This window comes from Garra rufa, chromosome 19 (genome assembly GCF_049309525.1).
Source record: "Garra rufa chromosome 19, GarRuf1.0, whole genome shotgun sequence".
In the NCBI taxonomy this organism is placed as follows: domain Eukaryota; kingdom Metazoa; phylum Chordata; class Actinopteri; order Cypriniformes; family Cyprinidae; genus Garra; species Garra rufa.
The window spans coordinates 23,836,453-24,117,116 of record NC_133379.1 but is presented as its reverse complement, the minus strand read 5'-3'; the positions used below and the strand labels follow the sequence as shown (position 1 = coordinate 24,117,116).

General features: G+C 35.9%; 14 protein-coding genes and 1 non-coding gene across 20 annotated transcripts in view; 6 read left to right on the top strand and 9 right to left on the bottom strand.

The window, feature by feature from the left end:
• The window catches only part of elmod1 (ELMO/CED-12 domain containing 1), an 18,024-nt gene extending 14,644 nt beyond the window's left edge, over positions 1 to 3,380 (bottom strand). The window contains exons 1-4 of the mRNA XM_073824940.1: positions 3,246 to 3,380; positions 2,746 to 2,819; positions 1,304 to 1,449; positions 1,160 to 1,188 (exon numbers count right to left, since the gene is read on the bottom strand). Of these exons, the coding sequence (XP_073681041.1) occupies positions 1,160 to 1,188; positions 1,304 to 1,449; positions 2,746 to 2,762 (192 nt within the window). The 5' untranslated portion in view covers positions 2,763 to 2,819; positions 3,246 to 3,380. The remainder of the gene's footprint in view (positions 1 to 1,159; positions 1,189 to 1,303; positions 1,450 to 2,745; positions 2,820 to 3,245) is intronic.
• Positions 3,381 to 6,358: 2,978 nt separating this feature from the next.
• Positions 6,359 to 19,407, bottom strand: slc35f2 (solute carrier family 35 member F2). Its single transcript, XM_073825053.1, has 9 exons — positions 19,295 to 19,407; positions 17,147 to 17,279; positions 16,885 to 17,057; positions 16,565 to 16,692; positions 16,304 to 16,463; positions 15,873 to 16,029; positions 14,112 to 14,164; positions 7,218 to 7,372; positions 6,359 to 6,949 (listed from the first exon to the last, which is right to left on the bottom strand). Exons 2-9 carry the CDS (start codon positions 17,260 to 17,262, stop codon positions 6,698 to 6,700), a joined length of 1,194 nt encoding a protein of 397 aa, XP_073681154.1. The 5' UTR covers positions 17,263 to 17,279; positions 19,295 to 19,407; the 3' UTR covers positions 6,359 to 6,697.
• Positions 19,408 to 20,079: 672 nt separating this feature from the next.
• cul5b (cullin 5b) lies at positions 20,080 to 36,830 on the top strand. 2 transcript variants are annotated; one of them, XM_073824526.1, is made up of 19 exons: positions 20,080 to 20,162; positions 20,736 to 20,845; positions 21,063 to 21,162; positions 24,442 to 24,618; positions 25,708 to 25,849; positions 25,938 to 26,083; positions 27,766 to 27,846; positions 27,979 to 28,072; positions 28,437 to 28,567; positions 28,738 to 28,845; positions 30,245 to 30,309; positions 30,395 to 30,527; positions 30,664 to 30,795; positions 30,878 to 31,001; positions 31,084 to 31,259; positions 31,529 to 31,690; positions 31,803 to 31,921; positions 34,879 to 35,002; positions 36,427 to 36,830. In XM_073824526.1, exons 1-19 carry the CDS (start codon positions 20,139 to 20,141, stop codon positions 36,619 to 36,621), a joined length of 2,343 nt encoding a protein of 780 aa, XP_073680627.1. In that variant the 5' UTR covers positions 20,080 to 20,138; the 3' UTR covers positions 36,622 to 36,830. The 2 variants fall into 2 exon arrangements, with proteins under 2 accessions (XP_073680627.1, XP_073680626.1); XM_073824525.1 differs by having other exon boundaries at positions 27,979 to 28,117.
• A 16,165-nt stretch (positions 36,831 to 52,995) lies between these two features.
• On the top strand, positions 52,996 to 91,360 carry capn5b (calpain 5b). 2 transcript variants are annotated; one of them, XM_073824870.1, is made up of 12 exons: positions 52,996 to 53,160; positions 68,405 to 68,536; positions 73,895 to 74,103; positions 74,203 to 74,395; positions 75,803 to 75,996; positions 81,081 to 81,158; positions 84,565 to 84,760; positions 84,871 to 84,993; positions 85,148 to 85,344; positions 87,418 to 87,539; positions 90,880 to 91,016; positions 91,178 to 91,360. In XM_073824870.1, the coding sequence occupies exons 1-12, from the start codon at positions 52,996 to 52,998 to the stop codon at positions 91,358 to 91,360; spliced, it is 1,929 nt and encodes a 642-aa protein (XP_073680971.1). The 2 variants fall into 2 exon arrangements, with proteins under 2 accessions (XP_073680971.1, XP_073680972.1); XM_073824871.1 differs by lacking the exon at positions 68,405 to 68,536.
• On the bottom strand, positions 72,431 to 72,892 carry ompb (olfactory marker protein b). Its single transcript, XM_073824872.1, has one exon. It carries the CDS (start codon positions 72,890 to 72,892, stop codon positions 72,431 to 72,433), a length of 462 nt encoding a protein of 153 aa, XP_073680973.1.
• A 25,583-nt stretch (positions 91,361 to 116,943) lies between the features above and the next one.
• Positions 116,944 to 164,766, top strand: myo7ab (myosin VIIAb). 2 transcript variants are annotated; one of them, XM_073825247.1, is made up of 47 exons: positions 116,944 to 116,961; positions 117,293 to 117,406; positions 117,569 to 117,721; positions 119,758 to 119,942; positions 120,044 to 120,165; positions 121,676 to 121,818; positions 121,909 to 122,022; positions 122,533 to 122,686; positions 122,787 to 122,863; positions 126,017 to 126,136; positions 126,236 to 126,378; positions 126,465 to 126,675; positions 126,870 to 127,005; positions 129,994 to 130,100; positions 131,296 to 131,433; positions 132,908 to 133,070; positions 133,250 to 133,338; positions 133,425 to 133,519; positions 133,599 to 133,683; positions 133,770 to 133,988; positions 136,045 to 136,362; positions 136,450 to 136,650; positions 136,776 to 136,952; positions 139,051 to 139,140; positions 139,596 to 139,723; positions 139,822 to 139,948; positions 140,093 to 140,212; positions 140,312 to 140,485; positions 140,700 to 140,927; positions 150,325 to 150,495; positions 152,188 to 152,305; positions 152,502 to 152,628; positions 152,726 to 152,895; positions 153,054 to 153,244; positions 154,611 to 154,735; positions 156,233 to 156,390; positions 156,495 to 156,648; positions 156,863 to 157,018; positions 157,098 to 157,203; positions 159,714 to 159,827; positions 160,023 to 160,110; positions 160,190 to 160,296; positions 160,816 to 161,001; positions 161,080 to 161,190; positions 161,339 to 161,422; positions 163,184 to 163,303; positions 163,930 to 164,766. In XM_073825247.1, exons 1-47 carry the CDS (start codon positions 116,944 to 116,946, stop codon positions 164,020 to 164,022), a joined length of 6,528 nt encoding a protein of 2,175 aa, XP_073681348.1. In that variant the 3' UTR covers positions 164,023 to 164,766. The 2 variants fall into 2 exon arrangements, with proteins under 2 accessions (XP_073681348.1, XP_073681347.1); XM_073825246.1 differs by having other exon boundaries at positions 161,080 to 161,196.
• Positions 164,767 to 165,259: 493 nt separating this feature from the next.
• gdpd4b (glycerophosphodiester phosphodiesterase domain containing 4b) lies at positions 165,260 to 177,370 on the bottom strand. Its single transcript, XM_073824709.1, has 16 exons — positions 177,180 to 177,370; positions 176,282 to 176,484; positions 173,563 to 173,666; positions 172,744 to 172,837; positions 172,127 to 172,186; positions 171,956 to 172,054; positions 171,772 to 171,865; positions 171,516 to 171,661; positions 170,039 to 170,121; positions 169,799 to 169,949; positions 169,487 to 169,711; positions 169,254 to 169,411; positions 166,613 to 166,760; positions 166,445 to 166,527; positions 166,251 to 166,330; positions 165,260 to 166,135 (listed from the first exon to the last, which is right to left on the bottom strand). Exons 2-16 carry the CDS (start codon positions 176,462 to 176,464, stop codon positions 166,071 to 166,073), a joined length of 1,773 nt encoding a protein of 590 aa, XP_073680810.1. The 5' UTR covers positions 176,465 to 176,484; positions 177,180 to 177,370; the 3' UTR covers positions 165,260 to 166,070.
• A 3,412-nt stretch (positions 177,371 to 180,782) lies between these two features.
• Positions 180,783 to 191,949, top strand: nadk2 (NAD kinase 2, mitochondrial). 2 transcript variants are annotated; one of them, XM_073824620.1, is made up of 12 exons: positions 180,783 to 181,685; positions 183,318 to 183,406; positions 183,493 to 183,581; positions 184,867 to 184,948; positions 185,032 to 185,115; positions 185,698 to 185,834; positions 187,310 to 187,397; positions 187,583 to 187,678; positions 187,783 to 187,838; positions 188,007 to 188,060; positions 191,158 to 191,281; positions 191,546 to 191,949. In XM_073824620.1, exons 1-12 carry the CDS (start codon positions 181,446 to 181,448, stop codon positions 191,679 to 191,681), a joined length of 1,275 nt encoding a protein of 424 aa, XP_073680721.1. In that variant the 5' UTR covers positions 180,783 to 181,445; the 3' UTR covers positions 191,682 to 191,949. The 2 variants fall into 2 exon arrangements, with proteins under 2 accessions (XP_073680721.1, XP_073680720.1); XM_073824619.1 differs by having other exon boundaries at positions 187,535 to 187,678.
• Positions 191,950 to 192,910: 961 nt separating this feature from the next.
• Positions 192,911 to 202,228, bottom strand: skp2 (S-phase kinase-associated protein 2, E3 ubiquitin protein ligase). Its single transcript, XM_073824621.1, has 10 exons — positions 202,116 to 202,228; positions 201,136 to 201,371; positions 199,708 to 199,822; positions 199,471 to 199,614; positions 199,233 to 199,367; positions 198,060 to 198,158; positions 196,482 to 196,609; positions 196,346 to 196,397; positions 196,148 to 196,255; positions 192,911 to 193,802 (listed from the first exon to the last, which is right to left on the bottom strand). Exons 1-10 carry the CDS (start codon positions 202,127 to 202,129, stop codon positions 193,601 to 193,603), a joined length of 1,233 nt encoding a protein of 410 aa, XP_073680722.1. The 5' UTR covers positions 202,130 to 202,228; the 3' UTR covers positions 192,911 to 193,600.
• Positions 202,229 to 207,328: 5,100 nt separating this feature from the next.
• Positions 207,329 to 207,435, bottom strand: LOC141293191 (U6 spliceosomal RNA). The gene has a single exon (XR_012340662.1). It is a non-coding gene; the product is annotated as a U6 spliceosomal RNA (small nuclear RNA).
• Positions 207,436 to 213,912: 6,477 nt separating this feature from the next.
• LOC141292890 (uncharacterized) lies at positions 213,913 to 226,984 on the bottom strand. Its single transcript, XM_073824942.1, has 10 exons — positions 226,818 to 226,984; positions 224,431 to 224,528; positions 223,884 to 224,344; positions 223,500 to 223,815; positions 220,995 to 221,736; positions 220,724 to 220,906; positions 216,378 to 216,721; positions 215,490 to 215,707; positions 214,617 to 214,817; positions 213,913 to 214,535 (listed from the first exon to the last, which is right to left on the bottom strand). Exons 2-10 carry the CDS (start codon positions 224,482 to 224,484, stop codon positions 214,094 to 214,096), a joined length of 2,961 nt encoding a protein of 986 aa, XP_073681043.1. The 5' UTR covers positions 224,485 to 224,528; positions 226,818 to 226,984; the 3' UTR covers positions 213,913 to 214,093.
• A 3,255-nt stretch (positions 226,985 to 230,239) lies between these two features.
• Positions 230,240 to 247,891, top strand: lmbrd2b (LMBR1 domain containing 2b). Of its 2 annotated transcripts, none has more exons than XM_073824711.1 (18): positions 230,240 to 230,288; positions 232,339 to 232,556; positions 232,640 to 232,752; positions 232,836 to 232,934; positions 235,099 to 235,266; positions 235,353 to 235,563; positions 235,680 to 235,754; positions 235,836 to 235,949; positions 236,020 to 236,203; positions 236,287 to 236,468; positions 240,217 to 240,350; positions 240,459 to 240,564; positions 240,685 to 240,782; positions 240,893 to 240,996; positions 242,388 to 242,434; positions 242,566 to 242,680; positions 243,367 to 243,493; positions 246,178 to 247,891. In XM_073824711.1, exons 2-18 carry the CDS (start codon positions 232,383 to 232,385, stop codon positions 246,239 to 246,241), a joined length of 2,115 nt encoding a protein of 704 aa, XP_073680812.1. In that variant the 5' UTR covers positions 230,240 to 230,288; positions 232,339 to 232,382; the 3' UTR covers positions 246,242 to 247,891. The 2 variants fall into 2 exon arrangements, with proteins under 2 accessions (XP_073680812.1, XP_073680813.1); XM_073824712.1 differs by having other exon boundaries at positions 230,252 to 230,390.
• Positions 247,892 to 250,304: 2,413 nt separating this feature from the next.
• Positions 250,305 to 251,275, top strand: capslb (calcyphosine-like b). Its single transcript, XM_073825253.1, has 4 exons — positions 250,305 to 250,446; positions 250,519 to 250,696; positions 250,774 to 250,983; positions 251,171 to 251,275. The coding sequence occupies exons 1-4, from the start codon at positions 250,310 to 250,312 to the stop codon at positions 251,273 to 251,275; spliced, it is 630 nt and encodes a 209-aa protein (XP_073681354.1). The 5' UTR covers positions 250,305 to 250,309.
• A 1,879-nt stretch (positions 251,276 to 253,154) lies between these two features.
• On the bottom strand, positions 253,155 to 256,688 carry il7r (interleukin 7 receptor). The gene is made up of 8 exons (XM_073825093.1): positions 256,451 to 256,688; positions 255,752 to 255,863; positions 255,488 to 255,633; positions 255,267 to 255,409; positions 255,007 to 255,163; positions 254,763 to 254,880; positions 254,631 to 254,694; positions 253,155 to 254,533 (listed from the first exon to the last, which is right to left on the bottom strand). Exons 1-8 carry the CDS (start codon positions 256,518 to 256,520, stop codon positions 254,195 to 254,197), a joined length of 1,149 nt encoding a protein of 382 aa, XP_073681194.1. The 5' UTR covers positions 256,521 to 256,688; the 3' UTR covers positions 253,155 to 254,194.
• A 13,207-nt stretch (positions 256,689 to 269,895) lies between these two features.
• The window catches only part of myo5b (myosin VB), a 72,622-nt gene continuing 61,853 nt past the window's right edge, over positions 269,896 to 280,664 (bottom strand). Inside the window, exons 28-39 of the mRNA XM_073823991.1 lie at positions 280,341 to 280,423; positions 277,923 to 278,000; positions 277,579 to 277,777; positions 276,755 to 276,848; positions 276,539 to 276,670; positions 276,303 to 276,454; positions 275,191 to 275,280; positions 274,367 to 274,517; positions 273,975 to 274,269; positions 273,705 to 273,879; positions 273,536 to 273,616; positions 269,896 to 271,426 (exon numbers count right to left, since the gene is read on the bottom strand). Coding sequence (XP_073680092.1) covers positions 271,274 to 271,426; positions 273,536 to 273,616; positions 273,705 to 273,879; positions 273,975 to 274,269; positions 274,367 to 274,517; positions 275,191 to 275,280; positions 276,303 to 276,454; positions 276,539 to 276,670; positions 276,755 to 276,848; positions 277,579 to 277,777; positions 277,923 to 278,000; positions 280,341 to 280,423 — 1,683 coding nt within the window. The 3' untranslated portion in view covers positions 269,896 to 271,273. The remainder of the gene's footprint in view (positions 271,427 to 273,535; positions 273,617 to 273,704; positions 273,880 to 273,974; positions 274,270 to 274,366; positions 274,518 to 275,190; positions 275,281 to 276,302; positions 276,455 to 276,538; positions 276,671 to 276,754; positions 276,849 to 277,578; positions 277,778 to 277,922; positions 278,001 to 280,340; positions 280,424 to 280,664) is intronic.

Sequence of the window (280,664 nt, the reverse complement as noted above, 5' to 3'; positions counted from 1 at the left end):
CGTTCAAAAGAATCGGTTCGTTCGCGAACGTCACAACTCTAGTGGAAAGGTTGGTAGCGCCGATTGTTTTTTTGGCATATCTCGGACCCTAGGCTGACCAGAGAGACGCGGTTTTTTCACAGACAATTTATGGGGCAGGCAGCGAGCGGATCGTGAAGAAAGCTCAGCTGAATTTGACACTTTATGTTTTAGGCTAGAAATCGCTGATACAACCTTTAATATAACTCCAACTGTATTCGTCTGAAAGAAGAAAGTCATATACACCTAGGATGGCTTGAGGGTGAGTAAATCATGGAGTAATTTTTTAATTTTTGGGTGAACTATCCCTTTAATTCCACTTATAATCAGTGTTGCTATTGTTAAAACCGAAACTATCAAATAATTATTTATTTATTTGGTCACACTTTATATTAGGTGGCCTTAATTATTATGTACTTAAAGTACAATGTACTTAATGTGGTCATATTGCATTGCAAAACACTTTTGCTTCTATTAAGGTGGGATATGGGTAAGGTTAGGGGCAGGTTTGGTGGTATGAGTAGGTTTCAGGGTGGGTTAGGGTGTAAGGGTTGGTTCAACAGTGGTAATTACAGAAATTAATTACAAATGTAATTACATATAGGTTTTAAAAAATATATAAATACAATGTAAAAACATGTATGTACACAATAAGTACACTGTACCAAATTATTAATTTAAATGTAAGTACATAGTTGTTAAGGCCACCTAATGTAAAGTGGGACCATTTATTTTTTTAATATTAGATGAAAAGCTAAAAAAGCATAAATTTAAATTAAATTTTAATTTAGCTTTGGCAATTATTTGAAATAAGTGTAAGTACTAAAATGATTAAAACGGAAATAAATTAAATAAAGCTAAAGCTAAGCTAAATAAAATATTTAAAAATTAAAGTGTTGGCTACAAAAATGACAAAGGCGCATAACAAAATGACTAAAACTTAATTTTAAATGAAAACTGAAAATATTATAAAAATAAAACCTATTACAAGCTAAATTTCAATAAATAATATAATAGTATTAAAATAATACTACTTAAAATTACAAAATACATATTTTATAATATTATTAAAATATATAAATAAAAATACAATAATACAATAAATGTGTGAATAAAATACTTCATAAACCTCATGACTCACCTCATGTTTAGAGCATTTGAGTGAGGATTCTGGGAAATTAAAAGAAACATAAAATAATATCAAGCTGTTCTTAGGTACAAACCAGGTTACAGACATAGTATTTTTTGCTGTAGATGTACTTCTAAATTCACTGCTAGTATTTACCGATCTTGAGCGTCCTGCGAGCACCAGGTTTGTTATTGTAACAGATGCGTTGAAGCTCACATCGTCCAGTCAACTTCCTGATGACGAACTTCAGGCCCCGCCACAAACACTTACAGTAAAGGAACACCAGAAACTGGGTCAGTACCCTAGAAGATTCGGAGAAACAGAGAGAGACCTGAATAAAACGACACAAGTTCAATACTGATAGGCCTAATACACCTGTGTATTCTGTCCCAGAATAAAGCGTACTACTCACTGAGGTATTTTGAAAGCCCATTATATTTGAATACTCTAAACCTGAAATGAATAACCATCAGATATTTCCCATGAACACTTTTCAATGCTCAAGCTGTTCAAAGAGAAATGCACATTATTTTTCTCTTGTAATGGTCTGATGTCTACAAAAGCTAGGCCTAATCCCAATTGTAAAAGCATGTCTGTGATTCGAGACAGAGATAAGTGGGCCATGATGATGAAATGGGTCACAGTTCTACAAAGATCTGCGTGATGAAAATATAATTTTAAAAGTATTATTCTGTAAACAGGTTTCATGTCCTGCATGTATCCAGCATGTATTCACCAAAGGACTTCTTCTGACGTATGTGCATCTGTTTTGAACCAATGCATGGATCTAATTGCAGTCTAATTTACTACAGGAAATGCACTGGACTAGGAATAAACCTGTTTGAATCCGGTTGCTGATTATGTTGAGAGTTACTGCTCACAGGATAGACTCTCCTCCCCATCGGCATGAAATGAATTTGCGATCAAACCTGTTTTTTGTAAAAAAAGGTGTTATTGTCTTTTAAAGCTGTTGAACAGAAGTGACGTGTCACCGAAGATAATATTATTTTCCAGGACGTTAATAATAACCAGCATTAGGGAGGTGAAATACAAATCTATACTGGTATGTTTGGAGCTTCCTCCTATTAGGTTTAGTACCTTTCAACATCATTTATTGTAAACAATATAATTAAGAGGAGTGGCTAATAGAAAAGCACCTAAAACTGTAAGGCAGGGGGCCACTCACCAAGGAATTGTTAATTAAAAGGTATTAATCAGTTATGTACATTTTCATTTCAATAATCAATATTTTTAATATATAATAAAAACTAATAATAAAAATGAGTCTATATATAGAAGTAGGCTATGTTTCATAATAGCTATCATATTTGATGGTATTTTATAATATAATCTTTTGTTTCCACATCTATGATGATAATCTGGTAAGAATATGAATAATTATTTCGTTTCTGTTTTTGTTTTCCACATCCATGACATAATTGGGCCATACCACAAAGCATGCAAAAAGAAAAAAACATTATAACGGTGAATTTTATGTTCATTTTTTAAAAATGGAAAATGAAAACAATGACATTTCAGCTACTAAGCAATAAAAAGCGATATGTCACTATTAAGCTGCACAGACGTAGCCTACTTACCTCAGAAAATGCTTCATCGCGATTGTCTGCTTTGCTACAACAGTATAACTCACATTCGCGGATGGTCTGACCACCTGCACAAAACATAATTCAACAAAAACCACAGGGTATCTTTATTTATTCGTTGTATTGCATTTAACTGTCGTGGATACAAATAGCGATAATGTGTTTTGAGGTCGTCAGTGTGCCGTTAGGCGGATTAAGACGTTGCCGTGGGCAACTGCTTCAACAACCAGCATAAGGTCTACACATCCACATTCACATATTTAATGTCTGACGCGTTATTTCATGACAGATGAGCCGTTTTTAATACCTTTAAACATCACTGGTTATATAATATTTACAATCGGAGTCATTTACCGTCGAGACTATGTAATTTTGCAATAGGTGTTCTTGCGTGCGATGTTCTCTATTCTACCCACACATATTCGTGTGAAAACAGCGTATCAAATAATACATGAGTGTATCTGATAAAAGATAAATAAATGACAAGAACATACGTTTCAAGATGTCGCTGGGAATGGGAATAAGCCTGTCCTCCTCTCTCTGTAAAGCAGGTACCTGTTATTCCTCCATGATGAGCATGTGAATTAGGGAGGGCGGGCGCTTCAGAGCATCGCAATGCAGCGCTGCTGTGCCGCACGGCGGCGGAAAGACCCCAGAAGACCTCTCACTCCTTTACATAAACACAAAAGTCATGTATAGAGTTTTTTAAAATTGTTTTCCCATAATAATTTAATAGCATGCTTTTGCTCTTTTAGAACCAGGGTTTGTGACTCCTATTTATTCACCCGCGTCATGTCGTTCCAAACCCTTCGGAACACAAATTAGGATATTTTTTTGATGAAATCCGAGAGTTTTCTGACCAGCAATGCTGTTCTATACGGCCCAGAAAGCTAGTAAGGACATTGTTAAAATAGTCCATGTGACATTCAACTATATTTTTATAAAGCTACAAGAATATTTTTTGTGTGCAAACAAAAAAAAAATATTACTTAGGCCTAGTTTCACAGACAGGGTTTAGATTAAACCAGGATTGGGCCATAGTTCAATTAGGACATTTAAAGGGATAGTTCACCCAAAAATGAAAATTTGATGTTTATCTGCTTACCCCCAGGGCATCCAAGATGTAGGTGACTTTGTTTCTTCAGCAGAACACAAAGAAAGAATTTTAACGAAAACCGGTGCAGTCTGCCAGCCAAATAATGGCAGTGGATGGGCACCAGACCTTTAAAAGTAAAATTACACCCTTCGGCTCATGACGATACATTGATGTCCTAAGACACAAAACGATTGTTTTTTGTCAGAAACTGAAAAGTATTTATATCATTTTTTACCTTTGATACACAGCCACATCCAACTGTCATGAGCACGAGCTTTTCATCAGGCACGTTACACGTGTACGCGCTCTGGCGTAGTGTACGCAAACACCGTAAAGGGAAATCGGTGAAAAGTCCCGGATGAGTTTGCGCCAGCAAATGTAATCTCTTAGCTTTAAATCGGTTTGAACAATCAGGATAAGCGCAAGTAATTACCATTTTGAATAGCCTCTATACCCACAATCTCTGTCTGTGCACTGTGTAAACAATGAGTGTTGTATACATGCGACAGATCGCTTCCAGTGTTTGCGTATACTACGCCAGAGCGCGTACACATGTAACGCTAAACTCGTGCTCATGACAGTTGGACGTGGCTGTGTATCCAAGGTAAAAAAATATATTTATATAAATACTGTTAAGTTTTTTGCAAAAAAATGATCGTTTCGTGTCTTAGGACATCAATGTGTCGTCACGAGCCGAAGGGTGTAATTTGGATTTGTCTGTGCATGTTCTTTTTTTTTTTTTTTTTTTTTTTTACTTTTAAAGACCTGGTGCCCATCCCTGCCATTATTTGGCTGGCAGACTGCACCGTTTTTCGTTAAAATCTTCGTTTGTGTTCTGCTAAGGAAACAAAGTCACCTACATCTTGGATGCCCTGGGGGTAAGCAAATAAACATCAAATTTTCATTTTTGGGTGAACTATACCTTTAAGTAATTTTTATAAACGTGCCTTAGAAAAAACATTACTGGTGTGCATCTTAAGACAAAATAAAGGCACTGCCATTTTTAAGTTCAATCAGTGCAAGTTTCTTTCATCTGAAACAGCTCAGATTTACATTGTAGTCTGGGACAAGGTTTAAGACTTGTCTGTGAAACTGGGGGTTAATTTAACAATTTCTTCTCTTCTCTCCTAAAAAAAAAACAGCTAAACCAGCTGGTTGGCTGGATTTAGCTGGACATCCAGCCTGGTCTTAGCTGGTCAGCAGGCTGGTTTTAAAGGGGTTTTAGCTGGTCAGGCTGGGAGACCAGCCTGGAACCAAATTGACCAGCCTAGCCAGACTGGGAGACCAGCTTAAACCAGCTAAGACCAGCCAACCAGTTTAGGCTGGTTTTAGCAGTTTTTTTTTTTTATCAGGGTTCTGTGTCAGTCTTCAAAGGTGTGTTCACAAAAGTACCAAGACGCATGTGTGTGGAGCGGCTGACGCAGGAGCTAACGTTCTGACGTAGAATGTCTATGTCTTTTAGTTCATTGTCTGAATATTCTGGTCCAAAGTAAGGCTGGACAAAAAAAAATTGCTGGTCATCCCTCTGCACAGTGTGCGTCTTCCTCTACATGTAAACAAGACGCAGCACTTCCAGGTTCTATGTCAGAATGACCATTCCTATGTCAGCAGCACCACAAGTATGCATCATGGTACTCTTGTGAATATGTATCAAAGACTGAAACGAGAATAAATTGTTAAATAAAGTCAATATTTTGGTTTTCTTTGCACACAAAAAGTATTCTTGTAGCTTCATAATATAACCATTGAACCACTGATGTTACATGGACTATTTTAATGATGTCCTTACTACCTTTCTGGGCCTTGAACGTGTCAGTTGCGTTGCTGTCTATGCAGGGTCAGAAAGCTCTCGGAGTTCATCATTTGTATTACGAAGATAAAGGTCTTACGGGTTTGGAACGTCATGAAAGTGAGTAATTAATGACAGAATTTTCATTTTTGGGTAAACTGTATTTTAAAATAATGGCAAGTCCATTAATAAATTATTATATCGAAAGAAATCAAACTCCAAATTAAAATTCTAAACACTAAATGAGAACCACTGCTCCAGTGGGACCAGAGCTAAAATCTTTATATGTAATTATTTAACTTATTTCTATGGAATTTTATAACTATTAGATAGATTACCAATTATTTCTAATAATTTTTTAAAAACACTTCTGATGGCAGTCCCTGGGTTGGCTGAGAGTCTAGGTGAAGCATACATGAGCCTTTAATGGTTGAAACATCTGTTCTAGAAGCCAAAATGTTCAAATGTAAAACCAACTTAGCATATTTGACAAACACCACTATTAAACATTAACTATGAATGATAAAACCACTTTAATGGTCAAAAATACTCATTTTCAAATGTTAATACATAAAACAAAATAAACATAAAAACATTCAATACTAATAATAAATGTAACAAGTTAAATGAAAAGCTGAAAACATCCATTTCATCTAAAGTTAGTTTTGATCTACAGTTTTGTAGTCATTTCGTAACTTAAAAAAAATAACAAGTGTTAGATAAAGAATGTAACAAAGATAAAAAAAAAATGTTAATAGTAGTAATCATACTGGAAGCAGCATCTCATATGGAAGTGAGATGTTAAGACATTAGCATCTCTTAAGGTAGTACTGTACGGATTATTATACGTGTCTGACCTTTAGTCTCAGCAGATTTAAACAACATTTATATGCAAATTGGTGTAAATTTTACAAAACAAACAGACTCAAGGCACACTGAAGTGGATTTAAAATCCATAAATAACAGATAAAACACTGCCTTTGGCAAAAAAAAAAAAAATATATATATATACCCAAAAGCAAATCTGTAAAATTCAATACCATACTCTACATTGTAGAGCTTTATATCTGCGAACAGAATCCGTTGCAATGTGCTCTGTGACTAGATCCTATCCTGTCCTGATTCTCTTGTCCTTCCTTTTGCAGCCAGTCTACTACAATGTCTCCATCTTGTTGGGCATCCGTAGATGAAGCAAGATGATACGCTCTGTCATTAGTGGAATACGACTGATCTGATGTGTAGGTGGGTACTATGTTGAACATGATGAAACCAAGCGTTATCACCACAAAAGACACGATGTACAGCCCTGAGAACTGTGAAGAAAGAAGGAGCGTTTCAAACACTTGTAAGAAACTGAAAAATCAATGTGACTAACAGTCTTCAAAGGTAAAAGTGTTTCATTAAAACATTTATTGTATAAAGCAACAGTCCACATATCAAGAATCAGTGCATCCACTCATAATGTCAACACACCTGGCCAATTATCATTTAGCAAGAGGACTGTGGCGAAGAAATCTTTTCATCTTTTCTTTTGTCCTGGCATTTTTATTGATTTGCTGAAAATGTAATCTTTCTACTCACATTGTAGCGAAATAGGAAAATGCCACAGAAGAGACTGAAGAGGTCGGCAGTCAGCAGTGAGAGGTTCACAGCAGTGGCGCTGGTCATCTTTACCACTACAGGCATGAAACTGTACAGTCCATACATGCACACAGTATATGCAACAAAGAGCAGGCCTAGAGAATAAACATTAAGGTATTTAGAGTATTTGTAACCCTGTACCACAAAACTAGGGGTATATTTGTTGCTATAGCCAACAATACATTGTATGGGTCAAAATTATCAATTTTCTTTTATGCCAAAAATCATCAGGATATTAAGTAAAGATCATGTTTCATGTAGATATTTTGTATTTCCTACCTTAAACATAAAAACTCAATTTTTGATTAGTAATAAGCATTGATAAAAACATTGTAACGGAAAAAAAAAACGTTACGGGTTGTTTTGTTGTATTTTGCACTGTTATTTTTGTTCATCTTTTATGGGTTTGTCTAAGGGTTGCCTGTAATGCCTCTAGGAGCAGCTTGAGGGCGCTATGGCCTTGAGGTAATCAAAGATATAAGCTCAGCTACCATAGAGTAAGTAGTTTGTTTGGTAGAGGGAAACCATTGCCATTGTGGTGAACTCGTGCTACCTGTTGGCTCTTTCAAGTCCGTTGTTGAGAACTCTTGAGTTTACGCTCAACTGTGAGTAAGGAATGTCTTGTAATTTTGATATCGTATTTGTATAAAAGTGTATTGATGTCAGTCATTTTGCTTTCTTTGTAGAAAGGACTTTTTAGTGTCGTACCATCTGTGTGTTCTTTATACGAACGAGATTTGGATACGAAGGGAATAGGAAATCATGTGTGGTTCACGCAGGTTACAAAGTTATGGCACTTTTAACCAACGCAGCGCTGAAGATGACTCGCCGAACTCTGTTGATCATGGTCTTGTCTCGTATTGTGGATAATTGCATTGCGTCGCTCTCAAATTTCTTTTGGAAGTGAATCTCTCAATACTTCATCTTTGGCATTTCATCTCAAAGACTGGACATCAAAGCGATAAGTTCTCATCCTTTCATTGACTCATTTAAGAGACAAAGACTGTTGAAATTGCTAAGAGTTTATTCATGAACTTGTTTTTTGTGGTATGTTATGAGCACTTGTGAGGAAATTAAATTGGGTTTAAAGAGCATTTGTTTTGTGAGGTGTGATTTATATCAGTACAAGTCAAAAATCTGTTGAACCCCTCAGAGTAACATCCTAAAAAGAGAGCGGTGTTACAGATTGGCGCCCGAACAGGGACTTATTTGAACTTGACGGAGAACTATAGATTTATTTCTCTGTGTCCCTTAATTATAAATTTTGACTGTACTGATTAATCTTCACAAACAAATATTTAAAAAAGAACAAAAAAAGAAACCATCTGCAATGGAAGAGTGTGCACCTGATTTCTCAGTTGAAGCCTTTATTCAACGGAGAGACCCAGTAACTAACCTCATTGATACCTTTAGTGAGTTATATTTAGACTCGGAAGAAGAGAGAGAAGGCAGAGATATTTCCACTGGTCAGATACCTGATCATGGTTTTAGACCAGATGACTTGCCATTGCCCCCTCCACCACTTGAGTTTCATGAAGATAGACTGCAGCCTGGAAATGAAGAAGCTGGCCAGCGTATGTGTAGCATTGAGGAGCATCTTGCTGATCTCGAGCATCGTGTCAGTGAGCTAGTTACCACAGATGTAATGACTGCAAGGTTGAAAGCATGTGAAGACAAAATCAACTATTGTTTGCAAAGAGAGGTGGACCGTGTTAAACAGCTGTTTCATTCTAAAATTGACGACTTAAGCCAAAGTATTGTGGATTGTTTAAAGCGACGGGACAAACAGCTAGAGCAAAAATTTAAAACTTTCAAACCTCTCATGTCTACCCCTGTGCACTCCAGTACTTCTACTACTCATAGGATGTCCCAAACTTCATCCAAGATCGACCCAGTTACTCAGAATAGCACAAAGCAAGTAACGTATCTATCTTCATCTTCTAACCCTTCAGTTAAACTTGAACTGCCTACTTTCAGTAACCTTGATTCAGAAGACCCAATTGATTTTATTGATCGATTTGAAGAATATAATGAGCTGAGACCTCTGTATCCTGAAGAGTTGTTGGCATCATTATCTGTGAGTCTAAAAGGTACTGCTAAGAGTTGGTGGAGAGCGGAGAAGCAGAACATTAGAGATTGGTGTTCTTTCAAAGAAAAGTTTCTCTTTTCATTCTTAAATGAAGATCACAAAGAAGTTGCTGCTCAGAAATTAGCAAGTTATCGTCAAGGTGTTCAGGAGAGCATTAGAGACTTTGCTTTTAATTACAGAGCGTTGTGCTTGAAGAATAATCCTGAGATGGCTGAAATTGAGATTGTTCAAGCGACTTTAAGAAATTGCAACCCTCGCCTGGCCTCGCTGTTAAGGGGAACAGTGAAGACTGTCGATGATCTGGTCCGTCTTGGCACTCAAATAGAAAAGGATTGGGTTGAAAATAAAAGGAGATGGAATCAAGGGAAAGATGAGGAACAGAAGAAGAAATCTTCTGGTGGAAGAGGCCAGCAAAACCAACTTCTGCTCATTGATCCAGCGACTGACTCTCAATGTAACAATGTACTGCAAGCTCCAATAATTTTAAATCACACTTATTTTAATGCTGTAATTGACACAGGAAGCACCTTATCCTTATTGCAAGAAAAGGTTTGGCAGAGGTTGAGAAGGGACAGTGAGCATCTGATCAAAAGTTCCCAAACTTTTATGCTTGCTAATGGTCAGAGCCAGCGAACACAGGGAAAAGTGCTCTGGGAGTGTGAGATATATGGAGTGAAGCTTGTTGTCACATTTTATGTGATGAGTGATGAAGACTTGGCTGTTCCTGTAATCTTAGGGCTGGATTTTCTAAAGGAAGCCAAAGTAACTATTGATTTTAATTCTTCACGTGTTCACTTACCTGATACCAACACCAGTCACCCTATTCGGTATAATGAACTTCACAAGAATGCTGCCGTCCAGTTTTATGCTGCACAAGGTGGTGTGGAGTTAATCTTCAATGAGGAAGACTTGAAGCTCATCGATCAAGCGGTTGAAAATTCTCATGCCTCATGCAAGGTAAAGAATCAGTTAAAATCTTTCATGTATGATTGGCCATCAGTTTGCACTCACAAGCTAGGACGTACAAACTGCATCAAACATGAAATTAAAACAATTGATGAACTTCCCTTAAGGAAGAGACCTTACCGGGTTTCAAGAGTCAAGAATGATTTTATTGAAGAACAGATCAAGGAACTACTTCAACAAAAAATCATTAGACCTTCCACATCTCCATGGGCCTCACCTGTTGTGGTAGTGGATAAAAAGGATGGAGGATCTCGGTTGTGCATTGATTACCGTGGTCTCAATTCTAAAACTCACCTTGATGCTTATCCAATGCCCCAGATTACTGATATACTGGATTCGTTGCAAGGAGCCAAAGTGTTTAGCACTTTGGATTTGAAGAGCGGCTACTGGCAGGTAGAGATGGATTCTGCAAGTGTGGAGAAGACCGCGTTCATCACCGCGTCAGGGTTGTATGAATTTTTGTGTCTTCCCTTTGGTCTCAAAAACGCAGCTGCTTCTTTTCAGCGTTTGATGGAACAAGTTCTTAGAGACTACAAAAACAAGTGTTGTATGGTGTACATAGATGACATCATTGTGTATTCACCAGACATCCAAACACACCTGCAACATCTTAACCAAGTATTCACCAGTCTGCACACCGCCGGTCTCACGCTTAATCTCAAGAAATGCAAATTCATCTGTTCATCATTGGACTACTTAGGCCACACAATTACTGCTGAAGGAGTCAAAGTGGATTCTGACAAGGTAGATGCGATCAAGTCATTTCCAACCCCAACTTCCCTAAAAGAATTACAACGGTTCCTAGGCCTTGCAGCTTGGTATCACCGTTTCATTTCAGATTTTTCCACTAAAGCAGCACCCTTACATGCACTAAAGAAAAAAGGAGCTAAATGGATGTGGATAGACGAGTGTCAGAGATCATTTGAAGTCATTAAAGATGATCTGACCAAAGCCCCTGTTTTAATTACACCCAATTTTGAATTGCCTTTTAAAGTGCAAACCGACGCTAGCGATGTTGGTTTAGGAGCTGTGCTGACACAGGAGAGAGATGGACAAGAGAAAGTGATTGCTTACGCATCCAGATTGTTGAGAGGTGCTGAAAAATCATATTCTGCATCAGAGAAGGAATGCCTCGCTGTAGTCTGGGCTGTGGAAAAATGGCACCACTATCTTGAAGGTCGAGCATTTGAGGTAGTTACTGATCATGCTTCTTTAGTTTGGCTTTTCCAACACCCAAAGCCTTCATCAAGACTAGAAAGATGGACTATCAGACTTCAAGGCTACCACTTTACAGTTCGCTACAGAAAAGGCCAGTGCAATGTGGTACCTGATGTTCTGTCACGGAGATATTCTGCTGAACCCACTGCAATTCTGATGCACACTCCAGCAAAACCTATTTCTGCTCCAATCACTTGTGAGTTACCAATGGACTTATCTCAGATTGCTGTTGAGCAGAAGAAAGACACAGAGTGTCAGGAACTTATAGTAAAAGCCAAAGGTCAAAATACCACTGATCGTATGAGAACTCACTATGTACTCAAAAATGATATTTTGTTCAGGAGTGTTCCTGTCCCCAAAGGAGGTCAAAGATGTCAGATTGTGGTACCTGCTAGTTTAAAGGAAGTTTTCTTAATTTATGCCCATGACAACCCTCTCAGTGGACATTTAGGCAGATTTAAAACTCTAATGAGACTTCTAGAATTTGCTTATTGGCCATCCATGCGTACCGATATATGGCAACATTGTAAACAGTGTGAAAAATGCCAGCAACATAAGCCCACAAATTTGAAACCAGCAGGAGGTCTTCAAAACGTGCCCGTTCTTGAGCCCGGACACATGCTTGGTATGGATATTATGGGACCATTTCCACGTAGTACCCGACAAAATGAATATCTTCTTGTGGTTGTAGACTATTTTTCCAAATGGGTAGAGGTCTTCCCCATGAGGGCTGCCAAGGCTACTACTATCGTTCGAATTCTCATCGAAGAGATATTTACAAGATGGGGAACCCCTGCATTCATTGTTTCAGATAGAGGCACTCAGTTCACCTCAAACATCTTGGATCAAGTCTGCAAACAGTGGCAAGTAATCCAAAAGCTCACCACTGCTTATCATCCACAATCAAACTTGACTGAACGCATAAATCGTAACCTAAAAACCATGATTGCATCATATGTTGGCAATAATCATCGTACTTGGGATCAATGGATCCATGAGTTCAGATTTGCTTTGAATACAGCATGGCATGAAAGCACAGGATTCTCACCAGCTGAAGTAGCCCTTGGACGTCAATTGAAAGGACCACTACAAAGAGCTCTACAGAATCCACCAGAGCCAGATGAACCAAGCTACAGTATCATCGATCGCCAGAAACTGCTATACGAGTCTGTCAGAGAAAATGTTGAGAAGGCACAAACTAAACAGAAAAAGTATTACGACCTCAAGAGAAGAACTCAAGACTTCCAGGAAGGTGATATAGTTTGGGTGCGCACTCATCCTTTATCTCGTGCAGATGATGGTTTCATGGCAAAAATTTCTCCAAAATGGCGAGGGCCAGCTAAAGTGGTCAAAAAGCTTGGTCCAGTTAATTACAAGGTGTCAATGTTGTCTGATCCTACTCAGATTGACAGTTACCATACACAAAACTTAAAAATTTGCCATGTGTCAAATTTTGATGTCGAAGGGAGGGGTATGTAACGGAAAAAAAAAACGTTACGGGTTGTTTTGTTGTATTTTGCACTGTTATTTTTGTTCATCTTTTATGGGTTTGTCTAAGGGTTGCCTGTAATGCCTCTAGGAGCAGCTTGAGGGCGCTATGGCCTTGAGGTAATCAAAGATATAAGCTCAGCTACCATAGAGTAAGTAGTTTGTTTGGTAGAGGGAAACCATTGCCATTGTGGTGAACTCGTGCTACCTGTTGGCTCTTTCAAGTCCGTTGTTGAGAACTCTTGAGTTTACGCTCAACTGTGAGTAAGGAATGTCTTGTAATTTTGATATCGTATTTGTATAAAAGTGTATTGATGTCAGTCATTTTGCTTTCTTTGTAGAAAGGACTTTTTAGTGTCGTACCATCTGTGTGTTCTTTATACGAACGAGATTTGGATACGAAGGGAATAGGAAATCATGTGTGGTTCACGCAGGTTACAAAGTTATGGCACTTTTAACCAACGCAGCGCTGAAGATGACTCGCCGAACTCTGTTGATCATGGTCTTGTCTCGTATTGTGGATAATTGCATTGCGTCGCTCTCAAATTTCTTTTGGAAGTGAATCTCTCAATACTTCATCTTTGGCATTTCATCTCAAAGACTGGACATCAAAGCGATAAGTTCTCATCCTTTCATTGACTCATTTAAGAGACAAAGACTGTTGAAATTGCTAAGAGTTTATTCATGAACTTGTTTTTTGTGGTATGTTATGAGCACTTGTGAGGAAATTAAATTGGGTTTAAAGAGCATTTGTTTTGTGAGGTGTGATTTATATCAGTACAAGTCAAAAATCTGTTGAACCCCTCAGAGTAACATCCTAAAAAGAGAGCGGTGTTACAACATCATTTGGACAACTTTAAGATTCCAGATTTTCAAATAGTTTCAAAGAAATTTACTTTTATGACTGGTTTTGTAGTCCAGTGTCACACTTTATTATATAAAGAGGAAAACTGGAATTACTCACATTTCTGTAAAACTTACTACATACATTTATTGGAATTCTGTGTAAATGATGACTAGATAACAGAAATGAATCAATGAAAAAGAAACTATTTAAACTTAGAGTTACTCACAAATTGTCCAGTTCCAGCTGATGGCAGGTATAGCTTTGGATTCAAGTACAGCCCTTTAAAATAAAAAGATGGCTTACCCAAAAATCAACTAGGGCTAATTACTTACGTATGCACTATGGTTTAAAAGTTTGTTGTTGGTAAGATTTGTAGTTTTTAAGAACATGCCATTTATTCCTGTGTATTCCTGCAATGGCAAAGCTGAATTTTCAGCAGCTATTTCTCCAGTCTTTAATGTCACATGATCCTTCAGAAATCATTCTAATATGCTGATTTGATGCTCAAGAAACACTTCTTATTATCAGTTGTGCTGCTAAACATTTTTGTAGATACCATGATGGTTTTGTTTTTAGTTCAGTTAAAGGGATAGGGGAAGTTCTGTCATTAATTACATACCCTCATGTCGTTCCAACCCCTTAAAGGAACACTCTACTTTTTTTGGAAAAGGCTCATTCTCCAACTCCCCCCGAGTTAATAAGTTGGGTTTTACCGTTTTGAAATCCATTCAGCCGTTCTCTTGTTCTGGCGATATCACTTTTGGCATAGCTTAGCATAGATCATTGAATCCTATTAGACCAATAGCAACGCGTTCAAAAATGACCAACGAGTTTCAATATTTGTCCTATTTAAAACTTGACTCTTCTGTAGTTATATGGTGTACTAAGACCGGTGGAAATGCAAAGCTGCGAGTTTCAAAGAACTCATTTCTGATAATACTCCGCCTGCTTCAGCCATATTACGGCAGCAAACTTCCTTGACTATTACGCCGGAATGGGAGTGTAGTTCCTAATCTTATCAGCCTAGAAAATTGAAGCTTTGCATTTCCACTGGTCTTAGTACACGATATAACTACAGAAGAGTCAAGTTTTAAAATAGGACAAATATCGAAACTCGTTGGTCATTTTTTGAACATAATGCTATTGGTCTAATAGGATTCAATGATCTATGCTAAGCTATGCTAAAAGTGATATCGCCAGAACAGGAGAACGGCTGAATGGATTTCAAAACGGTAAAACTCAACTTATTAACTCGGGGGGAGATGGAGAATGAGCCTATTTCCAAAAAAAGTGGAGTGTTCCTTTAAGACCTTTGTTCATCTTCGGAACAATGACTTTATAATAACACGTTCAGGAGAGCATTACAACGCATGCATGTGGTACTGCTGATGCAAGAGCAGCTTTTTGACAAAACTCAGATGCGTCTTGTTTACAAGCAGAAGATGATGCACACTGTACCTAAAACAGCCTTCGTAAACATGTCTGCAGATTTCGACCAAGACTTTCGACTTATTTTAACCAGAATATACAGACAATGAACTTAGAGTATTCTCGTAGCTTCATAACATTACAGTTGAACCACTGATGTCACACGGACTATTTTAACAATGTCCTTACTACTTTTCTGGGCCTTGAATGTGATAGTTGTGTTGCTGTCTATGCAGACAAAAAGCTTTTGGATTTCATCAATAATTTCTTAATTTTAATTTTAAAGATCAAGGGTCTTAAGGGTTTGGAACAACATGGGGGTGAGTAATTGATGTCAGAGTTTACATTTTTGGGTGAACTATTCCTTTTATAATATATATTTAAATAGAAATGCATAACTGAATAAAAGTATTCAAATCTTGTGCAAAAAAAAAAAAGAAGAAAACCTTACAGACCACAAATTTTTGAAAGATTCTGTACATAGCCTCTCAAAAACTTGGCTTTATTTCATGGTGGGTGCATTACACTTAGAAAATGTGATGGTGGACATAAAACTTACATCTGCACACCACTGATGAATGTCCCAAAGAGCCCCATCATGCCCAAGAACTCCACTCTGCTTAGGTTTTTCACTGTGTATTCCTGACAGACATTAGACACTGCGTAAAGAGCAGCACTGACCAGCACCAGTCCATCCCCAAACAACACATGACTACCTGCAGTGACAGAGGCACACAAAAAGACCAAGAAACAGATCCACAGAGATTTATTTTTGTGCAAGATGACATTTTAAGCAACAACAACAAAAGAAAAAAAAGTCTACGATAAATTCTTCATCACTTGTCCTCGTTTTATATAATCTTATATTTCGTAACTGAACTAAAATACCCTCAGGTTTTGGCAAATGATTCATGAGAAGCAAAACAAAGGAATATATAGAAGAATATATTAAAGCACAATCAAATGATTAAAAATAAATAAAGTTCTTACTTGAGCCTTGGTCTCTCCCTGCTAGCAGATCTGCTCCCACCATCGCACCGACTCCAAGCAAGCACACAGCCACAGCTATAAAATGCAACGGCCGATAGCGAGTTTTCAAGAAAATCCATGAGAGCACCATCAGAACTGGGATCACAAAGCAGTCCAGCAGCTACAACACATAATGGTTATTACTCAACTCAAAATTATTATATTAAAATGTGTATGTTGGCTGAAAAGCAACTAAAAAGTAAATTAATTATGTATTTTTACCTGTATACTGGTGAGGGTAGTGAACTGGTATGCCTTTACAACTGCGTAGTTGGCTTCTACATCCGTAAGAGCCATCAGAAAATACTTCCACCACTTTGTTTTTAGAATTTGAACAATATTATTTTCACCTGAATTATAAAAAAGGACACTCAATAAACAATTCAAAGACTTTAACCCATATTAGCCATGCAGGAATGAATCTTCAAATAAGTTTATTACAAATCTGGAGCAATGATAAACATGCTAATGAAAATGATATTCTGCCCTTCTAATCATTTGATAAAAGCATTTTTATTCAGAAAAGGTGTGCTGCAGTGTACCTCTCCTGAAGGCTAAGACTAAAGTATATGTGAGCAGCAGCAAGGTGTAATTGAGGAAGCTTTGCAGCATTGGCGTCTCCACCCCAGCATCTGCCAAATACTGACACGTAACCGCCGTTCCACATATCAGCATCGAAAGGGCTTGACCCATTGCAATGGTTTTGCAGAGCTGCCTGTAAGAACAATTCTTAAGTTACCATCAATTTGAAAATTGCAACTTAAAAGCACTGAAGATTTCAAAACAGAGAGATCTTTAACATACCATGTAAACACATCTTTAAATGTGAGGTTCCGCGGACCGCAAAGAAAACTCCCCCAGCGGCTGAGAGTTCCCAATCTTCCATGTTCAAAGGAGTTCTCTCCCGCTTCACGATCCATATTTTACACATAGAGACCTAGAAAATCCAGAGAAAATGAGAAGAACTTCAGTGAAAGTCACAGACTTTGATGTTGGGTAACATCTAATGACTAATAGTGGAAATAATCTTAATCTCTTTAGGAATTCATGCACTATAATGCTGACCTCAGGTGGGCCTCTTTAATTAAAAAATACCATTCCTTGTTTAATATTAATAGGAAAATAGGCTGTTTTAATATCCACCTATGAAAAATACTTAAAGGGAACCCCGGGTATTAAGACTTGTATGGCTTAATATAACATAAATGATGTCTCTTACTGAAATGTGACCCTGGACTACAAAACTAGTTATAAGCATTTTTTTTTTTTTATTGAGATTTATACATCATCTGAAAGATGATACATACATTTCTATTGATGTATGGTTTGTTAGGATATGACAGTATTTGGCTGAGATACTATTGGATTCCAGATTTTCAAAGGGCACAAAAACAAAATCTAAATACTGAGAAAATCTACTTTAAAGTTGTCCAAATGAAGTCCTTAGCAATACATATTCTAATTAAAAATTAAGTTTTATATATTAATAGTAGGGAATTTGCAAAATATCTTAAAGGAACATGATCTCTTTTTTAAATCTTAATGATTTTTGACATTTAAAAAAAAGATATAATTTTGACCCATACAATGTATTTTTGGCTATTGCTACAAATATACCCATGCTACTTATAACTGGTTTTGTAGTCACAAAATGTAGTAAAAAACCTATTAAAGATTTACATTATTTAAAAAAATCCATGTTTCATACATATTTTGAACTATGGGGGGGTGCCATTATGACGTGAAATGGTTGCACTCAGTGAGCTACCAGCGATACCTGTTGCTATTACCTTACCATCTTGGAAAATACTGAATACAGCTATACTAAAAGGGTTTACAGGTGATTTTCCCCACAAGAGATCTAAACACCCCTGGATATTGAATAAAACCCTCTCTAAGAAACTCCTTCAGTGACACACGGCGTCATGACAAGCGTCGCATGTTTACACCTATCAGGATGGCATCTAGCGTTTCTTGTCTCTGTCATTTGTAATCTCTTTCAATAGCTGTGTGGTCTACTAAAAACCCCAAAGGTATCAGGTCTAAAGTGGAGAGAACAAAGATGTGAGTCTTCAGGAAGTTTTATTCTTTCACAGGCATCTTTCCATTCTTTTCTCCTCCACTTATCTCTAGAAAAGCAGTGAAGACTTACATCACTTCTCTTGTTGCCCTTTGACTAAAAAAATTACAACCAAAACCACAATGTGCCATTGTATCAGTATTATTTTTCAAGTTGCGGTAAAAATAGCAACAGGTAGTGGCAGGAACTAACTGAGTGCAACCATTTGACGTAATCAACAATAATTGTTCAAAATATATGAAAATTATATTTTATGGGTTTTCTGCTACATATTTCAGTATGAGACATTAAAAAAATATTAAGCCATAGAAGTCTTAACACCCATGGTTCCCTTTCTTAAAAGTGTATAATATTCTATATTGGAAACTGACTTGATCAAGACATATAAAAGCTTCTACACTAAATATATCTGACTTAAAATACTAAAGATCACTATGTAGCATTTATAAAAATCAACATAAGCCTGTTAAAAAATGCTGAAGGCGTTTAAAATAAAAAAATAGGCTCAAGTTTGAGTGTTGTTTACATATGCAAACTACTGCTTCGGCCACAAATGCGGAACATCTGAGATTGAAGCTGTGATGGTTGTAGTGCTGCAGTTAGAGCACGTGGTGACCTGTCAGGCACTTTAGACAATGTAGAACAGAGCAAACAGTTTCTTGATCACAGAGATCAAAATAGGATGAACTTATCAATAAAAAAAATAGTTAATTATTTCGCGTTTCAAGCTTAAAGTGTAACTTGATAGCAAAAAGCAAATCTCATTACCTTCTTAAGAGTTAGCCAGGCAGTTAGCTAGGCTATAAAAAAAAGCAAAACACAACGTCACGTGTCCACAAGTTAAAGTATAAAACCACGCGTCTAATAAATACCTGAATATAATAGATCCGTCATGTCCGTAGTAATCAGTTCAAGTACAAACACAGTATCATCTTTCAATGAACGCGAGGAATCATAAATGCACTCGTGTGGTTAAAGCCTCGCCCATTTTCCCAACCAGCCAATTGGAGCTTAAATATACTTCCTCTTTTTAAAAATGTGACCAATGGCAAAGACGCATGCTGTTTACGACAACACGGAAGTTGTGTGCTTGTGATTTAGTTCATTTGTTATAAAGGTTAATAGTTTTGAATTTCCCATATTTAACAGGTGTTAAATGCATTTCTACTTCTAGCGATGATTAATGAGAACTGAGATAAGATTTTGAGACGAGTCTGTATCTGCAGCTACGCTTGCAGCTGGTGGCCTTCGGATTGTTGTGGGAAAAATCCATCGTGTCCTTGGACTAGGAACTGTCTGCAGATTATCACGTTTTATACAGTAGATATGTTACTTCTTTTAATCTGGGTGAGAACTAAACCCTCAAGGAAAGAGCATTTCATATGACCCTGCTAGATTAAAAGTGAATGTGTCTATTTATTAAATATTTATCACACTGACAGTACCTAACGTTAGTGGCATGATAAAAGCAAACGTGTCATTTATACACAATAGTGTGTGTAAATTAGTAATAAAGCTGTGTAGATGCATTCAATTGCTCCTTTAATTTAAAAAAGTGTCATTTCTTTCTATTTACTGTTTCTTTCTATGAAATATCAATACATGCATGAATAAACAGCAGTATGAGTGCTGCTGATGCAGTCTGTCTCAATGCTCCCTAGCAACCAAACCTCCTTCAAACATCGCGAGACTGCACGGGGACTAAGTTGAAGAAACATGGCGACGTCTAATTTATTGAAGGTAGGAGGTCCCTGAATGTGAGGATATTTTGCATCGTTTGCGTCTCCCGTAATGTTATGACAGCGATCCCATGACCCAGTCACTGTCCGCTTCTAATTACATCGCTAAACAAGACGCGTTGACTGTAAACGACAGTGTTCGAATTGTTGATTGTAGCTAATGGGGTTTTCTGCTATTATTATAATGTTTAGCATTCAGAGCTGGAATTTAGGATGCCTTGCTATCTAACTTATCATGAGGCTCCATATGGATAATGAGGAAAATATAAATACATGCATATTTTCTCCTGGATAAAGTTGCAACATTGCTGATTATTTAAATGCTACATTATTTCTGCCTGTGCATACCTTATTTATGTCAAGCTCGATTTACCTGGTGCTCCTACTTTATAATCTAACAGCTTTAATAATCTATCCACACATATTACATTGAACTTTACCTTCTGTTAGTGTCGTGTTTGTATGCTTGACAGGAAATGAAATAATCAAAATTCTCCTTCTTTCATTTTTTTTATAAATGCATAGAGTTTATAATATTTTTTAAAGAAATGTTGTCCTCATTCTCCTTTCTCAGAATAAAGGCTCCCTGCAGTTTGAAGACAAATGGGATTTGATGCGGCCCATTGTTTTGAAGTTACTCCGTCAGGAGACAGTTACTAAGCAGCAGTGGTTCGATTTGTTCTCGTAAGTTGTCTAAATGTGAAAAAGTCTGGGCTGACAGAAATATCAAGAAGTCAGTACATCAAGACTGATGAGTTTTTGTATTGTTTATGCGCACTGACTGTGCTGTTTGTGTCTGATGGTCAATAATATTGATTAGGATTAAAAAGAAGTTGTAAACAATAGTTTACATTGCTTAAAACATTACACAATGAATATATTCATTTTGTTTGATTTGCAGAGACGTCCATGCGGTGTGTTTATGGGACGACAAAGGCCCAGCAAAGATTCACCAGGCACTGAAAGAAGACATCCTTGATTTTATCAAGCAAGCACAGGCGGTACGTACTGTATATCACTTTTGCACATATGTGACCCTGGACCACAAACAGTGTTGCCAGATCGGGTTGACGATTTCCAGCCCAAAAGCTCACCAAAACCCTCCCACTTTAACAAAAACCAGCCCAAAATTTTAACTGCCAAAATAATGTGATAGAATTGTATTGCCATGTCAAGGTTGATAAGGACCATTTTTATCTCTTTAAAAAAAGAATAATGACAAAATAAAATAAAGATAAATCAATTTCACAGGAATATGGATCAAAACAGTCTGAAAATATGCTTAAAATGTTAATTTCATAAAGTGGAAATTAACCGATGACTTTAACCCTTGGAAAAACACATGCATCATTTTCAATGTCCACCGTAAAAATATGCTAATTTCTGTGCAAAAAGTGTACAATAAAGTGATGAGAAACAAATGTAATGTAGCTGGCATTTACGTTCATGCACACACCCACGACAGCCAAAAATGCGTTATTCATTGATGTGTACTGTATGATAATCGAACAGCAAATATAAAATAATAAGAACAATTACCAGCAATAATGCGCTTACCTTTGTCTTGTGCGTTATCCTCAGACAGAGTACGTATTTCATGAAGTACACATTTCAGAACATAATGCAGAACTGTGTGCCCAAACTGTTGTTTAGTCCAGCAGCCAATGCCAAGTATAACGGTGTAAAAGATGTTCTGACTCATCATTCCCATATTCAGTTTTGTTTTTTATTAACTGTTCATTCAATTGTTTTCTTATTTAAGTTACAATTATATTTAGAAGTCTTCTATTCATCTCTCACCACGTGTAATCCACGTTGTGAGATTTGAGTCACTTAGACTTTTTATCGTGTAACTTATGTTTAGGCCACTTTGCCATCGCAATTACTTAAAATGAATAAATTAATAAGCTGCATATTCAAAATCTTGCCCGTTATAGCGCCAAAACCCTGTCACTCACAAGTCATCACATCTCACTAACGTAAAAGACGTACATTGATTGACAGGTCCCTGTTAAACTAAACCAGTAAGGGTTGCGTTAAGCAAAAATGAGTTGATGACTGCACTACACGTTATATTACTGTGATACTTTGAGCTCGAACATATTAAAATAACATGACTAATGATAAAAGCGAAGAAAAAAGCAGCTGATTGGGCGGCTTTTAATTTTTTAAAGCAGCCCAAATTTTGTCTACCCGCCCAATGCGTTATTCTCCGGTCCAAGCCGATCAAAAGAAGCCCGATCTGGCAACACTGACCACAAAACCACTCGTAAGTAGCTCGGGTATGTTTGTAGTAATAGCCAACAATACATTGTGTGGGTCAAAATTATCAATTTTTCTTTTATGCCAAAAAACATTAGGATATTAGGTAAACATCATGTTCCATGAAGATATTTTGTAAAGTTCCTAATGTATCAAAACCTAATTTTGATTAGTAATATAAATGGCTAAGAACTTAATTTGCTCAGCCTTGAAGGCAATTTTCTCAATATTTGGATTTTTTTTTTTCTCAGCCAAATATTATCCTAACAAACCATACATCAGTGGAAAGTTTAGTTATTCAGCTTTCAGATGATGTATAAATCTCAATTTCAAAAAACTGTCCCTTATGACTGGTTTTGTGGTCCAGGATCACATACTGTACACCGCGTTCCAAATTATTATGCAAATTGGATGTAAGTGTCATAAACACACAGTTTTTTGTTTTTCAATTAAACTCATGGATGGTATTGTGTCTCATGGCTCTTTGGATCACTGAAATGCATCTCAGACACCTGTGATAAATAGTTTGCCAAATGAGCCCAATTAAAGGAAAAGTACTTAAGAAGGATGTTCCACATTATTAAGCAGGCCACAGGTTTCAAGCAATATGGGAAAGAAAAAGGTCTCTCTGCTGCCGAAAAGCGTCAAATAGTGCAATGCTTTGGACAAGGTATGAAAACATTAGATATTTCACGAAAACGTAAGCGTGATCATTGTACTGTGAAGAGATTTGAGGCTGATTCAGAGCACAGACAGGTTCGTGCAGGTAAAGGCAGAATGAGGAAGGTTTCTGCCAGACAAATTCATCAGATTAAGAGAGCAGCTACTAAAATGCCATTACAAAGTAGCAAACAGGTTTTTGAAGCTGCTGGTGCCTCTGGAGTCCTGTGAACATCAAGGTGTAGGATCCTCCAGAGGCTTGCAGTTGTGCATAAACCTACTATTTGGCCACTCCTAACCAATGCTCACAAGCAGAAACGGTTGCAGTGGGCCCAGACATACATGAAGACTCATTTTCAAACAGTCTTGTTTACTGATGAGTGTTGTGCATCTTTGGATGGTCCAGATGGATGGAGTAGTGGATGGAACATGTCCCAACAAGGCTGCGACCACAACAAGGAGGTGGCGTTTTTGGCCGGAATCATAGGGAGAGAGCTGGTTGGCCCCTTTAGGGTCCCTAAAGGTATAAAAAAAGACCTCGGCAAAGTATGTAGAGTTTTTGACTGACCACTTTCTTTCATGGTACAAAAAGAAGAACTGTGCCTTCCGTAGCAAAATCATCTTCACGCATGACAACGCACCACCTCATGCTGCAAAGAATACATCTGTGTCATTGGCTGCTATCGGCATAAAAGATGAGAAACTCATGGTGTGGCCACCATCCTCCCCTGACCTTAACCAGATTGAGAACCTTTGGAGCATCCTCAAGCAAAAGATCTATGAGGGTGGGAGGCAGTTCACATCAAAACAGCAGCTCTGGGAGGCTATTCTGGCATCCTGCAAACAAATTCAATCAGAAACTCTCCAAAAACTCACAAATTCAATGGATGCAAGAATTGTGATGTGATATCAAAGAAGGGGTCCTATGGTAAGATGTAACTTGCCCAGTTAGGATGTTTTTGATTGAAATAGCTTTTGATTTCAGTAAATATGACCACCTAATGCTGCAAATTCAGCAAATGCCCATTTTCAGTTCTTTACAACCTATACAATGTTTTAACTCTGTTGTGCATAATAATGTGGAACAGTGCATTTTCAGTTTTTTATTTTTGAAATAAATACTGTCATCATTAGGAGGTTTGTTCAATAAAATTCAAATTATACCCTAATGGTTGATGACTTAAAAATTATACTGACTGTCATTTGCATTGACTAATTATGAAAACCAGAGAAAGATATCATTTGCATAATAATTTGGAACGCGGTGTATAATAAAGTGAAGAATAAATAAGCCTTATTCTTGTAATCACGAATGTTTTAATCCATATTGTTTCTATACTCTTTCTGATCTACTTCAGCGAGTACTCAGTCATCAGGATGACACAGCATTGCTTAAAGCTTACATCGTGGAGTGGAGGAAGTTCTTCACCCAGTGTGATATTCTACCTAAACCCTTCTGCAAGTTGGAAATCACCCTGCTGGGCAACCAGGGGAGCAATAAGAAGTCCAATGTTGAAGACAGTATTGTTAGAAAGGTGGATTTTGTGATTGTGCTCTTTCTCTTTTTGTATTGTAACCATATACTTAAACTGCAACATATAACAATATACTATACTGCCTTCTCATTTGAACGATTAGTTCATTCTTGAATTAAAATGTCCCAATAGTTTACTCCTATGTCATTCAAGATGTCATTGTCTTTCAGATGACTTTCTTTGTTAAGTTGAAAATAATTTAAGGTTTTTGAGTAAAACATTCCAGGATTTTTCTCCATATAGTAGACTTCAATGGGGATCAGCGGGTTGAAGGTCCAAACTGCAGTTTCAAAGGACTCTACACCAAAGGTCTCAAACTGGAGGGCCACAGCTCTGCAGAGTTTAGCTCCAACTCACACCTGCTTGGAAATTTCTAGTAATCCTGAAGACCTTGATTAGCTGGATTAGGTGAGTTTGATTAGGGTTGGAGCTAAACTGTGCAGAGCTGTGGCCCTCCAGGAATTGAGTTTGAGACAAGTGCTCTACACGGTCCCGAGGAATATATCTAGCAAAACGAAAAGGTGTATAGTTTTAACCACAAATGCTCATTTTGCACTAGCTCTGCGATACACGTCTGACCTCACCCATGATGTAATCACGCTGGAAAGGTCACGAGTTGTTAGTTCTTTGTCTGACATACTAGAACGAAAAACTTAGAGAATCATACTTTACAACTTCAAAATTGTCCAGCATTGTTGTTTGTGCACCTTTTTTGTAAAGGGTGTTTGACTTTCTTTGCATGTTTGCTTTGTAAACTGGGTCTGTACTTCCACCTACATCACAAGTGGCATTTCCCAACTTGACTACGTAATGCGTGAACTCAAGCTAGTGCAAGACGAGCATTTGTGGTTTAAAAAGTCTGTAAATATTTTTTTTTCTGGAAAATTTCACTAGATAAGACCCTTATTCTTCAGTTGGGATTGTGTAGAGCCCTTTGAAAATGCATTAAAACTGCAATTTGGACATTCAACCTGCTGATCCCTATCGAAGTCCAATCCTTTAAATCCAGTTACTGTAGAGACAAATAATGCATACAACACTAATGTAAAAATCTGTCCTAATCATTTGTTGTCTTATCTTTCACTTAAGCTTATGCTTGACACATGGAATGAGTCTATATTCTGTAATATAAAGAACCGGCTCCAGGACAGTGCCATGAAACTGGTCCATGCTGAGAGATTAGGAGAAGCGTTCGACTCGCAGCTTGTCATTGGAGTGCGGGAGTCATATGGTAAAGCGCTCATAATACTATGCCACTCGTGTTCTGTCCAGATGGACCTCTCCTGATGCACAATTCTGTCTTCTGCTTTGTCTTACAGTGAATTTGTGTTCCAACGCTGATGACAAGCTCCAGATCTATAGAGAGAATTTTGAAAAGGCGTATCTGGATTCCACCGAGAGGTTCTACAAGACACAAGCACCTTCCTATCTGCAACAGAACGGCGTTCAGAATTATATGAAATATGTGAGTGTGATTTCAAACTACTCCAGATGAAACTAGAAAAAAGTGCACTTAATGTTGTGGCAGTTTTTACCAAGGTAGAGGTCAAAAGTTTACATACACCTTGCAAAATCTGCAAAATGTTTATGATTTTTCCAAAATAAGAGGGATCATACAAAATGCATGTTATTTATTTATTATTGACCTGAATAAGATATTTCGCATGAAAGACGTTTACATATAGTCCACAAGAGGACAATAATAGTTGAATTTATAAAAATGGCCCCATTCAAAAGATTCTTAATACTGTGTTGTTACACGAATGATCCACAACAGTTTTTTTTTGTCCATTGATAGTTGTTCATGAGTCTCTTGTTTGTTGTTGTTCTTCATAAAAAACCTTCTGGTCCTACAAATTCTTTGTTTTTATAGTTTTTTTTTTTGTGTATTTGAACCCTTTCCAACAATGACTATATGATTTTGAGATTCATATTTTCACACTGAGGACAATATGCAGCTATTACAAAATGTTTAAACTCTCACTGATGCTTCAGAAGAAAAAACTACGCATTAAGAGCCAGGGGGTGAAAACTTTTGAACAGAATGAAGATGTCTTCATTTTTGTTATTTTGCCTGAACATCTAATTATTTTTCATTTAGTACTGCCCTTCAGAAGCTACAGAAGAAACTTGCATGTTTCCCAGAAGACAAGTTATATTTACCATGATCTTCAAATTCAAAAAGTTTTCATCCAAAGTTTTTTTTAAGCATTTTTGTGTGTTTGAAAGGGTTCAAACACACAAAAATGCTAAAAAAAAAAAAAAAAAAAGAATTTGTGGGACCTGACGAGCAGCGGGCAGTTCAAAACAAACAAGGGACTCATAAACAACTATCACTAAACACAAAAAAACAGCTATGGATCAAGAATCAAGTGTATGTAAACTTTTGAAAAGACTAATATTTACAAATTTAATTATTATTTTCTAATTTGGACTATATGTAAATGTCTTTTATTTTAAGTATTTTCTTCAGGTCAATACTAAATAAAAAATAACATGGATTTTGTATGATCCCTAACCTACAAATCTTGCAAGATGTATGTACACTTTTGACCTTAACTCTATATTGAAGTTAAAAATTCCAGTGTCGACTTTGGTTTGTTTAACAAGCTTTTATGTGTATAAATCACAGCACATATGTGAACCTGGACCACAAAACCAGTCTTAAGTCGCTGGGGGTATATTTGTAGCAATAGCCAAAAATACATTGTATGGGTCAAAATTATTGTTTTTTCTTTTATGCCAAAAATCATTAGGAAATTAAGTAAAGATCATGTTCCATGAAGATTTTTTTGTCAAATTCCTACTGTAAATATATCAAAATGTAATTTTTGATTAGTAATATGCATTGTTAAGAACTTAATTTGGACAACTTTAAAGGTGATTTTCTCAATATTTAGATTTTTTTGCACCCTCAGATTCCAGATTTTCAAATAGATGTATCTCTGCCAAATATTGTCCTATTCTAACAAACCATACATCAATAGAAAGCTTATCTATTGAGCTTTCATATGATGTATACATCTCAGTTTACTGTCAAATTTAACCTTATGACTGGTTTTGTGGTCCAGGGTCACATATCTGAAGTCATAATTATGTCACAATATTTGAGAGTTGTTCATCCCAGGTGGCGCTTTTGATTGACAGGCAGATGGCAAGTTACGAGAAGAGGAGAAGCGTGCACTTCGATATCTGGAAACCAGACGTGAATGTAACTCCGTCCAGGCAGTGAGTGTTCCCTGCTCCAAAACAAGACCCCGTCTTGCCACGTTATTAAATTATGCTCAGCGTGCAGAGTGCATTTGTCTTTCTTGTGTACTAACATCGGATGCTCGGTTTGTGCCTTTTGCGTTCATTCAGCTAATGGAGTGTTGTGTGAATGCGCTGGTGACATCTTTCAAAGAAACAATCCTGGCCGAGTGTCCAGGAATGATCAAGCGGAACGAGACAGAGAGTGAGTACGGCAGGAGCTCTGGCACCAAAGGCTCAGCAAGTTCAGGTTGGCAGTGGGATACGGTTCCCATCTATATCTTGCCAAAACCTCCCCACCCATCCCACCATCTGTGTGTTTGTGTGCCAATCATTGAGTCCACCAACCCATTTCAACTGTAAACAAACACAACAGCATACACCTATTGTATATAAAGGGAAGGAAATGTCAAATGTTTGCATTAGCGGTACCTGCCTTTTGGCTTTAGAGCCTTTTGTAGACTGGAATGTCAAGTTTTTAGGATCATGATACCAGCATTTTAATGTTTAATTATGTTTTAATGTTACTGAAGTGTTTCTTCTTTTGTGCTGTTGGTGTGTTTCCACAGAGCTGCACCTTATGTTCTCGCTGATGGACAAAGTGCCCAATGGGATTGAGCCTATGCTAAAGGACCTGGAGGATCATATCATGAGCGCAGGTCTGGCTGATATGGTGGCATCAGCGGAAACCATTACCACAGTGAGTACAGACAGTATCTGCTTTGCGTTATCTGAGAGATGCATCATGAATCCTGTATATGCATCCAGTTCCAGCAATCTCTGAACAACTTAGAAAGTAATTTGTTTTTATTAATCCTTGTGATCATATATAAAATGTATGACTTTTTTTTTTTTTTTTTTTTTTTGCAGGACTCTGAAAAATATGTTGAGCAGCTTCTAACATTGTTTAACCGCTTTAGTAAATTAGTTAAGGACGCATTCCAAGATGATCCACGTTTCCTAACATCCAGGGATAAAGTAAGTCAGAAGAGCATTTGTCCTTTAGTCCAAATCATTCACTGTTAAAGAAAGAAGAAATATAATTATAAATATTATTTACAATTTTTTTTTTTGTTTAACACTGTCATTCAAAAGTTTGAGATTAGTACAATTTTTAATGTTTTTTGTCTTTATTTGATCAAAAATACAGAAAAAAGTGTAATATTGTGAAATATTACGATGTAAAATAAATAAAATCTATTTTAATCTATTTTAAATTATAATTTATTTATTTTTTAAAAGCTGAATTTTTAGCATCATTACTTCAGTATTTAGTGTCACATGATCCTTCAGAAATCATTCTAATATGCTGATTTATTATCAGTGTTGGAAACAGTTCTGCTATTTAATTTTTTGTTGGAACCTGTAATACTTTTTTTCAGGATTCTTTGATGAATAAAAAGTTTAAAAGAACAGCATTTATTTAAAATAGTAATCTTTTCTAACAATATACACTACTGTTCAAAAGTTCAGTACATTTTTATTCTTTCTTTCTTGAAAGAAATTATTACTTTTATTCAGCAAGGATGTTATATAAGTTATAGACTCTTAATGTTCTATTTTATTTATCAAAGAATCCTGCAAAGTATCAAAGGTTCCAAAAAACATTTGGCTGCACAACTGTTGTCAACATAGATCATTCTAATTATAAATCAGCATATTAGAATCATTTCTGAAGGATCATGTGACTCTTAAGACTGGAATGTAATAATTAATGGCTGATGAAATGTCAGCTTTGCATCACATAAATAAATTATATTTTAAAGTATATTAAAATAGAAACCATTTTTTTTTATATTGTAATAACATACAAGCCTTACTGATCCCAGACTTTTGAACGGCAGTGTATTTATATAAACTATTCTGTTCAAAAGGTGGGAGCAGTAAGATTTAAAAAAAAAAAAAATATTCAACATGAATGCATTAAATTGATTAAAACTGGCAGTTTTAATCACAACACATTTATAATGTTACAAAGGATTTAAATTTGGGTTTTAAATAAATGCTATTCTTTTGAACGTTCTGTTAATTTGTAAAATATATTAACTGTTTTCAACACTGACAATAAGAAATGTTTTTTAAGCACAAAATCAGCATATCAGAATAATTTCAAAAATGTGACATTGAAGAATGTAGAAAATTCAGCTTTGACATCATATAAATAAATAGCATTTTAAAATATATTAAAATAGATAAATGTTGTTCATTTTAATAATATTTTCACAGTTCAAATAATTGCATCCTTGGTAAACCTATACATTTAAAAAAAAAAATCTTATTAACCTCAATCTTTATAACGGTAATGTACTGTATCTGGGTTTTTATGGATAAGTGGATAAGTGGTTTTCATTCTTATTTTATTTGTATTTTTATGCAGGCATACAAAGCAGTAGTGAATGACGCCACAATATTTAAACTAGAGCTCCCTCTAAAACAGAAAGGGTAAGACATCTTCTGAAAATTTGTTTTGCTATCTGTTGTTCTGGAGTATATTTTAAATACTGTTTGGGTTGTGCTTTGTTTGCAGTGTGGGTCTGAAAACACAACCAGAGTCCAAATGTCCAGAGCTGCTGGCCAACTACTGTGATATGCTCCTTAGAAAGACCCCACTGAGCAAGAAACTCACCTCAGAGGAGATAGAGGCCAAGCTGAAGGAAGTGGTGAGTGGGTGGAGTGACTAATAAATATTTGTATTTTATTGTGCCAGTATTATTTCAAATGACACTCACGTCTCTGTTTGCAATTGTAAAATCAGATGCAATGTGTTAATTATTTCTTTTTCTGTACCAAATACAGCTCCTGGTTCTAAAGTATGTTCAAAACAAAGATGTCTTCATGAGGTACCACAAAGCGCACTTGACCCGCAGGCTTATTCTTGACATTTCTGCAGACAGTGAGATTGAAGAAAACATGGTGGAGTGGCTCAGGGTGAGAGGGCTTGAAAGCACACTTATGATGGTGGATGAAAGACTTTTTACTGAATGACTCCAAGTTACTTTTGTGTGTACAGGAGGTTGGCATGCCAGCAGATTACGTGAACAAGCTTGCCAGAATGTTCCAAGACATCAAAGTATCAGAAGACTTAAATCAATCCTTCAAAGAAATGCACAAACACAACAAACTTGCATTGCCAGGTCAGATGTGTCACTTCTAAACTGATGCTTTTAAAGTATTCTGTTGTATGTTTGAACTAATTGTTATGTCTTGACACTACAGCTGACTCCGTCAATATAAAGATATTGAATGCAGGAGCATGGTCTCGAAGTTCAGAGAAAGTGTTTGTATCCCTGCCCACCGAACTAGAAGATCTCATTCCTGAAGTCGAGGAGTTTTACAAGAAAAATCACAGTGGCAGAAAATTACACTGGCACCATTTGATGTCCAATGGCATTGTGAGTAGCAGCTTCTCCCCTTTGTATAACAGCATGCTCTACTTCCCGGGAAAATAGGGGAGATCCAAAACCAGCCTCTTCCTCTTTTTGTACTGTCACACAGTGAAGTTTGATGCTATTGTTAAGGGTGTTGCTGTAAAGTTGTATTTAGTCTTTGAAATGTCAGTATTATTGCTACACTGGAGATTCTGCCTTGACTTTGACATTTTATTGGGGTCTGTTGTGTCAAGGGAACAGATCAAGATTGGTTTCCTCTTTTCTGTCCCTAGATCACATTTAAGAATGAAGTTGGGCAGTATGATTTAGAAGTCACGACATTCCAGTTAGCTGTGTTGTTTGCCTGGAACCAGAGGCCCAGAGAGAGGATCAGCTTTGAGAATCTGAAACTAGCCACGGAGCTTCCAGACGCTGAGCTGCGGCGGACCCTCTGGGTAACAGTGTCTTTATTTTGATGACAGTTTGGGAATGGGAAGGACATGATTATGTGGAATGTGAATAAAAGGATCTGATGTGACATTAACTCTTTGTTTTTTAAATGTGTAGTCTCTTGTAGCTTTCCCCAAACTAAAGCGTCAAGTGCTGTCGTATGAACCTGTGGTGGGCTCTCCTAAAGACTTTGCAGAAGGCACTGTGTTTTACATCAATCAGGAGTTTTCTTTAATGTAAGCACACTCATTGGCTGCATTAGATGAAGAACAATGAATAATTTAATAATACTTGTGTTAATAAATCATACCCGTATAAATCATAAATCACACACATTTTTTTCATTCCATGCAGTACCGTTCAAAAGTTTGGGGTTGGAAAGATTTTTGCAATATTTTTTTAAAAAAGGTTTGTTAAAAATATAGTCAATCTAAAATATTTTTACGATTTAACATGACTTTTTCTACTGCAGAATCTTATCAAATGTAATTTATTATGTTCTTTTCATGTGATGACAAAGCTGAATTTTCAGCAGCCATGATCATGATCAGAAATCATTCTAATATGTTGATTTGGTGTTTAAGAAGTTTTTTCTTTTTATGACATTCCCTTTTTGTGTGTGTGTATTGCTGTCACTTTGATCAATTTAAAAGATTAGTTCACTTCCAAAATGAAAATTTCCTGATAATTTATTTACCCCCATGTTCTCCTAGATGTTCATGTCTTTCTTTATCAGTTGAAAAGAAATGTTTTTGAGGAAAACATTCCAGGATTTTTCTCCATATGGTGGACTTCAGTGGAAGCCAACAGATTGAAGGTCCAAATTGCAATTTCACTGCAGCTTTCAAGGGTTCTTGTCACGATCCCAGCCGAGGAATAAGGGTCTTATCTAGTGAAACGATTGGTCATGTTCTAAAAACAAAAATAACAATTTATATACTTTTTAACCACAAATGCTCCTCTTGCAGTTGCCCGACCTCACGCATGATGTAGTCACGTTGAAAAGGTCACGTGTGATGTAGACGGAAGTACCGACCCAGTGTTTACAAAGCAAACGTGCAAAGAAAGTCAAACGATGAGCATTTGTGGTTAAAAAGTATATTAATTTTTATTTTTCTTTAGAAAATGGCTGATCGCTTTGCTAGATAATACTCTTATTCCTTGGCTGGGATCGTGTAGAGCCCTTTGAAGCTGGATTGAAACTACAATTTGGACCTTCAACCCGTTGATCTCCATTGAAGCCCACTATATGGAGAAAAATGTTTTTCTTAAAAACCTTAATTTCTTTTCGGCTGAAGAAAGAAAGATTTGAACATCTTGGCATGACATGGGGGTGAGTAAATTATCTGGAAATCTTTATTCTGAAAGTAAACTAATCCTTTATTGCATCTTTAAAAATCGTACTAAACCCAAACGTTTGAATAATCTGTACGCACATACAATTAGCTGTAAGTACATACAGTCAGGTCCATATATATTTGGACACTGACACAATTTTTATTATTTTAGCTGTTGACCAAAACATATTCAAGTTACAGTTATACAATGAATATGGGCTTAAAGTGCACACTCTGAGTTTTAATTTTTAGGGCTGTCTCATCAAATTGGTAGAAAGGTTAAGGAATTACAGCTCTTTAATATGTACCGCCCCCCTTTTTCAAGGGACCATAAATAATTGGACAGTTGACTCAAAAGCTGTTTCATGGACAGTTGTGGGCTATTCCTTCATTTTTTTCTACATCAATTAACCAGGTAAAAGGTTTGGAGCTGATTCTAAGTGTGCCATTTGCATTTGGAAGCTGTTGCTCTGAGCCCATCATGCAGTCAAAGGAGCTTGGCATGCAAGTAAAACAGACAATTGTTAGGCTTCAAAAACAAAAGAAATGCATCAGAGAGATAGCAGGAACATTAGGAGTGGCCAAATCAACAGTTTGGTGAATTCTGAGAAGAAAAAGAACACACTGGTGAGCTCAGAAACATAAAAAGGCCTGGATGTTCACAAAAGACGACAGTATGGTGGATGATTGGATGATCCTCTCCATGGTAAAAAAACATTTTACAACATCCAGCCAAGTGAAGAATACTCTCCAGGAGGTAGACGTGTCACTGTCAAAGTCTACAATCAAGAGAAGACTTCACCAGAGCAAAATAGAGAGGGTTTACCACAAGGTGCAAACAAGGCCAGATTAGACTTTGTCAAAAAACATTTAAAAAAGCCAGACCACTTCTGGAAAAGCATTTTTTTGGACTGCTGAAATCAAAACCAACGTGTACCAGAATGACGGGAAGAAAAAAGTATGGAGAAGGCTTGGAACAGCTCATGATCCAAAGCCTACAACATCATCTGGGAACATGGTGGAGCAGGGTAATGGCATGAGCATGGCTTCCAGTGGCACTGGGTTACCGGTGTTTAGTGATGATGTGACAGAAGACAGAAGCAGCCAGAAGAATTCTGAGATGTATAGGGATATACTGTCTGCCCAGATTCAGTTAAATGGAGCAAAGTTGTTTGGGCGGCTCTTCATAGTAAAAATGGACGATGACATAAAACATACAGCAAAAGCAACCAAAGGAGTTTTTAAAGGTAAAAAAGTGGAATATTCTGCAATGGCCAAGTCAATCTTCTGATTTCAAATTGATTGAGCATGCATTTCACTTGCTGAAGACAAAACGAAAGGCAGAAAGACCCACAAACCAACAACAACTGAAGTCAGCTGCAGTAAAGGCCTGGCAAAGCACCACAAAGGAGGAAACCCAGTCTATGGTGATGTCCATGAGTTCCAGACTTAAGACAGTCATTGCCTGCAAAGGATTCTCAACAAAATATTAAAAATGAACGTTTTATTTATGATTATATTTATTTGTCCAGTTACTTTTGAGCCCCTGAAAATGGGGGGTCTGTGTATAAAAATGGTTGTAATTCCTTAGCATTTTATATTTTTGTTCAACCCCTTGAATTAAAGCTTAAAGTCTGCACTTCAATTTCATCTTGATTGTATCATTTTAAAACTATTCTAGTGGCATACAGAGCCGAAATTATGAAAAGTGTGTCCAAATATATATGGACCTGACTGTATACATATACATATACATATACATATACATAAGTATATTGCTGGACTATTATGGTGTATCATTAATTAATGCATGTTTTAATAGACCTCTGTTCAATTTAATGATCTCTTCTTCACAGAAAAAACTCAAAGGTCCAAAAAAGAGGGAAGATCAATTTGATTGGTCGATTACAACTCACCACAGAGAGAATGCGTGAAGAAGAGAACGAGGGCATAGTGCAACTTAGGATATTACGCACACAGGTAATGAAGTTATTGCGCCCATCACTTGTACATGATTTTAACTATTTAGATGTGTATTTATGATGTTTGTGTGTTTATACAGTGGTGGCCAAACTGATTAGAACACTAGTATTTTCTCCAGCTGTAGTGTGTCAGTAGGAAATATCAGTTTAGGTTCAGTGCAGGTAGGTTTCATGAAGCATCTTGGAGACATTGTCACAGTTCTTCTGTATTTAGTCTGTCTCAGTTTGTTCTGCTTTCTAATGTCATTCCAGACAGACTGGATGATGATGAGATCAGATCTCTGTGTGAAGCACTGGCTGTTGTCAAGACTCCTTGTGCAAACAAAAATCTGACTGGATTATTACAATTAATGGCAAAATGAATGTTTGGAAATGTAAACTGATATTTCCTACTGACACACTACAGCAAAAGATAGAAATAACTGACTAAAAATCATTTTTTAGCTGTTGAAAATACTGCTTTTCTAATAATTTTGGCCACCACCGTAGATATGATCATATGTTTATTCACACCTCCTCATTCTTTATTGCCCACATTTCTGAATAATGGCAAAGTAATCAAACTATCAATTAATTCAAACAGAAGTTTGAATTAGTAGTGATTTCATGAGGTGCATCCTGGGATGCGTTTCAAACCGTGTTGAAGGAGTTCCCATGTAAGCTGAGCACTTGTTGGCTGCTTTTCCTTCACCATCTGGTCCAACTCATCCATTAATTTTTTTTTCCATAAAAATGTTAGTTTTGTAAAGACATTCATAAGCAGGCATTTTGAAATGCAGTCACATTTGTCTACTAAACTGAATTAACATTTAAAAATAAACCTTTATATTAAAGGGATAGTTAACCCAAAAATGAAAATACTGTCATTAATTACTTACCCTCATGTTGTTTCAAACCCATAAGATCTTTGTTCATCTTCAGTACACAAATTAAGACATTTTTGATGAAATCTGAGAGCTTTCTGGCCCTCCATAGACAGCAATGTAACTGAAATGTTCCCAGGAACTTGTTTGCATACAGGGGAAGGCACACAAATGTCATGGTACTCTCGGTTGAAGAATGGTTGAATCAAGTCATTATTTTTTTTCTTTGTGCACAAAAAGTGTTCTCATAGCTTCATAACATTACGGTTGAACCACTGATGTCACATGGACTTTTTATAACAATTTCCTTAGTACATTTCTGGGCCTGGGGACTTTTCAGTTACATTGCTGTCTGTGTAGGGTCAAAAGCTTTCGGGTTTCATCAAAAATATCCTAAGTTGTGTTCCGAAGTTGAATGAAGGTCTTACAGGTTTGTAACGACATGAGGGTTAGTAACTAATGACAGAATTTTAAGTTTTGGGTGAACTATTTCTTTTAAACTATAAGAAACATTTCAGACAGAACACTGATATTCTCTTTTTTTTCTCACTCTGTACAGGAAGCTATCATTCAGATCATGAAGATGAGGAAGAGGATCAGCAACGCACAGCTTCAGACGGAGCTTGTGGAAATCCTAAAAAACATGTTCCTGCCCCAGAAAAAGATGATCAAAGAGCAAATTGAGTGGCTGATAGAACACAAATACATCAAGCGGGACGAGACGGACATTAACACATTTATCTACATGGCGTAGCCGACCACGCCCAGTGCACTCTGGGACGTTTTTTTTAGACACTAGCTCTCCTTTGGAGGATTCCATATCTGATTTCAACTCATTGCCCAGCCTGGACTGCTGGGTGATTGACTAGATTTATCTCAAGACACATCACGCTGAGAAATTGCTGACAAATCCCTGCCTTACTTCACAAATCTATGAAATGAATAAAAACAAACTTTGGAAGACATAACAGAGTAAAGTGAACAGAATCTGTGTGGCTAATTTACATGCATCTTTTAATTATGTTCTACCTCCTTCGACGTTAACACACTAGGTGAAAATATTGCTTTAGATGCTGAAAAAGCCATCCAGCTGAGTTCACCGCTGGCTTATTAAATTAACCTAGCTTTAAACATCCAATAGTAAACAACATGCTTTTCATTGCATTAAGAAATGTAAAGTTCAGGGCAATAGTGTTAGACATCAAATTATCCTCATGATTCACAGCATTGTATGTGATTGCACAGAATTGCAGGCCTCAGGCGGTTTTTCCTCAGCTCACAGTCTCTGCTTAGTGTGTCCCTGTTTGTCTCCCTAGTGGCAAGTTAGCAATGCACACTGCCGCTGTCCATGGTGCTGATGAGATGGCCACTTGCTTCTGACTATATGGAAGAATGGTATTACGTTGAGTTACACGCTAATGCTTTGAATAGTGGCACTTAATCTGACAAAAACGACAGAATGCATTATTTAATTATTGTTGCAATCACTGTTATTGTCAGCGTGTGTGTGTGTGTGTGCGCGCGTGGGTATACATTGGTGTCTACCCCGCCGCACATGCTCAGACTAGGAGTCCCCCCTCCGCTCGTAGGCCCCTCCCAGACACGCGTGAGAGTGATCCGGAGCTCGGAGAAGAGCCTCAGTTGCACGGGACCGCAAGAACGTCGCTGGATCCCGGTAGGACCGGAGAGAGAGAGGCGCCACCGTGGGACTGGAGTTGTGCTCAGGTATTGGATTATTTCACAGGCGGCGAGGCCGTGCTGCTCTATTAAACGAGCGATGTTTGACATCCGATCGAATTTGACACGTTTTAGTATGCGAGACTGTAATTATCTGAACGAGCGCGGTGATTTATGTTGGTCGTCTTAAATCTTGCCACCTGACGGGACGCGTGCAGAGGCGCAAAAAATAACATTCCGCTTTTGTTAGATGGAGATTCGTGGTGGTTGCGGACACAAATTGTCTTGTATTCAAAGCTAGTGTGGGAACTGGAAGCCTGCTGCATCTCTTCGGTGCATTCGGGCAAAGTAGAGCCCAATTGTTCTTGAACAGGAAAGGAAATCACTTTCCGTCGAGTGTCGTTAATTAGTTGTCCCCACGCCTTGCGTTTCTTATTAAGATAAGTTTGACCACCAGGCTGACAGGAGTGGGCAGTCCCTCGGTCCTTAACGGGAACCTTACTAACGTGCTTTAACCCAGAACAGTTAATGCAACAATCATCTGATGACATGTTTGGGTTTGAACGGTGGAACCTTATGGTGTAGTGCCGTCAGTTTTGGGTATTAATGTGATCTGGTTGACCTAATCAGATCAGGCATTTGTAGGTCTGCATTATATTTTAAAATATATTTTTTATTACTAAGTTGCACACTGACAACGGTTTTGATTACTAATTTATCAGGCAACAATAAATTAGTTTGTTAAATTATTTATTAATATCTCTAAGGGAGACCCAATATATCACTGTGCAAAGCAATTTGTGTTTTCCAAGAAACATACCTCCAAGTTATACATATAGTACAATAAACTATTGGTAGTTACCTCCCCATTATTAAACCCAAATGGTAGATGTTTTAGGAAATGATACCTGTATTATATAGCTAGTCTAAGATGATTTTTAGCTGGTCATGTGGTTGACTAGATACAATATTCTAAAAACAGCATGACTACCTTAAACTGACCAATTTGTAGCTGGTTTGCTGCTTATTCAAATTGCTTTACCAGAATGTAAATCCAACTAAACTAGCTGCCATCTTAAGTTTGATTTGATTTAGTTAGAGGAGAGCTAGTAAACTTGATTTTACTAGTCTGTTGAGTTCATTAAGTTTGTTCTGGTTTGTCTAAATTGGTCCAATCTGATCATAAGCTAATGACCATCTTAGACTGGCTGAAAACTATCTACCTTCTTAAGATTAGTTTTCCATTAAATTTTAGTTTGCTACTCTGACTAGTTCACTCATTCTGTTGTAGCTGGTCTAAAATAGTCATTTGCTAATCCACTTTGGTTATTGACTTGTTGACCATTCACCATGTTTTACAAACCAGCTTGACCATCTTAAACTTGTGTGACCAGTTGGTAGCTGGTGTGTTTACCTTCTAGTAGTAGGCTAGTAGAAAATTTGACTAGTTAGTTAGTCTAACTAATTCACTAATTCACTGTTTTAGCTGGTCCAAGATGGTCAATAGCTTGTTGACCAGCATATTCTAAAAACCTTCTTGACGATCTTAAACTGGTGCGACCAGTTGGTAGTTGGTGCGTTCTTTAGCTAAAGGCTATTTTAATTCAGTAAGTTAGGTGGCTTACCAGCTAATAACCATCTTAGACTGACTAGAAAATGGCTACCTTTTTAAGATTCATTTTCCTGTAGGGCTAGTAAACTTGACTAGTTTACTACTATAAATAATTCACTAGCTCTGTTGTTGCTGGTCTAATATGGTCATTAGCTAGTACATTCTGGTCATTAGCTTGTTGACCAGTCACTGTGTTCTATAAACCAGCTTGACCATCTTAAACTTAACAGTCAGTAGCTGGTGTATTTACCAACTAATAACCATTTGAATTCAATTAGTTAGGTAACTTACTAGCTAATGACCATCTTAGACCGGGTAGAAACCTGGTAGTCTAAGCTACTAAGAATTGATTCTCCAGGGGGGCTATTGAACTTTACTTGTTTACTAATCTGAATTGTTCCATTTTTAGCTTATTTGCTGGATGACAAGCCACCATGTTGCATAAACTAGCTTGACCACCATAAATATAATGACCAACTAGTAGCTGGTTTGTTTGTTGTCCAAGTTTGTTTACCAGCTAATGACCATGTTAGACTGGCTAGAAATCAGCTGCCATCTTTAGATTGATTTTATAGTAAGGTTAGTAAACTTGACTAGTTTACTACTCTAACCCTATAATTCACTGGTTCTGTTGTAGCTGGTATAAGATGGTCATTAGCTAGTCCATTCTAGTCATTAACTTGACCATCTAAAACTAGTGTGACCAGTCGGTAGCTGGTGTGTTAAACCAACTAATGACCATTTGAATTCAATTAGTTAGATGGCTTACCAACTAATGACCATCTTAGACTGGGTAGAAACCAGCTGCCATGTTCCAAAGTAAAGCTACCATCTAAAGATTGATTTTCCATCTGAGCTAATGAACTTCACTTATTTACTAGTCGAACTAGTTCTATCACTAGCTTATTAGCTGGATGACCAGCCACCATGTTGCATAAACTAGCTTGATCACCACAAATGTGATGATTAACTAGTAGCTGGTTTGTTAGTGGTCCAAGTTTGTTCACCAACTAATGACCATCCTAGACCAGCTAGAAATCAGCTTCCATCTTAAGATTCATTTTTCTTGACTAGTTTACTACTCTAACTAGTTCCCTAGATATGTCATTAGCTAGTCCATTCTGGTCATTAGTTTGTTGACCAGTCACTATGTTCTAAAAAACAGCTTGACCATCTTAAACAGGTGTGACCAGTCAGCAGCTGATGTTTTTACCAGCTAATGACCAGTTGAATGCAATTAGTTGGAGGACCTACCAGCTAACGACCATCTTAGACCGGGTAGAAACCAGCTACCATCCAAAGATTGATTCTCCGGCGGAGTTTACTAATTTACTAGTCTAACTAGTTCTATTATTAGCTTATTAGCTGGATGACCAGCCACCGTGTTGCATAAACTAGCTTGACTACCATAAATGTGATGACCAACTAGTGGCCCAAGTTTGTTTACCAGCTAATGACCATCTTAGATTGCCATCTTATGATTGATTTTCCAGTAAGACTAGTAAACTTCACTAGTTTACTACTCTAACTAGTTCTAAGATGATCATTAGCTAGTTTATTCTGGTCATTAACTTGACCATTCAAAACTGGTATGACCAGTTGGTAGCTGGTGTGTTTACCAGCTAACAACCAGTTGAATTCAATTAGCTAATGACCATCTTAGACCGGGTAGAAACCAAGCTCTACCATGTTCCAAAATAAAGCTACCATCTAAAGATTGATTCTCCAGTGGGACCAATGGACTTTACTGATTTACTAACCTAACTAGTTCTATTTTTAGCTTATTATCTAGATGACCAGCAACCATGTTGAATAAACTAACTTGACCACCATAAATGTGATGACCAACTAGTACCTGTTTTGTTAGTGGTCCAAGTTTGTTTACCAGCTAATGAAAATCATCTTAGACTAGCAGCCCCCGTCTTAAACGGTATCTAGTAAACACTATCTGTTTTTCTAGTGAAACTAGTTGACCAATTTTTATTGAAATAATTGAGTTTTTATTAGAACTTGCAATAAGTGAGATAAGAATAGGTTGATGAAGGTATAGTTTAATGATAGATGTTGCTCCTTGCTTTCTATGTATATTTCTGTCGAAATAGTGCAAAATTATTCTTGTTTGTGACACTAAAGGAAAAAGTGTTTCGAATATATTATCTGAAGTGTAATATAAAATGTTGTTTTTGATAATGGTTTTAGTCATTGCATTTCAGAAGTAACCCATACAACACTGACTGCAGTACATTTTCAATTTCGCATATTTTGTAGCAGTGATAGATTCAGCGTTGCATGTTTTGAGTGTTCATTGAAAGTCATGGAGTGTGAGAGGTAATTCTAGGGATAGCGCATGGTTGTTGAGATGACATACTACATGTATTCATGAGGTGGCTGCAGTGACGCAGCTGGGATACCCTGAAATGGTGATTGTCAGAAAGGGGAGGGGGTTTTCATCAAGCACTTTGGTGCACTGTCTCTCTGCCAGCTATCCGGTGCTGCTTCCTCCATAGCACTCTCTCTCTTTCTCTCCATCTACTCTACCCCTCCTTCTACTAACACAGTAGGAGTTTCTGTAGGTGGTGCACCACATTGGCCCTGCCATCCCGTGGGATTCCTACAGTGCATTTTCTTCAGGAACTCAATATTCTGGGTCTCACTCTGTTTTTTCACATTAAGCGTAATGCTTAATAGAGCAGAGACCATAAACCACATTATTCCACTACTGCGCTTGTAAACTTTTATGAGCCATCGGAGCATAAGTTGGGTGTGAGAGAGTCAAAAGGCCGCTATCTGTCTGTCAACTGGCACATTGATGAAGCCTCATGAACAGATGCATATGGTAATCACATAATTTTCTTGCTGCTTTGATCCCTCAGTTCTACTCTTTGGATCCCTGAAGTGTGAATTTCACTTGCAAGCATCAGCACTTCCTACCTGCTTCCTCCCATCAGGAGGTAGAGGAGAGACCGTTTGCCTGTGTGGTGATCCCACTGATGTCACGAATCAGTCACGAGATGAGGCCAGGCACCATCTGCCGTGCTGGCTGTCCAACTGCAGTGTTTTCATTTCCCCAGGTGCTCCAGTCAAGTGTACTGTACAATCAAGTTAACCATGTTTCTAGCACCAAACCAAAATCCCTAGTCACGTACACACAAGCTCTCTGTTTAAAAAGCAAGACAGTATAAAGCATTTTAATGGAAAATTACCGTTTCAGTACAAATTAGGCTCAATCAAGTACATTTGTGGCTTAATGTTGATTACCACAAAAATTGATTTTCACTTTTCGTGGAAAAAAGCAAAGACCTTGTTTACAATGAGGCACTTACAATGAAAGTAAATGAGGCCAATTTGTGAACTTTAAAATCCTCTCTGCTTCAATAATGTAGCCACGATTTGTAAACAATGTGTTTAAGATGATTATATTGTGGAAAAAAAAAAAAAGTTTTTGTGTACAGTTATGTCTATCTTGTAGAAGTTTGTCACCATGACAACTAAAATGATTTGCCAGCTGTAGAGCTCAAATAATAAACAGGTTTTAACAGAAGTATAACATAAGTACTGTTATGTAATTAAAAATTTCACGTTTCTGCTTTCTGCTTTCACGATTCAATTTCATAAGCAAGTTAGCTTTTCTCAAACTTTGATTTCTTTGTTTTTGTGGTTATTTTAGTATTATTTACATAGTATTTATTCAAGGAAGACCATTTCCACCACTAAAAAATAAAAGCTAATTGCAGATTTATATCTAACAATTCTGACTTTTTTGTCAGAATTGCATGATACAAACTTGCAATTCTGCCTTTTTTTTAGAAATGCATTATATAAACTCAGTTGTGTATTATAAAGTCAGAATTGTGAGTTATAAACTTGCAATTGTGAGGAAAAAAGTCAGAATTGGCTGTGATAATTGGCTGTGGCTTAAGTTTATATCACAGTTCTTTTCCTCAGAATTGTGAGATATAAACTCGCAATTGCGAATAATAAAAAATAATAAAAGAATTGCGTGATATAAACAACAATTTTGACTTTTTCCTTAGAATTTCAAAAAGACTTTTTTTCAGAGTTACATAATATAAACTTGCAATTGCGAGTTGTAAAATCAGAATTGCATGATACACAATTGTGAGAAAAAAAATCTGAATTGACTGTTTAAATATCGCAATTCAGACTTTATGTCTTCAGTATTATGTATGACTTTGACTTTTTTTCTCAGAAGTGTGAAATGTAAACTCACAGTTGCGAGCAATAAAGTCAGAATTGCTAAATATGAACAGGCAATTCTGACTTTTTGTCTCAGAATTTCATTTGTATCTTGTAATTTTGACCTATTTTTTCTCAGAACTGCGTAATATAAACCCGCGATTTTGAGAAAAAAAGTCAGAATTGCCCGTTTATATCAGGCAATTCTGACTTTATAACTTGCAATTGTTCCACTTCCATTTTTCTCAACATTTCAAGTTTATATCACAATTCTGACTTTTTTAGAATGGTGAGATATAAACTTGCAATTGCGAGAAAAAAGTCAGAATTCCCTGTATATGTCATTTCTCTGAATTTTATTTATATCTTGAAATTCTAAATTTTTCTCACAATTGTGAGTTTATATCTCACAATTCTGACTTTTTTTAGAATTGTGTGATATAAACTGGCAGTTGTGTGTTCTACAGTTAGAATTGCATGATATAAACTCACAACTGCAAGAAAAAAGTCAGAATTGCCTGTTTATGTAATTTCTCAGAATTTTATTTATATCTTGAAATTCTAAATTTTTCTCACAATTGCGAGTTTATATCTCACAATCCTGACTTTTTTAGAATTGTGTGACATAAACTCGCAATTGTGTGTTCTAAAGTTAGAATTGCATGATATAAACTCGCAACTGAGAGAAAAAGTCAGAATTGCCTGTTTATGTCTCGCAATTCTGACATTATAACTTGCAATTGCAACCTTTTTTCTTAGAATTGTGAAATACAAACTTGAAATTGTTCTGAAGTCAGAATTGCCTGTTTATATCTCACAATTCTGACTTAACTTACAATTCTTACTTTATATCTCACAATTCTGAGAAAAATCACGGAATTTTGACTTTTTTCTCAGAATTGCAAGTTTATATCACTATGCTGACCTTTTTTATTAGAATTGTAAGATATAAACTCGCAATTGTGTGTTCTGAAGTCAGAATTGCAAGAAAAAAGTCAGAGTTGCCTGTTTATATCTCACAATTCTGACTTAACTTACAATTATGACGTTATATCTCACAATTCTGACAAAAAAGTGAGATATAAACATGCAATTGCGAAGAATAACGTCAGAATTGCTGCTAGAAATCAACAGGCAATTCTGATTTTTTTCTCGTAATTGCGAGTTTATATCCCACAATTCGGACTTTTTTTCTTAGAATTGTGTGATAAACTTGCAATTGTGTGTTCTAAAGTCAGAATTGCGAGATATGAACTCGCAATTGCGAGAAAAAAGAATTGGCTGTATCTCAATTCTTCGTAACTCTGTAATTACGAGTTTATATCACAGAATTATGACTTTTTTCTCAGAATTGCGAGTTTATATCACTATGCTGACCTTTTTTCTTAGAATTGTAAGATATAAACTCGCAATTGTGAGTAATAAAGTCAGAATTGGTCTATACAGGCAGTTCTGACTTTTTCTCAGAATTTTGTAATATGAATTGTGTTCTGAAATCAGAAAAAAAGTCAGAATTGTCTGTTTATACCTCACAATTCTGTCTTAACTTACAAGTCTGACTTTATATTTCACAATTCTGAGAAAAAAGTCAGAATTACTTAATACAAACTTGCAATTCTGAAATTTTCAGAATTCACTTTCACTACTTTGTCTTTTTTCATTTCTATTTTGCTTTTATTCATAATTTTAGTACTTATTTTATTTCTGTCAGTTGCCATTGCCAACGATTAATCTGATATTTATATTTTATTTTATTCAGCTTTATTTTAGTAAAGAAAACAATCTTACATAGTTTTTTGTTTTACTTAACAGTAATCAAACTGGTGGTAATCAACATTGTCACAAATGCTGTCAAGTTTACATTGCTTATATTGAATCCAGAATATTATAACATGCAAATATGATGTTATTACAGTCGCCAGTAAATGAGATAATCAAGATGTGGAGGAAGCTTCATCTCACATGCAATAACTTGATATCACTTCACCATATAATGATGAAGCTGTTATTATCTACCGCTCCGGTCTTTACATTTTCACTGCAGAGCTGGCCGTAGAATGACATAAGCTAGAGTTTTCTGTCATTAGTGTAGAGAGAATGGACAGAAAGCTGAAGACATAATTAATCTTTCTGAAGGTCTGCGAGTGGAGATGAATAATTCACCGCAGCTCAGCTCTCGAAACTAGCCTCTGAGAGAGTTGTGATTGACAGACTGCCCATGCATTTCAGACGACACATAGGAAATGTGCAGAGAAATGGACGGAAAGATCCTTTTCTGTAGATCTGGACAGATATGGCGTAAGCCGTGTCTTTGGATAAAATATTCTCAAGTTTCGCTGATGTGAACTACTTTCAAACTCTTGAATAGCTCTTATAGACTCATTCAGTCAAAAAAAGGTATTCCCCAGTCAATAGAAGAGGGGTGCTAAACCGACACACTCATCCCAGTAGGCATCACTTTTACTCTACTAGTGTTTGAGAAAAATACAACTCTGTAATGATACTTTCCAGTTCAACCTGGATTTGAAACAAAGTGTCCCAGCAGCACAGAGTCACAGTGACATGGTTGTTCAGCAGGTACAGTTCCTGCTGCGTGACTTCATCTCCTCCTGCCAGGAAGAGTAAGTGTGTGCTGTAGATTGTCAATAGAGGGACGTGTTTCTTCCAGTCTGTAAGAGAAAGCAGTTGTATTGTGATCATATTTATCTTTTGTTTATCTATTCTAAATGCGTTTTTAGTAGGGCTGTCAGTCGGTTCAAAATTGTAATCTCATTAATTACATGATGTGTCGATTAATCTAATTAATCGCAAAATAAATCTGCCTGTGAAATTACCCACAAAAGATTTAAAGCCATTATTGTGTTAAATGAGAAAGTATCAAGTAGACATTACATACAGTCAAGCCCAAAATTATTCATAACCCTGGCAAATTCTGTTAAAAGTTACTTTTATTCAACCAGCAATTTTTTTTAAATAGAAATGACACAGATGTCTCCCAGAAGATAATAAGACGATGTACAAGAGGAATCATTGTGGAAAAAAATATTACTCATCTTTTATTTACATTTGAACAAAAAGTGGCATGTCCAAAATTATTCATACCCTTCTCAATAATCAATAGAAAAGCCTTTTTTGGCTTTTACAGCAATCAAACGCTTCCTATAATTGCTGACCAGCTTTTTGCATGTCTCCACTGGTATTTTTGCCCATTCATCTTTAGTGATGAGCTCCAACTCTTTCAGGTTGGAGGGTCTCCTTGCCATCACCCTGATCTTTAGCTCCCTCCACAGATTCTCAATTGGATTTAAGTCAGAACTCTGGCTGGGCCACTGCAAAACGTTAATGTTTTTGTCTGCTAACCAATTCTTCACCACTTTTGCTGTGTGTTTTGGCTCGTTGTCGTGCTGAAATGTCCACTGGTGCCCAAGGCCAAGTTTCTCTGTAGACTGCCTGATGTTGTTGTTGAGAATTTTGCTGTATTGCTCCTTTTTCATGGTGCTGTTTACTGTGATTAGGTTCCCTGGTCCACCGGCTGAAGAACAACCCCAAAACATTGAGTTCCCACCACCATGTTTGACAGTGGGGATGGTGTTCTTAGGGTTTAAGTCGTCTCCTTTTTTACGCCAAATGAAGGCTACATCATTGTGGCCAAACAATAAAATTTTTGTTTCATCTGACCATAAAACAGAAGACCAGAAGTCTTCTTCTTTGTCCAGATGAGCATTTGCAAAGGCCAAGCGGGCTTTTGTGTGCCTTATCTGAAGAAGTGGTGTCCTCCTAGGTCTGCGTCCGTGGAACCCAGCGGTGTGCAGTGTCTGTTGGACTGTCTGCCTTGAGATGTTGCCACCAGCAGAGCCCAGATTCATCAGAATGGCCTTGGTGGTGATCCTTGGATTCTTTTTTACCTCTCACTATCCTCCTGGCTAGGACAGGTGTCACTTTTGGCTTCCGACCACGTCCTTTGAGATTGATCACAGTGCAGAACATCTTGAATTTTTTAATAATACTTTGCATTGTAGCCACTGGAACTTCAAAACATTTAGATATGGTCTTATAGACCTTTCCTGACTTGTGAGCAGCCACAATGCTTCTGTTTTTCACCTGTTGAGTCATTAAAACAGCTGTTTCCAATAAAATAGGGTAATTAGGATGCTTTAGAACAGCTTGGACTATTTGGAATGGTATAGAACTTAGGATTTTCCCATAGACTGTGACAGTTTGCAAAGGGTATGAATAATTTTGGACATGCCACTTTTTATTCAAATGTAAATAAAAGCTGAGAAATATTTTTTTCAGCAATGATGCCTCTTGTAAATTGTCTTTTTATCTTTCGGGAGAAGCCTGTGTCATTTCCGGTCAAAAAAAATTCTGGTTGAATAAAAGTAACTTTAGGTCATAATTTGCCAGGGGTATGAATAATTTCGGGCTTGACTGTGTAGTAGCTTTAGAGAGAAATATTTTATTTGATTCAACATAAATCTCAGTATTTTTTGTTCATACAATGAAAGTGTAAAACAGCTTAGTTACCAATAGTCTTCTTTTTCAGGGTTGTTTTTTTTTTATGACATGATACTCTAAATAAAAAAAAAACTGCCAGCAGGTGGCAGTAAATATCTTTATAATTCATTTGATTCGTTCAAACTGCTGATTCATTCAGGAATGTAGTAAAAGGCTCACTTAATGAATAGGCTATTAAATAATTAGATTCAGGGATTGAAATAAACTTTTTCACTCACCAGCCAATTTGGCTACAAAAGTTTTTGGTTACCAGCCATTCATAACTTATACTAGGCAAAAAAAAAAAAAAAAAAATGAAATAAACCAACAGCTTGAGCGACTTGCAAATCATTTTGTGTCAGTACTAGGGGTGTGCAATATTGATTAAAAATATCTTATTTTTGGGGATTTTATCAATAAAAATAATTAGACGATGTGTTATTGTGCTGATATCTTAAGGACTACCATGGACAGCTGACTCCTAAAGATTTTGATATTCTTTATAATCTGTGTGGTCAGTTCACAGCAGTGACAGAAATTAATCTTTCCATTAAGTTTAAATAGATGTTTAGCTATCATGGGCATTTTTACCTTTATAAAGCCTTTATTTACCTTTGTTTTTTCTAAAAGTGTGCATCATCTTACATTAATCTGTCATGTATAATAATAATAATAATACATTTAGGCTGTTACTAAACAAATGAAATCGGTATCAACAAAATTCATCTTTGAAGAAGTTACACATGAAAAATAATTTAGATGTATTTACACACTGTTTAATGCAGCTCAGAAGGACATGGAATACTTTAACCTGCAGTTACAAATGCATAAATAATGTTTTGATATTTTAAACCTGAAATGTTGAATACTGATATTTGAAATAATTTTAAAACTGAAAAGATACTTTAAATGTGAAATTAAAACCGCCAGTAGGCGGCAACCAGCGAGTCACTGTTAAGTGAGTCATTGCAACTGAACCGAATCATTTAGCGGTTGATTCATTCAGGAACGGAACACCGTCATGTTGCGAAGAGAAGCAAAGCAGTGCTGTGGCTTTGTTTGGAATGATTTTTGGTGGCGAAATAGAGCAAAAACAGCCAACTATGGTGTCTAAAACGTAAGTCTCTTGGCTAGTGATTTGACAGTGTTTTACCACAGCTGATTTTTACCTGAATGTTTGGTTCAAATTTCAAATTTTGATTTGATTCGTTCAAAAACGGGGATTCATTCAGAAACTACGCATGTCAGTTCTGTGGTGGATTTAAAGGTAATACTTTCTCTGCAAAATGAAACACTATATTGAACTGTTGTATAAAATCACATTTAAACTCGTAATATTCGTGACAAACAGCACTCGTGTGATAGGCCTTTTGCTCTCGATGCTCATGTGATATCCCGGCTTATATGATATCAATATGAGGCAAAAACTCATACAGGGACATTTTTACCCCAATATCTTGAATTTTAGGATTATCATATTTGTCATCAGTCACCTGTATGAAGTGTAAGATGATCAACAGGTCTGGGAGCGGTTCCAGTGCGTTAAAGCAGGGCTCTCAAGTTTTGGAAAAAGTTTGGAGTGAGATTTTATCTGTTTGGGGAGGAGCCACTCAAATATTTGCAGCAGCGGCCCCTCGGCCCCACGCAATTCTCTCCAGTTTTTGGTAAAAGTTCAACTATCTATTGTTCATAATGCAGCACAAAATAAAAAATATAACAACTGGTAGATCTGATAAGTCAAAAAATAAAATGGTTTAAATATTTCAAAAATGCATATGTATCAAAAGTAAAAAAAGAAATTTGGCACCCAAACGAGCAAACTATACAGCAGTGCTCAATGCACATACTGTAAACATACAGGAGGATTGCAGAACTTGCTCATAGCATGAATGTCAATCTGTGTGTGTGTTTGTGAAAGAGAGAGGGTACATATTTCAGCTTACTAATGTCATTTTGTAGTATTTCAAGTGTTTATTGCACACTTTGATGCCTTGATGACAGTGGTAGGGGCTTGAACTTAGCTAGAGTAATTAGTTACATGTAATTGAATTATGTAATTTAATTAAAAACGACATTTAACTAATCTGTTACAGTTACTGAGAAATAACAAATATAGTTAAATTACAGTTAGGCCTACTTTTAAAAATGTTTACAATTACAAAGTGGGTTACATGTAAATATTTTGATTGATTTATTTCCCAAATCGCATTGACTGCTTTAAAATAAGAGACACCAATGTTTCAGGAGTTAAACAGAGGTGCTAAAGATTTTGTGGTGGCTGTGCTTTAAAATTAAATTATTATAATCTTAATTCAAGTGATGAAGGATTTTGTAAAATTGACAGTAATTAGTGCTACTGTAAGGTAAACCTGCCTGCTTAAAAAGTTTTTAAAAGGATTAACAGTTGAAAACATTCCTTAGAAATTTAGTAATCAAATGTAATGTTACATTACCTCTAAAGCAATTGAAATAGTGACACTACTTTTAAATTACATTTTAAATAGGGAAATTTAATCTGTAGCCTATTACAGCCTATTTCCAAAATAACCTTCCCAACAATGTTGATACATTTGTGTTTTGAAATATATAAAACAATTTATTTTATTTGGATGGATTTCTCTGGCTTTTTTTTTTTTTAGCAGATTTACCAATTATCTTGTCTTTTCCTTAATTTCAGGCCCACAATTAGTTAAAGCTGTTGAACTAATAATTTTGCATAAATTTGGCTATAATCCCCAACATCAGTTCTCACTATCTTTGATCACAGGCAAGTGATTTTGTCTAGGAATCGTAAAATGAAAAAAAAAAAAAAAATAAATAAATAAAAATAAATATGAAAAACCCTGCTGCATTTATTTAGTTTCTAGTAAATACAAATGGCAACGTCCGCTCCGAGACCGCAACGCGACCACCTCCTCAACTGAACTAAACGCTTCCACTGCGAGAGAAAGCGGCAGCCCCACAACGATTCCACCGCTGGCCTTGTCCCGTGTGTGCGCGTCTACGTTGCCTAGTGACGATCGTGATTGTAGCGGGATCACGTAATATACCAGAAAACAGCAAATTCAAATTTTTTGGCTGGTAGGTGCCATTTAACTCTCAAGACAGCTATGAGCTTGGCAGAGTACTTCTCTCTGCAAAGCCTGCACCTCGTCCATTAACACCATATAGCGGGACAAGTTATCCCTTACTTTTCAGCGTGAGAAATACAAGGTGTGGCGTGAGAGCATGTGAACTGGTTGAAATGCGTGTGTCTCACGGTGAATGCGTGAGACTTGAGAGCCCTGGTTAAAGGGATAACGTTAGTTCACCCAAAAATGAAAATTTGATGTTTATCTGCTTACCCCCAGGGCATCCAAGATGTAGGTGACTTTGTTTCCTCAGCAGAACACAAACGAAGATTTTTAACGAAAACCAGTGCAGTCTGCCAGCCAAATAATAGAGGTGGATGGGCACCAAACCTTTAAAAGTAAACAAAAACATGCAGACAAATTCAAATTACACCCTGCGGCTTGTGACGATACATTGATGTCCTAAGACATGAAACGATCGGTTTTTGTGAGAAACTGAACAGTATTTATATCATGTTTTACCTTTGATACACAGCCACGTCCATCTGTCCTGAGCACGAGCTCATCATCCGGCTTGTGACATGTGTTTGCACTTTGCGCTCTGGTGTAGTATACGCAAACGCCGTAAAGGGAAATCGGTGAAAAGTCCCGGATGAGTTTGCGCAAGCAAATGTAATCTTTTAGCTTTAAATCGGTTTGAACAATCAGGTTAAGCGCAAGTAATTACCATTTTGAATAGCCGCTATACCCACAGTCTGTGTGCACTGTGTAAACAATGAGTGTCGTATACACGCAACAGATAGCTTCCGGCGTTTGCGTATACTACGTCAGAGCGCGTTCACATGTAACGAGCCGAAAGCTAAACTCGTGCTCATGACAGATGGACGTGGCTGTGTATCAAAGGTAAAAAATGATATAAATACTGTTCAGTTTCTCACAAAAACCGATCGTTTCGTGTCTTAGGACATCAGTGTATCGTCACAAGCCGCAGGGTGTAATTTGGATTTGTCTGTGTTATGTTTTTCTTTCCTCTAAAGATTTGGTAACCATTGACTGCCATTATTTGACTGACAGACTGCACCGGTTTTTGTTAAAAATCTTCGTTTGTGTTCTGCTGAGGAAACAAAGTCACCTACATCTTGGATGCCCTGGGGGTAAGCAAATAAACATCAAATTATCATTTTTGGGTGAACTATCCCTTTAACTGCGTTAAAATATTTTTTAATATTTAAAAAATAAATTCATAACTAATTTATTAAGTTAGCATTAAACTGATAGCCCTAGCCTAGTTAGATTCTCTGTCTCATGGAGTGTCCAGGTGCACACTTTTGACTTTATTTGGTCTACATTTGCTTATTCTGACAAATTTACAAAATATCTTCATGGAACATGATTTTTACTTAACATCCTAATGGTTTTTGGCATAAAAGAAAATTTTATAATTTATAATACCAGTGCTAGTTTTGTGGTCAAGGGTCACATATGGTTTATATACTGTTACTGCCTTGAATTATTATTTTGGAATAAATGTAAAATGCTTAAAAACATTAATTTGATGAGATACATATTGGCTTTAATAAATAGAATATTGATTACATTGTTGTAAAAAAATATAAAATAGATTTTGTTGTTGTTGTTTTCTTTTTCTGATAGTGTAATAAATATGACTGGGACATGAATGTAACATTTTTTTGAAAAAAATTTCTAATTGAAATATGTAGTTATACTAGCCACTAAGTACCCCGAACAAAAGCTTTAATGCTGCTAACCTGTCAAACATTTCCAACTGATAAAACTTGTGCTCCCACGCTTTCAGAAACTAAAGCCACCCAGTCATTTTAGAACTGGTGATGATTCAGTCCATTTTTATGAGCAATATGCTTGAAGCAGATAATGAACGAACACAAAGTTAAAATGTCATGCACACAAATGTTCCTGTTGAGGAAGATGATGAGATCTTCACCTGAGTAGACAGAAGCAAGAGCGTCTTGTGCTGTGTCTGCACTGCATCTGTCTCACATTGCTAAATCTCTTCTTCTCTCTCTGCTTGTGTTGTCCCTCTGTAGGCTGAAAGATGTTCTCCTCTGTGAAGGCCTTTGAGGGGCAGCATTTCTCCACCCTCAAGAGGCAGTGTCTACAGAGTGGACGTCTGTTTGAGGACCCGCTGTTCCCGGCCGTAGATGACTCCCTCTTCTACCTGGGTAACAGGATCGGCCGTGTGCACTGGAAAAGACCCGGGGTCAGTCCTCAGAACTCAAGTCTCACAGTTCTTCATTTAGCAGATTGCATAGAAAATGGGAGAGTAGACCTGCATTGCGTGTGGTTCCCTGGAGGTTCTTAAAGTAGAAGTTCACTTTCTAGAACAAAAATTTGCAGATAATGTACTCACCCCCTTCTCATCCAAGATGTTCATGTCTTTCTTTCTTTAGTCGTAAAGAAATCGTTTTTTTTGAGGAAAACATTTCAAGATTTTTCTCCATATAGTGGACTTCTATGGTGGCCCGCGTTTGAACTTTCAAAATGCAGTTTAAATGCAGCTTCAAACGATCCCAAATGTGTCTGTAAACAATCCCAGCTGAGGTAGAAGGGTCTTATCTAGCGAAACGATCGGTTATTTTTTATTTTATTTACAATTTATATATTATTTTAACCTCAAATGCTCATCTTGTCTCTCTCTGCGATGTACATAAGTAGTTTGTGCATCTCTGGTTCAAAACAGCTAGGGTAGGTCAAAAAACTCATTTTCTTCCTCAATTAAGATATTTTTGATGAAATCCAAGAACTTTCTGACCCGCAACTGACACGTTCAAGGCCCAGAAATGTAGTAAGGACATTGTTAAAATAGTCCATGTGACACAAGTGTATCAAAGACTTTATTTAACAATTTCTTTACTTCTGTGCAGTGTTCATTTTGTTGACATATTTTTCATCATAATTTTTGTCTACAACATTTTTTTCATAGAGGAAAATGAGACAATAACAAAATAAAACTAGTTTTGAATGACAAAAACTATGACGACATTTTTGTCAAGTAATAAAAACGAGACGAAAATGTTAGAGAGGGACGATTTGGGAAGAGATTTATTCAGAAAGAATCTGCTGCGTGGTTGGGAGGTTAGGGACATAAGGAAAGGAAAGGAGGTGAAGTGAGGCCAATTATGGTGACCCATACTAGGAATTTGTGCTCTGCATTTAACCCATCCAAGTGCACACACACAGTAGTGAACGCACACACACAGTGAACACACCCCCGGAGCAGTGGGCAGCCATTGCTGCGGCGCCCGGGGAGCAGTTGGGGGATCGGTGCCTTGCTCAAGGGACTCACCTCAATCGTGGTATTGAGGGTGGAGAGAGTGCTGTACATTCACTCGCCCCACCTACAATCCCTGCCGGACCTGAGACTCGAACCTGCAACCTTTGGGTTACATGTCCGACTCTCTAACCATTAGGCCACGGCTGACCCCCAGCAGCTAGCATGCACTTGGTTTTCTGAGCGCAAACACCGAAGCAGCGCCTCTCACACAGCACACAAGAACTCTTTTGCGTCGCATGAACTGAGAAAAACACAAAATGATGTCAAATTGTCCATTTTGATGAGTATTTACATAAACACACTCAGTTACTTCTCAGGTGAACGTAAACAGTTGGGAGAATATCGGACATGTATAAGTATATTGCACCCATGCATTAGGTTTTAAAGGGACAGCAGCCTAATTTATTTGCTTTTGTCTGTGGCATTGATGTAAATTAAGCAACAAAAGAAAGACAGAAAATCACTCACATCTCTGAATCAATTTAGTAGCCCTAATACAGATTAATCTAAATGTATTTATATAAATAAATATGTTTGCTTAAAAGAATGATAAAGTAGCCTAAAACCAGTGTTGGGAACGTACCTTTAAAAAAGTAATTAGTTATAGTTACTAGTTACTTCTCACAAATAGTAACTGAGTTAGTAACTGAGTTACATCATTATAAAAGTAACTAATTACCAGGCAAAGTAACTATTGCGTTACTTAAAAAAAAATCTAATATAACTATAAAATAAACATAAAACATTGTACACTAATCTACACTATTTTAATGTTGTTGCGGGACAACGTCAGAGACAACTATCAAATTCAACATATTATTATAAATATTATCATTACTATTAGTGCAGGGGTCTTCAACTAAAACGACTCGAGGTCCAGTAATGAACCCTGCTCACCAGCCGAGGTCCGGACAATTATATATAAAAAACTATTTATGGTTTTTGCGAGACCAGGGTGTCTGCAGCATATTTTATCTTAAATTCTAGACATTTAAATACATTTTTAAAGACCTGAACAAAAAAATAAATTAAGAAATATATAAATGATTAAAATGACTGTAAAAAGCATGATTTGCAATTCAGATGCAGGTTTCACAAAACAAACAAAAAAAGATTTCTTAAATTATAAACTTCACATTCCAGCCTTCAAGAATCAAATGTATCAATTCTTAGGCTATATTAATTTAAACAATTATTGTCAATCAAGTATTATATTAATTAACATATATTTACTGCCTTAATTGTTTAAATTTGTATAACACATGGATGGATCTTGTCGATCCATCAATTCACATTTACAACTCTACGTGTTTGCTGCTTAAAACCATGGATTGTTTTTTTACACTGGTCTTTTTGACAACAGCAGACTTACTACAAGCTGATTAAAAATGTCAGATCATTCTCTTCCAGCAGGAGGCGCTAACAGAATGGTACACAAAACAGCGCCGCAGCTGACTTTCAAACATGCAGCGCTCATATTTATTCAATGGATAGCCTTATAAAGTTATCGCAATTCTTGCCTTTTAGTCCCCACATTTAAGACAACCTGACATCATAATTAAGACTTTCTTAACCCCTAATAATACTGCAGTCATCAATGAAAATTAAGAGCTTTATTTTAAACACCGACTTTCAAAAACAACCCTTAAAGGTTGTATCAGCGATTCTAGGCTGAAACATAAAGTGTCAAATTCAGCTGACCTTTCTTCATGATCCGCTCACTGCCTGCCCCATAAATTGGCTGTAAAAAAAACCAATCACCGTCAGGGGTTTGGTGTTGTGGACTTTCGCTCTGCCTCCCTCACATCCCTGCACCAGTAGGAAAGTCCACAACACCAACCCCCTGACGCTGATTGGTTGGAACACTGTTTGTTTTGCTGTGGAATCGTTGGTAGCACCAATTGTTTTTTTGGCATATCTCGGAGCCTAGGCTGACCACAGAGACGCGTTTTTTTTACAGCCAATTTGTGGGGCAGGCAGCGAGCAGATCGTGAAGAAAGGTCAGCTGAATTTGACACTTTATGTTTCAGGCTTGAAATCGCTGATACAACCTTTAAGCCTACACAAAATACGTTTCTTTTTATTTTTCCCTACTATGTTCGGCGCACGAGAAATATTAGGGTAAATTAAGTAAATATTAAGTAAATTGATACCAGCATATGAAGTATATTTGTCTATCATTGTCTCTGAGAGAATGTGCATGTCAGATGCTGAAAGCGCTGTTTTTACTTTCACTTTAACATATTGCGCAGTTTTTGCTTTGCTTGTGTAATATCCATTGGCTCACCTTTATGGTTTAAAACATAAATATGTATAAAAATGCAGTATAAAAAAATATATTTACAATGTTTTGCGACGTAACCCCAACATAATGCGCTTTCCATCAACGTTTTTCACTCATTGAAAGCTACGCCTGTCTGTACGCAATGCTGGACGATCCCGGGTATAGTGGAACAATAAAGCACAATAGATGGTTTAGAACTTTAAATATTTATTGCACAGACCGATGCAGAGAGACTCTTTTTTCCTGGGCATAATTTGCACGTTACATAAACATTTTTGCCTTTCACCTCAGCGAGGGAAAAGTAGTGCTTATACTTCCAGTTTGCGAAAGCTACCTTTGAACTTGTTGGACTTGCCATCGTTGTAACTCCTGGATGTTGGTGTGTGCGACTGACCGTGCGTGTGCACCCGCACTACTCTGCCTCTGATTGGCAAACAATGGAAATGTACTCAATCTAAGCCAATCATCGCGTTCTCAGTTACACCACATTTACAGACACACCAATCATCATCACTGGTGTGTCCCGCCCCGGCCCCGAACACACAAACACACACACCCCAGAGAGAGAGAGAGGTCCTACGGCTGAGAGAGACGCTGCTCGCATGAAAACCGCTTCAGTGTTCTCAGTTATAGTAACGCGCATTTTAAAGTCAGTAACGGTAACGGGGGAAACAGTAATTTGTTTGATTACTCGTTACTGAAAAAAGTATCGGCGTTAGTAACGCCGTTTATTTATAGCGCCGTTATTCCCATCACTGCCTATAACCACTAGTATTTCAATGAAAAGAAGACCATGCATGTTCTTGTTTCTTTATGAGAAGTGGTTTAATTTAATTTTAATATAAGGGCATGTTGCATGTCACAGCAATTAAATGTATGTCTATCATGATAAAACCTTAATATCAAATCTTTATAATGACTTTGGAAATTTTAGATAATTACTTAATAAATGCATTACACTGTAACAAAACTCATTAGATTTTAGCCAACTAAATCTACTGTAGATCTAAAATCTTATGATATTTAGTTGACTAAACTAGACTAAAACTAAAACAATTCCATTTGACTAAAATATGACTAAAACTAAATGGCGTTTTAGACTATAAGTAAGACTAAATGAAAATTTGCTGTCAAAAGTAACACTGTTTCGACGGGTGTTCACAAGAGTACCACAAATGATACTGACATTGAGGAGAATAAATTGTTAAAGTTATTTTTGGTTCTTTGTGAACAAAAAGTATTCTCGTAGCTTTGTAACATTACAGTTGAACCACTGATGTCACATGGACTATTTTAACAATGTTCTTACTGCCTTTTTGGGCCTTGAACATGTCATTTGGATCAGAAAGCTCTTGGATTTTATCCAAAATATCTTAATTTGTTTTCCCAAGATGAACGGAAGTCTTTATATTTAGGTGAACTATCCTGTTAAATGACTAATAGTTCATTATAAACAGCCATGCGTCCCATTAAATATAGTTCCTTTAATCTTTGTCTTACAGTCTAGAAATATCCTGAGAAATTTTAGAACAGCACAGATGTGCTAAAAACAGGATTTGAATTGTTATCCATCAATATATATACGCTGATCAGTAGCATACTGTTGGTAATTCATCATCAGTCAAATCAATAATCGTTGTCAACTGTCAAGCCAAGGTAGAAGGAAAGGTCAGCCTGAGGCATTCATCCGTAATGGAGGTCTGTCATCCATCACCGGATGACACAGAAATTCCAAAACTAAATTATAGGTTTTGTTTTGTTTTGCTGAAAATGATTAGACAGGGTTGTCCGCATACTTTTTTGACCATAAAATGTCAATGTTAGTTCACAAGGACACATTAGATTTGTAAAACCTCATTGGCTGAGGCGAAATAGACATCAACAGGCTTCTTGAAGCATCATGATGGGTTTCCTGCGCTTTATTACTTTTTTCTAAGTTAATGATACATTGCAGCTTGCTAAAAACTGTAACAATCTGTAACAATTCGAATCCCTAGGATGCTGTGTGATACTTTCCCCCCCGTGTCCATCTCGCCCAGGGGCATACTAAGTGTCAAGCCTGTCCAAGTCAATTATCCCTTTCTCTCACTCACTCACTCACTCCTGGAACGATGCCCGACTCAGAATCTCATTCGCTCAAACACACCAGTGAAATGTTCCAGTCTGAATTGCACCCACAGCATCTCCTGTCGTCATTAATCCAGGTTATACAGTAATTGACGCGGACAGTGCGATTGGTTCTGTCCGTAGCGCAGATCAACACGGCAAAGCTCAAATCTCCACCTTGTTAATGGTCACAGGAGCAGCAGCGGAAGATCAAGTGCAGACAGTGCCAATATCATATTCATTGTGTTGTAGTGATAATTAAGATTGTGGAGATGGAATAATTATGCTCAGACTGTCTCTGCATCTGAATTCATGCTTTTTTAGATTGCTTAATGGGATTGTGAAGAATATTTTGGATTTTTAAGATTTGATGAGCTTGTTTTTGTCTGGTTGCTTTAGTTTGTTATGGTTTAGTCAAGTTTTGTTTATGTAGCTATACCTGCACTTGCTATTTATCGTTTTTATTTTCTCATTTCTGTTTCTCTGACACCTTTAATTTCATTAATATCCCATTTCTGGACTTTAACGTCAACTTGAAATACCGTTTACAGCCCATTTGCACTGCAAATAAGTATGTTCTTACTTTTTGGATTTGTTTTCTAGTACAAATATCTAAACATTTTTGAATCAGGATAAATTTTCTTGAGAAACAAAATGACTTAAAAGGGTGAGTTTACCCAAAAACGAAAATTAGCCCATAATTTACTCACCCTCCAGGCTTCCTGGGTGTGTATGACTTCCTTCTTTAAGATGAATCCAATCAGAGTTATATTAAAAATTATCCTGGCATTTCCAAGCTTGTTTCTCTTTATCAGTCCAAAACAAGTCCAATAAAGTGCATCCATCCGTAATAAAAAGTCATATTTAAAACGTAAAAATCACTTTAATCTAGCTTGCACCGGCTGGTTTTACATGGAAGCAGTTCCGGGTGGAAAACGTAAGACATCGGCTTTGCACATGCACCACTCGAAGTAGAAGTTCAAAATGAGGATTTGGAAAGAAAAATGTTGGAGGTTTTCAATTTAAACCAAGAGGGTTCCTAAATTAAGGAAACTTTGCTCCTGTAAACAAATGTTGCTTTGTGCGAGACACATTGGCACATGCGCAACGCTGACGTCCTGTGTCATCTGCCAGAAATGCCAGGATAATTTTTAATATAACTCCGATTGGATTCGTCTGAAAGAAGGAAGTCATATACACCTAGGATGCATGGAGGGTGAGTATATAATGGGCTAATTTTCATTTTTGAGTGAACTAACCCTTTAAGACCTATTATACCCCTTTTCACAATATGTAATAGGGCTGAACGATATGGACAAAATTTCATATCTCGATTTTCATGCCAGATATCTCGATATCGATACGATACGATATGACTACGGGTTCGGTGAAAACCAAGCATTTCTCAGAAAAAAAAAAAAAAATTAAAATACAAAAAAATTTTGAAAGTGTAGTTTTATTTTTAAGAACTCACTGCCAGTCATCAACATTAACATAAATTACCAAAAAAATAACCCGCATTTGGACGTCGACTCGTACGGCATAACGCTACTGAACGCGTCAGCAATCAAACTTTGCTTTGGCTTATTTTGGGATGACTGAGAAGTCCCCAGTGTTTCTCTCATTGTCGTGCACTCTTCATGCAGCACCCGATGGTGTTGTTTCAGGTGGTGAAACATGTTTGTTGTGCTACCTTGCTTACGCCTGTTTCACACATACTCCGTATACAGTGTGTATGCAGTCCGTGTGCGTTACGTATGCGGTGCAGAAGCAGCACGGACTGGTTTTGCTTTCACACAGAACGCGTTTGCAGTCCGTTCCTGATCCGCGGCTGTTTACCACAAACACACCATTTATCCGTTATTTTGATTTCAAATACAAACGTGCTTTTTCAGCATTGGGATCCTCTTTTATTGCAGTACAGTAATACAATCGTTCATAGACATATTCACGTTTAAACTCAATAAGTTAAACGTATTATTCAATGCGCTTGACTTCTAGATTCATATATTAAGTTGCTAAAGCAAGTTGCAACACATTTAGACAGCATAGGTATAGCTTCCTTTTCTTATTAAAATTGGGCTATCACAAATATTTTAAATTAAAACTTATCACAGACAGAAAGTGCAAACGCACCGCTTCTGGGACGTACTGCCGGACAGCAAACGCGTGCAGTGTGAACGCTCTAATCCGTTAACATGGGTGCGGAAAAAAATACGCAACGCATATGCACTGCAGCGTTTTCTTTCTTTTTAATTTCTCCGCTGTCTCTGTAGTGTGTGCGCGCTGTCTTTAGCGGTGCATTCAAGGGCACTCGTAAAACTGATGTTCGTTGTGTGACTGCCAGAGTTGTATGCAGGGCGGGGCGAGCGCGGAGAGGGGAAATCTATATCGTCTATATCGTTGCTTTTTTCGATAGTAATATCTTGAAAGTTCATATCTAGATATAGATACGATAACGATATATCGTTCAGCCCTAATATGTAACATAAGTCTCAGTTGTCCCCAGAATGTGTCTGTGAAGTTTCAGCTCAAAATACCCCACAAATAATTTATTACATCATAAAAATGCCCATTTTGAGTAGAACCATATTAGTTTAAACATCTGATATAGGGTTTTATGAGCACACATCCGAAGCACGTGCACAGAAAGCGGCTGTCACAAGGCATGTGAGTACTAAACTAAGTTCTCTTTCATATCTTATTGCGCTTAAACTGTCAAATACACGCAAGTTTGTGGTAAAAACACACAGGAGTTACAAAAACAGTTGGCTATGTCTGTGAAGGTAAACAGCTAGGAAATAAATTGCATGTTTACATTAGATCTGTGTGGAAACACGGGATAAAGATAATATTATAACAAAATCCCCATTCTACATCACGAGGGAGCGAAATCTGAGCAATTTACAGAAGAAGGCTTAGCAAAACTGGTTAGTCCTTTACTGGGTAGTCCTTTTTCAGGTTTTCTGGGTTGGTAAATGCAGTCAGGGACTCGATTATAGCACTTAAACACAGAAAAAGTCTGAAGATTTTTATGATTTGTCACCATGTTCGTTTAATATGACTATCTAAAAAACGGCATTGACCCAAAAACTTCTGAATGATAGAAAGACTTCATGGTTATTTGACTAAACTAATAGCCTGCCTACGTGTAATAAAGTGGTTCCACAGAGGGGTTTGTTACAATTTAATAAAGGATTACAAAAAAATACCACTATTTTTCTTTGGAATAATATGTGCTGATGAATCATGCGCTGTAAGGCAGGAACATGTATTAAGAAAGTAAATGTGGCCCATTTTGATTCTTTGTTGAGTTTCAATCACTCACCATCAAGGAGGATCCTAACGATTTGACACATTGACATGTTGTTTGTTGTCCCTGAACTGTAAAAATGAAATGCTCCTGACTTCATCCATGTTTGACGTGAATGAAGACATTGCCACAAATCACTCTGACTGAGTGAACGCCATTAGGAGCTTTAATGCAGTTCACCGCAGCTGCTTCATATTTCACTGTCTTTTCCCCCCCTTGGGTCCTTGGTCGCGCTTTTTTAACCACTTACCATCCCTCAATTCCACCCACTTCCTTCCATTTCTTGTCACCTCTGCTCTCCAAAGAGAAGAATGTTGTGTTTTATGAGTTTGAAGCCAGTGGAATGGATGATAGATGCTCATTTATCCAGACTGTGGGCTCACTGGTGTCTGGACTCAGCTGAGTTTGTGTTCAATGATTCTGTGATTGGTCTGGTGGTCTGATCTGTCTTATCTGTCAAAGCTGGCCAAGACAGACTCATATTAGTCTGTGAACCCTCAATACATGAGATAATGCGAAAGAAACGCACACACAAAAGCTTCTAGCCCCAGGAGAGGGTTGCCCCTTGGATGCCATTCTGGGCTGTGATTAAAAAGTGTGTGTGTGTGTGTTCACAGAGGTGGCTGGAGTGCTGAGCTAAAACACAATGACCTTGCACTCTAATCAGTCAGCTTGCCCATCCTCTTAACACTTACTCACACACATACAATACTCCATAATAGCCACCAACCCACAGACATAGTGCTGAAAATTCTGCTCTAAAGAGAGCATTCACACATAAACAATATCTTTTCTTTCTCTCTGTCATCGTCTTTGTCTCAGCTTCCTTTGTTTCATGAGTGAACAGGGTAGACGATGGACTTGTGAAGGATGTTAAGATATTATGTCCACTTTCAGGCTTTTTAGCTGTGGAGGTAATCGCAAAGACCTCAGAGACTAAATGCTTTTCAAATAAAGGTTGATGTATTGCACGCCAGAGACAAATGGTGTTGTTTTCTCAGCTCTTGAGACAAGAGGAGCCCATTAAGGTTCTTTATAGTATAGTCTGATTGGAAGTAGTCTATTGTGAGCTGCCTGTGTAGCAATAATTTAAAGGCATCATGCACTGTTGCACAACTGAATCTTACAAATCAGTTATTTTTAGTTCAACAGAACCACATACAGCACAACTGGTGTAGTCTGATTTATGAACTATGAACTTATGACCTAGTTCATTTTAGTGAATCAAAGCCATACAGTGCAACCTGTGTAGTGTGATTCATGGACAAATGATTCTTATTAATCGGTTCTTTTGGTTCTTTTTAGTACGTCAGAACCTCACAGTGCAATTGGTGTAGTCAGACTTACGAACAAATGATTCTGATGAACTAGTTCATTTTAGTGAATCAAAACCATACAGTGCAACCTGCGTAGTCTGATTCATGGGCAAATGATTCTTTTGAATCAGTTCTTTTTACGAAATCAGAACCATTCGGTGCAAATTGTGTAGTGATTTACAATTAAATGATTCTTATGAACTAGTTCATTTTAGTGAATCAAAGCCATAGTGTGCAACCTGTGTAGTCTGATTCATGGACGAATTATTCTTATGAATCTAATCTTCTTTTCACTAAATCAGAACCATGCAGTGCAACTGATTTACGATCAAATGAATCTTATGAACTAGTTAATTTAAGAGAATCAAAACCATACAGTGCAACCAGTGTAATCTGATTCATGAACAATTGAATCTTACGAATCAGTTATTTTTGATAAATCAGAGCCATACAGTGCTATTGGTGTAGTCTAATTTACGATCAAATTATTCTTTTGAACTACACTACCGGTCAAAAGTTTGGGGTTAGTAAGAGTTGTAATGTTTTTAAAGAAAGTCTCTTATGCTCATCAGTGCTACATTTATTTAATCAAAACTATAGAAAAAACTGTAATATTGCGAAATGTTATTACAATATAAAATAATGGTTTCTATTGTAATATACTTTAAAATTTAATTTATTCCTGTGATGCAAAGCTGAATTTTCATCAGCCGTTACTTCAGTCTTAAGTGTCACATGATCCTTCAGAAATCACTCTAATATACAGATTTATTATTAGAATGATCTATATTGGATCTATATTGGATTATATATTGCAACAGTTGCCCTGCAAAGTATTTATTTAGAAATTGTGATATTTTTTCAGGATTCTTTGATGAATAAAAAGCTCGAAAGAACAGCATTTATTCAAAATATAAATATTTTCTAACAATGTAGGTATTTGCTATCACTTTTTATCAATTTAACACACCCTTGGTGAATAAAAGTATTAATTTCTTTCAAAAAAAAAAAGAAGAAGAAAAATTTACTGACCCCAAACTTTTGACCGGTAGTGTAGTTAATTTTAATGAATCAAATCCATACAGTGCTACCAGTTAAATGAGCATTATATTAATGTATGGATGGATGAGTTTTGTGAAACATCTGTCCAATTAAAATTTATATAAACTGTAGAAAAAATGATCAAATAAATAAATACAGTAAACATGATTAATCAGTTTAACTAAAATGTGACTTTTTTTACCCACTATTTGAGTATGTCATGTATTTTTATGCTTTTTATACAGCCTATGATGGCATTAAGCAACATGCTAATGCCAGAGTGAACAGCTGTATTTGTGTTACATGTGTAAATAGACTAAATATGTCGTATCTTGTTTTATGAGGTTTATTTTAGTTTGGAAGTTGCCTTAGAAAATAGAGAGTAGAGAGCAAAGCAGCTCATTTGCCGCTGTATACATTTGCACTCTTGCTTTTTGTTTGTGTCTCTTTCTTTATGAGTTTTTTTCATTCGCTCAACTGCACACACAAACGACATCTGTTCAGACAAGTGTTTTATTGATTAATCTAAAGTCAGAGCGCTTTTGAAGGTTTTAAATAGATTTGCTTGATTCATTGCTGCTCACTTGTTAATCAAAAATCAGAATCCTACAGAACTGTCAGGAATGAGAAGGCAGCAATGAATCAAGTTACCGTGGATTGATATTTAATCTGATCAATGAAGCCCACAATGACCTGGCGTTGGATGACAGCGCCTTGAGCCAACTCACCGCACCGAACCGAATTTGTATTCCTGTCTGTTTGAGTCAAACTGGTAACTGGTGGTAATATCAAAGATTCTGATGGCAAATCAGTCATGCACTGTGATTGTATCAAGCTTATATGCAGACCACAAACAAAAACAGAGACGCATGTCGCCATCTGGGTTTCTTGGATCTGGAATAGAGAAGCGTGTCTACCGTGTGCAAGGTGTGTGTGTTTCACCTCGTGAGTTTGACATCATTGCACTCTGTTCTCACACACTATGGGGGCATGATGAAATATCTCATCTCTAGTGGTTTGTGTGAGTTGTTGAAGGGGTGAGAGAAGCTCAGTGCTGAAAAAAATGAAATGTAGCGGGTGTGAGTGCAGGGCTGGATGTGTGCCGGCTAGCGAGGAGAGTCCTCGCCTGCTGAGCTGTGGAAATGATTTCGGATAGCACAATGTGAAAGCCAAATGAGTGTTGTGAGAGCAAGTATATTTGGACTGTGTGACATTTGGACATGTATTTTATACCTCCGGAGACCAACCGAACCAGCAGGGGTGTCATGCTCATATGGTTTTCAAGGGGATCTTGGCTCAATTTGTTCCTTAGGCGAGATGAGACATGACCACTGAAGAAAAAAAAAACACTTTTTAATAACTTAGTCATTGTTGAAGTGTGAGACTTGTTAGACTAGCAGTTATATCCGGGTAAAAATGTAGATGTATTAATTCTTATGGTGCGTTCACACCGGACGCGAATGAAGTGGCAAGCGCGAGTGATTTACATGTTAAAGGTTGTATCAGCGATTTCTAGCCTAAAACATAAAGTGTCAATTTCAGCTGACCTTTCTTCACGATCCGCTCGCTGCCTGCCCCATAAATTGTCTGTGAAAAAAACGCATCTCTCTGGTCAGCCTAGGGTCCGAGATATGCCAAAAAAACAATCGGCGCTATCAACTATTGCACAGATAAACAAACAGTGTTCCAACCAATCAGTGTCAGGGGTTTGGTGTTGTGGACTTTCGTACTGGTGCAGGGATGTGAGGGAGGCGGAGCGAAAGTCCACAACACCAAACCCCTGACGCTGATTGGTTGGAACACTGTTTGTTTATCTGTGGAAAGGTTGGTAGTGCCGATTGTTTTTTTGGCATATCTCGGACCCTAGGCTGACCAGAGAGACGCGTTTTTTTCACAGACAATTTATGGGGCAGGCAGCGAGCGGATCGTGATGAAAGGTCAGCTGAATTTGACACTTTATGTTTCAGGCTAGAAATCGCTGATACAACCTTTAAGTCAATGCAAAGACGCGAATAGCCATCCTGCGGCGCGAAACGCGCGAATGAGGCGGCGCGAGTTCAAAAATCTGAACTTTGGCGAAAATCCGCGCCGCGTTAACCAATCAGGAGCTTGCTCTAGTAGTGACGGAGGCAGAAATCCGAAACAACAATGGAGGACAAAATCACCGTTGCTGTCTGTGGTTACTCGGAGCTGTACGATACATCTTTGGACTTTTGTAGAAACAGGAATAAAAAGGATCTTGGTAGGAAGAAAGTGAGTGAAGAGGTCGGACAATCTGGTAAGTTTTAAAAAACGCTCTTTACTCAATTTGACCTACATATACATACATATTGAGACTACAAGCAAGTTAAAGCTGGCAAATTGAGCTCATTCGCCTATTTTACAACTACTTTCCCGCTGACGAGTGGCAGAAGCCCCTCCCATGACGCGAATTCGCGTCTGTTGTGAAGAAAATGTCACGCGCTAACGGCGTGAGTAAACTCAAATGTTCAAGCGTTCAACTACGCGCGAATAGCGCGTTTTTTCCGTGCAAGTCGCGTCCGGTGTGAACGCACCATTAAAATCCAAGACCAAAAGAAAAGTTCAGGTGTCTGAACTGCTTGCGCAAGCAGTGTAGTCTGATTCATGAGCAACTGAATCATATGAACCAGTTATTTTTAGTAAATCAGAACCATACAGTTCAACTGGTATAGTCTGATTTACAAACAAATAATTATAATGAACTAGTTCATTTTAGTGAATCAAAACCATACAGTGCAACCAGTGTAGTCTTGATTTACGAACAAATGATTCTTATGCACTAGTTATTTTAAGGAAATCAAACCCATACAGTGTGACCAGTGTAGTCTGATTTCATGGACAAATGATTCTTATGAACCAGTTCTTTTGAGTAAATCAGAACCATACAGTGCAACCAGTGTAGTCTTGAGTTACAAACAAATGATTCTTATGAACTAGTTAATTTTAGTGAATCAAAACCATGCAGTGCAACCAGTGTAGTTTGATTCATGGATAAATGATTCTTATCAATCAGTTATTTTTAGTAAATCAGAACCATACAGTGCAACCAGTGTAGTCTTGAGTTACAAACAAATGATTCTTATGAACTAGTTAATTTTAGTGAATCAAAATCATGCAGTGCAACCAGTGTAGTCTGATTCATGAACAAATGATTTTTATAAACTAGTTCATTTTAAGTAAATCAGAATCATACAGCGCAATTGGTGTAGTCCAATTCATAAACAAATGATTCTTATGAACTGGTTATTTTTAGTAAATAAACAACATGTAGTGCAATCAATGTGTGAGTCTGTTTCCTGAACAAGAATTACTGAGCTAGTCCTTTCAATATATGAAAAAAAAATCAGGAGCTCAGATGAATCAACTTTACCCTTGTATGGGTAATTTTATGATAGGAATCCAAGTGATCTGGAATTGGAGACATATATATGCCAAAGAATTTCCTCAGGTGGATCTCACAGTTTCAGTTTTGTTATTTTATTCATTGTAAGAATCACCCTTAAGCTTTTTAAGGCATTTTGGGTTTGTCAGGTGCTTATTAAAGCATTTCGTTTTCTTCCAGGGCTCATTTGTGGTGACTCCTTTGAGAGATTGTCAACACTGAGGCAGAATGAGCTATAGCCTGAGTCGCTATATTCCCCTCAGCTTCTGTCACTTTGCCCAGTGTGTGTCAGCTGTTCAAAGAGACCTGGACCTTTACGTTCAGGTCACTTAAAATCTCTGGCTGCCCATTGTTTCTGGGCTACGTGTCCTGGTGGTTGTGACGAGGTCAGTGTAGAGGTGTGCAAGATACTGTCAGAGCAAAGGAGAGTCATTTGATTTATAACAGCTTTCAGAACTGTACTACTTCATCTAGATTCATAACGATTATTAAATGAATTAAAGCTTTTGTCTCCAACACTTTTTCATGTACTTTATTAATCAAAATAAAACAACATGTGCTATTTTTTGGAACAAAGTACTACGTTTTTAAACATTGCTGCAGTCTTTCTTAAAAGATACATTTGTTTATCCCAGGTGCATCTTTGTTATTCACTTTTTTCATCTCACCAAGTTCTCACTCTATTTCTGTCTCTGTTTCTCCATCAGGAGCTGTGCGATGATCCTCACTTGTTTGTGGATGGGATCAGTGCTCATGACCTGCACCAAGGGCAGCTGGGAAACTGCTGGTTTGTGGCGGCCTGCTCCAGCCTGGCTTCCCGAGAGTCACTGTGGCAAAAAGTAAGTTACTACAGTGTGTAAACATGCATCTATCCTGCATATAATGCTCCCTCTAAGCTACAATGTTGTTGCCACGAAGTTGGAAGACAATCAGCGCAGAAGGCATATACTAAAATATTCAGGAAAAATTCTAGAGATTTCTTAAATAGAGCAAAATGAATTAAATATGTTTCAAATGGAGTCAATTCAGTTTGAAAGTGCAGCTGTGAGAATCAATCAAAGAATTTTTTTTTTTGAGGTAATAAAAACAGACCTAAGCATTTTTTTTTTAATGACTTAAAATACATATACAATAACAATGAGCCAATAATAAATGGTTCAAATAAAGTATCAAAAGTAAGTAATCATATGGTTTTAGTTGAACAAAACTGTGAAAATACATAATGTATTATAAACTGTAGAACTAATGTACATTTCATTATAACAATTGACTGCAGAGGAAGCCAACAGCCTGACGATTGTTTTTACACTTTACTGCGCAATCTAAACCTTGTTTAATATTGACTAAACAACAGTTAAGCCAAATTTCCACCTAATCTTTAATATTTTGCCATTTGTTCATGACAGAAATGCTACAGACACTATAATTTGTTGAATAGGTGGCCATCAAAACATGTAACCTTAGAGTGAGAATAATAACGATGAACAGTAAGCATATTTAGAAAGTTATTGATGTATTCTCTTGCATAGGTTTGTAAATGATTTACCTTATAAATTTGATGAAATGGCAAATGGTGCATTCTCAGACAAACGTTATAAAGCACTATGCTTTTAAATGTTTTTAAATTGGTTTTAATATTCCGTACAGCCTAAGAAAATGGTCTAATAACACGTTTCACGTGATTCTCATCACTAGTCGAATTGAATCAAGGAATCGTGATAATTCTAGAATAATTATAGAATTCATTAAATTATATCAGATGTAATATTGCTGAATAAATTGCCCAATAGAAATAGGTTTTACCCTGCAAGCACACAAATAGTTAAGTTTTGCATATTCTTGCATATTTTGTCAGAATATCTTTTTGTTATCTTGTTATCTAAGCTGTGAGGTTAAGCAAAACAGTCTCTCTGAGCTTTATTAGCAGCTGTAAGTGGCAGCCTGATGTAGTATCTGTGTGCTCTATTAGCAACCATTACCCGATGATGGTTAAACAAGGGATAGATCCACTCACCTGTGGCTTCATGAATGCACTCACACACCTTGTAGTCCCAGCTGGTGTAAACAGTATTTCAGTTTCTCTGTAGCTTTGTTGGTGGTAGACAGGTAAAGGGAGGGTGTTAATGTTTAATGGTTTCTAAGCTGTTATTTAGACATAAATGTTAAGCTTCAGTCCCCCTGCATCCTCCCCAGGGCGTCAAGTGTTTTCCCCTGCCTGGGGAAACATTTCCTCTTCCCTAGAAACACACATCATCATGAAGGAGATGACTTATAGGGCTTTCCCATGTGACTCCTCTCCCTCGTCCTGTCATTTGTTTTCCTGACAGGGTCGGCATTGATAAATGAAGGTGTGTGTGCTGCTATCCTTGCCCCGTGTCTTTGCAGCAACCTTTTATCCAACCCGATCACATGCACTCAGCATGGATACATGCTCAAGGGCAATGGTTATCAACTAGGGTGTCTCAAAATGACTTAAATAAGACAAAACAAGCATTCAAATAGACTAAAACAACTAACAATCCAAGCTGTTAGTCTTTGAAGAACCAGGACTTCTACAGTTTGGAAAAACCTGGATGTATGAGGTAGTCTGGTTTTAAAAATGACATTTTCTAGATCTGGAAAGCTATAAAAATGTGTAACTCAATGGGCGTTTGTATCAGGGGTGTTTTCTCTGAGGAGGCAAGGGAGGCTGTGTCTCCTCAGAATATTGTATGAGCAATTATTAGTACAAAAATAAAACAATGCCAATATTACAAAATTTGTATAATATATACAAAAAAGTGTATAAATCACAAATTTTTCTAAAGAAACATTATCCAGCAGCGACACCAGCAGGTAAAGTTAACAGCGGGAATCCGCGTCTCTCTCGCTTCCCCTGAGCACATTGAGTTTTAACAGACCCCCTAAAGCAGGGGTCACCACACTCAGTCCTGGAGGGCCGCTGTCCGACAGAGTTTAGCTCCAACCCTGAACCAGCTTATCAAGGTCTTAATAGGTATACTTGAAACTTCTAGGCAGGTGTGTTGAGGCAAGTTGGAGCTAAACTCTGCAGGACACCGGCCCTCCAGGATCAAGTTTGATGACCCCTGCCCTAAAGCGTGCGGTGGGTTTGTTGGGGGGTAATTAAGAATGAATGAACGGAAAGTCACGTGAAAATAGGCACTGCCCCCATCGCGATATGATTGGATATGACTGGTTATGATCAGCTGCGATTTGTTCATACGATAAACCCCGCCTCTCGGGTTCATGCGTGTTCGTGAATCAGTCTGAATGAACAATGTAATGGTGTTAATGGGTCCAATTTACAAACAAATGATTCTTATGAACGATTTTATTTTAATGAATCAAAACCATACCGTGCAACCAGTGTATTCTGATTAACTGACAAATTATTCTTCTGAACTAGTTCATTTTAGTGAATCAAAGCTATAGAGTACAATCAATGTAGTCTGATTTATGAACAAATGATTCTTATGAATCAGTTGGTTTTTTTTTACTAATTCAGAACCATACACCGGAATTTGGCATAGTCCGATTTACGAACAAATGATTCTTATGAACTAGGTCATTTTAATGAATCAAAACCATACAGTCCATCAGTGTAGTCTGATTCATGGACAAATGATTCCTATGAATCAGTTCTTTTTACTAAATCAGAACCATACAGCGCAATTGGGAAAGTCACATGAGAGAGGCAATGCCTCCATCGTGATATGATTGGATATGACTGGTTGTAATCGGCTATGATTGGTTCATGCGATAATTCCCGCCTCTTGTGTTTGCTAGCATTGGCAAATCAGCCCGAATTAACAATAAAATGCCGTTAATGGGAAGACTAATATAAAAAAGTAAGTGAACAACTCACATAATTCAAAGTAAATTGCTGTGTCTGTGACCAGTATTTACCAAGCTTTGATGACTAATGATTCGAAAATTTCAAAAATAGTTCAAAGTTAATTATTAAAAAGAATAACTGAACATAAATTCACAAATAAAATATATATTGTTAAAATTGTTACTGCCTTGAGTTATTATTTTGGAATAAATGTAAAATGCTTAAAAAAACAAACTTCATGAGATTCATACTTGGCTTTAATAAACAGAATATTGATTACATTGTTAATGTAAAAACATAAAATACAAATGTTTTTTTTCATTCTGTAAGTAAGTAATGTTTATTTCATCTAAGAAAATGTGACAATTTACATTTGATTAAAAAGAAAAAAATGTGCCTCCTCACTTCAGAAGACCACTGCACACCACTGATTTGTATATATTTTATTAATATGCATTTTTGTATTTATACCAAGCTATACCATACCTATTTTTAATCATAAAATCATAAACAACTGAAATAGTCATGGGCTTCGAATATTATCGTGAACATTAAGAAGCCTTGAAGTCAAAAAGATTGAGAACCACAGCTCATGGGCACTGCCATTACACCCCAGCACAGTTATTTGCATCAATTATTCAAAGAATTAATAACTACGATCGCTAAAAGCACAAGTTTTGCTTTATTCATGAATAATTTGGATCTTCTTGAATTATTAGTCTGATTTATCTCCATTAAAGTCTGTCACAAAGTCACAAAAACAGCTAAACATAACAGTGAGACTGATAAAGCTCATCAGAACATTCAAGAACTGATCATAACTTCTCATTTTAGGAGCATAACTTTAAACTACTAGGTCTAGGTTAAGTAAACTGAACAGAAAGCTGTCGTACCCTTCTCACTTCTGGAACTCTATGGAGCACTCGATGTTCTCCGGACTCAAGCCGTCTTCAAAAGCGAAGAGAAAATACATCACCTTGCGGACTTTCGCCAACTCGGCTATCCTCTCGCCGAACTCCTGAGCGTCAGCCTCGTAGCACTGGATGATATCGTCGTCTGCGCTTTTCCAGAAGAGGCCGGTTGGTTCGAGAAGCTGGCGGGTCATCAGGTGAGTGAGGTCGGGCGTCCACAGCTGGGACGTGGCGATGATATTGAGACGGCCGGGTGCGGATATACGGATGTTCCAGCGGGTGAAGTGCAGGGCCTGTTCAGAAAAGTCCAGGCAGTAGACGTGCTCGTTGGACTTCAGTAGGCGCTCTCCGTCTTGGCGTTTCTGGCCTCGCTGCTGCAGAGACTGCATACGTAGACGCATCATCTCCGTCAGCTGTACATCAGGGTTGAACGTCAGCTCAAGAGACATGTTCCTGAAGAAGATGTTTTGAAACCTGACAGCTTAGGGCTTCTTCTTGTTTTTTTTTTTCTCTCTTGTCTGGCCGGATTACGTGTGACCTCCTCCTCGCTCTGCTGATGTCTGATGCGGTTTGAGTGTCACAGTGAGAACTTGTGCTCTGAAAGCGACTTATTTCACAGTGGGGGTTTCTGTTTAGATGTTTGTTGCTCTGGGCAACAGCAATGCTGGGTTCTCCAAGAGGGAATTCGAGACATCTGTGTTTGCTACATGTGTTTGTTTCACATTCACCTGTCGATAGAGTTTACTCTCGACTGGTGAGCAGAACTGTGCGGTGATGTGCCACCTGCAGTCAGCATCACATTGTGTACCTGAGCCCAGATAATGGACCTGCTCCTCTTGGAACAATTACCACAGAGGTGTACTTGAAATCTAATCTCTGTTCTGTCCCTGAGGACTCGCTCGGGATGAAAGAGATGTAGTTGTTGTATACAGCATCCAAATCACCCCGGTGTCCTACCCACAAGTGTTTAACATTCAGGGTCATGAGGCTTTTTTGACCTGCTTTTATGAACTTTTAAATTGATAAGCAATGAGATGAACTTGATCCACTAAATTACACTGAATAATAATGGAAATTCTTTTGGTTTAGTGTTTTTATGCAGTTTTTGGTCATATCATCTTTTATTGTGTTTTAAAGGGAAATATTGTTTACATTTAGTCAGTATTTTATTAATATGAATCAGTTTGAGTTTTGGTGACATTGTTGGCAGTGTGAGTACTACCATCCTTTTCAAGTTTCAGGTCTCTACGACTTACGGTTTGGTCTGCATGGTCAGTTTGACATGGAGAGCACTGGTCCTTGGCCAATATAGCAATTACAATAGGGTTTCAGCACTACGAGCTTGAACCCCTAAAAACATAATAAAATTACAAAAAATTAAACTAAAATAAAAATTAAAAGGAAAACAGAAAACCTTATTTAAAATAAACATGTCACTTTTGTCTTTCTAGGTTATCCCAGACTGGAAGGAGCAGGAATGGGATCCAGAGAAGGCAGACTCTTATGCAGGAATATTCCACTTTCGCTTCTGGCGGTTTGGGGACTGGGTGGACGTTGTGATCGATGACCGTCTCCCCACAGTGGATAACCAGCTGGTGTACTGCCATTCAAATGATAGCAATGAGTTCTGGAGTGCCCTTGTGGAAAAAGCCTATGCCAAGTAAGCAGATTAGGCATAATTCAAAGGTCTATACAGTGATTAACATTCAAGTAGCGTGATAACATAGTGATGCTAAGTTCTTTCTTGATACCAATCAAGAGTTTATGGCTGCTATGAGGCCCTGGATGGTGGAAACACGGCAGATGCCCTGGTGGACTTTACTGGCGGCGTGTCAGAACCTATGGACCTTCTGGAGGGCCAGTTTGCTCAGGATGAAGTCGCCAGAAACCAGCTCTTTGAGAGAGTGCTCAAGGTCCATAATCGAGATGGTCTTATCAGCTGCTCTATCAGGGTAAGAAAGACAATATACAGTTGAAGTCACAAGTTTACATATATACCTTGCAGAAAATGTTAATTATTTGACAAAAATAAGAGGGATCATACAAAATGCATGTTATTTTTTTATTTAGTATTGTCCTGAATAAGAAATTTCACATAAAAGGCATTTACATTTTGTCCACAAGAGAAAATAATAGTTGAATTCATAAACATGACCCTGTTCAAAAGTTTACATCCGCTTGATTCTTAATACTGTGTTGTTCCCTGATCCAGCATGGTTTTTTGTTTAGTGATAGTTGTTCATGAGTCCATTGTTTGTCCTAAACAGTTAAACTGCCTGCTGTTCTTCAGAAAAATCCTTCAGATCCCACAAATTCTTTGGTTTTTCAGCATTTTTGTGTATTTGAACCCTTTCCAACAATGACTGAATGATTTTGATATCCATCTTTTCACACTCAGGACAACTGAGGAACTCATATGCAACTATTACAGAAGCTTCAAATGCTCACTGATGCTCCAGAAGGATAAACAATGCTTTATATTTCTGGATATTTCTGAAGAACAGCAGGCAGTTTATCTGTTCAGCATTTGTCTCACGTCTGTGAGATTTGTATTCAGACACTCACCTATTAATCCAGCCATCCATCATTTTTTTTCCTGCCTTCATTTATTTTCTTTCGTAAGAGTGTACATTCCCAGGCTCAAGGCAATCTTTGATTGTGTGTGACTTGCTTATCAATGGTGTGTGAAACCTTTCATCCATGGAAAATACATTTTTGAATATCTTCATAGCTGGGATTTTTTTTTTTTCACTAGAATATCAAATAAAATGCTTCTCAATATTTCAGTCAGCTAAGAGAACTCCATTGAGTGTTAAGCAACTTCATTTGCTCATTTGAACAGCATCGTCTGATGTGCCAGACAGGTCTGTGATGTAAGCAGGTTGTCTGGGGATCATAACAGAAACATCTTTATCACGTTTCACCAGAACTTCAGGGCTTTTGTTCAAATATGGAAGATAAAATGAAACTGATTTACAAATGTTCTGTCAGATACTCAACAAAGTCCTTTCATGTCCAAGTTCAGTCACTCTCTGCCCGTCCTTACAACCTAGTCTCGATTATGTCGACACAATTATTCATGTCACAGAGCCTACACGTCTATGCATTTTGTCAGCTTCATTTGCACAGCAAGCCCTTTGCTCATTGGAGTGTGGTAAATGGGCGTGGCTTGTCTCCTACTGATTAACATCACCATATTTCACTGTACCATGAAATAACGGCCCATGTTTTCATAATCGATAATTCACAGACAGTGTATGTGCTTGCATTCTAATCGGGAATAAAGATGATTATGCGTTTGGATAGATTTTAAAATTGGTGTTCAGCAAACTAACTGAAATTTGACCTTCGGTATGCAGGCAACCACAATAGAGGACATGGAGGCCAGACTGGATTGTGGGTTAGTGAAAGGCCACGCTTATGCGGTGACCGACGTTCGCAAGGTCCGTCTGGGACATGGCCTGCTGGCGTATTTCAAGTCAGAAAAGCTACACATGATTCGCATGAGGAACCCCTGGGGCGAAAAGGAGTGGAGTGGGCCTTGGAGCGATAGGTGAGACTGCCCCCTCCTGGATTGGAGGTCTTACAGCATCTAGAGCAGGGGTGTCCAATCCTGTTCCTGGAGGGCCAACGTCCTGTGGATTTTAGCTCCAACACACTTGCCTAGAAGTTTCTAGTGAGTCTATAATATATTAGGTCAAAAGGGGTTTGGCGGCTGACAAAAAAAGTTTGGGAATGACTAGAAAGAAACAGAATTACTTTTTTTCCATTTTTCTGACACAACATGATGGGAGATAAGAGGGCTAAAGCCTTATTCAAATATGTTAGCCCAAATCTGATTTTTGTGTACATCTATTTGGAATATGATCATATTTAGCAAGTGTAATTGGCAAAAATATGATTTTGTTCGACCTGCACTTCCCCAAAACAAACACATTGTTTCTGCAACAACTGTCAGCATGTTTCCTACAACAATGTCTGACATTTTTATGTTTTAAGAAGCAAAAAAAAAAAATAATCTTATTAGAGCGGACTGTAGCCTATCAGATTTCCAGAAATGTCATTTAAATCAGTGTTTGCAGAAACAAGGTTGTGTTGTGCTACAAATGACAATATACCGCTAGTCGGCAAAGTTTACACACTTCTTAAGACTTGTATGGCTAAATATAACATAAATGATGTCTCTTATTGAAATATGTAGTGGAAAACCCATGAAAGATTTACAGTATTTAAAGGGTTCATGACATGAGAAATCAAATTTGCATTGATCTTTTGGCATATAAGTGGTCGTTGTACCATTAAGACATCCTGCAAGTTTGATAGCTTAAAACGTCCACCTCATTATAAACAAAGCATTTATTTAATCAAGCTCCAAAAATGGCTCGTTTGAATCTGAAGTGACAGAGTGACATTACCCAGTCGCAAGCATTTTCATAAACACTGCCTCCAGAGCAAGGCCTGGACGAATAGTCATCTTCTCACCATAGGCCCCGCCCACTGGCGGTCAGTTGCTTAACAGCTGATGAGCTGAATGCGAGTGTCACGTTGTATTGTGTCAAAAGCAAACAAAAATTACAATCACTGCCGTTATCTTGTCTAAACTGGATACAGTATACAGATGCACATTCGCTTTCTGACAAAGTTGCCACGCTTGAGTATGTCGTCAATAGAACAAATGGAGTGAAATAAATATGTGGAAAATTAATTATCTTCAACCCTCTGTGTGAAACAACTTTTTTTAATGCTTCTTAGTAATCGGCCTCAGTAATCATTGCATAGGAAACCGTATCAATGCCCCTTCACTACTGCATACAAGTGTTTTGACAACATGTTTTTTTTTTTTACTGTAATTTCCAGACAAAGCATTATGAAATAATTTACTTACAGTTTGTGAAGCAGCTGCAATCAGATCTAGTACCGCTTCATTTTTCAACATATATTTTTTTGAGAACTCTCCATGACACTGTGCCTCGAATACAAAAGAACATGCTCCAAAGTCCTAACAATCCTCTGACACGATCCCAGATTCCATAAAAAATAAACTTGTTCCTTACGCAGAGACCCTTCTGATATTTGTACAAAGATGCGAACAAACTGTTTAAACCAAACGTGTCAAAGTGAACGATAATTAATTTTCCACATATTTATTTGTTTCAAAAAAACTTTATTAATATTATAAGTAAACCTCAAGGAACATATTAAAATAATTTTTAAAAATCCATGTCATGACCCCTTTTAAAAATCCACATCATTTTATATATATTTTGGACTATGGGGGGCGCCATTATTTCGATGATGTAAAATGGTTGCACTCGGTGAGCTACTGGCACTACCTGATGCTATTTTTTCTGCAACACATCTTGAAATACACAGCTTGGAAAACAAATACTGATACGATGACCACAGCTACTGAAAAGAGCTTACAGGTGGCGATGGATATAAGCGTAGACTTAAACTAAATGCCATACCGATCTTTCCCGAAGGAGTCTAAACACCCCGGATATCGAGTGAAATCCACACTGAGAAACTCTTAGTGGCTGCAGCGTCATGACAGGCGTCAGCATCTTTACATCTTGTCAGGACAGCATCTAGCATTTCTTGTCTCTGCCATTTGTGAGCTCTTTCAATAGCTGGGATCTACTAAAAGCGTCAAAGTGGACAAAACAAAGACGCAGGTTTTTAGGAAGTTTTATTAATTCACAGACATCTTCCCATTTTTTTGTTCTCTTCTTATTGCTAAGAAAAAGCAGTGAAGACTTACATTGCTTCTCTTGTTGCCCTGCAACAGAAGATTACAACCAAAAGCCGCACAATGTGGCATCATAGCATTATTTTATTTTTGAAGTTGCTTATTCTGAGTTGCGTTGTGGCGGAAATAGCAATAGGTAGCACCAGTAGCTCACCAAGTGCAACCATTTTACATCATCAAAACAATGGTGCCCCCATAGTTCAAAATATGTATGAAATGTGGATTTTTTAAAACTAATGTAAATCTTTATTGGTTTTTCTACTACTTGCCATCCTGGAAGGATCTAAGCATGCAGACCCTTGTCATGATGCTGCAGACACTGAAGGAGTTTCTCAGCACGGATTTCACTCAATATTCGGGGGCGTTTAGACTCTTTGTGAGGAAAAATCTATAGTACGGCATTTGGTTTAAGCCTACACTTATATCCTTCGCCACCTACAATATAAGTTCTTACAGTAGCTGTGGTCATCATATCAGTATTTTATTTTCAGAGTTGTGTTGCTGTAAAAATAGCAACAGGTAGAGCCAGAAGCTGAACAAGTGCAACCATTTTATGTAATTGTAATATTGGCACCCCCCATAATCCAAAATATATATAAAACAATGTGGATTTTTTTTTATAACGTAAATCTTTCATGGGTTTTCTACTACATATTTCAGTAAGAGACATCATTTATGTTATATTAAGCCATACAAGTCTTAATACCCAGTGTTCCCTTTACATTTTGAAACTGGCGGAGATGGCAATTTGGAATAAAGCCAGATTTTTTCTGTATAGGCATAGTAACGCCATAGATTGTCAGACATTTAGAATCGGATACACAATTATTCAGATTTAGATTGAAAGTGTTACAAGTCAGACTCAAACCCAAATTTCCCAGATGAGCACCAAAACTCTATTTCAAAACACTTGCTATATGACGTGGCATTGTAATCAGATACCATTTGCACTCCTTCCCAACACTCAATTTGTTATAATCTCTACAAAAACAGAGTGAAAGCACAGACAGAAATGATTTGTCCTTTTGCCTTCCTGCAGTGTACAGTCGTGGCCAAAAGTTTTGAGAATTACATAAATATTGGAAATTGGAAAAGTTGCTGCTTAAGTTTTTATAATAGCAATTTGCATATACTCCAGAATGTTATGAAGAGTAATCAGATGAATTGCATAGTCCTTCTTTGCCATGAAAATTAACTTAATCCCGAAAAAAACTTTCCACTGCATTGTTAAGAAGGCTTCAGGGCGTCCAAGAAAGTCCAGCAAGCGCCAGGATCATCTCCTAAAGAGGATTCAGCTGCGGGATCGGAGTGCCACCAGTGCAGAGCTTGCTCAGGAATGGCAGCAGGCAGGTGTGAGCGCATCTGCACGCACAGTGAGGCCAATACTTTTGGAAGATGGCCTGGTGTCAAGAAGGGCAGCAAAGAAGCCACTTCTCTCAAAAAAAAAACATCAGGGACAGATTGATCTTCTGCTTCTGGACTGCTGAGGACTGGGGCAAAGTCATATTCTCCGATGAAGCCTCTTTCCGATTGTTTGGGGCATCTGGAGAAAGGCTTGTCCGGAGAAGAAAAGGTGAGCGCTACCATCAGTCCTGTGTCATGCCAACAGTAAAGCATCCTGAGACCATTCATGTGTGGGGTTGCTTCTCATCCAAGGGAGTGGGCTCACTCACAATTTTGCCCAAAAACACAGCCATGAATAAAGAATGGTACCAAAACACCCTCCAACAGCAACTTCTTCCAACAATCCAACAACAGTTTGGTGAAGAACAATGCATTTTCCAGCATGATGGAGCACCGTGCCATAAGGCAAAAGTGATAACTAAGTGGCTCGGGGACCAAAACGTTGACATTTTGGGTCCATGGCCTGGAAACTCCCCAGATCTTAAAACTTGTGGTCAATCCTCAAGAGGCGGGTGGACAAACAAAAACCCACTAATTCTGACAAACTCCAAGAAGTGATTATGAAAGAATGGGTTGCTATCAGTCAGGATTTGGCCCAGAAGTTGATTGAGAGCATGCCCAGTCGAATTGCAGAGGTCCTGAAAAAGAAGGGCCAACACTGCAAATACTGACTTTTTGCATAAATGTCATGTAATTGTCGATAAAAGCCTTTGAAACGTATGTAGTGCTTGTAATTATATTTCAGTACATCACAGAAACAACTGAAACAAAGATCTAAAAGCAGTTGAGAAGCAAACTTTGTGAAAACTAATATTTGTGTCATTCTCAAAACTTTTGGCCACGACTGTAGTGCTATACATCCTCAAAGACTAGAGAAAACCATTTCTCTCCTTCCTCTTGAGATGATTTCAGTATAAATAACACATAGCCGAAGTGTCTATTCTTATCGCTGGCTGGTGTGAAATTGAGATATCAAGCCAGGCAGGCTGGTATAAAATAGGAAGCTGCTGTGATTGAAACGCAGAGGTCTGGGGGTGTTTAGACATCCACCTCCTTTCATTTAAATAACTGTGCTCTTGTTTGATGACACCTACCCTAAATATCCACCTCTGCAGGAAACAACGTAATATTAAAATGGGGCTGTGTAATTGCAGAGGAAAATCTTGACAATCCTTCTCATCAGTCTTTGTTCAAGTGCTACAACAGACAGGGTTATATTGGCCTCTGAATTATTTACCGGCCAGCCAGTAGACTGTTATTGGGCTGAAAGCAATCTTTCTTCATATTTCTGCTTGGTGAATTATTTATTCAGGGCTTGATTAGAAACATCATACTTGGAGAAGTGCTCTGTTTCTTTCACAAAATTCTAGGAAATCTTAGTTGATAGTTATGGATTCAGGCTGTTGTCAGTGAGCATACTCATGTGTGAATGTTTATTTCTCTCAGTCTGATGTACGATGAATAATCACTGCTCTGTTTTGTAGCTCAGAAGAGTGGAAGAAAGTGAGCAAGAGTGAGAGAGAGAAACTGGGCGTCACTGTTCAGGATGATGGAGAGTTTTGGTGAGGCTCACTCTAATCTTATCTTCTAATCTAGATCAGTCTAGATCATAGTGTCTAATCAGAGGGGTTTCAAAAGTCTGACGCCACTAGTGAAAATGCTTCTGTTTTGTATTTATATTAGGGGTGTAAAGGTTCATGGGGATGTATTGAACCGTTTCGGTGCGGCCTGTTCAGTTCGGTCCACTTGCGTACCGTTTCGGTATATTTTTTTCATTAAATAATATAAATTTATTATTAGCGTGATATTAAGCGCAGCGGAACAATGTTCCTAGGCGAGTTTCCGCACGGACGCTATTGAGTGACGCACAGTAGAGCTGCACGAGTAGCCGTGAGAAATGGCATCATGGCAACAGCGAAAGAGAAGCCAGAGCTTGAAGACCCTCCCACCTCACTACGGTCTCCTGTTTGGGAACACTTTATTTAAAATATCACCCAAATGTGTCGCTTTTATTTATTTTATGCAAGAATTCTATTGTGTATTGGCAGCTTTTCAAAATAAAGATTTTGTAAGTTCTTTTTTTTTTTGTACCGAAAATTAACCGAACCGAGCTCTCCAAGACACTGTACCGAACCGAATACGATTTTAGCGTACCGTTACACCCCTAATTTATATATATATATTTTCATTATAATTTATATAGTAGCACTATGCAATAACTAATCTAAACTGGTTAAAGCACTAGGTATCATGAACTAATAATAAACAACAATTTCTACACAGTTTATTAATCTAGATATTATATTATGTAGTGCTGTCAAAATTTGCGTGTTAACACAAGAGATTAATTTTTCCAGTTTAACAGCATTAACAAAATTTGACGCATAGGTGGGACTAGGGTTCAGCAACAGCAGCTTTTAAAGTAATAGCAGCCAAATAAGCCAATTACCCAGCTTCTGTGGTGTCTATTAATCAAAAAACAAAAGAAAAAAATGGAAACCAATAGCTTTTGTAGCTTTAAGGGTTCATCTATATTTAATTTAGTATTTACTGTTTGATAACACAGGTAAATAATTAAAGATTGTTTAATTGTGAAGATTGTTTAAGTTCATAAATGTTAAAATTGATAGCTCTCAATTATACTGTAATTTTGTATTGCAATAGTCAATGGTTAAATACTAGGAAAACGAGAACAAAATGGCAGTTTTGTTCCTAAATACTAGGAACAAAATAACAGCTTGGGTTATTTGGCAACCCAGCACTAAATATTGGACAGAACACATGCTGGGTTATTTTGACTCAGCTGGTTGAGTGAAATGTTTTTACCCAGCATGCTGGGTTGTTTTATTTAAGGCAGTTTTTGTTTAAAAATTATTTTATTGCTGGCTTAAAAGGTCTGGAAATTAAAAATCACACTCAGAATTTTAGAAGTAACAGCAATAATCATCATTTATTATTAAGCAAGAACACCCATGGACAAAAATATAAGACAAATTGAATTTATTTGGGTGAATACAGCACAGTTTACAATATTACATACATTTAAACTAGTTTAACAAGCATTTTAGAAATAAAAAATGTAACATTTAAAAGTAGCATTTTAATTTAAATGTATTGAATTAAATGTGTGTTGGCAAAATCTAAGCCGGTGATGAGCTGCTGTTTCACTCGTAGCTGAAAGATGCTGTGACTGACTCCATAACCTGCCCATAAACAGTACTGAGATTGGAGAACTTATTGTAACATAAAATTAAATTAAATTCAGTAATATAACGAATAAAATCAGTTTGTGTTATGCAGGGCAAAAGGCGTTTCCATCATGCGAAATGAACGACCTCGTTCTTGTATGTTGCGTTGCATAAAATAATATAATTTTCAGCACAGTAAAGACTTATAAATGAATTAAAATGCATTCAAAACTTCATTTCGCTGTAGAAGTGCACCAAATAAGAGGCGCTGAGAACTGTTCTCTCCTGTAGAGTATGCAAAAATCCTGCGCTCTGACTGTAACTCAGCTGGGTTGTTTCATCTAAAACAGCTTAGAAACTACCCAGAAGCTTAGTTACAGAACAACTACCCAGCACCTGGGTGAAAAATATTAAAAATAACCCAATAAAATGACCCAACAAGCTGAAACCAGCATTTGATTTTAAAAAAAATAACTCAGCATTTTTAAGAGTGCAGAAAAACTACTCAGCATCTGAGTAAAAATATTAAAAACAACCCAATAAAATGACCCAACAGGCAAAAATTGGGGTTAAAACAATAACCCCAGATCATAATAGAAATCAGCAATATTACTATTAGTGATACTTTCAGTCATAAAACAATGAACGAATTTTAAAAAAATAGACTGTCTTTATGTTGTTTCTACATCAATTTGAAGATTGAATGTGAAATTATTGCAATATAAATGCATATTTAAAAACTTTAATGGTAGGTGGGATTAATTTAATTTCAAATTATTATTTTTTTTAATGTGCTATTAATTAGTTAATTTTATTTAATCGATTTGACAGCACTTTTTTAATATTATTATATTATATTATATTATATTAAATAGTGCATTTAATTTGCACTGTGAATAAATCTAAATCATTAATCTAAAATCTACATAAGATGGAATAAAAATAAACAACCTTTTACATTTATTAATCTAAGTTAAGTTAATTAGTTTAGTTTGACAGGCGATCTGACCAATCAAATCTGCCATTTTGTCCAACAAACAAAGCAGACTAAAGAGTAGAATAATGTCAGTGGACTTAAACTTGAAGATGGTGTAACTTGAAGTTGAACGTGTATTGACGTCTTTCCGGGCTTGAAACAAGATACCTTCTGATGTTCATTCAAGTTTATTTCGTGCTATAACTAGTAAAGAGAAAGAGATGATCGCTTCACGTGCCGCTTGAACTGAGGCGCTGCAATGATCTGTCACGACACATTAAAGAGCTACAAAACGGTATGTATTATTTGAATTTCTTTTACAAAATGACAATTTTAGAGCGAAGACTTTTTTTTGGTTTCATACCAAAAGTTACCTGTTCTGTCTTGTCTGTCGATTAGTAAGTTAGTATTAGTATGTGGAAATTTACATTAACCTATATTAATCCAGTAAATATTGTGATAACAATAATAAAAAATACTTCTTATTGTTAGTTCATGATATCTAATACATTGACTAATTTTAACAAATTTAACCATTTTATACCTTACCTTTATGTGTAAAATTGTTAAAAGTTGAGTAAGAAGTAGATCGACTTAAAAAAGAAAAAACATGAATTTGAGAAGATCTTAGTGTTTCTTTTTACCCGATTTTGCTTTAAAACTTAGTTTATTTCTGTTTAAATCCGATTTTATCTTAGAATCTCATATTTCATACTGTTGTACCCCACTGCATCTGATAAACACCTCAGTTCTCCATTTATCATAAACTTCTGTTCCCCCACTGGCTGTAAACTGCTTCACCAGGATGAACTTTGAGGATTTCTGTCATTACTTCACCGACCTGATCCTGTGTCGACTGATAAACACATCTTACTTGAGCATTCATAAGACCTGGGAGGAGGAGGTGATGAGAGGCTCCTGGATCCACCGAGACGACCCGCTCCGCAACCGCGCCGGAGGCTGCATTAACCATAAAACCACATTTCTGCAAAACCCACAGGTCAGTGTGCCAGTGAACATCAGCCTTTTTAAAATGTTACTCTTGTCCTGAAGGCATTTGATGCTCTGGGCCTTCATTGGAGTGAGTTCAGTGCATGTTTCCGCCCACAGTATGTTTTTGATGTGAGGAAAGTGGAAGACGAGGTGCTGATCTGCCTGCAGCAAAAGGAACGCAGAGCTACTCCCAAGGAGGGAAAAGGCGAGAACCTGGCAATTGGATTTGACATCCATAGGGTACAGAAGTACATTATTTAATTCCAACAAAATACAAACCTTCACATCTGCCTTCTAAGTATAGTATAAGAGACTAAAACCAATAATAGAAGAATAAAAAATGTAAGTATGGGTTCCTGTCAGTCAATGTTCCTGTCTTCTTTTCTACCACCAGGTGGAGTTAAATAGGAAATACAGAATGCACTCGGCACAGCAGAAGGTCGCAGGGTCGATCTACATCAACTCACGCTGCGTCTTTTTGAGGAAAGAGCTAAAGGAGGGGCGTTACGTCATCATCCCCACGACCTTTGACCCAGGTCAACAAGGAGAGTTCCTGCTCAGAGTCTTCACTGATGTGCCTTCAGACTGCAAGTAAAAGAATGAACCAACCTAGTTGCTTATTAGCATGCATATTACTAGCATATTGGCTGTTTATTAATGCACATTACAATGCGTTATTCTGCATGACTATATTCTAGATCCCTTAACCCTTCTCATACATAGTTTATTGATGGAAAACCTCCTAGTTATTAGTGAATGTGTTTCATAATCTAAATTGTGTTTATTAATTCAGTTTTAATTTTAGCTCAAGTTTAAGTAATTGTGTTATTTTGTAATTTTTAACGTTTTTATTTCTATTGTTAATTTCTATTAATTACCTTACATACAGTTGAGGTCAAAAGTTTACATAAACCTTGCATAATCTGCAAAATGTTAATTATTTTACCAAAATGAGAGGGACCATACAAAATGCATGCTATTTTTCTTTAGTACTGACCTGAATAAGATATTTCACCAAAAAAAAAAAGACATTTTAATGTAGTCCACAAGTGAAAATAATAGTTTAATTTATAAAAATTACCCCGTTCAAAAAGTTTACATACACTTGGTTCTTAATACTGTGTTGTTACCTGAATGATCCACAGCAGGATTTTTTTTTTTTTTTTTTTTGGTTTGGTGATAGTTGTTCATGAGTCCCTTGTTTGTCCTGAACAGTTAAACTGCCAGATGTTTTTGAGAAAAGTCCTTTAGGTCATACAAATTCTTTAGTTTTTCAGCATTTTTGTGTATTTAAACCGTTTCCAGCAATTACTGTATGATTTTGAGATCCATCTTTTCACACTGAGGGCAACTGAGGGACTCAAATGCAACTATTACAGAAGGGTCAAATGCTCACTGATGCTCCAGAATGAAAAACAATGCATTAAGAGCCAAGGGATGAAAACTTTTTGCATTTGAAAATCAGGGTAAAAAAAGCACAGCTTTGGATCATTCAGGTAACAACAAAGTATTAAGAACCAAGTGTATGTAAAATTTAGAACAGGGTCATTCTTATAAATTTAACTATAATTTTCTCTTGTAGACTATATATAAACTCTTTTCTGTGAAGTATCTTATTCAGGTCAGTACTAAGTAAAATAACATGCTTTTTGTATGATCCCTTTTATTTTGGTAGATTCTGCAAGGTGTATGTAAACTTTTGACCTTAACTGCACTTTTTTGTCACTGTTATGTTCAGTTTAGCTTTAGTTTTGTTTTCATGGACTTTTATTATGTTTCTGTCTGCCTATGTTCCAGTTTGCACATCACATATCAGTTGTCATGTTTTTTTCATTTAGTTTTTGTAATTGGATTTCTTGTATTGTTTGTGCTCTTCATACTGCCACTAACCTCTGTCGATTGCCTGAGTTTACGTTTGCTTTAATAAAGACACTTCTGTTTCAATCTTCTTCATCATCGTTGGATTAAATCGTAACAATTATAGTATTTATTAATGATTTGAATTAGATTAATATCATTTTCATTTTCATTTTAGTCCTAGTTTAAGTAATTTTGTTATTTAGTCATTTTTATTAGTTTTTATTTCTATTTTTAATTTCTATGAATTGCCTTATATATTATGATATTATGTATTAACGATTTGAATTAGCTTTTTCCCATTTTTTATTTTCATTTTAGTTTAAGCTTAAGTAAATGTGTTATTTGGTCAAATCTCTTCATTTTTGTACATTTCTATTTAGCTTCATATTAATTTCTGTTCAAGTTTTGTTTTATTTTTTAAGTTTAAGCATATAATTTTTTTCTACTAAAATTTGTATTTGTATTTTATTTTATTTTAATACTTTACTGTAATGTAATGGCTAAAAAAACTATTTGCCAATTATATTTTTAAATATATTCAAATAGAAACAAGTTATTTTAAATTGCAGTATTTCACAAAATGACTGTGTTTGTTGTATTTTTGATAAAATAAATGCATCTTTGGTGAGCATAAGATACTTTTTTCAAAAACATAAGAAAATCTTACCATCCCCAAACTTTATTATACCATGTAATTTTGCTTTTCAAATATCTTGTTAAAAGTTGTTTGATTTTTTTTCTTTTTAGGTTTAAGTTTTTTTAACGGTAATCTGGCTGATATCATTTCTGTTTGTGTTTCCTTAGAGAATTAACTCTGGACGAGCCTCCACAGACATGCTGGACTGGGTTGTGTGGTTACCCTCAGCTGGTCACCCAGGTGCATGTGTTAAGTGCCGAAGGCCTGCAGGGCCAAGATGCCAATGGAGGTATGTCTAGTATTTCTATATACGTTACAGATATATAACAGTGTGGGTTTAGACAGATAAAAATCAATAGCTGAAGATCAACACTATTAATCTACATTGATAAAAAAAATCCATTTATGTTTTTTCCTTTAAAAATGTTGTTGCTATTGGGTGTGATCAAACTAATAACAATGTGCATAGTTTATTTCTCACCGTAAGCCCTGAAATCAGTGAGAAATGAGAAATCATTGAGTGCAGTAAATGATTTTTGGATGAATTATAAACCATTACAGATTCAGACACTTATGCTGTTTAATAAGTCTAGAGCTTTTACATCTAGAAATCTCTTTTGACCACACACAGAACTACACTGCTTGATCTCCTACAAGACACGCTCTGACTTCTGCACAGGAGGTATTGACTTTTAGCAGCCACTGGCATCTAAATGTATCTCCCTCCCTTTATAGAAATGTGAGCTTGTGACTAGATTAATTTTGAAATGTGTCAAAATCTGCCACACTGTATCTTGTTTATTTGTAGCATAGAATAGTAAAAGTAATTTACTTTGTGCTCCAATGTCTTCAGTTCTCTAGTGTCAGTTTGTGCCTTTGTCTTTTGTTTAGGTGGTTCTACATTTGCATTTATGTTCTTAGTGACACTTTCTTATCAAAGTGAATTTTTGATAGACCGAACAAATTACAAATAACAAAACATGCAACAAGATGAAATCCATATCAATTATGTAATTTATTGTAGTTATGACAGTGAGATATTAATTACAAGCGGAGTGAATGTGAAGTTTTTTTTGTTTGTTTTTTAGCAGATAAAAAAGCTGTTGGTTTGATATCAGTTGAGTTCAGTTTGGTTGTTCAGAGAAAAGAGTTTTTTCTTTTCCTGAGTTGTTACCTAGATACAATGGTAAACAGGTGGTAATCACAGTGATGATGTAAACATGCAGTAATGATGGGAGAACTGAGTGAAACTAATCTTATCTCCCCTTTGACTGTTTGCAATGCATTTGCATTGTATTTTTTTCTTCATGGCGCACTACAAAAAACATATTTTTGTCATTAATTGTCCGTAGAATAAAACTAATGTATTCTAAAATTGTTTTTAAAAAATATACACTTCTGCTCAAAAGTTTGTAATCTATAAGATTTCTAATGTTTTTTTTTTTTAAAGAAGTCTTTTCTGCTCATTAAGGCTGCGTTTATTTAATAAAAAAAGAAAAAACTATAATATTGTGAAATATTATTGCAATTTAAAAAAGTGTTTTTTCTATTTTAATTAGGGGTGGGCATAGATTAATTTTTTTAATCTAGATTAATCTAGATTAAATCTTGGAATTAATCTAGATTAATCTAGATTAAAATGGCTAATTTGAATTCTGGTTAATTTGCATTCAGAATATGTGTGCTACCCAAATAATGACTAAACATGTTACACCGTACTTTTATTTTGACAGGTTGCCGTGAAGTTTCTGTGTATACAGTATGACACGATGCGAGTTTTCTCAAATGAAACGGTAAAAGTGACACTCACAGCAGTTTTGGAGATTGAGTTTATCTGTTCATGTGAGATGCAAATGCCAAAAATTACCGGGAGCGTCACGTGTGTTTCAGTATGCGTGTAGTAAAAGCGCGTCTCCACCATTCATAGTATGAATTTCATACATACAGCTAGGCAAACGGAACATACTGGATTCATATTAAAACGGTCTTTTTGCATTTCAGTTTTCACAGACACTAGTCCATATCGCGATTTGAATTAAGTGACAGACCATATTTGATTTATGAATCCAAAAAACGACGAATTTACGTGGCATTTCGCGCTATAGTAGATTCGGTTTTTATGAATGGAGGACGACGTGATCCCGTCTGTGTTTTGGCAGAGGAGACGTAAACGCGCGACCATATTCTATAGTCTTTGGTATACATCCGCGTTAAACTATCAAGGTGAAAGTCATCATAGTTTGCGTAGTTTAGACCCAGCTCCCAACCCAATTTTGAGAATAGATTAACGGCGATATTTTTTTTATCGCCCGATAAAAGTCTCACGTTAACGCAGCACGTTAACGCCGATAACGGCCCACCACTAATTTTAATATACTTTAAAATATTATTTATTTCTGTTCTGTGCTGGATTTTCAGCATCATTACTCTAGTCTTTAGTGTCACATGATCCTTCAGGAATCATTCTAATGCCGATTTTTTTCAATGTTGGGAACAGTTGTGCTGCTTAATATTTTTTTGGAAGCTGCGATACTTTTTTCAGGATTCTTTGATGAATAAAAAGTAAAAAATAACAGCATTTATTTAAATTAGAAATCTGTTGCAACAAGTTACACTACCGTATTTTTTTCTTCCTTTGTTTTTTGAAAGAAATTAATACTTTTATTCCGCAAAAATGTGTAAAATTGATCAAAAGTGATTAGCAAAGATTTCTATTTTGAATAAAGGCTGTCGTTTTTAACTTTTTATTCATCAAAGAATTCTGAAAAAGTATCAAGGTTCCAAAAAAAAATATTAAGCAGCGCAGCTGTTTCCAACATTCATAATAAATCAGTATATGATAATGATTTCTGAAGGATCATGTGACACTAAAGACTGGAGTAACGGCTGATGAATATTCAGCTTTGCATCACAGAAATAAATTATATTTTAAAGTATATTAAAATAGAAAACTGTTATTTTAAATTGCAATAATATTTCATAATATCACTTTTTTGTGTGTTTTTGATCAAATAAATGAAACTTTAATAAGCATAAGAGACTTATGCTAACATTAAAATCTTACTGATCCCAAACGTTTAAATGGCAGAGTATATCAAATAAAAATATTAGCATAAACATAAATCTTCAGAAGATTTTAGTTAGCTGTTTTTTTTTTTTTAGTTCAAATTTATCAAAGAAAAAACTTTCCACCAAAAATATAAGCACCACAACTGGTTTCAGCATTGATTATAATAATAAAACAAAAGTTTCGCAAGCACCAGTACAGGATATTAGTTAATAGTTTATGAAAGATCATACACTGAAGACTGGAGTAATGGCTGGTGAAATTTCAACTTTGCCATAACTTTGCCTTATTTTCTTTTTAAAATATATTCAAATGCAAAACAGCTATTTTAAATTGTAATAATGTTTAACAATATTACTGTCTCTATAGTGTTTTTAATTAAAAAGTAATGCAGCCTCGGTGAACATAAGAATAAGGAATAACAGTCTTATTTCATGCAATTTTTTTTATGTAACAAAATTACTGATCACAAAAATATTTTTGCAGTGTGTCATTGGTAGATGTAGCAAATTCATGCTTCAAATGCCATCATATAAAGTGACTCGTGTCTTCTTTTCTTTAGCCTCTGACCCATATGTGATCATCACCTGTGAGGGCGAGAAGGTTCGCTCCCCTGTGCACAAAGACACACGCTGCCCTAATTTTGACGTTAAAGGAATATTCTACCGCAAAAAGCCAAAAGAAGGCATTCACATCGAGGTGAGTTGGAAGTATGTAATTACATCTCTTCCTCCTTCATTCCTTTTCACAAACTGCTACAAACCTCCTCTGTACACCGCTCTGTTCCTCTCACCTTATTTCTGCTTTTCTTCTCTTATTTTTCCCGCTTATCCCTTCTGACTCCTCCATGACGAACTCAGATCTACAATAAGAATGTGATTGTTGACACCTTCCTGGGTCAGGTGACCCTCTTTACTGACCCTAACGACCGCCAAGAGCAGCACACAGTCTACCTTAAAGACAAGGGTAGTCGCCAAGATAACAACCTTCCAGGCACGCTGACTGTACGTGTGATCACCTGCACCAATTTAACCAACATCTGATCGGAAACTAAACGCAGCCTCATGCATCCCGCCATGTCACTCTCTCTGCTTGGGTTCCTCATTCACCCACAATGCCTTTAGCCCTCATAATTTTCTACCGTTTTTAGTTCTGTAACTATTTACTCACCCTCATGTCGTTCCAAACCATTTGCTGTTATTTTTCAGTTCATCCATAAAGCTCTTAAAGGGATAGCACACCCAAAAATGAACATTCTGTCATTAATTACTCACCCTCAAGTCGTTCCAAACCTGTAAGACCTTTGTTCATCTTTAAAAAAGAAGATATTTTTGATAAATTCCGAGAGCTTTCTGACCCTGAATAGACAGCAACACAACTGACACATTCAAGGCCTAGAAAGGTAGTAAGGACATTGTTAAAATAGTTGAGAATACCAACGAGAATACTTTTTGTGTTTTCTTTGCGTTGCTGTGTATGCAGGGTCAGAAAGCTCTCGGATTTCATCAAAAATATCTTAATTTGTGTTCTGAAGATTAACGAAGGTCTTACAGGTTTGGAACAACATGAGGGTGAGTAATTAATGACATAATTTTCACTTTTTAAATTCTGAACTTTTGTAACTGGATTGAATTAGTGAGTTGAACTTGTTCATTGACTCATGAGCGACTCGTTCATCTTTAAAGCCTGTTCTTTTTAGTGAACCATTTGATGTGATTCACAAATCAGTTCTTGAGTTCTAACCGAATGACCACTGATCCAAGATTCATTCATTCACTTTCCAGTGGTTCTCGATTTTACGGCTCACTGGAGTGGAAGATTATAGGTGAATAATGAATTCGGTTTGCACGGTATAGCTCTCGTTTCACTTCAGAAGCTGTCTAATAAGTAATATAGACCAGTTTCATGATGTTTGGGGTCTGTTTGGAGCTTGACAGACTGTTGTATGAAAAAAAGCTGCATTAAGATTCCAGAATTACTCTTTCATGTTCCACAGAACACAGCAAGGGTGCAACATGATGAGTAAATAAGACTAAATGTGACCCTGGACCACAAAAACAGTCTTAAGTAAAATTTATTGATTTTTCTTTTGCTAAAAATCATTAGGATACGAAGTAAAAATCATGTTACATGAAGATATTTTATACATTTCCTACTGTTTATATATCAAAACTTAATTTTTGATTAGTAATATGCATTGCTAAGAACTTCATTTGGACAACTTGAAAGCAATTTTCTCAATATTTAGATTTTTTTTTGCCCCCTCAGATTCCAGATTTTCAAATGGTTATATCTCGGCTAAATATTGTCCTATCCTAACCTTATTTATTCAGCTTTCAGATGATGTATAAATCTCAATTCACAAAAATGACCCTTATGACTGGTTTTGTGGACAAAAGTCACAAATGTTCATTTCTGGATGAACTATTATTTTAATACCGCCCAGTCACAATAAAGGGCTATGCATTGTGTTTGCATGAGCATCTGAAGTGGTCTAAGGTAGAATTATGTCCTTTAGGAGATCCTAGTCACATGATTGGCCACATCAAGTCTGCCAGATCACTGAATGCAGCCCTGGGAAGTGATTCAAATCCGCCTTTTCCCTTGTCTCTCTTTCCATCCCTTCTCTCCTTCACGCATTCATTCGTCACATATTCAACAGTCAGTGTCAACACTGTGCCCGTTCACACAGCTTCCCTCAAGATGCACAGTGACGTGGAGGTCCACCTGATTACAAAGCCCCTGATCTTTAGCAAGACCTGATCAGCTCTCGTTTAGCTGAAAGATTTCAGTGACCGGTGGGCCGCAGCGGGCACCTCTTTGGATTCTCCGGGTCATGTCGCTTAGCAACAGAAGTCTGGAATAAAGCCTACTGGAGCATGAAGACTCTGGTGGACCCACCTGGACTATCTGTCATGCCATTCTTTGCCTGAAAACATGGATGAGCATTATAAAAATGCCAGAAAGTTTGATAAGCATTTTACCTTTTTGTGTGTGTGTCTATGTGTGTGTGTGTGTGTGTGTGTGTGTGTGTGTGTGTGTGTGTGTGTGTTTGAGTGTGTGTGTGTGTGTGTGTGTGTGTGTGTGTGTGTGTGTGTGTGTGTGTGTGTGTGTGTGTGTGTGTGTGTGTGTGTGTGTGTGTGTGTGTGTGACCAGATAGTCCTACATCCCAAAAAAGTTACAGTTGAGGTCAAAAGTTTTCATACACCTTGCAGAATCTGTAAAATGTAAATTACCAAAATAAGAGGGATCTAACACAATGCATGTTATTTTTTTATTTAGCACTGACCTGAATAAGATATTTCACATGAAAGACGTTTACATATAGTCCACAAGAGAAAGAATAGATGAGTTTATCAAAGAAGATCCTGTTAAAAAAGTTTACTTGATTCTTAATACTGTGTTGTTACATGAATGATCCACATCTGTTTTTTTTGTTTTTTGTTTAGCCATAGTTGTTAATGAGTCCCTTGTTTGTCCTGAACAGTTAAACTGCCTGCTGTTCTTTAGAAAAAAATTCTTCAGGTCCCACAAATTCTTTAGTTTTTCAGCATTTTTGTGTATTTGAACCCTTTCCAACTATTACTGTATGATTTTAAGATCCATCTTTTCACACCGAGGACAAGGGGGGTGGGTGCAAACTGTTGGAATTTGAAGAATTAACTTATTTTGTCTTCTGGGCAGTGTTGTTTTTGACAACCATCTTAGATTTAGTCTTAGTCTTTTGGACTAAAATGCTTATTAGTTTTAGTCACTTCTATATGTGATAGTTTTAGTCCAATTTTAGTCGACGAAAAGTCATAAAGGTTTTAGTCTAGTTTTAGTCAAAAAAAGGGGGGAAAGTAGTCTTTTAACAAATTAATGTAGGTCAGTAATTATTTTGCTGTTTGGTAATGTCACTTATAAGTTGTGAAAATAGCAGATCTATAGTTCAACACAATGTGAGCTTCCGGATCGACTATTTTCACCAATAATTACAATAATGAAGGAATGGTTTTAGACATAAGACATATATTTGAAATAATGCGCAAACTGCCGCCATCATGGTTAATCGTCTGTCTGTCTGAGTGACAACAATGTGACGTGTTGAGCACGTTGTGCGCTGCGCGCCAGGTGGTGGGCGTAACCAAACAAGGATAGAATGCTAAAACGGCTTGCCATAGCCTACTTGTATGGCAAAGAGTATTTAATGCTAAAACGGCTTGCCATAGCGGCAGATACTTCTTAGGTTTTAATTGGCATGCACAATAAGCAGAAATGTCGTGCATTTTAAACGTCTGACGGACCACCCACTAACATTTTCGTCTATTCTCGTCTCGTCAACGAAAACTCACACACGTCTCGTCATGTTTTAGTCATCAACGAGCCATTTTTATCTCGTCATCGTCTCATTATCGTCATGAAAAAAAGTTGCGTCAACGAAATTATTTCGTCATCGTCATCGTTGACGAAAACAACACTGCTTCTGGGAAACATGTCAGTAACTACTGTAGCTTTTGAAGGGCAGGACTTAATGAAAAAATATATATATATGGTATTAAGGCAAAATAAGAAACGTACACATCTTATTTCTGTTCAAAAGTTTACACCCCTGGCAGGAGACAGTTTTAACTGTTCAGGACAAACAAGGGACTCATGAACAACTATCACTAAACAAAAAAAAACAGCTGTGGGTCATTCAGGTAACAACACAGTATTAAGAATCAAGTGTATGTAAACTTTTGAAAATAATAATTTTCTTTGGTGGACTATATGTACTGTACATACATGCATTTTGTATGATCCCACTTATTTTGGTAAAATAATTAACATTTTGCAGATTTATTTTGTTTTTTACTATTATTTTCAAGTAGCCTTTAGCTATTTTTCTTTCAATTTTAGTAATTTTGTTATTTGCGTTTTCATTTTTTTAAATTATTTTAATATATTACTGTTTAAGTTCTAATTAACATTTTTGGTGCTTCAGTTTTAACGTCGTGAAGAAAACTAAAACAACAACTTTATTTAACAATTTTAATGTCAGAACATCAGCTCTTGCTTTCAACTGCACCACACATATGTGTCGTGGTACTTTTGGGTATGTGCGTCGAAGACTGACACAAAAGAGAAGAAATTATGCATAAAGTAGTTCTTTTTTATTTTCTTTGTGCACAAAAAGTATTCTCGTAACTTGATAAAATTACAATTGATCCACTGATGACTTTTTAAATGATGTCCTTACTACCTTTCTGGCCTTGAACGGAGGTAGCGTTGCTGTCTATGCGGGGTCAGAATGCTCTTAGATTTTATCAAAAATATTTTCATTTGTGTTCCGAAGATGAACAAAGGTCTTACAAATAGTGTTTTAAGTGAAAACATGTATTAAATCAGGCCAGAATATATGCCTATACCCTATGTAAGCATGAATCCCAATTTTGTTGTCAAGGTTATCTGGTCACCCTAGTGTGTATGAGTGTGTGTAATCCCTCAAACATAACCTAAGGACCATTAAAAGGTTATGCATGTTTAAATCCAAGGGAAAACTCTATCAGTGCTAGCGGTGCTCAAAGGATGAAGAGCAGGCCTTTGGACCCACAAATATCTCTGGGTTTACCTCACTCTTGCTCTGAGGATCACGAGACTGTAAAACAAGGATTTGTCTGTGTCTTAATGACTTTCTAGTCAGACTCCTGCCAAACAGCATGTGCCATTCTTTGAGATACGCAAGAACTGCTGCACGATTGCATTAACAGACATTCTGTACTTAAGAGAAGATCCCTCGTATTTTTTTCTCTCAACTTCTCTTGACGATGAAGAACTACACCTTAACTACAGGCACGTGGTGACTATCATCACCAGCTTTGTGTCCTTTCCAATGGCTAGTTGTGCTGTTTCACCAGAGACTGCTAAAGAACTCTTTGTGCACTAAAATGTCTTTGCTTTCAGTCACTATAAGTGAGTTTTGGAAAGTCCACATCAGCCATTTATCATGGTTGGATATGTTTTAGCATCCTCTCATGTGTCTTTTTATTTGAACGTCAGCTACAGCTGAAATTTTGAGGATTTATTTCTTCATAACTCATGTTTGCTCATTTCAGTTCAACTTTATTTATATATTATTGCCTCTGAAGTATTATTTTTGTTACCTTTTTGTCTAAAGCCTTTAATTCTTCCACAATGAAGCAGATGTGAAGGCCAAATGGCACGAGTTACTATGAGCCCGTTTGCCATTTTTAATATTTTGTGTCAAAAATGTAGCATAAGAATCTTAAACGTTAGGTTACGATGACTAACTTTTATAAAATTTCTAGTGTTTCTAAACTTGAGCCACTGATCCAAATAAGTATCGACAGTCAAACCTAGATAAGCAAGAAAAGATAGTGGAAAGAAGAGAAACACAAAAAGACCAAGCAGTGTTATATACCAGGTTCGAACAATACAGTGCCAATCAGAGTAACAGTGTTGGATGACAAAACCCGTGGATTAGCCTTTGGCAAAAATGTGGTACATTGGAGACAGACTAATTTTATTCAAGGATGAATGAAGCTTTTTTCTGTAGCTCTGTTACATTTCAGTTTTATACAACCAGATTAAATTGGAAATCCACAACAATAGCTCAGTCATTCTTTTACATCATTTGTACCTCCACAGGCCAGATTATGACGGGTAAACAGGGGATTTAGTGAGGAAAATTTCTTGTCTGTGAGTAGATTTTACTTATCTCCATTTTGACCTTTATGACTGACTGATTTAGTTAATAGAACATAATTTGTCCAGAGCAGAGAGGTGTTATGTTAATAATAGAATTAATAGAATAGAATTCAAATCAAGTTTAAGGCAGCAGTTTTGCTCAAATGTGTATTTATTTTCCATTTATTTATTTCCCCTGAAGTCTAACACTGCGGCTCTGAGGCGCTATCAAAACATTGCTCTGTTTGTTTGAGCAATCCGGCCAGCAACATTGGCTTAACCAATGGGGTGAGTGTGGGGCAGGGCTATCTGTTTATCTGACCAATAGGAGACGAGAGGCTTGTTCTGGAGTTTGTGCAGTTCTGTTACACACCTTACACCTTTTAATCTGACTAGACTAAAAAATAGCCTTAACTCTCTTTAGCTGTTAAAGACAACAAAGTGTTCATTCTTCATTTCACTTTGTTTCATCCAAAGCTTAAATTTATTTATTTATTTTTATGAGAATGCTGTGAAAGTTGCCAATGTGCCAGTACAGTTGGAGCCATATGCATTTCCTGTGATTGTTGTTTTTTTTTTCATAATTTTTTCCTGTCAATTTTGCCAAATAACATAGGGCCCTATGATTTCTGCGATTTCAGAAAACGCTGTTGGAATCGTGGAAACCAGTCATAAAATGCTATTTACTGTACAATATGGAATGTCACGGAATTTGCCAAATTTGTGATTAAATAAATCAAAAATAGGTCAGTACATTTAAATCAAAATGTGATATAGACTAGTGTCTGTGAATATTAAGCCACAAAAATGCTATTTAAATATGAATCCTGCACGTTCTGCGTCTCTCTGTGTGGATGAATGGTGCAGACGTTCGGTTTTGTTTACTACACACATACTGTAACGCACGTAACTCTTCTGCCTCAATATACCAGTATATGAACACAAACATAATCACCATAAACTGCTCTGAGAGTCACTTCATGAGCATTTTACCATTTCTTTTGAGAAAACTATCGTCATAAAGGTCTTCACAGCAACCCTTCAAAATTAAAGTTCGGTTTAACTTTAAAAAGCTGTGACAGAAATATAAAATGCTTAATATAGTAGTACTAATAGTAGTATAGTAGTAATATGGTAGTACTACTATTGCTAATAAAATTATTATTAAAACATTTTTTAAGGAGTGTTTATCAAAGAAATTATTTACCAGAACTTATTGTCCAGAAAACACAACACAGTATTTCTGAATAAAAAAAATATATATACACAACCAGTCGAAAGTTTTTGAACAGTAAGATTTTTAATGGTTTTTTTTTTATGTTAAGTTTCTTCTGCTCACCAAGTCTACATTTTTTTTATCCAAAATACAGCAAAGACAGTAACATTTTGAAATATTTTTAGTATTTAACGTAACATATTTGAATATATTTTAAAATGTAATTTATTTGTGTGATTTCAAAGCTGATTTTTTGCATCCCTACTCCAGTCACACGATCCTTCAGAAATCATTGTAATATTCTGATTTGTTGCTCAAAAAACATTTATTATTATTATGTTGAAAACACCTGAGTAGAATTTTTTCAGGTTTCTTTGATGAATAGAAAGAACAGCATTTATCTGAAATGGAAATCTTTTGTAACATTATAAATGTCTTTATCATCACTTTTGATAAACCTAAAGCATCTTTACTGAATAAAAGTATTAATTTCCATAATTTCTTGACTCCAAGCTTTTGTGGTATAGTGGTATGTTACAAAAGCTTTTTATTTCAGATAAACGCTGAACTTTGGATCTTTCAATTCATCAAATAATGAACGCAACTGTATTAAATATTGATAATAATAATAATAATAATAATAAATGTTTCTTGAACAGCAAATCAGCATATTAGAATGATTTCTGAAGGATCATGTGACATTAAAATTTGCTTTGATCACAGGAATGATTTACATTTTAATATATATTCAAATAGAAAGTATTATTATAAATAGTACAAATATGTCAAATTTTAACTGTTGTTCCTGCATTTTAGATCAAATTAATGCAGGCTTGTTAGGCAGAAGAGAATTCTTTTAAAAAACATAAAAATCTTACTGTTCAAAAACTTTTGACTGGTAGTGTAAAGCACTAATAAATGAATTATTTATCAAATAAATTAATTAGACGCACTTTTGATTATTAAAATGTTATGAAAACATTCACATAGAATCCAGAAAAATTTATGAAAAACAGAATTTGAAAAGGGGTCTTAAAATTTAAATTTTTGTTAAACTTTAATACTTTTTTTTAAATTTAACCATTAAAACAGAGTTTAGAAAAATTCAAATGAAAAAAAATAAAACTGAATTTGAGAAAAAATAAAACGGATCTCATAGGGCCCTAATAACACAAGTGGCCAATGGCATATAATAAGAGTAGTTGAAATTCAAATGCCTCAATCATGTTGTGATTGTTGACCTGTTTTCTTTAATAATTCCTGACACAAGTTTAATTTTCTTCGGCCCTGGCCATTCAACACAATGACGTTCAAATGGTTAGAAGGTCCTGGTTCACTCAGATTGTAGTGCATGCTTCAGATCAAATAGAGGAACCTTTGCCATGTCGTGTCAAGTTGATCTTGACGCTCTTTCCATGTGCAAGTGTAATTTTACATTGCATGTGGGTTTGCGTTTGTTTACTAACAGGATTTATACACCGTATGGATTTCTACAGTAACTTATACACCGTTTGCGCAGCTAATGCTCTGTACGTATGAAAGGAACATAAACATATTTGCAGAGATTGCCCAGTTTCACTCTCTCACATAATTTCTTCACAATCTGTAGAGACTTTTAACTGCTTGTGATCACGAGGCAAAGTCAATTCCGACTCGTGAGTGTCTCTGCTGGCTGTTATTGTGATGTTTCTGGCTCTTTGGCCTTGACTGCTGCATGTACTTTGGCTGAGTGAACCTCTTTTCTTCAATTCAACACACGCCGTCACCGATGCTGTCATGCCATGTTGGACTTTCTCTAGGCATCTTGATAGAGTACAGCCTTAATAACCAGTGAATGCTTGTGGAGCAAGTGAATCCTATCGCTCTGTCATTTTTTGACATGGGTCAGACGTCCAGAGAATGAGCTTGTGATACTCTTGTATTTTTTCTGCTGATGTTGAACTTGAAACTGACGTATGTATATGTAAAACAGAAATATAGAAAATATCTTGCATGGTATCATTCTATGAAACATAGCTGATATTATCTTTATAACAAGTATCTTTTATCAGCATTTTATACTCCTTTGTTTACTGTTTTATATCTAGGCATTGAATCTTGTGTTCAAAAAAACAGACAGACAGACACAGACGTATATACTATATCTTTACTGATTGTAGGGTTTCTGTATCTTATCTCTGTTTAAATGTGTTTTATTTTGCGTGTAAGTCTCTCCTGGGTTACACTGTGGTTATTTGATATACTTATTTTTTTTTTTCTTTTGTATTTTGTCAACTTGTGGCATGACTTTGAAATAAAAGATCAAAAACCTCGCTGCAGTTTTTCATTGAGTTGCACCACACATCTGGATTGTTTTTCTATTTTTTTTTTCTATTTTAAGAGAGATTTTTTCCCCATCTTATTGATGCTCTATTATTCCACTTAATCCAGTCAAATTCCATTTTATTGTCTTAATCTATTTAGCGGTTTTTATGTTTTGTGATGGATGTTTAATGGTGTGAAGATTTTATTTTATTTTATAGCCCTTTTTTACCTTTTTGTTTTGTTTTGTCTCCTTATGTCACCTCACTGATGGTCCACTATTATTTTATTTTGTTTTGTTTTGTTTTGTTATTTCATTTTATTAAAATAAACCTAACTGTATTTATTATTTTACCTTTGTTTTGTTTTGTTTTGTTTTATTCTGTTCACCCCACTGATGTTCCACTGTCCCAATTAAATTGGTCAAATTGCATATTTTATTTTATTTTATTTTATTTTATTTGCCCTTATTATTTTACTGTTTTGTTTTGTTTTCTTATGTCACCTCACTGATGGTCCACTATTATTTTATTTTATTTTGTTTTATGTTATTTTATTTTATTAAAATAAACCTAACTGTATTTATTATTTTACCTTTGTTTTGTTTTGTTTTGTTTTTTTTTCTGTTCACCTCACTGATGCTCCACTGTTCCAGTTAAATTGGTCAAATTGCATATTTTATTTTATTTTATTTTATTTTATTATTTTATTAACCCTAACTCTATTTAATTATTTAAACTATTTAATTACATATATTTTATTTTATTTTATTTTAATAAAACAACTTTAACACCAGGCTTGTGCACAATTCAGAATTTCAGAATTGGCCGCCATTCAATTCATGAGTTGGAATTTGAATTGAATTGACTCCGCCCCACAGGAAGTTGAATTTGAATTGGAGTTGGAATGACAGGAAGTGGAATTAAATTCATGGCAATTCAAAGACATTCCACACAGTCATACAACAGAAAGAATGTGTTGAATCTCACATGCAATTACATTAATTTTGTAATTTAATAGCATAATTTCATTACACATAACTAGTCACTCCTCAACCCTGCATACATTTAGTTCCAACATATAGATAATGATGAAATTCTTCAAATAAATTACTCCCTCAATGTTTGATTCGTTTTGTTCAAAATGTTATTTTCATTTCAAAGTAATCAAATAACACAATGTAATCTGTGCAAGTAGTTCAAACTAATATCATTTATAGAATATGTAATGAAATCATATCTGACATATATTGTAAAGCTTCATTGTTTAACACTTCACTTATGTATATGAATTTCTTTGAATTTGTATAGAATTGCAATTCTGCTTCCTTTAATTCAAATTCGAATTGTAATTCTAGATCCTGTTTTTGACATCAATTCAAATTCAATTCAAATTCAAGAATTGAATTGGAATATAGGAGTCATTCTCAATTCAATTCTGAATTGTGCACAAGCCTGTTTAACTCTATTTAATTATTTTAACTTTGTTTTGTTTCGTTTTGTTCACCTCACTGATACTCCACTATTCCAGTTAATGTGGTCAAATTACATATAATAACATTTATTTTATTTTATTTTATTTTATTTGAATAAAACCACTCTAACTCTATTTAATTATTTTAACTTTGTTTTGTTTCATTTTGTTCACCTCACTGATGCTCCACTATTCCAGTTAATGTGGTCAAATTACACTTTTATTTTATTTTTTGTTTTCTATTTTCTAATTTCTACCTACTGATACTCCACTATTCCAGTTAACTTGGTCAAAATACATATATAATAACATTTATTTTATTTTATTTTATTTTAATAAAACCACTCTAACTCTATTTAATTATTTTAACTTTGTTTTGTTTCTTTTTTTTTCACCTCACTGATGCTCCACTATTCCAGTTAATTTTGCCAATTTACACTTTTATTTTATTTTATTTATTTTTTATTTTATTTTATTTTAATAAAACCACTCTAACTTTATTTATTTTAACTTTGTTTTATTTTGTTTTGTTCACCTCACTGATTCTCCACTATTTCAGTTAACGTGGTCAAATTACATACATTTCATTTTATTTTATTTTAATAAAACAACTCTAACTCTATTTAATTATTTTAGCTTTGTTTTGGTTCATTTTGTTCACCTCACTGATGCTCCACTATTCCAGTTAACTTGGTCGAATGACATATTTTATTGTAAAAAAAAATAAAACCCTAACTCTATTTAATTATATTTGTTGTGGTGTTTTTTGTTTTGTTTTGTTTTTTGACATTGCAACATGAAGGTGAGTAAATAATGTATTTTAATGAATGTTTTGTATGTTTTGATTCTGAGAAATCAATGATGTAAGTGTGGGAAAAAGTAATAGATTCATTCAAATTTAATGCAAATTGAACCTCCCAATTTCACTTTCGAATCTTTTAACATGTTTCTTCTTTATATTTGATTGGAAAAATGTCAGGAAAACTCAATATGATAATCTAATATTAAACATGTTTTCAACCTATTAAAGTGGCCTTGACCATTAAGAATTTACTGTATTATTTTAATCACTTTGACTAGTTATTTAAAGATGTTGTACACTTTGGATTTAAGCCATTTGCATTTAAACTTTACAATCATTGAATCAGACACACCCCGCATCCATTTATAGATACAAAAGCCTGACCTTTTCATGTTCAGTTTGCAGAGGAGCTTGAGGCAAGAAAGAGTAACAGGAAACTAGCGGCCATGTACTTCAGATGAAGTGACCAGCAGACCTTTGTGTCAAACCCTTCCCTCCCCCACAGTGACCGCTCGCTGCGAACCCCGCCTCCCTCTAAGCTGGATCAGGAGTGCCATTGAAGGAGACGCTGAATGCTGCCACTGCTCTCCTGCTGCATTACCCAGCATCCCACAGCAACAGGTAGTCCACAGTAGGATATACGTTAGAGAACGAGTGACTGTGGAAGAGTGATATAATTTACACCTGTCAGTCAACAGACTGCAGATCAGCTCTTGGACCTGGACGTGTGGACATACATAACACCTAAAGACAGAAGGACGGATAGATAGAGCTGCAGGGGATAGAAGAAGAACGTAAGACAAACACTTGAGTCACTGTGAGGTGGGTAAGTGTTCATACTCAGGGCTTAGCCGTCCAGCACCTCATGCTCTTTTAAGGCTTTATGGAAAGCTACTTACTGCTGACTGTTTTCTGCTCTGCCGCACTCTGTACCAGGCCTCAGGAGGAACCGTTTATGCCTTACTATAGTTAGCTGAGAGTGAGTGTTATTTTACTGTCAGTGGATATTAACAAGATTTTAGGGTTGTGAAATAACAGAAGCAAAAACTTTTTCAAGGGGATGCCCATTTTCCACAAGTTGGTATGATTCTTTAGGGTCTTTATGAAATGTCTGAATCATACTTTAGTTAAAATTTCTCAATGGTCGTGTAAAACAACACCTTTTTTAACTTGTCAAAACAGCTCTATTACAGCGAGCCGTTTCGGTGCATGACTCTTTAAATGATAATTAAGTTACTGCTCACTCCGCCCCCTTCTTCTGTTTTTTGTGTTTTTGGTGGCGCATTAACGTCAAAAACAAAATTTTATTTTAACTTTTTGTTGTTTTGTGTTTTTTTGTTATTGTTAGTTGTTTTGTTTTTTGTTTAGTTTTGTGCACTGGGATGGTGTGAAGAATAGTTTTTCTTTATTTTTTCACCTCACTGATGCTCTGTTATTCCAGTTAATTTTATTTCATTTTATTATAATTAATTTAAAAAAAACATTTTTTTAAGTAATTCTAAGTCTATTTAATTATTTGAACTTTTTTTGTAAACTTTTTGTTGTTTTGTTTTCGTTTTGTTTTGTGCACCGGGATGTTTGATGGTGTGAAGAAGAGTTTTTCTTTATTTTCTTACCTCACTGATGCTCCGTTATTCTAGTTAACTTGGTCAAATGACATTTTTTAATTTAATTGTATTTAATTGTATTATAATTCATTTTATTTTATTTAATGTATTTATTTTTCGTTTTTTTATTTTATTAAAATAATCCTAACTCTGTTTAATTATTTGAACTTTTTTTGTAAACTTCTTGTTGTTTTGTTTTTGCTTTTTGTTTTGTGCAACAGGATGTTTGATGGTGTGAAGAATAGTTTTTCTTTATTTTCTACTTACTGCTGACTGTTCTCTGCTCTGCAGGCCTCAGGAAGAACCGTTTATGCCTTACTATAGTTAGCTGAGACTAAATGTTATTGTCACTGTCAGTGGATATTAGAGACAAGATTTTAGGGTTGTAAAATAACAGAAGTAAGCAAAAACTTTTTTAAGGGAAGTTGGTATGATTCTTTAGGGTCTTCATGAAATGTTTGGAACATACTTGGGTTTAAATTCCTCAATGATTGTATAAAACAACACCTTTTTAACTTGTCAAAAACAGCTCTATTACAGCGAGCCGTTCCAGTGCATGACTCTTTAAATGATAATTAAGCTACTGCTCACTCCGACCCCTTCTTCTGTTTTTTGTGGTTTTGGTGGCGCATTAACGTCAAAAACAAAATTTTAACTTTTTGTCATCTTTTTTGGTGTTTTGTGCACCAGGACATTTGATGGTGTGGAGAAGAATTTTTCTTTATTTTCTCACCTCACTGAAACTTGTTTATTCCAGTTAACTTGGTCAAATTACATTTTTTAAATTTTATTAATTTTATTATAATTTGTTAAAATTATAATTTTTTTAATTCTTCATTATTTTATTTTATTAAAATAATCCTAACTCTGTTTAATTATTTGAACTTTTTTTTGTAAACTTTTTGTTGTTTTGCTTTTTGTTTTGTGCACCGGCTGGTGTGAAGAAGAGTTTTTCTTTATTTTCTCACCTCATTGATGCTCCGTTATTCCAGTTAACTTGGTCCAATTACATTTTTTTTTTTTTTTATTAATTTTTTTATTTTATTTAATATTTAGTTAGTTTTTATTTTTATTTTTATTTTTTATTTTTATAATCCTAACTCTGTTTAATTATTTGGATTTTTCTTTGTAAACTTTTTGTTGTTTTGCTTTTTGTTTTGTGCACCGGCTGGTGTGAAGAGGAGTTTTTCTTTATTTTCTCACCTCACTGATGCTCCGTTATTCCAGTTAACTTGGTCCAATTACATTTTTTTTTATTTTTTTTATTTTTTTTTTATTTTATTACATTTTTTAATTTAATTTATTATTTAGTTTATAGTTTTTTTTTTTTTTATTAAAATAATCCTAACTCTGTTTAATTATTTGAACTTTTTTTGTAAACTTTTTGTTGTTTTGTTTTTTGCTTTTTGTTTTGTGCAACAGGATGTTTGATGGTGTAAAAAGGAGTTTTTCTGGTTTCTGCTCTGCCACACTCTGTACCAGGCCTCAGGAGGAACCATTATGCCTTATTATAGTTAGCTGAGAGCGAGTTGTGAAATAACAGAAGCAAAAATCTTTTTTAAAGGGGACGTTGGATGCCCATTTTTCACAAGCTGGTATAATTCTTCATGGTCTTTATGAAATGTCTGCATTTTGATTAAAATTCCTCAATACTCGTGTAAAACAACTCCTTTTTTACCATATCAAAAACAGCTCTGTTCACAGTGACACGTTCTGGTGCATGCCTCTTTAAATGATAATGAGCTGCTGCTGACTCCGCCCCCTCTTTTGTTTTTGTGTATTTGGTGGCACGTTACCATCAAAAACAAAACTTATCCACTGCATCCTCAGTTGCTCTGATATTGAAAGAAAATGAAGACTCTTATGTTCACTTTTATATCCAACTACAAAACACCTGCGCTGCTTACGAGACGTTGTTGCTAAAGCTGCTCGAGCGTGGAGAAAACGGCAGACAGCATACAACTGGCTGAGGGCGGAAATATGCTAATACAGGACAATACATCAGCTGTTATGGGCTGGGCTAGAGCAATATGATGTCATAATGCGCATAAAATCAAAACGGCTTGATAAGTGAGACTGTTCAGGTTTTTTAGGGATTATAAAGAAGGGGTGAAGGGATTTTTATTATTATAGGGTGGTTGTGTCCGCACACTGCTAAGACATGTCCCAATGTCCCCTTTTATTGTTTTGTCTCTTTACTTTTCTTTTACTGGAGAAGCCAAACTGTGTAATAATTCTAAGACCTCACAGAGAACATCTTATTTTATTTAACTTTTTGTTGTTTTGTTGTATTCAAATATCTTGAAATAATTTAAGATGAATGAACTATTTTAAGGTATTTTTACCCCATTGGAAAATAGATTATTTTTTTTATTAGATATTATAGATTATTATTTAGACTGTAATTTAGCAAGATTTATGCTTAAAACAAGAATAAACAGCCTGTAAAGTGAGAAACATTTAAGTATCAATTTAAGTCTCACACCAGTTTCCTCAAATAAGTTTACATTATTGGGATATTTATTATAATAATGCATATAAGGATATTTAGATATACTGGAAAACAAGACAAAAATAACCATTATTATTATTATTATATTGTTTTTATTCATTTTAATTCCTTTTAGTTTTGACAGTCAATTAAAAAACATTAACTAATTAATCACACATCTGAAATTAACTGCAATTAATACCACCTCACATTAAGGTTTTTAGCTATACTCTGCAATAGTATTGCAATAATTTCACAGTAAATATTCAAATTAATGTAGAAACAACATAAAGACAGTATATTTTTAATGTTTGTTTAATAACATCTTTTTTATGACTGAAGGCAAGTATCACTGATACCAATACTACTCATGTCTCTATGAAAGTATTTTTTTCCCTAATATTTACCCTTTGACTTTAGCCGTTCTACATTATAGTATAATTGAGAGTTATTAATTTTACCAGTATAACTAATAGCTAATTTTGACAGCACTATAGTTTCAACAGTTTGAAAGCTTATTGAGCCGAAACGCGTAGATCTACTCTTTTAACTTTTTAAAAAGATTTAGCCCATTGAATTAAAGGCTTTTTACTTCAAGAGTGCCTTGGGGTACTTCATCTTCTTAGTTTGAAAACTGTTTTATAGTCATTCTCGTGCGGTTGTGGATGGAAAGAAAGATTTTGAAGCGAGAGCTGAATTGCTTTGACATGCTGCTGCTTTGACACAGACTCTAGGCTGACAGACATAGAGGATGTGAGTGTGTTAATCTGCCTCTGGCACTCAGTGAAGTGCTGGATAAACCAGTAAAGAGTTTAGAGGGGCACAAGATTTAAGACCTTTAGTGAGTCTTGGCCCGGGGCAAACGACCGCTTATGAAACAAGCCACATAAACATCTGACCTATAAGTCTAGAAAAACATGAGCAATATTAAGAGAAGGCGTTCATTGGTTATTTAACACTTTACTGTTAAGTTATTCACTGGTTTTAGGAGCAGCATATTAATATGCATCCTGCACTACCAGTCAAAAGGTTTTTTTTAATGAATAGGAAGTTCAGAAGAACAACATTTATCTGAAATAGATATCTTTTGTAACATTATAAATGTCTTTACTATCACTTTTGATCAATTTAAAGCATCCTTGCTAAATAAAAGTATTAATTTCTATAATTTTGTTACAAAGACCCCAGGCATTTGAATGGTACAATGTTACAAAAGCTTTTTATTTTAGATAAATGCTAATCTTTTGATCTTTCTATTCATCAAAGAGTCGTGAAAAATGTACTCAATTGTTTTAAATATTGATAATAATAATAATAACAACAAATGATTTCCGAAGGATCATGTGACACTGAAGACTGGAGTAATGATGCTGATAATAGAGCTTTAATCACAGGAATAAATTTAATTTTAAAATATATTCAAACAGAAAAAAAGTTATTTTAAATAGTAAAAATCATTTCAAAATTGTACTGTTTTCACTGTACTTTGGATCAAATAAATGCAGGCTTGGTAAGCAAAAGAGATTTCTTTAAAAAACATTCAAAATCATACTGTTCAAAAACTTTTGACTGGTAGTGTATGTACTCCTTAAAATGTGTTTGTGGCATTAAACTGATCCTACAAAGTGTGATATTAGGTGAGAAAAGTCAGATAGTTTGTGATCAATATTCTCTTTTAATGTGCTAGAACAATATACTAGGAGGTTTTTAATTTTGGCAGATACCTAGTGTGTAGATATTTTCTAGTTTTCTACAGAAACATTCTCTAGTTTTTAGTTTTGTATTTCCTAATAAGTGTAGCATAGCTAGTAACTAGTTTAATTACTTAAAGTATGGGTAGCTTGGCAGGCTACAGTTTTCAAGTAGCTTCCCTAACATACAAAAGTGCATACAATTTATAGTCTTTTGAATAGAGTGCTGCAGTGTTGTATTTTGTTGGCTATCCTGAAAATTAGCATCACCCTGGTTCCCTCAGAAAAACCCCAATAGGCTTTTTAGGGGTTCAAGCGCGTATTGTAATTATTAGAAGGGCCAAGGATCAGAAATCTCCATGAAAAACTGATCAGACAGACCAAAATCGTAAGACGTAGAGACTTGAAACTTGGAGGGAAGGTGTGACTTACACAGTCTACAACGTCACCAAAGCTCACCCCAATTGGCCTGATGGGGCGCAAAAGCGATCAAAAGTATAAAATCGTTCATAACTCCTAAACTGTCACAAGCTCAAGTGTTTTATTGGAATATTTGGCTCATGACAGACCAAATCCATGTGATCATGATCCATTCAATGGCGAAAGGTATTTTGGATTTTTTGAAAAACCTACTTTTGCAAACTAGGTTTTTTACCCGACTGGAACTGAACCAGTGCAGAAAGATTCTCTAGAGAGTGAATATTAATAAATAACCAAAAAAACTTTTAACTCACCATCGCAAAGGGAAGCCGAAACTTCCGAAAGGGCCAATGCCACTTTGACTAAAACGGCTATAACTTTTGAACACAATGAGATATCATCACCAAACTCAGAACACTTTAAGAAAAACGCATTAGTGGCACTATAATTAATAAATAAAAAAACATAAAAATCACTAACTACACAACCATTAGTCCAATCCTCTCATCATTTCTAGACCATTTGTCATATACTCTTGTAGTCTCTTATATCATTGGAATCATTGGCATAAGTCAAACAAAATCTCCAGTTTCATTTCTGGTGTTTTTCCACCATTTAGATTTTTTTACAAACCCTAATTTTGTAAACTAGTCCTAGGTTTTACACTAAATCTCAACCAAACCGTGCCAGTACAATTCTCAGGGCTCCCTTTGTCAATAATTATCAAAAAATGGGGACTTTGATATTTGGTTAGCTAAAACAGGGTCATTTTCACAATGTGCATGGTCAAATCTAGCCTAAAAAATGAATCATTGATTTAGGAGGTTACAGGCTTTCTAAATAGTATGTAATATATTTTTTCATGTGTGCCTAAATGCCTTAAAGCACTTAAACCCTGATAATCACCATATTTTCATTGGCTTTTGTATTATTGCAGAAAATAAGCTCTGTTAGGGGCCGATCACACCGAACGCGTCTTTTAGGTCTAAAAGTGCTCTAAAATCTTTGGTTTTTGCTGTTAAGTAAACTGTCATATTAGCAGAAACCCTAAAAAATACGGCTCCGGGTTACCCACGACAGACACCAAAAGTTTCTCCTCCATTTCTTGCAGTCTCCGGACTTTTTAAGCAACGGTAAACTTCCGTCACCACAACAGAAGGCCCGCCTCTCCATTCATTCGATTGGACAATGGAAAAAAACGTGAATGACGTTGGGCGTTGGGTTTTTCCGCTCAGAGTTGATTTTTTTTTTTCAACTTCAGGCGCTCAGAGCGCTTCTGCAAAAACGCGAGGCGCCCAGGGCGCATAAGCAGCGAGCAGAACGCTCACTGCCAACAGAAAACCATTAAAAAGAGGCGCCTCTCACTCTAAAAACGCGTTCAGTGTGATCGCGGCCTCACGGTGCGTTCACACTACAGCGTCAAATCCGCGCTCAGTGCTGCTGGAAACGCTACAACGCCACTGCTTTGGGGAGTGTCTAATTTAGGGCTGAGCACACCTCTGAAAAACAATGTTCACACCCTATTTATGTTCCATTGTCTTCTTTTAACTGAGGTTCGAAAACTAAACTGTAGCATATAATGAAAACATGCAAAGTACATTTACTTTTGCTTGACTTTTTCAATAATATGTGTTTTCAGCTCAGTAATCCACCAGTTTCAGAAACACGCGTCATAATCTTGCCTTGCCTACTCTTCACATCGATTGGTTGTCGCCGGCGTTTTGCGCTCGAAATTTGCATAAAGTTGAGGAATGTCCAACCTTTTGACGCTCTCAGCTACTCTCAACGCGTTCTTCGCGCCGCTTCCAATCCCAAAATGCACCACGCGACCGTTTACGCTCAACTTCCACATGAATGAATTGAAAACGCTCGCTTCGCCCTGCTCGCTACGTGCCAGTGTGAACGCACCGTCACTCTTAAAAATCTATGTTTTGATTTAAAATATTTTTTTTTTCTGCAAGTTTGAGTTAAAATAATTAGTAAGAATCTTTACAAACATAATAAAACGGTGAAATTGGACTAGAGAGTTTATGCATTCAGAGTCATGACGTTGTCAAACCTCTGTAATCGCATTTAGCCTCTTTGTTAGCGACCACCCTTTTGAAGACAAGAAAAAGCTTCAAGTGTTCACAAGTGGGTATTATTGATGTTTTTATGTTTATGTTTGTATGTAATTATGTAGAATAAAATGTGAAAATATCAAGCTTGTATTGACCACAGGCATTTAATCAAAAACCCATTCAGAAAACCCTTTTGACCACAGAGCAGTTCAGTGTTTGACCATGTGACGCACTGACATACTGTCGGTCTCTCAGTGTTTGTAAAACTCAAATTAGAAAAAGCCAAGTGCATCTACTGACTTGCATCTATAACTCTACATTAGTTTATTTAGGTATTGTACCACTTTTCCAAATTTAACGAATATCACATTTTTAACAACAAAAATTTGTCTTTATATTATGCTTAATCTATGTGATTAACATCCATGCTAATCTTCTTATTGAGTGTGCCATGAGGACAGCACATGAGGAAACACATGCCTCAGTCTCACTTCCCAAATTACACTGTCACATCCAACCTGATAATAGTGACAGGGACCTATCAAGCTCTAAAAATAGATCTGGAGGCGGCTAAGCCAGGTGTTTTTTATGATGTCGGCTCATGACACAGGTGAAGGTGTAACCAGTTATGCAGTGTTGAAAGACAAAACTATGCATAAGGAAATGATTCAGCTGGAATATTCAAATGACTGTTTGCTTAGTGGCGAGCTTATCCAGAGGAATCTGTGTAAGCTCCTAAAGACTCCCTGCCACTGCTCACCTGACCTGCACTGGGCCACATGGGTCCTGCTCCGCTTAACCCTAGGGAGCCTGTAGCATTGAATCGGTCACTTTATTATGTAATATATAATCTTTCGTATTGATGTGTCCACTCAGGACAGTGTAGCTGTTTCTTATGTGAGCTATAAGTGGGGTCAAGAAGACTTAGTCCTTTATCAAATGTACTTTGTGGTTATTATTACATTTAGTAAACCTTATCCTGTTTTTTTAGTCAACTAACCCCAGGTTTCACAGACTAAAATCTAAGTCTGAGCTGTTTCAACTGAAAGAAACTTGCACTGATCAATCTTAAAATATATCAGTGCCTTTGTTTTGTTTCAAGATGCACAAAACAGTAATGGTTTTTTTTTTCGAAGGCATGCTTATAATAAGTGCTTAAATGTCCTAATTGAACTAAAATAGTTGAGATCTAATGACAGAACACAGACTGGCTGAATGGCTCTTTCATTTAAGCCAGCCATTTCACATGGAGGTCATTACACTTCACCTTACTTGTTTGTCTGTGTTTTTCAGATCATCGTCTGCGTTTCCATAATGAAAAGCAAGCACGTGGTTGCCAGATTGCAAAATTAAACACAACACGAGGCAGAAAAGGTCTAACAGGTTTAAAAAAGGTTTAAAAAAGGTTTAACAGAGAAGTTCAGATTTAAGGATTTGAATTTGTATATCTGGCAACCGCACACATGAAAGCTCTAATAGTAGAGGCACATATAGCAGTCCAAAATATAATTTGTCTCCATTTTTCGATGAAAATAAAAAAAAAAGATTTTTATGGAAGTCTATTTCTGTCACTGAATAAAAAGTTATTGTGACTTTTCATCTCAAAATTCAGACTTTTTCTCTCAGAATTGCATGATACAATTTTGCAATTCTGACTTTTTTTCTCATAATTCTGAGAAATAAACTTGCAATTCAACTTTTTTTTTTTTATTTGCATCATATAAACACAATTGCAGTTAAAAAGTCAGCATTATGAATTCCGTGATATAAAGACAATTGTGCTAAATAAAATCAATTCTGACTTTTTCTTGCAAATGCAAATTCTGAAGAAAAAGTCTCCAAATTCTGAGAAAAAAAGTCAGAATTGTGAGTTTGTATCACGCACGAGTTTGCATACCTTTTTTTTTTTTCAGAATTGCGTGATATAAACTCACAATTGCGAGTTATAAAGTCAGAATTGCAAGACACAAAGTCAAAATTCTGATTTTTTTTTCTCAGAATTGTGTGATATAAACTCACAATTGTGAGTTATAAAGTCTAATTTTGAGGGGGGAAAAGATTGATATGTTCTCAGAATTGCAAGTTAAGCATCTCATAATTCTTATTTAATAACTCACAATTGCATCTTATAAAGTTAGAATTGTGAGAGAAAAGAAGTCAGTTCTGAATTCATTTCTTAGAATTGGAGTTTATTTCTCAGTTTCTCTGAGTTTCTGACTTAATACAATAGTTTATATCATGCAATTATGAGAAATTAAGGTCAGAATTGGGAGTTTATATCTCACAATTGTGGCTTTATAACTTGCAGTTGTGAGTTTATACCATGCAATTCTGATTTCATACTCAGAATTGAGTGTTTATGTCTCACAATTCTAAGAAAAACAGCCAAATTGTGAGATGCAAACTCGCAATTGCAAGAAAAAAGTCAGAAATGTGAGATAAATAGTTGCAAGTGGCAGAAATGGGCTTCAGTCGATTTTTTTGTATAGTTTATATTTTTTTAAATACATTTTAGTGTTGTCTTTTATCATCAAAGATATTGTATGTTGCTATAGTCAGAGTTATCATTTATTGACCTTGTTGTTATCTCGCCATCATCTCGTCATAGTGTTAATTTCATTTTGTTAATGAAATTAACACTACTTTACACAAAGGGTTAGTAAGTGATTTTTTTTTACACAAAATGCTAATTAAAACTCATGTTGTTTACATCTTGTGACTATGCTATTGAAATAGCAAAAATTAACTTCCATTATAAGTGCTTTACTGTAAACCTCAATCTTTTCTTCTGCTCAAAAGAAAAGGCTGTATACATGGTAGGCTGTAATTAATTTCTGTGATAATTAGCATTATGCCACAAATGCTGTAGATCAAGCTTAACTTGAACTGAATCCAGAACATGAAATATATTTCCTTAATGCAAGTTCTTTTATTCATTTATCATTAGGGGACTTGAAGATCAACAAGGGCTTCTAATTTTCTAAGGTTCGAGATCTGATTATTGTTAGTGATCAGACTTTCAACTGCATTCAAACAGCATTGAAAAGCGTACAAAACCCTGCCAATGCAGGGAAGGACTACAGAGTTATTTTTGAACATTGGCATTGGCATTTAATCATGTTGGTGAAAAGCTTTAGAGACGAGTCTGTGTGGGGTTGACAGTGCAAATTGTCCCTTTGACCTACTCTGCAGGCCAATTAACACAGTGCACAAGCTCATCTAAACTGTCTGTCTGCGCTGCTGACGGCTCCTTTAGCGATGTTATAATAGGGACAGTTATGTCATTGCTTCTCAATCATAGAAACGTTCAATCCATTAGCTTCTTCTTGTCATTGCAAGTGACTAATTCCAGTCCACAGTCTATTAGCCTTTAAATCATTGAGGGAGACTCATTGTCTTGTGGGTTTTATCCACTGTGCTTCATGCTGGTTGTAATGGCATGTAGTGTGTAAGGACTTGAGGGTGCTCTGCCTGAATAAAACTATTATTGGATCTCCTTCCACAGCTGTGTAATTATCCGCAGTAGCACAGGATGTTAATACATACATCAAGTATATTTGGTATCAGGCAGTTGCTTCAAGTAACTACAAGTGGTATATTATTTAAAGGAGTCATGAACTGAGAAATCGAAAATTCCCTTGATCTTTTAACGCACAGTGCCTTGCGAAAGTGTTCATACCCCTTCATTTTTTTTTTAGGTTTTACGTTGCTGCCTTATGTTAAACTGTTTTAAATTACTTTTTCCCACATCAAAATATATATTTAAAAAAACTGAAATAAGTATGTTCCATAAGTATTCATACCCTTAACGCAGTACTTAGCTGAAGCACCTTTACAACCTCAAGCTTTTTTGGGTATGATGCAACAAGATTTGCACATCAATGTTCGGCAAGTATCTGCCGTTCTCAAGCTCTGTCAGGTTTCTCCAGAAATGTTTGATTGGGTTCAAGCCCAGGTTCTGGCTGGGCCACTCAAGGACATTCACAGAGTTGCCTATAAGCCACGTTTGCTGTGTTCTTAGGGTCATTGTCCTGTTGGAAGGTAAACCTTCTGCCCTGTCTTAGTTTCTGAATGCTCTGGACTGGGTTAAGGCTATTTCAATATTTTGGTCCACTGAGCTTTTCTTCTACTCTGATGAGTCCCTCAGTCCCTGCCACTGAAAAACAGCCCCACAGCATGAGGCTGCTACCAGTGCACTTTACTTTTGGGATGGTACTCTACAGGTGATGAACAGAGCTGGTTTCCTTCAAAAATGATGCTTGGAATTGAGGTTCCTCAGACCAAAGAATTTTGTTTCTCACAGGGGTCTTGGGGTCCTATAGGTGCTTTTTTGCTAATTCCAAGTGCATTATATGATCATGAAGCTCAACCAGAGTGACCATCAGGTTCTTGGCCGGCACTCTAGCCAAGGCCCATCTTCATCAATTGCTCAGTTTGGTCAGGAGGCCAGCTCTAGGAAGAGTCCTGGTTGTTTCAAACTTCTACAAAAGACTACATGCTTCTGTAAACCTTTAATGCAGCAGAATTTTTTTCTGAACTCTTCCCTCTCATGTGTGTGCCTTTCCAAATCCATACCAATTCAATTGAATTTGCCACAGGGTAACTTCACTTGAAGTGGAGTAACATTTACAAGTGATATGAATGCTCCTGAGATAAATTTCAACTGTCCCAGATAAGGGTATGAATACTTATGAAATGGAATCATTTAAGTTTTTTTATTTTTACTTAATTTGCAAAGATGTTAAAAACCTTTTTTTTTTTTTTTTTGCAAATACTTATTTGACAGTAATTCACAAATAAATTGTTAAAAAATCATACAATGTGATTTCTGGATTTTTATTTTTAGATTCTGTCTCTCACAGTGGAAATGCACCTATGCTGAAAATTGTAGACACCTCCATGATTTCTAAGTAAGAAAACTTGCAAAATCACAGGGTGATCAAATACTTATTGACCTCACTGTAAGTTCCAGACCGTGTCAGTAAGAACTCAGCCCTTTTTTTTTTTTTTTACTTAATTTTACCTCAGATTCGTTTACAAACAAGGCACAATTCGACACAGGTTTTTTAGGAAGATTGAAACTAAAAGACAATGCTGTGCCACTATATTGGGTCTGTATGGTTGCTGTCACATAAGATTTGACAGATGGAAATAATAATAAACTACACCCCTCTATTTAAAATATTGTAATGTTTACTGGTACACAAGTAACTGTATGGACTTAGAAGAAAGACCTATTCCTGAAATGTGTTTATCTATAAAGTAGCGTTTAAAACATAGAAATTTTAGCTCATGGAACAGTCAATAATATTATTTCTGCTGATCTTTATGTGCTGTATGTTCGGTCTAGTCTGTCTGGGGCAGTGTCTACTTTGTAGTTTGACCCACATTGTTATTAGAATTAGCTCCTATGTGCTCTGCAAAGTTAGAGATGTTTTGCTCTTTAATATTCTGGGGATCAGAGGATCCTTACAACTAAAGCAAAATGTTCCTTCATTGTAATTTTAAATATGCCGCAACAGGGTCGTTTTAAAATTTATGATGCAGTGAGAATCTTTGATCAGATTCTAGGAAACGTGTCTTCAGAGTGCACTTACTCTATTCCGATATAGTCTCACAGGTTCTAACTTTTATTAAAAAGAGCTTAATATTTTATTTAATAATTGATTGCAAGTACTGGTGTGGAACGTGCTGCCACGTACAGTCTGTTACGTTCCTATAGATATATTTCTTCGTTTCATACAGTACAGTGGGTTTGACCTTTGCTTTGATCTTTTTTAATTTGATCTAACTTTACATTTAGTTTTTAATGATTTCTTGTTCTTTCCTCTTTATTTTCATCCTGTATAGGTCCTTCACATGGTGACTTCTAATGTCAAAACTCTAAACCAGAAACATGGTCATTCTGCAACAGGTATGCTCTTGCTCAATATTGAACTTCTTTACATGTTCACCCAAAAATGAAAACTCCACTTCCATTTCTTCCACAAACATGTTTGAGTTAATTGCTTTCTTTCTTTTGTTGAACACAAAAGAAGTTGTTTTGAAGAATATTGGTAACCAAACAGCTGCTGTAGCCATTGACATTCATAATATGGAAAATAATGCCATGAAAGTCCATAGTTACCATCAGCTGTTGGGTTACCAACGTTCTTCCAAATATCTTCTTTTGTGTTCAACAGAAGAAAGAAACTCATGCAGTTTGAACTATCCCTTAAAATGATTGTTTTTTTATGAATTCATAGGGGGACTATGTCTGGTTGGACCTTAGAACAGGCCGTGAGTTCGATGTCCATGTTGGCGCCGTGGTCAAACTCTGTGACTCGGGTCATATCCAGGTCTTGGATGATGAAGGAAAGGTGGGCCTTTAAGTCTGTACCACTCATAATAGCACCTAACGTGTGAGAAAATACCAGTTAGTGAATTATAAATGTTCTTTGTTTACCAATCAGAAAGGAGGCTTAATAGAATTGTTGAATTTTATATTTGTTTTATTAGTAATGAAATTTTCCCTCATATAGGAGCACCGGATCTCTCTTCAGAATGCTACAAACATCAAGCCCATGCATCCAACCTCCATTCATGGGGTGGAGGACATGATCCGTCTCGGGGACCTAAATGAAGCTGGTATCCTCAGAAATCTCCTGATCCGTTACAACGACAGGGTGATATATGTAAGCATGACTTTTAACATTTCTCTGTCTGCTGATGTTCATTTTATTACTGTGGAATCTAATAAGGCTGCTTGGGAAACTTCAAGATTGGGCTCAAAAATCATAATATTATTTGTCAAATATTGTGATCTAAGTTACAATATGAAAAACATTTAACATCTCACAATGCATTAAAAATGGCAACAGACTGTTGCATAATATTAAAGGAAACCTATTATGCCCCTTTTTACAAGATGTAATATAAGTCTTAGGTATCCCCAGAATGTGCCTGCGAAGATTCAGCTCAAAATACCCCACAAATCATTTATTATATCACTCTGAAAATGCCTGTCTTGAAAATAGGACTGTGCCTTTACAGCTCATAACTCAGATACTCTGCTAAAAACATGTTTAATTTTGCTTATCATGTCTATCGTGTTGAAATTATGTGTTTAAATGCATAATTGTTTAAACTTTTTCTGAGCGCACACATATGAAGCGAATGCACAGAAAGCAGATGTCAAGTTCTCTTTCATGTCGTATTGCACTTAAACACACAGGAGTTACAAAAACAGTCAGTTAAACAGCTGGGAAAGAAATTGCATGTTTATATTAGATCTGTGTGGCAGCAGCATGATATAAAGTAAATAAATCAATAGATGGTTTGCTTGAACTTTTGCCATTGCGTTAGAGCTGGTACACTGTTGTCGCTTGCGAAAAACACAATGGCAGTGCCGTGGCTGAAAATGTGCAGATTAAGGGGCAGTAATATTATAATAAGGTCCCCTTCCTATGTCACTAGAGAAGCGAAATCTGAGTGGCTTTTAACAAGCTTGGCTAAAAAGGCTTACCAAAACAAAGTTACTGGGTTGTACTTTTCACATTTACTTGGTAGATGCACCGGGGACCTGGTTATAGCACTTAAACATGGAAAAAGTTTGATTTTCTTGATATGTCACCTTTAACCAATAGCCATATTCATATTTAGGGCTTATTTGATCAAGTTCATGTCGCTGTTTTTCTCACTGAATATCTTAATGAAGAATTAAATCAGATTATTTAAGTAAAATGGGTCAAAAAAAACAGCAAAATACTGATTTGTCATCTTATATTGCAGATGACATTGGCTTGTTGCTGCTTTGTGTTAATTCTAAGCTGCTGAAATACATTTTTTAAAGACTTTATGCTTCAAAGCTTGTTCATTCAGAAAAATAGACTCTAGTTAGAACATTGGCATTGATTTATGGCTTTACAATGAATGGAGAGCAGAACATTTTACCTGCATTGTAGCATTCGCAGAATGTGAAATCAGGGCATGTGTTTTCATTCTGTAAAAAGATTGAGAGAAACAAAATGAATGATTTGTTTTGGTCTCTAGATGGTATAGCTTTTTTGCTCATTGTTTTTTGTTTCAGGCTGCAGATCAAATTGGCTTCGTGAAATATGACCTTTTAGTTTGTTTCGCCAATGAATCCCCTTTAGCCGTTCTCACCACTAGAATACCTAATATGTAATGCATTGTAACTTTATCACAGGCTTTTAAAATGATGCTTAAATCAGTTCAATCGCTTGGCACAGGCGAAATGTGCTATTGTCGGGTCATTCCTCTTTTCATGAGGTACACCGCTGCTATAGCTCATTTGTATGGAAATGTGTTTAGTGCACATAGCTACTTAGATTTATTTACTTTTTGCTTATCTAACTAGAATGTTGAAGGCTTTTCAATCTTCAGTTTCTTCTCACTTGCTGTTTTTTGATGGTATAAAGCACGTCAGCACTAATGTTTAGTGAATTGGACGGTCTAACTGATTCATAAAGCCCACCAAAACTGTGCTTTGTTTAAATTTGTGGTTTGATTGGATGAAAGATATACATTTCAGTGATGTTTTTTAACTGAGCAAAAGAGCTAAAACATGGAGATTCTGTCGTGATATCAGTTTGACAGTTTGAAAGAGGAAATGCATATATTGCAAATGTATTTTTATTTACATCTGCGACTGCATCCATTTTAATTGCAGTCTGTGAGCATTCAATTATCTTAAAATAATATATTTCAGACTTACACGGGATCAATCCTGGTTGCGGTGAATCCATACCAGCTCCTGCCCATCTACACCCCTGATCAGATCCGCCTCTACACAAACAAAAAGTTTGGAGAGATGCCGCCACACATCTTTGGCATTGCAGACAACTGCTACTTCAGTATGCAAAGAAACAACAAGGACCAATGTTGCATTATCAGGTAAATCACAGCCTGTATCATTTTAGGGTTAGTTTAATTGTTTAACAAAATGTAATTTACTGATTACTGCCCATAACTGTGTTGACTATGTGCGTGTTCAGTGGTGAATCTGGAGCTGGGAAGACGGAGAGCACCAAGCTCATCTTACAGTTCCTGGCAGCTATCAGTGGCCAACACTCCTGGATTGAGCAGCAGGTTCTGGAGGCCAACCCGATTTTAGAAGGTCAGGAAGATCATCTCTAAACTTAATGACATAAACCCTACCCATCTGACACTGACCTAATGATTGTCAGCGGCAGTTTCAGTGCCAGGTTACATCACAGTGCTGTAATCTGCTCTACACGCTATTGGTAAAGGAGCATTCACACTGAATGCAACCGGACATAATCAATTTTGATTTCAAGTGGCTTGTTACCTCCAGCAATTTAATCACTGTCGGTGTGAACAGGACTTAACACTTCTTGTTTCTGTACCGTATCAGTACTTATGGAATAATGCCCAGATTGCCAAGCTTTAGGCTTTGAGCCAAAACTCAGGCTGTTTGTTTACCAAAATGGTAATTCTTTAAAACCACCAATAAACATTGCCTGGAAGTGCTTTCTGCTGCAATCCTGGGCCATTCCTCACCTGAAAAAGCTTTCAGATCACTCATAATCTTTGGTTTTTACTTTGCCACTGCTTGCTTCAAATTCAACCATGTATTTTCAGTGAGAATTAAATGTGCAAACTGAACAGGCCACTTAAAAACATTCTATGACTGATTCCTGAACCAAGCGTAAGTAGATTTGAATGTATACTTTGGGATGATTGTCCAGCAGGAAAGTCCATTGATTATTAGCTTCAGACTTTGCACAAAAGGCATCACAATGTTTGCCAAACTGGTCTGATACTTTAATAAATCAATGATATCCTTTGTATGGTCATGTTTTCCACTTCCTGCTACAGTAAAACAACCCCATAGCAGGACTGGCCCACCTCCATGTTTGATGATGGAGATGGTGTTCTTCTGCGTATAAGCTTGGTCTTTTTTGCACCAGACGTACCTCTGATCCATACATCCAAAAAGTTCCAGTTTGGACACATCACTCCATAAAACATTCTTTCAGAACTCCACAGGTCTATCCAAATGAATTTTGGCATGTTCAAGTCAGCCTTTTTGTTCTTCTTGGTCAAGAGTGGTATTCAGCAAGATTCCTCAGCATGAAGACCATACTAGTCTAGTGTTTATCTTATTCAGAATACGGCTGCCAGTTGTGTCTCTAGGGACATGTAATGTCTTAGAAATCTTCGTGTAGTTTTAGACTTTCTAATAGAGCAAACAATTTCTTCTCTATTGATTTTGTGTGAGCTTTGATGACTTTACAATATTTGCAAATCACCTTCAGCACACGAATGGGCCAAGAGTATACAATGTGTAACACCCCAAGCTAATTCCATTTTTAATAATTAAGCCTAAAAGGCTTAAGACAATTTTTTAAGACAATTTAAAACAAGTGATTTATACACTTTTTAATGTTATATTTTGTAATATTGTTTTACTTTTGTACTACAATTTTTTTTCTCATCCAATATTCTGAGTAGACACTGCCTCCCTTGCCCCCTTGGAAACCTTGAAATCAGAAATTTGTTCAACCGTTTATAAAAGTCAGGGCTTTGCTGTTCTTCTATGTCTTTAATAAATTTCTAACACCATGGGATTGAGATTTTTTCCTGTGTTCACCCTGTTCCCACAGCATTTGGTAATGCCAAGACCATACGCAATGACAACTCCAGCCGGTTTGGGAAATACGTTGACATTCACTTCAACAAGCGGGGAGCTATCGAGGGGGCAAAGATCGAGCAGTACCTGCTAGAGAAATCGAGAGTTTGCCGACAGGTGAGAGGATAGGCAGAATGTGTCCCAGTCTGAGTATCTTTATCATGCTACTAATTATGGTAAAGTGATTATATTTAACTGTTTTTGTAGGCAGCCGATGAGAGGAACTACCATATATTCTACTGTATGCTGGCAGGCATGAGCCCTGATCAGAAGACTAAATTAGGCCTGGGTCTGGCCACAGACTACAATTATCTTACTATGGTGAGGGCCTGTGATTTTATCAGCACATACTAATGCACTTTTAAGCATTTTCTCGTACATTATGAAAGCATTTGAAAAGACCCTTTCCATTACAGGAATAGTTCACCCATCATTTGAACATTATGGAACACAAAATGTAGTTATTTTGAAGAATATTTAATGCTCCGATGACAAAATAACTGGCATACAATTGTTATGAATGTGGCCCATATTGTACACCATATTCCAAGACTTCTGAAGTGATATTGACTACTTTATGATACTTTAATTGAGATTTTTGTCATTTTGGAGCTTGACAGTGCAAATTCCCATTCACATTCATTATGTGGAAACAAGCAGCCCGGACATTCTTCAGAATTTCTTCTTTTGTCTTCCACTAAAAAAAAAAAAAAAAAAGTCTGACAGGAATATACACGGATATATATAATGGCAGTAGAGGTACAAAGAGAGTGTGTAAAAGGCTTGCGTGTGCATGTCCGCTCTGTCCTTCTCTCTTGGCCTGTCATCCAGGGAAACTGTACGGTGTGTGAGGGGAGGAATGATATGAAAGAGTATTCCAGCATCCTGTCAGCCATGAAGGTCCTGATGTTTACTGACACTGAGAACTGGGAGATCTCCAAACTGCTGGCTGCCATCCTGCATATGGGCAACCTGCGCTTTGAAGGTTGATATTAATAATGGAAGGTGATATTATTAATAATTGCTCACCCACAAGAGGTGACAGACAAGCTAAATTGCACATATCGTTTGTGTTGCCCCAACAGCTCGAACGCTGAAGAACCTGGATACCTGTGTGGTGGTTCGCTCACCTGACCTGGCCAAGGCAGCCACACTGTTGGAGGTAAGGTGCATGTGAATGCATGAGAGAGCTTTAAAGGGACAATTCAACAAAAATGAAAATTCTGTCATTAATTGCTTGCCCTCATGTTGTTCCAAACCTATAAGACCTTCGTTCATCTTCGGAACACAAATTAAGATATTTTTGATGAAATCCCAGAGCTTTCTAACACATGCGTCGTTGTACTCTAGTGAACAAGTGCTATTTTTGTTTTCTTTTTGCACAAAAAGTATTCTAGTTGCTTTATTACATTATGGTTGAACCACTGATGTCACATGGACAATTTTAATGATGTTCTTACTACCTTTCTTCCTTGAACATGGTAGTTGTGTTGCTGTCTATGCAGGGTCAGAAAGATCTCGGATTTCATCAAAAATGACTTAATTTGTGTTCTGAATATGAACAAAGGTCTTATGGGTTTGAAACGAATGAAAGTTGAGTAATGAAGGTGAGTAATTAATGACAGAATTTTTATTTTTGGGTTAACGATCCCTTTAAAGTCACATCAATGGGCATTTGAAACCCTTTTTTTATTTCCGTAATATGATATTTATTCGAGTGAAACATATGGATGCTCATTTTCACCTCAGACTGAAAAAAAAGTCTTTCTTGTTATGACTCTATATCTCACAATGTATCTTCCAATACAATTTTGTTTCTTGTGATTGTAAGTTTATATCACACACTGTGAATTTTTATCTCACAATGTGACTGTTTTCATTATTGTGAATTTATTTTAGACTGTAGAAGTCAAAAGTTTACATACACCTTGCAGAATCCACAGAATGATTATTTTACCAAAATAAGAGGGATCATACAAAATGCATGTTTTTTTTTTTTATTTAGTACTAGTAGAATTTATAAAAATGACCCTATTCTAAAGTTAACACACACTTGATTCTTAATACTGTGTTGGTACATGAATGGTCCACAGCTGTTTTTTTTTTTTTTGTTTTTTTTTTTTGTTTTTTTTTAGTGATAGTTGTTTCTTGTTTGTCCTTAACAGTTAAACTGCCCACTGCTTTTCAGAAAAATCCTTCAGGTCTCACAAATTCTTTGGTTTTTCAGCATTTGTTTTGTATTTGAACCCTTTCCAAAAATGACTGTATGATTTTGAGATCCATCCTTTCACACTGAAGACAACTGAGGGACTCATATGCAACTATTACAGAAGGTTCAAAGCTCACTGATGCTTCAGAAAAAAACATAATGCATTATGATAATTTGAACATTAGGGTAAATGTGACTTATTTTGTCTTCTGGGAAACATGTAATAAAAAAAAAATTATATTTAGGCAAACCAAGAAAAATATACACATCTTCATTACATCATTCAAAAGTTTTCACCCCCCGCTCTTAAAGCCCCACTAAGTAACTTTTTTTTACCTTAAAATAATGTTTCCGAACTCATGTCAGTAGTTCATCAACTCATAACAGGGTGAAACGGCACTTTCGTATTCGCTTTGCGACCCTTTATCAGCCATAACAGCACTATGTAAGTTTGGGTCGTCGGGTCGCGGTTTTGTAGTTCAAATGATACTACAAATGCGACTTGCTTCACTGCAGGCTTCACAAAAGGTTTTCATACTTTTATAAAGTCATACAACATACTCTACCTTGTCACTGGACATCGTTATTTCCAAAGCCGGTCCTGGATAGCCTTTCAAACAAATAACGTGCATGTGACACAACGGTAGGCTAAATTATTTACGACAGCGGTAATGGACAATTCCGCTTCTAACCTGTAGAGGGAGCATTGAGGGAAAAGTTACTTACCGTAGTGTTGCTTTAATGCATCGTTTTTTTCTGAAGCATCTGTGAGCGTTCAAACCTTTTGTAATAGAGATCAAATACATTAAAATACTGAAAAAACAAAGAATTTGTGGGATCTGTAGAATTTTTCTGAAGAACAGTGGGTAGTTTACCTGTTCAGGACTAACAAGGGATTTATTAACAACTATCACTAAACAAAAAAAACATAGCTGTGGATCATTCAGGTAACAACACAGTATTAAGTATATCAAGTGTATGTAAACCTCTTGAGTTCAACTATTATTTCTCTTGTGGACTATATGTAAACGTCTTTTATGTGAAATATCTTTTCAGGTCAGTACTAAATAACATGCTTTTTGTATGATTTTGTATGAGATTCTGCAAAGTGTATGTAAACTTTTGACTTTAACAGTTGCAGTTATGAGATGCCTTCTCCATCTCATAACTGCACCTTTATTTCTCATATTTGTGACTTTATATCTTAAAATTACTGTATTTTAAACAATTATGGCCTTATATCTCACAGTGTATTTTTATGTCTTATAAAATGACTATTTTTTTTATTATAAACGTTATCTGGATTCCATAGAAACAGGAAGCTTTGAAATGAACTAAATGGTGGAAAGTAAGCTTTCAACACTAGAATTGAGCCAGAATTGAGTCAGACTTGAATTAGTTAACCTTAACCAATAGACCACACAACCTAGATAAGGTCAGGTAACATTTGCAGAATATTTTCCACTGACAAATTGTGCAGACTGTGAATTAAGTAAAAGGTCCTTGCTTTGCATTAATTCTCTACACATCTTTTAGCTTTGGTTTAATCCCATTTTGCGTCCATTTATTGCCTTCTCAAAGCTGCTGGTATTTGAAGGGGTTTGTTTCTGCTGTCTTGTTCCGATTCATCTCTCTCATTAGCTCTGTGGTACTGCGTTATCCGTGCAGTTGAGGGAGGGGAGTTCGAGAAAAATGTAGTCATTAGTGAGCATCAGACTTTCGTTCTAATGGTATTATCGTAGACAATGGCATGGCGTGACGAGTCTGTTCAGACTTCCTGCTGGCATCGCTCTGCTGTCAGTCTTTACGATTTCTGCATATTTCCACTGTCCACAATCTTTATTCTGTTTTCAGTTTGATTTTAATGGCTGTGGCTCAATGCTGTCTCAAAACCATTTTCTTTGCTTATGTCTGCCCCCTGGTGGCAAGATATAAAACATCATGAGCATAGTCCAAGGGGGACATTTGAGAACACTATTAAAATCAATTTTACAACCAAGTTTCCTAATTTGCGCTATTTTTCACATCTCTGCTCTGCCAACTTTTTCTCTTATTTATTACTTAACATTCATCACTATCAGTGAATTATGCTGGTTCTTTCCACAGGTGGACCCTCAGGACGTCATGACATGTCTGACCACACGAACACTGATCACCAGGGGTGAAAGTGTGTCCACCCCTCTCAGCGTGGAGCAGGGACTGGATGTCCGTGACGCCTTTGTCAAGGTGAGATTGTTCACAATCAATAAATGGCCCAGTTTTGATTCTCCATTTGTCACAGAAGTCGTCAATATCCACTAAGTGGGCAATTTTTGTCTCCATCAGGGAATCTATGGCAGGTTGTTTGTGTGGATAGTGGATAAAATCAATGCTGCCATCTATAGGGTTCCTTCCACAGAAAACAAGACTGTTCGCAGATCTATAGGGCTGCTTGACATCTTCGGCTTTGAGAATTTCACTATTAACAGGTGAGTACCAGCAAATTCCAGATTCCAGACACATTCAAGTCTTTTTATGATCAAACTGGTACTAATCTTGTTCATTCCTGCTGTAGTTTTGAACAACTGTGCATCAACTTTGCAAACGAGAACCTGCAGCAATTCTTCGTTCGTCACGTTTTCAAGCTGGAGCAGGAGGAATACAACCTGGAGGATATCAACTGGCAGCACATCGAGTTCACCGACAACCAGGATGCCTTGGATATGATTGCCATCAAACCTATGAATATCATTTCCCTTATTGATGAGGAGAGCAAGTTCCCAAAGGTAAAGTTTGAGTTTTGTTGATGTGGTGTGCATTTGGACTGTAAATTACATTGTAATATCTGTAGAGCACCAAAGAACATAGCTGGTTCAGTTCTGGGTATCTATGTTGCATCATTTTTTATTCATCAGGTGAATGGAGGATGAGCTGTGTTCATGACTGTGTGCTGTGTTTCTGTTCACGCTGTGTTTCTTAGGGAACAGATGCTACCATGCTGTACAAGCTGAACTCCCAGCACAAACTTAATACCAACTACATCCCTCCTAAGCACAATCACGAGACCCAGTTTGGCATTCAGCACTTTGCTGGAGTGGTGCACTATGAAACTAAAGGTACACATTACTGAATTAAACAGTTAATAATAATAATATATTTATTTATTTTGTATAGCGCTTTACAACAATGCAAAAACTATGAAAGCCCTTTCCGCTATTGAATGAAAAATAAAAATGGTAATTGCATCTGTTTTTTTTCTCACAGTTGCGAGTTTCATCTCGCAGTTCTGACTTTTTTTGTTATAAACAAAATGATATAAACTCACAATTTTGACTTTTTTCTCAGAATTGTGATATAAACTCACAATTGTGACTTTCCCAGAATTGTGTGATTAAAAACTTACAATTGTGACCTTTTTGTCTCAGAATTGCATGATATAAACACAATTATGACTTTTTTTTTAGAATTGTGTGATATGAACTCACTATTGTGACTTTGTTTCTCAGAATTGCATGATATAAACTTGCAATTGTGAGTTATAGTCAGAATTGTAAGATATAAACTCACAATTGTGACTTTTTTCTCAGAATTGCGAGATACAAACCCACAACTGTGATTTTTTTCAATAATTGCATATAAACTTACAATTGAGACTTTTTTGCATAATTGTATGTTGTAACACAGTTATCCCCTTTTTTTTCTCAGAATTGTGAGACATAAACCCACAATTGTGATTTTTTTTTCCCCTAGAATTGCATGATATAAACTCACAATTGACTTTTTTCTCAGAATTGCATGATATAAACTTGCAATTGTTACTTTGTTCTCAGAATTGTGTGATATAAACTTACAATTGTGACTTTTTTTTTTAATTTTGATATAAACTCACTATTGTGACTTTTTTTCTCAGAACTGCATGATATAAACTTGCAATTGTTACTTTTTTTGCATAATTGTCTGATGTAACTTCAGTTATCACTTTTTTGTTATGAATGGTGATATAAAACCACAATTGTGATTTTTTTTTTCCCTAGAATTGCATGATATAAACTTGCAATTGTTACTTTTTTCTCAGAATTGCGTGATATAAACTCACAATTGACTTTTTTTCTCAGAATTGCATGATATAAACTTGCAATTGTTACTTTGTTCTCAGAATTGTGTGATATAAACTTACAATTGTGACTTTTTTTTAGAATTTTGATATAAACTCAATATTGTGACTTTTTTCTCAGAACTGCATGATATAAACTTGCAATTGTTACTTTTTTGCATAATTGTCTGATGTAACTTCACAGTTATCTCTTTTTTCTTAGAATTGTGATACAAACTCACAATTGTGACTTTTTTTCTCAGAATTGTGAGATATAAACCCACAATTGTGATTTTTTTTCCCCCTAGAATTGCATGATATAAACTTACAATTGTTACTTTTTTTTCTCAGAATTGCATGCTATAAACTCATAGTTGTGACTTTTTTTCTCAGAATTGCATGATATAAACTCATAGTTGTGACTTTTTTTCTCAGAATTGCATGATATAAACTTGCAATTGTTACTTTTTTCCCAGAATTGCATGATATAAACTTGCAATTGTGACTTCTCAGAATTGCGTTATATAAACTAACCATTGTGAGAAAAAAGCAAGATTGCAAGATAAAAACTTCTGACTTATTTTCTCGCAATTATGACTTTTTTTCTCGGAATTGTGAGATAAACTTGCAAGTTATAAATTCTATTCTGGGGGGGGGGGGGAGAAAGGCTGATATGTTCTTAACTCTTATAAACTCTTAATATCTCGCAATTCTAACTTTATTTGTCAGAATTGCTAGTTTAATCGCGCAATACTAACTTTATAACTTGCAGCTTTGAGTTTATATCACACAATTCTGAGAAAAAAAGTCAGAATTGTGAGATAGTCGTCTTTTTTTCTCAGTGGCGGAAACAGGCTTCCATAAAAAGCACTTTAAATGCAAAAAATAGTATCCAAAGGACCAAGAGTCGTAAAAATAACAGTTTCAACAATAATATTTAGCAGCACTGACATTGACAACAATAAGAAGTGTTTCTTAAGCACAAAATCAACATATTAGAATGATTTCTGTAGGATCATGTGACAGTCAAGACAGGCATAATGGCTGGTGAAAATTCAGCTTTGCATCACAGGAATAAATTACATGTTAAAATATGTCAAATTAGAAAAATTTAATTTTTAATTGTAATAATATTTCATAATAGTATTGTTTTGGCTGATTTATGCTAAAATAAATGCAGTCTTGCTGAGCGTAAGAAACACTAAATTTCTGAATGGTAGTGCGACGTATGTAATATCATACAATATAATTATTTACCACTTCTCAGTATCTAATTTTAACTAAAATCAGCAGTTCATGTCTGTTTTTTCTTATTTACTAAATAGCTGCATTTTAAACAGAATAATATACAAACGGCCTGTTATTATTGCATCATCAAATCAGGATTAATTTTGCTTGCAAAAATAACTAAACTTTATCATGTTGACTGTTTACTGTGGAGAATTAATGCGATGTGTTTACTGTGTTTACGTTACTGTGGTAAAGACAGGACTGTGTTTACTGAGGTATAGCTGATTGAACAAAAGCAAAAAAGTTGTAAACACTTTTGCAGGTATTGCGTTAACGTTACATCTTAATCATTAACAGACACCGTTTTAAACCATCTAGCGTTACAAAAGCTAAGCTTTATATTACTGACCCTCATTTATAAAGCAGTATGGTGAGAAATGATTCACGTAAACATGAACTCATTTAGACAGATCAGCGGTCACATTCCCTCAGTTTACTTTTCACTCGGGGCGGGTCTATGCTAAAACACTACTGTCTATCTACAACGACAGGCATCTGAGAACGGCTCGATATGAGAAGAGGCTAATTATTTTACTAAATCAAAAGAAAACTACTGGGCGGATCTTTGTCATTCTAGGGTGGTTGTGTACACACACTCCCAACACACATTTCAGTTCAAACAGCTTGTAAAAGTGCATTTGGCACCGGATGACCCCTTTAAATATGAATGACAATATTTTCTTAAAAAGTTAACATAATCCCCTCCTGTTTCATTGTTCAGGTTTCCTGGAGAAAAACCGAGACAGCCTCCACAGTGACATCATCCAACTCGTGCACTCGTCCAAAAACAAGTTCATCAAGCAGATCTTCCAAGCTGATGTTGCTATGGTGATGCCCTTTTCCAATACCGAATCCATATTTGCTCAGCATTAATATGCTCAGGACACGCCAGCGAGGCCGCAGATCTCTGAGGGCCAAATGCTGGCCGTGCAGGTTTATGTCAGGGTTGCATATTAAAAGCAAAAACGTGTGCTAGTATAATTGCCCTTGGAAAAACACACAGTGAATGAGAGAAGTGACTGCTACAAATGAGAGAACTTTAGCCTGAGTCTTAAACATGATTTTGTGTGACAGTGTCAGCACAGTCTGACTAACCCTGCTGCTGTGTAACTCACTCTCTCTGTGGTGATGTCAGCCCTAATCTTTCTTGGCTGATTCTCAGCAGACTTGGCTCAATTCTGTCTTTCTCTCTCTCTCTCTCTTTCTTTTTCTATCCTCAATCTTTTGCCTTATTTTTGGCCTCAGTTTCTTTGTGGCTATGTGGAGCCCACTGCATCCCTTCAAAAGGTAATCAATGGCGTGGTTTGTGTCCCTCTCAGAGTCCTATTGAACTACGTTTTCTCAGCAGTCCCTTGCTAAAACTCATTCCTGTGGTTTTCTTCTCGTTTGGAAATGGTTTCTGTTGAAGTAGTCTGTAAGGGCACGTTGACAGAATAATTTAATAGCTCTAACAGTGGCATTATTCTCCAGATGAATTGAGGAAAAACATTAGTCATCACAGAGAGATTCTGTTTCAAGTTAAATGCAGCTTTTTCTCATTGGTGTTTTCAGCATTATTTTGAGGTTGTTTTTTTGGTAAGAGAGAAATTCCTATTACTCTTTTTCCTGGCACTGAGTGAAGATTGAGGAAAGGAGAAACTACTCTATTTTCTTCACAATGCTTTCTTAAAGCATTTGCATGTAAAGCGTAGGGAATAACAGCAGGAGAGGGGAAGATAGAGAAGGATACGAGCAACCAATGAAGATCCCGAAGAAATGCGATGAGAGAGGGAGAAAGTATGAAAGAACGACACTTATTTGGAATGGAAAAGAAAGAAGAAAAGATTGGATCACAAAAGGGCAACGTAGAATGGTGAATTTGTCTTTGTGATATGTATAGTATACGTGTTTGTTGTAGTTTTGTTTGATGTGCATTTGTGATGTGTGTTTTTGGGTGTATGTGCCAGACAGTAGAGGTTCTCTCTTGTGAGTTTAAGTTATTATTGTGTTATGTTAATGGCAGAATTTCTGTTTTTTATTTCAGGGAATGGAGACGAGGAAGCGTTCCCCGACTCTGAGCAGTCAGTTTAAGCGTTCACTCGAGCTGCTTATGAGGACGCTGAGCGTCTGTCAGCCTTTCTTTGTGCGCTGTATCAAACCCAACGAGCTCAAAAAGCCCATGGTGTGTAAAACTGTTTTTTTTGGGGGGGTTTATTTGAAGAGATGCAGGTAATTTAAGCATTTAATTTGGACTCAGCAGTAAAGATGATGTGAAGACCCACTGCCAGTCTTTCTTTCTTTACTTATTTATTTAAATGTTTATTTATTTATTCTTAACAAGTGGTATAGATAATGGATAGATTTAAGTATGTATGTAATTATTCATTTATTTATTTATTTATTTATAATGATGCTACATAGGACAAGTGGTATAGAGAATGGATGGATTGATTAATTGGTTTAGTTAGTCATTTATTCATTTACCATGATCCTACATAAGACATGGTGTAGAGAATGGATGGATGGATGGATGGATTTATTCATTCATTTATTCATTCTTTCATTTACCATGAGCCTACATAAGACAAGTGGTATGGAGAATGGATGAATGGATGGATTTAATCATTTGTTTGTTAGTTCATTTCTTCATTCATTTATCATGATCCTACATAAGACAAGTGGTATGGAGAATGGATGAATGGATGGATTTAATAATTTGTTTGTTTGTTCATTTCTTCATTTATTTATCATGATCCTACATAAGACAAGTGGTATGGAGAATGGATGAATGGATGATTTTAGTTGTTTGTTTGTTCATTCATTCATTCATTCATTCATTCATTCATTCATTCATTCATTTACCTTGATCCTACATGAGACAAACAGCATTGAGAATGGATACATAGATGGATTTAATCGTTTGTTTGTTAGTTCATTTCCTCATTCATTTATCATGATCCTACATAAGACAAGTGCTATTAAGAATGATTGAATGGTTGGATTTAGTCATTCATTCATTCATTTATAATGTTCATATTGTATAGAGAATAGATAGATTCACTTATTTGTTTGTCTCTTTTATTTGTTTGTTTGCCATGACTTTATTATGACAGGTGGTTTTGTCTTGTTTTACAGTTAAATCATCAACAAATTATTAAAGCTAGCTACATTTAAAAGTAAAATTGAAAAAAGTTATGTTTGTATGTATAGGCTATGTTTGTCAGATATTTTTGCAGATAATTAGTTTTGTATTTGTCTAGTTAAATTTTGTTAGATATACGCTTAATTCACAAAAATCTTAATTATTAAAAAAAGATAAATTGAGATGTTGTATAAACATGTATTGTCTACACAGAAGATATAATTTAGTAACACTTTAGAATATGGAATACATATTCTCTATTAATTAAGAGTTTTTCCTAAGCAAACTTCTAATTTGCTGTTTAGTTAGTATGTTTGTTAGGTTTAGGGATGAGGTAGGATTAAGGGATCTAAAATATGGTCATGCAGAACAAGGCATTTAATATGTACTATAAATAAGTATTACAAAACATCCACTATGCAAGTAATATGCATAGTATTAAGCAACTAGGTTGCTAGGTTTCTCAATAGTGAGAACTGGTCCTGAAAATAAAGTGTTACCCCTAATTTTGCAGATGTTTGATAGAGGACTGTGTGTCAGGCAGTTACGCTACTCTGGGATGATGGAGACCATCCGCATACGCAGAGCTGGATATCCCATACGCTACACGTTCGCTGAGTTCGTAGACCGTTATCGGGTCCTTATGCCTGGGGTCAAACCAGCCTACAAACAGGCGAGTTTAAAGCCTTACTGTTAATGCAACAGATGTGACGTGCAGGTCTGGAGAATGTTGTTTGCCTGACAGCTCATGTTTTTCTGTGCAGTCTTTTAAAATTGCCATCTGTGATATTTTTTGACAAGCACTGACAATTTGCTGTGAGGAGGTAGCTTTGAAACTGTGTCCTTTTGCAGGAAGATCTGCGGGGGACCTGTCAGCGCATTGTTGTGTCAGTTCTGCCGAGAGATGATGGCTGGCAGATAGGAAAGACAAAAATCTTTCTGAAGGTTTGCCACAAATAAAGATTTTTCCAAAGATTTTGCTTTGTTTTATATCTTTGACAAATTGTGTGCTTGGTCTATACTTGCTGTAGGATCATCATGACATGCAGCTGGAAATTGAAAGAGATAAAGCTATCACTGACAAAGTCATTCTCATCCAGAAGACCGTGAGAGGACTAAAAGAGAGGTACAGGGAATAAGAAGATCAGAGAGAGAAAAAAAAAAACATCTAAATCTAATGTGTATCTGTCTCTTTTGATTTCCAGAACAAACTTCCTAAAGGTTAAAAAGTCTGTGACATTAATCCAGCGAATATGGAGAGGCTACATCTGTAGAAAGCACTATGCTGTGGTGAGTTGACATGCAGTCTGTTAAACATAAACAGATATAATATGCACTAAGGTTTTTGTTTAATTGTAATTATGCCTTCATTCCAGATGCGTGTAGGTTTCTTGCGGCTCCAGGCCTTGTACAGGTCACGGAAGTTGTACCTGACGTACCAAGCGTCCAGGACACGCATCACTCTGCTACAGGCCTGGTGCCGTGGCTTGCTGGTGCGACAGACGTTCTCAAAACGCTTCCATGCAGTCCTGACAATCCAAGCTTATTCACGAGGAATGATAGCACGTAGACTGTGCAAGCGTCTCAGACTGGAGGTAAATCCACATTATATCTATCTGTCTTTCTGTCTATCCATTCGTCAGACTGTCCATCCACCCACCCATCAATCTGTCCATCCATGCATTCATCCACCCATCCATCCATTCATCCATCCATTAAACTGTCCATCCGCCCACCCATCAATCTGTCCATCCATTCATACATCAATCTGTCCATCCACCCAGAGCCATATAGAAACAGAGTTGCGACACTCCCATAGGCTTCCATAGGAACTGAGGAATGCGGAAGTAAAGCGTGTCATGGAGCGGCCAATAGTTCCAAACAACTAATAGCTCTTCCATAGAAGCCCATTCATTTCATTTCTCAAGCACTGTCGCCGGTAAATTTAAGAAATTACTACATTTTTTTTACATTTTAACGCATCAGTTGACCTCTCGGAAAACTGGCCAGTAGTGGTATTTTATAAAGCGTGTGGTAGTTAATGTTTATCTTTAAAAAATAAACAGTTATACTGTAAATGCAGTTAGATAACGTGAGAAACACCATAATAGCGACCATGACCAGATACTAATTGTCATATTTTTACGTTTTTAGTCTTTCTGCGATCTTTCTCTCACTGTAGGAGGTTGAATGAGTTTCAGTAAAGACTGCATTCAAGAAATACGATAAAACAAATGTATGCTGAATGCAATTCGTTGCCTTGTGTTTTTTTAAACACTATTTTCATCTTTTCTATTATGTCAAATGCCATTTTTGCTTGCCTTTTATAATATTCAGTTATGTTGTATATTTGAATATCATAAAATAACACGAATTACTTTTTTTCTTATTTAACATTAAATCGTTAAATCAAAACATATAAAAAAGAGAGTGTTTGATCATGTCCAAATACACATTCAAATGTGTTTTACCTTAAATATCACACTAACTTTAATATAAATACTATATTAGAAAATGTTATCTTTTAAATGTTCAGGATCATTATTGCACATATTATTTAGTACAAAAAAAATAAACTCCTCAAAATATTAACTAAATAGAACTGAACTGTATATTATAATTATTTAATTGAATAAAAATTACACTTAATGTGTTTGGTCACATTTGACTGCCAAAAAGTATGAGAACATATTAATTATGTCTCTTTATCACTGCCCGGAATAAAATACGATTGTAAAGCGTATTCAGAGAAGTTATCAATACACAATCAATGCACATTATGTGTTAATAATTACTCGAAATTGCTGCAAATATAGTAAAACTGCTGTCTATCCTACTTAAATCCATTCAAACACATTGACAGCGCGGAGTTGTTTGGAACTATTGGGCGCTCCACGAACCACGTGACCACGCGGCGGCGAGATCAGAGCGTGTCGCAACTCTCTTTCTATATGGCTCTGCATCCACCCACCCATCAATCTGTCCATCCATGCATCCATCCACCCATCCAACCACCCATCCATCCATCCAACAGTCTGTCCATCCATTCATCCATCAATCTGTCCATCCACCCACCCATCTACCAATCCATCCATTAATCTGTACACCCGTCCGCCCATCCATCCATCTATCCATCCATTCAACCATCCACCCATTCATCCATCCATCCTTCAATGTCTATCCATCAATCTGTCCATCTACCATCCATCTATCCACCCATTCATCCATCAATCTGTCCATTCATCATCCATCCATATTCCAATCTGTTCCATCGATCCAACACCCACCCATCCATCCATCCAACCATCCATTCATCCATCTGTCCATCCATCCATCAATCAATCTTTCCATCCATCCTTTCATTCATCCATCCACCCAACCACCTATCCATCCATCAATTTGTCCAACCATCCATCAATGTCTCCATCTATCCATCCATCCATCTATATAGCAACAGCCTAGCAACCACATACCCTTCAAACTTAAAATATCTCTTCAAACTGTCCAACAAGCTTTATATCACACAACATCAAAAATCACCTTCAGACTTTTTTCAGAAGGTTTTTTCATCTTTCAGACAAGCCAGCACCGACAAGTAGACACTTTTTTCTAGTTGTATGTGTTGTAATAGTTTGTTCTTTCTCTGTTTAGAGGGAGAGACGGTTAGAAGCCGAGCAGCAGTGTCTGGCAGAAGAGGAGCGTTTGAGGAACCAAATGACAGCACGCAGGGCTCGAGCAGAGGCAGAGAGAAAGCACCAGGAGCGTCTGGCCCAGCTCGACCAAGAGCAGAAGGAGAGAGAGCAGGCAGAACGGGATGAGACACGAAGGAAAAAGGAGTTTCTGGAGCAGATGGAGAAAGAAAAACAGGAGCCGGTCAATGACTCTGACATGGTGGACAAGATGTTCGGATTCCTGGGCAGTGCCAACTCCCTTCCCAACCTTGAGGGTGAAGCACCAGAAGGGTTTGAGGTGAAGAATATAGTGATTAATTTTTGTTACATATCTTGGCCTGGTTTGCATGTTACATATTTGTTTTCTGTCGTTTGGATGCAACAGGATCTAGAGAAAGTTCCAAGACAGTTTGAGGAAGTCATTGATGAGGCTCTTCCACTTCCTGATGATGAAGAGGAAGACCTATCAGAGTATAAGTTTGCAAAGTTTGCTGCAACCTACTTCCAGGGAAATGCCACATATACGTATATACGGCGACCACTGAAACAACCTCTGCTGTTTCATGAGGATGAAGGAGATCAGCTAGTAAGCTTCTATTTATTTATTTTTTTAATTATAATAATACAATTGATTATTATCAGTATCTTTGTTTACAGCTTATGTTTGAACTGTTTTGCCCATATCATATTATAATTCTCTTGTGTCTTCAGGCTGCTCTAGCTGTGTGGATTACTGTTTTGAGGTTCATGGGGGATCTCCCTGAACCCAAATATCATATCAGCATTAGTGACGGCAGTGAGAAAATCCCAGTTATGACTAAAATCTATGAGACATTGGGGAAAAGGACCTACAAAAAGGAGCTGCAGGCCCTGCAGGTGGATGAGGAGGTGAGACAAGTATATCACTAACCCTAACCCTATTTCTAAATTAAAATAAAAGGATTAGTTCATTTCCAGAATTAAAATGTCGTAATATATTTACTCAGTCCTGTGTCATTCAAGATGTTCATGTCTTTCTTTCTTCAGTCAAAAAGAAATTATTTTTTTTAAGGAAAACATTTTAGGATTTTTCTTCATATAGTGGACTTCAATGGAAGCCAATGGGTTGAAGGTCCAAATTGCAGTTTCAATGCAGCTTCATAGAGCTCTACACAATTTCAGCAGAGGAATAAGGGTCTTTGTGTGGCGAAATTATCTGTCATTTTCTAAAAGGTTAAACATTTAAATACTTCTAAACCACAAATGCTCATCTTGCACTAGCTTGACCTCATGCATCATGTAGTCACGTTGGAAAGGTCATGCGTGACGTAGGAAGACATACCGACCCAGTGTTTACAAAGCGAATATGCAAAGAAAGTAGGGATGCTCATGTTGACCGTTTAACCGTTAACCGACAGTAAGAATTTTAACCGATTATTACTATCAGTTAAACGGTTAATTTTTTTTTTTTTACGTTTGCTGCATGATGAAAGAAAAAAATATGTTTACTCATGGCGGCGATATTATGTTATTAGAGAGTGAATCCGTGAATAAATGTATTCAAATTCTGATTTAATTGAAGTCTAAAAGTGCGCGCTCCCCTTACAATCACTGTAAAGCTGTCACTCGTACATTACTGTAGTTCATCGCAATCTCACAAAGTTAAAAAGTAATAAAATAATCTTTACACTGTTACAATTTATCTCTTATTTACATCATGTCTACACTTTCTTTGTTTTAATGAGAGAGTTCGCGGAGGTGCAGAAATCAGCAGAACTGAAACCGGCACTTTGAGTGGTGAGCGGATTGTAACATAGCCGCCTCCGATTGGCCATTGTGACGATGAAATCTAAGAGTTAACATTCAGCGTTCCAGTCTATCCGTTCGACATGTTAAAAACTAGGTACACTGAGGTATAGGCTGGCTATATATTTTTATGCCCGACGAGAAGAATAAGACCGGTACCGTTCTTCAAAGCGCATAGAAGGATTCAGTGTATTTATATTATTCTTTTTTTTATTTCATTCTGATTTCTCTGTTCTCAGAAGCGCAGCTGATGGGTGATAAATTGAATATATATATGAATGCAGTTTTTGTTGTTGCTCTGCATGCTGCTGTTTGCACGTTAAAATAAAACATTTGCTTGTATTTATGTATCATCACAGATACTCGTGCATTCTATTTTTATTTTAAACTAATTTATTATTCTAATTTTATCAGTTAACGGTTAATGTTCGGATAACGAGCAGCGGCTGTCGGTCAGAAAAATTAACTGAAATGAGCATCCCTAAAAGAAAGTCAAACGCCCTTTACAAAAAAAGGTAAAACAACTTTCTGAACCGAAGTACACAGATGAAGAACTGACCTCACATGACCTTTCCAACACAATTATGCAGTGCGTCAAGATGCGTATGCGCAACGCATTTCTATTTTTTTAAATAGAAAATGGCAGGTTGTTTCACTAGATAATAATAATAATAATAATAATAATTCGTTACATTTATATAGCGCTTTTGTAGACGCTCAAAGCGCTTTACAGTGTCAGGGGTATCTCCTCATCCACCACCAGTGTGCAGCATCCACCTGGATGATGCGACGGCAGCCATAGTGCGCCAGAACCCCCACCACACACCAGCTTACTGGTGGAGAGGAGACAGAGTGATGAAGCCAATCGGAATATGGGGATGATTCGGAGGATAAGACCCTTATTTCTTAGCTGGGATCTTGTAGAGCCCTCTGAAGCTGCATTAAAACTCCAGTTTGGACCTTTAACCTGTTGGCCACCATTGAAGTCCACTATATGGAGAAAAATCCTGGAATTAATTTCTTTTTGACTGAAGAGAGAAAGACACGAACATCTTGAATGACATGGGGGTGAGTAAATTATCATGAAATTCTGGAAATGAACTAATACTTTAACCTAGACTAGTAAATACTGTGAACAAAATCATTTGAAATGAAACCCTTCTGTAAATTGTTACCGCTATGACATCTTCATTGTTTCCAGAGTTCCACTACTGACGTTCAGAAGAGGAATAGTGTACGGCATAAGCTAGTGTCCCTCACGTTAAAGAAGAAATCGAAGATCACAGAGGAGGTCTGTAACTAGCTTTTACCGATTTTCCCTCACTTTTTTTTATAAAGAATTAATTTATATACATTTCCTAACTGTTGAAGTAATTTCTGTGCATCTGTTGAACTGGCAGGGTTCAATCATTCTAATAATAGTTTACTGGACCTATAGTGAATCTAAATACACTACCATTTAAAGGTTTTTAAAATTGATTTTTTTTTTCTCCTTAACTTTGTAAAATAAATTATCCTTTGTTGGCATTAATTTCGGTTTGTTTTTCGTCTTTTTACACCTAGTAAGATGTTTTTACAATATAATGAAGTAACTGTTTTCTATTTTTATATAGTTTATCATGGCAAAGCTGAATTTTTTGCATCATTACTTTAGTCTTCATGATCCTTCAGAAATTATTCTAATATGTTTTGGTGCTCAAGAAATGTATCCTAGTTGAATAAAAGTACTTTTCCTGTCTCTGTCAGGTGACCAGAAGGTTAACCGACGGTGATTACAGTCTGCAGGGAAACAGCATGCTGGAAGACCGACCCACCTCCAATTTAGAGAAGCTCCACTTTATAATTGGCAATGGCATTTTACGCCCGGCTCTCAGGTCAGTACATGACAACTGCGTAATTGTTGGTACAATAGTGCCGCAGAATGTGAAATTTATCTGAATTACATTGCATCTGAGTATGTTTCCTCTCTCAGAGATGAGATCTACTGTCAAATCTGTAAACAGCTGAGCCAGAATACATCCAAAAGCAGCCATGCTCGCGGCTGGATCCTGCTGTCCCTCTGTGTGGGCTGCTTCGCTCCTTCAGAAAAATTTGTCAAAGTAAAAAAAACACACTTTTTCTTTTTGTTCTAGTCAGCAGGAAAAAAATTCTCATGCATTTTTAATGATACTAAACCTTTGTGTCCTTTAAATGTGGCCCAACTCTATATCCTCATTTCATGTCTTTATCTGTAATTTCTTCAGTATCTGCGGACATTCATTAACTGCGGGCCGCCTGGTTATGCACCTTATTGTGAGGAGAGATTGAGAAGAACATTTGCGAATAAGACAAGAACCCAGCCTCCTTCTTGGCTCGAGCTGCAGGTATTTTAGGACCCACAAAACCATTACATTTCGCTTTCAGGAAACTTCACTGGAAAATATGAATTATTTGGCTGGATTCCTTTTTCTTCACTCCTCCAGGCTACTAAATCTAAGAAACCCATCATGTTGCCGGTGACCTTCATGGACGGCACCACGAAGACACTGCTGACTGACTCTGCCACCACAGCCGAAGAGCTCTGCAATGCCCTATCAGACAAAATCGGCCTGAAGGATCGCTTTGGCTTCTCCTTATACATTGCTCTTTTTGATAAGGTATATTAATGTATATATTTTAAAATGTTATTTATTCCTCTGCAGGCAAAGATGAGTTTATTGCAGCCATAATTCCAGTTTCATTGTCACATGATCCTTCAGAAATCATTCCAATATGCAGATTTAGCGTTTAAGAAACATTATTATAATTAGAAAACAGTTTTGATTAATAGAACATCCAATCTAAGACCCTCAAAATGTGCATTCTCCTCAGGTTTCATCACTGGGCAGTGGGAAGGATCATGTGATGGATGCCGTGTCACAGTGCGAGCAATATGCTAAAGAGCAGGGTGCTCAGGAGCGCAACGCTCCCTGGAGGCTATTCTTCAGGAAGGAAATCTTCACACCATGGCACAACCCTGCCGAGGACGGCGTGGCCACTAACCTCATTTACCAACAAATTGTCCGTGGGGTCAAATTCGGGGAGTACCGCTGTGATAGGGTGAGAGCTGTTGTGAACATATTTTTTATTTTTTATTTTTTTTAACAATCTGTTTATTGAGATGTATCAAAATATAACAATGTAATACAACAATATTATAGTTACATCTTTTCATATGAAAAAATAAAAAAAATAAAAATAAAAAATAAAAAACCAAGGCACAGGTTATTTAAATAGCAACACAGGTTATTCCAGAAAGTAATACAGTATGAAGGAGAAGTTGAAAATACAAAATATGCATAGAAGGCATACAACAAATTATTTTTTAACAATGTTTTCCTTAAATAAAATTATGAAAAGGGGGATAAGATAGGTCAAGTTATCTTGTATTCTCCTGTATTATTTAGTACATGCCCAAAATCCAAATTTGATATAAAGGGTGTCCAAATTTTCTCAAAAGAAGAAATTTTACCTTTCAACATATCTTTTCCATAGCTAAACAGAAGGACATGTTATTGATCCACTGTACGATAGATGGCTTTTCCATTTTCTTCCAGTACAAGGCTATTAGAAACTTTGCGTGAAGTATACTAATATCAACAAGTTTACGAGCGCTGCCATGGTCCACAGTATTCTCAGGAATAATTCCCAAAATAAAAATTTCAGGTTTCATTGGTAGATTTATAGACACCATCTGAGAAATAAATATAGCCACCTCCTTCCAAAACTCCTGCACCTTTGGGCAGTTCCACATGCAATGCAAAAGTGTACCTTTATCATCTGAGCATTTGATGCACGTGTCTGGAATATTCTGGTTAATTTGATTTAAACTAACTGGAGTAATGTAAATTCTCATAATCCAGTTGTACTGAATTAATTTGAGATTACTATTAAATGTTTGTACATGAGCTTTCGTACATATTTCTTCCCAAACATCCGAGAGAATATTTACATTTATATCTTCTCTCCAGGAAGCCAATTTAGAATCTGATGATTCTTTAGAGTGTGATTAAACATAGATATTAAACCTTTAGATTGGGCAGACTTTGATAACAGTTCTTCAAGATGTGTCTTATTAGGTTTTGTAAGCTTTGCACCTTGATAGGAAGAAACATAGCTCCTAAATTGAAGGAATTTTAAAAAATGCTTTTTGGGAATATCAAATTGCGCTACAATTTCGGCAAAGGACATTAGATCCTTTTCCCTAAAGAAATCCTCAATTTTCTGTCCTCTATCAAACCACATCTTAAATCCAGGGTCATATCTAGCTGGTTTAAAACGCTTGTTTCCCCATATTGGAGTAAAACATGATAAGGTATTGCACTGACCTAAATATTTATATACATCACACCAGACGTTAATTGTATTAATGAGGATAGGGTTAAAAGATAGAACATCTTTGTCTTTTCTGAGAGATTTAATGTCTGCCAAATAGAGGTAAAGATTAAGGGGTAATTTTGACTTTATAAAGAAAGATTCAATATCCACCCAAGATGTACAAGATTCAGAAGAGAAATAATATAAAGTAGACCGTAACTGTGCTGCCCAGTAGTACCACTGTAGATTCGGAAACTGAAGACCACCCCTATTATAAGGCAAGTATAATAATGATAACCGAACACGAGCTCTTTTATTATTCCAGATGAAATCAGTGAATGATCTCCGAAGTATTGTAAAAAAGGAGGTTGGAGGGCAGAGAGGAATATTTTGAAACAGATATAATATTTTAGGTAGTACACTCATTTTTATTATATTTACACGTCCAATTAGCGATATACTGTAGGTAGATTTTTCCACCGTTCAATAAATTTAGTGATAGTGTTCAAAAGAGGTTGGTAATTAACCGAAGATATATGATCTACATTCGCCGTTATTTTAATTCCTAAATAAATAAAGGAATCTACCACATTGAATTGTGTTACGGTTGGTATTTGACTATCACCCTTATTCAGTAAAAGGATACATGATTTAGATTGTTTTATTTTATAACCAGAAAAGTTACTAAAGACTGAAAGAAGTCGTATTAGAGAAGGGATGGAGTGAGCCAGATTTGTCAAGTATAGAATTACATCATCTGCATACAACGAAATGCGCAAATCTATTGTGTCTGATCTGATGCCTAGTATATTACTATGAGACCTTACCACGATGGCAAGTGGCTCAATTGCTAAGATAAAAAGAAGGGGTGAAAGGGGGCACCCTTGACGAGTACCCCTTTGGATGTTAAAAGCCTTAGAAACTATATTGTTAGTGAGTTCTTCAGCCATAGGATGCATGTAAAGTATCTTAATCCATTTACAGAACATTTCTCCAAATCCAAATCTTTTAAGGACCTCAAATAGATACAGTCATTCCACCCTGTCGAAAGCCTTTTCGGCATCCAAGGATAGAATGGCTGTATCACAAGCCCCCTTTTTAAAATATAAAACATTAAGCAAGGTTCTAACATTATGAAAACCTTGCCTGCCCTTAATGAATCCATTTTGGTCTCGTGTATTATCTTAGGTAGAAGTGTCTCCAACCTCCTTGCTAAAATTTTACTTAATACTTTAACATCTGTATTAAGTAGTGAAATTGGTCGAAATGAATCACATTTTGTATTTATTTTGTTAGGCTTGGGTATCAGCGTAATGAGAGCGTGTCTTAAGGATTCTTGGAGCATGCCATTTGCAAAGGATTCTTTAAACATATCTAAAATAGGTCTGGCAAGTTTTCTTTTAAACTTCTTGTAAAAATCTACATTAAGGCCATCTGGTCCCGGTGTTCGACCTGCTGTTATACTGTCAATGGCTTCTGTGATTTCTTCTTCTGTTATGTCCCTATCTAGAGACATTTTTGTCTCTTCAGAAATAGTAGGTATAGACAGACTGTCAAGAAATTCTTTTTGTGGACTATTATCTGCATACTCAGAGGTAGGGCTGGGCGATTTGGTCTAAAATCAAAATCTCGATTAATTGAACATTTTAACTCGATTACGATTAATGAACGATTATTTTATTTATTAATAAAATTATATTTAATTATATTTATATAATATTTATTTTTTTGCCCTCATAGTTCACTGTCAAGTTTTGTACAGTAAATATGCTCACATATTACAAGTGAGAGATTTTTGAATGAAGGGTGCATTACTTGATTTTAAAATAATTGAAGGAAACACACTATCTACTATCTATGATTATTTATTGAACATCAGTGTTGAACAACTGAAATTAAAGCACACATTGCTTAAAACGAACAAATTTTTCTTAAATTAGTGAAAATAAATAACTTGCACTTTTGGAAACAAAATAAATTATTTTCAATGTTTCAATGAAAATAAGCAGTATCTCTTCTTAATAAAATTACTCTTGTATGTATTATATATATATATATATATATATATATATATATATATATATATATATATATCACAAGTTTTAGATTTTAGAAATGCACATTTGACAGTAGCAGAGTTGACAGCTGTTTCTGTGAGTATCTGTAAAAATAACAACAGCCTCATCTTTCATACATTTGCATACATTTGTAGATTACCACTACCACGGTAAAGAATTTGTAATGAAAAACAGCATCCTGAAGGCATTCAGTATAATTACAAATGCACAACAAACAACTGTAATGACTAACAAAAATATTGTTATTATATTCCATTACTCCTTTAATATATTTAGCACATTATTAATATAATAAAATTCTATATGAATATTTTACTTTTCTGCCATGCCATGGTTACTGTCAGTGTTACTACAGTAAAACCATGGTAAACGTTGGTGATTTGTAGATTGAAACTCCGGATCGTCAGAATACTGTCAATTACACTTGTTTAATTGTTTTTTTTTTTTTATTGCCTTATATTGGCATTGTAAGCATATGATTTAAAAACATTTTTATATAAAATTATTAGTGAAACATTTTATACATCTTTATTTGACCTCAAAATAGAGACCTGCACAGAAACAGAGTGCGGCGTGGGACAAAACTTGATGCGCGAGTGGGTAGAAACTCGTGTGTGTGCGGGATGCGGGAAAATAAAATGATTGGAGGGACTAATATATAAACAAAAAATATCTAAAAACATACAAATTGTCATTCATCTATTACACAAAAGCAACACGAATAACTAATATAACCTAAAAATGATTAACAGGTGCAAGAATAGGAAGTTTCTGGAATGCAAGGCTTAAGTTAAAATCCACTCACCGCTCAAAAGTTCTTGCGGACTGCTTAATATTGCGTGCGCACGAATCCACTCATTGCAACACACGAAGTGTAGACACTGTTAAATATTCATTGTGCATATATTCATTGTGTTATAAGAGTTGTATGAGATTGCGATGAACTGAGATAGGCAGGGAGTGTTGTTTGCTCGCATTCTGCCATGCATGCACGCAGCAGCCGACGCTTGCTTTTCTGTAAAGATCGATGTACTCAAAAAATCTGTATAGGTAACTTCAATGCAGGCTTTTGCAGGCGGGAGAGGGACAAAACATGAATCTCACGGGCGGGAGTGGGACGAGATAACATTTCCGTGCAGACTGAACAATCTGTCACGCGCAGGTCTCTGCCTCTAAGCATATCAGCTCCCGCGCCCCCCTCTGTGAACTCTGGCGCCTCCCTGTTTTTAAAGGGAAAGTAATCGAAATAATCGACCTGGAAAAATTTGATCGATTATAGGTTCTGAATGTCGATTTCGATTACTTTTCGATTAATCGCCCAGCCCTACTCAGAGGAATATAAAGTCTCAAAAAAGTGTCATTTATCTTTACTGGGTCCACTGTAATGATGCCACAATTGTCTTCAATAGAATTTATAGTTCTTTCTGATTGCAATTTCCGTGCCTTTTCACCTTGATCATAATAATTTTGTCTTAACATCATTAGACTAGCTGCTGCTTTTTTGGCAGATAGTTCATTATATTTAGTTCTAAGATTCAGCAGTTCCTGATGAATATTTGAGTCATTTTTATTTGATAAGGTCTTTTCTATAAGTTTTATTTTAGTATCCAGTTCAGTCAATTCTTTCTTAAAGCTTTTTGATTTACTACTCGTGACACTTAGAATAACACCTCTAATGAAGACTTTAAAAGCTTCCCATCTGATACTAGCTGAGGTTTGTATTGTATTAATGTCAAAATACATATCTATCTGCTGTATAATATGTTTATTGAATTGATCATCTAGGAGCCATTTGGGATTAAATCTCCATTTTGGAGGATTTCCTAGTAATTTAGGGTCAATGTAGGTGAGTGAAATAGGGGCATGGTCTGAAATTACAATAGAATCATAAGAACAATCAGTAATATATGACATAAGTGTTGCAGAAATAAGAAAATAATCAATTCTAGAATAGGACTGGTGTGTTCTGGAAAAGCAAGAATATTGAATATCTTTAGGGTGCAATTGTCTCCATATTTCAACAAGGTTTAAATCCTTTATAAAATAATTTAAGGTCTTTCTAGTCTGTTTATGGGACTGATCAAGGCCAGATGAATGATCACTAATTGGATCCAATGTGCAGTTGAAATCTCCTCCCATCACATAAAACCCAGAAAAGGTGGATAAAGTTAAAAAGAGGTTACTATAAAATTTGGGTACGTCATCGTTAGGGCCATAAACATTAACAAGATTCAGTCGTTTAGATAATAATGTCCTTTGAACAATTAGGTATCTACCTGAAGGATCCTGTATTGTCTTATCCGTCTGAAATGGAATTGATTTCTGAATCATTGTAATTACTCCTCTCGCTTGAGAACTAAATGAAGCTGCAAATGCCTAGTCTCAGCCTCAGACCTCACGCCCACGGAACGTTGGCTAAACGTCTGATGCATATGGTACACTTAACTGGAAACACTTCAGGAATGTCGAAGTTGTCATCTGATTTCCGGGAGACGCGAGTGTCGCATTTATTTTCGGTCCGCCGGGAAACAGAGCGCAGACTGATTTACTCGCCGTTTTGCTAAAATATGCTTATGCAGACACCATTGTTGTTATACACTTTTGTGACGTTCGCGAACAAATTACTGACTTACCGCTTGTTCTCCCTCTTCTTCGTTATCTTTCAATGCTGGTTATTTCAATGGCTGACTTGTTGCACGCTAGTCTGTTGTTGTGGGGGCATTTCCATGCACATAAATGTGATGCTGAACGAAACAAACTGTGATTGGTTGTTTGACATGTCGGTCAAACGGCCTTATGGGCGGGCCTTGGCCAATGAAAGCTGCCATGAATAGACCTTTTTCACAGAAACCGGAAATACGCAATCGCAGGGTATGCAGACTTCCTGTGTAATGTCAACACAGCAGAAAGCCGGGTAATTTAAAATTAAAATGGAGAGAGTCTACACAACTTCCCTCACTGGTTTGCCAAAAATAACTTTTGCCGACCTGATAAGAGTCGTGGAGGAAAACTCCATCACAAAGAGGAACAAATTGGATAAAGGATATAAATTTTTCCACTAAGAGTTTATCCGGGACGTTCTAAAACGCTTAACGTGGCTTAACGTACGTAAAAAACGACCAGGAAACCCCACATTTCTGTCAAACCTTACTTGGAACAAACACTAACTACTATCAAAAGAACGAGCCCTTATTCCACAGATAAAGTGAATAATATCACGTTAAGCGTTTTCTCCCTCATAGAAGCCCATTATAAGAAAACAGTTTAACGTGGTTTAACTTACCTTAACAGCGACCAGGGAAGACCAAACTTCTGTTAAATTTCACTTATAATAAACACTTTCTGCTCTCAAAAGAACGAGCTCTCATTCAGCATATAAAGTGATCGCCCCCCATAGAAGTCCATTATACAAAAAAAAAGCTTAACGTGGCTTAAAATTTTACTTATAATAAACACTTTCTGCTGTCAAAAGAATGAGCTCTTATTCAGCATATAAAGTGAATAATATAAAGTGAATAATATCACGCTTTTCTCCCTATAGAACTCCATTAAGGAAAAAGCTTAACATAGTTTGTTATAATGGACTTCTATGGGGGGCGATCACTTTATATGCTGAATAAGAGCTCGTTCTTTTGACAGCAGCAAGTATTTATTATAAGTAAAATGTAACAGAAGTTTGGTTTTCCCTGGTCGCTGTTGAGGTACGTAAACCACGTTAAGCTTTTCCTTATAATGGGCTTATTTGGGGGAGAAAACGCTTAACGTGATATTATTCACTTTATCTGTGGAATAAGGGCTCGTTCTTTTGATAGTAGTTAGCGTTTGTTCCAGGTAAGGTTTGACAGAAACTTTAAGCGTTTTAGAACGTCCCGTTTATCCATAACTTTCAAGGTAAGTAGCGTAGCTAACGTTAGAGAGCAATCAGGCTAACAAATTACTAGTGTGTCCACTTAGACCGAGGACTAGGGTTATAAGGTTATGTATGGATAGTATAGAGGACATGTACAACTTTATTAAAGCAATATAACAGTCGTGGTCTTGATGTTACAAACAATCTTGCTTGATGTTTTCGCCATCTTTGTTGTTTAACTGGTTACCGGCATAGTGGGGCGGAAATAGGTTTACACAGCAATTGCGTATTTCCGGTGCAAAATACGGAAGTTGTGAGAAAGGTCTATTCCAGACCTTCAGCCGTCAGTCTGAAGGTCTGGCTACGTGAGACTAGCAAATACCTGACCAGGCCACCTATTACGTATTCTACATATGTCTTTGGGCGTGTTTCTTGAAGAAAAACAATTTTAGACTGTAGTTGTTTTAATCTGGATATCACTTGTTTGATTTCAGAAAAAGTATGTAGCCCCCTACAGTTCCACAAAATAAATTTAACCCCAATGGTATCTGTCATTTCCTTCTATATTATGAAATAATCCAACACCATTCCATATTTTAAAACGAAAAATCACCTGTACCTTGTAAAGATAAGACTTAAAACAAACTGAAATAAACAACATGGTTATAAACATGATCCAATTTAAAGTAGAGAAGAAGAAAAAACACTTTAATTCCACAACTGCGACCTGCCGAGAACAAAATATTCTTTACTTCTAGCTTCCTTAACTGGATCTACCCAATTTAACATAGGGAAAAGGTCCGTACGATGAATCGCATCGCATTTGAGCCCCGCTGTGCAATTTACATCGTCCCCTTATAAGGAATTCAACCTATTGATTTGTCTTTTGCTTATGTGTTCTTGAAAGTGAACAGAGAACAGAAAATAGCACTATCTTACATGCTCATTAGAAAGTTAACTTCTGACGGACTTTGAAAGACGTGAGCCTGGACATCAACGGTCACTCGGAGGCGCGCTGGAAACATGAATCCACATCAGTCCCTTAGCTTGCAGCTTCTTCTTTACTTCGTCGAACTTCCTCCGTTGTTTGTTCACTTCAGCAGAAAGGTCCGAAAAGAATATGATTCGGTGATTTTTGAACAGTACATCTTTTTTGGCTCTGGCCGCACGCATCACGCGCTCCTTGTCTGTATAACGTTAGTCCAAAAACTTCACGATCATCACTCTCGGAGTTGAATTCGCGTCAGCTGCAGTCTTTCGCATATAACCGATCCTGTGGGCCCTCTTTATGGCCAGTGGCTTTCGGAGTGGTTCCATATCCAGTGCTTCAGATAACCAGCTTTCTAAGAACGTACATGCATCGTTGCCCTCGGATTTTTCTGGTAAACCTAGGAGCCTCAGATTGGAGCGTCGGCTGCGGTTTTCCAAATCATCTATTTTCCAAGTGATCTCCACTAACCGGCGATGAGTCTTCGTCGCCATATGTAACGTGCGCCCCCTCTTCCATGCTTTCGGAGTCGGATGTATCTTCTGTAGTTTCTACTTTCTTCGGCTTTTGCTTTGCTCGTTTAGGTGACATCATGAACAGTATTCACTTATAAACAAAGTGAGTTCGAAAGCTGAACGAAACAGGGATATATTTGAGAAATCTTAAGACAAATTACAGCGGGGTTAACCCGTGCTTCTCTTCAGCTAAGCGCCATAACCGGAAGTCCCGTGAACATATTTGTGACCCTGGACCACAAAACCAATCTTAAGTAGCGCAGGAAAATTTGTAGCATTAGCCAAAAATACACTGTATGGGTCAAAATGATTGATTTTTCTTTTATGCCAAAAATTATTAGGATATTAAGATCATGTTCCATGTGGATATTTTGTAAATTTCCTACCGTAAATATATCACAACTGAATTTTTGATTAGTAATATGTATTGCTAAGAACTTCAATTGGACAAATTTAAAGGCGATTTTCTCAATGTTTTGATTGTTTTGCACCCTCAGTTTCTAGATTTTCAAAAAGTTATATCTTGGCCAAATATCCTTTATATCCTAACAAACCAAATTGAAATTGAAAAGCTTATTTATTCAGCTTTCCAATTATGTCAAATGAACTTATGACTAGTTTTGTTGTCCAGGGTCACATTTCACATTGCCTAAATAAAAGCTGGGTGACTCGCATTAACCAGGTGTACACATGGGTTTTATTATTTTAGGAAGAGGACCTGGCTGAGCTGGCTTCTCAACAGTACTATGTGGACTATGGGTCAGAAGTCCTACCAGACCGTCTTCTGAGTCTTATTCCATCCTACATACCAGACCGGGAAATTACTCCCTCCAAGACAGTGGAGAAATGGGCTCAAATGATCATAGCAACTCACATAAAGGTAAACGTATGTAGTTTTAATACATACTTTTTTTGTTGAGTTTTAATATTTTATTTCATATAACATTATAATTGTATATTATTATTGAATCATTTTAAATATTATATTACCAGTCAAAAGTTTTGAAATGTTTTTTTAAAGAAGTCTCCCAAAGCCTGAATTTATTTGACCCAAAGTACAGCAAAAATAGTAAAAAAAAATATTTTGACTATTTAAAATAACTGTTTTCTATTTGAATATATTTTAAAATGTAATTTATTCCTGTGATCAAAGCTAAATCTTCAGCATCATTACTCCAGTCTTTAGTGTCACATGATCCTCTAATATGCTGATGTGCTGTTCAAGAAACATTTATTGCTATTATCAATATTTAAAACAGTTGAGTAATTTTTTTCCAGGGTTCTTTCATGAATAGAAAGATCCAAAAATCAGCATTTATCCGAAATATAAAGCATCTCTAGCTGTTTTCAACATAATAATAATAATGTGTTTTCTGAGCAGCAAATCAGAATATTAGACTAATTTCTGAATGATCATGTGACTGGAGTAATTAAATTAAAAATTCAACTTTGAAATCACAGGAATAAATTACATTTTAAAATATATTTAAATAGAAAACAGTTTTTCTAAATAGCAAAATATTTCAAAATTGTTCTGTTTTTACTGTACTTTGGATAAAATAAAAGCAGGCTTGGTGAGCAAAAAAGGCTTCTTTAAAAACATAAAAAATCTTACTGTTCACAAACATTTGAAAAATCTTTCAAATTTAAAACATTTAAAAAATAAAAAGTATAAAAAAAAAGTAACAATGAACTTTTAGTAGTTTTCTAGGTTATAATAGCACATTTAGAATAAGCATAATATTTTAAGAATAAGCCCATCTGGGTTGGTAATGTGATTATTTTATTTGTCCAATGTCTGTGATGGTTAAAGCTCTGGTACTTAGTGCTTGAAGTGGAGAAATGGAAAATGTCACCGTTTTCTGAGAATGGGTTCACATTTATATGATAGAACAGCACATATAACTGAACAAATCTATTATTAGCCTTTTCATTATAACCAAACGTACAGTCACAGCACATATCTACACCTATGTCTTCATTACTGTGTCAGGCTGTGTCTGACTGACCTCGCTGTACATTCTCAAGGACGGCAGTCTCATTATTTTAGAGCAGTACCTGTATCTCCACCTAGCGCTAATATAATCTCACAGCTATGATTAACTCTCTAATACAAGTGTGTGCGACCTTCACACCGTTGCCCCCTCTCATCTACAGGCTGGTGTAATAGAATGCAATCACAGGCCCCTGAATATTTAAGACAGTTCTGTCGTCCTCACTTAGTGGTCACTGTCTTGTTATGGATTTGTAGTTTAGGTCAGCACTCTGTGCTAGCTCGTAGCGGTTGATGGACTGAACAGGTTGAAGTTTGATTTATGGTTCCTGTGGGAACATTAATCACATGTTGCTTCTCTCAAGGGTGAAGGCCATTTTAATTACCCTCCTATCCTTCATAGGCTCAAGTGATGGACATGAATGTTTAATAATGCTGGAGATCGATTTTATGGATTGTGGTAATGCATGAGTTCTATGCTTATAGCCAGGTGACGAGAGCAAAGGTAATTGTCTCTGAGGTAATCGCCGATATTGTGTTACTCTGAGACTTAAGATATTGCCGATTGCATCTCCACAGGGAATCTACACGCAGAAGAGGTTTCACTCGCAGAGAGTGAAGGAAGAGGTGGTGGATTTCGCTCGATTTAAGTGGCCTTTGCTTTTTTCCCGCTTCTATGAGGCCTTCAAATTCTCAGGTAAGACTTTGAGGCAATAGTACCCCAAAACTGTTTATATGATACTTTTCTATTCATTGTAATTGCATGGAACAAAAACATTTTTTGTGTAGAATCTATTGTTGGGTGAAGTTATTCTGTAAATCATAGCAATGCATTGATCTGATTGGGTCTGATCAAATTGACCTTATTATCCATTGTTTCTGTTCATTCGTAGGGCCGAGTCTCCCAAAGAATGATGTTATAGTGGCAGTAAACTGGACTGGAGTCTACTTTGTGGATGAGCAGGAGCAGGTCCTTCTGGACCTTTCTTTCCCAGAGATCACTGCAGTCTCCAGCAGCAGGTGAAGTAGCTCACCCATCCAAAGCCACTTCATTAGATATAAGTGTTCTCTATATTGTCACTTAACTAGTTTCTAACAGTCTAACCTGTGTATGCAGAGGTGGAAAGCTGCAGGGACAGAGCTTTACTCTGGCCACTATTAAAGGAGACGAGTACACCTTTACATCCAACAATGCCGAAGACATTCGTGACCTGGTTGTCACCTTTCTAGAGGGCCTGCGTTCCAGGTCAAAGTTTGTGGTGGCCCTGGTTGACAGCCATTACCCTGGTAAGCACTTGTGAACAGCAGTTAGGTTAAAAAGTGCACCACTGTATTTGATTCAGCCCCAAAGAGGCTTTGGTTCAAGACAATAAGGTCCAGCGTGATCAATAAAACATCTAACAGATGAAGAGAAATGCTCATGTTTGTGTTTGTTTTTTCTTCAGCTGGACAAGAATCTTCGTTCCTGAGATTCTCAAAGGGAGATCTGATATTTTTGGATGAGCACACTGGAGAGCAGGTCCTGAATTCAGGTTGGGCTCACGGAGTCAATGACAGAACCAAAAAAAGAGGAGACTTCCCTGCAGACAGCGTCTATGTGCTGCCCACCATCACCAGGCCACAATATGATATTGTGGTGAGTGAGTTTTTATTCAATAGAGGTCTTCGACCCTGTTCCTGGGGACACACTATCCTGAAGAGTTTAGCTACAACACTAATCAAGCACACCTGAGGCGACCAATCAAGCTCCTCAAGACTGCTTGAAAAATGCAGGCAGGTGTGCTGAAGCAGGTTGAAAATACACTTTCTAGGAGAGTGGGTCCCCAGGAGCAGGGTTGAAGACCTCTGCTTTAAAGGGATAGATCACCCAAAAATGAAAATTCTGTCTTTCATTACTCACCCTCATGTCGTCCCAAATCCGTGAGACCTTCACCTTCTTTTTGATGAAATTTGAGAGCTTTCTGACCCAGCATAGACATCAACGCAACTGACACGTTTAAGGCCCAAAAAAGTAGTACGGACATTGTTAATATAGTCCATGTGACATTAGTGGTTCAATCGTAATTTTACGAAGCTACAAAAATACTGTTTGTCTGCAAAGAAAACAAAAAAACGTCTTTTCTTCAGTCACAAGAATACCACATCCGTTATGGTACTCTTGTAAACGTAGGTCGAAGTTTAATGTAGAAGAATAGAAGTTGTTGGATAGCTTCAAGCTTGCTTCAGTTTTTTCAGTTAGCTTCATAACATTACAGTTGAACCACTGATGTCACATGGGCTATTTTAACAACTTCTTTACTATTTTTCTGGGCCTTGAATTTTTACAAAAAAAAAAATTCTGACTGTATTATTGTATTTAACTTGGCATCATTTGTTCATGTTTGAAGCACAAGCATTTGCACCAAAATATGCCACTTACTCACACTTAAAGGTTGTATCAGCGATTTCTAGCCTAAAACATAAAGTGTCAATTTAAGCTGACCTTTCTTCACGATCCGCTCGCTGCCTGCCCCATAAATTGTCTGTGAAAAAAACACGTCTCTCTGGTCAGCCTAGGGTCCGAGATATGCCAAAAAATCAATCGGCGCTATCAACTATTCCACAGATAAACAAACAGTGTTCCAACCAATCAGCGTCAGGGGTTTGGTGTTGTGGACTTTCGTACTGGTGCAGGGATGTGAGGGAGGCAGACCGAAAGTCCACAACACCAAACCCCTGACGCTGATTGGTTGGAACACTGTTTGTTTATCTGTGGAAAGGTTGGTAGCGCCGATTGTTTTTTTGGCATATCTCGGACCCTAGGCTGACCAGAGAGACGCGGTTTTTTCACAGACAATTTATGGGGCAGGAAGCGAGCGGATCGTGTTGAAAGGTCAGCTGAATTTGACACTTTATGTTTCAGGCTAGAAATCGCTGATACAACCTTTAAGAAACACCTGAGATATTGAATAGTCACTTTTAACATAGTCACTTTTTGAACTTTTAATTTCTGTTTCTTACAGTCGTTGATTACCATGTCCCCAGACCAGCGTAAGGACTCCATCAGTTTGTCCCATGAGAATGTGCTGGACAATGGGGAGAAGATTCAGCCATACACTCTAGAAGAGTTCTCCTATGATCACTTCAGGTATTTGAACCTTCTTCAGGACTTTTTCTCCCTTTATTGTGTCCGAATAGAAAACTACTGTTTTAAAGTTGAAAAATTAGGAAAACGTTTAAATATTTTTTTCTATGTAGTGGACTTCTATGGTGCCCCGAATTTGAACTTCCAAAATGCAGTTTAAATGCAGCTTCAAAGGGCTCTAAACAATCCCAGTCGAGGAATAAGGGTCATATCTAGCGAAACGATTGGTTATTGTTATTTTTTTAAATTTACAGTTGAATAAAATATTCTTTTTAACCTGAAATGCTCGTCTTCTCTAGCTCTGCAATGCACATGTGTCCTCTTTGCATTCCTGTTCAATACATTTAGGGAATGTCGAAAAACGATCTCCTTGTCTCCTCCAACTTCAAAATCGCCCTACTTCACTGTTTTACCTTTTTTTGTAAAGGGTGTTTGACCTTTTTTGCATGTTCACTTTGTAAACACTGGGTCGGTACTTCTGCAGCGATGTAGGATGATTTGAAGTTGGAGGAGAAAATTAGATGGGAGTTTTTTCGACATACCATAACTATATTGAACCGTGCACAGAGTACACATGCACATCGCAGAGCTAGACAAGACTAGCGTTTGAGGTTAAAAAGTTTAAAATTGTAAAAAAAATTTAGAAAATAACTGATTGTTTTACTAGATAAGACCCTTCTTCCTTGGCTGGGATCCTTTAGAGCCCTTTGAAGTTGCATTTAAACTGCATTTTGTAAGTTCAAACTCATGGGCACCATAGAAGTCCACTATATGGAGAAAATTACTGAAATGTTTTCCTCAAAAAACATAATTTCTTTACAACTGAACAAAGAAAGACATAAACATCTTGAATGACAAGGGGGTGAGTAAATGATCTGTACATTTTTGTTTTGGAAGTGAACTAACCCTTTAAACTAATCCTTTAAATCATCCATCCTTAGCAGTGTGTGGACACATCCACCCCACAATGTTTAAAATAAACTCAATTAATCTCTAAAAAACCACAACAGTCTAAAATATTAAGCCGTTTTGTTTTTCTGAGCAGTATGAGGTTGTATGCTGTCTGCTTTTCTCGGCACTCGAGCAGCTGTAGCAACAGTGTTTTGTAACTAACGCAGGTGTTTTGTATTTGGATGTAAAAGTAAACATAAGAGTCTTCATTTTCTCCCGACATCAGAGCCACTGAGGACGCAGTGGATTTGTTTTGTTTTTAATTGTAATGCACCACCAAATACACAAAAAAGCAGTAGCTCATTATCATTTAAAGAGACATGCACCGAAATAAGTCATGACATGGTGAAAAGGGTGTTGTTTTATATGACCATTGAGGAATTTTATCCAAACTATGTTGCAGACATTTCATGAAGACCCTAAAAATCATACCATCTTGTGGAAAATGGGCATTCGATGTCCCCTTTCAGATCATGCATTGACTGCATTACCTTCTTTTTTATTAAATTCTGGATTTATAACATTTCCTGGTATCTTTTCATCCTCCAGACCACCTTCCAAGAGCACGCTGAGTCGTGTGATCATCAATAAAGGCAGAGGGAAGGATAAGCTGTGGTGCTGCACCAGAGAACCACTCAAACAGCCTTTGCTGAAGAAGGTCCTCAATCATGAAGAGCTGTCCCAGGATGCCTGCCAGGCCTTTATTGATATCCTCTACAGCTAACAGTGTTAACTTTATAACATTTTGACAGCTAATAGTGTTAACTTTATAACTTCAGTTCTCTCATTTTGACCCTTGACTGCTTCGTACCTATCATGAAGTACATGGGCGACTACCCCTCGAAGAGAAGCCGTTCAGTCAACGAGCTGACCGATCAGATCTTTGAAGGAGCTTTAAAGGCAGAACCTCTGAAGGACGAAATCTTCTGTCAGATCATCAAACAACTGACTGAGAATCACGTGAAGTAGGTTTTCCGAGTTGAAGCTGATACAGTGTATAGTCTAGTCTGTTATGTTTTATTTTAGGACTTCTTAAAAAAATCTTAAAAAGTAATAAAAATGTATTTGTATAGTGATAATGATATGACAACAATTACTGTTGATGTGGCTCATAAATCTGTATCAGTCTGTCCCCTAGTGGTCAGCTTATAAAAGTTAACAGCAATTCTGTGTGTTTAGATACAGTGAGGAGAAGGGCTGGGAGCTTCTCTGGCTCTGCACTGGGCTTTTCCCCCCCAGTAACATGTTGCTTCCTCATGTCCAAAAGTTCCTCCAATCCAAAAAACTTCATCCAGTCGCCCCAGACTGCATGCAGAGACTCCAGAAAGCCTTGCGGTAACTCTCATAGCACATACAAACATGTATCTCCAAGGTTCCTTGCAATTCCCTTCAAACTTTTCTTCCTCACGGACAGAAACGGATCCAGAAAGTATCCTCCTCACCTTGTAGAAGTGGAGGCCATTCAACATAAAACTACTCAGATCTTTCACAAAGTGTACTTCCCTGATGACACTGATGAGGTGAGAGTTTTCATGTTGACTCTAGGCGTGCATCTGTTACCTGTAGTCTATGTTGTATCCAGCCTCCGGTGAGGGTTATTTTCTTTCTGTCTCTCATGCCCGGCTGTGTTTATTTATGCATGAGGAAGCAGAGAGAGCGCCCTGTTGTGCTCTGACCTCATTTGCATCCTCAATTAAGCACAGAGTTATGTGGAGCTTTTGGAGAAAGTGGGAAAAGAGAGATGAAGTGTGAATAGACTCAAGACTCCAGAGATTCATTTCCTGTTTGGTTTAAATATAGCTGAAATCTGGCCTGCACTTTTTTTTAGTTGTATGAAATAATAGATACAAATGGGGTAGACATTGAGTGTAATTCACAATTCAACAATCATCAAATGCATCTAGTTATGTATACATGAATCGGTGAATTATTATGAAAGTCTAAGATATTTCAAGACGTTTACATATAGTCCACAAGAGAAAATAAAAGTTGAATTTATAAAAATTACCCTGTTAAAAAGTTTACATACATTTGTTTCTTAACACTTTGTTGTTACCTGAATGATCCACAGGTGTTTTTGTTTGTTTGTTTCTTTAGTGATAGTTGATCATAAGTCCCTTGTTTCTCCTAAACAGTTAAACTGCCTGTTGTTCTTCAGAAAAATCCTTCAGGTCCCACAAATTTTTTGGTTTTTCGGCATTTTTGTTTATTTGAAAACTTTTTGAATTTAAAGACCAGGGTAAATTTAACTTAACTTTTGCCTTCTGGGAAACATGTAACTATCTTCAGTAGCTTCTAAAAGGCAGTAAAAAATATGATATCTGTTTAAAAGTTTTCACCCCTGGCTCTTAATGCATCATGTTTCCTTTGGGAGCATCAGTGAGCGTTTGAACCTTCTGTAGTAGTTGCATATGAGTCCCTCAGTTGTCCTCAGTGTGAAAAGATGGATCTCAAAATCATACAGTCATTGCTGGAAAGGGTTCAAATACACAAAAATGCAAAAAAACAAAAAAGGTGGGACCTGAAGATTTTTTCTGAAGAACAGCAGGCAGTTTAACTGTTCAGGACAAACAAGGGACTCATGAACAACTATCACTAAACAAAAAAAACAAAAACAAAAGACAACTGTGGATCATACAGGTAAGAACACAGTATTAAGAATCAGGTGTATGAAAACTTTTGAACGGGGTAATTTTTACAAATTCAACTATTATTTTCTCTTGTGGACTATATGCAACTGTATTTTATGTGAAGTATCTTATTCAGGTCAGGACTAAATAAAAAAATAACATGCATTTTGATGATCCCTCTTATTTTGGTAAAATAATTAACATTTTTGCAGATTTTGCAAGGTGTATGTAAACTTTTTACCTCAACTGTATACATACATACATACACATATATATAGAGAGAGATAGATTCTTTATTCATTTAATTGTGTTTTAGGAATAAAAAAAACAGTGATGGATTTTTTTTTTGTCTGATTCAAATTGTTACATTGTTATGGTGATAAAACTTTTAAGGAAAGGGTTTTAAATTAACAAAATTGGCAATAGAAGCATTTACACCAGTGTTATTTTTGTATCACTGATATATTATCAGTTATTATAGTTTTTGTTAATATCTTGAATTAGATTTTATTTTTATATTTTATATAGTTTTATATAGCTTTCACTTTCAATTTTAGTAAGTTTGTTTTTGTGTTTTTTAATAGGCCTATATATTTATTTGTTTTTATTCATTCTTGTAAAAGTTAAACTAAACAAATGAGAAATAAAATAAGTTAAAGTTTTTTTTTTTATGTGAAAAATACATTTAAAATATTTTAATTTATTTCAGTTAACAGTTATTTTGGTAAAAAAAAAAATTCAATATTTTTATTAATTTTTGTTAAAGTGATAGTTCATCCAAAAATGAAAATTCTGTCATTAATTACTCACCATCATGTTGTTTCAAACCAGCAAGACCTTTGTTCATCTTCAGAACACAAATTAAGATATTTTAAATGAAATCAGAGAGCTTTCTGATCCTGCATTGACAGCAAAGCAACTGAAATGTTCCCCGGTCCAAAAACATAGTAAAGACTTTGGTAAAACCGTCCATGTGACATCAGTGGTTCATCCACAATTTTATAAAGCTACAAGAATACTTTTTATGTACAAAGAAAGCAAAAGTAATGACTTTATTCAACAATTCTTCTTCTTCAAATCACAAACACATGCAGAATTGTTTAATAAAGGCATTATTTTTGTTTTCTTTGCACACCAAATGCATTCTCATCGCTTTGTAAAACTGCGGTTGAACAACTGATGTCACATGGGCTGTCCTTAAAAGATACTTATTTGTGTTCCGAAGATGAACAAAGGCCTTGCTGGTTTGGAACGACATGAGGGTAAGTAATTAAAGGACAGATCTTTAATTTTTGGGTGAACTATCCCTTTTTACACAAGTGGTCTTAGACTTTTTGCCCCCCCACTGTTTGTATATATGCTAAAATGAACTCAAATTCAAATATCGTTTTTATTCATAGGCTTTTGAAGTTGAATCGAGCACCAAAGCCAAAGATTTCTGTCTGAACATCGCTGGCAGAATGGTGCTCCAGTCTTCTGAAGGCTTCAGCTTGTTTGTCAAAATTTCTGACAAGGTGAGGCTACAGAGCTGTCAAACGTGTGTTCAGATGAGATGTGAGAGTTTATGACACTAAATAACGGAGGTGATTTTTACATTACAGCTTTCTCCTCAGCGTTTGTCAAAACACCTCCTAGTCAGCAGTTATTTGTCAGTGTGTATTTTAATCGAAGATGTCTTTGATATGTCACTATTCGGTGAAACGTTTCAGGTGATCAGTGTGCCAGAAGGAGATTTCTTCTTTGACTTTGTTCGACATCTGACAGACTGGATCAAAAAAGCCAGAGCTGTGAAAGATGGTAATTATGTTTATTGTTTATTAAAATGATACTGAGTGTAAACATGCTTCTAGTGTTAATGCTTCTGTTGGTTTTGTAGGCACAGTGCCTTCATTGACCTACCAAGTGTTTTTTATGAAGAAACTGTGGACCAACACCGTTCCAGGCAAAGATCCTATGGCCGACTCCATTTTTCATTACTTCCAGGTGGAAAATCTCTCTTTGTATTTAATATGTGACCCTGGACCACAAAACCAGTCTTAAGTCGCTGGGGTATATTTGTAGCAATAGCCAAAAATACATTGCATGGGTCAAAATTTTTGATTTTTCTTTTATGCCAAAAATCATTAAGAAATTAAGTAAAGTTCATGTTCCATGAAGATTTTTTGTAAAATTCCTACTGTAAACATATCAAAATGTAATTTTTGATTTGTAATATGCATTGTTAAGAACCTAATTTGGACAACTTTAAAGGTGATTTTCTCAGTCTTTTTGATTTTTTTGCATCCTCAGATTTCTGATTACAAATAGATGTATCTCAGTCAAATATTGTCCTAATAAACCATACATCAATAGAAAGCTTATTTATTGAGCTTTCATATGATGTATAAATCTCAGTTTTGTCAAATTTAACCTTATGACTGGTTTTGTGGTCCAGGGTCACATATGTCAATTCAAGCTATATTTTCAAACACTTGAAAGCTCTTTTTCCTAAACTTTCTTCAGGAGCTCCCAAAGTATCTGCGTGGCTACCACAAGTGCTCTCTTGAAGAGTCGTTCCAGCTGGCTGCACTCATTTACAGAGTGAGGTTTGAGGAGGACAAATCACTGTTTCATAACTTCAGCAAGATGCTGAAGGAGCTGGTTCCTCAGGACATGATTCATCAGCTGTCGCCCGACGACTGGAAACGAGTGAGTGAACAACACTAGTCCTACTTCATACATTAATTCATGAGAAGCTAATGCAGCGAGTCTTTGTTTCTTCCACAGTCTGTCGTCACATACTTCAATAAACACGCAGGGAAATCTCGAGAGGAAGCAAAACTGATGTTTCTAGAAATCACTTACAAGTGGCCTACTTTTGGATCAGCATTTTTTGAAGTCAAGGTAAGTTTGAGTCACTAAATGCCAAATTACTAATATAGCTAAATGCTGAGCAAACGAAATGACATTATCCTCAATTCTAGAACTTGAGTTGTTTTGCTTCGTAAATTGATGTGGTTTGATGATGTTTGATTTTCTCCCACAGCAATCCTCAGATCTGAATTTTCCAGAAGTCCTCTTGATAGCGATCAACAAGCATGGTGTTACTCTCATTGACCCGAAAACAAAAGTGGGTTTACAAACAGGCAGGACCTATGTAATGTCTATAAATGCAGATTTAAAGAGAAATGAAAATTACACCATGATTTATTCACCCTCAAGCCATCTCAGGTGTATATGACCTTCTTTCAGACGGATACAATCAGAGTTATATTAAAAATGTCCTGGCTCTTCCAAGCTTTATAATGACAGTGAATGGGCTTTGAGATTTTGAAGTCAATAAAGTCCATCCATCCATCATAAAAAGTGCTCCACACAGCTCCCATGGGTAAAAGTGAAGCAATGCATTTGTGTAAGAAAAATATGTAATTTATATATATTTGGATTATATCAAAATCCTCTGACATTTTTCTTTACAAATCCTTGTTTTGTACTTTTTATTCCTGACTGGTTTTTGTTTTACTCTATACACTGCATTTGTCACTTCCGCGTTCGTGTCTGCATTCGCATACGTCATTCGCCAATAACAACGCCTGTCTCTCATGAACAAATGTATGACAGTTAACGAAGCTAGAGATTACGGTTTATAAAGTTGTAAATATTGGTATTGGTATTTTTTATCGATTCGCTTCAGAAGGCCTTTATTAAAGGATTAGTTCACTTTCAGAACAAAAATGTACAGATAATTTACTCACCCCCTTGTCATCCAAGATTTTCATGTCTTTGTTCAATCGTAAAGAAATTATGTTTTTTGAGGAAAACATTTCAGGATTTCTCTCCATATAATGGACTTCTATAGTGCCCCCAAGCTTGTACTTCCAAAATGCAGTTTAAACGCAGCTTCAGAGGGCTCTAAATGATCCCAGCCAAGGAAGAAGGGTTATTTTCTAAACAAATTGACAATTTATATACTTTTTAACCTCAAATGCTCATCTTGTCTCATCTCTGCGATGCACATGCGTAGTCTGTGTCATCCGGGTCAATACAGTTAAGACTCCCATCTCGTTTTCTTCCCCAACTTCAAAATCATCCTACATCGCCGCAGAAGTACTGACCCAGTGTTTACAAAGTGAACATACATAGAAGATCAAACGCCCTTTACAAAAAAGGGAAAACAGCGATGTTGGACGAATTTGAAGTTGAAGACTAAAACGAGTTTTTCAACATATCCTATTTGTATAGACCCGGATGACACAGACTACGCATGCGCATCACAGAGACGAGACAAGAAGAGCATTTGAGGTTAAAAAGTATATAAATTGTCAATTTGTTTTGAAAATAACCAGTCGTTTCTCTAGATAAGACCCTTCTTTGGCTAGAATCGTTTAGAGCCGTTTGAAGCTGCGTTTAAACTGCATTTTGGAAGTGCAAGTTTGGGGGCACCATAGAAGTCCATTACTTTTACGATGGATGGATCCACTTTATTGGACTTCAAAATCTCAACACCCAATTGTATTCACTTGAAAGAAGAAAGTCATATATACCCAGGATGGCTTGACGCTTGAGGGTGAATAAATCATGGGTTCATTTCCATTTTTGTGTGAAATGTCCCTTTAAGAATCATTTCTAATAATCTCGAAAGTAGTTGCTGCTTTGTTTTTTGGAAACTGATACATTTTTTTAGGATTCTTTGATTAATATAAAGTTCAAAAGTACAATATTGATTAGAGTTTTTTGTAACTGTCAAAATATTTGCTGTCTTTTTTTTAATTTAATGTGTCTTTGCTAAATAATCTTTTGAAAAAAAAAAACTGTTTTGTTAACCTTTATTAGGTCCCTACGTAAAAACCTTTGAGTAATGTTTGAATGGTCTTTACTCATCTGTCTGCAGGACATTTTGGGCACACACCCCTTCACCAAAATCTCTAACTGGAGTAGTGGACATACCTATTTCCACATTACCATTGGTAACCTGGTTAGAGGCAGCAAATTGCTGTGTGAGACTTCACTGGTGAGTCACCTACATAAAATACTGTGGTGGTATCATGATACTCAGTGACACAAATGCACCAGCTATTCTTTTATTAAAGGGGTCATTAGATACCATTAGATTAGATACAAGTTGATATGATTCTTTAGGGTCTTAATGAAAAGTCTATAACCTACTTTAATTAAAATTTCTCAGTGGTAGTGTAAAACAACACCCTTTTTACCATGTTAAAAATAGCTTTGTTCACAGTGAGGCACTTTGGTACATGTCTCTTTAAATGCTAATGAGCTCTGCTCACCCCGCCCATCTCTGCTGCATTACAAATGATTTGCGCAAACATAGACGCATGAATGTAGATCGTGGGTCAATCAACAATCGTGGGAGCGGCCTTGGTCTGTGTGACGTCACACAGCCAAGTATCTGAGAATGGCTTGATTTGAAAAAGGGTGAATAATTGATAGGGATTCAAAAAAAAAACGCTGTGTGTATTTTTATCATTATAGGGTGGATGTGTACACACTGCCAACACGTTTATGTTCAAACAACATGTTAAAGTGAATTTTGCATCTGATGACCCCTTTAAAGACTTATAATCATACTTTGCTGTGTGGCTTACTTTACCAGCTGACTTTCCTTACCGTTCACAGGGATACAAGATGGATGATCTTCTCACATCTTACATCAGTCAGATGTTGACGACAATGACCAAGCAGCGCAGTTCACGTGTAAATGACAAGTAACATCAAAGACTTGTAATAGTGCACTGTATATTTATAAGCACACAGACTCAGTTCTCACTATATTCTAGATTCATAATTTTGATACATGACGATAAACTGAATCTGCTTTTAGTGCTGTTACTTTTTCATACTGGAGCCTTAATTGTAAATTGTGAGTTTAATTTATTTTATAGCATTTCTCAGTCTTTTATTGTCAATGAAGAACATGATAAATTGACAGTCTGAAAAAAAAACTGTTGCCTTTTAAGTTTTAGGCTTCGTATGGTTTTTACACGGATACCAAATTTAAAGTCTATTAAGATCAAATTCATGATTTCAGATATTTAATTTGTGAATGATTTGCACATCTCATTTTGCCAATTAAATGCATTATAAAGATATGGACATGTTGCAGGATTTCCTCTAGGGCACCACTTATTGAAATGGTACATTAATGTCATTTTAACTCAATGACAACTAAATTTAATTAAATCTAAGTTTTCTGAATAATATTTCTTTATTACCTTTGTAATAAATGCTTGACCAGGTATTTCAGAGATGCGTATTAAAATGTAAATTAAAATGATCAGTTATAAGACTACAATTATAATTTCTACACAAGATATTTAGGCTAAATCTTTAGGCATTGTCCAATTTATTTATTCTTTTATTATTATTATTTTTTTAGAATGTATGTATTTGTAGTTCGTAATTCTGGTCAATTCCAATTTTCTTGTGTTGAAAGTTGCTGTTTATAAATAAAACAATAACGTATGAAATAGCTTGGCTATTTTAATGAGTTTCATGACACATTTGTCATAGTCAGTGTTATTTTAATATTGTTTATATTATTATAGTAGTTATTGATATTTAAATTTTTACATTTATGTTTTTATCATATATAGATATATATAGAGAGAGACATTTTATGTATGTGTGTGTGTGTGTATATATATAAAAAAAATATTTTTGTGAGATATATATATATGTATACAGTCAAGCCCGAAATTATTCATACCCCTGGCAAATTCTGACTTAAAGTTACTTTTATTCAACTAGAAATGACACAGGCTTCTCCCAAAAGATAATAAGACGATGTACAAGAGGCATCATTGTGGAAAAAAAAATATTTCTCAGCTTTTATTTACATTTGAACAAAAAGTGGCATGTCCAAAATTATTCATACCCTTTGCAAACTGTCACAGTCCATAGGAAAATCCAAAGTTCTATACCATTCCAAATAGTCCAAGCTGTTCTAAAGCATCCTAATTACCCTGATTCATTGGGAACAGCTGTTTTAATCAACTCAACAGGTGAAAAACAGAAGCTCTCTGCTGTTGGTTTGTGGACAGTTATGGCTAACACAAAGGAGCTCACTGAGGACCTGCGGCTGCGCATTGTGGCTGCTCACAAGTCAGGAAAGGGCTATAAGACCATATCTAAATGTTTAAAAACTGAAAACTCACAAATTCAGCACATAACAATTCCAGACAGGCATGGATCATATTGCAGTAAAAGGAAAGCTTAAATGTGATACTAAATCAGGCCTGTATTAAATTAGAACAAGACTGAAAGGACAAAACATTTGTACAAAAATGATTTATGAGCTCTTAGATTCTAACACAGTTACGCTTCTGTCTAGAAGTAATGATTCAGCCAAAACCATGACATTGGTTTTAAATATCACTTAAGATAAAACATAAAACCAATGGATCCACTAATATTTCAGTGAAAGAAACATCAGTTTCATCGACATGACAAATATTTCCATTCAGGCTTGAAATAGAAACCTTTACAGTAGCATCGATAAAACCTGGGGCTTGTGAAAGCCAATAACTCAAATGACAATATAAAGTCTGAGGTGCAAGATTAGTCACTAGAATTTAGCATTTGTTAACTATATGTATCCCATCATGTCACATGAGGACAGCTCACTTACAATTTATAAAATGTAAGGGTGATTTCAATGTACCACATAAACAGTGGTTTATACTGGCTTAACTGAACATCAGTTAGAGATTTTTTAATACAAGGGGTTAAATATGAACCAACATCCTTCATCAGGCAGTTCAAAGAGATGGTTCCTGCTTGTCAGAGGCACTCATGTTGGATAAAGACCACACATCATTCACCTCTGTTCAAGAAAATGTCAAACATGATCAGCATAATTGCCTTGAAGATTCAGATTAAAGGAATAGCTCAGCCAAAAATTAATTATTTAAATAATTGACTTAAGAGGTGCTTCTTACCTGTCCTGAACTGTCTGTAGGACCCATTTTCGAGTACCGAACTGCTGTCCACGCTGAGAGCCAACCCACGCTCCCTCCACCTGCAAATACATCAGCATTAACAGCCTTTTTTATTGAGTACAGTGTGATTTTTGCATTGCAGCTACATGTTCACTGTCACAGTGAGATGTGGTTAATTCTGTGCTTGGACTCACCAGTGAAACACAAAGGTAATCACGACAAGACTAAGGGAAGCAATGTCAGTAAGAATCCACATTAGCCTGTACTCATCTGGCGTCTGTGAGAGACAGAGAGAAAAGAAGAAGAAGAGTCCAAAAACAGAATGAAATAATCTGTGATGTCTGTAGATGTTTGTCATTTACCATTAGAAAGAGTGGTCTTTGCAGGCTCTTGAGGATGTGAACAGCATTAGTGGCGACAGAATGAGCCCCTGCACACCAGGCCAGAGAATACAGCCATGGCTCGCTGATCACATACAGGTTAGTGCTGATGTTAGCAGCAGCGTATTTTCTGAATCAGAAGAGAAATATGCATAGATTAAGTACTTTTACAAGTGAAAAAAACGTTCTAAAACAAGTCCAGAACAGTTCTAAACAAATATGTCAGTGGGTTTTGATGCGAGAGGACAACAGGGAACGGACTTTTAAACTGGAGCAGGTGTTTTTATTATGGATTTTGGATTTTGTCCAGAAGTGATGGTTTAAAAGTTGAAACACCTCAATGATGGATTTTTTTTCTTACAAATACACACTCTCATTCTGACGGTACCCTTTCACAGCAGAGGATCCATCGGTGAGCAAGCGATGTAATTTTAATTGAAGTTTTCTGATAAACTTATCTACATTTTGGATGGCCTGAGGGTCAGTAAATTTACAGCAAATTTTCATTTCTTGTGTGAACTATTTAAATCTTTAATTATTTGACTTAAAAGGTGGTTATATAGGATGCATTTAGATAGATCAAAAACAGTAATATTGTGACATTGTTTACAATTTATTATAAATGTATTTACTTTCAATTGTTATCAGTTTTAATCAATTTAATGCATCCAGGCTAATACAATTTATCAATTGTATGAATATAAAAATGCAAATACAGTATGCATAAATGGAAAAAAAAAAAAAAAAAAAGATTACCTTTAAGTTGGCTCTACAGACTTTAAGTTGGCAGCTAAAAACCAGCTAAAACAGCTGATTTAGGAAAAAACAGCTAAAAATCTGTTAAAACCGGTTGGTTTTACAAAAAAGCTAAACCCACTTAAAACCAGTTTATTTAATGAAAAACTGCTAAAACTGGCAGATTTAACAAGAAAAAACTAAAAACTGTTGATTTCGGAAAAAAAATTGTTAAACCAACCTAAAACCAGTTAATTTAACGTCAACCAGCTTAAAACAGCTCAAACCAGCTGATTTAACAAAAACCAGCTAATAATAGGTTAAAACCAGTTGATTTAGCAAAAAAACCCAGCTAAACCCACCTAAAACCAGTTCATTTAACAAAAACCAGCCTGAAAACAACTAAAACTGGCTGATTTAACAAGAAACAACTAAAACCAGCTGTTTAAACAATAATCATGTAAAACCAGTTGATTTAGCAAAAAATAGCTGAAAACCAGGGCCCGTATCCCTAAAGATTCAGAGAATCCTCTCAGAGAGCTCCTAACTTAACCTAAAAATTCCTTGCCAGGAGTTTTAGCTTAGAAGTGATTCCAGAACATTTTCAGTGAACTCTGAGCAAGGAATGGATGGAAAATCCTATCTTAGTGAGGAGGTGTGGTTGACCCCGTTGCTAGGTATGAGTCATCATTTCAAAAGCCGTGATTGGTTGATCCTACAAGTTTGATGAAAATGAACTTTTGGTGATAATGAGCAAAGGATGTACCCTCAAATCAATAAACATAATTATACACTCTAATCTTATGCAGACTGTAATTGTAAATAATATTTCACATTCAAGAAAATATCTGGAAAATGAATAGTAAGCTGTAGGGGTTATAGCCTAACATTAGAATCTAAAATATGTGAAAACTTAAGCTCATTACACCCTGTTCAAATAATGATTCGTGTCTTATTTGCTCATATTAATATCCTAGCTGGCATATTTTGTACTTTCACTCCCATATGGACCCCATTGAAAACAAGATGGCCTATCTCAAGGGGCTGTCCTTAATGAAGTAGAAATTGCAACGTTACAACTCAGTGTGGTCTTAACGAGGGTAACACGGCTCAGCTTTTTGTCTGTGATTACTTTCTTCTCCGGTGTAATAGCGTTGTGGCGTCGAGTTGGTGAAGTAATTGCATCTCTAAGGAGATCCACCACAAACATGATTCCTGCACGATCCAATCTGTAGAGTCTCAATAATTCCCTGTCATCCAGTGTTTGCAGGACATCTCTCCTGCCTCCTCTGTTGGCCATTTTGTGCAGCTGCTTAGGGGAACTCCTAAGCCACTAAAAGTCCTCTTCCCTGCTCTTAGCAGATCTTGCCTTAGGAGCCCTTTTAAGCGCTAGGAATCTTGAGGAATAGCTTTTATATTAACTGGGATTTTCGTGTCACTTTTAGGGGAAATTCTAAGAAAACGTCATGACTCTGAGAATTTTCTTAGAAATTGGCCGCTAGGAGCCACTTTTTGCACAAAAATTCTTTAGGGATACGGGCCCAGTTAATTTAACTGACAAGAGGTTGAAACCAGCTAAAACAAGCTGATTTAACAAAAACAGCTAAATAAAACCAGCGGATTTAGCAAAAACCAGGTAAAACTAGTTGATTTAGCAACAAAAAAAACCAGTTCATTTAATGAAAACCAGCTTAAAAAAACAGCTAAAACTGCCTGATTTAACAAGAAACCGCTAAAACCAGCTGATTTTAGGGGGGAAAAAACCTAGCTAAAACCAGCTGATCTTACAAAAAACTAAAATCAACTAAAATAAAAAAATATCAGCTAAAATGAATTCATATCAGTTTATAAAATTATATATTTTTTAATTTTAGCTGATCTACTGAACCTGATTTCTTTCTCTGACATGGAACTGTAATGGATGTTGAGTCTGGATATGTGTCTGAGCTGAAGGTCCTCCACTGATGCTTGTTCAGCTGTCGTCTGTTGGAACTCTGGGTCGATTTCTTGTACAAGCTCTCTGAGCTCTGGAGGCAACCACAATACCTAGGTACAACAAACTTCATAAAGACCACAATCTACACAAAAGAGTAACTTTTAAAACTTTAAGAAAAGACACACCTGACTGGAGTGAATGGACGACTCGTTCTGGATGACATCCAGGGTGCGGGATATCCATGCATCTCTATAAGGGTGACCCCTGGGTGGTCGATACAGATCAAAGATCACTAGTTTCCCATGTTGAGCAGCCAGATCTAGGAAGTCCCTTAGTGTGCACACGGACTGATTCTGAGCTTGCAAATGCTCGTCTGCGCTCAGAGACGAAGCTGTTCCAAAAGGGTCTTGCTGAGCAGGAAATATTAAAATAATCGTTGTTTAGTGTTAGATAACAACCAGCTTTTCAGGAGTAAAAAAATCATCCTGCAGACTTACAGAGAAGAACCAGGATCCAGCATTGAGACTCTGCAGCTCTCTCCACGTAAACATGGCAGGTGAGGTGTGCGTCCAGTTTGGAAACACGTCGTTTACATTAGTTGTCCTGCGTAGGTTCTTATCGTGCATGAGGAAAGGAACTCCATCATAACTGCAGCAAAAGAAAAAGACAATGTTATTAAGGACTTATACAGATCCACTATTAGTAAAATAGACTTTCTTTGGAGTTAAAGAAGTGACCTGATAGTGACATCAGTCTCCAGACCATCAGCTCCAGCTGCCAATGCCTTCTCAAAAGACATGTAGGTGTTTTCAGGGGCAAGCTGAGAGAAGATACAACAAACAAGTTGCTTTTTTCAATCTGAAAATGGTACACTGCAATCCTGTACTGCTACAGTGTTAATGTAATTGTTTGAGAAATGTTAAACTCCGAGTCACATTATCACATTAAGCCGAGACACTAAAAGCAAAAACATTGTTTTTTCAAGCACTGGTCAGTTATGAGATTTTGGTCTATCAAAGAAAACTTGAAAGAATGACCATGGCACGCTTGTAAATTAAAAAGCCTGTATTGGTCTGTTTAGCTTTTCATAACATGTTTTTTTTTTCACACTACTAGAATTAAAACGTGCAAAATGTGTTTATTTTATTGCACTTTATCCTTTTGCATCTGTAGATTTTAGTTACAATATATATCTTTAAAAGCTGTTTACTCAAATTTACCAAAATAAGAGTGATCATACAAAATGCATGTTCTTTTTTATTTAGTACTGACCGAAGTAAGATATTTCACATAAAAGACATTTACATGTAGTCCACAAGAGAAAATAATTGAATTTATAAATGAATTTATAAAAATTACCCTGTTCAAAAGTTTGCATACACTTGTTATCTGTAAAAAAATATGATATTTTGGCAAAACAACCTTATTCCATTCAAAAGTTTTCACCCCCTGGCTCTTAATGCATCGTGTTTCCTTCTGGAGCATCAGTGAGCATTTGAACCTTGTGTAATAGTTGCATATGAGTCCCTCAGTTGTTCTCAGTTTGAAAAGATGGATCTCAAAATCATACAGTCATTGTTGGAAAGGGCTCAAATACATAAAAATCCTGAGAAATAAAAGAATTTGTGAGACCTGTAGAATTTTTCTGAAGAACAGCAGACAGTTTAACTGTTCAGGACAAACAAGGGACTCATGAACAACTATAAATAAAAAAACAGCTGTGGATCATTCAGGTAACAACACAGTATTAAGAATCAAGTGTATGTAAACTTTTGAACAGGGTCATTTTTATAAATTCAACTATTATTTTCTCTTGTGGACTATATGTGAACGTCTTTTATGTGATATATCTTACTGAGGTCAGTACTAAATAAAAAATAACATGCATATTTTGCATGATCACTCTTATTTTGGTAGAATAATTTACATTTTGCAGATTCTGCAAGGAGTGTGTAAACTTATGACTTTAGATGTAAATTGGCACATATTTAGATAATTCCTAATTTGCATATTTAAACAACATGATTTTTTTCAATTCCTCATGCAATTAATTAAACTGAAAAGTATGGTGATAACTATTTTTTTCAGCCTAGTGGTGCCATCTGGGGTGTCTGACCTAGTAACTAGCAATGAACAAAGTATTTTAACAAAAAAAATTTAATATTCAAAGGTGTGCTTGAACCTGAAAAGCCTAAGAAGAATAACGAAGTGTACCATTGGTGCTCCCCTGTGTCCAATTAAAGCTGGAGCTGATCCCAGACTGCTCCTCTCTTTAATGCAGGGAGAGTACATGCCCAGAGGAACCAGGTATAGAGTCACTAGAACAGTTATATACAGCACCATGATGGCCATCCGTCTCACTGAAACAGACACAGGCAGAGAATTCACCATAAGAATATGTACTTTCTGTAACTTAAAATGCATCAGAGTGAAAGAAAGAAATATATTATGCAGAAAAACGGATTCTTACCTCTCATATTGATACGGAAGACATGCAACGCTATTGGCCAAGATAACAGAGTCATGAAAACTACACCACCTATGTGTAGATATGGAGCAGTTACCTATCAAAAGGGAATGGAGAGCATTAAATGCCACAGTTGTGTGCTCCAATATTAATAGCATATAGGTATACGATTTGATAATAAACATGCCTGAAAAGATAAAAGTACAGTCATCCATTCTTTGCTCCATAAATCTGTGAGAACAGATGAGGCCACAATGGAGAGAATCAAAGTCACTGAGATCCCGATCTATCAAAAGAGATCCCATCAATTCTCAGACTCAGACTTTCAGTTACTCAGCCAAGATGTGGATGAAATTACCTTGTGGCACCAATGTAAATATAACCTCTGGCCTTCTGAGAGAAGACACAGTGCCAGCAGCTGTGAATGTAAACACATTTTTATACTTATCAGACAGACCTTCTAGTAACTTTCTATGGAGACTTTAAGCGTAAAAGCAAAAGAAAACCACATTGACAACAATGATATGATAAGTACATTTAATCAAATAGTTCACACAAAAATGAAAAGTCTGTCATTAATTACTCACTTTCATGTCGTTCCAAACCCATAAGACCTTCGTTCATCTACAGAAATTAAGATATTTTTGATAAAATCCATGAGATTTCTGATCCTCCATAGACAGCAAGGGTCCTACAACGCTCAAGGCCCAAAAACATACCAAACTATGACTATTTTGTTGATGTTTTTGGTATGTTTCTGGGCCTTGGGCTAAAAAGCTCTCAAATTTTATCAAAAATGCCTTAATTTGAGTTTCGAAGATGAACAAAGGTCTTACAGGTTTGGAACGACATGAGGGTGAGTAATTAATGACAGAATTTTCATTTTTGGGTGAAAAAAATATCTTAGCAATCTATAATAGTGATTTCTTAACTGTGTGGTTATGAGAATGAATATACAGTACTTAAAGCACATACCAGCAGAACAGCAACATAAGTGAACAAAAAAACAGCAAGAATCAACAAAACTATGGACCATGGAAACCAGAAGCCCAGATTACCAAAATTAAACCTGGAGGCAAAGCAGAAAAAATATTACTTTAATTTATTCCAGTTAAGTCACCTAACTTGAGAGATCTTTAAAAAATTAACATGTGGCATTGTCGTTCTGTCTATTTAACAGTTAAAATATATTCTGGATTGAAAACAACTTTATTTAAAGGGATAGTTAATCTAAAAATGACAATTCTGTCATTAATTACTCACCCTTATGTCATTCTAAACATGTAAGACCTTTGTTCGTCTTTAGAACACAAATTAAGATATTTTTGATGAAATCCGAGAGCTTTCTGACCCTGCATAGACAGCAACACAACTGACACGTTCAAGGACTAGAAAGATAGTAAGAACATTGTTAAAATAGTCCATTTGACATCAGTGGATGAACCTTAATGTTATGAAGCTACAAGAATACATATTGTGCACATAGAAATAAAAAATAATGACTTTATTTAACAATTTCCTTTCTTCTGTGCCAGTCTTAGACACATTCATGAGAGTACCCTGGCTCCTTACTGCTTTTCTGGGCCTTGAATGTGTCCGAAAGCTTTCGGATTTCATCAAAAATATCTTCATTTGTGTTCCTAAGATGAATAAAGGCCTTACAGGTTTGGAACAATATGAGGGTAAGTAATTAATGACAGAGTTTTCATTTTTAGGTGAACCTATCCCTTTAAATGAAATGACATTGGAAGTCAATGAAACATTAAAAATGTATCTTTTATGTATGACACAAACCAGTCAAAGTCATTGTAGTCGTTCCGTGCTTCACTCCAAAAGTACAGGAACACCAGACTGAGACAAAAGGTCAGAACGATCAGAGCAAAACTGCCACACTCCAGCTGCAAGATTAAAGACAGTTAAGCCTTTTTAAGCCATTATATAACACATGAATATCTGGCTTACTACAGGGTTTCTGCAGATATGAACAAGTGAAATTTAAGACTTTTTAAGACCTTTTTAATACCACCTTATATGAAATTTAAGACCTAAACCTGTAACGGAAATAGACATTATATTACATGCATATATGTAATATTTAATGTGTTTAATGTAAAAAGTAAACAATTTCATGGCTGTCATAAATTAAATTTATTACTACGATATACAGTGAACTTTTCATATCAGCAGATACTATTCCACACAAAATATCCCCATAAAAGTACCACTAGAAATATCTGATGTAAAAAAAATTTCTGAAGCAATATTTTCATCAGTGCTCTATTAGCTTTTACATCTTAAATCTCAATATTTGATATAAATTTATTTTATGAATTTATCAATAAATTCTAAATGGCTGTTAGCAGTGAGATTACACAATTTATACTGCAAAAATAAAAGTGAGATTAATGTTTAAATACATTTATTGATTTATAAATATATAAATTAGAAATGTTGGGTGTGGAGGCATACTTTTAAACACACTAAATTACCAGCAGGTGGCGGTAAGTCACTTCATGAGCGAGTTATTTCGACTGATTCGCGCAAAACACTGAATCATTGCTAGGAGAATGCTTCTGCTGCGATCCTTGCTTGGAACTATTTTCGTTGGTGAAACAGAACAAAACGGTGAAAATATGTTGTCTTATGTGTAAGTAACTACTTGACTAACTACTTGTTTATTGAGCTAAAATGAATGTAACATTTGTAATTGTGAGAATATTCAGCAAAAAGCTCACTTGGTATATTACTGAACTACATCATGTTATAAATAAACTATACGTTTTAAATTTTTACGTTACCTCACTGTGTTTCTTTAGAGTGCTGTTAAAATAAAGTATGTCACAAATAGACCAGAAATACACTATCCATTATCAATTTCTGTTTACGTTGAATGTATTAAAATATGAATCTTTCTTGCCTTTCGATGCTTCGCTAGTTGTTTTTGTCACTTCAGTTTTAATCAGGCGGTATGTTCGGTCGGGCAAGTAAAAAAAAAAAAAAAAAATTATATTTTAAAAGTAACGTTATCTCGAAGGCTGGCGGTCAGCTAGCTCGACCTATATTCATTATTATTATTGAAAACATTATATAGAGAAAAAGGTAGTTTGACCTGTATTCTGCTACTATTCTGTCTGAAGACGCAGTAACTTCCACAGAGGGAGGAAAAAAATCTACAGTTAGCAACTGGCCTTAGCCAAGCCCTATATTCAGTTTTTTCAAGCTAAGTATCGCTAAACTTGCACTTCCCCATAGCTAAAAAGTTAAATCCATTTTACTTCTGCGGTACAATCCGAGAGAGACTCGCGCCAATAACAGAAAGCTGATTGGCTATTGCATGTTGGTCTCATTCGTAGTTTAAATACAGCAAATTATATTTGGAATAGTGAAATAAAGAACTACAACACCACGGAAACAACAAAAAGAGAATTTAAATGAGCATTAGAGGTAGCATTACATGGACATCGGAAAAATAAGACCTGTGTAAAATTATTTAAGACCTAGAACAGCGAATTTAAGACTTTTTAAGGCCTAAAATTTTGATTTTTAAATTTTAGACTTTTTAAGACTTTTTAAGACCCCGCGGAAACCCTGTTACTATCACTGCATTTTCAAACTGACCTAAATATTACTGTAATAATCACATATGGGTGTATAAGGACACAAAACCTCATACAGTAGTAGGGAAGTTCTGTGAGGAAAAAGCAAAGTGATCTTTTGCATTTGTGTATATTTCCTCTTACCGTGACGTTTATATTCAATACCAGACAAAAGTTTTTGAACAGTAAGATTTATAATGCTTTTTACAGAAGTCTTTTCTGCTCACCAAGCCTGCATTTATTTGATCCAAAGTACAGCAAAAACAACATTTTGAAATATTTTACTATTTAAAATAACTGATTTCTATTTGAATATATTTTAAAATGTAATTTATTCCTGTGATTTCAAAGCTGAATTTTTAGCATCATTACTCCATCGTGATCCTTCAGAAATCATTTTAATATTCTGATTTACTGCTCAAAAACATTTCTTATTATTATTATGTTGAAAACAGCTGAGTAGATTTTTTTTCAGGTTTTTTGGATAAATATACAGTTCAGAAGAATAGCATTTATCTGAAATAGAAATTTTTTGTAACATTATAAATGTCTTTACCATTACTTTTGATCAATATAAAAGAATCCTTGCTAAATAAAAGTATTAATTTCTATCATTTCTTTCCCAAAAATACTGACTCCAAGCTTGGTATAGTGTATATTGTTACAAAATTTATTTCAGATTAACGCTGATCTTTGGATCTTTCTATTCATCAAAGAATCGTGAAAAAAAATGTATTCAACTGTTTTAAATATTGATAATAAATATTAGAATGATTTCTGAAGGATCATGTGACATTAAAGTTTTGAGTAATGATGCTGAAAATGTAGCTTTGATCACAGGAATAAATTGCATTTAAAAAAATATTCAAATACAAGTTTGATTTGATTGATTTGATTACAAGTTCAAGTGAGAGCACCTTAGAGCAGCAGCAGTGTCCGGGCTGAGATCGTGTGAGCTGGTAATGCCTCCACTGGCAGCCATAGAGTCCAGCTAGACAGGAGACAAAGGGCTGGTGCTCATAACGTTGTAGCAACTTCTGGCGTGCCACTTTCAGCTTACCCAACTTTAGCTGGGTTAGCTCAGTCTGTGTCGTGTCCATAGGCGAGATGAATAAGGGTTCTGTCAATGTATGAAAAAATATAATTACATTAATCTCTTAATAATTTTACACAGTTTGCATTGCAAAGTTGTAAAACATTGAGATGATGTTACTAAAAATCTGTGGCATATTATAAAATGTTACTGTTAGCTAGGCTATACTTGATGCCAGTGTATTGTACAATTTTAATTCAATTTAATTTAATTTAATTACATGCAAGGCTGATTATACAACACTTGACTGACCCTCATCCTAGACAAAAACAACTAATAATGATGGCTTTTTACTAAATAATTAAACTCTATAATATAAATATTAATTACCATTCGTTCACTTTGACAGAGTTCCCTTCTGTTTTCTGATTGGCTAACACTAGCTAGCACCGTCAGCTTTTGTATTCTTTAGAGATTATTTGTTTACTCTAGCTAATACTATACAGTAATGTCTTAATAGCAACTGAAAAGAAATAGATTACAAATATTGAAGGCACCAGCTTTGTAGCCTTTAAACAGAAAAAGTACGTTATTCATAAAGCGATGCACAAATAACCCACATATCCCACATCTGTTCATGTTCTTTCAGTCCACAGAAAGGAGGAAATACCGTGACAATAGCCAACAAACTTGTTTACTTTACATAATCGCTCTTCTCAGTATGATAATCGTTTCAAAATGATGTTCTGTGGGCGCCAAGGATAAGTAGCCCATTATCTCACCGAATAACTGAAGCCGGGGTCGCCGACACGTCAGAAGCAAACGCGCCGGTGTCTCCGTCCGTGTGCTGTCCGCTTTTTTCAAGTGAAAGGAAATACCTCCCGTAGATTCATCCCTGGTCTGTTGCCAGCCGACGTACTGTGTGGTGCTGCGGTTATGAGCAATGAGAGCGTGAAAAAAATATCGAGCTCTAGAGTGGATTTTTACTGCGTGGGGTTGTATTACTGCGCTGCTGAATGTTAGTGTAATTGTGCGTCAGAGTCTGTTAAATGTAATTGAATTTGCATGACAAGAGGGGCCGCTTTGCACTCTCAAAGCGCACGTAGATTTTTGAAAGGTCGTTTACTAGTCTTGACGAAAACGGTTGAAACTACTGATGGAGACACATTTATATCAATATGTAAAAAAATAATGAGCAAAACTGTTAATGAGCTAATATATTGGTTTAGCGTATTATGAGGAAATCGAATGCAACATAAGTATTTGAAACACAAGCACAGTGCAGCTCTAAATAAAATGAGAAACTCCTGAGTAACAAATAGCAATCCTATAAATCACCTTTCAAATGCAACAGGCTACTGGAAGAATTAAGTTTAAAGGGGTAGAGCAGAGTTATAAACTATGTAGTTTTCGTTCAATGTAGTTCAGTCATTGGCAAAGACTGGTCTATCCTGTTGGCAGTTATTCAAGGTACCACTATCTCTCCAACATCAAGAAGTTTTTAGAATGAGAGAGCTTGCCTTCTGGAAATTTACACCCGCCTACTTTGTTTGACACTTTGAATTCTTTGCTCAAGTTTTCCTTTGAAGCATGAACGAAGAAGATACAAGAAGAAGATAGGCAGAAGATGGCTACAGCGCAGAATTGTTTCTAAACACATAATAAATGTTAGAAATTTATCGCTGAAAATATGTTGTTATGTTATGTTATGTTATGTTATGTTATGTTATGTTATGTTATGTTATGTTATGTTATGTTATGTTATGTTATGTTATGTTATGTTATGTGAAAAAAACACAGCTAAAACCTGCCTAGGCTTGTTGACTAGTTTTAGCCTGGTAAGACCTGCTAAGACCAGCTTGGCCAGGCTGAAAAAGTGTCCAAAACCCCTCTAAACCAGCCTGGTTTTAGCTGGTCAGCAGGCTGGTTTAGAGGGGTTTTGGACACCTTTTCAGCCTGGCCAGCTGGTCTTAGCAGGTCAGGCTCGGAAACATCTAGCTAAAACCAGCCTGGCCAAGCTGGGAAACCAGCTAAAACCAGCTATTTCCAGCTTAAACCAGCTAAGACCAGCCAACCAGCCTAGGCTGGTTTTAGCTGTGTTTTTTTTCAGCAGGGAGTTTATCCAAACATGAAAATTCTGTCATTAATTACTCACCCTCATGTTGTTCCAAACCTGTAAGACCTTTGTTCATCTTTAGAACACAAATTAAAATATTTTTGATGACATCTGAGAGCTTTCTGACCCTGCATAGACAACAGCACAACTGAAATGTTCCCATTTCATTTTGTTATTTTTGTTTTCTATGTGCACAAAAAGTATTCTCGTAGCTTCGTAAAATTGCAGTTGAATCACTGATGTCACATGGACTGTTTTACCAATGTCCTTTCTAGGTTTTTTGGGCCTATGAACATTTCAGTTGCGTTGCTGTCTATACAGGGTTAGAAAGCTCTCAGATTTCATAAAAATGTATTAATTTCTGTTCCGAAGATAAACAAAGGCCTTGAGGGTTTGGAAGGACATGACGGTAATTAATGACAGAATTTTTATTTTTGGGTAAACTATCCTTTTAACTGTGTAGTACTGAATTGTGGAGTTAGACCGTTAAACTGTTTTTCACCATTTTTGCATTCAGGATTTTTTTGAGCGGGGCTAAAATCATGTCTTGATGACGCACTGGAGCCACTGAGCATGGGCCCTTCCCTATTACTATAACTGGAGTGCATTAGCATGAGTGCTTCGCCAGCTCAAAAGTTTGCTAGCTAGCTATGCCTTCGTCTATAAAAGCATATTATCTGGTTGCGATAATTTATGAAACAGCTTGGTTATCCATTATGGTTGTAGTGGTATTTGACAATTCAGAGAGGCGGCAGTTTTCCTGCAAGTGGGTGTGGTTTCACAACTACAGCGGACACAGTTTGTACTGCTTATTTTTTGAAGATTTTGATAACTTATTTTATTTATTTGGTGGGTTTTTTATCATTCAAATTTATTCCTGTGATCAAAGCAAAATTTTCAGCATCATTACTCCAGTCTTCAGTGTCACATGATCCTTCAGAAATTATTCTAATATGCTGATTTGCTGCTCAAGAAACATTTTTATTATTATTATCAATATTTAAACCAGTTAAGCACATTTTTCAGGATTCTAAATAGAAAGATCCAAAGATCAGCATTTATCTAAAATAAAAAGCTTTTGTTACATTGTACACTATATTATAGAAATTAATGCTTTTATTTAGCAAGGATTCTTTATCAAAAGTGATGATAAAGACTGTTATAATGTCAAAAAAAGATTCTGTTTCAGATAAATGCTGTTCTTTCAATTCATCAAAGAATCCTGAAAAAAATCTACTCAGCTCTTTTCAACATAATAATAACAAATGTTTTTTGAGCAGAATATCAGAATATTAGAATGATTTCTGAAGGATCATGTGACAGGAGTTATGAAGCTAAAAATTTAGCTTTGAAATCACAGGAATAAATTACATTGTAAAATATACTATTTTAAATAGTAAAAATATTTCAAAATGTAACTGTTTTTGCCGTACTTTAGATCAAATAAATACAGGCTTTGTGAGCACTTTGTGAGTACTGTATTATATAAACATACAATAGTGTTACAATGTTGTACATATAAACATACAATATGTGTTGTACATTTAAACAACTGGGGGATACATTACACAACTTTGAGTTCAGCATAAATTACAACACTGCTATAATAAACAGAATATTGTTTTCAAGACTTTATGTGTTTATACTGATACAAAAAATTATAAATAAAAAAGAACAGTATAGTGTCAACAGTTTTGAAAAAGGGAGCAATACCATGGGTTCAGTTATTAGAATTGTTTTATAAAATGCATGTGTATTACCGTAAAATGGTAATATCTGACCCTGGACCACAAAACCTTGTCGGATTTTTCAAAATCTGAAAGCTGAATAAATAAGCTTCTGAAATCTGAGGGTTCAAAAAAATCCAAATACTGAGAAAATCGCCTTTAAAGTTGTCCAAATGAAGTTCTTAGCGATGCATATATTACTAATCAAAAATAAAGTTTTGATATATTTAAGGTAGGAAATTTACTAAATATCTTCATGGGACATGATTTTTACTTAATAATCTAAAGATTTTGAGCATAAAGGAAAAATCGATAAGTTTGACTCATATAATGTACTGTTGGCTATTGCTACAAATATACCCGTGCTACTTATGACTGGTTTTGTGGTCCAGGGTCACATATGATTCTAGATACCATAAGGGTAAAAGGTTGAGATATTCTCCCTAGATCTATTGACATCTAAACTTCGAATGGGCACACTAGCACAAAAAAACTCTATCCAAAGCCACGCCCACAGAGTCAGCGCTACGTGCTTTAAAGATGGCGGCATGTGTGAGTGTGGGATCTGATGTTTTTATTAGCCTCAAGTTTGTGATTTGAAGTACTGAATTTAGGTAGACGCTAAACGCCAGGTTTCCGTAGATCGCTTAGACTCTCGCTCTCCATCGTTTAGATGTCTGAGGGCAGATAGACGGGGATGTGATCGCTCACTGCGTTTGGAGAGGTAGAGTTGGTGGCCAGTTTGACATGCTAAAACTGACAGCTGTAATCAGCTAGCTGTTCACGTAAGTTACACTTAGAAAGGGCACAGTGCACGAAACCTTCAGCAAATGTGACCTTCTGTGCTTTCAACACTACACAGCCAGCAGGTGACAACCTGCTAGTCCGATCACAGTCGTAGCTGCTCTGGTAATATGTTTAGGAAGTAAGATTAGGGTGCTTTGCCATTGTTAGCAGGTGACCTGTCAGTCACTGAATGCTGTTGCTTCCATTAACACCTTTCGACCCCATATATAAATCAGCCCTGTGTGTTTAGTTTTATTTACTTTCCCAAGCACCTGCAGCATTTTGAATCCCTTTTAGTGGTAACTGGTGGTCTGTGTAAACAGGACAGGATTCAAGCCCTGAATGACTGAACATTTTTATCGTGTGATTCACTTTTTGGTTTCTGGTTATTTTTCCAATATTATTTTGCGCGTAGTAGAATGCTATCCCGAGCTTTAAGGAAATCTCTTTCCTATGGAAATCCAATAGTGGCGGGTTTCACTGGGAGCTATTGTAGTCGTCTGTATTTTCATCAGACCGCCGTGAGTAAAGTTGCTTTACAAGCTGAAGGTGGCTTTAAACCGGCGAGGGTTGCGGTTGTGACTAAAACCACACGATATGAGTTCGAGCAACAGAGATATCGCTATGCCGGACTGTCGGAGGAGGATCTTAAACAGCTGGTGAGTAGACAATTGTGAAGAGAGATAAACACCTGTTTATCTCTGTGCATTGATCCGACGCACCGGTTTGTCTTGTTACAGCGCTTTTAATGCGGGTGCTGTATAAAAATAGATGTGAAGTGTCTTAAGGTAATGTTTACCACAGACTTGTAACTTTATTTATAGATTCCATCTTTTATTTTTTTCTTTATTTTATTTATTCATTTTTTTGTTATAAATTTATTACAAATATTAAGACTTGTATGTCCCCTTTAATGTGACTCCACCCACTTTATATTATTACAATTACATTTTCCATAAATTTTTCCTATAGGGATTTACAGTCTTCATTTAAGAGTTTTGAAGCAAGCAGCAACATTACAAACTTTGATTTGAAGCAAAAACGTGTTACAAATTACAATCCCATAAAACACTGCAAATGGCAATCAAAATAAAAACGATGGAGAAATATTATTGACATACACTACCAGTAAAAAGTCTTTTCTGCTCACCAAGCCTGCGTTTATTTGATTCAAAATACAGCAAAAGCTGTAATATTGTGAAATATTTTTACTAGTTAAAATAACTGTTTTCTATTTGAATATATTTTAAAATGTAATTTATTCCTATGATCAAATCTGAATTTTTCAACATCATTACTCTTCAGTGTCACACGATTCGTAAGAAATGATACTTAAAAAAAATTATTATAATTGGTAATTGGTAATTAGAAGTTAGTATAATTTTTTTTAAAGATATTATAGAAATTTAAACTTTTATTTAGAAAGGAATGTTGTAATGTTAGTTTCAGATAAATGCTGTTCTTCTGAACTTTTTATACATCAAAGAAACCTGAAAAAAATCTACTCCGCTGTTTTCAACATAATAATAATAATTGTTTTTTGAGAAGCAAATCAGAATATTAGAATGATTTCTGAAGGATCATGTGACTGGAGTAATGATGCTAAAAATTCAGCTTTGAAATCACAGGAATAAATTACAGTTTAAAATGTAATCAAACAGAAAACGTTATTTTAAATTGTAAAAATATTTCAAAATTTTAATGTTTTGCTGAACTTTGGATCAAATAAATGCAGGCTTGGTGAGCAGAAGAGACTTCTTTACAAAAACATGAAAAATCTTACTGTCCAAAAAGTGTATTTCACATTTATTGCAAAATATGCGTAATATGCTTAAATATTCGAGTAGTTGGAGAGCATATGAAAACTGACTGATTGCTGAATTCAGAACCGCCTACTAGCATTTAGCTCTTGCTATTTTTACTCCTTTCTATGGCAGAAATAGTAAAAATACTACACTTGTATGCATTTCTGAATTCAGCATGTCATTTGTTGTGCTTCATGGGAGTGGACAGGCATTAGAGAGTTATTTGGGCAAAACGGTAATATTGCGAAATGTTATTACAACATAAAATAATGGTTTCTATTTTAACAGCCTCATCAGTCTTGGTCAGTCAAACTCTGTATCAAGCATAATAGGCTTAGGTATTTAACAATGCCTGCAGCAAAATTTAACAAAGTACAGAGTCCAAGTACAAATAACACTCGGTTATACACAATGCAACAGTGTTTATTTTTTAAGAAACAATACATTGTGTATGACATTTAATCTGTCTTCTACTTGTCATCACAGCTTGCCCTGAAAGGATCCAGTTACAGTGGTCTTCTGGAGAGACACAATATACACACCTCCAATGTTGGACAGATTGTGGACAGCCTAGAGTAAGATGCTGATCAGAAATGGAAGCTCAGACAGTATTTGAAGTCATTTGCAAACAGTTTTCAAAAACATCCTTTCATTTTTGTAGGAAAGAAGGCATTGAGGTGCGCATTGTCAAAAGAGGAGAGTATGATGAGGACACAGTACGATGGGCTGATGCCATCATCTCTGCTGGAGGTAAAGCTCAGGTTTTACTTTTCATGCTGCACCAGTTGACACATGAGAAATTTCATTTACAGTTGAGGTCAAAAGTTTACATACACCTTGCAGAATCTGCAAAATGTTAATTATTTGACCAAAATAAGAGGAATCATACCAATTGAATAGTTTTTATTTAGTACTGACCTGAAATAAATATTTCACATATAAGATGTTTACATATAGTCCAGAAGAGAAAATAATAGTTGAATTTATAAAAATTACAACGTTCAAAAGTTTACATACGCTTGGCTCCTAATACTGTCTTGTTACCTGAATGATCCACAGCTGTGTTTTTTTTGTTTAGTGATAGTTGTTCATGAGTCCCTTGTTTGTCCTGAACATTTAAACTGTCTGCTGTTCTTCAGAAAAATCATTCAGCCCACAAATTCTTTGGGTTTTCCGCATTTTTGTGTATTTGAACCCTTTCCAACAATGACTGTATGATTTTGAGATCCATCGTTATACACTGAGGACAACTGAGGGACTCATATGCAACTATTACAGAAGGTTCAAACACTCACCGATGCTTCAGAAAGAAAAACGATGCAATAAGAGCCAAGGGGTGAAAACTTTTGAACAGAATGAAGATGTGTACATTTTTTGTATTTTGCCTACATATCTTTTTTATTTTATTTAATACTGTCCTTCAGAAGCTACAGAAGATACTTGCATGTTTCCCAGAAGACAAAATAAGTTAAAATTTACCCTTATCTTCAGATTCCAAAAGTTTAATGCATTGTTTTTCCTTCTGAAGCATCAGTGAGCGTTTGAACCTTCTGTAATAGTTGCATATGAGTCTTTCAGTTGTCCTCAGTGTGAAAAGATGGATCTCAAAATCATACAGTTATTGTTGGAAAGTGCTAAATTACACATGAATGCTGATAAACCTTTTTTGGGGACCTGAAGGATTTTTCGGAAGAACAGCGAGCTGTTTTTAACTGTTCAGGACAAACAAGGGACACAACAACTGGTAACAACAGAGTATGCATTACGTAGCAAAGCGTATGTAAACTTTTGAACGAGGTAATTTTTATAAATTCTACGACTATTTTCTCTTCTGGACTATATATAAAACATATCTTATGTGAAATCTTGTTCAGGTCAGTACTAAATAAAAACTAGCATGCATTTTGTATAATCTCTCTTATTTTGGTAAAATAATTAACATTTTGCAGATTCTTTAAGGTGTCGGTAAACGATTGACCTCAGCTGTTGATCTTTTCTCTTTTGTGAAATTCTAACACACTTGTTTATTTCTTAGGTGATGGTACCATGCTACTAGTTGCCAGTAAAGTGTATGATAAGAACAAACCTGTATTGGGCGTCAATACAGACCCAGAAAGGTAATAAAAAACACCCTTAATCATAAGTTTGTTTGTTATTTGTTTTATAAATATGTAACGTAACTGTGTTTTTGTGTATAAAGGTCAGAAGGTCACCTGTGTTTACCTGTGCACTATACACATGCCTTTTCTGAGGCCTTACAGAAACTCAGGAAGGGTGAGTTCAGGTGGGTACCTCTTGTTTTCTGTTGCTTACGGTCGACGGTAATCCAATTTGCAATGTAATCCAATTTGCAATCAGTTGTTTTACTTCCACACCTCTTGCAAAGGTACTCTGCAAAAGTAGTTTGCCCTCTTGTAAAAAAGTTCTAGTTCAAGGAAACAGTTCTTATTAAAATATGTTTGATATCAGCTAATAACTGTTTCTTATGGGATAAAGATTGATCTTGGTCTTGGGGGAGGTGCTTGGCAGCTTAGAAAGCCAAATCCTACATTAAGCAGTATTAGAAGCTAGGGGTGTTTTTTGTGTGTGTGTCAGGAAAAAATGTGTCCTAAAAAATTGTAAATGAATATTACTGAATCTATTAATTCTGATAATTAGTACTTGACATACAGTACAAATAAAAATAAATGGCTGTTTAACAGTTTTGTGTTGATATTTAGCTTGATTGAAAGTGACTAATAACACACCACTTTTTTGGGTCCCATTTTTCATTCTAATCATCATTCTGCCTGCTTTTTTTGTTTCTATGATGTATCCCTTCTGTATCTTTCCTTTCTCTTTTTTAAAAAGTAACTATCTTCGCTAGGTGGCAGTGGCGTCAGCGTATCCGTATGTATTTGGAGGGCACCGGGATCAACCCGACTCCAGTGGACCTGCATGAGCTGCAGCTGAGCCTCGAGCAGCACAGCAAGGCGCACCGCATCACCACAGAGACTCAGAGCAGTACGAATCACGTTTTGCACATTGCTATCTTGACATACATTCCTCTCAATTACAATCTCAAAACCATCCCACAAATAATGTTGAAAAATCTCTAGGTCGTATTTTACAGCAAAAAGAAGAAAATGTTATTTAAAATATAATATAAATAAAAGATAATAGAAAATAGTAATGCATAAAATATAATATAAATTAAAAAAATAATATATATAAAATATTATAAAATAATATTAATTAAATATTAAATTAAATATAAAAAATAAAATAAAATATGACATGCTCGAATATCTCCGTCAATGTTCGACTAAGGTAAAAAAAACTTTGGATGGGGCATTTAGATGGGCTTCGGAGTGCAAAGCAATGTAGTCAAACCTACTCCGAACCATCGCTTTAATTAACAGACTAGAAAAAATTGGTTTCATTTATATATATATATATATATATATATATATATATATAATATATTTTAAAATGTAATTTTTTTTTTTCTGTGATCAAAGCTAATTTTTCAGCATCATTACTCCAGTCTTCAGTGTCACATGATCCTTCAGAAATCATTCTAATATGCTGAGATGCTGTTCACGAAACATTTATAATAATTATTATTATTATCAATATTTAAAACAATAAATAAATAAATAGAGTCAGAATATTTTTTGGGGACAGAAATTATAGAAATTAATACTTTTAGTTAGCAAGGATGCTTTAAATTGATCAAAAAGTCATGATAAAGACTTTTATAATGTTCTAAAAGGTTTATATTTTTGATAATTGATTTGATAAATTGAACTTTATATTCATAAAAAAACCCTGAAAAAATTCTAATCTGTTTTCATTAATAATAATAATAATAAATACATTTTTTGAGCAGCAGATAAAAATTAAGCTTTGAAATCACAAGAATAAATTACATTTTTAAATATAATCAAATAAAAAATATTACAATTTTTGGATCAAGGCTCGGTGAACAAAATTAAAAATCTTACTGTTCAAAAACTTTTGACTGGTAGTGTAAAAATGTTTGTGTGTGTTATTTGATGTATTTGTAAAATATCAGTTATTATTGTACTTTATCAGGGTTTTTTATTTTTCAGGGTTATTTTATTTTTATTATTCAGAATTATTTTTTCATTTTCATTTCTATTTTATTTTTGGTTTGATTTAATTATTTCATTGCTTTTAGTTTGTTTTTGTTTAGTTTAGGTTTTAGTATTTTATCAACTGGCATTTTCATGTTTAATGCAGGTGGATTGTTTGATAATAATAACTTTGCAGTTATAGCTATTATAAAACTGTTATGAAACAATCCACCTGCATTAAACATGAAAGTGCCAGTAAATAAAATATTAGTGCAATAACACTGCACCCAGCTTTGATTACTTTGTAAGAACATTTTACTCTGAACATTTGTTTTCTTTGTGACTACCAAATCATTCCAGGAGGCACAAAGATAACAACGCTATCTTTTTTTTTAACAGGTACAACACACGACAGACCTGAAAGGCCTCACCTACTCTCTGTCCGGGGGCTCAATGAGATCTTCATTGGGGAGTCCCTGTCCTCCAGGTATATATCCTTGGCCCACCCTCCTGTGACGCTGTGGATCCAGTCGCTGCCATGAACATTTCATGAGCCACTTTTCCTCTTTCACTCCATGCATCCCCCCCCATCTCCCCTTACTTGTGGATTTCTGTTTGCCACAGGTTGAAGTATAAATCCTTCAAACCCCATCTCACCCTCTCGCTTCATAGGGCTTCATACTACGAAATCTCCATTGACGACGGGCCGTGGGAGAAGCAGAAGAGCTCAGGGCTTAGCATTTGCACTGGAACTGGATCTAAAGCCTGGTGAGTCAGACTCAGAGCAGTGCTCCACTGAAGTGATATTACAACATCTCAGAAAATGTCAAGAGATGTAAGTGTTACCAAATCATTTTTGTTCCCTCATCCAGGTCCTACAATATTAATAAACTTGTGGAGCAGGCAGTGGAGGATGTCCTTAGAATAGGTTAGAACCACAAAAACTAAAGTTATTATAACATGTATAGCTTAACTTATATAACATAAAATGTAATATATTTATAAGTTAAATATAATCTATGTTTCATATGTTCAATGTCAAAACAGTTTACAATGGTCAGCTGCTACAATCATGATCTTATTTTCTGTATCTTAGGTAAATTAAAAACAGGTTTGGATGTTCCTCTAAATCAGGAGTTCATTGAGAGTGGTGAGTTCAAAATACAATATCTTTTGTTTGTTTGTTTGTTTGTTTGCTTGTTCGTACAAGTATAAATGGTGTATTTTGTGTTTAAATTTTTACCAAATTAATAATCTGCTATTTAAATAAAAATTACATATTTCAAAAATAGGGAACAGTTATTTTAAAGTGTCATTTTAAAAATATTGTTTATTTAAATTTTAAATTGTTTCAATTTAACATAATTAATAATCTGCTATTTAAATAACTGTTCCCTATTTTGAAATATATAATATTTGTTTTAAAATGTAATTTTTGAAAATAGTTTTAAAAACATTGTTTATTTAAATTTTAAATGGTTTACATTTATAAAATTAATCTGCAATTTAAATAACTGTCCCCTATTTTTGAAATATATAATTTTTGTTTTAAAATGTACTTTTTTTTAAATTGTTTTAAAAATATTGTTTATTTCAATTTTAAATAGTTTAAATTTTACAAAATTAATAATCTACAATTTAAATAACTGTTCCCTATTTTTGAAAAATGTCATTTTTATTTTAAAATGTAATTTTTAAAAATAGTTTTAAAAATTATTTTTTTATTTAAATTTAAAATTGCTTAAATTTGACCAAATTAATAATCTGCTATTTAAATAAAAATGACATATTTCAAAAATAGGGAACAGTTATTTTAAAGTGTCATTTTAAAAAATTGTTTTAAAAACATTGTTTATTTAAATTTTAAACGGTTTACATTTATAAAATTAATCTGCAATTTAAATAACTGTCCCCTATTTTTGAAATATATAATTTTTGTTTTAAAATGTAATTTTTGAAAATAGTTTTAAAAACATTGTTGATTAAAATTTTAAATTGTTTAAATTTTACAAAATTAATAATCTGCGATTTAAATAACTGTTCACTATTTTTTAAATATATAATTATTTTAAAATGTAATTTTTTTTAATTGTTTTAAAAATATTGTTTATTTCAATTTTAAATAGTTTAAATTTTACAAAATTAATAATCTACAATTTAAATAACTGTTCCCTATTTTTGAAAAATGTCATTTTTATTTTAAAATGTAATTTTTAAAAATAGTTTTAAAAATATTGTTTATTTAAATTTAAAATTGCTTAAATTTTACCAAATTAATAATCTGCTATTTAAATAAAAATTACATATTTCAAAAATAGGGAACAGTTATTTTAAAATGTCATTTTTAAAAATTGTTTTAAAAATATTGTTTATTTAAATTTTAAATTGTTTCAATTTTACATAATTAATCTGCTATTTAAATAACTGTTCCCTATTTTTGAAATATGTCATTTTTATTTTAAAATGTCATTTTTTAAAATATTATTTAAATTTAAAATTGTTTAAATTTAACATAATTAATAATCTGCTATTTAAATAACTGTTCCCTATTTTTGAAATATATAATATTTGTTTTAAAATGTAATTTTTGAAAATAGTTTTAAAAACATTGTTTATTTAAATTTTAAACGGTTTACATTTATAAAATTAATCTGCAATTTAAATAACTGTCCCCTATTTTTGAAATATATAATTTTTGTTTTAAAATGTAATTTTTGAAAATAGTTTTAAAAACATTGTTGATTAAAATTAAGTTGTTTAAATTTTACAAAATTAATAATCTGCGATTTAAATAACTGTTCACTATTTTTTAAATATATAATTATTTTAAAATGTAATTTTTTTAAATTGTTTTAAAAATATTGTTTATTTCAATTTTAAATAGTTTAAATTTTACAAAATTAATAATCTACAATTTAAATAACTGTTCCCTATTTTTGAAAAATGTCATTTTTATTTTAAAATGTAATTTTTAAAAATAGTTTTAAAAATATTGTTTATTTAAATTTAAAATTGCTTAAATTTTACCAAATTAATAATCTGCTATTTAAATAAAAATGACATATTTCAAAAATAGGGAACAGTTATTTTAAAATGTCATTTTTAAAAATTGTTTTAAAAATATTGTTTATTTAAATTTTAAATTGTTTCAATTTTACATAATTAATCTGCTATTTAAATAACTGTTCCCTATTTTTGAAATATATAATTTTTGTTTTAAAAGGAAATTTTTAAAAATTGTTTTAAAAACATTGTTTATTAAAATTTTAAATTGTTTAAATTTTACAAAATTAATAATCTGCGATTTAAATAACTGTTCACTATTTTTTTTAAATATATAATTTTTATTTTAAAATGTGATTTTTTTTTTTTTTTTAATTGTTTTAAAAATATTGTGTGTTATTTAAATTTTATTTGTTTAAATTTATAAAATAATCTGAAAAATAATCTGAAACTTAAATAAATGGCTCCTATTTTTGTATTCAGTGACGGTAATATATTTGTATTTTAAAATGCCTTTTTTTTCATTGTTTACATTTTATCCAATTAATAATCTACAGTTTAAAAGTTGTTATATTTTTTTTTATTTGTTTAAATTTTGAAAATTAATCTACAATTTAAATAATTTACTTATATTTTGTGTTTAGTGGCTGAAATATTTGTCAAGTAATTTATAAAATTAATAATCTGCTTTTTAAATAACTGGCTCCAATTTTTGATTTTTGTATTCCCTGACTTTAATATATAATATCTTTTTATTTTTTAAATTTCTGAAAATGAATATTCCGCTATTTAAATAATTGGCTCCTATTTTTGTATTCAGTGATTGATACATATTATTTGAATTTTAAAATGTCATTTTTAAAAAATGCTTTAAATTTATAAAAAAAAATTATTCATCTGCAGTTTTAATAATTGGGTCCTTTTGTGAATTATTATTTGTATTTTAAAAGTTTTTTTTTTTTTTTTTTTTTTTTTGCTTAAAAAAATCTACAATTTAAATATTTTGTGTTATATGTAATTTGTATTTTAAAATTATTTTTCATCATTGTAATTCTGTTAAAATTCATTAAATTAATATTCTGCATTTTAAATTATTGTCTAATAATTGGAAATATATCGTGTGTATTTTAAAGTGACTTAAGTTGTTTTAATTCTGCTTAAATTTATACAGATACAATTTTATCAATGTATTAATAATATTAATATTCTACACACTGAATAATTGGTCCCTATTTTGTGTTCAGTTACTGAAACATACAACGAGTCGCTGATCTTCGGCCCAGAGGAGGACAAACTTTTCTTCAGTGTAAGGGAGCCGATTGTCAACAGAGTATTTTCCAATAGCCGACAAAGAGGTTTTGCCAAAAAGTGAGTTTTAATTTCCATCTTCTCACAACTGTCTAGTAAATGATTAAATATTAATTGTAATATTATATAGTTTACTGGTGTACAAAAACATTTCTAACATTTAAAATTAATATTAATGTTCTATAAAAAAAAGAACATTTCTCATCATAAATGCTCTATTTATTGTTAGTTCATCATACCTCATATAACTATTTCTCCATGTTTTAAGCTAAAAAAAACAAGCTACAAGACAAAAAGTAATGAAAATGCTGTTGTTTTCGATAGGGTTTGTGTCCGCTCGAGGTGCTGGGATGCCTGCATGGTGGTGGATGGTGGGACGTCGTTCGAGTTTAATGACGGTGCAATTGCTACAATCAGCTTAAATGAGGTGGACCTGTTGCGAACTGTCATTCTCGATTAAATCCTTTGATACATCAAACTCTTTATTTATTGGCGACTAAATAATTGTCTTTAAAGCCAGACTTTGAGATGGAAAGCAGGTTCTTCAAGCACTGAGTGAGGTTTGCAAATAAAATGTACATTTATAGTCAGGATTACAGGATTTCACAAGTCTTGTAGTCTGTACGTACTTAAATGAACCCCTCGGTTACAGCCTTCAGGAATAAACATTAAAATGCTTTTTCCACCCCAGATACACCAGCATTAAATTGCCACATCAAGCACATGTAGTCAAAGTTACTGAACTGTTTTTTGAATACTGTTGTGTGTTAATGTTTTAAGTTTGTAATATGTGACCCTGGACTACAAAACCAATCATAAGAAGCATGGGTCAAAATGATTGATTTTTAATTCATTAGGATGTTAAGTAAAGATCATGTTCCATGAAGATATTTTGTAAATTTCCTACTGTGAATATATCGAAACTTCATTTTTGATTCGTAATATGCATTGCTAAGAACTTAATTTGGACAACTTTAAAGGCAATTTTTTTTCAATATTCAGATTTGATTGTACCCTCAGATTCCAGTTTTTCAAATAGTTGCATCTCAGCCAAATATTGTCCTATCCTAACAAACATTACACCAATGGAAAGCTTTTTTATTTGTGATGTATAAATCTCAATTTCAAAAAAATGTACCCTTATGGTTTTGCAGTCCAAGGTCACATATGGCAAAACTTTGGATGTGGAGTCAAACTCTACTCCATCAGGTCAAAACATTGTCCAAGTTCACTTCCAGAACAAAAAGTTGCCTGCCTTTACTCAACCCGTGCCATCAAAGATGTCTTTCTTTAGTCGAAAAGAAATTGTTTTTGAGGAAAACGTTCTAGGTGTTTTCTCCATATAGTGGACTTCACTGGGCGTACAAGTGTGGTTAAAAGTAAAAAAAAAAAAAAAATAAATTTTTTTAAATGGCAGATCGTTTTGCAAGATAAGATCCTTATTCCTCGGCTGGGATTGTGTAAAACCATTTGAAGTCCCCTGTATGGAGAAAATTCCTTTCTTTTCGATTGAAGAATGAAAGACATGAAAATCTTAGATGACATGGAGGTGAAACAATTAACAGGATTAGTAACCTAATCCTTTAAAACATGCCAGAAATTTGTAAAACCACATCTTCAGGACTCTTGGTGCTTTAAAATGTGTTCGTTGTAAGTTTGTTTGAAAATGGAACTCAACTCAAATGGGAATGGCTTTAAATAAAAAGCAATACATTTATTTACAATTCAGACAATGTAAACAATTCATAAAAATACATGTCTAGCAACAACCAAAGTTGTACAAAATTCAAGTTTTCCAATATTAAAAGTGGTTAGAAACATGGAAGAGATTCACAATATTTTCTCTGGTCTGAAAGCACCTGGTTTAATGCTTCTGTACGGCAAAAAACAGTATAACAAACCCATAAAACCATAGTCTTATTACTAACCTAGACAATCCTTTGATAATCCTATAGTAAAACTGGAAATGTACTTGATCATGGCAGGAAAACAGATCAGACCTTCCATTATATTCTAGATTTCACCTGAAGCAACAAACATCTAGTGAAACTCACCATTTTCAACATTAATAGCTACTGGTACCAAACATTAAAACAGTTAAAACATAGCACGAACTGTCCACTCTTCATCTTATTTTGTGATCAACGATATGATCTTTGTAGCAACGTAACCAGAACACCACTTAATTCAAGATTGTCAGGATCTCCAACACAATTTCCAACAGTCATCTTCACAAAACTGAAACTGTTAAAATATAAAACGAGGACTTGCCAGTGATGTTTAAAACATTTTTAAAAATCACATTTAAGAGAGATATGGACTATTATAAAAGCTATTTTACAATTTGGTTCACCCTGTAATCATCCTGGAATAAAAACATCAATGTTTGTACACGAGTCGGCAGTGCATTCCCCAAAGCGTGCGATCCTTTCTTGATGCCGAGGTGGGACGTGCCACAGTGGAGAACGGCTGCGTGTTGATCTGTATGTGCGGTAGACCTTTACAAAGAATGGGCAGGTAGCTGTCCTGTATGAGCCCGAAGACCTCCAGGGTCTGCAGATTTAGAAACTTTTCAAAGTCACTGTAGAGGAAGAGAGAATGAAAATTTTGTTTGTATGCAAAGACTATGCAGCTTTTTCTTCATGTAAGAGTGGGCGCAGCCACTTGTAAATTTTATGGGTCAGGCTTCTGGTCTCTGTGTCCTGATATTTTTAGCTCTACAAAACAGCTGGTTTGATATTACAAAGTGGTGTGCCTTACCATATTATTTTAATGTATTATCTAAAGGGAGAAGCACACTTGCAGAACAAAAATGTACAGATAATTTACTCACCCCCTTGTTATTAAAGATGTTCATGTCTTTCTTCAGTCGTAAAGAAACTGTATATTAAGGCAAACATTTCAGAGTTTTTCTCCATATAGTGGACTTCAATGGTGCCCCCAAATTTGAACTTCCTAAATGCAGTGTAAATGCAGCTTCACATGGCTCGAAAAGATCCCAGCCGAAGAAGAACGATTGGTTATTTTCTAAAAAATTGACAATTTATTAACGTTTTAACCTCAAATGCTCATCTTGCAGGGTGTCTACAGGTTTGACCAAGTTAAATTTAAGACATTTTAAGACTTTTTAATACCATTTTCAAACAAAATTTAAGACCAAATTGAAAGTCCCGCAAAAGTCTAGCACAAAACTATGAAGATATTTTAAATTATTATTTTATTTAACTGATTATTCTTGGGAATATTCAACAGAAAACACTATTCCAGAAGAAGAAATTATTTTCTATTCCATGACAAAGTCAAGGCTCTCACACACTTTGAAGCCAATGTAACAGTGTAACAAACACGGATTTTGAGTCATGGATCGGATCATTTTTCGGATCAGAAAAAAAAAAAAGTTTGTTTTTTCCTAATTACTGAATGCTTACTTTAGGTAGGCTACTTCTCATCCACAGCAAAAACTACTATCTGAACTAAAGTTCAGTAACAAAACAAGAACAATTACACAAATGACAAGTGTAAATGAATACAACATAAAGTTAGTAATAAAATCAATAACACTAGTATTCAGGAGGGGAAATTTAATAATTAATTGTAAAATAACTAGTGTTTCTCACTGCAGGTATTTATAGGACGCTGTCTCTTTAAGGCCAAATGCACGCATCTCTTTCTCAGCTGTTTCGGTTCACTGAAGACATAAACGACTGTTAAACAGAATACCAAAACGGGTATTAAGACATGACTTGGTATGTACGTTTCCGTTCAAATAGCAGTTAAAGAGGAATCAATCTGTGTGAATCGCGCCGCGCGCCTCTCTCTCTCTCTCTCTCTCTCTGCGCGTGCTCGCGTCAGGTGTGTGCGGCAACGTAAAAACATGTGCTAATTATAAACTTTTACTCTATGATGGTTAAACTTAACAGTTAATCTGCAAATCAAATGCGTGTAGTTGGGCGGAAACCCGCTAAATCTGGCAACACTGAGGCGTTGTCAAGCAAGCGCGTGTCTAGCAACAGAACAGATTTAGAACGTGCGCAGGAGATTCTCCTCAAAACGATAAACTTTTCCTTTTCAAAGTGTAAAAAATTTAAGACCCTTGGATTTAGATTTAAGACAAATTAAGACATTTAAAGGCCTTATTTTAGGACAACGGAATTTAAGACTTTTTAAGGATCCGCGGCCACCCTGTCTTGTCTAGCTCTGTCTCAACTTCCGGTTCAAGACAGTTAGGGTATGTGGAAAAACTCCCATCTCATTTTATCCTCCAAAATCGTTCAACGTCACTGCAGAAGTGCCGACCCAATGTTTACAGAGTGAAGACGCAAGAAGGGTCAAACACACTTTACCAAAAAAAAAAAAAAAGTTAAACGGCGATGTAGAACGATTTTGAAGTTGGAGAAAATTAGATGGGAGTCACGAACCGGAATGCAGAGTTGACAGAGCTAGACAAGAATTTGAGGTTAAAAAGTATATAAATTGTCAATTGTTTTAAAAAAATAACAGATCATTTCGCTAGATAAGATCCTTCTTTGACTGGGATCGTTTAGAGCCCTTTGAAAATGCACTGAAACTGCATTTTGGAAGTTCAAACTCAGGGGCACCATAGAAGTCCACTTTATGGAGAACATACCTGAAATGTTTTCCTCAAAAAAAAAAAAAACAATTTTCTTACAACTGAAGAAAGAAAGACATGAACATCTTGGATGACAAGGGGGTGAGCAAATTAACTGTACATTTTTGTTCTGGAATTGAACTTCTTTAATTATAAACACTGGTTTATAGAGCCAAGTGTTTTACTGTTCTCTGCACATTGTTTTTCTTCTGGTTATTTCCCTATAGCGGCTAATGAACTGGAAGTCTCACCCATAAGCTTACTTATGCATTGAAGAAAAAGGTGGATATACAGAGAAAACTTAACTACTATCTTACATGAGAGAAGCTGGGTGGATCTGATAACAGCGGCTCAGCCCCAGATGTTTCAAGGTGGAAAGTTCCTGTAGGACCGGGAAACAGTCTGTCGTCACAAGCACGCTGTCACTGTAATGATAAAACACATAATTGAATGTCAACCTTCTGTTGTTTGCTATTAGGCTGTTTCAGGATCATCTTTCCAAATTGTGAACTCACCTCAAATCTAGATTTGTAAGGTTTGGACATCTTTTTACTATAGCTTTAACATCTGTAAGACAAAAACAATACATAGATGTTGTGTGGAATGGTATCAAATGCATTTACATGAAGCTGAACTGTTTGCTTTCCTTACCTTCCATAGTGAGGTTTTGTCTGTAACCACTGATGTTCAGCTGAGTGATGCTGGAGGGAATGTTGTTAGCAATAGCTTGCACATGGAGATTATTGAAGTCACACCATGACACGTTCATTTCTTCGATTCTGGGGGGAGAGAGAAAATTACATTTAATTTTCTTTGATCTTTAGAGGTAAAATGTTTGATGTACTATGAAAAGATATATAGAAAGATATTTATATTAGGCGTTTATAACTACCATGTACTTGTGTCAAATAAAATTAACTTTCATTTTTTCAATGTACTTGCATTCATGTTGTATTGTAAAACTTTTGCTGCAGTTGAGGTGGGATGTAGTTACAAGCACTGTCAAAATTAGCTCTTTTTCCAGTTGAACAGTATTACAAATATTTAACACAGTTTACACAGGGACACTGCTAGAGTTGGCCACCCCACTCACAACTGCCGCTTCTATTATTTTCTTGACAAGAAGTGCGTTTAAATAAACGCAGAATGTCTTTACGACCAAATCAAACAGGAGACTTTTCAGACGTGCAGTCCAACTTTATTTAAGCACCATGCGCTAGTCAAACAAGCATGGAAAGGGTACAGGTGTTAACCCTTTTAAATCAATTGACAGCACTTGTATTTACAGAAATTAGTTACATAAAACTGAATGCAGATATTTTAAAATACAAGTACAATGTAAAAAATGTATAAGTGCACTGTATCAAATGATTAATTTAAAATTACACAGCTACTACACAGCATTTATAGGCACTTAAACACAAAAATAATTAGTTCTGACATTTTTTTTTATAAATAAGATAATTATTTGTTAACACATAAGACATTACTTGTCTGTGGACGTACACTAACATGTAATTTGGATAAGATTGTGCTTTTGAAAATCTCAAATACCCATCAAGGCTACGCTTATTTGATCAAATGCAGTAAAAACAGAACATGCTGAAATATTAGAATTAAAAAGAACTGAGTTCCGTTTTATTTTTTTATGTAAATTATTCTTATGATGGCAAATTTGAACTTTTAGAAACCATTACACTAGCCTCCAATGTAACAATCCCTCAGAAATCATTCTAATATGTGACCCTGGACCACAAAACCAGTCATAAGGTTAAATTTTACAAAACTGAGATGATGAAAGCTCAATAAATAAGCTTTCTGTTGATATATGGTTTGTTAGGATCGGACAATATTTGGCCGAGATACATCTATTTGAAAATCAGGAATCTGAGGGTGCAAAAAAAATCAAAATACTGAGAAAATCACCTTTAAAGTTGTCCAAATTAGGTTCTTAATGCATATTACTAATCAAAAATTACATTTTGATATATTTATAGTAGGAATTTTACAAAAAAAAATCTTCATGGAACATGAACTTTACTTAATTTCCTAATTATTTTTGGCATAAAAGAAAAATCAATAATTTTGACCCATACAATGTATTTTTGGCTATTGCAACAAATATACCCCAGTGACTTAAGACTGGTTTTGAGGTCCAGAGTCACATATGCTGATTTACTGCTCAAGAAACATTGCTTATTATAAATGTTGATGTTTTTTTTATCTTACCGAGTACAAGATTTCAGCATCTCAGCCAACGATTCAGGGGAGAAGCCTGAACAGCCACACAAATTCAGTCGGACAATTTCAGTATTTTGAGCCAGAGAACTGCAAGACAGCAAAGTACAGGTTTAAGGTCTTCATATATAAATGAAAAAGAACAATTAAAAAAAAAAAAAAAAAAAAAGATGAAAGGGATAGTTGACCGAAAATGAAATTTCTGTCATTAACTACTCAGCCTTATGTCATTCCGAACCCATAAGACATTCATCCATCTTCAAAACACAAATTAAGATATTTTTGATCAAATCTGAAAGCTTTCTGACCCTGCATAGACTACAACGCAAATACCATGCTCAAGGCCCAGAAAGGTAGTAAGGACTGCGATTAAATATTCCATGTGACATCAGTGGTTCAACAGTAATTTTATGAAATTACGAGAATACTTTTTGTGCGGAAAGAAAACAAAAATAAAACTTTATTGAACAATTTATTATAATCAGCATCAGTCTTAGACACGCATTTATGAGAGTACCATAACGCATGTGTTTGGCACTGCTGACGCAGGAGCCGGTGTTCTGTTCTGTTGTAGCTTCATAAAATTAAAGTTGAACCACTGATGTCACATTAACTATTTTAACAATGTCCTTACTACCTTTCTGGGCCTTGAACATGTCAGTTGTGTAGCTGTCTATACAGGCTCAAAAAGCTCTTGGATTTCATCAAAAATATCTTAATTTGCTTTCTGAAGATGAACAAAGGTCTTACGGGTTTGAAACGACATGAGGGTCAGTAAATAATGACAGAATTTTCATTTTTGGGTGAACTATCCCTTTAAATTTGCAATTAGAAGGATTGTAAATGTTAGCAGTAGCTAATAACACTAAAAACAAAAACAAAAAAAACAATTAACAATTATTTACCCATAAAATGTGTAATTACTACATAAAATACAAAAACAGAAATCAAAGAAACATCTGGTAAGATCTACTTGTTATATTGACAAAGCCCAGGAAAACTGGCAACAGCAAGAATGGTTTTCTCTATGACTTAAAACACAAAAAGCTAAAAAAACTGTTTAATTGGTTGTGAATAAAACCCTTTTGATTGTTCAATGTGTGTAGCTAACAAAAATATCTAGCTAAGTTGTATTTTGTAAAATGCTTTTAGACTACCACTTACTAAATAATGCTATCAGAGAGCACCAATCCTTCAAGACTGAGATTCTGTAGATGTCTGCTGCGAGACAGGATGTCTTCGAGAACAGACGTCTCCACTGTGCAGTTTGATAAATCCAGATGCTGGACACGAAGTTTCCTGTAATTCAAACCACTTTAAATTACACACATAAGAAAGCAACAACGGAAGAACTTACACGACATGACTTTACTGTGCCACTGTGAAAACACAAATTACTCACTGTGCACTTTTAAAACTGGGTTGACCGATGCAGGTGTGTGGACAGCGCAGCCTCAACGCTCCAGCTGAGAGAACCTGACCAAGCTCCGCATCTAACTGAGCCTTTCCCACTAGGTCCACACTTTGCCACAAAGACTCATCAAACCTGCTCAATTTTGACATTTTTTCAGTTACAAATGATCAACAGTCTTCAAAACTCCAACTTTGTTTTTGTAAAGAAAGTGTATGAATAACTTACGCTAAACGATGCCAGCGCTTGCAGACCCGTAACGTCCGGAGGAGATCTTGCAGTGAGAGACGAGACAGGATTCCCAGCAACAGCTCATCAGGTAGACTGTCCCAACACAAGCCTACTGAGGGAGGAACAAGAGAACAAATTAGGCTCTCTACTATATACCATTTACTATTCCTGTGATTTTAAAGCTGGATTTATAGCATCATTACTCCAGTCACATGATCCTTCAGAAATCATTCTAATATTCTGATTTTCTGCTCAAAAACCTTTATTATTATTATGTTGAAAACAAGCCGATAAGATTTCAGTTTTTTTGAAGAACAGAAAGTTCAGAAGAACAGGATTTATCTGAAATAGAAATTTTGTAACATTATAAATGTCTGTCACTTTAGCTCAATTTAAAGCATCATTGCTTTAAAAAAAAAAAAGATTTTGAAAGGTAGTGTATAATGTTACATAATCTTATAATCAGCATATTAGAATGATTCCTGAAGGATCACGTGACACTAAGACTGAAGAAATAATGCTAAAAATGTAGCTTTGATCAGAGAAAGAGAGTACATTTTAAAATATATTCAAATAGTAAAGCAGTTATTTTAAATAGTAAAAATATTTCACAATATTACTGCTTTTGCTGTTGTTGTTTTTTTAATCAAATAAATGCAGGCTTGGTGAGCAGAAGAGTAAATAAAGTGAAAGAAAATGTTTTAAAACTTTGTTACGCATTGATACATCAGGCTTTTAAGGCTCATAGGCCTGGTTTCACAGACAGGGCTTAGACTAAGCCAGGACTAGCAGATAGTTCAATTAGGATATTTAAGTTATTTTTATAAACATGCTTAGAAAAAAAAAATTACTGTTGTGCATCTTGAGACAAAACAAAGGCACCGATATATTTTTAGATCAGTCAGTGCAAGTTCCTTTCAGTTCAAACAGCTCAGACTTACATTTTAGTCTAGGACTAGGCTTAAGCCTTGTCTGTGAAACTGGGGGATAGAGTATAAAATAGTCCGAATATAGATCTCAGACTTGAATTATATTGAGAATTGCTAAATTATGCAATTTGGTGCCAAAAAGTATTATGTAAAACAATTACATTTTTAATAACAGACTATTTACATAAAATAAAGAGTGACAACTGATATTTATCTTCCAATATGTCTTTTTAGTAAGATGATATTTAAATGCTTAGTTTTATAATCAAAGAGCTATAGTTTTTTTATTGTTGGAGCAAAACATTTCCTTGATAAAGAATTATTTCCCCAAGTTAAAAATCACACTAAAACATTTTTTTCTTACCAAACAAGTATGAACTAATAATCAGATGGTAGAAAGCATGTAGTAGATTATATATAACAGTGCAATCATGATAGAAATGTGTATCAAATATTGTACAGTATGTTTATAGGGGTCCATTTCTCAGTCACAAACCTGCTGATTCTTTTCTTTTCCTGGGCCGTCTGGCAAGAACAAACACGTTTTCCTCATTTTCTTTTCCTTTTGCAGAAGTCAGGATCTTTTTGTGTGGGGGTGACCACTGCTGGATGAGCTCGTTTGGTGTGTTTTCAGTGTCTAGACCCCCACTGCAGGAGGGCCGCCTTTTCCATTTACCCCTCTGAGGCCTGCACAGGGATCCCTCCAAATTCTCACTCAGTTCTTGAAACGCTCTACATAAGACGAGAAAAACATTAACCGAGAGCAACACATTGTTTTATAGACACAGAGGTATAACAGCAGAAAGCAATGCGAAATAACCGCGATCTCACAAACCGAAGATTAAAAGTCCTCATTACGTAAGCTCAATCTATCAATCTACAATAGTTTTAAAAAGGAAAAAAACATAACTTCTCACTATACAATATGCAATCTCTAATAACACACTGACACAACTAACGTTACAACAGTTTTTGATTGCATGTATATGCAAACTGCAAGCTCACTCAAAAGTTCTGATGCCCGCCATTTGTCTCACGCTATCGTTATCTCTACACTAAAAATAGCCTTCATACTAACTTGTGTTTTTGAAACACAAAACTATTTATGAACTAATATCACAATCAAAAAGTTTTAAAATTGTATTCACTTATATAAATAACACATTATTACATAATCATAGGAAAAATCGTCCTCGCTCATCACAACACGACTGATGGCGCGCGCCAACAGAACATTCGCCTAAATGCGTTTTTAAAAAGCGTCCTGCAGATCTATGCACAACCGATCTGAAATCATACTTTAATATATAGTTTTATTATTGTGCTTTTTAATTTTTATAACACACCAACAAGTTACATAACTTACAAAGTGCACCAAAGTGGAGGGAGAATCCAAGAGTAGTGTACAGAAACACACAAGTAACATGTAAAATACGTATAATCATTAAGTTTTGGTAAATAAATAGAGCATATTACCTTTCGTTCGACATCCTGACTTTGTAATATTATTAGAAGTATTCACTTCTGCCAACTTTCTGATGCAGCAAGGCTTCCCCTGTCCTGCTCGCAGGCTGGCGGCGCATTTAAACCTGGCTCTGGAGCGCCTGTCCTGCTGCAATGCCATTGGCTAGAATGTAGGTCGCCGGAAGTGATGCATTTCTGACCGAGTAATGGAGGGTTATCGATTTGCCGCCCTCTACTGTGGAGGACTAAACACTAATACGACTCTCTACACATCAAAACGTGAGTCACTTATGACAACTCGCTTAAAACAACAATATATATTCTAATGGTTTCCACTACAAATACTATTAGAAACATTACAAACCATCGACTTTTAACCATTAAAAATGGTTTTCCGTTGTGTGTTTTGGAACATATTCGATTAGGATTTATAGAAGGCAACCAATTACCAGTAGAAACCCACAAGGTCCAAAACCATTACAAATTTTGTGATGGTGTCTATTTTTTTCCAGCAGGGATGGCATGCAAAAAGTAAGTTACTTTCATCTTAAAGGTAAAATTTACAAAAATGCTTAATGTACCAAACCACACAATACATGCAGGCCTACACATTTATAAAGCCATGTAGTCCAAATCTGGAAGAGAACTAGCATGGGTTTACTTGGAGATTTTCAATTTATGAATAACAATGGTTGAAATTACTTGGAAAGACTTTCAATGTGTATTTCACAACAGATAAAATACAATCATGGGTTTGTGAAAAATAACCAAATTTGCATGCATCATCAGATTCAGAATCAGAAAGAGCTTTATTGCCAAGTATGTTTGTGCATACAAGGAATTAGTTTCAGTGTTATTAGCTTCCAGTACAACAACGCACAGACAATAAAATAAGAGAATAAGAAAAATACACATATGTAAACATAAGACACCACAAAAAGATTTTGTTAATCTAATGTCAAGGGGTGATGAAATTCAAAAACCTTGACTGCATTCTTTTAAGATCTTAGAATTATGATAATTATGTTCTATTGGTCTTTCAGTGTTTGATGTGTTTGATTCTCTGAATGAAGCAACATTCACACACTATAACATTTATTTAATAACACCAGATTTTTGTATAAGGTGGAAATTAAAAGGCGTGCTTTAATTCTTGTTTTCGCTCTGCGTTTTCAGGAACAAACAGCCAAAGAAAACGACCACACAATACATGCAGGCCTATACATTTATAAAGCTATTTGTAGTCTAAATCTGGAAGAGAACTAGCATTCACATTTTTTACATTTATGAATTACATAACGGTTGAAATTACTTGGAAAGACTTTCAATGTGTATTTTACAACAGATCAAATACAATCATGGCAATCATGGGTTTGTGGCCTTTTTGTATGTTTGCATCTGACATCTGCAAAGGCTTTGTTCTACTGCACCAGTCCTACCTGTAGATAAAGCATGCATAAGTGTGGCTGTTTTCCATATCTGGAGTCAATGCATCTGTACCAGCTGCAGAACCAGTAATGTGACCTAAAATAATAATAATAAAAAAGGCAGATCATTTTCTGTCTGTTAACAAAGAAAAAATAAATAAGTAAAAAATAACCAAATTTGCATGCATCACATAGACACCACAAAATGATTACAAGAATATTGCATAATCTCCTGAGATTTTGTTAATCTAGCATCAGGGGGTGATCAAATTTTAAAACCTTGACTGCATTCTTTTAGGATCTTAGAATTATGATAATGTGAAAAATGTTCTATTGGTCTTTCAGTGTTTGATGTGCATGGAAGCGCATTCTCTCTCCTTCCCTGTTGTCTTGGGCCATTCTACAGAATTGGTTCAAAGTCTGAGTTGGAAACATCTTGAAAAAAGTGTATGCAAATTGTATATCCAAGGTACACATTTCTAGTAATTGTGCAGCTAATTCTCGTATTGTATTTTCAGAAAGTTTTGGAATATTTGCCCTTTCCCCAAATTTGTCACTACCGAAACACAGTAATATAAAATTTAATACATATCTACCTTGTAAATATTTTTTTGCTATTTTTAATAAAAAGTTCTTAAAGGTAAATCAATAACAATATTTCAGGTGTAATTTATGAGATTTGTTGTATTTTGAATCCAATCTTTGTAAAAGACATAAAGTTGATCATACTGATTTCAAACTTAAGGATTCATTAGTTTGAATATACATTGAACCAAACTCTATCATAACATCTTAGTTGATAATTCAATATACTTTATTTTAGAAAAAACATCCTATGTTTTGATAATCACAGCACAATTTTGGTATTGACAGTGTTTTGGTAGCAACCACATCACACTACAGAATTGTATTGTTTATTTATAAACACTGCTAAAACATACTAAAATACAACAAATTTGCATAACTGTATTGAAATTTAGTTTATTTCCCCAGAAAAAAAATGTTTCGGTCGTGACTGTTTCAGTAGTGACAATTTTATATACTTTTGAACTTAGCTGATCAGCACATGGTTAGCTAGCACAGCTCTGAACAGTCGTACACATATAAAAACTACATTTTATGAAAAAACTAAAACAAAAAAAACATGATGTCACCACCAAAACTTCACCAAATGTTTCTTCAATGCCTGTTTTGGTAGTAACAATTTTAGATGCTAATGCTAATGCAAAGATGCTAATCAGCACATGGTTAGCCAGCACAGTTCTGAACAGTTGTACACACATAAAAACCAAATGTTATGGAATAACACCCAAAAAAGTGTGTTTAAGTGCAGAAAAAGGTGTTTGGTGGTGACGTTCTTTAAAGTTACACACAGATTTTCAGACTTTTGAACACATTTACCTCAGCATGTAGCTATGAGAGAAAGGGACACATAAATATTTCCTGATCATAAATGTAGGGATGTAGTTCAAATCAGTCTCAGCCAATGGACTATAAAACATACAATTTCGGTAGTGACATAAAAATGTGGGACACATTTATATATATATTTTTTAACCTAGTTTCATGATTTACAAAGAAAATCTAAAATAAATATATATTTTTCACTTTAAAAAAAAATCAAAAAAGATATTTTTGAAAACAACAATAGAATAAATTATTTGAACATCATTTTCATAAGTTGAAATTTAGGGGTTAGGGTTCAGAACAGTCACCTCCCAAATGAAAGTTCCCACCAAATGGTGGTTTTATATATATTAAGCATACTCAATATTATTGTTTTAATAGATAATAGAGGATTTTTTGTCCGCATCTAAGATTTGAATACTTTTTAAATGTGTTTGGTTGTGGGACAGCGGTTTGCACCAGTTCTGTAAAATGGCCCTCTTATTTTCCCTTTTGTAGGATCTCAGATTATGATTTGAGATGCTTTGGCCTAAACATATCTTTGACTATCCTGAATCTGCTACGTATAACAGAAACATGAGATTGACAGTTATTATTTTACTTTTTAATAACATTATATATTAAAATATTTGAAATAATTGTTTATAAATATTGCAAAAAGCTGTGAAAACACTGGTAATTTGAAATTAATAAAGTCTCAGATATATCAAATTTACACTTCATAGAGTGGGCCCTGTATGTTTTTGTTTTCTTTTCAAAGACAATACTCAATATGCAGACAAATGAATATTCTGTAAATGTGTTCATGTAAGTGTGTAAGTTGACGTTTAGATAAATACAATTTTTAAGACTTTGAGATTAGTTTTGCAATACACTACAACGTGTTGGCGACAGTATCGGAAATCTAGCTCGCAGGGGCGGACTGGCCATCGGGAGAACTGGGACAATTCCCGGTGGCCTGGCAGCCAATTTGGCCCGCTGCCATTTTTTTTATTTATTTATATTTTATTTTCATATATATTGTTGTTGTTGTTTCTGTTGCCTGCCGAATGTACTAAAGTGATTATTTCCAAATTCGCCATTCTATAGTAATACTCTTGACTGACAATGCAACGCGCACGCTCCGCCCATCCGCGCGTCCGCCAAAAGAATGCAAATGACTCGAGGATGGAGCGCCCAGGTGGAGCAGAGAGTCGAAACTGTCCTGTTCAGTGCTTCATTTACAGGTCAGATACATCTGTAAATAGACTATTTACTATTTGTTTTGTTTACTTAGTTAAGCATTAAACTGCTTGCAAATATTGTCAATAGCAGTCAGTTTGCTGCAAAATTAACAAAATAGCGTAACTAAAGAGTAGGAACTTAGCCTTCAAATATTCACATTATAACACGTTTAGAGGGAGCTAAGGCTAACAACAATACAACCCTTAAAAAAATTAACCATGTTAATTTTCCTAAGGACAAAACATGACCCATGATAATGCAAAAAAAATAAAAAAATAAATTCAGTATTAGGATTTTACTAAAGATATATTCAAGATGTAGCTATTATTGTAGGCCAACGGTTTTGACATTTAGGCAAGATAAAACAATAGCACATGGTCTTAATTTAATACGTACATTTTTATAAAAAGGTATATATATATATATATATATATATATATATATATATATATATATTGTCCATTGCTTCAGAATTTGTTGTGGGTTTTCGGGATGGCCTAGATGAGTGTGAGATTTCCCGGCCTAAGTCCTGTATGAAGAAGAGCGTTTGTCCCGCACTGGCGATTCTCTGAATTATGAAGCAACATACACACACGATAACATTTATTTAATAACACCAGGTTTTTGTATTAGGAGGAAATTAAAAGTCGTGTTTTAATTCTTGTTTACACTTTGCGTTTTCAGGTACAAACGGTCAAAGAAAACGACGCAATGTTTCACCCAGGTTTTGCGAAAACAACTCACATGAATGGTAAGTCGGTTTTAATTATTTTATACGTTAGTATTTGTTCTGTATAATTAATTTGGATTGAATTCGTGTCGATATCTGCTGGGTTTCACTCGGAAAGACGACGATTTAGAGTTATCATTACCTGTCAGATTAAATACGGTAGATTAAATCGTTTTAATAAACACTAGGATGCTAAATACAATCATTTTTGAACACTTACAACTATTTATTGCTTAGAAAAAGCCGTCTCTGTTCCTACAACTTTATTAAATCCGAGTTGAAAGAGTGTGCTAGAGTGCGCCGCTCTAAAGCGAGACGGCCAGTGCGAGACTGGCATCCAGCGGCGGACTTGAGTACTGCAGGCCTTTTACACTAGATACAGTATAAGATATGAAATATTACAGTAAGTTATTAATTCATAATTAATAAAAATGAAAAAAAATGAGGAACGCTTCACGAATTTGCGTGTCATCCTTGCGCAGGGGCCATGCTAATCTTCTCTGTATCGTTCCAATTTTAGTATATGTGCTGCCGAAGCAAGCACGAACATAGAGCTCTGACCAGGGCTATATATACCCCTGACTCCCAGCCATGTTTCTCATAAGCGGTAAGTGAAAAAATCACTTATTCTGCTCTCTTGTGTCAAATAAGACTGCAAATCATGCTGATCTAAACCTGTAAACCTCTAAAACCAGAGATTTTTAAAACCAGTAGTTTTGCGAAGGTTTAACCTGACATTCTCTGAGCTGTAGATCATATGCAAATCGCCCTGATCTCCTCTAGCTGTGACTGGATTGCTCGGTATGACGCAGAGGCGCTCTTGGTCACGTCACGGACCCTCCCCCATATACGGCACACAACCTCCCCCTCTGGCAAAGAGCGGCCGCCTTTCTCAAAGAAAAGCACGAACGGCTGAAAGACCAGGAAACTGCTTTCTGAAGAACAGAGGCAGTGAAAACACTGTGAACCTCAAAACACAAAAAGTTCAACTCAAAACAGACACTAGAAACATTCCATCTGAGGTCAAGAAAAAGATCAGCCTCTGCTTTAAAATCATGTGCAATTTAAGATGTAGTTTCAAAATACTTTTTTAAAGCTGAGAAAAGCATTTTAAAAAGTCTTTAGCTTTAGCTGACATGTGTTACAATATTTATCTTATTTATATATTTTTCTAGAATATTTCCAATCATTTTCATTTTTTGAACAATTTTTATCTGCAACGCTGAATGTAGCCAGTTGTTTAGCCCATAGGTTTTATAAATAAAGCCATCAGCATGATGCCTGTGATAGTTAGATCAAGGTGGAGAAAGTACATGTTATGGAGAATATGACCAATATTGAGCAACAGGGCCCACCAACCCCTGTCTAAACTTATTTGAAAAGGTAAGGGGCCCAAAGCAATATAAAATCAGAGTGACCTGAAAGGTAATAAACCCCTTCAATATAAAGCTCTCCAGTTATTAGAAATGATTTTCAGGCACTGAAAATACTTTTACTTTTTAAAGTAAATGCTAATCCTGAGCTTTCTGTTCATCAAAAACTGGAGTAATGACTGCTTTGCCATCACAAGAATACATTACTTTTTTTTTAAATAGATTTAAAAAGAAAGGAGTTATTTTAAAACGTAATAATAATAAAATGCACTAATATTTCAGAATATTCCAGTTTTTGCTGTATTTTTGATCAAATAATTGCAGCTTTAGTATATATTATTATTTAATAGCACTAAAAAAAAAATTTCTTGTGGCAAAATTATGTTTCCACAGCTTTGCCATCACAGGAATAAATTACATTTTTAAAAATATATTTAAACAGAAAGCAGTTACTTTAAAACATAATAACAATCAAATGTAATGATATTTCAGAATATTCCTGTTTTTAATGTATTTTTAATCAAATAAATGTGGCCTTTCTATTTATTTGTATTAAATGGCACTCAAAAGACATTCTTTTGTAGCCATCTTGTAGTGTAATTATATTTTGCCCGCTTCCTCATCAAAGGAATAAATTGTTTTAAAATATATTAAAATAGAAAGCAGTTATTTTAAAACTTAATAACAATAAAATGCAAAAAAATATATTTTACAATATTCCCGTTTTTACTGTATTTTTAATCAAATAATTGCAGCTTTAGTATGTATTAGTATTAAATAGCACTCAAAAGACACTCACTTGTCGCCATCTTGTGGTGAAATTATGTTTATCCAGCTTTGCCTTCACAGAAGTACACTACGCTTTAAAATATATTTAAATAAAAAGCAGTTAGTTTAAAAAGCGTAATAAGAATAAAGTGCACTAATTTTTCCCAATAGTTTTTCTGTATTTTTAATCAAATAATTGCAGCTTTAGTACATATTATTATTAAATAGCACTCAAAAAACACTTTTCAAAGTTATGTTTTTCTAGCTTTGCCATCACAGGAATAAATTACCTTTTTTTATATTTTATATTTATATTTAAACAGAAAGCAGTTACTTTAAAATGTAATAACAATCAGTTGTAAAGATATTTCTGAATATTCCTGTTTTTACAGTATTTTTAATCAAATAAATGTAGCCATCCTGTAGTGTAATTATATTTTCCCAGCTTTGTCATCACAGGAATAAATTATGCTTTAAAATATGTTAAAATAGAAAGCAGTTATTTTAAAACTTACGAACAATAAAATGCAAAAATATATTTTACAATGTTCCCGTTTTTACTTTATTTTTAATCATATAATTGCAGCTATGTATTAGTATTAAATAGCACTCAAAAGACACTCACTTGTCGCCATCTTGTGGCGAAGTTTACCCACCTTTGCCTTCACAGGAATAGGCTACACTACGCTTTAAATATATTAAAATAAAAAGCAGTTATTTAAAAAACGTAATAATAATAATAAAATGCACTAATATTTCACACTATTCCTGTTTTTCTGTATTTTGAAGCAAATAATTGCAGCTTTAGTATATATTATTGTTAAATGTCACTCGAAAGGACACCCATTCTTCGCCATCGTGTGCGTTAATGTTTTCCCAGCTTTACCGTCACAGAAAGAAATTACGCTTTAACATGTAATAAAATAAAAAAAAACAGTTATTTTAAAACGTAATATTAAACCTCTAAAAAAATCTCCCTTTGTGGTCTGAAATAGACAAAAGGGAAATACGCATTAGAAAAAGACCAAGTTTGTAACACAACATTTGTACAGTAGGGGGAGCGTATTACATGTTTGTACACACACAAGGAATTTGTCTTGGTGTTGCCTTGGTAGCTTCCGGTACAGAAAGTACAAACATAGTGCAGACATACATCAAATGTAATAAACACTGATATTAGAGAGAATATACAATAAAGTATAAATAATAGTAGTAATAAAAATATACAGAAATTGACCAAGGGCAAGATCTCAGACACAAGCAAGCTTCCTTCACAGGGTGGCAGGGCTCACCTTTAGAGATAGAGCCACTGCTCCTCCACATCGAGAGGAACCAATTAAGTTGGCTCTGTGTTTTGGATGCTACCAGGATGCCTACCTGTTCCGTGCTGGTCCCACCAGAAGGAGGCATCGGGGAAGATGCTGGAAGGACTATGTCTCTCAGCTTGCCTGGCAAAGCCTTGGGATTCTGGGGAGAATTAAATCTGGAGTTACTTGCTGAAAATGCTGCCCCCACAACCCGGCTCCAGATAAGCGGTTGATGATGGATAGATCTAGCAGTAGTAAATAGTAATTGAATTAACCCTTATGTAGTAGTGATTAGTAGTGTTATAGGCAACAATAAGTGTAACATTGCCTTTTCATTGGAGCTAACAGTTTAAAGCAGTATGTGTCCATATTTGCCAATCATTTTGGAGAATTTGTATTAAATTAATTAGTTTTTCATGTATTCATCACATAACATAGCAAGCTACCACTTAAACAATGTTAAGTCCATGTTGATGTGTCAACACTAATTGCATTAAATGAATGTTGCAACATGATGTTGGTTCCATATCAACTTTGTACCTGCAATTAATGCTGAAACAATCAGGGCTTCAGACATAAAAAAAAAAAAAACAATTAAGGAGCTACTTGCTCCTAGGTGAAACAAATTTAGGCACCAAATTAAATTAAGGCCACAGAATAACTGGGTGTTATTTATTTGAACACTTTTCCATTTCAGTCATTGTTATGCATTTGTCTCATATTTTCTTGTCTTTATTAGCATTTTAATCCATCTTGTAGATTTACTGGGAACTAATGCCGCGTTCCAGGCAACCCGTAACCCGTGTTTTTCCAACCTTCTACCAGTGAAAGTGCACTGGAACGGCTGTCAAACCCGTGATTTATCACCCGTGAACTCGTACTAGATCGATATACTCCCAGTTACCAGTTCTGACGTGACATAGCCCGCGAAACAACGTCAGCCCTAATGCGTGCGGTGTTTATGCAAGAAGTACACGGTGGAAAAATAGAGCTTAGGACAATATAACGTTGCAAACAAATTAATAATAATATAAAAATAATAATAATTCATAAATGTGCCCAGGTAGTTTGGCTTGACTTGCCTGGAACGCTACAAAGTCGTGAGTCGTGGTTTGAAGTGGTGATTTAACAGTTAAAAAACCTGCCTGGAACGCGGCATAAGGTTCACTTAAAGTGGGAACTAAACATCTTTTCCAACTTGAGAACTATATACAGTCAAAGAATTGTTTATTACACAGAATCTGTGCCAATATCATGGACCATACCTATGTCAGTTTTGGGCTTCTCCTCAGTGCATCCTTTAATTGACTTAGGTCCTTTGAATTCTAGAAAATAGTGCACACCCAAGGTGGTGATGCGGCCTCGACGCGAGCCTCGGGTGTGCATTATTTTCTACGAATTCGACGGACCGAACTCAATTATTCTGCTTATGCCAAAGTCCCTTTAATGCAAGTCATGTCGCTCGGCGGCCATCTTTGAATCGCCAAGTCGCCATTGGGGTATGCAAGTGCAGGGACTTCTAACTGCAGCTACAGTGACGCGCTGACTTCACTAATCAGCGATTGGCTGGTTCATTCGCTTCGTGGCCATAACGAGTGTTCTATTTTCTAGTCATTACCATGGGCTGTATCCGAAATCGTCCCCTATACCCTATTCACTATTCCCTACATTAGTCCACTAGTACAGTTCACTTGAAGGAGTGAATGAAAACGAGTGAGTGAATTCGGACACTAAGTGCACCGTAAGGACTGCCGCTTTTGCATAGTATTGCTTACTGTTTAACAATCATTTAAAACAGACAGTTCGAGTAGTAAGATTAAAGGATTTATCTTGAACTATGTCAAGGAATTTACGTATAAACCCTGGTTAAAAAAAATAATAATCAATTTACAACGAATTGGTACCGGTGTTGTACGCTGTATTACGCCATGAACCAGCGCATTGTAAAATGAACGGATGGATGATTCTGCTGCGGACGCTATCGTCTGGCGATACACGGGAATTCAGTCGGCGCGCGACTCTCTCAGTGCATTATGGGTTATCTCTAGCTGTTGAGCGTACATCCACTCGTTTTTGCGGTGCATTGTGGGATCGAATGAGTGCACTCGGGAATGTCCACTATGGTTTCGAACACCACTTAAAATGGCTGTCCCCTCAAGTAGTGCACTATTTGAGGGTATAGGGGTGATTTCGGATGCAGCCATGGTCTTTACTCATACTACGATTACCACACCTCAAGACATCGATCATATTATATATTTCAAGGCATTCGTCCAGTTTTTGTCCTTAAAACGCTATTGTGAGTAGGATTAATTTCTTACGCATCTCAAAAGAGAGATTTAGCTTGTGAATTACCTCGCTGAGTCTGTGCTTTTCCCAAAAGTGACCGGAAACGGCATCATTTCTACTGATAGTGAAACTTTAAGTTCATTTTCTTCAGGACCAGCCCGTGTTAACGTTACCTCGCTTGTGAGAAATGTCATGTAGTTTTTAAGCTGTTAATCGTCAGAGCAGCGCTAACAACATTAGAGTGTCTGTTAAAGGAGTAGTTCACTTTCAGAACAAGAATTTACAGATAATGTACTCACCCCCTTGGCATCCAAGATGTTCGTGAATCGTGTCTTTCTTTCTTCAGTCGTTAAGACGTGTGTTTTTGGAGGAAAACATTTCAGGATTTCTCTCCATATAGTGGACTTCTATGGTGCCCCTGAGTTTGAACTTTAAAAATGCAGTTTAAGTGCAGCTTCAAAGGGCTCTAAATGTTCCCAGCCGTGGAAGAAGGGTCTTATCTAGCAAAATGATTGGTTATTTTTTTTTAAACATTTACAATTAAATACTTTCTAATCTCAAACGCTCGTCTTGCCGAGCTAGACAAGATGAGCATTTGAGGTTAAAAAGTATATAAATGGTAGTTTTCTTTTAGAAAGTAACCAATCTTTTTGCTTGATAAGACCCTTTTTCCTCAGCTGTGATCGTTTAGAGCCCTTTGAAGCTGCATTTTGGAAGTTCAAACTCAGAGGCACCATAGAAGTCCATTGTATGGAGAGAAATCCTGAAATGTTTTACTTAAAAAAAAATTTTTCCTTACGACTGAGGAAAGAAAGACATGAACATCTTGGATGACAAGGGGATGAGTACATTATCTGTAAATTTTTGTTCTGAAAGTGAACTACTCCTTTAATGTGTGTGCGTCTGTAAGTGAGAGTGGGAGAAATAGAGTATGTGCTTTCTGTACATAGTAAAACAACTTTGTGGCAAAACAGAAATAATCTGTCGTTTTTATCCTATTGTTTACTGTATTTATTTGTTTGGCCAGTGTCGTTGTGGGTTGTATTAATTTGTCATTTTTATCATATTATTTACAGTATTTCTTTGTTTTAGTTGAGAGAAAATGAGATGGGAGTTTTTCAACACAACACCCTAACTGTCCTGAACCTGAGTTTAGGCAGAATAAAACAAGACGCTTAAAAAGTATATAAATTGTAGAAAAAAATAGTTTTGCTAAATAAGACCCTACTTCCTCAGTCGGGATCTTTTACAACCGCATTTGGGATCGTTTGAATGAGAATAAGATGAGAATAAAAGGCTTTTATTGCCATTTCACAAATGACAAACCAGTAAGTGAAAAACTATAAATTATTTTGAGCTATTACCTAAAGAGTACTATCAAAGTATTTACAAACAAAGTATATAAAAACAATGTAATTCACAAATAAAAATCAACAATTCTTTGTTCGAAAATGTCCATGCTGGCTCACTTCGCCCTTCTCATCTCCTCCATCCACTGCTCAACAGTCTTTCCAGAGGCTTTGGCACAAAAATGTACGCCACGGAATTGGCTATGACCATACTCTTTTGTCTTTGGTTTGCCACACTTTTTACAAACATACTGTTCGCAAGGCTTCTTCAGGGGTATTCCTAGTTGGGCTGCCTCTTCCTCTGCCTTTCTCCGTCGCCAAGCAGTGGTCCTAGGCACCTTTGGACTAGGGGGACCAGTGGCACTAGTTCCTTGCCCTGGGTCTGGTCGAAAATGCTCGGGACCCCCAATTACTACTTTAATTACATCGCCTACACGTTCCTGTCGAATAGCCTCTGGAACATTGTGTTGTATAGGAAACTGAGACTCAGAGGCCTTTATGTTGTCAATGCACTGGTGCAAAACCAACTGTTCTTGCCTTTGTTTCCTGGCATTGTACCTGTGTACAGAAAACATGATACAGTAATTAATCTCTACATATGTTTAATTAATATAAAACTGCATATTAATGATCAATTACCACTGGTACAGTGTCCGCTGGTTTATCTCCAGCAGCTGTATCCGTGCCCGAGTGGAGATAGCAGCTCTGTCCTGGACGATGTCCCTGATCATGTTATAGTCATGGAGGATGGCAGCCCATCTGTTGACCCTGAAACCAGCGATGGTCTGACTGGCAGGGTGGATGTGGCTGAGAGCGAGGCAAATGGCTTCGACAAGGCGGCTAACATTGAAGAAAATCAATATTACAGGGATAGTTTACCCAATAATGAAATTTCTGTTATTAATTGCTCACCCTCATGTCATTCCAAGCCTGTAAGACCTTCGTTTATCTTTGGAACACAAATTAAGATTTTATTGATGAATTCTGAGAGCTTTCTGACCCTGCATAGACAGCAACTGACACGTTCAAGGCCCAGAAAGGCAGAAAGGACATTGGTAAAACAGTCCATGTGACATCATTGGTTCAATCGTAATTTTATGAAGCTACAAGAATACTTTTTGTGTGCAAAGAAAGCTGCTGACATAGAACACACATGCGCTGTGCCTTGTTTAGAAGCAGAGGAACGCATACGCATGCATCAAGGTATTCACAATAATGGCAGAGGATGGTGACTTGGAGAAGAACTGTTGAATAAATGGACTGTTTTACCAATGTCCCTACCATGTTTCTGGGCCTGGGAAGATTTCAGTTGCTTTGCTGTTTATGCAGGGTCAAAAAGCTCTCAGATTTCATCAAAATTATCTTAGTTTGTGTTCTGAAGATGAACGAAAGTCTTACAGGTTTGGAACGACATGAGGGTGAGTAATAATGACAGAATTTTAATTTTTGAGTGCACTGCCCCTTTGAATGACAATTTAAAAAAAGCACAATTATGGAATCTGGCACACATACCTTTTAAAACCATTAACGCATGGAGTCACAAAGTTATTGGGTTGCGCTGGGTGGACGACACCATCCTTGTCATGCTCTGACAGCTTATCCCACAGAGCGGCAATCTCGTCCACCTTTCGTTGTGTGATAAATCCAGGCTTTCTAAGATCAACCAGACTGTTGGCCAGGTTAATAACATGGTCATACCCAGGTACACCATCAGGCCCCACACACTTTTCCTGAGAAAAACATTATAAAAATGTCTTTTGAACACAAATTAATGACAGAAAAAGTGGTAACATAGGACCCTATGGAATTTTGTGACAGATACATCAAATATAGGTCAGTACAATTCAATCAAAAAACAATATAGACTAGTGTCTGTGAATATTAGGCCACAAAAATACTATTTAAATATGAATCTGTCTGTGTAAATGAATGGTGCAGATACAAGGTTTCATTTACACACTACACAGACTGACACTTGCTGTGTTTTCAACCTCTGCCACCTCAATATGAGTACATGAACACATAAACAATCTTTAGAAATGCTCTGAGTGTCATTTCATGAGCATTTTACAGTTTCTTTTGAGTAAAAATATCGTCATACAAACAGAAACCTAAAGGTCTTCACAGAAACATGTCAAAATAAAAGTTCAATTTAATTTGAAGAAACCGTGACAGAAATATTATTCAATGTAATGATAGTACAGCTACTAATAATATATTTTGTAAAGAAATGTTTACCAGAATTTATTTAGCAGAAAAATGTAAAAACACATCACAGTATTTTTGGAGTAAAAAAAAAAAAAAAAATTATATATATATCTGGCTGATTAGTTAACATTAACGCATTAACTAACAGTAACTTTTTCTTTCTTTTTTTTTTTTACAGAGAACATCACTTACATCATCCTCCTGTGAGATGCCCTGAGGCATAAACTGGTCTGGATCGGTAGGCTCGTCCTTTATGGGCCCAGACGTGGAAGACACAATTGGATCCGGCTGCGATGTTGAGAGGCCTGAGGAAGGGGATTGCAGAAGCACTGCCTGATATTGAACAGGTTGAAGTGGTTTGAGGCTGAGCTCTAAGAACTGTGGTGATCTGAGGTCATCAAAATCTGAATCCTCATATTCCAGGTCTCCCTCCAGATGCTCATCACTCCCATCAGGAGCATCGGGATCCATAAGGTAGTCGACCTCCAACACTCTGTTGGTTTGAGAGTACAGATACTCCACCCCTATAAGCTCACCTGTGCAAAAACAGTATGGGTTTGTGTGATTAATAAACATATAAGGCATGGTTAAAAAAAGCTTTAGGCATTAGTATTTTCACCAACAAAAATGGTTTTAAGTCCATTATTTCTGTGTTTTGCTGTAGTGTGTCAGTAGTAAACATCAGTTTACATTTCCAAACATTAATTTTGCCACTACAACCCCTGGAAAAAAGTATGGAATCACCATGTTGCTCACCCATTTTGTTTACTTCATAGAAAATAAACAAATCACAGATATGACGCAAAACTATTTTTGTTTATTAATTCAACATTGTGGATATGTGAAACACACCTCAAACAAATGAGATGAAACTCTTTTAATTAATGGAAAATTAGTTTCCATATCAAGTAGAGGAAAAAAATTATGGAATCATTCAATGTTGAGGAAAAAAATATGATATGTTATATATGGAATCAGCTTGTAATTTGTATTTCTGAAATAAAGACCACCTATTCTTTGTTCCTTACCCCCAAATACTCACCCCTCATCAACCTGGTGAAGCCATCAGTGAAGACCATCAAAGTGTGGCCAGCGGGGGTAGACTTCACACTCCAGGACAGGTTTCTACACACAGACTGGAGTATGTTTGCTTCTCAGGCCACCTGTGGCTCTCACACGGACATTGACAGCTACACTTCCTCTGTTCTGGATTACATTAATACTACCATAGACAGTGTTACAACCCAGAAACAGATCACCACATACCCAAATCAGAAACCATGGATGAACAACACTGCCTTTAGATCAGGTGATGCACAGGCCTACAGCACTTCCAGGGCAAATCTGAAGAGGGGCATCAAAAAGGCCAAGCACTGCTACAAACTTAAGCTAGAGGAGCACTTTTCTAATTCTGACCCTCGACGCATGTGGCAGGGCATTAAGACCATCAGTGACTACAAACCCAGCCACTCCACCCCCACAGCCACCGATGTCTTCTTCCTGAACGAGTTTAATGACTTTTATGCTTGCTTTGAGAGGGACAATATAGACACAGCCACCAAAATCACTCCCTCAACTGACCACTCACCCATCACACTTGCCTCTTCAGACGTCTACACCGCACTGAGTCGGATCAACGCGCGCAAGGCTGCTGGACCAGACGGTATCCCTGGCTGCGTACTGAGGGCATGTGCAGAGCAACTCGCTGAGGTATTCACAGACATTTTTAACATGTCCCTTGCCCAAGCAGCTGTACCAGCATATTTTAAATCCACCTCCATTGTGCCAGTGCCGAAACACTCCAACCCAACATGCCTGAACAACTACCGCCCTGTAGCACTCACACCCATCATTATGAAGTGCTTCGAGCGGCTGGTCCTCTCACACCTCAAGGGCTCCCTCCAATCCACACTGAACCCATACCAGTTTGCTTACCGTGGCAATAGGAGCACCGATGATGCAGTCTCCATGGCGCTGCACTCTGTACTCACACACCTGGACAATACAAACACTTATGCACGAATGCTGTTTGTTGATTTCAGCTCAGCATTCAACACTGTCAGACCATCTAAGTTAATCACTAAACTTAGAGACCTGGACGTTAACACCTCACTTGGGGTTATGGGTTATGGATTTTCTGACTGACAGACCTCAGCATGTTAGATCAGGTCACATCTGTTCCACTACCGTCACATTGAACACTGGTGTACCACAGGGCTGTGTGCTGAGCCCCTTTCTCTACTCCCTCTTCACCCACGACTGCAGGCCTGTTTATGGATCTAACTCCATCATCAAGTTTGCAGACGACACTACGGTGATCGGTCTCATCAGCAACAACGATGAGACTGCCTACAGGGAGGAGATCCAGCATCTGGCCACGTGGTGCACAGACAATAATCTGCTCCTTAACACCACCAAAACCAAGGAGCTCATTGTGGACTTCAGGAAGGGAAGAAGAGGCACACATGATCCCATCCACATTAATGGGATGGCTGTTGAGTCTGTATCATCCTTTAAGTTCCCCCACCCCACACACCCCTACAGTCTCCCCATTACCATTGCACTACTTAATCTGTTGCACTACACTGTACATATCCATTTGTAAAAGCACATTTCCATTGCACATATACATTTTGTACATTTTTGATATGTATCTATACATTTGTAAATTATTATTTGTTAATTCCTGCTTTAGTAATCAGCTACCTGTTTGGACACTTTTCTCATTCAATCAATAGAAAAGAAGTTTGGTAATGATCTTAGTATGATAATGGACCTTGCCACAGAGCAAAGAGTGTTAAAGCTTTTCTTCAGGAAAGGCACATCAACTCAATGACATGGCCAGCAAATAGTCCAGCTCTTAATCTGATTGAAAATGTATGGTGGAAATTGAAAAACTGGTCCATGACAAGGTTCCATCTTGCAAAGCTGATCTGTCAACCACTAGTCAAGAAAGTTGGAACCAGCTTGATGAAAAATATTGTTTTTCATTGGCGAAGTCCACGCCCTAAATAATTCAGGCCACCATAAATGCCATAGGAGGAGCAACAAAGTACTTTTTGTGTTTTTTGGTTAATGATTCCATAATTTGTTCCTAAACATTGAGTGATTCCATACTTTTTTCCTGTACTTGATATGGAATATAATTTTCCATTATTTAAAAGAGCTTAATCTCATTTGTTTGAGGTATGTTTCACATAACCAGAATGTTGAATTAATAAACAAAAATAGTTTTGTGTCTGTGATTTGTTTATTTGCTATGAAGTAAAAAAACTGGATGAACGACATCTAAATGTGGTGATACCATACTTTTTGCCATGGGTTGTAATTGTGATAATCCAGTGAGATTTTTGTTTGACAACAGTCTGACAACAGCCAGTGCTAAACACAGAGATCTGATCTCATCATCATCCAGTCTGTCTGGAATAGTGATGGGTCGTTCTTGAACGATTCGTTCATTTTGAACGAATCTTTAACGTGACTCTGTAAGAACGAGTCGTATCGGGGGGTGATTCGTTCAGTCGCGCATGCGCAATTGTGCAACTATGAACGAACGACTCAAACCCGAATACTCGAGAAATAAACTAATCAATTCTGTTTCCGGCTCAGGCAGCATATCTAAAGCGTATGGGGCTGTCACACGATGAACGAACGACTCAAACCCGAATACTCGAGAGATGAACAAATAAATTCTCTTTCCGGCTCAGCCAGCATAGGTAAAGCGTATGGGGCTCTCACGTGATGAACGAACGACTCAAACCCGGACAGATAGAGGTGAGGGAGTTAATCATAGACTGAAGACCCAGGTAAACAATGAATTAACCTTTTCTTTTTCTAATAGTATTATAGTTTTGTCTTGTTTGTAGTGTAATCAACGTTTGTACAAGCAGTACATGTGTTATGGAAGTAACACGTAGCTTTTTAATTATATTTTGGTAAAATGAACGAAATGACTCGAAAAAAGATTCGTTCATTTTGCTGAACGAGACTCAAAGATCCGAGTCGGTAAAATGATCCGAACTTCCCATCACTAGTCTGGAATGACATGAAGAAACAGAACAAACCGAGACAGACTAAATCCAGAAGAACTGCGGGAACGTCTAAGATGCTTCAAGAAACCTACCTGCAAAGCTGAAGTACTGTTAAAAGTTTTAGGCACTTGTGTAAAAATGCTGTAAAATGAGGATACTTTCAAAAAGTAATGTCAGAAATATATTTTCTTTATCAATTTACTTCTATTAACTAAATTAAATCAACATTTGGTGTGACCATACTTTGCATTTAAAGCAGCTTTTGCCCTAGGTGCACTTGTGCACATTTTGTCAGGTAGCTTTGCAGGTAGGTTTCATGAAGCATCTTGGAGACATTGCCACAGTTCTTCTGGATTTAGTCTGTCTCAGTTTGTTCTGTTTCTTCATCAGATCTCTGTGTGGAGCATTGCCTGTTGTCAAGAGTCCATGTGCAAACAAAAAAAGTTAAAAGTGCTGAGAAGAATTTTAAGAGACACACATAAACAAAAAAGACACGCAATGCATTACCAGTGTACTCTCCTGGGTCGTTGTGTTCGTCAACCAGTTTCCGGCCTAGAATCTTCTGGCTCAGACGGTTTACATAGTGCTGCAGCGGACTGCATTCATCGACAGCAACAGATCGGGCCTTGTTCCATTGCACTAACCCTTCTAGCAGGTAAACATGGAAGTTCAAGTCATTTGTACTTGTACCTAAAAAAAGAGCAATTAAAAAAAATCTTATTTAAAAAATATTGACATAATTCAAACAAATAATGCATTATTTTTGAGTCATGCAAACCTGGAATGAAGTGGTTCAGATGCTGATGGAATGATTCAAGGGATCCTACACCACGTGCACAGTGATACAGAGGCAGAATGAGTCCTCCTCTGGTAACCTCTTTAACCTTTCTGTAAAGCTGTAGTCCGGGAGGGTCCTGGATACACAAAAGATGACATTGTTGGGCTCGCCAGATGTCTTCCATCCTCTTCTGGTCCAACAGTTTGTTCCCCATGGTGTCTGTAGCCCCCGTGAAGTCCTTCAACAGCTGTTCGATGAGCTGCTTGGTTACCTGAGGCTCACGCGTTTGGTAACGACAGTGTTGTACTAACTCTTCAGCTGTAGGCTTATTGCTTGTTTCAGCTTGTTTGGCTTCTTGTAGTCTTTTTAAATCTTCAGCATCCCACTCAAAGATACAAGAGAAGAGCCGTCCCATGAAGTGGCTGTATAGCGAGTGGCTTTCTGAAGTGAGGCCTGCTGTGAACCGCATTATAAACTGCCATGCGTCCAGTCTGACGACCAGCTGGTCCCACTCCTGGAACATGGCTTCCATTCTGCTTTTGCCCATAGTTGAGCAACAGCCCCGGTCCACGTAGAGGACTTGAGGAGGAGGCTTTCCGGCTCGCCGGTAACGTTCCATCAAGCCTGAGCACATGGGAAGCAGGCCCTCGTCCACTGTTTGTGACAGGACACATATTAGGACCTGCTCATTCTCATTACCCACGTTTGTGGCCCACTCAGATGAATCGTGTTTCTTAGTGACCTAAAGATGGATGAAAAGAGGACAAATGCAACAAAACTGGATGAATGATGAGTTATATATTTATTCAAAAAACATTCAAAATGCACTACCAGTCAAAGGTTCTTAAACAGTAAGATTTTTGCCGTTTTTAAATAAGTCTCTTCTACCCAACAAGTCTGCATTTATTTAAGTACAGCAAAAAACAGTAAAAGTTTTAAATATTTTTACAATTTAAAATAATTTTTTCCATTTAAAAATATTTAAAAATATAATTTATTCCCGTGATCAAAGCTAAAATTTTTAGCAGCATTACTCCAGTCTTCAGTGTCTACTCGGCTGTTTTTAACAAAATAATAATAATGTTTTTGAGCAGCAAATCAGAATATTAGAATGACTTCTGAAGGATCATGTCACTAGAGTAATGATGCTAAAATTTCAGCTTTGCAATTACAGGAATAAATTACATTTTAAAATATATTCAAATAGAAAACTATTTTAAATAGTAAAAATATTTCAAAATTGCAGTTTTTTGTTGTACTTTGGATCAAATAAATGCAGACTTGGTGAGCAGAAGAGACTTCTTTAAAAAAAACATTAAAAATGTCCAAAAACTTTTGACTGGTAGTGTACATAAGCTATATATTTATTAAAAATTTATTAATACTAAAAAAATAATAATTAAATAAATTAAAAATTTTATTAATACAATTAATTCTGATATTTCTGGGGTCAAAAAAGCTTCAATAAAATAATAGAATTCTTGACACTGTATAATAAACACTGTAATATTATGTTATCGTTCTCAGAAAAGAAATCTGTATTTTGACAAAAGTGCTATTTTAACAGTTATGTTATTGAACAAGTTATGTAGTCAAATCAACATGCAGAAACATGCAAAAAACATGAAATTATATCTCTATGTACTTTAAGTGTGGTTGTAAATTGTTGTGTGACAAAAGTTGCAAAGGGGTGGGAAATTTAAAGAAAGATTAAAAAAAAACATTCCAAAAGTAATGAATTAATAATAATTCAGACATGTATGCTGACCATATTAAACCATATATGAAACCAACATAAATATAAAAGCAAATTTCTACAAATGTGGCTCATATGTTTTTAAGCTACACTTAAAAAAAGAAAACAAGTTTTTTTCAATTTATACCTTATCAATGAAATTTCTTATTTACTTACACAAATTATTATTTTTATTCAGCAAGGATGCATTAAATTGGTCAAAAGTGATATTAATAATATTTTTAATGTTACAAATGATTTGTATTTCAAGCAAATGCTGTTCTTTTGAGCTTTCTATTTATCATAGAATGCTGACAAAATGTATCAGGATTACCACAAAATATTATGCAGCTGTTTTCAACATTGGTAATAGTAATTAGGGATGCTCCGATCCGAATCGGCCGATCACTTGCGCGTTTTGTCAGTAAAGCCGGTTCTGTAATCAGCGGTAAATGCCATCAGGTGCGTGATTTCACGTTGAGCCGTATATACTACACACAGCCGTTGTTCACTGACGAGCTGCGCACATTCACACTGATAATGAACATGGATATGCGCAGCTCGTCGGTAAACAACGGCTGTGTGTAGTATATACGGCTCAACGTGAAATCACGCACCTGATGGCATTTACCGCTGATTACAGAACCGGCTTTACTGACAAAACACGCAAGCATGATCGGCCGATTCGGATCGGAGCATCCCTAATAGTAATACATGTTTTTAAATGAAATAAAGGCAGCCTTGGTGAGCATAAAATTTTGTCTGCTCACCTTCTTGGTGGAGACCATTTTCAGAATGGACCCATAGATGGAAGTGACCTTGGCCTTCATCTCTCCAAGCCTTGTCAGTACATCCTTTGCATATACCGTCAACAGCAATGATGGAGAAGGCACTGGCATCATCTGCGGCAGCCTGGCAGTAACAGTGCTGAAATTTTGAAACTTGTCCAGTACAGTGAGATACTCTGCGGACTGAGCCAGCCACTGCTCTTTGTGCCGCACACATAGGTGCTGGTACAGCGACATCGCACTCTTCCCTGGTGTCTGACCCTGCATCAGTCTAACAAGCTCCCTATCGCAAGACAACCTTTGAACAAAAGACACAACATCAAACCACAACTTTAAACATCATGACTTTAAAACAATTCTACTAACCTGTAAGTCAATACTGCTGGGAATTTCTCACGATGGATGGGATCTAATTGATCCAGAATGTCTTGTGACCAGCCCGCCACCTTTTTCCTACAAGAACAGCACTCCAGATACTCCGTGACCATGAAATACCACCCGCTCAAGTCCAAAACCCTCCGGACCGTGTTGTATAGTCCGCAAGGTCTCAAATGATTCCCAAGACGACGGCAGTTGGGATTTGTGCACGGCAGCCTGTATGCCCACATGTGGCAGGGCATCCAAAGGAACAGTCTGCTGTGAAAGAACGGGTCAGGAAAAGGAGGAGGCTGTGAATACAACAACTGCGGTTCTGGAGGTGACCACCACAGCTGCAGAGCTTCATTCAGCATTAGCTTCCCAGACGCGTCTCTGCTGAAAAGAGTCTTACTGACCCAGAGATGTTGCTCTTTTGGCAGTGTCTGCTTCCAGCCTTCTGGTAGTAAAGGCTGTTGGAGAAAGAGAGAGATGAGGTGGTAAACATGTAGCCATTTTTGTCAATGTGCAAAATGGCCACAGCTATCATTTGACTTACCTCTTCAGGAGGATCAGGAAGCTTTTCAGCTGCTTGTGTTTCCAGTTCAGCCATTTGTGATGAGGCCTGAGCTGTCCAGGAGGATTGGCTTGCACAATCTGGCATTAAAAGATAATTAGAAAGATTAGTTCTGTTTCAAAATATATTTTTACCGCAACTCAGAAATTAAAATACTGATACAATGCCACATTGTGCGATTATTTTTAGTCAAAGGGCAACAAGAGAAGTGATGCAAGTCTTCACTGCTTTTCCTACCAATAAGAAGTGGAGAAAATAATGGGAAGATGCTTGTGGACAAATAAAACTTCCTGAAGAACCACATCTTTGTTCTCGCCACTTTAGTCCTGATGCCTTTAAGGCTTTTAGTAGACCACAGCTACTGAAGGAGCTTAAAAACGGCAGAGACAAGAAACGCTAGATGCCATCCTGACAGGATGTAAACATGCTGATGCTTGTCATGAAGCCGCAGACACAGAAGGAGTTTCTCAGCACGGATTTTACTCAATTTCCGGGGCATTTATACTCCTTGTGGGGAAAATCGATAGTACGACATTTGGTTTACCCTACACTTACATCCATTGCCAACTGTAAGCTTTTTCAGTAGCTGTGGTCATTGTATCAGTATTTTTTTATCAGAGCTGTGTATTCTGAATTGTGTTGCGGTAAAAATAGCAACAGGTAAAACCAGTAGCTCACCGAGTCAATGAAATAATGGCACCCTCCCTTAGTGCAAAATATGTATAAAACGATGTAGATTTTTTTAAATAACAGAAATCTTTTATAGGTTTTCTACATAATTCAGTAAGAAACATCATTTACAATATTTTAAGACATACATGTCATAATACCTAGGGTTCCCTGTCCTTGTTATGGTGTAATTACACATACTAAGTAATATTATTATTATTAACCATATTATTATGGTTAGGATTAGGGTTTAGTTTAGGGTTATCTGCTTGTAATTATGCACTGTTTACTGTTATTACCATAGTAAGTATGTGTAACGTGTAACTAGGACACTGTAAAATAAAGTTTTACCACAAGCTATAGTTTATTGGAAATCAAAAACATAACAATGACAAAAATTGCTGGAGAGGTTTGGCTGTTCCAGTAGTTTTAATGAAAACAAATGTTAATGCAACACAATAACATTATAGAGAATTGTGTGCTTCCAAATTTACTTTGAGGCGGGACTTTTTATGTTTCAGAATGATAATAACCCTGTGATTTTCAGCTTTATTATTAGCATTAAACGGATCATCCAAAAATGAAAAGCATATCATAATTTACTCACCTTCAAACCTGTATGACTGACATTCTTCTGTGGAACACAGAGACAGGGTTCCCACACTTTGGTTAACTTCAAATTCAAGAACTTTCCAGGTCCAAAATCTTTAAATTGGGGACACAAACACAACTATTTGCATTTATTTTTGATCATATGACAGAGATCTGATATTCTATTTGTTGTATTTCTGTACATTCAGTACATTATATACGGTATTCTAAAATGATCTGATGTTAGCTTTTGCATGGATTTTATTGAAAAGAGCTTAGGCTCATGTAACCAGAAGTTTTAAGATATAAATAAGTATTTAGGTTTTTCTTGCCTCATGGGTTTACATTATCCTAACAAGCAAATCAATTTAACATCACATTAAATAAAATATTTGGGCAACAGATAATCAAAATTTAAGCACTTTCAATGACCTGTATCTATTTTTATTTATTTTTTTTCAAAAACTTTCCATTCATTTTTTTCAGATTGACAAATTTTCAAGGATTTCAAGGTTCTGTGGGAACCCTGCAGAGGATATTCTGAAATATTTTGTTTGGAAAAAAGGTTTTATGAGTGTAAAATGAAGTCAAATGGGTTCAGTGTTCTTGGCAGAGTTACAATTCTTTTCAAATGTGTTTAGCAAACTTCAGGTCAGGCCAGTCATTTTCTTTCACATCACACTCAGTAAATAATTTCTATATGGGCCTCACTTTATGTACAAGGGCATTGTCATGCAGGAACAGAAAAGACCTTCCCTAAATTGTTGCAACAAACTGGAAGCACAGAATACTCTGGAATGTTTTTTTTTTTTTACTGGATTGGCCAAACCTGAGGGTGTCCACAAAATTTTAGCGATTTAACAAGTCAAACATGAGTTGTTATTGTTAGTATAATTTAAAAGTACGTACGACTAAAGACAAAACAATACCAATACAGTAACAGTAACGCTTACAAACGGCACAACCTGGACGATTAATAAACAAACGCGTCATGCTCATTCATTCATAAATGAGCACTGATGGTAAAAAGAGAAAGTAACTACATTAAATCGCCACAACACAGTGTTTCAAACTCACATGTACGGCTCATATTGTTCGACAAGTCTTACCGCGTGGACGTCTAAATCAAACAGCGCAGATATATCAGCAAACAGTTCACCTCTAGTACTGTCACGTTTGTTTTCTCAAACAAACGTTTGTCTGTCCCGACAATCGTGCTTTTGGACATCAAGTGCAGCGAAACTACCTGAGGACAATTTGCAAAAGGTGGTGGAGGTTTTCCACTCGCAAAAATCACAATGCTTAATGTGGTCCCGCCCTGCAGCTGAAAGAGCCAATCGCATTTGTCACAGAGACTGCAAGTCCCGCCTTTCAGTTAAACAGCCAATAGCCATTTTCATAGCGGCGTCGCTTGTTTGTTTACTCTTTACTGAGCATGCGCTTTAGAGCAGAAATCTGGGGCCTGTTTCATAAAACAAGTTAACCAAAAAAGCCAGGTTTATTTCAGTTAGTCTGACTTATTATCACTTGATTTGGTTCAAAACAATTTAGAATAGCTAAAATAAGCCTGGCTTGTTTGGTAAACTTGTTTTATGAAATAGCCCCCTGTTTTTGATTTTATTGTTTTTTATGTAGTGTTATTTTATTATTCATTTGATAATTAAGAGCTGTACTTGTACGTTTGTTAAGTAATTGTTTGGACAGTGATGCAGGAAAGGATCGCAATGGTTCTGGATCCTTGACAATACTAATGATTTACCTGGTGAGCAGAAACCAATAAAATAGTTATTAGTGTATTAAGGCTTATCTGCCATTCACTTCTGTTCAAACTAAACGGCCTCTTGGTTTTCTGTCAGGTGAGACCATAGACGGGTGATACGCATTTTTTAAGCACAGGGCTCCCTCTACAGGACAGGCTTTGCCTTCGCAGAATCAAAAAGTGCAATTTTTTTTTCCTAGCAGCTTTTTTGATGACACATACAGGTCCTTCTCAAAAAATTAGCATATTGTGATAAAGTTCATTATTTTCTGTAATGTACTGATAAACATTAGACTTTCATATATTTTAGATTCATTACACACAACTGAAGTAGTTCAAGCCTTTTATTGTTTTAATATTGATGATTTTGGCATGCAGCTCATGAAAAACCAAAATTTCTATCTCAAAAAATTAGCATATTTCATCCGACCAATAAAAGAAAAGTGTTTTTAATACAAAAAAAGTCAACCTTCAAATAACTATGTTCAGTTATGCACTCAATACTTGGTCAGGAATCCTTTTGCAGAAATGACTGCTTCAATGCGGCGTGGCATGGAGGCAATCAGCCTGTGGCACTGCTGAGGTGTTATGGAGGCCCAGGATGCTTCGATAGCGGCCCTTGATAAAACACAGTGGACCAACACCAGCAGCTGACATGGCACCCCAGACCATCACTGACTGTGGGTACTTGACACTGGACCTCAGGCATTTTGGCATTTCCCTCTCCCCAGTCTTCCTCCAGACTCTGGCACCTTGATTTCCGAATGACATGCAAAATTTGCTTTCATCCGAAAAAAGTACTTTGGACCACTGAGCAACAGTCCAGTGCTGCTTCTCTGTAGCCCAAGTCAGGCGCTTCTGCCGCTGTTTCTGGTTCAAAAGTGGCTTGACCTGGCGCCTGTACACGGTGGCTCTGGATGTTTCTACTCCAGACTCAGTCCACTGCTTCCGCAGGTCCCCCAAGGTCTGGAATCGGTCCTTCTCCACAATCTTCCTCAGGGTCCGGTCACCTCTTCTCGTTGTGCAGCGTTTTCTGCCGCACTTTTTCCTTCCCACAGACTTCCCACTGAGGTGCCTTGATACAGCACTCTGGGAACAGCCTATTCGTTCAGAAATTTCTTTCTGTGTCTTACCCTCTTGCTTGAGGGTGTCAATGATGGCCTTCTGGACAGCAGTCAGGTCGGCAGTCTTACCCATGATTGCGGTTTTGAGTAATGAACCAGGCTGGGAGTTTTTAAAAGCCTCAGGAATCTTTTGCAGGTGTTTAGAGTTAATTAGTTGATTCAGATGATTAGGTTAATAGCTCGTTTAGAGAACCTTTTCATGATATGCTAATTTTTTGAGATAGGAATTTTGGGTTTTCATGAGCTGTATGCCAAAATCATCAATATTAAAGCAATAAAAGGCTTGAACTACTTCAGTTGTGTGTAATGAATCTAAAATATATGAAAGTCTAATGTTTATCAGTACATTACAGAAAATAATGAACTTTATCACAATATGCTAATTTTTTGAGAAGGACCTGTATAATGTGTAGAAGTCTACATTTCTGCAACATATGCAGTACCAGTCAAAAGTTATTGAACAGTAAGGTTTTTAATGTTCTTTTTAAAAAGAAGTCTCTCCTGCTCACCAAGCATGCATTTATTTGATCCATAGTACAGCAAAACACCAACATTTTGAAATATTTCTACTTTTTTCTATTTGAATATATTTTTAGCATCATTACTTCAGTCACATGACACTTCAGAAATCCAATATTCTGATTTGCTGCTCAAAAACATTTATTATTTCAGGTTTCTTTGATGAATAGAAAGTTCAGATGAACAACATTTTTCTGAAATAGAAATCCTTTGTAATATAATAAATGTCTTTATCATCACTTCTGATCAATTTAAAGCATCCTTGCTAAATTAAAAGAATTAATTTCTATTATTTCGACTCCAAGCATTTGAATGGTGTAGTGTATAATGTTACAAAAGCTTTTTATTTCAGATAAATGCTGATTTTTGGATCTTTCTGTTCATCAGAGGATCCTGAAAATATGTATTTCACTGTTTTAAATATTGATAATAATAATAATAATAAAATAATAATAATAAATAAATAAATGTTTCTTGAACAGCAAATCAGCATATTAGAATGATTTCTGAAGGATCATGTGACACTGAAGACTGAAGTAATGATGCTGAAAATTCCGCTTTTGGAACACAGGAATAAATGACATTTTAAAATATATTCAAATACAAAACAGTTATTTTAAATAGTAAAATTATTTCAAAATTTTACAGTTTTTGCTGTACTTTGGATCAAGGCTTGGTGAGCAGAAGAGCCTTCTTTAAAAACATTAAAAATCTTACTGTTAAAAAAAATAGAATGGTAGTGTACATTTGTGCATATTCCCTTTATTATAATGTAGTTTACTATTTTCCATAATAATTTTATTGTATACTGTATTTGCCTCTTCTGTAGGCCATTTTAATGAAAATGAAAGAATCATTTTACAATAATTAACTTTTTTTGGAACTAATTTACAGCTAGGCCACTGAAGACATTATCTTATCACACACGAACTATAATATAGCACCTTTCCCAAAAAGAAATACAGTGGGGTTTTTTCTTTGTTACATGAGTTCTGATTTACCTTTTTTGCTGATAAAACTATTTTATATCGAGTTCTTTGCACTCATGCAGTAGTTGGCGATATGCACCTATGGCGTTTTGCCTGTAACACGAGAAGAAAATAGGCCACCGCCCATAAGATGCGTCAGAGGCGTGACGTTTGTTTTCTGGAAATCAGTGAAATGTGGATTTCCTCCAGGTAATATTTATCATCACGCAATGCTCTCGATTTGTCTTTACATTGGGCATGAATAAGGATGTAAGTTTATTCCGTCACATATTTCTCTGCAGCAGATCTGAGGTAAGGCGAATTCAATTGATCCCACGATTCAGAGCAAAACACGGACACCTCCGTAATGATCAGCTGGAGATTTTTGACAGATTTGTCTGCGATGAAAGCAAGCGTTATCGTCAAACAGTTGTGTGTAAATAGCAAAACCCTGCACGTAATGTATTAGGTTTGTAACGTTATGTGTATGCTTTATTTTAGCGACGTCCGATACGTTGAATCATTGAATCATTCTTTTGAGTCGGATCTTTTTGATGAACTGGTTACAAACCCGATTTAAAACCAGTTTGGCTGCATTTCTTGTAAGCAAGGTGCAAATGGGCTCTAGTTGACGATGCTCTGAGCGATTTGTTCACCAATCGAACTGAATCAGTCAGAGTCGATTCTCGAGTCAATGACTCGTTAAACAATTGAATTCCAGTGTTAGTTACAGGAATGCGACTTCAACATGTATCATGAAGCTGAAAAGAACCTGTTCTGTCTGAAAAGAAGATTTCAACGATTAATCCTGTCACTACTTCCTATCACGTCATTAAACTTGATTGTCTGCATAAGATTATTTAGGCGTGAATGAATAAACAAATGACACATAATTAGTCCTTACACTCAAATGAGGAAAAACAAAAGGGTCTCTGAGATGCATCATCTGCTGCAAACTGTCATGAATTGTTTGAATAGCCTAGTCACAGACGTATTTTGATAAAGAAGAGTTGAGGGCATATTTGTTTTGTAACCATATAAACTGCTTCATTATGGCAAGCACATAATTATATGTAATATTAGTCGAAACAAATAAGTGAAATAATTTCCAAATCTATGTTTGTTACCCATTCAAATAACCTTAAAATCAAATAATTTGAAATACACAAGATATCAGGACCTTAAACTATTTGTAGGTTTGTACTGTCCTCAGTATAGATTTTGATGTTGTTTTGGATTTATTGGTTGCAGTTTCCTCACTTTTTTGTCTGCATAATATTAAAATACAGTTGAAGTCAAAAGTTTACATACACCTTAAAGAATCTGCAAAATGTAAATTATTTGACCAAAATAAGAGGGATCATACAAAATATATTGTATGCAAGTATTACAGAAGGTTCAAGCGCTCACTGATGCTTCAGAAGGAAACATGATGCAGAAAGAGCAGAAAGAACAGAATGACGATGTGTACATTTTTCTTATTTTGCCTAAATATCATATTTTTTTCATTTTGTACTGCCCTTCAGACACTACAGAAGACACGTACATGTTTCCCAGAAGACAAAAAAAAAAGTTAAATTTACCCTGATCTTTAAATTCCAATTCCGTGTTTCCTTCTGAAGCATCAGTGAGCATTTGAACCTTAAGTAATAGTTGTATATGAGTCCCTCAGTTGTCCTCAGTGTGAAAAGATGGATCTCAAAATCATACAGTCATTGTTGGAAAGGGTGTAAATACACAAAAATGCTGAAAAACCAAAGAATTTGTAGGACCTGAAGGATTTTTTTGAAGAACAGCGGGCAGTTTAACTGTTCAGGACAAACAAGGGAATCATGAACAATCACTAAACTAAAAAAAAACACAAACACAGCTGTGGATCATTCAGGTAACAACACAGTATTACAAATCAAGTGTATGTGAACTTTTGAACAGGGTCTTTTAAAAAAAAAAAAATTAAACATTATTTTCTCTTGTGCTCTATATGTAAACATCTTTTATGTGAAATATCTTATTCAGGTTAGGACTAAATAAAAAATAACATGCATTTTGTATGATCCCACTTAATTTGGTAAAATAATTTTGGTGTGTGTAAACTTTTGACTTCAACTGTAGTTTTATGAAAAAATTCAGGTTATTGTCTATTAAAAAACATAAAGGAGGAGTTCATTGAAATCCTCAACCTTAACCTATATTTCATGTGGTTTTTAACTGTTTCTTGCATTTCATTTGTCCTTCTGTCTTTGTCTTTTTCTGTTTTCAGTTGGTCGCAGTCGCTGGAAGAGTGAGAGGAGTGCGGTGTGCACTATGAGTGGGGCGGCGCTGGGAATAGAGATTGTGGTCGTTTTTTTCCTGGCTCTCTTCCTCCTGCATCGCTATGGCGACTTCAAGAAGCAGCAGCGCATGGTTCTCTTTGGCACACTGCTGGCTTGGTATTTATGCTTTCTCATCGTCTTCATTCTTCCCCTGGACGTCAGCACGGTTAGTGTGGCTCCCACTCAATAGAAGTGTCTGGTGCAGTTAATTCCTGATGCAACTCGGCAACTTGTGCAATTTATTTTCAGACAATCTACAAGCAGTGTTTAATTGATCACGACGCACATGCCCAGACGCCCTCGGTGAGCCCTGTCCTTTCAAACCAGACGACTCCAAATACCTCTATCTCACCCAATAAAAGGTAAGCCTGTGAGTTCACCTGCAGGCTATATATTCTGTTATATTGCATGTTTGTGAACATATATTCTGTCTCTTTCTCCAAAGCACCCAACATGTGTGCTATAAACCATGGAGCTACATTCCAGATGGCATCATGCCCGTGTTCTGGAGGGTTGTTTATTGGACCTCACAGTGTCTCACTTGGTGAGAAAGCTTTGTCCTTTTCAAACTTGATAATGATGTCTTAAATCTTCCTGATAGTTATTTGTCACTGTTACTATACAAGTCTGTTGTAGGGCTGCAAAATTAATTGAGGGGGAAAAAACCCCAAAATAGCAACATGGTTAAATGCAATTATCTAAAACAGATAGCATAAAGATTGCAATTTAATTGATTAATAAATGTATGCTTGTTTCAGAGTGAATTGTAGTAATATACACTAGTAATATATCTTATTTTTAGGGTTCCTATGTGGTTTGGAAAAGTATGAAATTTTATTTGATTGATAGAAATTGATAGAAAAGTAAGAATGAAATGAAATGAAATTATTGTACATAATATGAGGTTTCATGGCAGCTGTTTAGTGATTGTCAAATACGACTGAATAAATTCACTGTGCACTTTTTCATTATACAAAATGCAGGTTATAAGCATTTTGGGTTTCTTCTCACTATATTCTTAGCACCGTTTTACATACCCCCAAGGACCTTTGCAAAAAAAAAAAATACAGACTTTTATGTGCACACAAGAAACCATTAAACTTAGTTTCTTGGCTGCTACAGACTATGCGTTAAAGAGACCTAAGGCCTTGAAATATGGCATACTGCCCTAATGAAAGCCAAATTTTAAACACTTTTTTTTAAACAGTATCAGTTTTTTTTATAGACCCTTGAACTTGGCAAATTTTATGCCGTCAGCCCTTTTTGTGTCATGGTTTCTCCGCTGCCACAGACGATTTGTTAAATTGGACATTAGGCCTTAATATTGGAGGTACTACCATAAGAAAAGCAAATTTTGAGCAAGTTGATTCATGTGCATCCATGCTCTTGTTTTATTCATAATAAGATGGCAGTGATGCACAAACTAGAAAAGGTTATATAAAACTAGAAATTGTAATGCGTAAGCATGCAAAAACTTGCCATGCGCATGTGAATAGTTTCTCAAGGGAACCAAAATTAACAGATGACTCTACTATATACCAAATATAAAGCTGAAAATAATGTTCTATGAACTGTTTACATTAAATATGGTCTAAAAAACTACTGAGAGGTTTGGAAATCTGACTCTGGAAAACTATGGAATTTTGAAAAATCAAATTTTTGTATAGGAACCCTGTATTTTGTTTATATAGTAGCAATGCCAATAATAGTGGCCCTGTCAAAAAATAAATATAACTATAACAATATAAATTTTAAAGCTCATTGTCTTGGTTAAAACAACTTCTTTTCTCATAATAGAGATATGTTATTAAAACGACAATTATCTTATTAAAAACAACTTCTTTTTTCATAATGTTGTCATTAAAACTACATCTTTTTCTTATTAAAACATAATCTTTTCACGTAATAAGATACACCATTAAAACGACAATTAACTAGTAAAGACGTCATCTTATAATAACGAGATTTTATGTTGTAAAACAGCATTTTTTTCTTATTAAAATTACATCACTGCAAAAAATGCTTTTCTAGCTTAGATTTTTTGTCTTGTTTCCAGCCAAAATATCTAAAAATGCTTAAATCAAGAAGGATTTTCTAGACGAATAAAAATTATTGTCTTGTTTTCAGAAAAAGTCCAAATTAAGTGCATTTAAAAAAAAAATGATTTAAGAATTTTTTGAATTTTTTTCTAAGCTAGAAAATCATTTTTTGCAGTGATCTTTTCTCATAATAGTGAGATACGTTGTTAAAATATATTTTTCTCATTAAAATTACATCTTTTCTTGTAATAACGAGATGTTATGTAATTAAAACGACATCTTTTCTTGTAACGAGATATGTCATGTCAATAAAAGGACAATTATCTTCTTAAAACAACATCTTTTCTTGTAATAACGAGATGTTATTTCGTAAAAAACTACATATTTTTTCTCGTAATAACGACATGTCTTAAAAACGATACGTTATCCCTGCTGAAAAAAAAACCCCAATAGAAACCATCACAGAAATGTTTATGGTTTCCTCTACAATACCATTACAAACATTACAAACCAACATTACTATAAACTATTAAAATAGTTGTGTTTTAGGACATATTCCATTAGGATTTAGTGGTTTCAACAAGCAACCGACAGTGCGACAAAATATGTGACAAGGTCTCTATAAATACCTGTAAGAATAGTGGTTAATAACAATTTTTATCTTCCAAGGCTCCTTCTGCCATTCATGCAGTCGTATGCTCGCTCTGGAGGATTCTCCATTACCGGAAAGATCAAAACGGCTCTCATTGAGAATGCCATCTATTATGGCACATATCTTTTCATCTTCGGCTCTCTTCTCATCTATGTGGCTGTGCATCCTCAGTGGCACCTTTCCTGGTTTGTAAACCAATCCAGAATATTTTTCCATTGTTGCAACCAAGTTCTGCTCACATTGATTCTTCTTTTCTGTATCACTTCACCAGGTATGAGCTTCAAACCATCGGCATCACTGCGGCCAACACTTGGGGTCTGTTTCTTCTAGTGTTGCTGTTGGGCTACGGCCTGGTCGAAATCCCTCGCTCATATTGGGAAGCCTCTCGCCAGGGTCACCTTCTCATCAAGACTTACTTCAAAGCAGCCAAGCTCATGACAGAGAAAGCGGATTCAGAGGAGAACCTAGAAGATGTCATGGAGGTGAAAGCCATGTGTGTTTATACACAGTAAACAAAGATCAGTTGAGCTGGTTTTTGAAAGGTAACAGAGTCTGTTTAGCCAACATTGTGTCTTAGTTGTTCGTATTTTCATCATAGGAAGTGCGAAAAATCAATGAATCAATCAAATATAATCATCCATTGAGGAAGAACGTGGACACCATTCTCCGAAAGGTGAGAGGAGAACATGATAGCAGGTTGATTTGAACTAATCATGTTATTCTTTTTTAATAGAATTCTGCTTATTGTTTTTAGTGTCCAGTTGAATATCAGGAGAAAATGGGCAGGAATATGGATGACTATGAGGATTTTGATGATAAACAAAACACATATCCCACTGAAAGAAGTCTTTCGAAACTACACAAGCAGGTACTGCTCAATTATTTTCTGCGTGTTTCAAAATTTAGCTTGGAAATACTACTAACAGCTAGATTCTCAGGTGATTTACGCCGTGCAGCGGCACAATCGCACTCGCGTTCAGTGGCAGATATTGCTGGAACAGGCTTTCCATCTCGAGGACGTTGCCAAGAACGAAACCAGCACCTCTCGGCAGTTCGTTCACAGTTTTGCCCCTCCAGAACCTGTAGGCTGGTTCAGACGCTACATTTATACTCCCACAGTAGGTAGGTGCTCCAATAGATATGATGTATTTGAAACAAATGTTAATGTTGACCCTGCTTTTACTGTCTTTCAATTCCTTCTTCAGAGTGGTACTGGGAGTGTTTGCTGAAGCAGTGGTTTTACCGCGTACTGTCTGTGGTTCTGTCGCTGTTTTCGGTGGCTGTGGTTTGGTCCGAGTGCACTTTTTTCAGCACTCATCCCGTTCTGTCACTCTTTGCTGTGTTTATCCAGCTTGCTGAGAGGGATTACAACTACCTGTACATTGAGGTGAGTCTGCATGAGCTTAGGGATCTAATCTAGGAAAATCTGTGATTAAAATATGCATGTATGTTCTTTTTGGTTCCAGGTCTTTAAGCGGTTATGGTGCTTTTAGATCTTTATCCAAACGTTGTTGCAAAATCTAAAAATTAAGGCAGCAGATAATGTCAATACATTCAATTACATTCAAACCAAAATTTGTTCAGACACCTTCAATATTTCTCATATTATCACAGTTTATTCGCTATAGTTTCGAAAATGGTGAAGAATGAGAATAATTCGGAGTTGCAACTGTCAGAATTTCTTAAAAAAAATTCTCACATTATCACAGAAAATGGTAATAAAATTTGACAAGAACTCAAGAGTTAAACAGTGTCAGAAAATTTTTTTCTTGATAATGTCAGATAACTTTGATAGAAACATGGTCAGGTCAAAGTGAATATTTTTTGGTCCCAAATCAGTTTTACTGGTAGTCTATTGTATGACGTTTTGGTTATAATATGTCACAGTTTACTTTATTTTGCCATTCTCACTTACATAAATGAACTACAGTGTCCTGCACCCACTAGTAAAAAAATATCAAACATTATATCTGGTGTCTGAATAATTTTTGGTTTGACTGTAAAAAATGAGTCCTTTAAAAAGGAGTCTCTTATGCTCAATGTAATTTTACAGTTGTATGTTAAAATAAATGTATTTATATTTATTTTAAATATGATGATAATAGGTTTATTATTATTTTTCTTACTTACAGTAAAATGTTACATTAGTAATATTTCTTATTTAATTTATTTAGTAGTAATACTAGTAATAATTAATAATAATGCCATGGATCAAGTAATGTTCCCCTTATGAAAAATATAATTAATTTAATTTATATTCAAACATTAAGTTTGATCATTTAAAAATGACTTTCAAATTGACTGTTTTAAATGTTTATATAGCATTTATATTGTATTAAAGCCAAATGGAATTATTGAAATTTTTAAAAATATTAGATTTAATTAAAAAAAAAAAAGAAGGAATCTCATATGCTCAGCAAGACTGCATTTATTTGATTCAAAAAATACATTATTATTGTAATTCTTTTTTCACCCCCGTGTTTCACATGTTTTTCAGTATCCATTATTCCAGTCCATTTCTTAATTTTATTATCAATGTTGAAACAATTTTTGTGGAAAACGTGATACATTTTCTTTCAGAATTTTTTAAATAGAAATCTATTGTAATTATAAATGCAATTAAGAAGTGATAATTTAATTTTGTAATTGAAACAACATAATTCTCTTGTTAAAACAACATTTTTTTCATAATAACGAGATGCTATGTTGTTAAAACATCTTTTCTCATAATAACAAGATATTTAGTGAAAACATTATCTTTTTCTCATTAAAACCACATCTTTTCTTATAATAAGATGTTATTTCTAAAACAACAATAAGTTTCTACTGTTTCTTTTTATCAGTTTAATGGATCCGATCCTTCTTTCAAAAAGTTTTCATTTTATTTATTTATTTATATATATATATATATATATATATATATATTAGGGATGCACCGAAATGAAAATTCTTGACCGAGACCGAAAAAGAGGAAACCAAGGCCGAAAACCAAAACCGAAACACCGAAAGAATTATGCGAATTATTAGTACCATTGCATTTATGGCTATGACTGTGTACTAATTTTACTAAAATCAAGGCATTGCAATTGCATAAATTAATATTAAAGTTTCAAAGAATAAATCAATTATATTAATTTAAACAATTATTATCAATCAAGTATTATATTACTTAAATAACATACACATATATTTTACTGCCTTTGTTTAAATTGTTTAAGTGTTTACATTTTTATAACACTTTATCTTGTGGATCCATCAGTTCACATTTACAACTCTACATGTTTCTCTTCCAGCAGGAGGCGCTATCAGGTTGGTAGTACACAAAGCAGTGCAGCAAATGACCTTGAAACATGCAGGGCTTCTATTTATTCAGTGGATAGCCTTTTTCATCGCAATTCTTGTCTTTCAGTCCCCACATTTAAGACCACCTGAAATCATAATTAAAGGGATAGTTCACCCAAAAATGAAAATTTGATGTTTATCTGCTTACCCACAGGGCATCCAAGATGTAGGTGACTTTGTTTCCTCAGCAGAACACAAACGAAGATTTGTAACAAAAAACAGTGCAGTCTGCCAGCCAAATAATATGAGTGGATGGGCACCAAACTTTTAAAAGTAACCAAAAACATTCACAGACAAATCCAAATTGCACCCTGCGGCTCATGACGATACATTGATGTCCTAAGACATGAAACGATCAGTTTTTGTGTGAAACTGAACAGTATTTATATACTTTGCATCCGGCTCGTGACATGTGAACGCGCTCTGGCGTAGTAGACGCAAACGCCGTAAGGGGAAATCGGTTAAAAGTCCCGGATGAGTTTGCACAAGCAAATGTAATCTTTTAGCTTTAAATCGGTTTGAACAATCAGGATCGTTTCGTGTCTTAGGACATCAGTGTATCGTCACGAGCCGCAGGGTGTAATTTGGATTTGTCTGTGTATGTTTTTCTTTCCTCTAAAGATTTGGTAACCATTGACTGCCATTATTTGACTGACAGACTGCACTGGTTTTTGTGAAAAATCTTTGTTTGTGTTCTGCTGAAGAAACAAAGTCACCTACATCTTGGATGCCCTGGGGGTAAGCAAATAAACATCAAATTATCATTTTTGGGTGAACTATCCCTTTAAGTCTTTCTTAACCCCTAATAACACTGCAGTCATCAATGCAAATTAAGAGCTTTATTTCAAGAACCGACTTTCAAGAACAAACCTTACACACAATGCGTTTCTTTTTATTTTTTTCCCACCATGTTCGGGGCACAAGAAAAAATATTAGGGGACTAAATTAATATCAGCATATGAAGTATAATCTTCTCTCATTGTCTCTGAGAGAATGCACGTCAGATGCTGAAAGCACTGTCAGTTTTTACTTTCACTTTAACATATTGAGCAGTTTTTACGTTGCTTGTGTAATATCCATTGACTCACATCCATGGTTTAAAACATAAATATTTATGAAAATACAGTATATAGAAAAGATATATCTTTAAAATATTGCGACGTAACACCAACATAAAGCCATTGTTTTTCTCTCACTGAAAGCTACATCTGTCTCGATCTCTGCTCTCATCACAACACGCACCACTGCAGACACACCCCCTCTTGAAATTTCGGCATTACAAGTTTTGCAAATCGCTATCCGTGGGTCTTTCTCAGATAAAAAATACGAAAATACGTCCTGAAATACGTCCACACCGCAGATGTGTTGCTTCAGACAAGCACATGCAGGCTGCGGTTTCTGTTTGCGTCAACATACCGTTTCGGCCGTGTTGTTTTGGTGATAAATATATATATATATATATATATTATTATTATTTTTTTTTTTTTTTTTTATATTTTTTATATAATTTTTTTTAATTTTAATTAAGTTTATTCATTTAACAAATTTTTAGTGTGTCTTGTTGCTGTTATTCTGTCAGTGCACTGGAAGCCTCTGTCACAAAGACAGTGTATGTGTAAGCATACTTGGCAGTATAGCTGATTCTGATGCATTCGTTTATTTTATTCACACTATATCAATAAGTTTACCAACTCCTGCCACAGACCAAAACTAAGAGCTTCCTGCCATACTCTGACCTGGTTTTGTTTGTGGCATCAGCTGAAACAAACTAATATTGTCATTTTGTCCTGTAGATGGCGTGCTTCATTACCATCTTTTTCCTTTGCACCTGTGTCTACTCCACTGTGTTTCGCATCCGAGTCTTCAACTACTACTACCTGGCCTCACATCACCAAACCGACGCTTACAGCCTGCAATTCAGCAGCATGTATGTTTCACAGATAGCAGTATTGAGTGTATTAAACTGAATTGTGTTTACAGTGAACTCTAACAGTAGTTATTCTGTTAAACCACAAAAACCTGTGTTGTTTACTAGGCTTTTTTGCCGCTTGACTCCCCCACTTTGTCTAAACTTTCTGGGACTGATTCACATGGATTCTGCCATATCCCACCAAGCAAAGCAGCAGACGGCATACACCTCTGTGAGTCTTTTAGCATTATCTAAAATGCACAGAATTATTTTAGTAATTTAGAGCAACAAGACGTCCCATTTTGAAATGTCTAATTACTATTAAACATTAAAGAAACCTTCTGTGTTGTAGATCATGGGTTCCATGCGAGTCCTGTCCTTCATTGCCAACGGCTTCTACATCTATTACCCCATGCTGATCGTCATTCTTTGCATTGCTACATACTTCAGGTTAGTCTAATATTTTCTTTAAATCAGCAAACATAAGAGTTTCTTGTTGGGTATTACGTGTGAAATGTCATGTTGTAGTTTCTGATTGATTTTAAATCATTTCTGCCCAGTCTTGGCACACGATGCCTGAACCTCCTGGGTTTCCAGCAGTTCATGGGAGACAATGAAATGACCTCTGACCTCATAGATGAAGGCAGAGAACTCCTGCGCAGAGGTGATTTGTTTATATATTAAAATGCATGATACAGTTGAGGTCAAAAGTTACCATACACCTTGCTGAATCTGTAAAATGTTAATTATTTTACCAAAATGAGAGGGTTCATACAAAATGCATGTTATTTTTTTATTTAGTTCTGACCTGAATAAGATATTTCACAAAAAAGACATTTACATAAAGTCCACAAGAGAAAATAATAGTTGAATTTATAAAAATGACCCTGTTCAAAAGTTTACATACACTTGATTCTTAATACTGTTGCTGGGGGTGAAAACTTTTGGAATTTGAAGATCAGGGTAAATTTAACTTATTTTGTCCTTTGGGAAACATGTGTTTATCTTCCGTAGCTTCTGAAGGGCAGTACTAAATGAAAAAATATGATATTTAGGCAAAATAAGAAAAATCTACGCATCTTTATTCAGTTCAAAGGTTTACATCCCCAGCTCTTAATGCATTGTGTTTTCCTTCTGGGGCATCAGTGTTTGAACCTTCTGCAATAGTTGCATATGAGTCCCTCAGTTGTCCTCAGTGTGAAAAGATGGATCTTAAAATCATACAGTCGTTGTTGGAAAGGGTTCAAATACACAAAAAAGCTGAAAAAACAAGAATTTGTGGGACCAGAAGGATTTTTCTGAAGAAAAGCAGGCAGTTTAACTGTTCAGGACAAACAATTGACTCATGAACAACTATCACTAAACAAAAAAACACAACTGTGGATCATTCAGGTAACATCACAGTATTAAGAATCAAGTGTATGTAAACTTTTGAACAGGGTCATTTTTATAAATTCAACTATTATTTTCTCTTGTGAACTATATGTAAACATCTTTTCTGTAAAATCTCTTATTCAGCTTTTAACATCCATTTTGAATGATCCCTGTTATTTTGGTAAAATTAACATTTCGCAGATTCTGCAAGGTGTATGTAAACTTTTTACCTCTACTGTGTATATATTAATATATTAAATATATAAACAGGAATATAAAATAAACATGTTTATTTATGTTTAATTTTTATTTTTTTTTGCTTTCTAAAGAAATTCATTCACAGGCCCAATATGTCTATAAGAATAATTTTAAACAGATAAGCAAAAACCTTTTAAGATCATCAGAAAAATTTTATGTCAAGCTTATCTGACTGCTGGACCGGTAGTATAAAAATAAGGTAGCGCAGTCCTGCTGTGGTTGTTGTGGTTAGATACAGAAATAAATAGTGTTTCAGACAGAAATCATTTTGCTCATTGCACAGCTCTACTTTCTGCAGTGGTGAAAACCTCAACTTGCGTCAGAGGGGTAGTTACTGCTGACACGAACATTAACTTTTAACATGGTCCCATCCGGTATTAAACAAGGACATGTATCTGACTTTTGTTGTTTTTTCTTGCATAGAAAAAAGAAAACGCCAAAGAATAGAAGATGGAGAGAACAGACGAAGAGTGAGTTATATGAAGTACAGAGTAATATATACATACCTACTCTAATAATTCATTAAATATATATATATATATATATATATATATATATATATATATGTATATGTATGTATATATGTGTTTGTATGTGACAGGAATGGAGAGAGCGTTATGCACAGCGAGATGAGGCTGCTTCCAGAAACCGGATGTCCATGTCTGAGTTGAAGGAAACCAACTATGGCGAAACCCTAAATTCAAACACAAACCGGCGTATGTTCAATGCTCAATAAGACATATGTCCTGAAGTATTCCTATAGAGTATTTGTTATTACTCTATACAAAATTACATTTTCCTGATACTTTACTCACCCCTATGTCATCCAAGATGTTCATGTCTTTATTTCTTCAGTCAAAAAGAAATGACGTTTTGAAATGACGAAAAAAAAAAAAAAAAAAAATCCAGGATTTTTCTCCATATAGTTGACTTCAATTGTGGTCAACAGGTTGCAGGTCCAAATTGCAGTTTCAATGCAGCTTCAAAAGGCTCTACACAATCCCAGCTAAAAAATAAGGGTCTTTAGTGAAATAATCGGTCATTTTCTAAAAAAAACCCACACATGCTCATCTTGTACTAGCTCTGTGATGCACATCTATGACTTCACACATTAAGCAAGCTTTGATTGTGTAGGGCCCTTTGAAGCTGCATTGAAACTGCAATTTTGACCTTTAACCTGTTTGCTCCCATTGAAGTCCACTATATTGAGAAAAATCCTGGAATGTTGCCCTCAAAAACCTTAATTTCTTTTCGACTGAAGAAAAGAGACATGAACATCTTGGATGACATGGGGGTGAGTAAATTATCAGGAAATGTTTATTCTGGAAGTGAACTAATCCTTTAAGTGACTTTTGCAAAGAAGCAGTCAGTTGAATATTTACCTGTTTATTTTTATACACAGAGGCCAAGTACACCCGTAGCGGCAGCCAGACAGGGCGAGACAGCATTGAGTTGTTGCAGGACGCTGAGCCGTTGGATTTTAATGCTGAAACACTCACTGATGACCCTTTGCAATCTGAACCTGGCAGGTTAGTTTGAGTTTTATTTTGAGCTGCAGTAATTAAATATTTTTGTGGGCCAACACAAGTTAGCATCAACTTTGTTCCCTTGACAAATTGCGTTTTGAGTTATTGCAGAAAATAAGCTCAGTGACCAATTTACATGTTTTGTTCATCATGATAATCTTCACAAATGAGAACAACTTTTACCATTTTAAAGCCTAAACAGAATTACAAAAGCTAAATGTAGACTATAAACAAACTATACAACTACATCACAATCACTACGTTTCCAATAACTCTTTAGTCTTTATTTAAAAAAAAATCCCTGAAAGTTTGATTAGAATAGATTGCAAGAGCACAATTCTAAACAAAATGAGACCATTAAAGTCAACTAGTGAGTAGATAAGTTTATCCATTCGAAGTGTTGATGTTTAAAAGGGTGGTTCACCCAAAAATTAAAATTTTGTCATCAATTACTCACCCTCATGTTGTTCCAAACCTGTAAGACCTTCGTTCATCTTCGAAAGACAAATTAAGATATTTTTGATCAAATCACAGAGCTTTCAGAACCTGCATAAGCAGCAACACAACTACCACGTTCAAGGACCAGAAAGGTAGTGAGGACATTTTTTAAATCTTCCATGTGACATCAGTGGTTCAACCTTAAAGGGGTCATCGGATGCCCATTTTCCACAAGTTCATAGGACTCTTTAGCGTCTTAAAGGAGAAGTCCGGTGTGATATTGACCTAAAGTGTATTGAATCATGATACCGAGTGTGAACGTACCTTGCATATTTCATCTCGGTTTGTGTCCAGCTGTCCGAAATCTGGGGTCAGTTAGCCGATGCTCACAACAGGCTGTCTATGAGAGTGAACAGGGCATCGGAAAAGCCATGTAAATAAATCACTGTTTTACGCCATTTACGAGGCACAAAGTAGCTCCACACTTCATCGGTAGACTTCCTAGGGCCCTGACATTTAAAACGAGACATTGCGAACTCAGAAAAAGCACCGGTAGTTTATTTACAAGAAGATTTATACAGACATCTTCCACCAGGAACAGAGCTGTCGCCGCCATCTTAAATGTAGTCACGATAAGTCGAGTGTCGAGCACGAAGGAAACTACTACCTGATACGTTGATAACCTGATAAATTCATTGGTGCTCGACACTCGATTTATCGTGACTAAGTTCAGGATGGCGGCGACCGGATTTTCTTTCCCCAGGTACTGTCTGTATAAATCTTCTTGTAAATAAACTACCGGTGCTTTTTCTGAGTTCTCAATGTCTCGTTTTAAATGTCAGGGCCCTAGGAAGTCTACCGATGAAGTGCGGAGCTACTTTGTGCCTCGTAAATGGCGTAAAACAGTGATTTATTTACATGGCTCCTTCGATGCCCGATTGACTTTCATTGACAACCTGTTGTGAGCATCGGCTAACTGACCCCAGATTTCGGACAGCTGGACACAAACCGAGATGAAATATGCAAGGTACGTTCACACTCGGTATCATGATTCAATACACTTTAGGTCAATATCACACCGGAGTTCTCCTTTAATGAAAAGTCTATAATATACTTTGGTTAAAAATTCTCAATAGTAGTGTAAAAAACACCTTTTTACCTTGTCAAAATCAGCTCTGCAAAATATCAACTCATTTTATTGCCTGCTCCTTTAAATGCAAATGAGTTCTGCTTGCCCCGCCCGTCTCTGCCTCGGATTATGAGACGTGATGTTTACTTTAGCTGCATTTAGCACGTTTAACTGCGAAACTTGCCAACAAGCACATTATTAAGAAAGGGCATTTGCAAAGATGCATAAAAAACCCTTATACTCACTTCTGCTGTGGGTGAAGCTGCATCAGGAACGACAGATTGTTGACAGATTGTTACAGTGTATTTTGTAACTGGTAGAGAGCTGTTACTCCAGGGTATATACAGGAATCAGAAAGTTCAATTTAAGACCTTTTTAAGACTCTTAAAAATTGTGAGTAACTGTTGCAGTCATGACAGATCTATTGAGCAAATATCACGCGTTCGCAGCAATCACATCGCAAATTTTGTCGCCTGCCCTGAATTTATTGTGTGTAATCTACTCACATGAATAATTAAAGCTTTGCCATCGGGCCACAAAAAAATTCACCACTAGATGGTAGGCCAGAACATAGTCAAAGGAAAATTTAAGAAATTAACTGATGAAAAATGCAACTAATTGCCTGTGACAGATTGTTACAGTGTCTTTTGTAACTGGTAGAGAGCTGTTACTCCAGGGTATAAATTTAAGACCTACAGTATTGAGCATATCTCGCGTTGGGGCAGTCACATCGCAAATTTTGTGTCGCCTGCCGTGAATTAACGTCTGCTCAATTCTTTGCATTGACTTTGTATATAATCTAGTCATGTGAATAATTAAATTAACTTTTGGTGTGACACACCTTTAGACAAGTAAAAGCTTTAAAATATCACAAGAGTGTATTATTGATTTTATGCCATATAATAAAATGTTTTTGAACCTCTGTTAACCTCTGGCCTTATTACAGGCTTTTAACAAAAACCCAGTGGCTTCAGGATGATGAAACCACAAATGCTAAATGCTAAGTTGTTTCTGGGTTTTGGCCAAGAAAAATACATCTTCCATTCTGTACTGTTGTCATGAGGTTTCTTTTTTTTTTTCTGCACTGCATGCACTCACTCTTTTGTTTCCTTCCCCACAGACATACCGGTGGAAGGTACCTCTCAATGTCGTCTTCTCGAAGCCGAATCTTTGATGATGTTTGATGTTTTTCACTTTGGTCAAAAACACTGTCATGAGACAATATTCTGAATTTTACCTCTTAAAACACTCCTACAGCTGTGGTCTGTCCCTCTCATTTTAAACATCTTTGACTTTCTGTATCCTGTAATGCAGTGTAGTCATCTGCATGCGTCCTGATAAACACACAGAAAAAAGTTCACACTTGTTTTGAAGTGCCAGGCAGTCAGACTGCTACATGAAACACATGGGAAATGTCTCTTTTGCTCACAGTTTCTTCAAGAAATGAGTCAGTTAATGCTAAACAGTCAGAAAGGTCATGAAAGGTACTACAGATGGGGAAAATTTAACTCAACACACTGTTTTCTCATCAGTTACTGCTGATAGGCATCAGGTAATGTACCTGAACGTTTACATCAGTCGAGTAAACATGAAATGACGTACATGTGGCCAATTTATGTTAGGTGTTATTGTGAATAGAGATTTTATAAGTCTAGATATAGGCTGTCTTACAGAATACTGTGCAGTGTTTTTTTTTTTTTTGTACATGTGATTGTTTCGGTATAAAGCCGGAGGGATTGCTCAGGATTGAGGGTTTAGAAATCTACAGTTAAAATAACACTCATATTTAACTTTAAAAGTGTTATGGATTTCAAGTAGGTCATGTGGGTGGCAAAATGTAAGTTTTTTTTTTTTTTTAAGTTTTATCTTAACATTCCATCCATGAATTTTTTTTTTTTTTTTTAATGAATGAAGGAAATAATATTATTTATTTTCACAAACATTTGATTTAAGTTAATCAAGCTGTATTATTTGTTTATTAGAAACATTCTTTGTTTGTTTTTAAATGTTTATTGTTATCCCTGCACATCGTATTTATAATGAAGTTATATTCGTTACATTATTTTAGCTGTAGTCTTGTAGATTAATGTCTGAGGCCATTTTTGATTTGCACTGGTACGTATGTGACTTATTCTGAAAAGGCAAGGCTGTTGAAATAGCTTTAAGGACACATTCTGTTGTGTCAGGTTTAATGGATTACAAATTTATGTGCTGGTTTTCCAGACTTATAAACATCTCTTTATCACCAGTGTGGTTTTCTTGTAGAAAACAGACTGTCAGTATATGAAGGTGTTGAAAGAAGTTAGCAACTACATAACAAGCTTATAAAACAAGACTACCGAGTGCATGGCAAGATGTGAGGGAATCACATTTTTAATACATGAAAATCTCATCAAGCATACCTGATGTAAATTTTGCATGGTGTTCTACTGAGTCTTACTCATTTCTCACAGGAAGTGCAGTAGCAGCTATACGTGATGTATATTTCACTACAAACAGTATGTCTACTCTTCACAAATGCTAAGCATCATGGTTTCATCTCTAATTAATGTATTTTGATAGCAAATTTAGCCCTTTGAGTTGAAAGAAGAAGGGCCTTGTGTTTTTGGTTTGCTGATAGTAATATCTACTGTGTATTTATGAAGATAATCATTTTGTTGCCAATGAGGTGTAATCTTTTTGATATGGTCAGTTCTCGACTAGTGTACTGATAAAGGCCTACTGGAATCTAATGCTGGAATCTGTTGATTTGTAAATTTGGTGTAAGTGAATTGTGGTACATAAATAAACACATATGTAATCTTGCTATTATTAATAAATGATTGATTAAATCATATTTGTGTCTGTTTGCTAATATTGTGAATTTAAAGTTCATATCTACAGTTGAAGTCAAAAGTTTACATACACCTTGCAGAATCTGCAAAATGTGAATTATTTTAGCATTAGGGATCGTACAAAATGCATGTTATTTTTTATTTAGTGCTGACCTGGCTAAGATATTTGACATGAAAGACGTTTACATATAGTCCACACAAGAAAATAATAGTTGAATTTATAAAAATGACCTTGTTCAAAAGTTTCTTAATACTGTGTTGTTAATACTGTTGTTGTTTTTTAGTTTAGTGATAGTTGTTCACGAGACCCTTGTTTGTCCTGAACAGTTAAACTGCCTGCTGTTCTTCAGAAAAATCCTTCAGGTCCCACAAATTCTGTGGTTTTTCAGCTTTTTGTGTATTTGAACCCCTTCCAACAATGATTTAATGATTATAAGATCCATTTTTTCACACTTAGGACAACTGAGGGACTCATATGCAACTATTACAGAAGGTTCAAACGCTCACTGTTGCTCTAGAAGAAGAAAACTATGCATTAAGAGCCAGGGTGTAACCTTGAACAGAATGAAGATGTGTACATTTTTCCTTTTTTGCCTAAATATCTTTTTTTTCTATTTAGTACTGCCCTTCAGAAGCTGCAGACAAAAAATAAGTTTACCCTGATCTCCAAATTTAACAAATTTTCATCCCCTGGCTCTAAATGAGCGTTTGAACCTTCTGTAATAGTTGCATATCAGTCCCTCAGTTGTCCTCAGTGTAAAAGGATGGATCTCAAAACCATACAGTCTTTGTTAGAAAGGGTTCAAATACACAAAAATGCTGCAAACCTTAAGGATTTTTTTTTTTTTTTTGAAGAACAGCAGGCAGTTTAACTGTTCAGGACAAACAAGGGACTCATTAACAACTATCACAAAAAAAAAAAAACATTATGTCCAGATCATTTAGGTAACAACACAGTATTAAGAATCAAGTGTATGTAAACTTTTAAACGGGGTCATTTTTATAAATTCAACTTATTTTCTGTTGTGGACTAGCCTATATGTAAAATACTTTATTCAGGTCAGTACTAAATAAAAAATAACATGCATTTTGTATGATACCTCTTAATTTGGTAAAATAATTGACATTTTGAATATTCTGCAAGATGTATGTAAACTTTTGACTTCGACTGTTTATTCTCATTACTTCTCGGGACCTTTCTATTGTGTTCCAAACGTGAAGGTACTTACACAAACATCCTCGAACAGTTGAGATATCTACAGTAGTCTTGTCCACAGCTGTTTCATATTAAACTTTTATACCGTTTGTTTGTTAAACAACGACCAGTTAACTCGAACAGCGGAAGGTCAACATCGGGTTTTTCTAATCAAACACCTGAGGCGATAATAACCAATCAAACGCAAGAACTCGTCTCTATGGATACACTGCACGCTGAAACAGGAAAGACCAAACAGCGCTAAGGAAATCCAGCAGGTGGTTTTAACACATTTATCATCGTTTTGTTTCACTTCTCTACGTGAGTATGCAGCGAATATATTATTTAAGATAAATAAAGCTTTTATATTGCGGCGTCATGTGCTGTTTGATAAATTACTGCAGTTTAAGAGCATGTTGTTTCCTTACTCCATAGTCAGTATGTCCACTACTCAGTCATAGCTCATAGCTAAGTTGAATTACTATAGAATTACAACGCAAGCCGTTTTTAAGAGCTCATATTTAGAGACTATGGAATATTTTTAGTATTAAAATTACTTTGTCACACCACGTTATTTCAAGATGAGCTAGTGAAAGAAAAAGATTGTTAAAAATTGTGGAAAAAGTCAAAGGGAACCTCAGATATAAATTTTAACAAATTCCATGAACAAATATGCATAAACTACACTTTCATAGCCATTCTATGGAGTAGAAGAACCATTCTGGGTTTCCCAAAGAATCTACAGTTTTCAAACATTTAAAAAATCCACATAATTTTTCCATAAGAGCGGGCGCGGCTATTTGTAAATTTTATGGGTCTGGCTTCTAGTCTGTATCCGGCTATTTTTAGCTGTACAAAAAAAGTTCATTTTGCTGCTTGATAATGCAAATTGGTGTGTTTTACCATATTACTTTAATGTATTATCTTTATTATGAACACACTGGTTTGTAGTGCAAACATTTTTACCGTTTACTGCACGACACGTTGTTATTCTTCTCTTATTTACAGTGGGTAATGAACTGGAAGTCTTACCCATAGGCTTACTTCTGCGTTTAAGAATAAAGTGGATAAGCTTTTTGTGCAATGGAAAGGTTCCATGGACCTTAAAGGTTCTTCATAAAACTATGGATGCCAATAAAGAACCTTTATTTTTAAGAGGGCAGGCACATAAATAAACCTAAAAATCACTCTTGTCACCTTCAGATCACATAGGTCGACATAGGATGGCAGGTACATCGCGGCATGACCGAGAGATGGCAATCAGTGCCAAGAAGCAGCTGACGAATTGTACAGACCCTATTGAGCGTCTGAGGCTACAGTGTTTGGCACGAGGGTCTGCAGGAATCAAGGGACTGGGCAGGTACTGTATGCAGTATATGTTTCTATATATATTCCACAGTGCAGATATTTAACTACAGTCTGATGTTCTCAGAACTTTTAGGATCATGGATGATGACAATAGTCGCACACTAGATATGAAAGAGTTTCTGAAAGGCCTGAGTGACTATGGCATGCTCATCGAGAAAGAAGAGGCCATGAATCTTTTTCAGCAATTTGACAAGGACGGCAGTGGATTAATCGATTTTGATGAATTCCTTATCACTTTGAGGGTAAACACTAAACAAATGTGTTTTATTAGACCAGTTTAGACATCTGTGCTTATGTTATTTCATTCTTGTGACTGCAGCCACCCATGTCTAATGCCAGAAAGGAGGTGGTGCTACAGGCATTCAAAAAGCTGGATAAGACCGGAGATGGTGTGATTACAATCGAGGATCTGAGAGGAGTATACAATGTCAAAAATCACCCGAAATACCGAAACGGTGAGTGGACCGAAGATCAAGTATTCCGGAAATTCCTGGACAGTTTTGACTCTCCAGATGACAAGGATGGGAAGGTACGAAGATGCTGAAAAACATTCTTGTCTCATTTAAAACACACAGTATTAAGCATAACAGTGTATTAATACTGTAGTACACATACTGCCTTGAGAATAAGTTCTTTGGTGGTAACCATTCATTTCAGCATTCAAAGTTCATTTTCTGCAGTGTTCTCTTTGATCATCCAATGTCTTCATACATCAGGTCACAAAAGAGGAGTTTTTGAACTACTACTCCGGCGTGAGCGCATCCATTGACACAGATATCTACTTTATTGTAATGATGAAAAATGCATGGAAGCTTGACTAAACTAAAACATCTATTTTGGGGTAAAGAACAAAGACGGTCATCCTTTAGCAAAAGTATGTCTTGACCCTGTCATGAGGCTGTTATACATTTCACATTATATTTCATTATAAACTCTAATATATATACACAGTGGAGATCAAAATTAAAGAACATCCTACAGTTTCTTAAATTTCGAGGTCACTGCTTAGTCCTATTAGGAGCTAAGTTATCCTAATAGGAGCAGAAAGGCAGTTTTTAAGCAAGTTTCATAAATTACTTGTTTTCTCAAGCACAGCATAAAAAACTTAAATGAGATGTTTGAAATATAACTCTGATCAAAATTAGAGAACACTTACAGATACCTCCAAGTTATTGGTGTTAACCTGGCACCTTGTGCTAATTTCCTTAATTATATGACAAACCCAATTTTCCCTGAGATTGCAAGATAGCGGGCTGCTCTAAGGTGACTGAAAGCCTGTGAGAGGAGGCTGTCCAGATGAAGGCCAAACGAATCCCAGCTTTACAATGACACTAGTTCATTCAAGTCCCCCCAAAAAGCTGGCCATCCATGTAAGACAAATGCATGAAAAAACAGGATAATGCAGAGACTCTCAATGGGGAATCGGTTCAGCACTGCAGCTGGAATTGCTTGCCAGTTCAGAGCTGAACGGGGTAAGGATCTGTCTTAGCGTGTTTAAGAGAAGTCAGACTGAAAGCACACTCTGCCGTGAATCAAAAGGCTAAGCTCGCCTTTGATGAGGAGCATGTTGTGTGGAGAGAGGAGAACTGGTCTAAAAGTTCACTTTAGTAATGAGTACTTAGTAATGAAACTGGGGAAAAACTGAACCTTAAGTCCATAAAACAAGTCAGTGAAAGGTGAAGGAGGAAGTGTTTTCTGCAGCAGGAGGTGGGCCTCTTATACATTTATATGGCAGGGTAAATGCAAACACTTATCAGAACCTCCTTCAGCAACATGCAGTTCCTTTCCTGTATGCATCTGCATTTTTTCATGCAAGACAATGCTGCCGTCACACTGCAAACTGGATAAAGCAGTCCTGATCTCTGGAAAATCCTTGGAGACAAAGTTATGGCTAAGTAACCCACTAGAGTTACTAAACTATGGAAGAGAGTGAAAGAAGAGTGGACCAAGATCACACCAGTGCAGTGTGAGAAACTAGTGATGTCCTGCGGCCGCAGATGTGCTGAAGTCATTTAGAGCAAGGGCCTCTAGACTTCCTGCTCATTTCTGACAGCTGTAACCCTCCAAAATTTAGTTGTAATCTTCTTTCGTGCTACAGTGGTTACTGTTCTCTAATTTTGATCACAAAGTCATCACAAATGCCCTGGTTATTTTGTCAAATGTGTTAGTAGAACAGTCGTACACCTACATTTTGATCTCCGCTGTGTGCGTATACAAAAAGCTACTGGCACAGTTTTGACAGGGTTGAGTCTAAAATAAGTTGGCAAAGTTTACCTTTGGTGTAACGTTGGGGTTTTGGGAATCTACCTCACATGATCAAAAAAAATCTACCAATGACTTATTGCACACAGTGTTTCTCACTGCAGACAAGCAGCTGCACTAATGAATCTATTGTTTTATTCCAGAATCAGCCACATTATCTAACAAACACAGGTGGTGCGGTCTTATGATTGTGTGCATCCTCTTTATTTGGCTATTGAAAGCTGTCTTTGCACCTGCTTGGATTCTTGTGAGAAACACTCAAAAACTCAAATACAACTTATGATTGTTATTAATTCACTCTGAAAATGTTCTTTCTTTCCGGGTTGGGATTAACCTTCTGCTTTGAATTTTTGGTGATGAGGATGTTATAAAAGGCTACTAGTTTGATTTATAACATATTTTTTTATTCTTTTCGATTTCCAGGTGACAAAGGATGAATTCTGGAACTATTATAGTGGAGTCAGCGCTTCTATTGATAATGATGTATATTTTATTTTAATGATGAAGACTGCATGGAGGTTATGAGGAGTTCGACTTAATAAACCTGATACAACTGAAATGTGTTTTAAAGATATTAACAATGAATTTGGAAAATGAAGTAATAGAAGTACTGTAGAAGCTTAAATTGTGTGTAAAATGTGAGCTTGATCAGTGGTAACTGATTTTTAGAGTAAATCGCTGGATCATATTTGTCCTAAAAGTGTGGTTTATGTGATACATGAAAGTCTTGTAATTCAGTTTATTTATGCACATTACGGCAGATGCTATTTTACAAAATGTGACTCATTTAATGTTTTTTAATGTTATAAAATTGAGATGAAAACATTCTACAGTTATGTGGACTTTTTTTTAAACATTCCTTTATTACACATCTGTCTAATATAGATTACTATATATATATAGGCTACAGCTGAATTGCATTACAAAATTAGCACTGCAAGCAGTTAGACACAGAAAATATTTCTTCTGATCATTATAAATAAATCCTCTAACCATTGAAAAAGTGCCAGTTGAGCTGTATGTACTAGGTTTGAAAGTTGTGCGTGAGGTTAACAAAACAAAAAACCCTCTCAGCTTTACTTACAGATGGATACAAGTCTGGCAGAGGATACTGAGCAGCAGTTACATGAGGTCTATGTGTGATGATTTGAGAAATGTGGATTTCTCTGTTACTTATCACTCTTAATGCATGTGTTTCTAAAACATTCAGAAGGAAACTGGCCACCAAAATGGAGACCACAGCTGTGCATGATACTTGGTTGAAAATGAAACCTGTGGATGACTGCTATGATATGTACAAACTTGGTTAGCATTAGAGATATAAACCGGACTAGTGACGTGTCAAAGCGCCTCATAAATAAGTAACATTATTAAATGTGTGATTAAATGCATAATGCAATCTCAGTTAACCCTTTATCATATACACCAAAGGGTTTGTGGAATCACCAGCGAACTTGAATTGATTTAAGACAGCCTCTTCATTGGGTTTTGAAGAGGCTGGACATAGTGACATAGGCTTCGTCTTTACATTCTCGCTGAGGGGTCGGTAAGCTCTGAGAGCTGCTGTTTTCGCTGTCTTTCGACAGATCTGATTCATCTAATAGTCTAATTTTAAGGTGGGACTGCTCCCTTGGAAGGCATTCATCTGCTTTCATGTCCATTTCACTCACTGATGTGCATGAGGAACTGGCTTGGCTGTAGCGGTGCTCATCCAGGCCGTCCTGAAGCTCAGCAGCAGATGGCTTTTCATCGACGTAATCCACACGGTGTATGAAGACGTCGCTGAATATCTCAGGACTGAAAATGAAAGGAAGGCCCTGAAAAAGTGAAAACAAGTCTGTGTGAAGATGCCGTGTCTCATGTTTCTTCTTGCAGAACGTCAGTGAAGCAACCACACATGAGGAATTTATTTACCCTGTGCATTTGTGCAAGAGTTGTCTTCGGGTGTGGGATGTTTGGCGTAATGTAGTCTTTTATTCTGCGTGAGAAAACAATTAGTACATGTATTAAAAAGAATAAATGAGGTTTTTGAAATGAGGAACTCACTGTGTTCTCCATCGCAAGGTTCCACAACCAATGATGATCACCAGAATGACAAAGAAGGTGATGATGTAACTGACCATTGGAAGGTCAAAATTATTTTCTGTGGTAGTAACTGAAGAACCTGTGTCATCATTTAGAGCATCGCAATGTGTCAGACATGATAAATAAGAGTTGAAATGTGCACAAAAGGCCTAACAAAGAGTGTTTACCAAACTAAACATAGTATAACAGAATAATCTCCACTCACTTTTTATAGTGAAACTGGCATTTGAACTCCACTCGCTCCAGTTGCCATCAAAAAACGCATGAGGTTTAGCTCTAACACGTGTATAGTAAACACCATCTCCACCAAGTCTGTCCTTGCTGATAGTGAAGTTCCTATAGTTTATAGTGGGGCTGATAGGCTGTAAGGAAAGAAAACATAGATGTTGTTTATTTGTCAAATTAACTTAAAATTGACTTTTTTATGGATGGTCTAACAAACAAAGAAATGGTAGTGAGAAACACCTTGTCTGCAAGTTTGTCCCCCCAGATTTCCACTTGGAATTTAGGGTTTTTAACATATTCATGGCTGTGTTCAAACCATATAAAAACTTCTTCTGTGTCTTTAATGTAAGTGGCACGTTTCATTTCAGGAGCTGGGATTTTGACTGCAAAGACAAAGACTTATTAGACAGATTGACAGACATGCAACAGACATAGATAGGTATATATACAGATAGACTTGCCTATTTGTGACAGTTCGATGTCTCTTTCAATCACATCCTCTCCTATGCGTAGCTCGTATTTTGCTGAAACGGTCAAATCCTTAAAGGTAAAGTTTCGTGGTCCGGGAATAGCAACTTTACACTCTTCTTTTTTATCTTCCACTTTGCTAAGCAGGAAAAAACTTGTTATTTTCATGGTTTTCATGGCAAACATTGATTCACGATACATTCAACCACTCTAGCAACATGAACGTTTTTATTCAGTAAATATGTCTAATGAAATACCAGAGTGTCATGAATTTGACCTCCTCAGTGGGTCCGTCGTTTAGCGAGCAGGTTAGGTTACTTTGCAGGACGGTCAAAGTGGATGTGCAGGTCACTTCTTTATCAGACCCATCTAAAAGCAACCGTGAGGAGAAAAACAAACCGACATTATTGTAGTCACCATCTAAAGTCTCCACCTTATGTTAGTGTGCTTCACTGAAAACGATCTTAAATAATCGTTTCACATGAATTCATAATTATATGTCACCCTGGACCACAAAACTAGCTTTAAGTAGCACGGGTATATTTGTAGCAATACGTAATTGATTAGTAATTATAACTGCAAATAATTGATTAGTAATAGGCATTGCTAAGAACGTAATTTGGACAACTTTAAAGGCGATTTTCTCAATATTTAAATTCTTTTTGCACCCTCAGATTCCAGATTTTCAAATAGTTGTATCTCGGACAAATCTTGTCCTATCCTAACAAACCATACATCAATGGAAACTTAATTTATTAACATAGCATGTCAAGCTGAGATTTACATTAGTTGCATAATGCACAGTACAGACTGAACTGCTTAACCACTCCCATCGAAAACATATTTATATATATATATATATATATATATATATATATATATATATATATATAAAGTGCAAATATTAAAAAAAAAAAAAAAACGTATGGATTCTCAGTTAAATTCCAATTACTCACCATAATCTCCACTCTCAGACAGAACCAAAGGACACAAAACAACAATGAGCATGCATAAAACACCGGCCATCTCTTATTCAGCAGTACAGGCATAGATCAGTCGAGTCTTCATTACTCACACGTTTACTGACAAGTGACAGCTCACAGTGGTACTTTCAGAGTAGAGAGGAAGAGAGAGAGAGAGCGGTAGAGAGACAGAAAGTGAGACAGAGAGGGTGCTTCTCATTTCTTATTTGTGTTTTCTTTCCTCGTGTCTTTGCTCCACCCACTTTATGAAATCAATTTTGCGCCTTTAATTTTGAACATAACTTCTCAAGTATCTAATGAAAATACAAACGGAAATGTCTTTCATTTTTATATACACCGCAACTGTTTTCTAATCTTTCTTGTTACAAATGCGCTATCAGAATTTTTGTTTGCCATTCTGGTAAAAATCCCTCATGAAGGGCGGGACTAGCAGCGGTGGGGTCTCATTGGTTGGTGAGTTTTTGATTGACAGCTTCTTGACCTTGTTAGATCGAGTCCCGGACGGCAGATCCTGTCAGAAAATATCCGTTAGTCCGGTAACAGAACAACTCGATACCCAAACCCTGTTAACATAAGTCTTGTCTGGTATCCAAAAATACAAAAAATAAATGTTTAACAGTCTTCTACACTCTAAAAAAATGCTTGGGTTATTTGGCATCCCAGCGCTTGGTAAATATTAGACAGAACACATGCTGGATTATTTTGACCCAGATGGTTGAGTTAAATTATTTTACCCAACATGCTGAGTTGTTTTATTTACATCAACTATTGTTTTAAAATGATTATATTGATATATATATAAATGCAAAAAAATATTTTATTGCTATATATAAATATAAATGGGCTGGGAATTAAAGTCAGTGATCAAAAGATGAACTTTTTTTTTTGTGTGTGATTATCTTTTTATTTCACTTCCACATGAGATGATGATTTTGCGTTGTTATACACCAAGTATATTAAGCATTAAAATTAAAACTATTTACAGTTGCCAAAGCCTCGAGACAAGAGAAAAAATAAATAATAATAGTAATAGATGAGAGAAAGATAGAACCAAAAGAGCGACAATATCTTTGTTCCAAACATCCAAAGTTGAACTTCGTGCTTTATGAAAAACAGCCAGTGATCTTTCTATAAGAACAATATCTCTAAAGTAGTTATATTCTTTTATTGATGGGGATCCAGAAGAAAACCAAGAATGAATTATGGTATTTTTTGCAGCAGTTAAACCTGCAAATATAATTTTCTTAGAAGCCAAATTAGTACCAATAATAAGTGATTAATCATTGTTAAATAAAAATAAAGTAAGCCGTTGAGGAATTGGGAACTCCAATATACCTTCAAGAAAAACTGCCACTTGAGACCAAAGCTTAGAGACATCTGGACAGTCCCAGAAGATGTGCAAGTAAGTACCAACCGCATTCAAATTACATTTTTCACAATTTGGGGTACCTGTAAGCTTCATTTTAAAACGTCTCAATGGGGAAAGGTAAAATTTCTGCACAAACTTAAAATGTGCAGGATTCTTTGATGAAAAAAAAAACAGATTGTTCCATAAATTGTTCCATAAACATTCTCTCTTATCTCTTATTCATACAGACAAAACAGTTCATGAAACCCCACATATCATGAGATTGAAAAATAATGGAAATGCATAAGCAAGAAAAATAATAAGAAATATAAAACATTGAAGCATAAAAATAATAGCTGAGTAAATGATAAAATAATTAAAATGATATAAATGATAAATACTAAAATTAAAATGTAAAGAAATGGCTATTAACTAATGATTATATATATATATAAAAAAACATTCTAAATGAATAAAAACAAGAAAAATAGAAACACAACACAAATGTACGATTGCTGTCTTGATGCAACACACAAAACATGCATTTGAGGATCCCTATAGATCCTTTAACCTGGACGTGAAGACACTCACTTTTTATAATGAAACTGGCATTTGAGCTCCACTCGCTCCAGTTGCCATCCAAATACCCCCCAGGTTTTACTCTAACACGTCTCCACCAAACTTGTCCCTGCTAATATTGAAGTTTCTATAGTTTATAATGGTGCTGATGGGCTGTAAAGAAACAAAACATTGGTTTTGTTTGTTAAAAGTTTCATTAGTTAAATTCACATGTTTATTAGTGAAATAAACTTAAAATTATTATTACAAATTGTAGTAGAAACACCTTGTCTGGAAATTAGTCCCCCCAGATTTCCACTTGGAATTTAGGGGTTTTAACATATTCATGGCTGTGTTCAAACCATATAAAAACTTCTTCTGTGTCTTCCATGTAAGTAGCAAGCTTCATTTCAGGAGCTGGGATTTTGACTGCAAAGACAAAGACATATTAGACAGACAGACAGACAGACAGACAGACCTACCAATTTTTGAGATGTTGATGTCTTTTTCAATAACCTTGTCTCTTATGTGTAGCTCATATTTCACTATAACAAGCATATTCTTAAAGGTAAAGTCTTGTGGTCCGGAAGAAGAATCTGTACATTTTTTTTAAACCTTTACCTTGCATTTTGCTAAACAGAAAAAAAACCTGTTATTTCAGACAGAACCAAAGGACAGAAAACAACAAGCATCCATAAAACACCCGCCATCTCTGATCCAGCATTACAGGCATAGATTACAAGAGACAGCTCACAGTGGTACTATCAGTTTTTCCTTGTTTTCTTTTCCTGTATCTTAGCTCCACCCCCTTTATAGGACCAAATCTGTGCCTGTAATTTTGAATATAACTTCTAAATGGATGCTGAAAAAAAAATGTCTTTGAAGATGGAAAAAACTTTTTTGGCTTTGTATTTAAATACACTGCATGCTTAGTCTCTGCCAGAATTCTGAAGTTTTTGTTTTACGCTCCCTGTGTTTTTTTCGCCATTCCAAGTACTCCAGAGTGCAGCCAGAGATTGTCTTACTATAGGGAGATGAGAGGGTCTGTATTACTTGGATCACGTGCCTTAATAACCAACAGTTTCAGTCAGAGTTTACCTCCTCGTTGCTCCACATTTGCCCTCTGCTCATTTTGTTTTGGATACACTACTTGTTCCCTTTGTAAAATCATGACACATATCGTCACATCTTACCATTACGTCCTGTATTTGGTTCGTTTAGAAGTATTTGGTCTGTGTTGCATTCATATTTCAATCGAACCGTACCAGAGTTCGTTTGGAAGCGGACCGAGATCTTTTTAGCAGTCTCGGTCGGTTTGTTTGGCGCGCACAGGGGTTCGGATGGCAGCGTTCAGACTTACGCAAATGAACCGCACTAACAGAGCAACTGCACCAGAGTTTGTTTTAATCGAACCAAACATGAAGTAGTAGAAAAAGACGAAGAGGCAGAAGCCACAGAAGAAGTCGAAGTCGAAGAAAAAGCCGAAGAGGTAGAAGCCATGGAAGAAGTTGAAGAAAAAGTCGAAGAAGTAGAAGTTGAAGAAAAACCTAGTCAGAGACCATATAAAAAAAAAAACCTAGGCAGAAACCATAGAAGTCAAAGAAGTAGAAATCGTAGAGGCAGAAGCCATGGAAGAAATCAAAGAAGTAGAAGTCAAAGAAAAGTTTGAAGTAGAAGTCGAAGAGGCAGAAGCCGTAGAAGAAGTCAAAGAAGTAGAAGTCGAAGAAGTAGAAATCAAAGACAACATCAAAGAAGTAGAAGTTGATGACAAGTGTGAATACACCCTCAATCACCTTTTTTACGGAAACCATAGGAATGAATGAGAAGTGCCATAAACTGGATCCAACCTGTTGCAAAAAGTCAGTGACTTCTTTTATAAAAACATTTTTTTCTCTCTTTTTTTTCTGCATTGTAGGGTATGATTAAGTTGTGATGTTACAAACCCACCATAAATTCTCACTTCAACCATGCAATCGAAGTTGGCAAGCCTGGATAACAACACACTATCCATTGTTAGCACTTACTCCATCACAATTCTCACTTAATTATGAAGAATTCAAAATATGACAATTGCAACCATGTGGCTTGCCTTTAGATGGTATAGACTTACAAGCCTATTAAATTACATTTTATATTTTCCACAAAGAATGTTTTTGTTTGCACTTTTTATCTTTAGTATAATTTTGCTTAGCTGAACATTATAATCTAATACTTAAAATAGAAAATACATTTTTAACAATTACCAACACTGTTTTAATTGTGACCTTTACAAAACAAGTTGAATGCATGTAATTGAAAATATGATCATTCAATTAAGTAATTCAATTCAATTGTCATTATTGTCACTGCAGCATGTACACAAGTATGAAAGTGAAAGTCTTGGATGCGGTTATGTTGTGACAGGAAAGACAAGAATCCACAAACTGCACAGTACATGTAATGCACAGTATTCTCATACTATACATGAATTGCTCATTATACAGAATTCACAAGTATGTAATATGTCTGTCCTTTGTGTATTTCCTGTTTCAGTATCAGTAACACAGTAGTGACTGGGTGAGGTACTGAAGAGTAATATCCCTAAAAAATTACCAATAGCACCAAAAATGAATTTTCTCATAATGGCATACCATTGCAGTATGATTTTCTCTCTTCAGATAAACATTAAGATTTTTAAAGGGAACCCAGGTATTCCGATTTGTATGGCTTATTAAAATGTAAATTATATCTGTTATTAAAATATGTACTTGAAAACCCATGAAAGATTCACGTGATATAAAAAATCAACATCGTTTTCAACATATTTTATACTATGGGGGAGTGCCATTATTTTGATGATACGAAATGGTTGCACACGGTAAGTTGCTATTTACGAGTTACCTGTTGCTATTTTTACGCAACACAACTTGGAAAATAAAATACTGATACGATAACCACAGTTACTGAAGAAGTTTACAGGTGGCAATGCATATTTTCTCCACAAGGTGTTTAAACACCCCAGATATCAAGTGAAATCCATGCTGAAAAACCTTCAGTGCCTGCAGTGTCATGACAAGTTTACATCCTGCCAGGATGGCATCTAGCGTTTCTTGTCTCTGCCGTTTGTAAGCTCTTTCAGTAGCTATGGTCTACCAAAAGCCTCAAAGGCATCAGGGCTAAAGTGGAGAGAACAAAGACGCAGGTCTTTAAGAAATTTTATTCATCCACAGGCATCTTTCCATTCTTTTCTTCTCCTCTTATACCACTAGGAAAGTTGTGAAGACTTAGATCGCTTCTCATGTTGCCCTTTAACTGAAAATCAAAACCAATAGCCACACAATGTGGCATCATGTAAGCACTTTATTTTCAGAGATGTGTTAAGTTAAAAATAGCATCAGTTAGCACCATTTCACATCATGGCGCCCCTATAGTCCAAAATGTGTATAAAACAATGTGGATTTTTTTCAAAATAAGTCTTTAATGGGTTTTCTGCTACTTATTTCAGTAATTTACATCAGTGGTTCTCAACTCCAGTCCTCGAGGCCCACTGCTCTGCACATTTTGTATGTTTCTAAATCTGACACACAGGTCAGTTAATGGATTGCATTAAATGAAGGAGACATACAAAATGTGCAGAGCAGTGGGCCCCGAGGACTGGAGTTGAGAACCACTAATTTATGTTATATTAAGCAGTGTTGGGCTTGATACTTAAAAAAAGTAATTAATTATAGTTACATATCACAAATAGCAACTGTTATCGAGAATTAGAAACTGAGTTATATCATTATAAAAGTAACTAATTACCAGAGAAAGTATCTATTTTGTTGTGTAAACACCCACATCACCTCCATAAACAAACGTGAACATTCATAAAGTTCATCTCGGCTACTTTTCATTTGTGGAAGAAGACGTGCTAAAAGGAATAAACCAGAATTTACCTCAGAAGAACGCAATGGCAAAATTATAGTAACACCACATTTTGTTGTCAGTAACGGTAACAGCGTTGTAACAGGGAAAACTGTAATTCCTTGGATTACTCGTTACACTGTAAACATTTTTTCAAAAAGTTGTTTCAACTTAAAAATAATAAGTTACCCTGCTGACTTAAAATTTTTAGTTTAGTCAACTAAATTTTTATTTTATTTTAGTTGAGTAAACAAAAAAAATTACGTCAGCGGGGTAACAAATTATTTTAAGTTAAAACAACAATTTTTTACTGAAAAAAGTAATAAGTAGTAACGCTGTTTATTTATAACACTGTCATTCCTATCACTGATATTAAGTCATAGTCTTAATACCTGGGGTTCCTTTAAAGAAAAATTCATCTCTGTGAGTCCATGTAATGCATTGTAAACCATGTACTTACGACAGTTAGTCTGAATCAATGGTTAATAGTTAAAAAATTAAATGTTTTAAGTAACTGCAACAGTAAAATTGCCAACTTGAGCAGAAAAGGTCCTTACAATCGAAAATGTAATTTGCATGACAGACTAAACAAACAAAAAAAGCCCCAAAGGCATACTTTCCTAGCGGTATAAGAGGAAAAGAACATTTTTCAAATAATACTTGAAAAAAATACTATATTTGATGTTAGCAACTAAAGACACAGGAAACGTTTTGGTGTCCTCTGCATGATTATATGCTTAATTAGACAGTTTCTTTGTTGCTGTCTACAACCGGATTTGAACAAACCCACGACACATTTTTTAAATACCACCCACCAGTTGAGGACCACCAGTCTTTATCATACGTAATACCTGTTATGTAGCAGTTACATCAAGTTTTGCATCTTAAAGGAGAACAGTCAGCACTTTATTTAGGTCAAACCATTGAGAGACCAAAGCACACAGGCGTTGTGGGTTTGACTGAAACAAAACTATGTTGCGAACACTATCATAGTTGGATTGAAACCGATGCCTGAAAAAAGGAGACATGCTTACTTCCTCCTGTTACCAAATGAAAAACAGAATATATCGACAACAAAACACTAATATTTATTTATCCTACTAGCAGATATCAGAATTAATTATTAACATTTAGGACATTTCCAGTAACTATCAAAAATGTTGTTTCTTTCTCTGTTTTAGATTTTAGATTATTAGTAAGAAGTGCAGGTAAATATAAAATTAACAACTCCTCTCTCAGCATGTACCTTCAATCTAAAAAACAAAAACAAGTGGTAACCTATTACAACCCACTTCCTGTCGTCTCCAGCAAATCGGTTTATGTAAAAACGAGGCCAGCAGAGAGTCAATCTAAGCTGCTATCGCTCCTGTAAACAGTGTTCAAGTCACAGACAAAACTGGATTAATATCTAAAACCAAATGGTCAAAGTGATTAGGCTAATCTTGCAGTAAACTACTGCAGATTGTACTTATCATAAACATTTAAAGGCTCCTGAAACTTGACGTTAACGACTGATTTCAATTCTCTTGTAGATGCACAACAATATTTAGTCCTTTCTTAGTTTTGTCTGTATTAGTGTGATTGTGTTGTGAAGAGATTGTGATTACTCAGCTGAGTATCTGCATATTTCCTGTGTCTACAAAGGACATTAATCTTTGATTACGATATATGAAATCTTAAATGCAAAAAAAAAAAAAAAATGATTCAAGGAATTTTCTAAACTTTAAAGTTTCAAGCTTACAAAAATCACGGTGCTACATGAGCAATACTGGATCTTCACTGTATGACTCTACAAGCTTTTCTGTCTGGCAAACAAGCAGAGAAAGGTCTTATAACTGATCACGGTTGATCACTCGGATTTTGACCCATAGAGTAACCACATAACTGGATGTGGTGTCGCAACACTGATAACCCAGAAGAAATAAGCATCATGTGTTGAAACTGGCAGAAAACAAGTGCTTTCTCTGGTAATCAGTGTGGTAATTTAAATCTCCTCCTCCTAACTACTAATGCTGTGAAGGCCACACTTTTTTTTTTTTTCATTTTTACCTAATCGCAGTAATATATAATTTAATAAGAAGGCTTATATTGACCTGTTAAGATTTTGCTTACATCTTCCTTGTAAATATATATATTTTTCTATTTTATTAAAAAGTTGTCAGAGCTAAATCAATAACAATTATAATTTTAACAATATTTCAAGTGTGATTTATGAGATTTGTTGTATGTCAAATCCAATTTTTCCAAGGCAAAATGTTTAAAAGATGTCGCTACCGAAACGTTACCAAATGTTTTGGTAGTGACAATTTTAGATACTTTTGAATCTAGCTCAAAGATGCTAATCAGCACATGGTTAGCTAGCACAGTTCTAAACAGATGCACACACACATAAAAACTAAATGCTATGGAATAACTCCTAAAAAAGTGTGTTTAATTATAGAAAATGGTTTTCGGTAGTGACATTCTTAAAAAAAGTTACATTTTTGAGGGTTACAGGCTGCTGTCAAAAATTAGCAGGAAGTGTACACTCTTAAAACTAAAGGTGCTTCACGATGCCATAGAAGAACCTTTTGTCATTTAACTTCTGAAGAACCTTTCAGTTTCACAAAAGGTTCTTTGTGGCAAAAGTAGGTTCTTCAGATAATAACAAGGTAAGAAAGAGATTGACTGAATGGTTCTTTGTGAAACCAAAAATGGCTCTTCTATGGCATCGCTGTGAAGAACCATTTAAAGCATCTTTATTTTTAAGAGTGTAGAGGCCCTTGCTTTGAGTGACTTTTCAATGACCGCATACAGTGCAGGTCATCACTAGTTTTTGCTCTGGTGTGATCTTAATCCACTTTTTTAACTCTCTCTTCAATATTTTGCTAGCTAGCTGTACACTTTTAAAAATAAAGGTTCCAAATGGGTGTTTTTGCAGTGATGCCATTGAAGAACCATTTTGGTTCCCCAAAGAACCTTTCAGTGAACAGTTCTTAAAAGAACCATTTTAAAGAACATTTAACAAATCTAAAGAACCTTTTTTGACTATAAAGCAACTTTACCGCATTTAAAAGGTTCCATGGGTGTTCAAGGTTCTTCATAGAACCATCAATGCCAATAAAGAATCTTTATTTTTAAGAGTGTAGTGGGTTTTTTAACCATAACTTTTGTCGCCAAAGATTTTCCAGAGATTTTCAGTCGGGTTTAGATCAAGACTCTGGACTGGCCATTTCATTATTTCAGTCTTTTAAGCCTCAAGGAACTGCTTGATCTGTTTTGCAGTGTGACAGGGACATTGTCTTGCATGAAAATTGCAGGCTAAGTTGGAAATGCTTGCAGGAAAGGAACTGCATGTTGCTGATGGAGATTCTGATAAACATTTGCATTTACTCTGACATGTATAAGAGGCCCAACATCCTCCAAAGCAAGACACTTCCTCCCTTAACTTTCACTGACTTGAAATGCTTTAAATTCAGTCTTTTCTAAGTTTGACAAATAAATTAAACTTGCTCTCATCACTAAAGTGATCATTGGACCAGTTTTCCTCTCTCCACACAACATGCTCCTCAGCAAAGATGAGCCTTTTGATTCTTTCTCCTGATGAGAAATTTAGTCACTGCAGAGTGTACTTTCCACCAAGACAGATCCTTACCCTGTTCAGCACTGAACTGGCAAGCAATTCCAGCTGAAGTGCTAAACTGATTCCCCATTGAGAGTCTTTGCATTACCAGGTCTTCTCGTGGATGAATTAGTGTCATTGTAAAGCTGGAATATTCTAGAAATCACAGATTTGGAATGACCAACTTCTCGTGCAATGGCTGAAAAGATCATCCCTTGGGCATTCATTTGAACAACCTTCTTTCGCAGAGTTTCAGTCACATTAGATTGGCCCACCATCTTACAAACTCAGTGAAAATTGGAGGAATGCCTCCAGTTTAAAAGAGTTTGTCATATAAAGAAGTGTTTTAGACTCTCCTAGATCATGAACGCCAAATGAGAAGTTACGTGACAAAAGCGTGTACAAAGACAGAAAAGTCCCATTTCGTGAAGTGATTTTCAGGCCTACAGAGTAGGATGGTGCAGCATCAGTGGGAGGAGGAGGGTTTCAGGGTTGCTAGTGTAAGTACTCTCGAATGCGTCCGTGGGCGACTGCTGTGGTTAACACGCCGTAGCTCAGCAATGATCATGTGAGACCAAGAAAGGGGAGCAAGCAAACATACGTTTTAGCTCAGTCATTTGTGTTTTCCGCAGAAACAGTGAGACATCTTTTCCTTCGGTCGCTGCCAATAACCAGAGAGGTTGATAAGTCACCACGTGGCTGAAGGGCAGCACTAGAGCAGTGTAACGTGGTGCAAAGAGATGCGACGAACACTTTGAGCTGCATTGTAAGAGCCCCTTCCCCCTCCCCTCCGAAACCACACTCTATCGCTGTAGGCCCCTATCACACAAAAACATCTCACAACAACAGCATCGGTGGTTTCTCTGCATACAGTTGTTGTCTGTACCCTACGCTTGAGGCTCATATACCATAGGGTGCTATTTTTTCTAATGCCTCTGCAGTCTTCTCCTTTATCTTTGGTTGAGGTCGGGATCTTTGAGCTCCTATAAAAACCCCTGAAATGCACGCAGGTGGTACGGAGGGAGGAGATGAGCAGCTTTCTGTGGGAGACAATCACTTTATGGATGTACAAACTCAAGTTTTTTTGACTACGGAAGATTTAAAACATAATTGTATTCAATGACTTTAATTTTATTTTTGGAAATTCTATATTATCGTCTTTTGGCTTATTGTGTTTAAGGTCTTTTGGCTGTGAAAGGCTGTTTTAAGTTATTTGTTTAACTTCTAAAGAAAAGTAGTAAAACAGCAGACAAAGGTGGAGTAATGAAAACTGAGATGGACTTCCCCTGACTGATGGATTGACCTTAAAATAACTGCTGGAATAAACATTTACAATGTCAAAATCAATGTGTGTTTTAACAAATCAAATTAAAACAAATGTTTCCATTCGAATTGTGCGCTTGCATTGCCAAAATGTGATGACTTCCTGTGAAAACGTTACCACAAACAGGCTGAGCCGACGATGATCAAACTGCCATGTCTTGCCATCCTACGACCGTTACCACAGAGCTCATATGTCTGGGAAAATGTGCGCAGCCACATTCACAAGACCCCAGCGAGGAAGTTGAAAGCAGCGAGAGTGACTGAGAAAAAAAGATAAACAGATTAAAAGATTGAAAGAATTGATCTGATTCATATTCAAATGCGGTCAACAGGGGCAAAACATTGACTTCCTTTTTTATTCATGATTTTGACATTTGTTCTGACATTCATAGCTGTTAATAGTATGCACTGGGCATGTTAAATTTTATAATATAAATAGAGGTCAGTTACCTGGATGCGCAGCCATATTGGAGTAAACAGCATGGACTACACAGTTAATATACTACTGAATACGTTGTTCTGCTAATTTATGCGGTCTAAATTATGGAAAAAACCATGTGGAAGCTGCTAAATCATGAGAAGGACTTAGTAAGCAGTAAAATAGCACAATATTTTGACAAACTAAAGATAATAGGAGATAAAGATTCGTACGAGCAGTATTAACTAAGATATTAGCCTAATATTTAATCTACCTGACCGGAAATGATAAGAAATTATAAGAACAAACACAAATGCTGTCAAGATTCTTGCCCTGGAAATCCAGGTTCAGTTTGGCCAACCACAAACTTTTGTTCCTCAGACGGTTTTTTGGACTCTTCTCCTTAATTTGTTATAACTTTTGGCAGTCTATAGTACTCCAACTGTTTTTCCCGGTCTGACCAATTAGTACAACCCAAAACATGACAAAAGTTGACCATTTTCACCAGCAATAATCAGCAAAATATGCTAGTTCTGTTCGGTTCATTAGCATTGTTTACATTCAGCGCCAATTGACAATGCATCATGAAAACACTCTATTATAAAACTTGAACCGACCTAAAATAATCAAATTTAGCATAACTTTGATATAATTTTGTACATCAGTCCAATAAAGACTGAGTAACTTACATATAGTTGGGTGTGTTTTTCGCCCTCCAAAGAAAAAAAGCGCCAAATGAGCAACACACATAGTGCCGTTTAATTCCTGAATGAATCAGTTTAAGGAATTATTCAGTGATTTACTCACATAATGACGGTGAGCTTTCAAAAAGATTACCGTCAGTGAAAAATCCCCTCAACTAATGCACAAACTGATGACTAATGACAGTCTGTCTGTCAGAAACGCAAACAAACAACACAGACAAGCGGAGTGATACAAAGTGTGAAATACCCTCAATCAAATTCAAGGACTGAAACTAATAATTTTGATCACTGACATATTAGGGACTATATTTTCCAGCGGAGGTATGAAATGAATAAATTCGACAAATAATGCGGTTATTATAGTTAAGATTGTTTTTAAATGTAGAAACCGTCTTATAAAAGCAATAAGGCGATTAAAAACCCTGTTGCTTGTCTTTTAGCCGTGAACTTTATTCACATGACATTAAGTATTACTAGCTATAACTGGTCTACGGAAGTGTTCATGTGCGTTTTATCAAAGTTATAATTAAACTAGTGTTATATTTTATATTAAAAAAGCCTGAAAACTAGTTAATGCAGCAGTGGTGGTGTGATCTGCTTTAAAAGTGTGACTTTCGTGCTACAAATAGCATGCTTAGTATTATGTGAGACCGTAAATCGTACTTACTGTTTGAGTGTCTGAAAAAAATAAACATTTATTATTAAATATACACATTATTTCTAACTGGAAGTTGTAACCGGAGTTGAATCAGCAATAATTAAGACAAAAGCATTTGATTTTTAGCTCTGTTCTGACTCAAACACATATATGAGATATCAGGGCTGCCAACTCACGCAATTGACACTTTTCACACGCTCTCACGCCACACATCCAATTTTTTCACGCAGTCAAAATCACCCTTAGTTAAAACTGTAATAATAAGATATTAGCAACAGATTGGGTAAAGGCCCCAATGCGTATTTGTGTTTGCGCTCTGGAAATCGCCAAAAGATTGTATTTACGTGTATTAATAGCGCTGAGCAATGTAGCCAATCACAGACATACCTGTTGATTTCTTGAACACCTGTGATTGGCCATTACATTCAAGTTAGTCTGATTTCACACCTGCCAGTCCTCTCACTGCAAATAGAAGGTTCACCGAGTATAAAATGTGTAGCATTTTTTGTCTGTATCGTGATTAAATGCAGTGTTTGTTTCTAATTTTTGTTCCCCCCCCCAAGAGATATTTGTCAGGAGCCGCCACTGATGTGAGTGTAATTTAGACTGAGACATTATCAACTAAAACTAACAACTAAAGAGGACTAAAAAGAGGATTGAGTCCTCTTTAAACCTCAAGAACATGTCAATCCACTAGTTTTTGTTTTCTTTGTTTAGTTTGCATATTTGGGATATTACAAGAGATGTTACAAATATGGTCGGTAGAGGGCAGTAAAAAAATAAAAACTACCATTAAAACAAAAACCAAATGACTGTGGTATGAAACGTCATTATGATCAGTGGTAAAAAAAAAAAAAAAAAAAAAAAAAAAAATATATATATATATATATATGCATTTACAAAACAATACAAGACTACAACTATGAAAATGGACAGTTCTTATTTTATTGGCATTGAAAGATTTTCAATCCAGAAAGTCGTATCCATAGAGTGAGAGTGCAATACATGAGAATTTGACAGCTTGGTATACATTTTGAAAGCTAAAACTACACATGAATTACCTCTGAAAGAAAATACAGTATCCTGAATTGACATGATGCACTATTCTTGCAGAACAGCCCATTCTGTTGGCAACATACAAAATGAGGGGAAAACTATAAAACTTTTTATACTTTTTTTTAAGTAAACAGTGCGTAGTTATTGCTATTTGATTGCACATCATTTACAGAGCTGTGCAAAAATATAAAGTAAATTGTGATAATTGCTTTCATGAAATAGCAACCTGGTATTTTTGAGAATGTATGTCTTTTAAGTTTCTATACACCATAAAACTCATCTTAGTGTATATGACGCCTCTTAAGATATGTTTCTTCATTGTACTTGCAGATGCCTTCCAGCACATTCTAGATTCCACCAACAAACAATCACAGGATTATTTATTTTGACATAATATTAAATATCCCAGCGTAAACTCCTCTCATCGTCCTCATCCTCCCACGTCCTCTCGTCACTTTCACGATCAGCCATTTGCTGGCCCTGTGATTCAGGGTCTCAAGTCTCGCATCTGTTTCTTCAACACACAAGGAGAGAAAAAGCTCAAGAAGACCCTGTTTGGAGAGTCCGATCCAGATTAGTTACTGGCAACAGCCACTGCAATGCAGAGATTTCCTGCTTGTTTTTGCAGGTTGTGGGAATGAATCTTGGCAGCTGATTTTAAAACTTCTCCTAGAAAACAAAATGAGATGGTGGAGTTGCTTCAGTGGGAGCCCGTGTTTCTGAGATGAGACTGTGCTCCAGCAACAAGCAAGGAAAGAAAAGACACTTTTCCATTACAAACACAAAGAAATCAGTGCATACTAATACAGATACATACATCTCGTACGGACACATACATCTCGCATTAGTGTTTCATGTCAGTAGCCCAAAACCCTCTTACTTTGATTTAGATTAAACTTACTCAATCATAAGAATTAGTCAAAGACAAACACATTCCCAATCCAAATATAGTGTTTAAACTTCATATAACAATAACCTTGCTTGTGTTAAACCGGAGCCCAGAGAAAACTGGTTGAATGTTACAGAAGGAAAGACAAAAGGCAGACGGCTTATTTACAGCTGCATCGTTTAGATGTATCTCAACACCACAGTTAGTCGGTCAGGGAGATTGTCCGTCTTGTTAAATGTTGATACTGTAAATCCCACACGTATGGTGTTGTTAGTATGTGGGTTAGCAGATCTGCGATGGGCCTGTTGCAGGCCGCAGGTCTGACTCAGAGGTGAGACAGAGATGAGATTGAGATGTCAGACCCGTGTTAGGAAGTTCAGGCTGAGGGAAGCAGGGATGTGTACGGTTTCCAGACTGAGCGCTGATGGAGTGTAAGGGAAGAGCACAGGGAAGGTGTATTTAGTGTCTACCAGCAGTTGGTTGTTCTCTATTCGATCTTGGAGGCGATTCTGCGAAGGGAAATAAGAGTATTTATTAGACATGCTCATTAAGACCATACCTTATACCAGCTTTTGATACTGTTGAATGATCTAATACACTTCTTGTTCAAAAAGCCCTTCTTTGAGAGGTATTAAAGAGATAATTCATTCAAAAATTTAAATTCTGTCATTTATTACACATCCTCATGTCGTTTCGAATCCGTAAGATCTTTGTTAATCTTTGGAACACAAAACGTTCAAGGCCCAAAAAGGTAGTAACAGGGTTCGTACAGATACTGTAAAATAAAATTCCAGGACTTTCAAAGGAATTTTCAAGCACTATTTTTTTGATTTTCAAGGACTTCAGAGATCTTACTTTTGGTTTGATGTTTTCTACTATTTAAGAATTTTTTTTTTGATAAAACAGATGCGCAAAACCATTCCAACAAGTCCCGATTTTAATCAAATGATTTGCACCCTGCGCTCCTAGGTTCCAATCTAAAGCAAAAGATGCGCAAACCCACACCAAAGTTCTGATCTAAATTAAATGATTTGTGATCCATGCTCCGAAATCCCGATCTGAATAATAATTCGCTAACCATCATTTCAGATTAAGACTCCGAGCGCGGAGTGCGAATCATTTAATTTGCGGAATGACTAAAGAACCCGCTCCGAAGTCCCGATCTGAATCAAATGATTTGCTAACCTGCTTCTACGTCTTGATCTGAATCTAATTATTTGTGACATGCAAAGTTCCGATCTAAATCAAATGATTCGCAATATGTGACTTGAGGTTTAGATCTAAATCAATTGATTTGTGATACGCAAAGTTCTGATTTGAATCAAATGATTTTCACAATACGCAAAGTTCCGATCTAAATCCAGTGATTCACAAACCTTCGAATCTGAATTCACGAACCATCACGAACCCCGATCTGAATCAAATGATTTGGTATACGCAAAATTCGGATCTAAAAAATCGATTCGCAAACGCGCTTCGAAGTCCTGATCTAAATCAAATGATTCGCAATACGCGATTTGAAGGTCTGATCTGAATTTAATTATTCGCGATACGCAAAGTTCTGATCTCAAGCATATGATTTGCGATATGCGGCTTGAGGTTCCAATCTAAATCAATTGATTCACGGTAAGAAAAATTCCGATCTAAATAAAAAGATTTGCGAACTCACTTCGAAGTCCTGATCTAAATCAAATTATTTGCGATACGCTGTTCAAAGGCCCGATCTGAATTAAACGATTTAAGATACACGATCTCAATCAAGTGATTCATGATACGTGAAGTTCCAATCTAAATCAAATGATTCACGATCCATGCTTTAAAATCCAAATCTAAATAATGATTTGCGAACTATCATTTCAGATCAGGACATGGAGCAAGGATCGAGAATCATTTCCGAAGTCCCGATCTGAATCTAATGACTTGTGATACACAAAGTTCTGATGTAAATCAAATGATTCGCAATACGCGACTTGAGGTTCAGATCTAAATCAATTGATTTGCAATACGCAAAGTTCCGATCTGAATCAAATGATTTGCGATATGCGATTTGAAGGCCCAATCTGAATCAAATGATTTTCGCAAAATATGCAAAGTTCTGATCTAAAAAAAACGATTCTCAAACCCGCTTCAAAGTTCCGATGTAAATCAAATGATTTGCGATACCTGAATTGAGGTTCAGATCTAAAGCAATTGATTTGCGATACACGCATTTCTGATCTCAATCAAATGATTTGTGAACCCACTCTAAAGTGCTAATATAAATAAAATGATTCACGATATGCAAAGTTCTGATCTAAATCAAATGATTTGCTATCCACGCTCCGAAGTCCCGATCTAAATAATGTTTTGTGAACCATCATTTCAGATCAGGACTCTGAGGTTCTGATCTAAATCAACCGATTCGCAAAATTGCTTCAAAGTCCTGATCTAAATCAAATGATTCATGATACGCGATTTGAAGCCCAATCCACGCTCCTAGGTTCTGATCTAAATCCACTGATTTACGATATACAAAGTTTCCTATGCCTTTAAGAGTTTTACTGATTTTGGTATAAACTACTAAAATTTTTGTTTACCCTAGAAAGTGTATGTCTGTATGTCTCTTATGAAAGCTTTACCTGTATGTCTCTTATGAAAGACACAGTGACTCGTTCCTCAAATTCATTGAGTGGTGTGTACAAGTTGAGGATCTTCACAATCTGAGGTGAAGTAGAATAGCATTATTAAGTCAATGAAAACAACATAAACAATAAATAAAGGGAAAAAAAGAGAGTGTTAAATGTCTACCTGCTGTAAGCTGAGGGCGGTACAGAGCGAGCAAATGGCCTCTGCGTCTTGGGAGGTCTTCTTCTTAACCTGCAGCAGCTGGGCGGCCTGGATAACAGGTTCCATGGTGGCTGCGGCTCCACTCTGGTGCAGATTCTTTCCTCTCAGCCACTCCTCCAACTGACTGATGTTGTACCTGGAATGACACCAATGAGACGGTTGTTACATTCATCTGACATTGCTGAAGATTTAACAAGGACACAGATTTGCCTGAGAGCATGAAATGTGTACCTGAGCTGCATGCCAGTACTCCAAGAGCAGACATCTTTGCGCAGCAGTAGGTTGTTGAGGGTCACTGCGTTGATGGAGTAGAAGAGCTGGCGAACCACCTGCTGGCTGATCTCAGGGTCCAGGCCGTGGTCCGCCATGATGGTGTAAAACTGTCCCAGTTGCCTGATCAGGGCCTGCAGGGTGTAGCCCACTGGACCTCCGCTTTCACAGTCCAAACTAGAGGAGCGGTTCCTGTAGCCCATGGGCTTCACTCCAGCAAGGCTGGGGATGCTCTCGCTCTCAAGCATAGCAGAAACTGACAAAATCAAACATGTTTTCATTATTAAATATCAGAATGTGCAAACAATTCCAGTTTTAGTGTTTATAGTGGTCCAGTGTCTAACTGTACCTACCAATCATGGGTTGCATGATGCCTTCCGCTACTTTGATGAGCTGCTGATAGATCTGGATTGAAAGGTCACTCAGAACCTGCCGATACTCGGCCAGGTCAAAGTTCTTCAGGCAGTGCTCGTTCTGCTTGGTAGTGTTCTGTGTCATGAACGCCTATGACAGGAAGCAAGAGCCAAATCATACCAGTGATCTACACAGGGTCGCCTGAGGCTTAAAGGAATAGTTCACACAAGAATGAAAATTCTGTTATTAATTACTCACCCTTGTGTTGTTCCAAAAATGTAAGACCCTTGTTCATTGGAACACAAATTAAGATACTTTTGATGAAATCCAAGAGCTTTCTGACCCTGCATAGATAGCAACTCAACTGACATGTTCACGGTAGTTCAAGGTCATTTTTTCTCTTCCATTTCAGTCGCTGACGTGCAGTCACAATAGTAGTACGACGCATGCGAGTGTACTCAGTGACACTGATGTCACATGGACTATTTTAATAATGTCCTTACTACCTTTCTGGCCTTGAACATCATACTTGAGTTGCTGTCTATGCAGGGTCAGAAAGCTCTCCGATTTCATCAAAAATATCTTAATTTGTGTTCCAAGATGAAAGAAGGTCTTACAGGTTTGGAACTACATGAGAGTGAGTGATTAATGACAGAATTTTTTAATTTTTTTGTGAACTTGCCCTTAAAAACCACACTTTTTACACATTATCTATACTTAACTGCTGGTTAAATGTGTTAAAATATGGTACATGGAACTGGCTCTTATATTTGCAGCTGAATTCATCACCGGAAAAGATAAAATAGCCACAGTAAAATCTTACCTCATCCCCACTGTACTGCTTCAGACAGTGCAGAAGTCTACTAGCATTTGCCAGCCAGAAGGAGGTCATCTCAAAGTCATCGTTGTTTCTCTGGAGAGAAGATTAAAAAACAATCATTATGGTCTTATATATTACCGTTTTCAAATTTGGGGTCAAGTTTTGGTTACAAATGTCTTTATAGAAACTATTGATCAATTTAATGCATCCTTGCTGAATAAAAGTATTTATTTTTAGAAGACTTCTATGGCTTAATATAACGTAAATAATGTCTCTTACTAAATTATGTAGTAGAAAACCCATAAAAGATTTACATTACTAAAAAATCCACATTGTTTTATTCATATTTGGGGGGTGCAAATTATTTCGATAATGTGAAATGGTTGCACTCAGTGAGCTACTGGCGCTACGTCTTGTTTTTTTACAACAACACAACTTAGAAAATAAAATACTGATATGATGCAACATTGCATGGCTTTTGGGTGTAATTTTCAGCCGAAGGGCAACAAGAGAAGCAATGCAACTCTTCAATGCTTTCTTAGCAATAAGAAGAGGAAAAAAGAATGGGAAGATACCTGTGGATAAATAAAACTTCCTAAAGACCAGTGTCTTTGTTCTTTCCACTTTAGCCTTGATGCCTTTAAGGCTTTTAGTAGACCACAGCAACTAAAAGAACTTACAAACGGCAGAGACAAAAAAACACTAGATGCCATTCTGGCAGGATGTAAATTTGTCATGACACTGAAAGAGTCTCAGCACTCAATATCCGGGGCGTTTAGACACCTTCTGGGGGGAAATAAATCAATGGTACGGCTTTTCGTTTAAGTCTATTCTTATATCCATCGCCACCTGTAAGCTCTTTCAGTAGCTGTGGTCATTGTATCAGTGTTTTATTTTCTGCGTTGTGTTGCAGCAATAAGTGCCAGTAGTGCAGGAAGTGCAACCATATCTTGTCATCGAAATAATGGCACCACCCCATAACGTGTTTTTTTTAAATAGCAAATCTAAAAAGTCTTATAACTTGGAGTTCATTTATAAACTCAAATTTTTGAATAGTAGTGTAGCTGGTTTGAATTCTGTGAGTGTGTTGATGTGACTACATACAGTATACATACCTTCAGGACCTTTTTGATGGCATTGATTGTTGTGGTAAGGAGTGAATGAACTTTCTGGTCATCATTGATGTAGTCGGCATGACGGATACACATGAAGAGGATGTAGGCGGGGAGGCAGGGGACAGTGGCCGACACAGCATTGGGCTTCATGTCTAAAAACAAAACCTGTGTATTTATCACAGATACAGGACTTCCACATTAAAACATGCCTGTAACATGCATGTAACCACACATACCTGTAATCAAACTCTTGACCAGCAAGGCCTCGTCTTCTTTGTAGTACTCCAGCATGCCTTCAAAGTCCTTTTCTTTCCTTTGTACGGTGACCTGACGAGTCAGCTCTGGTCTGCTCTTAGTGGCCTGAGACACTGTATGAAGAATAACAGCACATCAGCAATTGGAGATAACTACGAGACAACATTAAACACACAGATAAAAGGCAGATGTTTCACCTTCCAGCTCTTGCACTTTCTTCATATAGATCCTCAACTGCTTCTTCAACTTCTTCTCATTCTTCTCCAACTTCTCAACAAGTTCCTTCAGATCCTGGAGAACAATCATCAATCATCAGCATAATCTTGAGTGAGAATGTCAATATTGTGTTGGATATAATGATACTTTGCAGCTTTTTTTAACCAATGGATAATACTTTTGAGGACTCACTGAAAAATAATTACTGTTTTAGCAAAACTGATTGTGCAAAATCAGAATTTTTGAGATTTTTCTTATCCCAATAGCAAACATAATTCAGCAACACCTCATTTACTCACTCTCAAGCCATCCTAAGTGTCTATGACCAGCTTTTTTTAGACGAATACAAAAGTTATATTAAAAAATGCCCTGGCTCCTCCAAGCTTTATAATGGCAGTGAATAGCAGTTGATATTTTTCTTTAACAAACGCATTGATTCGCTTCAGTAAGCCTTTATTAACCCACTTATGATTTATTATGCATTTATAATGCACTTTGTATGATGGATGGATGCACTTTATTGGGCTTTAAAATCTCAAAAGCCATTCACTACCATTATAAAGCTTAGAAGAGACAGGACATTTATTAATATAACTTTGTATTCATCTGAAACTAGTAAGTCATATACATCCAGAATGGCTCGAGGGTAAGTAAGTCAAAGGTTAATTTTAATTTTTTGGGTGAACTAGCCCTTTAATTTAAAATATATTCTCTGAAAATACAATTGATCTTGTTTTAAGGATATCTAGACGACAATAATACTGATTACAAGAACACAAAAATGATATTTGATAGAAGGTCTCACTAGGTTTTCATTGGTGAGGCGTGTGATCTCCTGCTGCACGCTGAACTCCACCAGAGCTTCAGGAGAAAGTGTGGAGAAGTGGTCCAGCACTTCCTGCTTCTTCTCCAGATTGTCCTTCAGCAGTTCGATTTGCGTGTGGAGAGCTTCTAACTCATCCTTGTGCGTTCGAGATTGCGTCTGCAGCTGGGCCTCCAGCAGCCTGAACACATACAAACATGCCACACTATGGTATAAGTGGGTGTAAACTGCGTAGATACTTCAGTTAGCCCTCAAAAGTGACAAAGATCTATTGCCTCGAAATTCAGTTAAACCTGGAGGGAAATCCAAGAAATTTAAAGCACAACCTGGCAACTTGCTTTAGACCCTGGTAGGCCAGGCCAAACTCTCCATCTTCATTCAAATAACCCCAGTCTTGTGCTTTACTGGCGTCCGAGTAACGGAGAGCCAAAGAGACAGAGAAGAAGCAGCAGCAGCAGCAGCAGCAGACAGACAGGAGAGAAAGCAAAAGAGAAGAATGACAAGATGGCAGGGTCAGTTAGTGTAGCAAAGCAAGGCATGGCAGGTTAGATTAGTCTGTGAAGACGTCAGCTTGAGCATGAGGGCACATCTGAACTACCCATCTCCATTTCATCCATATTTTCTTCGAGTAAAGAGGTCATGTAGCTGATATGACTTTGATTATTTCTTGGGGATATAATGTTTCAGTTTTTGTAGGTGAGCTGACTGCCCAAGCAATGTCTGTAAGGAGATGTGGCACTCACAGGAAATGAGAAATAGAAAAAAAGAGGAAAAACGCATGCATGAGAAATCAGAGTTTAAAGTTCCCAGTCCTGAGACCACAGAGTACAAAAACATATTCTTTCACAGGTAACGAGTACCTCATCTAACATCTGTCACTCTCCGTAAAAGACCACTTTGAAAATGTGACAGAGAGAAAGTGTCATCAATTCAGAGCAGCCTAGATATTGAACAGTGTAAGTTAAAATTTAACAGAAACTGGTCAGATGTAAAAAGATAAAAAGCTAGAGACGAAAATTTAAATAGAATGTACTGTGGCACCTTTTTTAATACACTATTTAGAGTCTAAAATTAACCCTTAGTAAGTGCCAAATAAGAGCTTTTGTGAGTTTATAAGCTGGTTAGTAACCTTATTTGAAACTGCAATTTAATACAGTACAGGTCAAAAGTTTTTGAACAGTGAGATTTTTGAAGTTTTTAAAGTCTCTTCTGCTCACCAAGCCCACATTTATTTGATCCGAAATACAGCAAATCAGTAATATTGTAAAATATTGCTACTATTTAAAATAACTGCTTTATATTTGAATATATTTTAAAATGTAACTTATTCCTGTAATAAAAAGCTAGATTTTCAGCAGCATTACTCCAGTCTTTAGTGTCACTTAAAGAAATATTTTTAATTATTATCAATATTTAAACAATTCAGTTATTTTTCAGGATTCTTTGATAAATAGAAAGATTTAAAGATCAGCATTTATCTGAAATAAGCTTTTGTAATATTATACACATTTAAATGCCTTGATTATAGGAAATGATAGAAATTAATACTTTTATTTAGCAAAGATTCTTTAAATGTATCAAAAGTGATGATAGAGATGTTTATAATGTTACAAAGGATTTCTATTTCATATAAATGCTGTTCTTCAGAATTTTCTATTCACCAAAGAAACCTGAAAAAAATTATACTCAGCTGTTTTCAACATAATAATAATAGTAATAATAATAACAATAATAATATTAATAATAGAAAACATTTTATTTTGAGCAGCAAATCAGAATATTAAAATGATTTCCAAAGGATCATGTGACTGGAGTAATGATGCTAAAAATTCAGCTTTAAAATCACAGGAATAAGTTACATTTTAAAATATATTTAAATAAAAAGCAGTTATTTTAAATAGTAAATGAAATTATGTAATTTGAAATGTTAATATTTTTTAACATGATATAAGTCTTTACTGTTACTTTTGATCAATTTAATGCATCCTTGCTGAAAAAAAAGAATTAATCTAAAACCCTAAACTGTTGTGACATGATTTAAATCAGACATTTACTTTTTAAGTTTAAATTTACCTTAACAAAAAATAGCAATTTTTAATTTTCTAAAACTCCATGTCTGCGTCTAAAAACTGCAAACCTCTTTATTTAGTTGGTTTTAGAAGTATCATTTGCTGCCTATAATATCCTACAATCCTGTGTAGTTAAGAATAAAAACTGTATCATTTTTTTCTTCAATTTTTACCAAGAAAAAAAAAAAACACTGTAGTCACTAAATACGTTCTTGGTTATCGCTAAAGCTCACCTTTGTTTTAGATCATTAGATAATGCTGTAGTGCAACAGAATAAAAAAATATAAAAAATGTCATATGGAACTGTTTTTGAATTCAAGTTTTGAACTAGTATGAATGCAAAATAAAAGTTTAATGGCATACAAATATGCATGGCCAATAACTCACCATGATCAAATTGCGGTCTATAAATTTGACAGAACTTTTGCAGATAACTTTTAAAATTTAAGCTTTTAGACTACGAGTGCTTGCGTGAGGCAGCACTATGCTAATAGGTGTACTCAGAGGTGTACTGCTGTAAATGAAAGCAGGAGGAGCATAAAGAGCTGAATCAGAGAGCTCAGATGAACAGTCAATACCACTGGTTTCCATCTTCATTAACAAAGACGAATGAGTACGAGGAGGAGAGCTGGTGTCACTTTAAAAGCCTTTCATTATGCAGATTGGACTACTTACTTCTTTAAATCAGGCGAGTCAACGGCGTCCTCCGAATCCACAGGCTTCTTGTTGTTGGTCCATTCTGATACATCATTGGAATCCTATTTGAATGAAACAAATACATCAATAGTGTACAACAATAACAAGTGCAGTTATGCATCCTTTTGAGAAAAAAAGTTTTTTATCTTACGGACACTCCATTTCAGGCAACTCATAAAACTTATAACAGCAAGAATGAGAAAAAGAGAAAGAGTTTTCTTTCCCGAGCATAATCAATGCTGACAATGATTCGCCCACCTCAGCAGATTCAGACAGGCAGGTGGATATAAAGCCATTTTCACT

What these genes read in the sequence shown, in the direction of transcription:
- slc35f2 (XM_073825053.1), bottom strand. Translation starts at nt 17,262, where the DNA reads ATGGATCGTGAAGCGGGAGAGAACTCCTTTGAACATGGAAGATTGGGA. An exon ending in CAGCTGGAACTGGACAATTT is followed by an intron (nt 7,373 to 14,111) that starts GTGAGTAACTCT and finishes TTTATTCTCTAG; the next exon opens with GCCTGCTCTTTGTTGCATAT. An exon ending in TTTTCCTATTTCGCTACAAT is followed by an intron (nt 6,950 to 7,217) that starts GTGAGTAGAAAG and finishes CTTTCTTCACAG; the next exon opens with TTCTCAGGGCTGTACATCGT.
- cul5b (XM_073824525.1), top strand. Translation starts at nt 20,139, where the DNA reads ATGGCGACGTCTAATTTATTGAAG. An exon ending in AATGTAACTCCGTCCAGGCA is followed by an intron (nt 27,847 to 27,978) that starts GTGAGTGTTCCC and finishes GCGTTCATTCAG; the next exon opens with CTAATGGAGTGTTGTGTGAA. An exon ending in TCCTAACATCCAGGGATAAA is followed by an intron (nt 28,846 to 30,244) that starts GTAAGTCAGAAG and finishes ATTTTTATGCAG; the next exon opens with GCATACAAAGCAGTAGTGAA.
- capn5b (XM_073824870.1), top strand. Translation starts at nt 52,996, where the DNA reads ATGTTCTCCTCTGTGAAGGCCTTTGAGGGGCAGCATTTCTCCACCCTC. An exon ending in GATGTGCCTTCAGACTGCAA is followed by an intron (nt 85,345 to 87,417) that starts GTAAAAGAATGA and finishes GTGTTTCCTTAG; the next exon opens with AGAATTAACTCTGGACGAGC. An exon ending in GGGCCAAGATGCCAATGGAG is followed by an intron (nt 87,540 to 90,879) that starts GTATGTCTAGTA and finishes TCTTTTCTTTAG; the next exon opens with CCTCTGACCCATATGTGATC.
- ompb (XM_073824872.1), bottom strand. Translation starts at nt 72,892, where the DNA reads ATGTCTCTTGAGCTGACGTTCAACCCTGATGTACAGCTGACGGAGATG.
- myo7ab (XM_073825246.1), top strand. An exon ending in CCCTGCAGGTGGATGAGGAG is followed by an intron (nt 136,953 to 139,050) that starts GTGAGACAAGTA and finishes CATTGTTTCCAG; the next exon opens with AGTTCCACTACTGACGTTCA. An exon ending in CTTCTTGGCTCGAGCTGCAG is followed by an intron (nt 140,213 to 140,311) that starts GTATTTTAGGAC and finishes TCACTCCTCCAG; the next exon opens with GCTACTAAATCTAAGAAACC.
- gdpd4b (XM_073824709.1), bottom strand. Translation starts at nt 176,464, where the DNA reads ATGGACACGACACAGACTGAGCTAACCCAGCTAAAGTTGGGTAAGCTG. An exon ending in GACACAGGGGAGCACCAATG is followed by an intron (nt 170,122 to 171,515) that starts GTACACTTCGTT and finishes ATCTTCTCTCAG; the next exon opens with CTTGCCCCTGAAAACACCTA. An exon ending in CTGGATCCTGGTTCTTCTCT is followed by an intron (nt 169,712 to 169,798) that starts GTAAGTCTGCAG and finishes TTTCCTGCTCAG; the next exon opens with CAAGACCCTTTTGGAACAGC.
- nadk2 (XM_073824619.1), top strand. Translation starts at nt 181,446, where the DNA reads ATGCTATCCCGAGCTTTAAGGAAATCTCTTTCCTATGGAAATCCAATA. An exon ending in CTCAGGAAGGGTGAGTTCAG is followed by an intron (nt 185,116 to 185,697) that starts GTGGGTACCTCT and finishes TATCTTCGCTAG; the next exon opens with GTGGCAGTGGCGTCAGCGTA. An exon ending in GGAGGATGTCCTTAGAATAG is followed by an intron (nt 187,839 to 188,006) that starts GTTAGAACCACA and finishes TCTGTATCTTAG; the next exon opens with GTAAATTAAAAACAGGTTTG.
- skp2 (XM_073824621.1), bottom strand. An exon ending in GAAAAGAAAAGAATCAGCAG is followed by an intron (nt 199,823 to 201,135) that starts GTTTGTGACTGA and finishes TTCCTCCCTCAG; the next exon opens with TAGGCTTGTGTTGGGACAGT. An exon ending in CTCTCTGATAGCATTATTTA is followed by an intron (nt 198,159 to 199,232) that starts GTAAGTGGTAGT and finishes GCTGTCTTGCAG; the next exon opens with TTCTCTGGCTCAAAATACTG.
- LOC141292890 (XM_073824942.1), bottom strand. Translation starts at nt 224,484, where the DNA reads ATGGCTGAACTGGAAACACAAGCAGCTGAAAAGCTTCCTGATCCTCCT. An exon ending in AAATGGTCTCCACCAAGAAG is followed by an intron (nt 221,737 to 223,499) that starts GTGAGCAGACAA and finishes ATCCATCTTTAG; the next exon opens with GTCACTAAGAAACACGATTC. An exon ending in TGCGTTAATGGTTTTAAAAG is followed by an intron (nt 214,818 to 215,489) that starts GTATGTGTGCCA and finishes CTTCAATGTTAG; the next exon opens with CCGCCTTGTCGAAGCCATTT.
- lmbrd2b (XM_073824711.1), top strand. Translation starts at nt 232,383, where the DNA reads ATGAGTGGGGCGGCGCTGGGAATAGAGATTGTGGTCGTTTTTTTCCTG. An exon ending in AAATTCAAACACAAACCGGC is followed by an intron (nt 242,681 to 243,366) that starts GTATGTTCAATG and finishes TTTTATACACAG; the next exon opens with AGGCCAAGTACACCCGTAGC. An exon ending in TTGCAATCTGAACCTGGCAG is followed by an intron (nt 243,494 to 246,177) that starts GTTAGTTTGAGT and finishes CCTTCCCCACAG; the next exon opens with ACATACCGGTGGAAGGTACC.
- capslb (XM_073825253.1), top strand. Translation starts at nt 250,310, where the DNA reads ATGGCAGGTACATCGCGGCATGACCGAGAGATGGCAATCAGTGCCAAG. An exon ending in GGAATCAAGGGACTGGGCAG is followed by an intron (nt 250,447 to 250,518) that starts GTACTGTATGCA and finishes TGATGTTCTCAG; the next exon opens with AACTTTTAGGATCATGGATG. An exon ending in CAGATGACAAGGATGGGAAG is followed by an intron (nt 250,984 to 251,170) that starts GTACGAAGATGC and finishes TTCATACATCAG; the next exon opens with GTCACAAAAGAGGAGTTTTT.
- il7r (XM_073825093.1), bottom strand. Translation starts at nt 256,520, where the DNA reads ATGGCCGGTGTTTTATGCATGCTCATTGTTGTTTTGTGTCCTTTGGTT. An exon ending in CATCGAACTGTCACAAATAG is followed by an intron (nt 255,410 to 255,487) that starts GCAAGTCTATCT and finishes TTGTCTTTGCAG; the next exon opens with TCAAAATCCCAGCTCCTGAA. An exon ending in GGGACAAACTTGCAGACAAG is followed by an intron (nt 255,164 to 255,266) that starts GTGTTTCTCACT and finishes CTTTCCTTACAG; the next exon opens with CCTATCAGCCCCACTATAAA.